General features: G+C 29.5%; 36 protein-coding genes and 3 long non-coding RNA genes across 71 annotated transcripts; 19 read left to right on the top strand and 20 right to left on the bottom strand.

The window, feature by feature from the left end:
• Positions 1-17339: 17339 nt before the first annotated feature.
• Positions 17340-26934, bottom strand: Lt (vacuolar protein sorting-associated protein light). The gene is made up of 3 exons (XM_074241779.1): positions 26232-26934; positions 21164-21298; positions 17340-21044 (listed from the first exon to the last, which is right to left on the bottom strand). Exons 1-3 carry the CDS (start codon positions 26247-26249, stop codon positions 18669-18671), a joined length of 2529 nt encoding a protein of 842 aa, XP_074097880.1. The 5' UTR covers positions 26250-26934; the 3' UTR covers positions 17340-18668.
• A 3479-nt stretch (positions 26935-30413) lies between these two features.
• On the bottom strand, positions 30414-33004 carry LOC141526654 (uncharacterized). Its single transcript, XM_074241714.1, has 3 exons — positions 33000-33004; positions 31436-31781; positions 30414-30754 (listed from the first exon to the last, which is right to left on the bottom strand). Exons 2-3 carry the CDS (start codon positions 31771-31773, stop codon positions 30565-30567), a joined length of 528 nt encoding a protein of 175 aa, XP_074097815.1. The 5' UTR covers positions 31774-31781; positions 33000-33004; the 3' UTR covers positions 30414-30564.
• An 11-nt stretch (positions 33005-33015) lies between these two features.
• Positions 33016-37853, top strand: LOC141526653 (uncharacterized). 3 transcript variants are annotated; one of them, XM_074241712.1, is made up of 9 exons: positions 33016-33264; positions 33441-33757; positions 34980-35235; positions 35321-35383; positions 35531-35734; positions 35814-36141; positions 36231-36375; positions 37117-37224; positions 37310-37853. In XM_074241712.1, exons 2-8 carry the CDS (start codon positions 33456-33458, stop codon positions 37124-37126), a joined length of 1308 nt encoding a protein of 435 aa, XP_074097813.1. In that variant the 5' UTR covers positions 33016-33264; positions 33441-33455; the 3' UTR covers positions 37127-37224; positions 37310-37853. The 3 variants fall into 3 exon arrangements, with proteins under 3 accessions (XP_074097813.1, XP_074097811.1, XP_074097812.1); XM_074241710.1 differs by having other exon boundaries at positions 33436-33757; XM_074241711.1 differs by lacking the exon at positions 33016-33264 and having other exon boundaries at positions 33395-33757.
• A 450-nt stretch (positions 37854-38303) lies between these two features.
• Positions 38304-40904, top strand: LOC141526617 (uncharacterized). The gene is made up of 6 exons (XM_074241661.1): positions 38304-38777; positions 38847-38942; positions 39380-39510; positions 39577-40132; positions 40429-40550; positions 40639-40904. Exons 1-6 carry the CDS (start codon positions 38648-38650, stop codon positions 40687-40689), a joined length of 1086 nt encoding a protein of 361 aa, XP_074097762.1. The 5' UTR covers positions 38304-38647; the 3' UTR covers positions 40690-40904.
• Positions 40905-41217: 313 nt separating this feature from the next.
• Atpsynbeta (ATP synthase, beta subunit) lies at positions 41218-46787 on the bottom strand. Its single transcript, XM_074241660.1, has 4 exons — positions 46628-46787; positions 44442-44918; positions 42677-43476; positions 41218-41537 (listed from the first exon to the last, which is right to left on the bottom strand). The coding sequence occupies exons 1-4, from the start codon at positions 46734-46736 to the stop codon at positions 41364-41366; spliced, it is 1560 nt and encodes a 519-aa protein (XP_074097761.1). The 5' UTR covers positions 46737-46787; the 3' UTR covers positions 41218-41363.
• Positions 45182-46108, top strand: LOC141526618 (uncharacterized). The gene is made up of 2 exons (XM_074241662.1): positions 45182-45337; positions 45404-46108. Exons 1-2 carry the CDS (start codon positions 45230-45232, stop codon positions 46091-46093), a joined length of 798 nt encoding a protein of 265 aa, XP_074097763.1. The 5' UTR covers positions 45182-45229; the 3' UTR covers positions 46094-46108.
• An 823-nt stretch (positions 46788-47610) lies between the features above and the next one.
• Samdc (S-adenosylmethionine decarboxylase) lies at positions 47611-55279 on the bottom strand. The gene is given in 9 exon segments (XM_074241795.1): positions 47611-50223; positions 52724-52815; positions 52818-53006; positions 53078-53164; positions 53167-53179; positions 53245-53371; positions 54467-54553; positions 55151-55175; positions 55178-55279. Coding segments are annotated over 9 exon segments (1023 nt in total). The 5' UTR covers positions 55278-55279; the 3' UTR covers positions 47611-49920.
• Positions 55280-59084: 3805 nt separating this feature from the next.
• Positions 59085-60750, bottom strand: LOC141526841 (cytochrome P450 6A1-like). Its single transcript, XM_074241979.1, is given in 4 exon segments — positions 59085-59518; positions 59587-59808; positions 59890-59974; positions 59977-60750. Coding segments are annotated over 4 exon segments (1485 nt in total). The 5' UTR covers positions 60736-60750; the 3' UTR covers positions 59085-59099.
• Positions 60751-62325: 1575 nt separating this feature from the next.
• LOC141526839 (cytochrome P450 6A1-like) lies at positions 62326-64323 on the top strand. Its single transcript, XM_074241974.1, has 3 exons — positions 62326-63242; positions 63324-63545; positions 63614-64323. Exons 1-3 carry the CDS (start codon positions 62396-62398, stop codon positions 64030-64032), a joined length of 1488 nt encoding a protein of 495 aa, XP_074098075.1. The 5' UTR covers positions 62326-62395; the 3' UTR covers positions 64033-64323.
• Positions 64324-64593: 270 nt separating this feature from the next.
• On the bottom strand, positions 64594-72919 carry LOC141526804 (uncharacterized). Its single transcript, XM_074241910.1, is given in 9 exon segments — positions 64594-64902; positions 65884-66135; positions 66197-67275; positions 70796-70826; positions 71206-71367; positions 71428-71679; positions 71755-71976; positions 72035-72586; positions 72589-72919. Coding segments are annotated over 9 exon segments (3000 nt in total). The 5' UTR covers positions 72875-72919; the 3' UTR covers positions 64594-64738.
• Positions 72920-72975: 56 nt separating this feature from the next.
• LOC141526847 (platelet-derived growth factor receptor alpha-like) lies at positions 72976-78035 on the bottom strand. The gene is made up of 7 exons (XM_074241987.1): positions 77903-78035; positions 75813-75955; positions 75530-75730; positions 75343-75463; positions 75097-75281; positions 74068-74240; positions 72976-73999 (listed from the first exon to the last, which is right to left on the bottom strand). Exons 2-7 carry the CDS (start codon positions 75829-75831, stop codon positions 73820-73822), a joined length of 879 nt encoding a protein of 292 aa, XP_074098088.1. The 5' UTR covers positions 75832-75955; positions 77903-78035; the 3' UTR covers positions 72976-73819.
• LOC141526848 (uncharacterized) lies at positions 77397-83148 on the bottom strand. The gene is made up of 6 exons (XM_074241988.1): positions 80870-83148; positions 80716-80790; positions 80491-80624; positions 78339-78552; positions 78125-78273; positions 77397-78052 (listed from the first exon to the last, which is right to left on the bottom strand). Exons 1-6 carry the CDS (start codon positions 80913-80915, stop codon positions 77912-77914), a joined length of 759 nt encoding a protein of 252 aa, XP_074098089.1. The 5' UTR covers positions 80916-83148; the 3' UTR covers positions 77397-77911.
• Positions 83149-86415: 3267 nt separating this feature from the next.
• Positions 86416-108170, top strand: LOC141526837 (6-phosphofructo-2-kinase/fructose-2,6-bisphosphatase). Of its 2 annotated transcripts, none has more exons than XM_074241971.1 (6): positions 86416-87463; positions 97406-97564; positions 102592-102752; positions 102861-103244; positions 103331-103600; positions 105899-108170. In XM_074241971.1, the coding sequence occupies exons 1-6, from the start codon at positions 87274-87276 to the stop codon at positions 106325-106327; spliced, it is 1593 nt and encodes a 530-aa protein (XP_074098072.1). In that variant the 5' UTR covers positions 86416-87273; the 3' UTR covers positions 106328-108170. The 2 variants fall into 2 exon arrangements, with proteins under 2 accessions (XP_074098072.1, XP_074098073.1); XM_074241972.1 differs by lacking the exon at positions 86416-87463 and adding an exon at positions 97207-97274.
• On the bottom strand, positions 103625-105892 carry LOC141526862 (uncharacterized). Its single transcript, XR_012479084.1, has 3 exons — positions 105020-105892; positions 104529-104644; positions 103625-104211 (listed from the first exon to the last, which is right to left on the bottom strand). It is a non-coding gene; the product is annotated as an uncharacterized LOC141526862 (long non-coding RNA).
• Positions 108171-108319: 149 nt separating the features above from the next.
• Positions 108320-113687, bottom strand: LOC141526853 (uncharacterized). Its single transcript, XM_074241994.1, has 4 exons — positions 112846-113687; positions 110454-112769; positions 110117-110288; positions 108320-109507 (listed from the first exon to the last, which is right to left on the bottom strand). Exons 2-4 carry the CDS (start codon positions 110469-110471, stop codon positions 109107-109109), a joined length of 591 nt encoding a protein of 196 aa, XP_074098095.1. The 5' UTR covers positions 110472-112769; positions 112846-113687; the 3' UTR covers positions 108320-109106.
• A 2097-nt stretch (positions 113688-115784) lies between these two features.
• Positions 115785-118268, top strand: LOC141526842 (cytochrome P450 6j1-like). The gene is given in 5 exon segments (XM_074241980.1): positions 115785-116533; positions 116536-116778; positions 116837-117058; positions 117134-117385; positions 117446-118268. Coding segments are annotated over 5 exon segments (1476 nt in total). The 5' UTR covers positions 115785-115938; the 3' UTR covers positions 117610-118268.
• Positions 118269-120832: 2564 nt separating this feature from the next.
• On the bottom strand, positions 120833-131177 carry LOC141526831 (uncharacterized). 2 transcript variants are annotated; one of them, XM_074241958.1, is made up of 8 exons: positions 130783-131177; positions 130448-130575; positions 129826-130110; positions 129582-129717; positions 128613-128732; positions 127191-127294; positions 126033-126515; positions 120833-124648 (listed from the first exon to the last, which is right to left on the bottom strand). In XM_074241958.1, the coding sequence occupies exons 2-8, from the start codon at positions 130448-130450 to the stop codon at positions 123323-123325; spliced, it is 2457 nt and encodes an 818-aa protein (XP_074098059.1). In that variant the 5' UTR covers positions 130451-130575; positions 130783-131177; the 3' UTR covers positions 120833-123322. The 2 variants fall into 2 exon arrangements, with proteins under 2 accessions (XP_074098059.1, XP_074098060.1); XM_074241959.1 differs by having other exon boundaries at positions 130448-130520.
• A 2967-nt stretch (positions 131178-134144) lies between these two features.
• On the bottom strand, positions 134145-135476 carry LOC141526856 (transcription factor 15). Its single transcript, XM_074241998.1, has 3 exons — positions 134985-135476; positions 134652-134923; positions 134145-134439 (listed from the first exon to the last, which is right to left on the bottom strand). Exons 1-3 carry the CDS (start codon positions 135062-135064, stop codon positions 134426-134428), a joined length of 366 nt encoding a protein of 121 aa, XP_074098099.1. The 5' UTR covers positions 135065-135476; the 3' UTR covers positions 134145-134425.
• A 1485-nt stretch (positions 135477-136961) lies between these two features.
• On the bottom strand, positions 136962-149401 carry LOC141526824 (uncharacterized). 8 transcript variants are annotated; one of them, XM_074241932.1, is made up of 8 exons: positions 149267-149401; positions 149034-149190; positions 148014-148217; positions 146227-146586; positions 140887-145210; positions 138989-139264; positions 137273-137468; positions 136962-137193 (listed from the first exon to the last, which is right to left on the bottom strand). In XM_074241932.1, the coding sequence occupies exons 3-8, from the start codon at positions 148059-148061 to the stop codon at positions 137112-137114; spliced, it is 5286 nt and encodes a 1761-aa protein (XP_074098033.1). In that variant the 5' UTR covers positions 148062-148217; positions 149034-149190; positions 149267-149401; the 3' UTR covers positions 136962-137111. The 8 variants fall into 8 exon arrangements, with proteins under 8 accessions (XP_074098033.1, XP_074098036.1, XP_074098037.1 ...); XM_074241935.1 differs by having other exon boundaries at positions 146227-146568; XM_074241934.1 differs by having other exon boundaries at positions 136963-137178; positions 149267-149400.
• Positions 149402-151496: 2095 nt separating this feature from the next.
• Positions 151497-153069, top strand: LOC141526851 (protein dj-1beta). Its single transcript, XM_074241991.1, has 4 exons — positions 151497-151697; positions 151776-151934; positions 152622-152811; positions 152888-153069. The coding sequence occupies exons 1-4, from the start codon at positions 151527-151529 to the stop codon at positions 153013-153015; spliced, it is 648 nt and encodes a 215-aa protein (XP_074098092.1). The 5' UTR covers positions 151497-151526; the 3' UTR covers positions 153016-153069.
• A 142-nt stretch (positions 153070-153211) lies between these two features.
• Positions 153212-156262, bottom strand: LOC141526844 (uncharacterized). Of its 2 annotated transcripts, none has more exons than XM_074241983.1 (2): positions 156050-156262; positions 153212-154902 (listed from the first exon to the last, which is right to left on the bottom strand). In XM_074241983.1, exon 2 carries the CDS (start codon positions 154872-154874, stop codon positions 153456-153458), a length of 1419 nt encoding a protein of 472 aa, XP_074098084.1. In that variant the 5' UTR covers positions 154875-154902; positions 156050-156262; the 3' UTR covers positions 153212-153455. The 2 variants fall into 2 exon arrangements, with proteins under 2 accessions (XP_074098084.1, XP_074098083.1); XM_074241982.1 differs by having other exon boundaries at positions 153212-154905; positions 156050-156260.
• LOC141526863 (uncharacterized) lies at positions 154552-159240 on the top strand. The gene is made up of 3 exons (XR_012479085.1): positions 154552-154681; positions 156607-156970; positions 158838-159240. It is a non-coding gene; the product is annotated as an uncharacterized LOC141526863 (long non-coding RNA).
• A 438-nt stretch (positions 159241-159678) lies between these two features.
• Positions 159679-162517, top strand: LOC141526859 (uncharacterized). The gene is made up of 2 exons (XM_074242001.1): positions 159679-160280; positions 161375-162517. The coding sequence occupies exons 1-2, from the start codon at positions 160117-160119 to the stop codon at positions 161523-161525; spliced, it is 315 nt and encodes a 104-aa protein (XP_074098102.1). The 5' UTR covers positions 159679-160116; the 3' UTR covers positions 161526-162517.
• Positions 162518-162798: 281 nt separating this feature from the next.
• Cox17 (Cytochrome c oxidase copper chaperone COX17) lies at positions 162799-164718 on the top strand. The gene is made up of 2 exons (XM_074242002.1): positions 162799-163035; positions 164144-164718. Exons 1-2 carry the CDS (start codon positions 162914-162916, stop codon positions 164226-164228), a joined length of 207 nt encoding a protein of 68 aa, XP_074098103.1. The 5' UTR covers positions 162799-162913; the 3' UTR covers positions 164229-164718.
• Positions 164719-165145: 427 nt separating this feature from the next.
• On the bottom strand, positions 165146-171942 carry LOC141526833 (zinc finger-containing ubiquitin peptidase 1). 2 transcript variants are annotated; one of them, XM_074241961.1, is made up of 5 exons: positions 171703-171942; positions 169966-170243; positions 169002-169302; positions 167230-168415; positions 165146-166327 (listed from the first exon to the last, which is right to left on the bottom strand). In XM_074241961.1, exons 1-5 carry the CDS (start codon positions 171906-171908, stop codon positions 166283-166285), a joined length of 2016 nt encoding a protein of 671 aa, XP_074098062.1. In that variant the 5' UTR covers positions 171909-171942; the 3' UTR covers positions 165146-166282. The 2 variants fall into 2 exon arrangements, with proteins under 2 accessions (XP_074098062.1, XP_074098063.1); XM_074241962.1 differs by lacking the exon at positions 171703-171942 and adding an exon at positions 170463-170599.
• Positions 171943-177441: 5499 nt separating this feature from the next.
• LOC141526854 (uncharacterized) lies at positions 177442-188396 on the top strand. 2 transcript variants are annotated; one of them, XM_074241995.1, is made up of 4 exons: positions 177442-178854; positions 180280-180423; positions 187886-188044; positions 188106-188396. In XM_074241995.1, the coding sequence occupies exons 1-4, from the start codon at positions 178723-178725 to the stop codon at positions 188247-188249; spliced, it is 579 nt and encodes a 192-aa protein (XP_074098096.1). In that variant the 5' UTR covers positions 177442-178722; the 3' UTR covers positions 188250-188396. The 2 variants fall into 2 exon arrangements, with proteins under 2 accessions (XP_074098096.1, XP_074098097.1); XM_074241996.1 differs by lacking the exon at positions 177442-178854 and adding an exon at positions 179514-180040.
• Positions 188397-190098: 1702 nt separating this feature from the next.
• Positions 190099-192459, top strand: LOC141526852 (coiled-coil domain-containing protein 25). Its single transcript, XM_074241992.1, has 5 exons — positions 190099-190285; positions 190392-190439; positions 190533-190624; positions 191114-191496; positions 191835-192459. Exons 1-5 carry the CDS (start codon positions 190261-190263, stop codon positions 191911-191913), a joined length of 627 nt encoding a protein of 208 aa, XP_074098093.1. The 5' UTR covers positions 190099-190260; the 3' UTR covers positions 191914-192459.
• A 623-nt stretch (positions 192460-193082) lies between these two features.
• LOC141526828 (uncharacterized) lies at positions 193083-201557 on the bottom strand. Of its 2 annotated transcripts, none has more exons than XM_074241955.1 (11): positions 201432-201557; positions 201001-201353; positions 200862-200910; positions 200502-200629; positions 198697-199729; positions 197322-197853; positions 195763-196381; positions 194244-194680; positions 193884-194143; positions 193634-193763; positions 193083-193501 (listed from the first exon to the last, which is right to left on the bottom strand). In XM_074241955.1, the coding sequence occupies exons 3-11, from the start codon at positions 200889-200891 to the stop codon at positions 193398-193400; spliced, it is 3273 nt and encodes a 1090-aa protein (XP_074098056.1). In that variant the 5' UTR covers positions 200892-200910; positions 201001-201353; positions 201432-201557; the 3' UTR covers positions 193083-193397. The 2 variants fall into 2 exon arrangements, with proteins under 2 accessions (XP_074098056.1, XP_074098055.1); XM_074241954.1 differs by having other exon boundaries at positions 193084-193501; positions 201068-201353.
• LOC141526830 (protein MMS22-like) lies at positions 201363-206598 on the top strand. 2 transcript variants are annotated; one of them, XM_074241956.1, is made up of 4 exons: positions 201363-201577; positions 203010-205796; positions 206191-206379; positions 206461-206598. In XM_074241956.1, the coding sequence occupies exons 1-4, from the start codon at positions 201375-201377 to the stop codon at positions 206507-206509; spliced, it is 3228 nt and encodes a 1075-aa protein (XP_074098057.1). In that variant the 5' UTR covers positions 201363-201374; the 3' UTR covers positions 206510-206598. The 2 variants fall into 2 exon arrangements, with proteins under 2 accessions (XP_074098057.1, XP_074098058.1); XM_074241957.1 differs by having other exon boundaries at positions 201434-201572.
• On the bottom strand, positions 206413-208948 carry Hmg-2 (High mobility group protein 2). Its single transcript, XM_074241984.1, has 5 exons — positions 208824-208948; positions 208125-208740; positions 207387-207471; positions 206887-207102; positions 206413-206807 (listed from the first exon to the last, which is right to left on the bottom strand). Exons 2-5 carry the CDS (start codon positions 208725-208727, stop codon positions 206665-206667), a joined length of 1047 nt encoding a protein of 348 aa, XP_074098085.1. The 5' UTR covers positions 208728-208740; positions 208824-208948; the 3' UTR covers positions 206413-206664.
• Positions 208933-210594, top strand: LOC141526858 (DET1- and DDB1-associated protein 1). The gene is made up of 4 exons (XM_074242000.1): positions 208933-209073; positions 209175-209313; positions 209964-210025; positions 210180-210594. Exons 1-4 carry the CDS (start codon positions 209071-209073, stop codon positions 210291-210293), a joined length of 318 nt encoding a protein of 105 aa, XP_074098101.1. The 5' UTR covers positions 208933-209070; the 3' UTR covers positions 210294-210594.
• Positions 210595-210926: 332 nt separating this feature from the next.
• Positions 210927-214686, top strand: Tamo (PUB and ZnF_RBZ domain-containing protein tamozhennic). 2 transcript variants are annotated; one of them, XM_074241969.1, is made up of 3 exons: positions 210927-211362; positions 211428-211761; positions 212890-214686. In XM_074241969.1, exons 2-3 carry the CDS (start codon positions 211614-211616, stop codon positions 214479-214481), a joined length of 1740 nt encoding a protein of 579 aa, XP_074098070.1. In that variant the 5' UTR covers positions 210927-211362; positions 211428-211613; the 3' UTR covers positions 214482-214686. The 2 variants fall into 2 exon arrangements, with proteins under 2 accessions (XP_074098070.1, XP_074098071.1); XM_074241970.1 differs by having other exon boundaries at positions 211413-211761.
• A 136-nt stretch (positions 214687-214822) lies between these two features.
• On the bottom strand, positions 214823-218252 carry LOC141526843 (activating signal cointegrator 1). The gene is given in 10 exon segments (XM_074241981.1): positions 214823-215288; positions 215360-215551; positions 215698-215816; positions 216131-216294; positions 216378-216660; positions 216772-217010; positions 217013-217044; positions 217116-217316; positions 217391-217503; positions 218032-218252. Coding segments are annotated over 10 exon segments (1458 nt in total). The 5' UTR covers positions 218100-218252; the 3' UTR covers positions 214823-215241.
• A 135-nt stretch (positions 218253-218387) lies between these two features.
• On the top strand, positions 218388-233496 carry LOC141526834 (uncharacterized). 5 transcript variants are annotated; one of them, XM_074241964.1, is made up of 7 exons: positions 218388-218527; positions 225660-226178; positions 226256-226311; positions 228456-228729; positions 229914-229991; positions 230299-230578; positions 232419-233496. In XM_074241964.1, exons 2-7 carry the CDS (start codon positions 225871-225873, stop codon positions 233289-233291), a joined length of 1869 nt encoding a protein of 622 aa, XP_074098065.1. In that variant the 5' UTR covers positions 218388-218527; positions 225660-225870; the 3' UTR covers positions 233292-233496. The 5 variants fall into 5 exon arrangements, with proteins under 5 accessions (XP_074098065.1, XP_074098064.1, XP_074098068.1 ...); XM_074241963.1 differs by lacking the exon at positions 218388-218527 and adding an exon at positions 221242-221627; XM_074241967.1 differs by lacking the exon at positions 218388-218527 and adding an exon at positions 221242-221652.
• Positions 233497-234255: 759 nt separating this feature from the next.
• LOC141526864 (uncharacterized) lies at positions 234256-236073 on the bottom strand. The gene is made up of 4 exons (XR_012479086.1): positions 235937-236073; positions 235510-235653; positions 234497-235446; positions 234256-234314 (listed from the first exon to the last, which is right to left on the bottom strand). It is a non-coding gene; the product is annotated as an uncharacterized LOC141526864 (long non-coding RNA).
• LOC141526846 (potassium/sodium hyperpolarization-activated cyclic nucleotide-gated channel 1-like) lies at positions 236031-239417 on the top strand. Its single transcript, XM_074241986.1, has 5 exons — positions 236031-236259; positions 236326-236517; positions 236943-237044; positions 237119-237240; positions 237329-239417. Exons 1-5 carry the CDS (start codon positions 236031-236033, stop codon positions 237641-237643), a joined length of 960 nt encoding a protein of 319 aa, XP_074098087.1. The 3' UTR covers positions 237644-239417.
• Liprin-alpha (PTPRF interacting protein alpha) lies at positions 237712-256410 on the bottom strand. Of its 12 annotated transcripts, none has more exons than XM_074241947.1 (20): positions 256011-256410; positions 255870-255903; positions 255110-255655; positions 253284-253385; positions 252561-252725; positions 252402-252476; positions 251379-251492; positions 250741-250974; positions 249386-249673; positions 248147-248290; positions 247718-247898; positions 246504-246874; positions 245961-246386; positions 244555-244772; positions 243697-243985; positions 242843-242994; positions 242192-242668; positions 241764-241920; positions 241228-241344; positions 237712-241156 (listed from the first exon to the last, which is right to left on the bottom strand). In XM_074241947.1, the coding sequence occupies exons 3-20, from the start codon at positions 255356-255358 to the stop codon at positions 241067-241069; spliced, it is 3849 nt and encodes a 1282-aa protein (XP_074098048.1). In that variant the 5' UTR covers positions 255359-255655; positions 255870-255903; positions 256011-256410; the 3' UTR covers positions 237712-241066. The 12 variants fall into 12 exon arrangements, with proteins under 12 accessions (XP_074098048.1, XP_074098042.1, XP_074098052.1 ...); XM_074241941.1 differs by having other exon boundaries at positions 245961-246404; positions 256011-256409; XM_074241951.1 differs by having other exon boundaries at positions 247718-247877; positions 256011-256409.
• A 451-nt stretch (positions 256411-256861) lies between these two features.
• Positions 256862-257683, top strand: LOC141526857 (uncharacterized). The gene is made up of 2 exons (XM_074241999.1): positions 256862-257202; positions 257274-257683. Exons 1-2 carry the CDS (start codon positions 257163-257165, stop codon positions 257558-257560), a joined length of 327 nt encoding a protein of 108 aa, XP_074098100.1. The 5' UTR covers positions 256862-257162; the 3' UTR covers positions 257561-257683.
• Positions 257684-259076: 1393 nt separating this feature from the next.
• Sotv (exostosin glycosyltransferase sotv) lies at positions 259077-263353 on the top strand. Its single transcript, XM_074241960.1, has 2 exons — positions 259077-261963; positions 262984-263353. Exon 1 carries the CDS (start codon positions 259788-259790, stop codon positions 261951-261953), a length of 2166 nt encoding a protein of 721 aa, XP_074098061.1. The 5' UTR covers positions 259077-259787; the 3' UTR covers positions 261954-261963; positions 262984-263353.
• The last annotated feature ends 745 nt before the right edge of the window (positions 263354-264098 follow it).

The following is a 264098-nucleotide window of genomic DNA, read 5'->3' as shown; positions in this document are numbered from 1 at the left end:
AAATTTGAAATTTTTTTCTACTGTGTAAAAAAATTGAAAAATTTTTTTATAATTTATTATTAAAAAAATTTTTAATTTTACTAACGTAAATTTTTGTATCAAATTTAATTAATTATTCTATTATTGTTGGATAGAAATTATTTATTACTCAAGAAGAAATAAAAATTTAAAACAATTTGTTGTAATTATTTTAATTTATTCATTTTGATATTAAAAAAAAATTGTGAAATTGTTAATTTTATTATCAAGAAGATTGTCATATGTTTATCAAAGAAACACGATAATCAAGGCCTTGACGTGAACTTGATAACCCGAAGCTGGTTCATATTGCATCATAATTATAACAAGCAATTATAAATTTTAATTTTTCGAAGAAAATTATTTATAATTTTATTTATTAAAAATTTTAATTTATGTTATGGTTGCTAAAAAGAAACATTTCTAAAAGTCCGGGTAAAAAAGTTATTTATTTTATTTAAATCATAATAATAAATTTTTCATAATGTAAAAAAAGGTATTTATTAATAACAGTTAACCAATTAAGTATAAATAAGTTTATTTAATTATTTAATTTTATATCAATTTTCTACAAATAATAATATGTACAATTCATCAGTTTACATTTATATTAATATATATATATATATATATATATATATATATATATATATATATATATATATATATATATATATATATATATATATATATATATATATATATATATATATATGTATATATGTATATATATTTATATACAGTCATTTCATACGCAGTTACAAAACAAAGCAGTAAATAGTTTAGCGTAAAAAAATAATTTTTTTGCTCGACGGGCAGAAAGCGTCAACTTTCGGCCCGCTGCGCTAAATGAAGTTGCCACTTTCTGCCTTCGTCGAGCAAAAAAATAGCATACACTCCTCGGGAAGTAAATAAGAAAGCCTCTGTGACCCAGATGTCGGAAAAAGGGTCTAGAGCGCGGAAGAAGGGACTGAGTCGGAGAGAGAGGGCCGATGGCGAGTGCGGGACAGCTGAGGAGTAGGGCACGGAAGAAGGGACAAGGAGGGGAACAACGGCAGCTACCTACTCTTCGTCATTTATGTTCGCCTGATACTTCAACGGGCGTATTTTCTGTAGAAATTATTAATTAACATTGTAAATAATCCGGTTTATTTTACTAACCTTTTAACTCATTGAAAACAAGTCAATATCACACACTATGCAAAGGTCTTCGAGCTTAATAAGTGGAGAATACAAATTAAAAGGGAGATTTGTAAAGTGGTTAGATGAATTATACAACACCCTAGCTAAATGTGACTACGACCTGTGGCCGAATGGTGATATTTTGAATCTATTTAATTGTCAGAAATGATATCCTAATATTAATTTATTATGTATGGTCCGATAGATCTTTAACGTTTGAGAATGCACATTATGAAGAACTAGGTGAATGTGATCGAGAAGACCAAGCAGCCCTCATTCTAGAAACCAAGAGTATTAAAAAGTCAAAAGATAAACAAATAACTATGTTAAAAGAAGGCGGTCCAACAAGTCATGGTTGGAAACCTGTAAAGGCTCGACGATGCAATTGAGTTTCAATTACGAGTAAATGGGGTACTCTAACGGATTGGTTGTTGCGTTGTGGTTTCCGCCTTCGATGCCTGGATTCTTCCTTGGAAAGATTTCCCGCGTGGGGCTGGGTCCGAAGAGCTCCTCCAGCCTCTTTGCTCTTGTTTCTAGCTTCCTGGTCAGATTTACCAAACCGTTCGTGGCTGGCCTGATCCGTATTCTTGGCCTCTTGCGCTTGAATAGTCCATGGCTGATTCCTTTTGGTTGAGTGCTGACTGCGGTGGTCCCAGGGGTGGTCGGTGTGGCTGGACGGCGATCAGGTTTCACAAAACCTGGATTGGCTGGGTCGTAGGGCTCTGGTACGGTGACGTTTTCGGAGTTAGGGTTTACTGGTCTTGCAGTTTCTGGCAGGGGGGTGAGAACAACGTCCAACGGCCTCCTCAGCATCTCCTCGAGTAGCCATATTTCCTCCTCTTCGGTAAATTGGCCGTCCATTCTAAATTGGTTTCTAAATTATAATGTTAATTAGACAAATTCTATTACGTTACCGTGACCAATTTTGACCATCCTTTCGCTTCATAAAAAAAAAACAAAACTTTGTATTTCTTTTGACATGATTTTGACTCTTAAACCTGTATAGACATTTCGATTACGTGATTGACTACTAGGTGATACGATTTTTAACAGAATTTTCAAAACTAAACCCAGTCTAAATACGTCAAAAAGAAAAAAAATGTAGCTTGACTCTAACAGTTTACTTGGCGTTCCGCTTTCAACCTGGTTCTCCGGTGGCAGAGACTAATTTTGCCTTTTTGGTCATAGCTCGGGTTACACGACGCGGTCCCAAGGTTTCATCTACCTCCGGATAGTGGTATTCGCGGTCAATTTGTTCGCGTTCAGGTTTTTCATGATCAGGTTCCGGGGGATTTCCCTCATGGAACGGTTTCAAGTCTTTTATGTGCGCAGTGAACGTTTTACCCTCTTTGCTAACCTCGTATACGGAAGGACCGACGATCTTAGTTATTGTAAAACCCGTCGCGTACTTCTCCGCAAGTTTAGCCGAAAAGTGGTCAATCGCCGATGACAGATGGTGTTCCCTCTTGCTGACCAGGTCTCCAAGAGCTGGTTGCCAGGAACCACGCTTGCGATTATAATACTTGGCTTGTTTCCCATAGGCTTGGGCTAGGTTAACCTTGACCAACTCGATGGTGTCTTCCAAGGTCTTGGCTGCCCGATGCGGATCATAAGCCTCGTCTTTCCCTCAGTTGGCTCGTGCTCTTATTGACAAAGGAGGTAGGATTTCGCGGCCGTAATTTAGATACGCCGGGGAAAACTCTGTCGCGCCATGCTTCGCAGTGTTATAGGCGAAAGTGAATTCTGGAACTTGTTTGTCCCAGTTTCGTTGATTTGTCCCTACGAATTGGGCAATCATTGTTCCTATAACTCGATTCGTTCTCTCGACTGGATTACATTGAGGCGAATATGGTGGGGTTCGTACGTGATTTATCCCGAATTGTCGCAATAAGGAGGTAAACTCCTTGCTTACAAAAGGGGTACCATTGTCGGTGATCACTGTGTCTACCCTACCGAAACGCAGCAAGACTCTTTCTTTGAAAGCAGTCGCAATCGCAGAGGCAGTTTGACGTCGTAGCGGTTGGATTTCTATCCACTTGGAGAACTTATCTTGGAAGACTACCAGATAGCTCATCCCTCGCGACGACCGTGGTTTGGGGCCTATTACGTCTGCAGATACGACTGACCAGGGTTTCAGGGCAGGGATTGTTCCCATTGGGGCCGACGGGGGTTGTTGTGAGGCTTTGAATGCCTGACATGTCCCGCACTGGCGCACATAGGACGTGATCTCGGCCCTCATACGTGGCCAATAATATTGGCTCGAAACGCGAGCAATCGTCTTAGCAATGCCTAAATATCCGGCTGAAGGAACGTCATGATTTTCCTGCAGAACTTTACTGACTCCTGCGACCGGAACACATAATTTCCAGACGTCGCCTCGATCAGTGTAGTCCAAACTATGATAGTGATGTCGGTATAATAGGCCTTGCTTCAGGCAGTACTCGGGATAACGCTGGGGGTCATTTTCGACTCCTCTGACGATTCGTTCATACCAGGTGTCTCCAAGCTCTAAAGCTTCTAGTATTAAATCAGTTCCTGGCTCGTGAGGATCTTTCTCGGTGAAATTTTCTGGGGTGCTTCGTGATAAAGCGTCCGCGACCTTATTCCACTTTCCTTTCCGGTACACGACGTCGAAATTATACTGTTGTAAATACAAATTCCATCGAGCTACGCGTCCGCTTGGACTATCTATCGACCGGAGCCATTTCAGTGACTGGTGGTCAGTGACAACTGTGAACTCATATTCCTCGAGGTATGGTCTCAGCTTCTGGATTGCCCAGACCACTGCGAGGCATTCCTTCTCGGTCACACTGTAGTTCCGTTCGGCTTTATTCAGCCCCCTGCTTGCATACGCGACGACTTTTTCTGCGCCGTCATGTTCCTGCGTCAACACAGCGCCTATTCCGATGTCGCTCGCATCCGTCTGTAGCACGAATCGTTTCGAGAACTCCGGTGGGACCAGTAGTGGATCCGATTTCAGGTGGTTTTTCAGCGTATCGAACGCGGTCTGTTCAGGAGTTTCCCATCTCCAACGTTTCTTCTTTTGAAGAAGAGAGGACAAAGGTTTGGTCAAATCAGCACAATTTGGAATAAAACGGCAGTACCAAGAAATCATACCTAGGAACTGTCGTATGTTATGTCCAAGGGCGTTTTTAGAGCGGTAGCGTAAACGGTGGAGGTTTGGACTAACAGTTTAAAGAATACGCAACGGCGGTTTTAATTCCGTTGTTTTAATTATTTATGTGGGACGTTTTCGAAGTACGAATTTACCACGCCTTCGTTTGAGACTGTTCACGGATTTATCGAGAGTAGATGTACCTACTGTTACGGGAACTTTATTGATGGTCAGATCCGTGGTTTTAGGGCAGCTGTTAGTGCCTGTTCCTTGATTGGGCCCTTTGGTTGGTTCTCGCAGCGGATGGAGTAGGGTGGATTTGGGCTGCTTATATTACGGGCTTCTTATTTTATGAAATGACTTGTTGGAAACTGATTTCACTTTAATTGAGATTTATTTTTATAAACATTAAAACTTACACTTTCACAATTTGATTTTTAAGGAATTTAATTTAATGAATTTTAGTAATTTAAATGAGCTAACGTCCTCCAGTCCCCCGTAGGGTAAAGTGCGCAAGTTTAGCTTTTTAGTGATATTTTATTTAACTTACTGCCCGGATTCTCGCCTAAGTGCAGAGCAAATTAGAACTTTGAGATTCCGGTTCTCTAGATTTTTAAAACTAATAACTAATACGTGGCCTGCTGGTTGAACCGAATCTGAACTCGTCTTAAGTGCAGTGCAAATTAAGATGAGGGACTTTTACAAGGCACGGGTCCGTCAATTAAACGCGGAAGTCGAATTAATCGCTCAAAGACAAGCCGTTGGCTGTTGATCGCCTTTTTAAATACTCGCGGTGCTGAGATTGCAGAAGTCTCCGCTAGTCAACCAGCAGTCGCGTAGCTTATATTTTATTGTGGCTTTCGCGCATGGAGAAGTCTTCCATCTGCGCGGGTCATTTAAATTTAAAGAAAATTTTTTTTTTGAGTGGACATAACATTCCCCCGGAAAAGCGAGAAGCTAGTATAGTTTTTCGGTTTTCCTATGGCCACCTTCCCCATAAGCGAGAGCCACTTACAAATTTTGATTTAACTTAGTATAATTTGAGGTAATGAGAAGAGTAACAGGAGGAGTCATCTAGTGCTTGTATTTAAGTTTAATTCATATTTTAATTCTGCAATGGGTTGCACTGTACATATTTTGCTGACAAATGATCTTTTCTTATCTGGTTCCGCTTGTTGATTTGGCAAAGCCGTGTCAGGTATCACTATTGTCTCAGCAGTGATCGAGCTAGCATTGCATTTAAGAGATTTGTTAAAGATAGAAAAGAAGAGATGTACACTGTTGAGAAAATTTCGTAAACTACGGTACCTGGTACTAGATGGCCCTTGCCATTTGTGGAGAGAAGGTTAGCAAAATTTGTAATATAACAGGTATATTCCAATCGTTTCATCTCTTGCCAAGAGATTAATTTGTCTGTTATTCCTTTTAGGCGTATCAGATGATATCGGGTGGCTGGCAATGGAGATTAAATGGCAGATCATTCTGCTTCTGCGTTATATGTATAAGTGAACATATATATAAATATTAGGAAAATTTTCCTTCTGTCTTCTTCTTTTTATTTTATTTTAAATAAATATAAAAAGAAAGAAAAATTTGGTTTTGAAAAAATTTTTTTTTTTTTTTTTTTTTTTTTTTATAATGCCTATGCCTTCTCTCCTATACCATAATAATTCAGGTAGTTGTAACAGTAGTATAAGTAATAAATAGAAATAGGATAAGTAATAGCTTTAGGTGGAGAAGAGATAAATTTTTTTTTGTTTTTTTTTTTTTATAAATAAATAATTAATTAGAACTTAGAAAATAAGTTGGAAAAGAAAAAAAAGGGAAAGAAAAAAAAGAATAAAAGCTTATTTTAAAGGAAAAGGGAATTTTATAAGAGTTTATATAGCTCGATCAATGGGTATGTGTGAGTATGTATGCAGCGGCTCTATTATAATTGCCATTAGATGACTCTCCCTGTTCTCTTAATTACTTATATTTATTAAACGTTTGAAATAATCGTTTTGAAAAAAAAATTTTATGATTTCTTAATTTTTTGAAAAATTTATATGAGTGACGTTAGCTCGTTGTATTTTTTTTTGTTATTATTTATAGTTAATAAAAAAAAATTTGTTTAATATAATCTACTTTTTAATAAAATAATTTCTAATATGTAAGTATAGTGATAGTAAAATGAAAAAGAAAAATTTTATGTTAAATTTATATTATATATAAAGAAAAGCAAAAAAAATTTTCAATCGAGGTTTTGCGCTGTTTCCACTCGTCCCCCCAAGGCCGGAGATAGTTTTATCTTCGGTCTTGTGAGTCTGTCGCAAAAATTTTTGTAAATTAAGAAAAATTTATAAAAAAATTTTTTTTTATTAAATGAAAATTTTCTTGTATTTTACTATCCCTTTTTTTTTTTTTGAGGAAACCGTTGGCTCGTTTTTGGCTGTTTTAAATTTCGTGGGGCAAAATGTCGTTGGAAGATTTTTTTTTTTTTTTGTTTTACGTTATTAATTTTCGGTTTTCATCAAATGAGCCATCGGTTTTATGATTAACAATTTTTTTTTTTTTTTGTTTTATTTTCTACGATGTTGATGTTCGATTATCGTCTAGATCGGTGATTTGTAGTCTCTTAGTCGGAATGTTTTCGACTTCTTTGGTTTCTCGATGGTCTCAGGCGCATCTTCAGTAGTTGCTTGTTTGGTGATGGAGTTTTTTTTATCACTGGAGTCGGCTTTTGCTTGTAAGTGGTTCGTTGACTTCTGCTTCGTCGTCCCCCTCTTGGCCAATGTCTGAAGTCGGATTACTCGTAGTTGATCGTTGTGTAGAGACTCGTAGGAAGATTTCATCGTCCCCCTGTTCTTCATTTCCGGTTTGCTTCTTCTTTTTGGTGGTCTAGGGCTATTAGTGACATTTTTCTTTATTTTCTTTTAGTCCTTGGCTTCATGGCTCGGATTTATCGATGATAGTAGCTCGATTAATGTTTAATGTTTTTATGGTTCCGAACAGTTCTCGTGTGATTGTGCCTACGAAGCCGAATCAAGGAGCTCTCTTGATGCGGTTTCGTGGGTCGAATTCTTCTAGTCGTAGATCTTCGAGGAGTTGTCTCAGTTGATGTTATACTTGTTCAATTTCTGTCTGCATTTCTTGGTGGCTATTGACTCTCGGATATGACCAGTTGATTTTCTTGAACGAATCGTACAGTCGTTTTATTTTGACTTCCCCTGTGCCTCGTGCCAGGTATCTGACCCCTAGGAAGAGAGGTAGTACGATATTTATGTCGGAGTCGGATTGGTTTTTTTTTTTTTTTTTTTTTTTTTTTTTTTTTTTAAACAGACAACTTGGATTCTCTTTTTTTTTTTTATAAAGTTTTTCGCAGCTGGCTGGTTTAGCCTTATTCGGGTATATTTTCGTCTGAGCTGGAGGGTGAAGATATTCTTGGCCGATGACGTCTTTCAGCAAAAATATCTTCAGCCTCTTCGAAAGTTGGAGGGTCGTAGGCGACAAAGGGTGGTCCGAATCGGTGGTTCCCTACGTCATCCCCCACTGTTTTATTCCCGCTTGTAGTTAACTGATCTCTGTTTTTATCTGAATCATTAAGTTTTCCTGAACTACTGTGCGATTTATGGTTATTATTATTTTGTAAATTTGTCGGTGTAGTTGAGTTTCGCAATTTTTGTTAGATCGTCCTCGTTCAGTCTCAGTATGGGTGTCATCGTTAAGGGCGTTTTAACTCGAGGTGGTTTTAACTATTACGGATAAAGTTTGAATAAAAAAATTTCGAATTTTGGTTTGGGAATTTTTATTTGATTTAAATCGCGAAGTAATTTTTATCGGTCACTAGGTAAGTAGGTCAACAGCTGTAGAGTACAATAACACGAAAGAAAGATTAGTTATCGCGGGTGTATGGTTACCGAGTGACGAGTACGGTAGTGTACGCAAGGAAGAGTTGATAGGTGAATTTGTAGTAAACAATTTTACGGTTGAAATAAGAGACGATTTAAATGCCTTTAATCATACAACAAAAATTTTAACTGATTTAAAAAAAAGTAGGTCACGTGTTCGACTGACTATTCAAGGTTAGACTTTATTTTTGCTTAATTAGCGGAGAATAGTTTAAGAAAGTCAAGCAAGAGTTTAAATGGAATTAATATGTGTAATTCGGAAAGGTATTAAAGGTAGAGAGGATAAGGTTTAGATTTTCGGATAAATCTATTTGCAATGGGGATTTAGATGTCGTGTAGACGGGTTTAGGGGGGTAGCCTTGATAGGGTTTTGGATTTGTCTAAATTTTAGTATTTTTTAGTAAATTTCCGGGATTGCCTTAACGTTTTCTAGGATCTTCGGACCGCTAACCTGATTGTCGACTACCTTATTCGCGGGTTCCGTATCTTCTTCCCAATATTTAGTTTCGATGAGAGGACGGTGGTATATTCTGCCGTTAACGAAATCGGAATGTATCTTTTTCAGATGGTATCGATAGCCCCACCGTCTACTCTTTCTATCGACCCTTTTAGAATTTCAAAAAAAAATGATATCGGTTTCAACCCGAAATAGTAAGATTATTTGAAAATTTTGAATCGCGAGATTATGATTTGGTCGATCAATGATAAGGGATTATAGCTTTCTTATGTTTAGTGTGAGTTAGTATTACAATTATACAAATATTAAATTTTGTTTTATACCCTTGTGAGTGTGTGGTCAAGAGAAGGTGCTAAATTCAAGCACACTTCCCAAGAGTTGTGAGAGCTTCTTTCGTAAAAGAAAGTGCTAATTAAAGCACCTTTCCAGAACTAGGAAACTTCTGTGAGAGTTTTGTCAGAGGAGGTGCTAGATTCACAGCACACTTCTCTTAAAATGTAGTGTAAATGTAAGGGATAAAAAAAAAATTTTCAAAATTTCGAAATAATTAAAATTTAATGTTAATATTGCTAAGTTAGGAAATTTTTTTTTTTTTTTTTTTTTTTTTTTTTTTTTTTGATACCGAGTTAAAATAAATTTTGCTGACAGGAGTTGAGATTGCAAATTCCGTTTGGTGTTGACCAACTCGGGTATAGACGCGTCAGCGAATTCTTTTTGCGATATTTTATTGTCTAAAGAACAGTATATTAGTTAAAAAAAAAACGATTGCAAAACGATATTACTTGAGTTCTATAACCTTTTGAAAAAGAATTCCGGACAAAGGAAATTTTTGCAAAATATAAATTTTATGAAATTTAAAATATGTCGAAATATAAGAGAAAATTTTTCTAAGACTCGAATTTCGTTCTATGATAAAATTGCAGTTTTACACAGAGAATTTTAATTTTTTTTTGATTTAGATAAAATGAATAACGAACGAAAGTTGTTGGAGTCTTTAAAAAAAAAAAATTTCCCCCCTTTTTTTTGTAAATTTTTTTCTACAACTATTTTTATTTGCAAATTCAGTGAAAAGAAAATACTTCTAACTTTAAATAATTTCTGCTGACCAAGAATGTTGGTGCAAGTCCGTACAAGACAAGCCGCACCTCGAATAAAGAAACGTAAGCGAATTCTTTATTGTAATTTTAGACTACTTGATGAAAATAATATCTATGATATAGTTAAATATTCAATAACTCCTTTGAATAAAAATAGAAATATGAAGAAAAAGCAAATTTTATAAAATTTCGGGAGTTATTGGTTTATATAAAGTTTAAAGAAAAATTTAAAATTTTGAGAATAAGACGAAAATGATGAAAAAGGAAAAAAAATTTTTTTGAAAAGTTTTAAAATTTCAAAATTGAACACAATTAGACTTGAATTTATTTAGACAGTGGAATTTAATGCAGCGGAAGTGTAGCGCAAATTAAGATGAGGGACTTTTACAAGGCACGGGTCCGTCAATTAAACGCGGAAGTCGAATTAATCGCTCAAAGACAAGCCGTTGGCTGTTGATCGCCTTTTTAAATACTCGCGGTGCTGAGATTGCAGAAGTCTCCGCTAGTCAACCAGCAATCGCGTAGCTTATATTTTATTGTGGCTTTCGCGCATGGAGAAGTCTTCCATCTGCGCGGGTCATTTAAATTTAAAGAAAATTTTTTTTTTGAGTGGACATAACACGTAGTTCTTTGGTATTCTGCGGTGGCGCAATCTCGGTGATTGCTCGAACCTTATCTGGGTCCGTTCGAATTCCCTGCTCGTCGATGACGTGACCTAAATACACCGTACTTTCCTTCAAGAAATGCGATTTCTCTGGATTCAATTTCAGGTTCGCTGCGCGAAGTCGAGTCATGACCTTTTTCAAGATTGTCATGTGTTCAACAAGGGTTTCGCTAACCACGATTATGTCGTCCAGGTACACTACTACGTGTGTTTCAAGATCCGCGCCTACAACTTCGTACATTACGCGCTGGAACGTCGCAGGCGCTGAATGTAGACCAAAGGGCATTACTCGGAATTGAAACAGTCCACGTCCAGGAATCGTGAAAGCAGTCAACGGTTTGCTTTCTTCTTCTAGTGGTATCTGCCAGTATCCACTTTTCAGATCAATCGTGCTAATGAATTTGGCTTTCCGCAATTTATCGAGTGATGCATTCACATGTGGTATCGGAAATGCATCTTTCTCCGAGACGTCGTTTACTTTCCTAAAATCTACGCAAAACCGATATTTCCGGTCCTTTTTCTTGACCAACACGACAGGAGAGTTCCATGGGCTGTTCGATAGTTCGATGATTCCGTCTTTCAGCATTTTATCAACTTCGTCGTTCATAATTTGTTGCATTTTCGGGTTCTTCGGAAAGTAACGCGCCTTTACGGGTTCGGTTCCGGGTTTAATTTTAATTTTGTGCGTCGCACACCGGGTAGGGCCAACTATTTCTTCGTCTAGTTTGAGCCAGGTCTTTATCTCTTGTCGAGCAGTCTCCAAATCGTATTCAGTATCCAACGCATTGAAAGATTCTGCCTTGCGTTGCAATTGATAACCTAATATCGCCAGGTTGTCAACGCCTAAAAGCATATCGTTTGTGTAGGTTGGCATAACGTGAAATGGTAGTTCGTACGAGTGATTATTTTCCTGGACATTGACCCAAACTGTACCAGATGATAGAATCACTTGATTCCCTAATGTCGAGCCCCGTATCGGAGTGAGGTTATGTTTAGTGTGTAATCCATTCTCGCGGATAAAGTCCCAGACTCGTTGGGAAACAATGGACGCGGTTGCACCAGTATCCATTAATGCCTGGATTTTTATGTCACCGAGTCCAATTTCGGCGAAGGGTCGTTTCTCACCAGGCTTCAGTGCGGTTGGCTGGAAGTGCCCGGTTGAGGCTCTGGATTGGTCGGCGCAGTGTTCTGTCCCTGCAGCGATGCTCCCTGTGGGTTCACGGGCCGGTTTTGGGAGCGCGTACCGGTCCTTGCGGCGTTTTTCTGGTAGGGGCAGCATTCGCGCGAATACACGTTCATTTTTCCGCATCGCATACAAAACTTTACCGCCCGATTCGTACATTGTTCTCTGGTGTGCCCCTTTTGGCGGCATCGCCAGCAACAATCACGCCAGTTATACTCGAAAATCTCTATTGGTGCCGGTTTCGTGGGCTTTCGATTAAACGAAAGCTCCGTTTTCCGGGATGCTTGCCTGACCTCTTTGACCGCGGGGGGTTTCTCTTGAGCAACGAGTTGCTCGTACTCTCTTGCAAGCCGCAAAAGTCCTGAGACGTCAGCTAACTCTGTGCGCTTCATGTAACGTCGGTATTCCGGTCTCATGTTCTGATATAGTCGGGTAAGACGGGCCGAGTTTGACATCTAGCCATGTCTTCGCATCAAGGTTTGCAGTCTTGTTGCGTATTCCGCCGCCGACTCGGTTTCTCCCTGGACGCTGTTCCGGACCTGCTCCTCCAGCTCAAGTTCGAGGCCCGGAGACAGATAAAAAGATTTCAGGTCCGACGCAAAATCTTCCCAAGAGACCCAATCTCTCTTGTTGTTGCGGTACCAGAGAAGAGCCTTTTCGCGCAACAATATCGGGATGCATGGCAGCAGGTGGTCCATCTCGAAACCATAACTGTCTGCCATTTCTTCTAGTCGTTCCAAGAAGTCTTGAACGTCACGTTCCCCTTTGAACACGACGTTCCACTTCCGCACCAGATGGCTAAGACTTTTGCAGAAAATGTAGGAACGAGAGCAATTCAAGTTGAACAATTTGTTACAAACAGATTAAGTTCATTCAATAATGCTATACATGTAATGAAATCTGAGTCCATTATAGTAACGAGAACTCTTGCTGATATTCAGCCCCTCTGGAATTTGGTTCCTAAACTCAGAGAGAAAATATTTGAGTGGATGAGAAGTAATTGTCAGATCCCAGAATTTGGAACTGCATTAACATTACTTTCATCCACCTCTATGACAAACGTAGTCGCTATGATTAATTTTATTAGAAGGGCAGTTACCACTGCAGCCCATTTGAATAAAACGATATGGGAAGAGACAGCACAGTTCATGAGCACTTTAAACAAAATTAAAGGAGAAATGGGCACAGATTGGGTTTACTTCAGAATTCTCAAACCGGGAGACACAAGACTAGCCATCAACAAATATCCTAATTTAGCAACAGCAGGTAATCAGTATATGCTTAGTTACTTTGATTCAGGCACTTATAAAAATGTAGTATGTCATGTTACACCTACTGTCCCTCAAATAAGGGACTTGGTGAAAGAGACAGTTACAGGAGACATGTTCCTTGAAAAAGAAGTAGATAATTCCGGGAACAATTATCAACTAGGTGCTGAGATACTAGGGATTGATATTGCAAAAGTTACACCTCGAGGACAGCTCAAAGCCTCCATTGACCGAGACAACCTATTGAATATAAATGCTGACGGATATGATGAAGATGGTACCATTTCAGATGATTTGTACAATGTGTTCAGGTCTCTCTTAACTAGGCCAAAGAAAAAGAAGCAAGTCAACAGGCCCTCGAATTAAATCCAATTATAATAAAACCCGCGGTAAACGTCATGATATTAATAACTTGTCTTTTTCTTATACTTTATTTACTATGTTTTTTACTCTTTGGATACTTAATTCACATGTTAGAATTTATTCTATATATGAGTAATAGAGAGTTAGGAAATCATAGTGACTCAGAAGACGATCCGGACGGTGTTCCTTGCAGTGTTCTTAACTCTCATCGCACTACGAAGTTACGAGGATAAAAGTATATACACCCCGAAAAATAATCTCTTATACTGTTGCCTCCCTACTGTAGTTCAGAATTGTCTGCTTCAAAATCCGAATTACAGTTTAGATGTACCAATGATGATTTGTGTGGGTATTATACTCAATATGCTGTGGGACTTATTCTTGAGAGATGAGGCCCAGATCTATGAAGCAAAGACGGAAGCAGACTCTCAACCAAATGATGCTCAAATCAACGACAATCTTCAATAACAGAACACTTAAACCAGTTTAAACAACCAACCCGGGCCCACGCCTCAAACGCAGTCCCCAGTTGATCGCTGCGCCACAGATGACGAAACCTGTGGATGCCGTCGTTCCTACTGCTGAACCTGATGTGCCGATGGAAGTCGACGAACTTGCCGAACCCACCACTGAGGATCCTGTTGTCGCCGAGCCGATCGGTGAAACCGCCGTTGAACCAGTGGAACCTATGAAGAAAAGGGAAAGTGTTAACCGTTCGGGCCCATGCCATCAGCACAGTCCCCAACGGAAAGGTCCGAGAATCCGGGAAACCACTGCTTTTCCGAATAACGTTCGCTGGGTAATACCACGAAAACCGGTCGAGACGAGGTCTGAACCAGAAGCCCGCTGGGTGATGCCGGAATACCCAGAACTGGAGGACTATCCAGAGTCCTTTACAGACAAACCTGGAGACCTGTTCACCAGCACGCTGAACACCCTGACACCGATGCAGAAACTGAAAGAGTCCTTGGCTTGTTTGGAAACTTTACAGAGTCGCCCTTTCTTGCCAGGACAAAAAGGCAAGCGCTCTTTCAGCGCCTACGACAAGCAAGGACGCATCTGGAAAGTCACCCAGACGAGAAACCAGCGGAAGCCAATACGGAGATTAACCCAGCAGCGGCTAAGATCTGGTGAGCAAATTTACCTAAAGAAAAGTGGCAAACAAAGTTCACCACTTTTCTCTCCAAGGAAAGAGGGGTGTGACCCAGATGTCGGAAAAAGGGTCTAGAGCGCGGAAGAAGGGACTGAGTCGGAGAGAGAGGGCCGATGGCGAGTGCGAGACAGCTGAGGAGTAGGGCACGGAAGAAGGGACAAGGAGGGGAACAACGGCAGCTACCTACTCTTCGTCATTTATGTTCGCCTGATACTTCAACGGGCGTATTTTCTGTAGAAATTATTAATTAACATTGTAAATAATCCGGTTTTCTTTATTAAGTTGTTGTTTAAGAGTGCAGTATTATTACCCTAATTATTAATTATGATAATTTACCAAAGATGCGTGAAAATATTATTTAGTTAAGTTAGATTGGATTATAAATATTCAAAACTATTTTTTGTTAGTTAATATCGTTTTGTTTAAAACAATTAATGTTTAATAGTTTAGTTACCAAGGAAGAATATCTAGACAGTTTAATTATTATTTTAGTTATAAAAGTATTATTTTGTTTACGACGACTGTGATTATATTTCTTTAGTTGAAATTTATTGAAAGAAAATTAATTTAATTATGTTGAAAAGAAATTGTCGTAAATTTATAAAAGAAATTATTCTAAGTCCCAAGCCGATTTAGTATGGGAAAACGGCGAATGGATATAGAATGAAAGAAATGACGATTATTATTTAAAAGAAAAATATTTATAAATGAAATTATTCTTTCTTTCTTTATTAGTCCCGAGTAAATTTTAGTATGGGAACGTATTCTGTTGAATTTGTATGTAATCTGTTGATATTTGATTTTCAAAACTCAGAATTTGACGATACGAATGGATATAGAATGAGGGAATTGCCAATTAAATTGCTAGTTTGTAAATAACGTGTAGAGGGCAAAAACGATTATTCTGGTTCGCTGTAAGTGACTTTTGGAAAAACTGATAAAAGCGAAAATTGGCGATCGGAAAGCAGAGTCTTGTGAAAGAGTGTTATTGAGGGAATACTCTTCTACCAATAACAGCTGGAGGGACATTACCTTGGTTCGTCTAGAACACTGGTAAGTACCTTTCGAACTCTCAACAAGATTTTGACTTCCCCGGATTTTTGACCCTCTGTCAAAAATCCGGTAGGTAATCACAAGCCGTGTAGGTGGGAGCGGAGAGGACACTCTCCATCCGCTCCCGGGGTAGAGATTTAGGCCCAGGGGTGACGGCTAGTCTCCTGGGAAGTGGGTAACCAGCTTTTGGAATATTAGTTCGCGATTTTGACGCTCACGAGAGTGAGAATGCGTGAGTTTGTTTGTACGGACCAGTTTTGATCAAGCCTTGATACGCGTGCGTTGACCAACGTCATTTTTTTTGTATTATTGTCATTAAATTTAGTCGTTGAGGTTTGATAACCAAAAATTGTACTACGATAGTTTGTATTTTTTTATTGTAACCTTTTTCGTTAACCTATTGAATTGATTTTGATAATTAAATGAATATTTTTGTTTCTCTATCATAACCTGTTGACATTTTGAGTTTATTTATTTAGACGTAGTTATTTATAGTTTATTTATAAGTAACTGAGTTCTGCTGGTTTTATTTCGGATCGTATATTGTTGTTTAACCCCCCTTTTACCCTGGACTCCGGCGAGCTTCAGATTCGAGCGAGGGGGCGTTTTGTGTCGCAGTATCGTACATAGTTGTTCAGCGTTTATTCCTCAAAAGAATAAACACTCAAAAATTATCCGTTACTCCTCAGATCACATGTTTGTTGACCTCGGCTTCGCCTCGGCCAACAATTACATGTGATCTGAGACATTTCTTACTTTACTACCCTCGGTATACAATATAAAAAATTGTTCTTGTATTTTATAAAACACGTATTCATAGAAAATTATAATTTTATATTTTTTATCTGTTTACAATTAAATAATTTTAATTCTTATGATTTATAATTTAAAAAATTGAATTTTTTCCGCTTAAATTAATTTTTGCAGTTATTTTTTGAAAATCAAACGCTTAAATATTTTTTTTATTAATTGTTATAATTTTTTTATCATTCTAATATATTATTTTTTTCTATAATAATTTGTAAATTTCATTATTTTACCGATGCCGGTGTTATGTCCAAGGGCGTTTTTAGAGCGGTAGCGTAAACGGTGGAGGTTTGGACTAACAATTTAAAGAATACGCAACGGCGGTTTTAATTCCGTTGTTTTAATTATTTATGTGGGACGTTTTCGAAGTACGAATTTACCACGCCTTCGTTTGAGACTGTTCACGGATTTATTGAGAGTAGATGTACTTACTGTTACGGGAACTTTATTGATGGTCAGATCCGTGATTTTAGGGCAGCTGTTAGTGCCTGTTCCTTGATTGGGCCCTTTGGTTGGTTCTCGCAGCGGATGGAGTAGGGTGGATTTGGGCTGCTTATATTTCGGGCTTCTTACTTTATTAAATGACTTGTTGGAAACTGATTTCACTTTAATTGAGATTTATTTTTATAAACATTAAAACTTACACTTTCACAATTTGAATTTTTTTTAAAGAATTTAATTTAATGAATTTTAGTAATTTAAATGAGCTAACGTCCTCCAGTCCCCCGTAGGGTAAAGTGCGCAAATTTAGCTTTTAGAGATACTTTATTTAAACTTACTGCCCGGATTCTCGCCTAAGTGCAGAGCAAATTAGAATTCTGAGATTCCGGTTCTCTAGATATTTAGAACTAATAGCTAATACGTGGCCTGCTGGTTGAACCGAATCTGAACTCGTCTTAAGTGCAGCGCAAATTAAGATGAGTGACTTTTACAAGGCACGGGTCCGTCAATTAAACGCGGAAGTCGAATTAATTGCTCAAAGACCAATACGTGGCCTGCCAGTTGAACCAAGTCTGAACTCGTCCTAAGTGCAGAGCAAATTAAGATGAGTGACTTTTACAAGGCACGGGTCCGTCAACTAAACGCGGAAGTCGAATTACTTGATCAAAGACGCCCTTGGACATAACACCGGGAATCGAACCCAAGTTTATCATGATAGAACATAAAGTCCCCTCCATTGACGTGTACATTATTTTATAACGTAATTATAACAATTATTTTCAATTTAAAACATAAAAAAAAATTACTTATCACAAATCGACTACTATTTATTCAAAATAAAATTTCCATGAAAATTAAAAAAAAAAAAAAACATGAAACTTGCATAATACTTATGACAATCGCCTCTAAAAACGCCATTTTGTCGGTATCAAGATTCTTGATCTCCCGACAATAAAAAAATTTTTAAACTCACAAAAAATGATGCAAATCGAATAATTTTCTCTCAAAATGATATTTCCTTTCTTTACAATCGGCCCGATATTTAAAACAATTAATAATTGGCGCTTAAAATAACAAATTTTCTAGTAAAGCACGACAGTAAGACGAAAATAAAAATTTTCTATCCATATTGCTTACATTTTCCATTTACAATAGTAAACTATGTTCCATTACAATTTAAAAAGTTTTGGTAATTATTTACAAGTGGGATCTACCATTTAAATTTTCATTTTCTTGAAGGAAATTTTTTTTTGAAAAATACATAAAAAAAATGAAAAATTAAAAAAAAAAGTTAATTATCACAATTTTAACAAATAGAAAAAAAAATTATAAATTTTTAAAAAAATTATAAATTTTTAAAAAAATTGTGATATTAAACTTTTTTTTTCAATTTTTGGTTTATGTACTGTTAAAAAAAATATATCAAAAAAAGATAAAGTAGAAACTTAATCCAAACATATGAGAGCCAAAATTTTTTTCAAGTTTTGAAAGCAAAAAAAATCTTAATTTTTTTCTTTCACGACATTTTATCATAATTGCATCGTAAAAACAAGTAGAATAAAAAAAAATAAAAAAATGTTAATTTCTCACCTAGATAGGGGAGGGTGGGGCAAGACGGTCCACCTCAAAAATTGACCAAAAATTTATTTTTCTAATATTTTTTCATCATATTTTGGAAGTGGGCCATCTTGCCCCAAAAAAAAAAATTTCGAAAAAAAAAAATTTCAAAAAAAAAAATTTCGAAAAATTCCGGTGAATTGAGTCCGGTGACGTTGGACGACTGTAAATTCACTTGATAGTAAAAAGCCACAAAAAATAAAAACTGGCTTAGGTGGGCCGTCTTGCCCCACCCTCGCCTATGGCCAAAAATAGCTTAGACCCTACTTGTAAATAATTACAAAAAATTTTCCCGCCTTCGCCATTTAATTCCAACCATCCGGCCATCTTGTGAACATCGAACTTTAACAACCTCTCGACTTAACTAATAACTTTATCCTTCTGCGGATTGCAAATGACACAGTTTTCAATCTGTTCAAAATCCGGCAAGCAATCTTCATGAAACAAATGTTTGCAGTAAAAAACGACTAGATTCCTAGGATCCCTAACAATAACCTTTCTGTGGCAAGCTCCGCACATCTGATCATCATCAACAAACAGTCCCTTCTGATGGGCTTTAACCAGCCGCTCATGCAAATTGAAGTAATCATTAGAGAGAATCTTCTTGCAGCCTTCCTGTACCGACACCTGAAGATTATAATCGCACATCATCTTAACCAGAGCTTTCTTGAGCCCCGGGATCTCCATTCCAGGAGCAATCCGCTGGACCATCAATCTCGGATCAACATAAGTCCCGATCTTCTGCAGCAAGAATGTGATATTCTCCGGATTGCTCAACGAATAGTTGATAAGATCATTCCACAACTCTTCATCATCATGCTCCTGGCAAAAAGCAATCGCGGACTCCATGTCATTAAGCTCGCGAGTCATCAAACCCAAGGCTTCCGAGGTGTTTCCAATTCTACCCAACAGATACACCATTTCCGGATAAAACTGTCTCTGACTGCAAATATCCAACGCTGACTGGATCGGATAGTTGTCTGACCTCCTCAACAGAGGCAGTAACTTGTCCCTGGAGTAATCCGCGTACAGCCTGATCAGCAGGCCATGATACTTTCCCTTGGAATCTTTAGTGTCTCTTTTATCCAAAGCGTCCAAGTACAAGTACAGATACCTCGGATTGTTCTGTAACTTGGCAACAACTACATCCGACGGGACTCTATCTTTCTCCAGGAAAAACTGTATCGCGCGATCAGCGTCCAGGTCCATGAGACCTTCGATCATATCGTAGACCGCGTTGTACAATTGGTGCTTCTGGATCAACTGGAAAACGTCTTTATGCCTCAACTTGAGGTACATCGCCAGAGCTTTGTCGTACTTTCCGTCGTGGCTGTACAGAATAGCCAGGGCCTCCAGCAAAACATTTTGCCGGGTATTGTGAACCAGAAGATGCTCCAGCACCCCGTTAACCACTGCGGCGACTGTGTACAGTTTAGCAGGCCATTCTTTGACCAACTGAAGAAACCCATCAGGGTCCATCTTCAGATATTCGTACAAGACCATTTCATAAACCAGGGGATCCAGGGTAACGTCCCCTCTGGGAAGATAAGAAGAGATAGACCTTAACTGGTGGACCCTGGCGAATTTATAGACTTCCTCCTCCCAGAGCTTCTTGTCCCGTCCCAGGACTTTCAAGCACAGTTTGCCTGCCTCGTCGTACTTTCCGCAAGCTAGTAAGTGATCCAGGTAGACCCGGCCTATGTAGATCAGAGTGTGTCTCTTGCAATCGCGGCCGCCGTTAACGGTAACAGCTTCTAGAGCTTGTTCAAACTTCTTGTGGCTGAGCAGCCACTCGATCCGGTCGCCCGCGTCGTAGAGACTCGCGACGACTATGTCTTTAGGGGAGACTATGAAGAACCGGTTCTCGTCTGGGAGGCAATCTAGGTGGTAGTCGTTGCAGTTGTAGGCCTCGTAGCCTCTCAACCCCAGAAAATTCGCGGATACGTCCACAAAGTCCTGGTACTTGGGTTCTACCACGTGGAGGGTCGGTCTCTGGCTGGTTCCCTTGTCGCTCAGTTCTTTCAGGCACCCAAGAAGAACCAGCTGGTTTTCCAGGGGCGCGATTCCAGAGATGTAGAAATCGACCTGGAAGGTAGAGACCGGGTCTACTGCGAACTCGGGCAGGTTTCTATTTACCATTTCCTGGTGGGAGCGCTTGCGGATCTGGCAGATTCGGACAGTGTCTACCCAACCTATCAGCAAGGTTCGGTCCCCGTTCCAGCGGAGGTTACACCGGTAGTTTTCCGGCGGCGCTTCCGGGGTTCGGGGCCATTTCATTAAGCCTAGGGAACAACGGGCGTTGAGGTCGTACAACCGGACTCCGGTGTCCGAGGCCCAGGCAACGAATTGTCCCGCCCAAGCTACTGATCTCACTCCGCCTTCGGCTTCGCTTAGCACGGTCAGCTTCAACCGGGATAGGAAGGTCTTCTCGTACAGCATCAGCTTGTCGTCTCCGGTTATAAAGCGCTTCGAGGTTCCCGATTTCAAAAACGCCGGGTCTAGGGCGATGCTCTTTATCTGACGCTCTAGGTTTATTATGTTGTTGTTCTCCCGCGTGTACAAGCCGTAGATAAAGATCTTACCTTTGTCGCAGCACGAGGCTATGTAGTCCCCGTTTTGGTCTATCGAGATCTGGTTTACTGTTAAAGAGTGCGCTTGCAGTGTTTTTGACTGGATGTTGTTCCCTTGGTGGTCCAGCAGGTGGATTTTACCCATGTGCGAACCCAGGCACAGAAACTATAATCCAAGGACAAAATGGGTCAAGAAAATTTAGGAAATTTCTGTGTCATGTTAAATTAATGATTTTCTTCGAAAAAAAATAATCAAGAAATTGTCAGTGCGACAAATTTACATACCTTAGGATGGACTGCAATACAAGAAGCTGCGTCATTTTGCAAAATATTCTTGATATCATTCTGCATTCTTACATACTTCAGCCGCGGTTCGACTTCGTCCAGATCGGCATCTTGGTCATCCTGACTCTGGTCATCCTGAAATTAAAATTAATTTAGCAGATATTTTTAAATAAATTTAGCTTATATTTAATGAGTGTTAATTTAGCAGACATCTGATAGTTTTTTAATAATTTATAAAAAATTTGTTTGTTAAAGAAAAAATTGTATAAAAAATGCATGTGGAAATTTTCCCAAATTTTTTAGATTTTTTGGCTCGTAGAATACGTATTTAATAATTGTTCTTGCGTCTGCGGCTGAGCTTAAAATTTATAAACAAATTAATTGTTTTAAATGATTTTTTTTATTTAATATTTAATGAAAATTTATTTAGCTGTCATTTCACAATTATTTTAATTTTTGTGAGGAAATGAATTAATTTACACCAGTATTTATGTTTAATATTCTAGATAAATCTTTATTTGTCTTCTAAGTAGCTAATAATTAATAATCTGTGATTAATAATATTATAATGATATAACGTATTCTGTAACAGAGATAATTAATATATAAAGGCACGTGGTAGCGTGTAGCACGACCAAGTGAACGAAAAAAACGCACACACACACAAAATATGGAATGTAGGGGAGAGGAGTCGTATGCGCCGTCAAGCGGCGCGTAGGTCGCCGCCAACTCACTAGTTATAATAATACACTAGTCACAAAAATTAAGGGATATAAAAAAAATTCCAAATTTTTTGGTGATTTTCAGCGAGCTGTAACTCCGAGGAAAATGATCACACAGAAAAAAAAAAAAAAAAAGCAAATTGTAGCTCCAAGTGTCTAGTTTTTAGATATAATCATGAAAATTTTTGTCATCGTCAGGTCTGGAGAAATCCTAAGAAAACTACTGAAAAAAATTTTTCGAAATTTTTTTCGTCTTAAAAAGGTCTACGGGCTTCAAAAAAATTTTTCGATTGTTTCGTTTAAAATCTCTTTTAGTAAATTTAATACCCTTTAATTTGACGTAATCAAAAAGCCTGTACGATAATTTGCCGCGGAGTTATCGTCAATCAAAGCAAAAAGTTTTTTTGACTTTGGAAATCAATAACTCTGGAAATAATGACCGTATAGGAAATCGAAGGAGGGTTTTAAAAACTACACAATATTCTCTATAAGAGAACGTAAACCGCTTTTGAAGAAAAAAATTTTTTTGAATTGAAAACTCGGACTGAAAAAAGACAAAAATTCGCATAATTAAGGATATTTGGATAACTTGGTATAACTTTGGATAAAATGGATGAACGAAGGATATCGTTGGTAATTTTTAACTTCAAAGTGTCCCCTAAAATCCCTAAGAAATTCAAAGCGCTGCGATTTTTTGTTCATAGTGCCCAGAAGCTTCAAATTCGGTGTTTTCGCAAAAATCACCATTATGAGCAATTTTGTGATTTTTATTCATTTTTCCATTGAAAAAAATTTTTTCAAAATTCTTTATTTTTCGATCAAAGAGATTGATTTTTCAAGAAATTTGAAAAAAAAAAAAAAATTTTCAATTTTTTCGAAAATTTTTTCGAAATTTTTTTATCAAAAATTTTTTTTTTTTAATTTTTTTTTATCGTCTTCAGAATGCTTCACTATTGTCAAAAAAATTAACTCAATTTTTTCTGTCCGCTACAACTGCCTTAGTTTTAAATCTCATTTTAAAAATTCAATAAAAACAAATTGATATACCCCCGCGGAGTTCGGCTTTTCCTCACACAAAACTTGAATTTTACGTTTTCTTTTTAGCCTAAATTCCTTACGTGAATTTTATGTAAGCTTTTCTTTGATAAGCACCTTTTGATATGCCTCGTCGACATTTAGCTGCCACAGATGTGGATCGCATTGTTACCCTCCTTCAAGAGGGCTACAGTCAGGTGGAAGTAGCAGCTTCTATGGGAGTGAGCCAGTCCGTTATCAGTCGGGCCTATGCCCGATTTAACGCGACTCAAAGTTACGATCGTCGTCCGGGTCAAGGTAGACTACGAATCACTACCGAGCGTGATGATCGAGCTATCATTCGAGATGCTCGTCGAAACCCTACTGCGCATGCCCACACGATCGCTCATCAATTTCGCAATCGTCGACAACGTCCTCCCCAACAACACATATCGGCATCGACGGTTCGAAATCGCTTTCGAGAGCAAGGACTACGCGCTAGACGCGCAAATCGCGTGCCTATGCTCACTCCACGACATCGCCGAGCCCGATTGGCCTATGCTCATGATCATCACCATTGGGGTCGTAGACAGTGGACCAGTGTATTACGGACTGACGAATCTCGATTTTGTCTTCATGGCAGCGATAGACGATCTCTCGTTTGGCGCCGTCGTGGAGAACGAGATCGGGATGGTTTTACGAGACCAGTTACAGCTTTCAATGGTGGATCAGTCATGGTGTGGGCAGGCGTGTCCTTCAATACCAGAACCCCGTTGGTCATCGTTCGTGGGACGTTGACTGCCGATAGGTACGTCGACGAAATTCTGGAGCCACACGTCCTGCCTATGCGCACACGCATGGGGGCAAGACGGTTCATTTTGATGCAGGATAATGCTCGTCCTCACACTGCAGTTCGTACGCGAACTTTTCTCCGCGCCAACAACGTAACAACGCTTAATCATCCAGCGATGAGTCCTGATTTGAACCCAATTGAGCATGTTTGGGACATGCTTGGGCGTCGATTGCGGCAGACTATCCGCAACTGCACAATCTTCATCAGTTGACTCAAGCGTTGTTACGTTGTTGGCAAGGAATTTCGCAACGTGATATTCGACGATGCATCAACATGCAAGAGCGTTTACGAGCTGTGATTCGGAACAGAGGTGGCAATACACGGTACTGAGCAGTTACTGCCGTGCGTACAGAGGTCATTCGGCAGCTGCAAACAGACAAACATGCAGACAAAGACACACACACACACACACACACACGTGTGTGTGTGTGTGTGTGTGTGAGAAGCGTAAATCCGACCGAGCAACCTCCACGTGGTACGCTTTGAGTAACGCTAATGCCGGCGGTAAAACAACAGTCGAAAAAATTGAGAAAATTTCGAAAAAATTTTCGAAAAAAATTGAAATTTTTTTTTCAAATTTCTTGAAAAATCAATCTCTTTGATCGAAAAATAAAGAATTTTGAAAAAAATTTTTTTCAATGGAAAAATGAATAAAAATCACAAAATTGCTCATAATGGTGATTTTTGCGAAAACACAGAATTTGAAGCTTCTGGGCACTATGAACAAAAAATCGCAGCGCTTTGAATTTCTTAGGGATTTTAGGGGACACTTTGAAGTTAAAAATTACCAACGATATCCTTCGTTCATCCATTTTATCCAAAGTTATACCAAGTTATCCAAATATCCTTAATTATGCGAATTTTTGTCTTTTTTCAGTCCGAGTTTTCAATTCAAAAAAATTTTTTCTTCAAAAGCGGTTTACGTTTTCTTATAGAGAATATTGTGTAGTTTTCAAAACCCTCCTTCGATTTCCTATACGGTCATTATTTCCAGAGTTATTGATTTCCAAAGTCAAAAAAACTTTTTGCTTTGATTGACGATAACTCCGCGGCAAATTATCGTACAGGCTTTTTGATTACGTCAAATTAAAGGGTATTAAATTTACTAAAAGAGCTTTTAAACGAAACAATCGAAAAAATTTTTTTGAAGCCCGTAGACCTTTTTAAGACGAAAAAAATTTCGAAAAATTTTTTTCAGTAGTTTTCTTAGGATTTCTCCAGACCTGACGATGACAAAAAATTTTCATGGTCATATCTAAAAACTAGACACTTGGAGCTACAATTTGCTTTTTTTTTTTTTTCTGTGCGATCATTTTCCTCGGAGTTACAGCTCGCTGAAAATCACCAAAAAATTTGGAATTTTTTTTATATCCCTTAATTTTTGTGACTAGTGTAATAGTATAGATATATAATAATAATAAGCTTAAGCGGGCTTGGGTAAATCTTGACTTCTTAACAATTTTCTTTTACAAATAAATTATAGCAAAAAAAAAAATTATTAAAAAAATGGACTTGTAGAAATTTTAATAAATTAAAAATGAAATTTTTTTTAAATAATTTTTTGTCTGCTGAATTCACCCTCATATATATTCAATATTTTTAAAAATTCTAGAGCAAATTATGATGACATTAAAGTTAGCTGTCACTTGACAATTTTTTTATTTTTTTTAACAAATAAATTTCTTCCAAAAAATTATTTTTAAAAAATTGCATTTGTAGTTTTTTAAAATTTCTAAATGTCAATTTTTTTTTATTAATTTTTTCTTGCCATAATTTATTTGTTATAAAAATTCTTAAAATTATCAACTATCTGCTAAATTAATTTTCATCAAATTATGGCAAAGGAAAATTGACATGTCAAAATTAAAAAATTTTAATTAAAATTAAAAAAAAAAAATACTAATAAAAAAATTGACATGTAGAAATTTAAAAAAATAAAAAATGCAATTTTCTAGATTTGGTTAATTAAACATGACATTAAATTTAGCTGTCACTTTACAATTGTTTTAATTTTTTTTAACAAATAAATTATAGCAAAAAAAATTATTAAAAAAATGGACTTGTAGAAATTTTAATAAATTAAAAATGAAATTTTTTAAAAATAATTTTTTAGAACAAATTTTTTTATTAAAGAAAATAAAAAATTATCAAGTGACAGCTAACTTTAATGTCATTAATTAAAAGTAAAAAAAAAAGAAAAAAAGAATTTCTATAAAACTATAGAGCAAGCTCAAGAGTTTTATAACAAATAAATTATTGCAAAAAAAAATTGACATGTAGAAATTAAGAAAATAAAAAATGCAATTTTTTAAAATCAATTTTCTAGACTTGGTTAATTAAAAAAAAAAAAAAAAAAATTAAAAAATATTCAAGTGACTGCTAACCTTAATGTCATCATCCTGAAACGATTAACGCCTTTAACCTCTACTAGATGTAAATAAATAAACCAACTCTAAAAATAAAATCGAATAAAACTCACCTTGTTTGACGAATTCATGGCTCTATATATTTTCCAGACATTTATTTTCTACCAGACATTTGTCACAACAAGTTTAGTCATTACAATATTTTTTTCCGAGAATTTTTTGGTTAGAAATTCTTTGTCATTTCAAAGTGACGTCACTCCCACCTCCAACTAAACAATAACTCATTTTTTAAACTACAAAATTTTATTTACTAAAAAAAAAGTTTTCTCAATTTAATTTTCCATAAATTATTAATTAAGTTATAAAACAAAATGGCACTGATACAGCTCAACTCAAAACTTCTTTACTCAAACCATGAGTTACGACCTTATTCAGTCACATCTGCATTATGTCCCCTATAGCCGATACACGGCATCCCTATGAGAGAAGCTGTTGAGTATTTACCTAAATTCGCCTACCACCACGCCATCTCATGGTCTTTTTATGTCAACTTACCTCCCCGCGGGGCCGCGGGGGCTTGATTTATCACGTGATCACCTGTAAGCGCGGCAACTGTCGCGTCTCTCCTCATAGCGTTGAGTTTTCGCCATCTTGACACACGCCATTTTTTTCCGGTGCCTATAAGGCCTTTTCATCGTCAAACGAGCGCAAGCGTCAGCGCCATATTGAAATGGCGGTAGTTCAAAAGATTCGTACTGTTTTGATCAACAATGGATGGAAAAGGAGTAGTATTCTCACAAACAAATAAATTATTAGAAAAATCAATCGATGGTGCTTCACTTATTTATGATTCAGTTGAAGCTCATAATTGTGAGCAATTGAGAAGGTGGCTAAAATGTCATGGACGTCCACAAACTGGGAAAAAAAGTGACCTGATTGAGAGGTTAGACATCGATATTTTTTAACTATCTAAAAACGTGCAGAAAAAATTAAAATTTACATTTTTATTATAATTAATAATGTCAATAAATTTTTAGTAATTGAAAAAGTCATAATAAGTTATAACGTAAGTGTTATTCATGGCAATGAGAAATAAAATAAGTCTAAAATATTTGGAGGCTATGGTTGACATAATTAATTAAACAAATGTAATTTGTTGAGTACGTATCAATATAAATAGAATGTTTAATATGAGATAATATATGAGAAATTTATTAAATTTACAGAGTTAAAAATGCGATTAGAAATAAGGTACCAGTGGACCAAACAGTTGACAAAGGAAAATGGCTGAATATCTTAAACACAAGTACTGAAGATTCTAGTGTTTTGATAAGTCAACGCAAAAGAAATTATCCTAACAATTGGCAACCATTTCCCTCTGAAAAAGTGCCTACAAACTTTAATTATGGATCTATGTTTCATTATCTAGTGACATCCTGTAAAGATGACGACAACAGTGACAGTGATATTGAAAATCGCAATAGTAATGATCAAAGCTCAAAAGTTGATTACAGTACATCTAAACCATTGAAACGGGGTAAACAGTACGTGAATAGTGGTCATGTGTTCGATATTCTGGAAGGTGTAACAGCTGATGGAATGTTCTGCATGAAATCCAAAATTCAAGCTTCATATAAAGCTATAGAAGTCCATCAAGTTTTAATAATGATCAACCCATCAACTACTCGAGTACTTAATGGTACTAGTGATTGCAAAGCATCAAGTATGGGCCGCTGCTCACATGTAGCTGCTCTACTGTATGTCTTGTTAAATTATTTAGAAGAATTTGATGAGAATAATGTGCCTTGTACAAGCAAGCTATGTACCTGGAATCAAGGTCGAAAGCGTAAGGAACCTCACAAGGCAGATGAGCAGCAGTATACAAATAAAAATGACATCAGTAAACGCAAGTCATATGATCCTGGACAGAGTTTAACAAGAAATGTAGACAAATCCAAAATTAATAAGCTACTATTTGATTTACAATCAATAAATGCAACTCGAAAAGCTCCTTCTATGTGGCAATTGTTACTACAACCTCAGTATAAGGATTATTTATTAGAAAAGCCAAGAAAAAGCCATTTAAAGACATTAGTTTATCGTTTAACGACTAATGTATGCAATAATAAGACTGGCCCTGTTGATATAACTTCTGGGGTTCAAAATAATGATAAATGGTGGCAATACCGTAAAATATTAATAACAGCTTCTAAAATAAAACAATATAAGACGGAAAAAAGTAATGACCAAATTTTTGCACTAGTCAATTCTCATTTGTGGGTTCAGTCAGAGGTGATAACGGAAGCAATGCAATATGGCCGAGCAACTGAAGACATCGCACGTGAAAAATACGAACAGTTTACTTCAAAAACTTTTTCATATGAAGTTCAGAGTAGCGGCTTGTGGGTGAATTCCCAGTATCCTGGCTTAGGAGCATCACCAGATGGTTTAATTTTGGATCCTTTGAAGAATACAACTGGAATATTGGAAATAAAGTGCCCAAAAATTTTAGAAAATTTTAACCCTACTGATTTACATCTTCTCACACCACAGCAGCGTACTTCATTTTGTTGTTTCCCTGTAAGCCTAACATCAATGAAGTTAAAACGGAGCCACGCATATTACTATCAAGTACAAACTCAAATGGCAATAACTGGAAGATTGTGGTGTGATTTCATGATTTGGACTTTAAAAGGCTTCCATGTAGAAAAGATTAATTATGATAAGAATTTTATTGAACCGATACTTAAGCACATTAGTGCATTCCATCAAAATATTTTGGCTCGGAGTATTTTGAAATGAGAATCCCACAGCGTTTGATACCATTCGACTTGTCGAAGTAAAATATATTATAATGAAGAATTTTCGAAGCTACTGTTTACTGAAAGATTTTAATATTTTTATACTTCAAAATACATTATGAAGAGTATTTAGAAGGAAATACCAAATATATTTATTTTACAATTAAAAAAAAATACAAAATGTAATATATATATATATATACGTATGTGATACAAAAAATATTCAATCTCTTGGTATTAATGAATAATATTCATAAAAAAATATACAAATTAATTTTGATAATAAACTAAAAAAAGTTACAAAATTTTTAGCATTTCTATATATTTACCTTTTTTTAACTTTCAAATTTTTTTATTGTTTCTTACACCGGTCTCCATTTGATTCGTCGTAAACTATTGGTGTTTGAAAATTGACTAAGCATGAACAGACAAATATGATTTGCGACATGATAGTGCGCATATTTATAGGTAAAACTGTTGAAAGGAGCCTAAATTTTTTTATGCGCCCAATAACATGTTGAACATATATTCGTTGTTTCGCTATCTTCTTCGTCAAAATCTCTTCTTGAGCAGTTAAACGGTTTCTTCCGTTTAGAAACGGAGGAATATTCAAATGTGCTCGTTTAGCTTCGACTATATCGTGAACTGTAAAACCTCGATCTGCTAGTACTACATCTCCAGGTTGCAATAAGTCAGCAATTTTAGATCGTTTAAATATTTCTGGGTCGGATATTGAACCTTCAAATACATCAGATACAAAACTAATACAACCATTTGGAGTACATCCTATCAAAACTTTATAAGTAGTATGAGCTTTATAACTAGAATATAAATTACCTTGATGTTCAAAATTTGACGGTGATTGGCAAAAAAATTCAGCACAATCTACAATTACTCTTATATTTTTTACAGACCGAAATATTTTTGGTAATGTTTCAACTATTGTTTTCCTGGATGGAAACATAAATGGCTTTAATTGAGCAGTAAATTCATTATTCATAAAATAAATCCAAGTTGTACAAATTTTTGAAACAAATCCCGTAGAAATATCGAACTTGTAAGCTAAATCTTCTACCAAATATCCCATTCGTAATCTTAATAATACTAAAATTTATAAAATAATATTTATTAGCTTTAAATGATTTGTAACGTGTGTCACTTTTACATACTCCATAACAGCACCGTTTCGTTGTTCCCTTTCGTACAGATGACATTATTATAATGTATTGTAAAAATTTTTTTTACAATTCTCTTACTTATACCTTTTCTTTTTGCACTTATTTTTTTATCTCATCGACTTAAATTATTTTTGGTTTATTTTAATTTTTGATACGCGAGTAGAATTGTATGGCTATTATTATTATTATTATTATTGTTATTTAATAATAAATTATTATTATTAATAACAGCGTAAAAAATTGATATTAATTTTTTTAAGAAAAAAAAATTTTGTATTTTAATTTTTATTGATAAAAAAAAATTTATTTTTTATATTAAAAAAAAAAATTAAACCTACATGTTTTTAACAAAAAAGCATTATTTATTTATTTTAATAAAAATTAAAACATTATTTTTCCCGCTGCATGTTTCGGCTGAAATCGGATTCTTAGAATTTCACACGAACAGAGAGCTACTGTTGTGTGAGTTATTCCTCTGTTTCGCGTGGCAGGAGGTTTATTCCCCTCGATTCGTTCGACTTTCTCGGATTCCTTCGGCTCCGCTCGGTTTTCCGACTCACAGACACGCATCGCTTGCTTGTTCCGAGGCGCGCGCGACGCCAAAGAGGGGGTAAAAAAATCGCACGATCTGGCCACACTGGATTGATCCTTGTATTACTGAAAAATATTATATATATTATATTGTAAATATTATATTGTAATTTTAATTATTATTATATTGTTAATATTAGTATAGTAATATTATATTGAAATTGTAACAATATTTTTCCCCGTTATATAAAAATTTAAACCGGAGGCAGAGATACCGGCGGGTTAGAATAAAGTACGGCCGCCCTGAAATTAAATAAATAGGCCCGATGACACACAGGCTGGGTTAGAAATCCCGTCGGACGCTAGATAATTTTATCAAAATTGAAAATGATTTTCAACAAATTAAAAATTATTATCGTTGAACATTAGAATAAAATATGAATGTGAACTTAGCGGACAAAAGACAATTTAAAACTTTGACAATCGATATCTCGGCGAAGTAGTCGAATTTACAAAACAAAAAGACGTGTGGCACTCGGGGACTGCCGCGGTAAAACTATTGCATAGATGATGCACGGCCTTCAAGCCACACCTCCGTGCCCGTCGGAGTGAAGAGCGTGAGGTTTTTCGTTACGGAATTTCTGGATTCGGTCCCCGCGCTCAAGGCCCGCGATAGAAGCTATGCAATAGCTTAATAAAAAAATGAAGGTATTCAACGTTCGGATATTTACACTTGAATTAATTTGTATTTTAAAAATAAATTTTTGAATAATTAAAATGTTTTTAATTTCGGTAACGAAATCTTACCGAGTACTTTGAGTGGCCCTGAAGGATGATGCCGCTTGAAGAGCCAACGCTCGGTTGAATCGTAACCTCTGCGTTCTAGATGAGTTGTTAATTCCACGAGGGGCGTGGTTATCACGGAAAGAGGCTGCCTCCTCTGAAGGTGGTATGTTTACTCCTGCATTAAGATGATGATGATGAGTACCCATTGTGACTCTTTCGCCCGTAGCCAAACACCACAATTTAACGTTGCACGGTTGATTATTGAAATTGTAGGCACACAAGTATCGTTGTCCACTTTCGCTCTGGTTCCTCACATCTCTTATGAAGAGATAATTGTTGTGTCTGATATGATAACTCATATGGTGATCTAAAGAGAAAAAAAAGACATTCGTTAAGACCAAATAATTTTATTTACTTTATTGATAGAAAATTTTTTTTTCTTAATTTACTTTCTCAAAGTAATAGAATTAGTTTTTAATCCTTTGTTGGTCGCATCTTTTTTAGTTTCTAGCTCGCACGATAGCGAGTCTCTATAGGTTGAGTAGTTGTAAGCGGCGATTCGCTCATAGCGCGATCAACGAAGGGTTAATTTTTAATCTCAATGCTATTTTTGTTTTTATAATCATTATTATTATTATTATAAAATTTTTTCGATATTTACTCATTTCAATGTAAAAAACAAAAAAAAAACAAAAAAAAATATTTAAAATATTCTTGTAAAATTGAAAAAGTAAATTTTCAAAGCGTTATCATCAATATATAATAATACAAATAGAGAAGATACAATCAATCTACAGTAAGTCAAAAAGCATTCATTGAAATCACTGAGTCGCAGCAGTGGACATCAAAACAAGCACCCGTCTATCCTATTATATATAATAAAATTAAGATGAAAAATATGTGTTGCAAACTATTCGTAACGTGATTGATTAAATATATCATAAGCATGAAAATATATCCCAAGTCTATAGTCAAGCGCGCTTGTGCGCGCAAATCAAATTCTAGTTCTTAGAAAAAGAGCTCCAGTAGAAACTAGCAATACTTGTGTAGCGAGAAACAAAAGACTATTAGGAATACAGTCGATACTCTGTATTTGACGATTTTACATAGCTCGTACTTCAGATCAAAATGTTATGCATTCTTCAAAATGTTATAGAATTTCTTAGCTTCTAAATTTATAATACAATAAAAATTTTTTTTTTATAAAAAAAAAATAGTTTAATGTTCTACGCTAGAATTATGTAATTTATAAATTAAGTACTATTAGTAATTAATTTTTAAAAATATTTTGCTTGTCGATAGACAATTAATTCACCTATCGACAAGCGAAATTATTTCTCATAACAGGAATATGACAATAAAGTTAGCAGCCTTTTGAAAATTTTTTAACTTTATAGAAGAAATGAATTGTTTCAGAAAAATTATTTTATAAAATTGCATTTATATTTATTTTTAATTGTTTTATGTCAATTTTTTTCTTATTTGTTTGCCATAATTTATTTATTAAAAAATTCCAAAAATTATCAAATATCTGCTAAATTAATTATCATATGAAGAATTAAAATTAATACATAAATTATGTTACCTGAACGTAAAAAATACCGGATTTTTCAAAAAATAACCTCCACTGCAAAATCACAAAAATCTAAACGACACAGTTAAACGAACAAGACGAGCGTTCGCCAGGTAGTGAGCTCGAGAATACTCGAAAGTCCCGACGACCCAACCTCAATAACAAGTGAACGCTCTCTCTATTTACATGACCAAGTTATTTTTATTTTCGCAGCAGAGATTTTTTGTATTGGTGCACTATTTTTTTTTGTTCAAAATCATTTATTTAATAACTAAAGGTAACGTTTATTTTTCCTTTTAAGTTAAGTTTATTTTCAGGTGTAATTTTCAAGTCTGATCTTTTATTTTCAATATTTTCAATATAAATTTTTAGAAAAAATAATTTAACTTGAATTATTCATAAACGATTGTTACACTAGTACTTATAATAATTCTGTTTAATAATTTAGAGTAGTCATTTAAATTTTCAATGGAAACTCCTGGACAACGTGTACATTCTCGGCGTCTCCATTATGGCCGATTTACTTACCATTTGGACTCAAGATATGCGACGAAGGCGAGAAAACGCTACTTATGTGCATCTAGAATAACAGCCACTCATTGTCCAGTTAAGCTGTGGAAAAATGCTGATGGTGCAATTGAGGTGATTGGCGAGCATAACCATCCAGAATCTGATATAGAAAATCGAGAACCAATAATCCGAATGCTGCAAAATCAAGCAGTCGCTGATGATCTTTTGCCACAAGAAGTAATTAATACCATTTTAAGAAAGTAAGTATTTTGCATTTTAATAAAAATTTATTAAAAAAGGTTATACGTAAATTTAAAATAAAAAAAAAAAGGATGTTGCTAGTCATACGATTGTCGTATGAATAAAAAATAATTATATGAAAGACAATTTTTTTATCAATGAAAATAGAATCAATTTTATATTAAAGCCACAGTAATATAGATAGATAGATAGATATTTATTATTATGCCAAGGCTACAATGGCCGAATGGCAAATATAAAATTACATATTAATAATATACAGTACAAATAACGAAAAAATTATTTACTTAACTACTTATTTAATATTAATTAATTTATTTTCAATTTATAATGCGTAAATTTAGATTTTGATTTAACTGAGAAGATAACTAAGAATAAAGTATATTAGCTCACTTACAAAAGTCAAATAACAATTTGTTGTTGTGTCCTACTTTGTTGTTAACAATTAATATTTTTGAATCATTTTATACAATTTTCAAATAATATCAAATCTTAAATGACTAACAACTATCATATATCTTACAATGACTTACTTGATATTGGCATATAATAACTTAAATATCTAAATTAAACAAGTAATCAAATAATCTATTCTTAAATGCTTCAAGACTAGTTGCATTTACTATTTCACTTGGTAATTCTTCCCAGAGACGATTATAGCACTAACAACAAAAGATGTTTCATAGTAAATTGTACTGGAATTTGGCATTTTAAAGTTAATGTTGTTTTTCTTTACTGCTAATCTTTCTATATAGTAAAACAACATAAATTTATAAACTATTATTTTAGTTATTATTTAATGAGCGAATTTATTTTAAAAATTGTCAGACAAATAAATAATGGTTATTCATATACGACAATCGTATAAATAAAGGAAAAGTCTAGTCATCCGACAATCGGACGATTATTTTTATTTTTATTAATACGATAATCGGATGAATAACTATTATTTATTTGTCTGACAACTTTTAAAATATTCCCTTTCTTTTCCTTATATTTTCTTTTCCTCCTCCTATTTTTGCCATATTACATCGTTAATAATTTAATAATTTTTTTTTAATAATTTATAAATTAAATCTTTTATATTTTCCAACTTCTTTTTATCGCTGTTATAATTATCCGCTTCAAAAGTTTTGTTATGTAATTGAAGATCAAGAGACTTTCTTTAAGTTGATTTTTTTGTCAGTACATCACTCAAAGTTTTTATTACTTTTTAAATAGCATTCCGAATGCTGCTAATTATTCTAACCAAGCGTCAAGGCAAGTGATTCATCGACAACGTCGCCGTTATCGTCCTCCACTTCCGGAGAATTTTGCCGATTTAGGACAAATGCTGCTAGGATATAGAAGGATAATGAATATTAATCGTCATCAAGTTATTGCAGAAGATGGATCAATCGCATATATTTTTGGTAGTGATGAAATGTTGCAAAGACTTGCTATTGTTAGCGAATGGCATGTTGATGGCACTTTTCAGGTAAATACTTATAATAAAAATATTTAAAATATATTCCACATAATTAATAGAGTATATTTAATATTTTATATATTTTTTAATTTAGTGTGTACCACAACGTCCTCGAGCACTGCAACTTTTTATGATTCACATGCGTAGGATGGACATAGTAAATATATTAATTTTTTTTTGCATAACTGCGAAAGTTAACGATAAAGATTTTTAAAATAATAATATATTTATATCACTAAAAAAATTGTCGTTGCTTAAATAGAGTTCTTTATTTTAATTATTAATCTAGAGAAAATAATTTCAGGGAATCCCAGTTTTATATATTTTGTGCAGTCATAGAACCATTCCGATGTACAATGGTATATTTAATTGGATTTTGAACCAAGTTCCAGAAATTCGTCAAAATTTACAGACAATTGTCTCAGATTTTGAAGTTGCCATTTTAAGGTCTGTCGAAATTTGTATGCCATGGGTGAACAGAAGGGGATGCTGGTTTCATTTTGTGAGAGTATGTAATTTATTAGTTAAAAAAAAAAATTAATTTTAATCATTATTCTATTAATTCAAAAATATTTATATTTTCCTAGGCTGTTACAAGAAAGTGGAACGCATTGAGACTACCAGCTCATGATGCACCTGAGCATCGCATTCTTAACCTAACTTGGACACTGCAATTGGTCCCAGCTAACCGATTTACAGAGGCTTTAGATGTTATTATCGATCAACTCTTACCATTGGAGAATATGGATGATAATTATTATTTATTCCGCCGATATTTACAACGATATTGGTTGCCACTAGCAAATATCGTTTCAGTATACAATTCACCTTGGAGGACTAATAATATATCTGAAGTCTTTAATCGCCACTTATTATCAAACCTTGGACCACATCCAAATTTGTTTCGATTTCTACGTCAGTATAAGATAATTATTTAAAAAATAACTATAAGTATTTTTTTAATGTTTTGTTTACTATTATCAAAATTTCTCTTATATTTTTAGATCGTTTAATAGAGCTCATTAATGAAGATAAAAATCTATTTAATGCTTTGGAAAATGGAGTAGATCTGGGAAGAAATAGGCGACATCGACAATACAATACAGACCGTTACATCACAGGAATTCAAGAAGCTTTAGAGACTGGAAGGTAGAATTTTTTTATTTACTAATAAAAATAAAATTATTGTTTTCAGGATTTACATTAAAAAATCCTGTCACACAAAAATATCTGTTTACTCGGTACAAAATTTCATAACACATAAATTTAAACATTTTCATTATTTTTAAACGTTAAATTATTATTGATGAGAATTTCGGAAATATCGGTTTGTTATTACTAAAATTACTGAGATTATTGTACAGAACTCGAATTTCTTGTTCAGTAGAAAAGAAAACTCTCTTTCTCTCTGTAATAATATATATATATATATATATATATATATATATATATATATATATATATATATATATATATATATATATATATATATATATATATAGATATTATAGATATTCTATGATGGAATTTCTTGAAATGGCGACGATTCGACGCGTTGAAGTCCGATTTCAATTGAACCCTGATTAAAAATATTGATTGAAAAGTATTGGGAATCAGTCACCCTATGTGAACTGTATATCTATATATACATGAAAAAGAATTGAAATTATTCAAAAGTATTCTAATTTCATCATTTTCAATCCTTTTCAATCAATATTTTTAACCAGGGAATGCAGCTATAATGAGACAACAATGTAAGCTTCTTGGTCATATTAATATTAATCGACTATTTTACTACCACTACAATTTTAATTTTAATTTAGAATCGTTAATATTATGAAGTTTCTATTGTGTTATTCTTTCAAGTTTCTGTTATATTCTTTTCCGCAGATTTAAATGATAACTTGGCTGTAGAAGAAGAACTTTTGCTTCTACAACACTTACCAGCATTACTACACCCAATGAATCCTGAAAATGAGGATGATAATCAATTTTACGGTAAGCGATTATGAAGTATTTTGTTAAATCTACGAAAAATGACTTTTATGCCATAAAATCTAATCAAATTATATCGTTATTACAGTAAATGAAGTTATTTATGAGGATGAACAAGAAGTCCCTTGGATTCAAGCTGCAGCAAACGGAGTTATTTTCAAAGATCAGCCTGCAAGCGTGAACACTACTCCATGTTGTGTATGCCTTGAAAATGAAGCAAAGGCAGTCTTCGTCCCATGTGGGCACAACTCTTTGTGTTTAATGTGCAAATTTAAAAGTGAAGCCGCTGTCGCTAAAAATGAGTTACCAGAAAGGATACAAGGTTTAATTTGTTATATTTGCCAAGCGCCAAGTACTGGAATAATGCGTCTTTATTAATTAATTAATTATATTATTATTATTATTAATTATACGTAAACAACTATGTTTTTTGAAAATAATAAATCCGAAAAATAATTTTATTTATTTTGGAATTTATTTTATTTAACAAAACAACATTAAAGTTAAAATTAAAATTAAAATTAAAGTAAATAAATTTTAAAAATTAACTCGATTATACTACTTATATTATATTTATTAATATTAATTCTAAAAACTTATGTTAAAAACTTTTGTATCCTACTTGTCTATGTGCAAAAATAAAAATATCGCATACCTTAAAAAGAAATGACACAACCTTTTTAATTAGATTTAACTTTATAATTACAAATATATGCAAGCAACTTTGTAATTTTAAAAAATAATAAATTCGAGAAATAATTTTATTTATTTTGAAATTTTTTGTAATTCAACAAATTATTTACATTAAATTTTTTGAATTTATATTTTATTTTGATCTTAAAATAATGCTTATCAATATATTATTAACATTAATTTTCTTACATTTGTAAGTAATTATATAGGCAAAATATAGAAAAAGGGTTTACAAATGTAAGTACCGTTTTTTATACATAGTTCTCGTAAAAAGTTTTTTAATTGTTTACTTTGTTATCGACTCAACAAAATGAAAATTTCTTGCTTATCGACAATTTCTTTTAAGTAAAGATGTGTCTGAATATTGCAGTCATTGAGTAAACATATTATAGTTATGGAGTAAAGTTGTAGTTGAATGCAGATGTGACTGAATAAGGTCGTAACCTCATGGTTTGAGTAAAGAAGTTTTGAGTTGAGCTGTATCGGTGCCAAATTATTAATTAAGTTATAAAACAAAATTAATAATTACTTTTTTTAAATAAAAATAATTTTATTTTAAATTTTGAATTTTCCGGCGCTAAAATTTCAGCTGTAATTTTTTTTATGCGCAGAACAAAAGACCCGCGCTCAGACTTAAATCTAACCTAAAAAATTTATTAAAAACAATTAACGGCGATATAATTTATAATTAGGATTTATTTAATTATTTATTTGCTGGTTAATTAAAAATAAGATGAGCTCACCCGTATTAATGAGTCCAGAAGGCTCTCAAAACTCGTTAACGTCTAGACGAAGCAATTTTGGAACTCCTACGGCGCGTAAACAGGCGCTACGAAGTGTTTTAGATAAAACACAAAACTTACGTACGTACAATTATTTTTTTTTTAACAAATGTAATTACTGTTATTGTTAAATTAATTTTTTTCCTTCAGAAAATCAACCTAATTCATCTGAGACACTTGGAATTTTGGAAAATGTTTTCCAAGAAGCAGATCAAATACACGATGACATTTCTATGGAGGAAAAACGTAATAATTTTATTCATACGCTCCAGTTAATTGATATTAAAAATTTATGACGCTGTAATTAGTAGAAACTTGACAATTTTTTTTAATTAATGACATTAAAGTTAGCAGTCACTATTATTTTTCAATTTTCTTTAACAAACAAATTATTTTTAAAAAATTGCATTTTTTACTTTTAAAAATTTCGACATGTCAATTTTTTTTTTGCTATAAGTTGTTATGGAATTTTTGAAAATATACTAGATTAATTTTTACTTTTAATTAACCAAGTCTAGAAAATTAATTTTATGAAATTGTATTTTTTATTTTTAAAAATTTCTACGTCAATTTTGTTTTTTAGTATTTTTTTTAAATTTAAATTAAAATTTTTTAATATTGACGTGTATTGTAAAAAAGAAATTGAAGTAGAAAAAAATAAAAATAAATTATTTGTTAAACAGTCAGCAACCAGGATGAAGTGGTGATGGACTCGGAAGTGATGAGCGTTTCGTCAAAAGTCATAAAGTCTTGCACCCAAGTCCTGACCAAGGAGTACAACACGTTCAGCAGCCTGGAGTTTGCTCGGAAATTGGTAAGTCTTGTTCTCTGCTAAAATAAACAGTCGACCCGTTGGTCTAATTTATTTAAATTAAATCAGATGGAATACGTCCAGCATTTGCCGGACACGACGGTCGCGGAGGTCAACTGGTCGATGCTGCAGGAGGAAGTTCCGGCGTTCAAAGCCACCGCGACTTACGTGAACCTGCTGAACAAGATAATGCGCGTCGGTGAGAGAAGAAACAAGCGCGACAAGAACGGCAGCGGCGACAACAGTTTGAATGACAGCGGAAGCAACGACGAAGGAAGACCCAAGGGCTCGGTTAAGACTGAAAAATTGCTGAGCAGCCAGAGGCGCGATGCCTACGTCGAACAGATTGCCTCGAAAGTGAATCGCACGAGATTGAACGACCCCAATGTGACCACCACGCGCCCCGATGATGTTATCCAAGTCGAGGGCGACGCTGACAATGACGGCAACAAACCGATCCTTGATAATCTTCGTAAGCTGATCAGGAAAGTTTATAAAGACAACGGGAAGCAGTCTATTGATTACTTCAAGCTCATTCTCGATCCCGGTGACTTTGGAAAATCCGTTGAAAATATGCTCCACGTCGCTTTCCTCGCCAAAGACGGATTCATCCAATTTAAAACAGGTAATTTCTCACTCGATTATTTTTATTTATCAATTATTATTTCAACGATCTCAGGTGATAACTGCATTGATTTTAACCTGGTCAATAATTATCAACATTTTGATTGCTGGCTCTTAAATCTGGTTCTATCCTAGTTCCTAAATTGAATATAATTGTCATTAGAAACTTAAAAATATAAATATTAGGTAATGCAGTTACATAACTATCGAGTTGTATTTTAGCAGAGGTTCAATAAAATTGAACTCGCCATTAAGTATAATTATTGTGCTTATTTTTTATTTACTAATAATTTTCAGACGGAGGTGAAAATTTGACCATCATCCCTTCAACTAAAGCTCAGATAGAGGAATATGAGGCTAATAAAAATAGTGTAGCTCATCACCAAAATGTTCATTATTTAGACATGGAAACTTGGCGGGTAAATGTTTTTTTTTTTTTTTTTTTTTTTTTTAAATTTAAATAATTGGCAAAAAAATAATTTGTTAACTTTGGGTTTCTATTTTCAGGCATTAAAGGACAAGTACCGTGTTTCCCGTCCAATGATTAACTTCGAGTGAATCATCTTCTTTTTAAATAAGAAAAAAAGCTTATATTTAAAAAAAATTTATCTAGCTTAAAGTTCCTAAAAGTTTATATTCTCAAAAAAAAAAATTTAATTAGCATTGAAAAAAAATAATTTCTCAAAAATTATTTTTACTTTTGTTAGAAAAAAATTTAATTACTTAATTAAGATTCATTAAATTAATAAAATAAATTCTTATTATATTTTTAAGTTTTTTTTTTTTTTTTTTATTAATTTGTTTTTTACTAATATACAATATCAGTTAATAAACTGACAATGGTACTGACGATGGTTGATTATTAATAATTAATAATTTTACAATCGTAGAAACATTTCTATTTAATACGGACTTTAACATTGAGTTTACTTTTATAAACAAAATAAATCAGAGCCTTAAATCTTCCGCGATAAAAAAATCTTAATTGAACTACGGTACAAGTTCAACTACATTCCGTGAACCAGAAGACGATTCTTGAAGAAAATCCGCTCTCGAATTAAGATGCTCAAATTAAAAATTTAAAAATTGTTCAACTGTTTACTTATTTATTAACTTAATTGGTTATCGCCATAACGTCCAACAGACTGGACGTTATTACCATAAATCATTTATTTATTTATTTATAATAATGTGTTTTTATTTATTATTATTATTATCATTAAATAAACAGCTTATGACTTGGCGAGCGTCTCTGCCTTGGCAGCGACTTCTTCAATGGGTCCAACCATGTAGAATGCGACCTCGGGGAAGTGGTCAAGTTCTCCAGCCAAGATCTTTTGGAATCCTTTGATGGTTTCGGCAAGTGGTACCAATTTGCCAGGGTGTCCAGTGAATACCTCAGCGACCTGTTTAATTAAATTAAAAAAATTAATTAAAATTTCAATAAATTGTTAAATTGCACTGTACTTTCTTAAATATTGACATTTTTAAAGATATAAGCTCATCCCGATGTTACACTCATCAAGAGCTTTCATTTGAGTACCCACATGCATTTTTGATATATTTATCATATATGCATATATATAATATATAAAATATATGAAAAATTGATGTGGGTACTCAAATGAAAGGTCTCGATGAGAGTAATATCAAAATGAGCTTATATCTTTTCAAATGTCAATAATTAAAAAATAATATTGTATTTTGTCTTATGATATTTTTAAAAATATAAGCTCACCCCGGGGTATTACACTCATCAAGAGCTTTCATTTGAGTACCCCCATGCATTTTTGATATATTTTTTATATATACATGTATATAATATATATAATATATATAAATATATGAAAAATTCATGTGGGTACTCAAATGAAAGGCCTTGATGAGTGTGACATCAAAATGAGCTTATATCTTTAAAAATGTCAATAGTGCACAAGATACAAGGTAATTTCTTAATTATGACTATCGGTGAGAATGAAACCTTGAAACGGCACAAATTCACGTCAAGACCTTTGCAATGATACTAAATTTCAATAAAAAAATCGATTTTATCATATGACTATCCTGGAGACAAAATTTTTTTTATTCTCTTAATAATATAGATTTTAAAAATCATTCGGTCATTATAATTATTTAATTTTTCTTTTTACTTTGAAAAATTAATTTAAAGTGGAAATTAATAATTTATTATTAAATAGCTAAATTATTGGTTATCATAAATAAATTTCAAGTTTTAATAAGAAGTTTTTGATTGAATTCATAAAAAAAATTAAGTCCAATATTTTTTTTTTTTAATTAATTCTAATTTTTTTTTTTTTTTTTTAATTAAAATATTAAGTTCAATTTTTTTTTTTTTTTAAATTAAATCTAATTTTTTTGTAATTAAAAGATTCAGTTCAATTTTTTTTTTTTTTTAATTGAGTTCAATATTATTTTTTTTAAAAAATTAAAGAATTAAATTTACTATTTTTTTTTTAAATAATTAAAAAATCAAGTCCAATATTTTTTTTCTAAAATAAAAAAAAATAAAAAAAAAAGCACAAACCTGGAAAGGCTGAGACAAGAACCTCTGGATCTTACGAGCACGTGCGACAGTTAATTTGTCTTCCTCAGACAATTCATCCATACCCAAGATGGCAATAATATCCTGGAGGGATTTGTAGTCCTGCAAGATCTTCTGGACACCACGAGCAATGTTGTAGTGCTCCGGTCCGATGATGTTGGGGTCCATGATACGGGAGGTGGAGTCGAGAGGATCTACAGCGGGGTAGATACCCAACTCAGCGATGGCACGGGACAACACAGTGGTGGCGTCCAAGTGAGCGAAGGTGGTAGCGGGGGCAGGGTCAGTCAAATCGTCAGCAGGGACGTAGATGGCCTGTACTGATGTGATGGAACCCTTCTTGGTGGTGGTGATACGTTCCTGCATGGTACCCATGTCAGTGGCCAGGGTTGGCTGGTATCCTACGGCGGAGGGGATACGACCCAGCAGGGCAGATACTTCAGAACCAGCTTGGGTGAACCTGAAGATGTTGTCGATGAAGAGAAGTACGTCCTGACCTTCCTGGTCTCGGAAGTACTCAGCGACGGTCAATCCGGTCAAGGCGACTCGGGCACGCGCGCCGGGGGGCTCGTTCATCTGACCGTATACCAACGCTACCTTTGATGTCTTGTCCTTCAGCGAAATTACTCCGGTTTCAATCATCTCGTGGTACAGATCGTTACCTTCACGGGTTCGCTCTCCCACACCGGCGAATACTGAGTAACCTCCGTGAGCTTTAGCGATGTTGTTGATCAGCTCCATAATTAATACGGTTTTTCCTACTCCAGCACCACCGAAGAGACCTGAAATTTTTTTTTTTCGATTAGTTGATCAGTTTTTTATTATTATGTTTTACAATTTTAAAGAATTTAGTTTGGTAATTATTTACAAGTGGAATCTAACATTTTAATTTTCTTTTTTTTGAACGAAATTTTTTTTCGAAAATTTTGATACATTTTTTTTTAAAATACGTAAAAAAATCAACAATTAAAAAAAAATTGATTACCACAATTTTAACAAATTTAAAAAAAAATTATAAATTTTTTAAAAAATTGTCATTTTCAAAATTTAAAAAAAAAAATTTTTTTTTAATCAAAATTTTTAATTAAAATTAATGAATGAAAATTTTATTTCAGAAATTTTCAATTATTTTCTTTAAAAAGAAATCAAAATAAAAATTTTAATTATCTTTTAAACGAAAAAATTCCAATTTTATAATAACTGAATTCCTAATCTTAAAATTCAACTTCTATTGTATATAAATCATATCCGTTGTTTTCTTCAAACTGAAGAAGTATGTTTATTTTTTTTTTTTTTTTTATTCAACTTTTTTGATAATAAATTAATTTTAATATTTAAAATTCTACTCAAAATAAATATTCAGAAATTAATTGAATGACTTTAAGACTTCAACTATTTGTAACTCAATAAACTTTGAATTGTATGTACGTAGAATATCAAAATAACAAATTGTTTACTTTTAATTATTGATCTACTCAAAATATAGAGTAAAAAAAATTAAAATTAAATTAATTGAACTACAATTTAAGATAATTATAAAGTATTAAATTGAAATAAATAAAGTGTTGTATTTTGTATCAATAATTTAAAATTAAAATAGAAAAATTATCTTTTATTCTTGAAAAAATTGATTGTAAAAAAATTTCATGTTAACTTTTTAAAGAAAAATTGATTATTACAACTATGATTTTCTCTTTTAAAATCTGTAATTGTAATTTGTAATTTGTAAATAACTAAAAATAATTACCAATTTTTCCTCCCTTGGCGTAAGGAGCCAACAAGTCTACGACCTTGATACCAGTGACCAAGATCTCTTGTTCGACGGACATGTCCACGAACTCGGGAGCTTCAGCGTGGATAGCTGCCAACTTGTCAGTGTTAACTGGACCACGCTCATCAATGGGCTCTCCAATTACATTGATGATACGACCTAGAGTTTCAGCACCCACTGGGATACGAATGGGGTAGCCGGAGTCCATGACAGGCTGTCCACGTACCAAACCCTCAGTACCGTCCATGGCAATAGTACGGACGGTGTTTTCTCCAAGATGCTGAGCGACCTCGAGCACCAGACGGGGAGTACGGTTCTGGACTTCCAAGGCGTTCAAAATTGGTGGCAAAGCATCATCGAACTGGACGTCGACAACGGCACCAATGACAGCTACTACCCTCCCTTGAACTGCGCCGGTTTTCGGCGCTGGTTTGGCCGCTGCATATTCGCGTCCTGTAAAAAAACAAATTGAAATAGAAAAAAATAAAAATGAATTATTTGTTAAACAGTCAAATTTGTTATAGAATTTTTGAAAATATACTAAATTAATTTTTACTTTTAATTAACCAAGTCTAGAAAATTAATTTTATGAAATTGTATTTTTTATTTTTAAAAATTTCTACGTCAATTTTGTTTTTTAGTATTTTTTTTAAATTTAAATTAAAATTTTTTAATATTGACGTGTATTGTAAAAAAGAAATTGAAGTAGAAAAAAATAAAAATAAATTATTTGTTAAACAGTCAGCAACCAGGATGAAGTGGTGATGGACTCGGAAGTGATGAGCGTTTCGTCAAAAGTCATAAAGTCTTGCACCCAAGTCCTGACCAAGGAGTACAACACGTTCAGCAGCCTGGAGTTTGCTCGGAAATTGGTAAGTCTTGTTCTCTGCTAAAATAAACAGTCGACCCGTTGGTCTAATTTATTTAAATTAAATCAGATGGAATACGTCCAGCATTTGCCGGACACGACGGTCGCGGAGGTCAACTGGTCGATGCTGCAGGAGGAAGTTCCGGCGTTCAAAGCCACCGCGACTTACGTGAACCTGCTGAACAAGATAATGCGCGTCGGTGAGAGAAGAAACAAGCGCGACAAGAACGGCAGCGGCGACAACAGTTTGAATGACAGCGGAAGCAACGACGAAGGAAGACCCAAGGGCTCGGTTAAGACTGAAAAATTGCTGAGCAGCCAGAGGCGCGATGCCTACGTCGAACAGATTGCCTCGAAAGTGAATCGCACGAGATTGAACGACCCCAATGTGACCACCACGCGCCCCGATGATGTTATCCAAGTCGAGGGCGACGCTGACAATGACGGCAACAAACCGATCCTTGATAATCTTCGTAAGCTGATCAGGAAAGTTTATAAAGACAACGGGAAGCAGTCTATTGATTACTTCAAGCTCATTCTCGATCCCGGTGACTTTGGAAAATCCGTTGAAAATATGCTCCACGTCGCTTTCCTCGCCAAAGACGGATTCATCCAATTTAAAACAGGTAATTTCTCACTCGATTATTTTTATTTATCAATTATTATTTCAACGATCTCAGGTGATAACTGCATTGATTTTAACCTGGTCAATAATTATCAACATTTTGATTGCTGGCTCTTAAATCTGGTTCTATCCTAGTTCCTAAATTGAATATAATTGTCATTAGAAACTTAAAAATATAAATATTAGGTAATGCAGTTACATAACTATTAAAAATCAATAATTATGAAATAAAGTCACCTAGTTAATGAGAATTATATAAATTATCCGTAAGAGAAATTAATTAAAAATAAATATTACCCGGGAATGATCATCAGTGTTAATTTTGTGTTGAGTGTAATTTATCTGGGAGTGAAAACTTGAGGAACGACCGCCATGTTGGACACGATGTGTAATGGAACCGTGTTTCGTGGTCGAGAATACAGAAATCTCACTTATATAATCGATTTATCCAAGTTTTTAATGATACTTAGGTAATTGGTGGTTTTAATTATAAATTAAATACTGAGTTATTTGTAAAAGTCGGAAGAAATTGATTTTTAGTCAATGCCAGAGGAATTTTAATGAATGAGGTGAAAATGAGAAACAGGAAGGGGACCAAAAATTTGGGTACTAACACTCAGGTGAGTTGTGAATTGTTTCAATATTTATTAGTGTAAATTTAGTACTTACTGTTTACGGAGAGGACTCCAGAAACTTTAGCGACTTCGGGTTGTAATAATGTGGGTTTGACGGCCCGAAGGGCCCCAGCGGCAGCTTTCGTTACAGCATTCAACATCATGGCCGGCTGAATGAGGAAAAGCGACCGGAATAGTGAATTTTTTTTCGGTGTCGTGACCGACTGACACGAGGTGTAGTTATGCGCACGCGCATCTATTTATTTTCATCCCTTGCGCAGGATAAATTTAAAAAAACTAGAAAGTTGACAGCTGGGAATTTTTGTATTTAAATTTGGCGCCATCTGGAGGAGAGCGGGAAAATTTTAATTTTGAATTATTAAGGCGGGTTTCTGCGGTTTTTATTTATTTATTATGACAGTGAAGTGAAAGATATTAAATGTTTTTTTTTTTTTTTTTAATTTTATAGTAATTAAATTATTATAAAAAAATTTAATTAAGAAATTTCAAAAGTGAAAATTAAAAAAAATTATAAGTGAAAATTTTTTTAATGAAAATGAAGATGAAAATTAAAGTAGCCGACATTTAAAAATTTTAATATTTTATTTTATTGAAAAATTATTTTTAAAGAAATTTCACATGTAGAAAATTATTTAAATTACACATGAAATTTTTTTTTTATTAATTTGTAACAATTTTTTCAATAAAAAAATTTTTTTGAATATCGGCTAACTTAATTTTTATTAATTTTAATATTATAATTTAAATACACTGAGAGAACAAATTTAATTTAAAATTAATTGGAAATTTATAAAAATTTCATTTTTAGCTGAAGAAATAAAAAAATTTCCTCTCAGTAATTTTCTTGTTGAAAAAAATTTTTTTCCAAATTCAAAAAATTTTTATTAAGAAGAAAATTGCAGTGAAAAAAATGTTTATTTCTTCAGCTTGAAAATAAAATAAATTTCTTATTAATAGGATAAAAAATTTTACATGTAGGGATTGAAAATAATAATAATAATATCAATAATTAAAACAAATTTTCTAAAACTAATTTATTTATTAAATAAAATCAAATAATGATAAAGTATTTGCTGATTTGAGTGTCATTAAACATCTTTAGTATTTATTATCAATATTGATAGTATTATTTCAAAATTAACATGATTTACAATAAGCATTTATCATCCTGAATAATTCTCGATATTAATAATAGATATAAACATTTTTTTAACATAAAATTTGTTTATTTTTAAAAACATCATTTCCTGAAGATTGGAATTCTTCATACTAAGATATTGGAAAGGAAAAAGTTACTTCCAGCGTTACTTCTTTGACTATTTCCTCAACCTGAAAATAAATGTTTTTTTTTTTTTCTTTGGATAGGAGTAAAATAAAGGTACGATATTCATAATAAATTACATATTTTGCATGCATTATTTATATTCAGTTTAATAGATCTATCCGCAGAATATTTTTTTGGTTTTTTAGCTTTAATAGTAAGATTATTTATAAAAGAATATTGTATTTTTTTTAAATTAATAATATCTATATCACTGTATATTATTTGTTGTTTAGAAGAAACTTTAGCATAAATATTCCTTTTAGACATCAAAGATAATTTTTTTACTGATGACTTTTTTTTTAATTCACGGAAAAAAGTAAACTGTAAAATTCACTTAAAAGAAATAGTATTTTCTTCTATGTACACGAAAAGAACGAAATTACACTGGATATCATCCCATATTATACTCAGTGTAATCTGTGGTAAAAAAAATTTCAGATTATATCAAATATAATCCAGATTATACTGAGTGATATCTGGATTATACTCATTATAATCTGGATTATACTCATTATAATCTAGATTATATTCATTATAATCTAGATTATAACGAGTATAATCTAGATTATACTCATTGTAATCTAGATTATAATGAGTATAGTCTCGATTATACTCATTACAATCTAGATTATAATGATTATAGTCCGGATTATACTCATTGTAATCTGGATTATATATTTTTTTCAAAAATTGTGATTTTCAATTTTTTTCTTTTTTAATTTAGAAAATTTTTTTGAAAATTTATTAATTTTGTGAAAATTGTGGTTTATTAATTTTTTTTTTAACTGTGCATTTATTTTTTTAAATACATCAATAAAATCAAATAGAAATTTCGTTCAAAAAAATAAAAATTAAAATGGTGACCCCATTTGAAAATATTTACTAAAAATTTTTCAACTTCAAATTATCGGAAATTGTGCTTAAATGATTCTTAAATATTTATCCATGCATTGGATTGCATTTTTGAAAAATACATAAAAAAATGAACAATTTAAAAATAAAATTAATTATTACAAATTTAACAAATTTTCAAAAAAATTTATAAATTAAAAAAGAAAAAAGTTGAATATCACAATTTTTGAAAAAATCATATAATCCAAGATTCTATTGAGTATAATTCAAATTATACGGGATATTTTCACGGATTATATTCAGTGTAATCTGGGGCGGTATAACCAGAAAAATTACTTGGTCAAATCGGAGATTAAACTGAGTATAATACAAAAATAATTTAGGATAATCTGGATTATATTTGATATTATCTGAAATTTTTTTTTTTAATACAGATTACACTGAGTATAATATGAGATGATATGCAGTGTAATTTTGTTCTTTCCGTGAAAAGAATAAATTGTAGCATTTAAATGATAAATATTATAATCACGATTTCACTGTTTGAAATAGTAAATTTTAGCAGTTGATCATGACTTATTACAAATCGTCAATTATTTATTACAGTTTACTTTTTTCCATGTAGTTTTAAATAATTTAAAATTATTTATTTATTTTTTTATTGATTCCATTGAAGTATTATTTATAATTTGTAGAGTAATTATTCTAATTGACTTGTAAGAAAATATATTGATGACATGTTTAATTCAACTATAAGAAATAGATTATTATATAAATGTAGAACTGTCTGTTCTCTTTTCCGACCTATTTACGGCAAAATGTTTAATCTCTTTAGGTAAATTTATTAAGTGTAAAAACTTAGTATACTTTTTAATGGGAGATAAATAAATAAAAAAATTATTAAAAAAATTTTCAGTGTTTCTGACAAATCCCAAAGTTGATTTATATTTATTAATGTTAATTACATCTACTTTTGTCAATAGAATCTTTTTATTCAGAAGCAAAGATACTAACATTTCTTCTAGAGTTCGATTATAGTAAACAAATTTTTTGTTGCTTTGAGATTGATAAACATGAGAATTACTTAGACAAGTATTCTTCCTATCAATGTTCTTTACAATAGGAACTTGAGATAGGTTTTCTTGGAACCGTCAGCTTGGAAATTTCGAATAAAATGCACAAGTGAGATCATAATTTTTGAATCGACAATACTGAATATCATCACGTAACCACTCCCCATTGAAGTTCAAATAATTTACTTGTTTAAACTTAAGTGGAGTGTTGGCTGCAATCGATTCCTTGTTAGCAAACATTATTATCACAAAATTTTCAGGTTGAAATGTTTCTAAAACACTTTTTATTAAATCTTCATAATTGCTTGCAGGAATGTTAGTTTCAAAGGAAACATAAGAAAATTCGGGCTCTGGAGTGATGTGGATTGTCATGTAGCTTCCCTGAAATTAAATTTTATTTTTATTATTATTATTAATCTATATTAGCAAACTTCCAGTCACTATGTGACTGCCGTGACTTGTAAACTATAAATAAATAAAATTTTGATTTATTAAATAATGACTTTTGTTAAATTGCACTGTACTTTTTAAATATTAACATTTTTAAAGATATAAGCTCATCCCGATGTTACACTCATCTAGAGCTTTCATTTGAGTACCCACATCAATTTTTCATATATTTTATATATTTATATATATTATATATATGTATATATGATAAATATATCAAAAATGCATGTGGGTACTCAAATGAAAACTCTTGATGAGTGTAATACCGGGGTGAGCTTATATTTTTAAAAATATCATAAGACAAAATACAATATTATTTTTTAATTATTGACATTTGAAAAGATATAAGCTCATTTTGATATTACTTTCATCGAGACCTTTCATTTGAGTACCCACATCAATTTTTCATATATTTTATATATTTATATATATTATATATATGCATATATGAAAAATATATCAAAAATGCATGTGGGTACTCAAATAAAAGCTCTCGGTGAGTGTAACATCAGGGTGAGCTTATATCTTAAAAAATGTCAAAAGTTCACAAGATACAAGGTAATTTCTTAACTATTGATATTTTTAAAGATGTAAGCTCATCTCTTTGCAAAGGTAAAAGGGCGCATAAATTGTTATAAACCCTTTTACCTTTAGGCACGCGATAATGTAATATAATTAATCCAAAAAGGTAACTAAGCTATCCAATCATTGCAAGAATCGTTATTAAAAAAAAAATATTAATATTTGCGTTATGAGTCGTGAAATTACTATATTACTAAATTACTAAATTTTCTGAAGGATCAGGAACTCAGCACTAAGACGTTTTTTCCATAAGCTTTACTTAAACGATAAAATCAAAGGAGATTTACTCAAATTTCACAAAAAAATTGTACAACAATTCGGGAACACTGCGCCAAAATATTTTTTTCTTGACCTTGAAACGCTGAAATTTGAGCTAAATTAATTTATTAATTAATAATTATTATATCGTCTTGAATTTTTATAATAACTGTTTATTGAAAAACAAGAAAAAGAACTCAAACCTAATTATCTTAACACAGAGTTTTTGGTATTTTTTACATTTTTGATGGGAAGTTTCGGAAAAATAAATATTTTTGACACGCATTATAATGTCATTATAATATTTTTCCACCTGAGAATGAAATATGAATTTTTTCATGAGAAGCTTTTTTAATTTCAAATATTCATAACTTTGTTAAAAATTGTTTTTTAATTTTATTTGAACTAATTTACTTATCACTTGGATACAGCACGTAAAAAATAATTAAGAAATTCAATTTTTTTTATCCCTTCAATTTTTAAATCTAATAATTTATTTTTATAACGTAAGTCTACCTAAATGTAAAAAATTATAAGCGTATTAAGATTCTGATACAAATATGACTATCCATCTCATCGTCATCATTTTTTTTTTATCAACATATGTGCATCTAAGTAGATATACATAGACGAGGATATTGATCTCTTCCTAACTCCGCACTTCTAAAAAATGGCGCAGAACTACGTAAATCTAAAAATTTTTTATTTGCTATTCTTAATTGTATATTTTAAATTAATAAAGTGCAAAATGTAAAAAAAAAAAAAGTATCAAGATCTTGTTAGTTTATCAGTTATGACCTTATGCCCTTGATCGGTTAGTTCTGGTGTTGACTCTCGTTATCGGATCGGTGACCCGTAAACTTTTATAATTCTACTTTAATCACTGAGGTATTTTGTAACATTAAATTCATAGCAACTCTCGCTGACTATTGTGACGTTTAAAGATTCACGCTTTATTTTTTTGGTCTAATGTTCATTTATAAACATTTGATAAGGAACTGCAGTTTAAAAATCTGCAGTTGATCTTATAACTTTGAGATAAAATTTATATATCCAAGAAATTAATAATTAAGTAATAAAATACACGGAAATAAAATTATATTAAAAATAGCGATATGAATATCGTAATCAGCGACTTTCAATGTCTTGATTTATAATTTTAATTTATTAGTTATACAGAAAAAAATTAAATCAATAAAAAAATTTATCGTCTTTTTTTTTTAAATAGAAAAATTTTAAATTAAGAAATTTAATTTAATTCAATAATTTTTTAATTACAAAATTTTTAAAAATTATTTTTTTGGTTAAAAATGTTTTTTTTTTTAATTTTTTTTTCGTGGATTAATTTTCAAAAAATTTTAGAATTTTTTTGTATTGAAAAAATTATTAAATAAAAATTTCACTTAAAAAAACCAATAAAAAATTTTTTAATTGAAAAATTTAACTTGATTAAATAATTTTTTATCCCAATTTAAAAAAATAAAACTTAATATATTTTTTTTTATTAAAGTTAATTTTTTTCATAAGTGCAATTTTTTAAAAAATATTTTTTTAAATTATCTAATTAATAAAAAAATAAAAAAATACTTACATTCTTTGACACCCCATTCATGGAATAACCGCAAGGTTCAAAAAGGAAATCATCAATGACCATGTTCGGAATTATTCGATCTATTCCAGATTTTTGGTTGCTTCAGCAGCAGATGAACATCTTTCACGAGTAAATAGAGACATAACATCAGAATTAAGATTGGTCATTAGTATTTCCAAAGTCTGATCAGGTTCTTTGGGTCCTTGAGATGACCTCTTACGGTTCAAGGTATATAAATACCAACAGTTTTTATCAGCATCTCCTAAGCAATAAGCTTCTCCATCTAGAAAAAATTTATTGTTTTATAAACGATAAATTATAAAAAATATTTCGATGTAGCTAAGAATTATTTACCAGAAAATATAGAGTCAAGTAAAGCGACTTCTTCTTCAAAAGAGCAGTGAGGCGATATTTGCAACTCCGGTTGTTTATAGTTTTTCGAGAGTAACATAAATCCTAAAAAAATCAATTTATAATATTTAAAATTTTTTTGTCAGCAGAAAATTTTTAATAATAATTACCTCGACTTCATCAAATCCAGTATATTCTTCAACCAGATCAAGTAGTGCTTCCATACACTGCAACGGAGTAGTTGTACCACAGGTCTTCAAAATCAACCGACGCTTAGACACAAACAGACTGCTTTCACTGTGAATTTTAAATTTTAATGCAAGAAATTAAAAATACATTTTTATCTATGGCTGCTCAAAAGGCCGAGAATTTATTTGCCAGCCGAAAAAAAAATTTATGAAATTTTGTGGGCACATTCTGTGGATCAATACGAAGATCAAGTTCGAATATGAGCAAAATCGGCCGGTTAAATTACAAGTTGTGGGTGTTTGAAAATTTTTTTCATTTTAATTTTTAAAAAAAATTTTGAATTTCGTACATTTTATGAAAATAATTTTCCAGATGTAACAGATAGATAAAATCTATCAAATTTATCTTAAACTTCATCTAATTACCTTCAATTTAAACTATCATTTGTCTGGTTTTGATGATTTTTTAATTAATTCCGTGATTTTGAAAATTTGAAAACATTTTACATTAACGTTTTTCGGCCCTTTTTCTTCAAATAATTTTTAAGCCGTAAAAGATAGCTTAAATCTATCAAATTTATGTTTAAATTCACATAATTGTCTTAAATTTGAGTTATTTTTCGTCGCCTTTTGATACTTTTTTCAATTTATTTCGCAGTTGGGAAAATTAAAAAAATCAAGAATAAATTGATGTTTAGCTTTTATCATCAAATGACTTTCATCTGTTACAAATTCTATTTTTGGGTAGATGTCTTTAAATATCTATTGTTTGTAATCGGTCTCATAGCGTTATTCGCAAAAATATAATAAAAATAAATTTTACATCATTGCCTTTTAATAACGTGTTTTTTCAATATTTAAACAAGAAATATGAGATTAAATTTAGCTGTCACGATTTTTAAAATTTTCTTTAATATTTAAATTATGGCAAAAAAATTTATTTAAAAATGGACTTGTAGAAATTCAATAAAATAAAAATGCAATTTCTTAAAAATAATTTTTTTGTTACAAAAATCTACCTATCCATGTCGGGTGTAGCCGAATGGCGCTCTTTTTTTTTTTAATTTGTCGCAAAGACCTTGGCGCTGATGAAGAAAGAATAATACTTGCTTGGCTTAGTGTGATAGACGTTTAAAATTTTTTAGAGTTATACCGTCAAAATTCGTGTTTATTATTAAATAAAAAGAAATTTATTTTTAGTTACCTAAGAACGTAAGCTTCTATGTCCTCATTTTGGCAGAAACTGATAATCTCACAGCGAACAATTTTCAGGAGTGACTCCCAGCGATGTCTTAGAAAAAAAAAAAAAAACAATCAAGAGAATTGTAGTATGGAATTATAATTAATGATTTTCAAGTTTTTTTGCACATTTTTTCAGAAGCTTTTTTTGCGTAAAAAAATTTCTCGCTTGAAAAAAATTTTTTTAACAAAAAAAAAAAAATTTTTGTAGAAAATTAAATTCTCTATGAAGTTTTTCGAGAATAAAATTTTTCGGCTTAAAAACTATAGGCTAAAAATTATAGCGAGGCTAGTCTTGACTTTTCGCGTAATTGTTAATTTAGTCAGCGTGTAATTAGTGGCTACGTGGCAAAATTAACTAGAACTTGACAATATTTTATAATTTATTTTTTTCTCTGTAACTTTTAAAAGTACACAATTAAAATATCTAAAAATATATATAATAGTTTTATAAATAAGTGTGAAAAAATTTTTTTCATAATATTTCATGTAAATTTTAAAGAAATAGATTTTTACACTTTTCATCCAAAAGCAAATTATTATTTTTCTAAAAATTTCAGTATACTAATTCGAATTTTCCAATATATTTTTTTGAATATTTTAGTATGAAAACTTGTCTATAAATTATTAATATTTCCTTAAAACTTACCTTGGAATATCTCGAAGATCTCCTTATGATCTTCTTTATGAGAATTGGTAAACCAAACTTCTAGTAGTTTTTCAACACCTTCAAAAAATTGTACGTTTTCTGTGTTGATGCCTGCATTTGATGCCATTGTGACTGGAAGTCAAATTATTATAAGAAATGCACATTTAGAAAATTAAAAAATTATCAAAAATTAATTATTAAAAAGTAAAAAATTTTTTAAAGTAATTTTTTACTTGTAATTTAATTGTCAAAAATTATTTAACATCGACTAGTTTTACCATCATAAATTATTAATGAAGCTAAAATTAGCCGACAACGAAGAATTTTATTAATTGAATTAGCAATAAAAAAATATTAAAAAAATTGCTCGTAAAGTTTTTAAAATTTTTACGCGTGGAATTTTTTTGTAATAATTTCATTTAGATGGCTAACTTAATTTTCATAAATATTAATGACATTAAGGTTAGCAGTCGCTTGACCATTTTTATTTTTTTCAATAAACAAATTTGCTCCAAAAATTATTCTTAAAAAATGGAATTTTTATGTTTTTAATTTGCTAAATGTCAATTTTTTTTTACATAATTCATTTGTTAAAAAATTCTTAAAATTATAAAATATCATGATACTGAAGTTAGCGGTCAGCTGTCAATTTAAAAATATTTTTCAACAAATAAATTACAATAAAAAAATGCTTCTAAAAATTTTCACTTGTAATTTTTATTAATTTTCACATGAGAAACTTTTTAATTAATTTTTTTAATAATTTAATTGCTATAAAATTCTAAAAAAATTTTTTGCAATAATTTATTTATTGTAAAACTCTTGAGCTTGCTCTATAGTTTTATAGAAATTTTTACTTTTAATTAATGACATTAAAGTTAGTTGTCACTTGACAATTTTTTTATTTTCTTTAACAAAAAAATTTGTTCTAAAAAATTATTTTTAAAAAATTTCATTTTTAATTTATTAAAATTTCTACAAGTCTATTTTTTTAATATTTTTTTTTTTTTGTTATAATTTATTTGTAAAAGAAAATTAAAAAAATTGTGAAATGACAGATAAATAAATTTTCATTAAATATTAAATAAAAAAAAATCATTTAAAACAATTAATTTGTTTATAAATTTTAAGCGCAGCCGCAGACTCAAGAACAATGATTAAATACGTATTCTACGAGCCAAAAAATGTAAAGAAAAAAAAAAATATTTAACATGTTCCGTCAAATAAAAAGTACAAAGGATTTTTCAACAGCAAGTGGAGTACAATTTTAAAGATTCTATAAATTTAGCATGTGTCATGTTATTTTCAGAAGATTATCTGAACAAAGAGCTTAACTCGAAGATAACCTTTACACAGTTTATACGGAAACATTATTTTAAATGAAATATAAACAAAATCTATTCGATACAACAATGACATTACTTACATGTTATTTTTTATATTGGAACTCTGATGAAAACAGTTGACAAATCAATCTTCCGGGCTACAGTAGCTTTATAAATCACTGTAATTTGTTTTTATGATCACACTCACCAATAGCACACAAAGTTTTCGAGGAAAGTATAATAAATATAACCCCAAACTATAGTTAATAATAAAGCTGCTTTAATAACAAATATTGACCGACTGCGGCAAAAGTTTAACTGAATAATTTGTTACAAATGCAGGAGCTTTAATATATATATACGGAAAGAACGAGTTTTAACTAGCCAGGCGTAGATCATTTCTTACCCCCACCATTACGAATTTCGTCAGCCGGTAAAGTTTAGATCAGCAACTTGACAAACTAAAATATTGGAAAAAATTATACTGCTGCCTATTTGGTAAGCCTATGATATCGACTTTGAATTTTAAAAAAGCGCCATTCGGCTACACCCGACATGGATAGGTAGATTTTTTGTATGACATTTAATTTGGCTGTCACTTGAAAATTTTTTCATTTTTTGTAACAAAAAAATTATTTTTAAGAAATTGCATTTTTTATTTTATTGAATTTCTACAAGTCCATTTTTTAAATAATTTTTTTTTGCCATAATTTAAATATTAAAGAAAATTTTAAAAATCGTGACAGCTAAATTTAATCTCATATTTCTTGTTTAAATATTGAAAAAAACACGTTATTAAAAGGCAATGATGTAAAATTTATTTTTTATTATATTTTTGCGAATAACGCTATGAGACCGATTACAAACAATAGATATTTAAAGACATCTACCCAAAAAATAGAATTTGTAACAGATGAAAGTCATTTGATGATAAAAGCTAAACATCAATTTATTCTTGATTTTTTTTAATTTTCCCAACTGCGAAATAAATTGAAAAAAGTATCAAAAGGCGACGAAAAATAACTCAAATTTAAGACAATTATGTGAATTTAAACATAAATTTGATAGATTTAAGCTATCTTTTACGGCTTAAAAATTATTTGAAGAAAAAGGGCCGAAAAACGTTAATGTAAAATGTTTTCAAATTTTCAAAATCACGGAATTAATTAAAAAAATCATCAAAACCAGACAAATGATAGTTTAAATTGAAGGTAATTAGATGAAGTTTAAGATAAATTTGATAGATTTTATCTATCTGTTACACTTGGAAAATTATTTTCATAAAATGTACGAAATTCAAAATTTTTTTTAAAAATTAAAATGAAAAAAATTTTCAAACATCCACAACTTTTAAACTAACCGGCCGATTTTGCTCATATTTGAACTTGATCTTCGTATTGATCCACAGAATGTGCCCACAAAATTTCATATAGATCGGTTGAGAACTGTGGGTGCAATCCTGCTAACATGGTGCGTTATATCACATATACATATACAATTCTAAACTTTTGAGCCGATGCCATTTTTCGATATTACTCGATAAAATGAATCATATTATGACAAAATTTTTTTAAAATTACAACATGAGACCGGCTACAATAGATAGATTTCTAAAAAAATCTACCTATTTAATTACAATAAATTTAGCTGTCTCTTGACAATTTTTTAATTTTTTTCAACAAGCAAATTTGGTTCAAACTATTATGAAAATTAATTTATTAATTAAAAAAAATTAATTTTTTGGAACAAATTCATTTGTTAAAGAAAATTAAAAATCCAATCTTGCGCCTAGAGAAGAAAATCGATAAAAAAGTGACGCTAGTTTTTCTCCTCAAACATTTGTTAGCGAGCCGACGTATCTTCCTTGAGCTTTTAAAATTAAGGTCAGTTTTTTCAAGCGATGTTTTTCTGTTAATACCGGATTTATTTTTTTTTTTACATTAAAATAGGAATCTTTTAACAAAAAACTGCCTAAAATTTTCTTGAATTAAATAGAAAAATTCTAAACTGAATACAGAAGGCGTGTAAAAAAATTTTTTATTTTCTCAAATACATAAAATTTGTTAGGAATGTAAAATTTTACGGAAATCAATTAATTAATTACTGTTCTCTTTACTTTTTCGACTTTTCTATATTATTCTCTATATTACTTTGAGGAGACTAGCGCCATCTCGGATAAAACTGGGTTAATATAAACTTCTAGTTCTCCAATCGATTGATGTTTTGCGCTCCATCTACTATTTGCGCTCCATATACTTATATACACTAGTTTTTTGCCGTTGGCTGATCAAACAAAAAACACTTCAAATGGTTGACTGATATAGAGTTTTAATTTTAATATTTGAGTAAGTATTGTTTGTATTATTAATAATTTTTAATTTTAATTTAAGCTCTTATCTTATCGCAAACGTAGACAGATCAAAACGCACTTACATAAATACTAAAATTGTGATAAACTGCTTTTGAAGATATTTTTCACATACCGTTTATACCGTTTTAATTTATGCGTCCATTTAAATTAAGTGACTACAATCTGACGATTAGTAAATTATTTTATAAAAAAAATATTTACGATTATATTGTGCTACGAATATAATCTAATAAGTCATATTAATTTAAGTAAATCACATAGCTTTTTTGATATTCAAAAAAATACCATTTTTTGGAACCAACAAAAAAGCTTGGCGATTCAATTCATAATTTTGGTCTGTCTTATCACAAACATCTACTGTATGATTTCTCAATACTGTAATTAATCCTACTTTTGATTGCATTAAACCAAAGCGCGCGCCGATGCAATTTCGCGGCCCATCACCAAATGACAAGAAAGTCATGTCGTGCCGACTTTTGACTTGTTCCTCGCTGAAACGTTCCGGGTCAAAGACACTAGGATTTGGATAGTACTCTGGGTCTCTTTGTATTCCAAGCGTCGGGATCCAGACTTCAGTTTTAGCAGGAATTGTCAGATTAGTACCGGTGAAAGTGTAAGGTTCCATTGAGCGACGAGTCAAAAATGGTAACGGTGGATACTTTCGCAAAGTTTCTGGAAAATATTAATAAATTAGTCGCATAATATTTATCTTATTAATCGGATAAATTTATAAAACGCACCTTTTATGACTTTATCCAAGTACTTCATATTTTTGACTCCCTCGTAAGTGAACTTTCCGTCGGTGCGAATCAACTCGTCTTTGATTTCTTGCCTCAGTTTTTCTTGGACTGAATGATTGAGCGCCATTTCATAGAGAGCGTTACCGATGGTCGTTGATGAAGTTTCAAATCCCGCGGCGAAGAAAACAAAAAGTTGGGCTGCTAACAATTTATCTGTCAATTCTGCAACGAGATTTGATGTTACAAAACGATAATAATTATGAACAACAATTATTTGACTAAAAATAAACTCTAAATTCTTACCTATATCCCCAACTTTACTCGGCTCATCTTTTAACGCTATCAGCAGGTCAACGAAATCTTTTCTGTTGATCCCATTTTTCGTCTGTAATCCATCGTATCTTTGGTGATCCCAATAATAAAGTTATCTAGCACACTATCTCTAAAAAAGTACCCAACAACTTTATAAAGCTCCGGCATGAAATTCCCCAAAATTGCTCTTCCTACGTTCCTAATATTCAGCTCAAAAATCCTCTTGCCCATTTTCCGAAACAGACTGTCCTCTTCCGCAAGCGCATTAGCTTGCAATCCAAAAGCGCACACACCAATTACATCTGTTGCGAATCTGGCGGGTATTTCACGCATATCAACCTGTTCGTTCTCGAATTTGTCCAAGTAAGTTTCCATCTGATCAGCGCACTGCACCAGCAAATAGAACATGTCCTTCAATTTTCCCGAGGTAAAAATTGGAGACAGTTTAGATCTTAAGGGTCGCCATCTCTGAGGCTCTAAATTGAACAAATGAACTGCCAAGGGCTCATGATTTTCATGAATCTCTTGTCCGCGGTCCACGAATTTGCTGAAGTCTTTTATCAAAACGTCTTTTACCAAATCTAAGTCATTCAAAATTACAACTGGCTTGCGCAACATGTAAGCACCCACTAACTTGCTTTTCTTGTATGTAGTGTAAATTTCTTGGAGATAAGTTCCCAAGTTGTGTTTTCCAATCACTATGTCTCCGACTGTTCCAAAAGGAATTGAAGGCTTGGGACCGACTACATCTTGCGACGACCAGTGATCCCAATTGTTTATAAAGTAATAGTAATATATTACTAGGATTATTATTAGCAATCCTAATTCTAGCCACATGTTTTAAATCAGATAAGATACTTTGGGTTCAACAAGGCTTAGCTTGTCCGAAAAACAACTATGTCCACAATCGAATGATTCTAATAACTGATGTGTTATTTATGTGCATTAAATATTCTTCGACTCTGTACATGAACTGACAAAATTACTTATTGCGATAGTGAGCTATCTCTAGAAATTTCAATTGTAAATTATTGTCATAATTATTAATAAATTGTAACTCCGAGGAAAATGATCGTAAGCGAAAAAATCAAAAAGCAAATTGTAGCTCCAAGTGTCCAGTTTTTAGATATGACCATGAAAATTTTTTATCATGTTCGGGTCTGGAGAAATCCTAAGAAAACCACAAAAAAAAAATTTTCCAAATTTTTTCTCGTCTTAAAAAAAGTCTACGGGCCTCAAAAAATTTTTTTCCATTGTTTTACTGAAAAACTTTTTTAGAAAATTTAATGTCCTTCAATTTGACGCAATCAAAAAGCCTGTACGATAATTCGCCGCAGAGTTATCGTCAGTCAAAGCAAAAATATACTTTTTCACTTTGACAATCAATTACTCTGGAAATAATGATCGTATAGGAAATCGAAGGACGGTTTTAAAAATTACACGATATTCTCTATAAGATACCGTGAATAGCTTTTGTCAAAAAAATTTTTTTTGAATTGAAAACTTTAACTGAAAAAACGACAAAAATTCGCATAATTAAGGATGTTTGGATAACTTGGTATAACTTTGGATAAAATGGATGAACAAAGGATATCGTTGGTAATTTTTTAACCTCAAAGTGTCCCCTAAAATCCCTGAAAAATTCAAAGCGCTGTGATTTTATTTTTACAGTGTCCCGAAGCTTCAAATTCTTTGTTTTTGCAAAAATCACCATTATGAGCAATTTTTCAATTTTTATTCATTTCTTCTATAAAAAAAAAGTTTTTTTTCTCTAAAATCTTTATTTTTTCAATCAAAGAGATTAATTTTTCAAGAAATTTGAAAAAAAAAAAAAATTTCATTTTTTTTTCAAAAATTTTTTTTTTCGAAAATCTTTTTCAAATTTCTCAAAACTTCGAGTAATTACAAAAAGTTCAAAAAACTGTATTTTTATCCTTGTGACGTTATAATTCAGCTAACTATGCATTTTTTTCTCAATGTAAAGCGTGGGAGGCGGACAGTTATTTTCCTTCGGAGTTTTTATTTATTTTTTATAAAAACAATTATGCATTATTATGTACATATGATTGGCATATAATTATGAAAAAAACGTTATCATATTTAATTAATCATACACAGTTTTTTTATACGGATAATTAATCTATTTTATTTAAATCTTAAGATAAAAAATCGAGTTAAGCTTCAAATTTTTCCCAAAAGTATGAAAAAATTTATTGAGAAACAGCATGATATTTTAAATGAAACTGCAACTCATCGTAATTATTCAATCTTACTCTCAGCGACTGATTCACGTAATAACTGGCGGCTGGCAATTCAATGCTCTAAAAAAAGCATATTATCAGATAAAATGACATCGCACTTTTGTAAAGAAAAGTAGGTCGACAATTGATATTATAAAATCAATGTTAAGTTTATCTAAATGTCATTTGATTGCCGAGTCTTTTATTAGGGAGACGCGAATTGAATAAAATCTCAAGAGTAGTGTCGATTTGAAAACATGTGGCTCGAATTAGGATTACTCGGTATATTACTAGTAATATATTACTATTATTATACAAGCAATTGGAATTTCTGGTCTTCGCGAAAAGTAGTTGGTCCAAAACCGTCAATTCCTTTTGGAACAGTCGGAGACATAGTGATTGGAAAACACAACTTGGGAACTTATCTCCAAGAAATTTACACTACATACAAGAAAAGCAAGTTAGTGGGTGCTTACATGTTGCGCAAGCCAGTTGTAATTTTGAATGACTTAGATTTGGTAAAAGACGTTTTGATAAAAGACTTCAGCAAATTCGGGGACCGCGGACAAGAGATTCATGAAAATCATGAGCCCTTGGCAGTTCATTTGTTCAATTTAGAGCCTCAGAGATGGCGACCCTTAAGATCTAAACTGTCTCCAATTTTTACCTCGGGAAAATTGAAGGACATGTTCTATTTGCTGGTGCAGTGCGCTGATCAGATGGAAACTTACTTGGACAAATTCGAGAACGAACAGGTTGATATGCGTGAAATACCCGCCAGATTCGCAACGGATGTAATTGGTGTGTGCGCTTTTGGATTGCAAGCTAATGCGCTTGCGGAAGAGGACAGTCTGTTTCGGAAAATGGGCAAGAGGATTTTTGAGCTGAATATTAGGAACGTAGGAAGAGCAATTTTGGGGAATTTCATGCCGGAGCTTTATAAAGTTGTTGGGTACTTTTTTAGAGATAGTGTGCTAGATAACTTTATTATTGGGATCACCAAAGATACGATGGATTACAGACGAAAAAATGGGATCAACAGAAAAGATTTCGTTGACCTGCTGATAGCGTTAAAAGATGAGCCGAGTAAAGTTGGGGATATAGGTAAGAATTTAGAGTTTATTTTTAGTCAAATAATTGTTGTTCATAATTATTATCGTTTTGTAACATCAAATCTCGTTGCAGAATTGACAGATAAATTGTTAGCAGCCCAACTTTTTGTTTTCTTCGCCGCGGGATTTGAAACTTCATCAACGACCATCGGTAACGCTCTCTATGAAATGGCGCTCAATCATTCAGTCCAAGAAAAACTGAGGCAAGAAATCAAAGACGAGTTGATTCGCACCGACGGAAAGTTCACTTACGAGGGAGTCAAAAATATGAAGTACTTGGATAAAGTCATAAAAGGTGCGTTTTATAAATTTATCTGATTAATACGATAAATATTATGCGACTAATTTATTAATATTTTCCAGAAACTTTGCGAAAGTATCCACCGTTACCGTTTTTGACTCGTCGCTCAATGGAACCTTACACTTTCACCGGTACTAATCTGACAATTCCTGCTAAAACTGAAGTCTGGATCCCGATGCTTGGAATACAAAGAGACCCAGAGTACTATCCAAATCCCAGTGTCTTTGACCCGGAACGTTTCAGCGAGGAACAATTCAAAAGTCGGCACGACATGACTTTCTTGTCATTTGGTGATGGGCCGCGAAATTGCATCGGCGCGCGCTTTGGTTTAATGCAATCAAAAGTAGGATTAATTACAGTATTGAGAAATCATACAGTAGATGTTTGTGATAAGACAGACCAAAATTATGAATTGAATCGCCAAGCTTTTTTGTTGGTTCCAAAAAATGGTATTTTTTTAAATATCAATAGAGCTGTTTAATTGATGTTTTCCTGAGTATAACTAACCATCGGTAACGTAGAAATTATTTGTTGCTATTTCTTCAAATATTATGATTGTAAAGCTTCTGATTATGCGACAATCGAAGAATATTTAATTTACACCATTAATTATATGATAACATTGTTATTATTTACACAGAAATCATAATAAATGCAACAAACAGTGATAATAAAACAATATATCTAACACAGATTCCAAAGTCGGTACTTCGGGCTTATGTTGTGACAAATGAAGGGTGAATAAAGAAAAATTGATTTCATTTAAAAGAAATATGAATAACTTGTTTGCATTGATATCAATTTTTTTTCACATAATTATAAAAGAAGATAGTATTGTTGTTATATTTAATTACAACTACGATGCATTAACTTGAAACTTGAATAAAAATGATTATTAAGAAAATTGATTACACAAAGACATTCACATATATGATACATTTACTCACTCACTTTCTATCACTGCCAATTATTTTTTATTTCTACATTATAATTATAATATTTAAATTTATATTAATTATGAGTTTGACGATGATTCTGAAAAATTTCACAAAGAAACGCTAAAAGTATGCAAGTTTTTTCCGCATGTAAATTTGTAAATTCTTGTGAATTCTTCGTGAATTTTAAGCTTGATGACAATGTAAATGATAAGTGTAAAAAGTCAATTTGTTTTCAGTCAATAAGACACACTACACTTTTGAAAATTTAAGATGAATTCCATTCAATGGCGCTAATAAAAATCCAGTTGGATGAATTTTGTATGGAATTTCTGTTTTTTCACACGGATGAACACTGTATTTTTCGAGAATTTTTATCAAACCGACTTTTGATTGATGATTTGAAAATCTTGCCCCTGAAAATTGAACAAATTTCATTTTATCTACCAAAAATATGTTTTTTAACATCAAAGTTCAAAATTTAGTATCACATATTTTTTTTATCACAAATCGAGTCATGTGGGGCAAGTATGCGCACTTAAACATTTAAACTAGTGTCAAAATAAAACGATAAGCATGAATGGAAATTAAAAAAATTTCTTCAACGGAGTATTTATTTAGGTAATAATTGAATCAAGAAATAAATTCAAAAACTTTAACACTTCGAAAAAAAAGAACGGATTAATCCGAATGATTCAAAATGCGCACACTTAAGCCGTACTAAGGACAAATGTGCGCACTCGTGTGGAGTAGATTTGCGCAACGAAGGGAAGTTCGTGGATTTTTGATGCCCTAAGCAGGCTAATTGTAATAATACTTACATAACTTTGTTGAGACATAACAAAACTTTAAATGTTAAAAAGTTATAGTATTCAAATCCGATGCTTTTAAATCATTTCAAATTAGATTTCTTAATCAGGGTTGACAGAAAAAAAATTAATTTACTTAAATTACTTGAGTAAATTCCCGCAGTACAGTGTGACAATCTTTACCATGATAGCAAATTTTTTCTTTGTGTCATCAGATTCTAAATATTTCATTTTTTAAGTAAACGAATGATATCACATGGGTTTTTCTTGCATAAGCTAATTTCCCGCCAAAAAACCTTTAATTTGTCTACACATATCTTCCTCCTCCCCATTCATAAACAAAGAGGTTGCGCCCACTTACCCCACGAGACTCTACTTGACTAGAGCGCCTAGCGACATCTAGCGCAAATTTCTTCAACTAAATGTAACTGAAACCTCAAAAAGACCCATTTTCGTTCCTCAATTAATCTCTTACATATATTTTGTGCTTTATAACTAAAAGTTTAAGTGAAATATAGCGGTAGAAACTCCAACTTCCAAAAAATGTCGACCAAGATACTGAATATAGTGATAAAAAAGTAAATTTACCAATACAACTTCTAGGACCAGCGCCAAAAGGTAGCCAAGTCATTGGATGCCTGGAGGCCTTACCCTCCGGGGTCCATCTTTCAGGTTGAAAAACTTCTGGGTTTGGATAAATATGTGGGTCGCGATGAATCGCTAGAACCGGTACCATGATCTTCATGTCCGTTGGTATCGTGATATTTGTGCCAGAGAATGTATAATTGCAGTTGGCGCGTCTGACGAGCAACGTTGCTGGTGGATAAAGTCTCAAAGACTCTGAAATGAACATTGAAGAGTTTGATTTAACAGAAAAACTTTAAAAGTACCAACAACTCACCTCGAAACACCATTTCCATGTACTTCATCGACTTGATAACATCATAAGTAAGTTGTCCATTGCAGGCCTTGAGAGTCTCCAATATTTCTGCCCTCAACTTGTCCTGGACGTCCTGGTGCAAGGCCAGCTCATAGAGGGCATTGCTCATCGTCGTAGACGAGGTTTCAAAGCCCGCCAAGAAGAAAACAAAGAGCTGGGACGTCAGCAATTCATCAGTCAGCTTGATTTTAATTTTATCCGGATTGTCCTGGAGTTCCATCACCTGATCGATGAAGTCATGCTTAACCACGTTGTACTTTCTCCGGTACGCAATTGCGTCCTTCATCGTGTTCATAAAGAAGTCGACGATCATTTTGTCCTTCATAGCAGGCCCTATAATCTTGTAAATTGCCGGGAAGAGCTCGCGAACACGGAACCGGAACAATTTGAACGAATTCACTTTGAACACATATTTACCCATCCGACGAAACTCACTGTTTTCGTCGCTCATCGCGTTCATTTGCACACCAAACACACAGGTTCCAATTACGTCTGTGGTGAAGCGTGCCGTCAGGTCACGAACTTCAATTGGCTCATCCTTGGCAACTGTCCGCTCCAGGTAATCTTGGAAGTAGTTACCGCACTCTGCTAACAAGTAGAACATTTCTTTGAGCTTTCCTGAGGTAAAAGCAGGGGACAGCTTGTTTCTAAGTGGGCGCCACCTTGCGTGCTCCAGTTTTATCAAATTTTGAGACAGTGGGTCCGCGTCTTCGAAGGTCTTCAAACCTCGATCGTGGAACTTTGAAAAGTCACGGATGAACACGTCCTTTATCAGGTCTAAGTCTCGCAGAATCAGCAGTGGTATTCGTCGGACAAAGACACCTACCATAGGCTCATTTGGGTACTCGTGGTAGTACTTGGCTAACCATTCTCCGAGGGATATCTTGCTGAACAACACGTCGTGGAAGTTACCGATAAATGCTGTAGGTTTTGGCCCAGCTACGCCGCGGCTAGACCAGAATTTGAATGTTGCGGTTGTGTACCAGTAGAGGAATATCAAGAATAAGATTAAGTATCCAATGTGCTCTAGGGTAATCATTTTTTACCTGGAAAATTCAAGAAAGGATATCAGTAAATCTGATTCGCCCCAATTGGGCGCCAGATTGCATTAATAAAACGAAAGAGATAGCATTAATAAAACGAAAACGGAAAAATTTTTAAAGTTAAAAGTTTTCTTACTTGCTTCTGAGTATCCTTTTTATACACAAAAAAAATAAGTTATTGTTATTTAAAAATATTTTTAAACTGGCAAATTTTAAACATTTGAAAACAATTTCGATAAATAGTCGATACGTCTTTAATTAAATTTGTACTGAACGGAATTGACAACAACAACGACAACTATGCCTCCGACGAATGGGAAAATGAAGAAAACTTTCGTGTATAATGCTGTGACAACGAACTTTAAGTGACGAAGTTCACAGAGATTGCATTGAACTGGCTAAATGAGATATATTTATTGATAAGTTATTAATGCACTCTATTCGTTTATATCTTCCTCGGTTATATTGAATACTAAATATTAATGTTCTATAGAAGAAAATATAAATACTATAATCTAATCACGAAAGTTCTTCATGATTATCATTAACGTGTTTATTGTTATAAATATAGTTGTTAGTATTGAGTTACTATTATTTGAATTTTAACGCCTAATTACACTAAAAATATTTTTACAACTAAACTCTTATGTAATATTAACAAATTAACATTAGTTTAATTTAATTCCATGTTTTAATTAATGTCACCATTTATAGATTTTTTATTATTTATTTTACACACTATTCTCGGTAAATGTTCTAGAAATTAATTACAGCTATCAATTTATTAGTATTTTATATAATTATGGACATATAAATTTATTAAAAATAATAGTTAATGCGTCGTTACATTTTCCAGTTAATTTATTGGCAATTAAAAATTTAATGGTTGATTTTTTTGGAGAAAACTATAAAAAAGTAGGAATAATGCTCTAAGCTGGGATCTAACCTGTGATTTCATGTTTGTATGATAGATGCTAACGCAGTTATGTCTATTCAAGTCGTCAATTATTTTTTTTTTTTCAAATTTTAACTACGATTTTATTTGGAAACAAGCCAGAAAAATATTATATTTTTAACATGAGTTATTGCATGAATAATTTCCGAATTAAACGTTTTTTAAGTGAAAATCAATTGTACATTTATACTTCGAATTAATTTTGATCGTGATGATTCCATCAAACTTTTTTTCATTTGTTAAAAAAAAATATTCTTAAATTTACGTATCAGTTTAAGAATACAAAGTATTCTTATAAGATTATTGTATTTATTGAATGCTTTAGTAAGATAATCATGGAAACAATTTTGTTAATCCATTGTAGATACTAAAAATCTATTGATATTATAAAACAAAATTTTATTTATCCTAAATAGAAAATAAAAAATATTAATTTTAATAAAATTTAATGAGGTAATTAAAATACATCAATTACTTTATGATTAGTATTGACATAAATATTATTATTGATTATCATTATCAGAGTTATTTCTTTTTTCTATATAAAATAAATTTCTATATAAAGTAAAAGTTAATAAAAATAAACAGTATAATTAAATAGTACTTAAACATTTAATATCTTTCTGTTAATAGACATTCTAATTTTGTGAAAAGGTGGGTAGCGATAATTTTCACTAAAAAAATTAGGAAAACGGTTGACCCTAAAGACCATCCCTGCAATTTCCCGCTACTTTCGTAATTAAGCGCTCAAAATTGCGCTTATTACGTTTTTGAACTCGAGCACTATTTTCTGAATTTTTAAACCGCAATAACTTTTGAATAAATGAACCGATTTTCACGCGGTTAATGGCATTCGACGTAGTTTTCTAGATTCTATGATACATTTTCAAACACCAATTGATCAGACCAAAAATTTCGGTGTAATTCGAAAAAAACACTTTTTTTCGATTTCTTTCGTCAACGATAACTTACGAACAAATCAACCAATTTTGACCGGCTTGGTGTCGATCGACGTGGTTTTTTAATGTTAAGAGCTGATAAGTTTTTGGAATCGATCGGTCAAGTCGTTTAAAAGTTATTCCAAAATAACCACATTTGAAAAAAATTTTTTTTGTAGTTTTTTTGAGATTTCTCAAAATCTACTGGTCCGAATCGGTCCAAAGTACATTCAAAATCTAAGTTCAGTTAAGCCCTTTTGAATGGCACCAATCGTGATTAAATCGGTCAAGCCTTTCGAAAGTTATGAGAAGTTTACATACATCCATCGACACACACACACACACGCACATAGTTTTTATTTTTTGTGGCTTTCTACTATCAAGTGGATTTACTCTCGTCCAACTTTGACTCAATTCACCGGAATTTTTTAAAATTTCCAAAAAAAAATTTTTTTTTTTGGGGCAAGATGGCCCACCTTCAAAATATCATGAAAAAATATTAGAAAAATAAATTTCTGATCAATTTTCGAGGTGGGCCTTCTTGCCCCAGGTGGACCGTCTTGCCCCAATCTCCCCTACATACATACAGCCATACAGACACCATCGCAGGAATAGTTAGGGAAGAAGCTTCCTAGGACCTCGAAACGTCGAGATCCGATGAAAACTCGATTTTCGAAAAACGGGGTGAAAACAATAACTTCCCGATTTTCCTAGTTTCATCCCTGAAACTTCTCGCTAATTTCATACTTAAGCGCTCAAAATTGCACTTATTATGTTTTTGAGCTCTGAGCTCAAAAATTTAATTTTTGTATAAATTTGAGCTCCGAGTTCAAAAGTCGGATAGAAGTTTAATATAAAACACTGTTTTTTGAATTTTCAAACCGCAATAACTTTTGAATTAATAAACCGATTTCCGCCCGGTTGGCGGCGGAAAATTAAAAATTTTCTTAGCGGAAAATTAAAAATTAAAAATACTTTTTTTTGGCGTATGGTATTTTACGGAGTAAAAAAACCCTGTTTAAAAATTTGTTTCTAAATCATAAAAATTTATAAAGTGATCGGTAGAGTAGTTCGAAAGTTATACAACAAAAGCGTGAAAAAACACGTATATTATTGAAGAAATTTTACAATAAAGAAAGTTCAAAATATCTTGGGTCAATGTCGCTTGGAAATAACAATTTAATAATAATTAATTATCAATTGCTGAGATACAAGAAGGGAAGTTCATTGATCCATTTGATGTTTGTGTGCAAATAAATTAAAAGAAATACAACTCTTTAAGTTTTTAAATAATTTGAACAATCCGTTCTTTAGTTTTCTTAAATCTATTTAGACAATGAAAATATTAATAATCTTATCAAATAGTTTTCTATTTTTTAACTTTAAAAAAATCCTATTTTTTTTTTTCACACCGCTTGGTGCTAAATTTCTAAAACTACTGAACTGATTGTTATAAAATTTTAATCGCATGTTTTGGGTGCTTTAAAAACCAGCTTTCTTTTTTCTTTTAAGCACCTTGCTGCTACTCTTCAGAGTAAATAAAAATTCCAGTTTAGCTAAGCAATAAAAAATTTTATAATTTAGACAGCTTGTTTTTAAAATTTTAACATCAGCTCAGACTTACCTATTAATCCATACGCTGTGTTCAAATGGAGCTTTTGAACATTAAAATAACATAAAATATGTAAACTATATGTAAATAGTAAAATACATTTACTAAAAGACTATTGTATTTTTTTAAATACAATTTTGTCTTGTAAATAATCATGGAACATATCTTCAACAAATGACTGCTTATATTAATCCCGTTAGCAATGAACAGTCATTGCTTTATTTATGGTTTCAGTGTGCATTATACTAGTTTGTGTTATATTGTATCAAAAGTCATTATTTATCGCACAATTGATGCATTTTTTCTTCATACTTATTAGACAAATAATAAATAATAAATAGCACTTATGATATCAAATTGAGACATATTTCATAACAAGTTTTATCAAAAATCACAATCTAAAATTTAAATGGATATTATTTATTGTTTAATTATTTTAACAACAACACCATTAACCGGCGCCAAAAGGAAGCTACGATGATTGATCATGTAATTTTTATCAGTTTTTTCGCAAACGTCGGCTTTATGGTTCTGCAGAATCTTAATAATTCCTACTTTAGTTTGCATTTGTCCAAACCGGGCTCCTATTGATGAAAGAATTCATAAATAATCTTACCAATTTTTTAATTCATAAATTAACTTACCAATGCAATTGCGCGGTCCGTCTCCAAAAGACAAAAACGCCATAGCCGGACGTTTCTCTATTTCTTCTTCACTAAACCGCTCGGGATCGAACACATCAGGGTTAGGATAATATTTTGGATCACGCTGGATCGCAAAACTTGGAATCCATACGTTGGTACCCGTAGGTATGGTTACTTTCGTCCCCGGAAAGGTGTATGGACTGGTAGTTTTCCGCATTATCGAGGTTACCGGTGGGTACTTCCTTAGCGTTTCTGAAAATGAAAAGAATTTCCATCAATAATCATTATGATTTATTAAATAAAAATATTTAACAATCCGAAGCATACCGTTAAATACTTTATCAAGGTACTTCATGTTTTTAATCCCTTCGTAGGTAACCACGCCATTGTTTCTTTCCATTTCTTCTTTAATCTCTTCCCGCAGTTTGTCTTGTATTTCATGATTCATCGCAAGCTCAAAAATACAGTTGCTCATGGTAGAAGATGAGGTTTCAAAGCCAGCAATGAAGAACACGAATAATTGGGCAGCCAGAAGTTCATCAGTCAATTCTACAATCGAAAACAATGAAGCACAATTTGTTTCTAAACGATTAAACTCAAAACTTACCGAATTCCTCATTGTTCCAATTGTCCTTCATCATCGACAGCAAGTCTACAAAATCGTGCCTGGAGATCCCATTCTTCTTCCTGTACTCGATGGTGTCCCTGGTGATGCCAACGAAAAAATCGTTAAGTTCCTGGTCCTTAAATAAGCCTCCAATCACCTCAAACAACCTAGGCGCAAAGTTTCTCACCCTGAACTTGATCATATTCTTCCAGGAAGGCTCGAAGATCTTTTTGCCCATCTTCCGAAAGAGACTATCCTCCTCCGCAAGAGCATTAGCTTGCAATCCAAAAGCACACACACCAATGACATCAGTTGCAAACCTTGCACTGATTTCTCTGATGTCAACTTCCTTGCCATCAAACTGATCCAGGTACTTGTCCAGCTGGTCAGCGCACTGGGTTAGCAAGTAGAACATGTCTTTGAGCTTCCCGGAAGTGAACACTGGCGTCATCTTGGGCCTGAGGACTCGCCATCTCTTGGATTCGATGAGGAAGAGATGCGCTGTCAGCGGATCGTGCTTTTCAGAGATGCGCATTCCTCTGTCCATGAAAACTTGAAGTCCTTGATCAGGACATTTTTGATCAGCTCCATGTCGTTCAACATCAGAACTGGCTCCCATCTTGTGAAGAATCCCACCATGGGTTCATTGGGATACTCGTTGTAGACTTTCTTGAGGTAGCTGCCTATGGACAGCCTGCCCAAGATCACATCTTTGATCGTTCCGAACAAAACCGTTGGCTTGGGACCAATTATGCCGCGCTCCTGCCAAAAATTGTACGTTGATGTGAAGTAGTAGTAAAGGAGGATCAACACCACCACAAAGCCGATTATCAGCTCCATAGTAATTACAACTTTTTATGCTTACGGTCCAAGTAAGACTGAGTTAACAAACGGCTGTGATATTATTTATACGAAGGCACAATTGGTTTATGTAATTTTTATTTACAACAATGACAAGACATAATTAATGCCGAATCATTGCAATTATGACGCATTATTGTGATACAGCGATAAATTCTCTTGTTTGGTAAGCTAACAAGCCGTAGGATTGCGAGCCTAAGTTGGATTTTATAACAAAATTTACTAATACTGTTAATCACTAAATTGGTGGTCGGGCTATTGGAAGTTTATTTTTAAGTTTGTCGCTGAATTATTAGCTCAGATACAAGATGACTGATAAGTAATATATAAGTGGAGCATCCGCTCCATAATTCCGCGCGGAGAGTGAAGAGATAAACTGGTTTTAAACGAGGCCGAGAATGCTTCGAAGAGCTGGTAGATGGAGGTAGTTTCCGACTTTACGGAGATTCCTGGTCGGTAAGAAGAGAAGTTATTCCATCGATTGAAGTTGGGATCTATTGAATTGATCTTTGGGATAGCTTCCATTTATTCCTAAGATTTTGTTCAAAAGAGTTAATTTAGAAAATTTTTACCTTCATCATTGATTTTTATGAGAAATCACAGATTTTATTTTATTTTACAAAAAGTACCGATCAGATTTGAATTCAAATTTAGGTGATAATAAAAATAACATATTGAATACTTTACATCATCAAAAGTGCAGATTCAGAGAATGTGATAGTAATAATCAATAAAAAAACTACGAAAAATTATCTCTCTTTTTCTTTAATCCAATGTTACATTTCTATTAGAGTCATGTGGAGTAAGTGTGCGCACTTCAGCAATTAAACTAGTGTCAAAATTAAACGATAAGCATGAAAAGAAATTAAAAATGTCTTCAACGTGATATCCCTGATACTATCTTAAACTTGAAGGCTTTACTCTTCATCGCTGTTTCTTCTTAGTGTCGCAGCACTCAGGACTAGATACAATATAAACAGATTGCATTACTTTCCAATCACACCCGTATTTATTACACGCTTCGCAGAATATCATTCCGGGTTCCAATATCTCTACCCAGGCAGTAGAAAAAACTTTTGGAATCTTATCAGCAGATGTACCATTCTGTAAAAAGTATCTTATTTAGAAAAATTGCAGTTTAAAATTACAACGAATAATTACCGAAGAATTACCTTAGAGTAGACAGAAGTCAGTGAGATATTTTTTGAATTTTTGAAGTTTTTGCCGAACTTCCACGATATGATTGGCTGAGGGTACCCTCTTGCAGTACAGTCGAAGAAGACTGTTTCGTGTTTTGCATAGCAATCCACATCATCTTCTACGAAGTCTATGATTTCTGGAATCCCTGAATGAGAACATAGACTTGATAGATTAACTAGTTTTTGGGATTGAATTGAAGTATTTGATCACCAACAGTACACTGATAGAAAATTTATTTTGTAAGACAAATGATTATTTTGCTTTAAGAATTTCTTGTCTTGATTTAGATTTTCTTGGCTTAAGAGCTATATTATCTTCAATCAATACATTTAGTTTGTCAATCAAAATAACATTATCTTTTAAAAAACTTAAAATAATTCATCAAAGTATATTTCAAAAACTAAATAGTCTTTAATTGTTATACCGAAAAAAAATTATTTCTTGGAAATAAGTAAATTAATGACTCAAAAAAAAGCCATTCTTAACACAAGTCGGTAACATCTTGAATCAATGTTATCGCCTATCTTGAACCAAGAGACAAAAATTCTTGAAAGAAATATATCTATATCTAGTTTCAAGAGTTCAAATTTTCAAGAAAAAAAGTTTCTTGAATCAAGATTGTTTTTCTATCAAAGTAGGGTGTTCCAAAATGTAACTTCTGTGATGAACCTCTCAAAATTGGAATTTTGGGTTCTGCTTTTAACAAGAGTTGTGTTTAGGCATTTCCTGACATATTTTGGACGTAAGGAATTTATTTGATTTTCAGAGAATTTTTTAATAGAAGCTTTGTTTAAGCCTTTCCGCTGAAATTTCAAAATTTGGCCGGAAGTATCCAAACAAAGCTTCGGTAAAAAATTCTATGAGAGTCAAATAAATCCCTTACGCTCAATATATGTCAGGAAATACCCAAACACAACTCATGTTAAAAGCGGAACTCAAAATTCCAATTTTAAGAGGTCCATCACGAAAGTTACATTTTGGCACACTTTAACCAACAGTACCTTCGACTAGAACATCGAAAGTAAAAATTTCAATGTTTTCGGAATTGTGAGCAAAAATTATATGAGTCCCAGTATCCTTCCAATCAACGTCCCATTTGGTTAATTTAACTAAGAATTGTTCGTCATTGACTTTGTAGTTTTCAAAATTCCAAAAATTGGAAATTTCATACCCGCCTGGACCGGACCTGGAAAATTTTGATAAATGACTACAGTACCAGCAATTTTCTGTGAAATTTTATTGCTTACCACTTGAATTCGACGGGTAACGGATAAGCGTCGACTTCAAGGTCCCAGGTGTAACTATGGTATTTTCTGACTGGCTTTGAATCTTTGCAAACTTTCATTGACAACTGTAAATGCTTTCTGTCTGCTCAAAAGTCAGTTAATTAATTAATTATGCTTCTGGATAACTAGCCAGTCCAAAAATACTCACCATGAGGTACTAGGTTAACTGTTGCTGAGTTCAAAACTGGGTATCGATAAAGGTCGCACCTATACACGCCAAAATCTTCAAGAGTAACGTTTTTGATATAGAATTCTATAATTTGAGTTTCGCAGATGTCGGAATCCCAAAATCGACACTCGGACGTTTGGAAACGTTGAGACGGATCAATTTTTGGCTGGTTCGATTGTTCTGGAAATTAAAACTCTCAGAGAATTAAGGAAGTTAATTCAATTAGCATACTGAGTGGATTAGTGATATGTGCCTTAGGTACCAGCCGAGGTATCTGCCATCCAAAAAAATAATTGTTGGGTTGATAGATGCAAATTTCACATTTCATAGTGAAATCTTTGCCGACTTCCATGTGGGTGAGTGCGTCAGTTGATATTACCGGGACATCTCGAAATTCAGGATAACCTAAAGTATGTAAATGACATTAAGTACCTTGATAGCCATGCTTTTTAACTTCCCGCTAAGAAGATTAAAAATTTTCAAAAATCGAGGAGTTATTGGTTTTATCGCGTTTTGCAAAAATCGAGTATGTGTGTAAGTATGTGACCCTCTTATAACTTTTGAACGGCTCAACCAATCGAAACGCGGTTGGTGGCATTCGATTAGGTTCCACCAAACTTAGATTTCCTTAAAATTTGAACCGATTCGGACAGGTAGATTCCAAGAAATCTAAAAAAACTGCAAAAAACAATTTTTTTCAGTGATTTTTTTGGAATAACTTTTAAACGGCTTTACCAATCGATTCCAAAAACTAATCAGCTCTCAACCTTCAAAAACGACGTCGACCACAGCCAACCGCGTCAAAATCGGTTGATTCGTTCAGGAGATATCGTGAACGAAAGAAATCGAAAAAATGGAATTTTTAAGAAAAAACTAAAATTTTACATCTGATCAATTTATGTTAACATATTGTTTATAGTACTTAAAAAACTGCATCGATTGCTGCCCTTGTGGAAATAATTCTCTGAAAAAACTTTGAAAAGTCTTTATAACTCTGAATAAGACTTTTCGAAAGTCTTCACATCCTAACTAAGTAAAGGAAAGACTTAATAAGTCTTCAAAACTCTGCAATACTCTTCAAAGTCAAATTTTCCCTGCAATTTCGGAATTTCTCAAAGAGTTATTAAGACTTGATAAGACTTGTTCAGTTTTACAGGAAAAGAAGAAAATATTTCTTTTCAAAAAAATTACTTATCAGAATTAAATAAAACTATAAAAAGAAGTAATGCATGTTTTAAAAAATTTTTTTAAATAATATTTTCATCACGAAAATACTTTGATGGGCATCGAATCACTCATAGTTGAGCAAGTCAAAACATCAACAGCAAATGAAGTGCACTTGATGTTGGAAACAGATACTACTCAAAGAGTAAATCCAATCGGTATTTAATTTGGACTATCAAATATTAAAGTCAACTTTCTAGGTAGGAAAGAATTTTCTATCCACACGCTATATGCTGGAATTAATTGATACCTAACATATTTTAGTTTACGAATTTACTGTTAGAATCTTTGAGTGTTCTTAGTTTCTAATAGGTGGCATGTGGTTAGAAAATTCTTTCCTACCTAGAAAGTTGACTTTAATATTTGATAGTCCAAATTAAATACCGATTGGATTTACTCTTTGAGTAATATCTGTTTCCAACAGCAAGTGCACTTCATTTGCTGTTGATGTTTTGACTTGCTCAACTATGAGTGATTCGATGCCCATCAAAGTATTTTCGTGATGAAAATATTATTTAAAAAAATTTTTTTAAAACATGCATTAATTCTTTTTTATAGTTTTATTTAATTCTGATACGTAATTTTTTTGAAAAGAAATATTTTCTTCTTTTCCTGTAAAACTGAACAAGTCTTATCAAGTCTTAATAACTCTTTGAGAAATTCCGAAATTGCAGGGAAAATTTGACTTTTGAAGAGTATTGCAGAGTTTTGAAGACTTATTAAGTCTTTCCTTCACTTAGTTAGGGATGTGAAGAATTTCGAAAAGTCTTATTCAGAGTTATAAAGACTTGTCAAGAGTTTTTTCAGAGAATTATTTCCACAAGGGTGCAAACCGCGTGAAAATCGGTTTACTACATTAAAAAGTTATAGCGGTTTGAAAATGAAAAAATCGTTTTTCATCAAACTTTTATTAGACTTTTGGGCTCGAAGAGCTCAAAATATGACAATAAATTTTTGAACTCGAAATAACTGAACTTAGCGGGAAGTTACAAAGATGGCCTTTAGGGTCAACCGTTTCCCAAAATTTTTTTCAGTGTAGGGTATATACTGAGATATATACTAGCATGTACATTTTTTCGGCGAATTTTTATAAAAGTTCAAAAAAGTTAGTGACTAATAACAACTTACGCTTCAGGGTTATCTGAAAAATTTAACTTCTGAATCTCCATTAGAGTTAAAAATTTCACAAATATAAGACAAGGAATGATTATTGCTAATGTTCTTAATTACAAATCCTATTGTTGGATCATACAAAGAATAATTAAATGGAACATCTGTCTAAAAGAAAAAAAAAAGTATTTTTCTGACTATTTCGACATAAGATAGAAATCTTTAACAATCGTTACTTACTCTGTCTCCAAATTGCAATCTAACCTCGTACTTGGGTGAAGTCGGACGGCACGGCAGAGTAAGATCATTACCGACCTTTTCAACAAGCCGATAATGACCTTCTCTATCGCTTTGTACAAACGGAGTATTTACAAACAAATGATCGAGCGCTGAAAAGTATTTAATGTATTTTTTTGGGTTATAAAAATTTCTGTTGAAATTTCAACGATCTTACATTTAACAAAGACGTAAACCCATCGAACATTGGAGTTATTGTAAAGATCAGGGGTATATGGAAACCGATTTTGATAAAGTTTGTCAAATCCGTCTGGTAGAACAGCACAGCCGTACCATCCACTGTCGTTATACACCGCTTGCCTACGTTCGAATCTTCCAGAATACACATTATCTGATAAAGAGACCGTTATTTCTTTAGGAGAGGTTATGATCTAAGGATCAATTTAATATTAGTTTTACAAATTGATTAATTATCGGAGATTCAAAGGATTCCGCGACATTTCAGCCCACGACAAAATAAACCTTCCCTGCTTGAATCTTATGAGTCATTTTTTTTTTTTACTGGGGGAAAATAGCCAAGAAAGAAGAAAGGGAAAATAATTACAAAAATTAATTAAAATAAAATGTTAAAAGCAAAATAATAAAAAACAGAAAACTCTGCAATAGTTTAGTGGCGCCATAACTCTAAGGTGAGGAAAAAAAATACTATAATAAAATATATAAAAAACTCCACAGTCATGTATTGGGTTTTTAAAAATAATAATTTAACAACAGTCACTTGAACGCTCATATTAACTAAGAAATTAAGTCGTGTGTCACTTTAGATAATAAAAAAAAAATTATTTCGGTACGATCATTTTTTCGACCAATTTCCCTGCCACATACACGGACGTCCAGAAAAGATTATGTTTAATGTTATAATCAACTATGTTAAACAAAAAAATTGTTATTGAAATATATTTTTTGTGCCTGACAAATTATTTGACTTGATATAAGTGTACACGGAAAAAAGTAAACTGTAATATTCACTCGGATTCCGGTTAGTTTTTATAATTTCAAACAGTAAAGCGGACATCGGGGTGGCAAAAATGTAAAAATGTAAATATTACAGAACTTAATGTAGAAAGTATAAAAGCCACAATTTATAATTTAATATCCAAAATAAGTAATTAGTAGTTGTCACTATAGTAAATAACGACTCTTTTATCTTTAAAAATTACAGTTTCAAACAATAAAAATTGCCATTTCAATATATAGTCCATATTATGAAGAGAAGGGGAACTCAGATGAAAGAGAAGGGGGTCTTACTCTGGGAGAATTTAATATTTCAAACAGTAAAAATTATACTTTTAAAATATACATTTTACCAGTCTAAGCAAGTCAATAATTACAGTTTGATTTTTAGCGTTGCGTTTAAAATTTACCATTTTACTTTGTAAATATTGACATTGCTTGTATTAGAAATTTACTAACTTTATTCTATACTTTTTACATATCATAACATCATTTTTTAGGTACGAAATGATAAATATTAAAGTCTGAATTGTTAATTATTATACTTTAACATTTTAGACATTTACATGGCGAATATTACTGTTTGAAATAGTATTTTCTTCCATGTAAAGAGTAAATTGTAAGGTTTAAATTGTAAATATTACAATGTGAATAGTAAAATCATGATTTTACTGTTTGAAGTGGTAAGTTTTAGCAGTTGATCATTACTTATTATAAATCTACTGTTATTTATTACAGTTTACTTTTTTCGTGTACTCATATTAACCTGTAAGTGCGATATAAATAACAAAAATCGATTTCAGTTTCGAGAAAACTGCTTTTTTGAAATGTTGAGGGTAGAGCACAATCTCAACGCTTTGCTTATGAGGCGTGCAATAATCCAAATGAAATTTGAAAGTAAACTGATATATAAGCTTGTGACCGTGTTGTGCCCTTTTATCATGGATTGTGTGTGTTTATTCGGCGCCGTAACAAAAAAACCATTGACAAAATATCCACACGACAAAATATCCAGAACATAAGATTTAATAATTAATCTCTGAAAATAATTTTTAAATTATTTAAACGCGGGTAATCGTGTTGCGTTCTTTCAACATGGTTTTTGTGTGTTTTTATTCGATATTAGGCTAACACAAACGCAGGTAATCATGTTGCGCTCTTTTAACATGGTTTTTTTGTGTGTTTCTTCGAAAGTAGGCCATTAAACGAAGCTTGTTATTTTTTATTCTACCTTATACTGGGGAATATTTTGTCAGAGGATATTATATCGGGGAAAACTTGGTCCTTGGGATGTTTTGTCCTTATTACATTTTATCGGAGGTTGAAATGTCGCGGTACCGATTTAAAGTACTCACTTCATTATTGGGAAATTTTGGATACAAAAACGTTATTTTTTCAGTGTTTTTGCAATCTATTATCAACGAATCGCCTTCAACGATCGACGATAGTTCGAAATTTGATGATGCTTCAGTTCGTAAGTCCAAAGATCCTGAAATTGAATCAAAAGTCGGAAATATATAATTTTGTAATGACTTAATGAATATTTCAATAGTGATAAATAATTAAATTTAAATTTATACCTGAAAAACTTGTCAATTTTCTAACATTTTCTTCGGATTCATAATCTTTGTTTTCAAAAGTATTCGATGAACTCACTGTGGAAAATTTATATTCTTTGATCACGTGGCAATTTGTCATCAACAAAAGGTCTATTAAAAATTTTTAAATACTTACGGTAACTGTTTAGAAGAACAATAAAGATTTTGAGAAATACAATCATACTTCGAGAATTTTTGGACGGATATTCTGTAGTATCTTAAATATGTCACAGTAAATAACTAAAGACTAGCAGTAAAATTCAAGTATTTTAATTAATAGTCGGACAAAAAATACCATTAAGTTATTAGTAGTGCTTGGAAAGTAATAATAATGGTCTTTGATAATTAGTTGACATAATTGGAACAATAAGTTGAGTGATTATTTTAGAACTATTAGCGATCGGTAAGCAAGGATCCTTTATTGAAGGTAAAAAATTGAAAAATTAATTACACACTGATAGAAGGATTCATTAATTACTAGCTGTTACCCGCCGCTTCGCTGGGCATTTTATAGAATTGTATTTTTAGATCTAAATTTGAAATTTAATTAGAGTATTGTTTTGACTTTCACAAATTCCAAATTTCATCGAATTAGCATATACCTTTTATCCATGTAATTATTCCAGCTAATATTCATTGTAACTTTCAATGTGTAATCATTATAATGTTTGCGTGGCTTTTTTCAAAAATGAATAATAATTGACACGAAGAAAAAAATTTGAAATGAGAATTTGGAGTCTATAGGAGCTATAGCTTGGAAATTAAAAATTTTTAATGTTAACACCCACCTTCGCAAACCCCTGTCAAATGAGCTATCGTAAAATTTGCCCATAGACTTTTTCTACATCTCTTACAGAAGATTCCTACCAAATTTGAAGTCGATAGGAGCTATAGTTTAAAAACGGGAATTTTTCATTATTAACGCCCCCGCAATCCTCTTTGGGGTAGAAATATCGTAAAATTCGTTCATAAATTATTTTTTCATCATTTACAGAAAATTCCTACAAAATTTGGAGTCTGTAGGAGTTATAGCTTGAAAATTAAAAATTTTGATTGTTAATACCCACCCCCGCAACCCTCTGTGAGGTGAGATATCGTAAAATTCGTTTATAGATTATTTCTACATCTCTTACAGAAGATTTCTACCAAATTTGGAGTCGATAGGAGCTATAGTTTAAAAACGGGAATTTTTCATTGTTAACGCCCCCGCAACCCCCCTTGTGGGTGAAATTTTGTAAAATCCGTTCTTAGCTGACCTCTACTCGGCGAAAGGAATACTCCTGCCAAATTTCAAGTCTCTAGGTCTTATAGTTTCTGAGATATCGTGATGAGTGACTATATCTATAGAAAGTCTCCTATATATATGTAGATTAATAATTTAATTTATTTGAAGAAAATTATTTAATTTATTAAATTTTAATAAATATTTTTTAACATTTATTTGCGAAAAATACCTTAATACTGTAATAAGTATTTATTAATTAAAAATTAAATTCTTTACTGGGCTCGAACCCGGGTCCTTCGCATCACAATTTATTTCGACCTAAATCGATAAAACAGTTTAAAAAATTGATTCTATTAACTTGCAAAACATTCATCAAAATGTCTTTGTAAAAATACGTAAACATTTGTGATAAACAACTTTATCATTAATCAAGAGAATTGAGTCATTAATAAATGTCTTAAGACAAAACGACGCTATGGGTCACGTGGCTCGAGTAAGTAATCAAAGTTGATTAACAAATAATCTAGCGTACAAAATAAATTGATCGATGAACAAATGACCGCCTAATCAAGCAAATGATAAAAGATAACGGATATTTTATGTTTTTAACGTTCACTGTGAGACAAACACTATCAAGGTCTCACGTTTAGTAATCGTTAACGAATAAATGGGATATATTGAAGAGTGAAATAATTATCTTTATGCCATATGTTTGATAGTTACGTTCCGAGAGCTGTTATTTAGCAGATAATTGATAATTATATCAATTATTTATTTATTAAAACATATGACTGCTCATTAATTATACTTTTTCTTTTTCTAACTCTTTAGCTGATAAGCATTGATATTCTCAGCATGATTTCGGGGTGAAAACTTTGATAAGACAAATTATAAACTCAATATAATTTTAAACTTTAGGATAAATTGAAGATCATGGATAAAATAGTACTTTGTAAAATTTCCGACAGGTGGCGCTTGGTTGCTGGATGATAACGACTGCAAATACATAAATTGCAATTAGATATCAGTATATATAATTGTACAAAATTATATATAATTTTATATAATGCCATGAAATACGCCGATTGCAATTAGATGAAATTATGTACAAATTTATATAATTATACATAAATTTATATAATTGTATATAAATTTACATAATTGTATATTAAATATCATACATAACTATAAAAAACTATATTTCTTTGTATAGAATTAGATATAACTAGATATAATTTTATATAATTATATATATTTGTATATAATTATATAGATTTATACATAATTTAATCTCTTTGGAATCTGCGTATTTCATTGCATTATATAAAATTATATATAATGTCATCTAATTGTAATTTACGTATTTGCAGTCGTTACATATAATTATACATAATTTTATATAATTATACTAAGGATCATAAATATATAAAAGTATATATAACTATATAAATTTTAATAAACTACATAAAAGTTATATATAATTATACATAATTTTTTTTTCCTGGGATATTTAAGTGATGAGGGTGATTTCTTAAGTGATGAATGGAGAGTTTTTCGACCTTCATCGAAAATACATAATTTATTTATTTAAGTGTAACATTTTCTTGGATTAAGAGATGTAAATATTTTTAAATAAAACTGAAATTTTGAAGATAAATATTTACTTGAGCCAATTATTTTTTTATTTGTTTTTTAAAGTCGCATAAATTGCTAAGGTCATAAGCGACTACGGTAGGAAGTAAATTTTTCGAAGTTAAACTAGTTTTATTTTTTGGGCTGAGCAGAATAATACATTTAAATATTAGAAATGTTGATTGACGTAGACCGGGCTCGAACCCGGTCCAATGCTTTGCTAAGGAAGAGCCGGATCCGATAGGCTACTGCGCGCCTTAAATTTGTTTGATTAATTAATTTTTGTTCAAACTTTCTATATATTAAGAGACTTCTTTACGAGCATCAGTTAATAATTTATTACAAAGTAAAAAATTTCTTTCTACTAATCGAAAGTTTATTTAAAAATGTTATTATTATGTAACATACTTTCTTTTTTTTTTTTTATTGTATTTTTTTCCAATTTAAAATTACAATTTTTATTTTGAGGCATATATTTTTGGAAATTATTCTAAATTCTAAATTATTTTGAATAATTATATTTTAAAGGCATACTTTAATTTATCAAATAAACAAAATGATATTTTTTTGCAACTCATTCTATATAAAACATCAAACGACGCGATAAACCGATAAATAAAAAATTGTTTTCTTAAACAATGATATATATTTCGACTATTGCAATAAATTAAATAAAGTTTTGATAAAACGTCATCGACTAGACACTTAATATGATAATTTCACAACCAAGTTCATACACACCCGATTAAGTTATCGAAATAAACGGGGACAGACACTCCCATTTTTTATACATCGCCTCTGATTTTTTTCTTTCATTTGGTCTCCAGATAATAGCAGCATCTTCAATTAAACCAAGTGATTCTTTCTTTTTATAGCTGACGTGGTCAGTAATTTAATAAACCGATTATAGATATAGACTTTATTGGACTTTGTATCAAGGATAAATGAACCAGGGGAAATGTCAAGTCTATTTTATTTAAAACGGTCTCTGTTTCTATTTTTATTTTCCTTTCTAATATTCAAGACTTCGGACTTATAAAAACACATATTTTTTGTTACGGTAGATATTTTCTATGAAAACTGGAAAAATTACAATCTGAAATTGTAATTTTTTCAGTTTTCTTTACGACGAACTACTTCTACATTGTATAATGTAATTTTTCCATTTTTATTTTTCCGTGAAGAAAATTTTTTTTCGCTCAAGAAAATAATTAAGAAGAAAAATATTTTCAAGGCTCAAGTGAAACTTTCATTCTGTGTACTTCAAAAGGAAAACTTCGTTAAGCATTTTAAGCAGAATTACATACAATGAATATGACTAGGAGTACATAATCTGAAAATAGATAAATTATTAATAATTTTTAATAAATTATTTTATTTATTTATCATTTTACTTCTGGTAGTGATTCTATAGAAGTGTTACACACCTGCACAGAAAGAAAAATTTCTTGACTGAAAAACAAAATTCTTGGCCCAAGAAAATTTTCAAGTACCTAAAGGAAGATCGAAGTTGTATTGGCCGAAGTAAAAATTTTTCTTAAAATTCTATTCTTGGTCAAAGTAATTTTTTCTTAATTCAAATTATCATAATTACTTGATACAATAAATTTTTATATTTGATCAAGATTTTTAGATACTTTAGGGAAGCACTGCCACTTACTTCAGCTGAGAAAAAAATTTTCTCACCTTGAGAAAATTTTTCTCTTGAATATTTGATATCCATTTTATATTATTTTAGCGTGCAATTATACATATTGAATGAAAAAAAAATTATTCAATATTATTTGATCTTCCCATTTGACAAGTCAATCAATAAAAATATTAATGAAAATTTACTTCTATCTTTATATTTAATTTTTCGGAGCAAGAGGCTGAATTTTCTCAAAACAAGAAACTTTTCTTGACTTGAATAAATTTTCTTGGATCAAGATACTTATTTCTTAAAGCAAGAGAGTTAATTTGTTGGAATAAGTAAAATTTCTTGTGTCAAAAAAAAATGTTTTTTTTTCGCTCAAGAAAATAATCAGGAAAAAAAATTTTTCTTGACTCAAGTGAACCTTTTTTTCTGTGTATACATAGAACCAGAAGGAATACATATTTGAACATAATTATATCATATTAAATATATTAATAAATTGTTTTAGTACATTTTTGTATTAAATTTTAACAATTTCAATTATTTATACAGATTAGATTTTAACCAGGCTCCAATTTTTTTCCGTAGTGTTAACATAGAGCAATTTAAAATTTTAATTTCATTAAGAAGTAGATTGTAATATTTAATCTTTACATACAGAGAATTTTTTAAGCTGATAGACTTATTATAAATATTCTATACAATTTTTTTATCTTAAACGTTAACTGTATTTTATTGGATAAAAATCTGGGAATTATTAATTATTACTCCGTTAATTAATGCAACAGATAAAACTAATCTTTTGTCATCATCCTTAACAAAATAATTCCCTCGTCTATTTTATTTACTGTCCCCCAACGAAAATTTGTTAATTCGCTGATGATGTTCTAACAATCTCTTGATCACCCTCCAAGAAACTAAAAAAATAGTATGAAGCCATAATAAAAAAAAAATTGGCATTATAATACGCGTTGCGCCTTATGTTACTGTTAAAGCCATTCTACATCAAACAATAATATTTTTCTAAACAGCTGATCACACCTACGCACTCTCACCAGACTAAGTGCGCAAGTATGTACCAACATATGTTACCCGTTTCCATTTCGTAAACTATCGCTGTTGGGAAGTGGGGATGCCAAACACGGTCGATACTAAAGCCGTGAGTCGAGCAAGCCCCCGTTTAGTTCGTTTTACTGTTCCTTAACACAAACAGTGCCCTAAAATTACTAAACCGCGATATATTTGCGAGTACAAAGTGTAAGCAAGGCACGATAGTTTGCTGAAAATAAATATATACACAAATAAATGAAAAGAATAAAAGGAATTCCGAGAAGTAACGTTCCCGAGAAATTCCACGAAGCTTAAAATAAAAGTGTGAGTTTTAGTGGATGGAATATTTCCACGAATAATTCAATTGTTTTTCTAAGAAGACGCTCAGAATTGGGACAAAGACTTTAGTTTCCAGAGGTCACTACTGCTCTGGGCGTTTAAAAATACCAGATAAATAAATGTAAACTTTTACCGTGGATAAAATAGTGGCCTTTTAGCTGTAAATAAAAAAAAATAAATAAATCGAAAAATTGGCTTAAGATATTTTTAACATCTCAGTGATCGATTAAATAATAACCGAGTATGTAATCGCGTTGTTACGTAATCATCTGAAGGATTATCGAGTGGATAATTAGAGGCTAGATATATTTATTTATAAAACTCAATCAGGAGCGAGTTGACCAGAAGTTGGGTTAATAAAAAATACGTAATTAAAGTTCACAAACTGGCTCCGGAAGTAAGGATAAGGCAAATTGGAATGAGGGAGGACTTGTTGTCGATAATACGACACACTAGCAGCGACCATTTTTCTGAAGAGCTTTAGCAGGGCGTCGATAAACTCATTTTGTTGTTTTTAGTAGTTTTCATTTTACAGATTTTTGGAATCAGTTTTATTGCTACTGATATTGATGTTTATTTCAATTGGTTGGATATTATCGATTAGGGGTTTCATTAGTTTTCAATAATTCCAGTTTTTACTGGTATCAAGTGTGGGGTAATGCCCTGGGTTGCTGCATGTTTAGATCTTCTTGGAGGTCCTATTCTTGGATACTGCCTTGCTGTACGAAGATTGGCGCTCCAAGTGGGACTGCTTCAAGAAGCTGCCAATAAAATTAACGAGGAGCTTATTATCAAGGGTGATCATAACAAAATCGACATGGCGCCTTGCACTGAAGATAAACGTGCAGGTAAATTTATTACTTTGGATAGATCTTTTATTAATCATCAGAATTCATCATGAATCATCAAAGGTTTTCAAAATTGTATTTCTTCAAAAAATTTATATCTTTGACGTACAGCTTAAAAGAAACTAAAAAAAAAAATTACAATGAGAGGAAAAATTTATTTTGAAAAAAATGAACAATTTTGTAATCAAAAATTAACTTTTTAAAAATTTTAAACAATTTTATTTCTTAAACGGAAAGTAAGATGACACTGGATATCGTCCTAGATTATACTGAAAAAATTTAACGTAGTAACTAGTAAAATTCAGATTATAATGAGTATAATCCAGATTATAATGAGTATAATCCAAATTATAATGACTATAATCCAGATATCACCCTATATAATCTGGATTATACTAGCTACTGTCTGAAAATTTTTTTTCACCACAGATATCACTGAGTATAATCTGGGATGTCATCCAGTGTCATCTTGTTCTTTCCCTGTAGGTGAAGAAATCAAAATTTTTGTTAAAAAAAAGTTTTATAAATTTGGGAAAAAAAAATTCCAAAATTTTTATTAAACTAAGATCAGATTTTTTCTCGATAAAATTAAGTAAATTTTTTAAAATTCAATGATTCAAAAATTTAATTGTAGACACAATTAAATGATTGTTAAATTTATCATAATAGCCTAAATCATTTAGACTAAACAATTTTGTTACAAACTCAACTATTTGATAGACTAAAATTACCTAATTAATTTTGATCATTATAATTATTTTAAATAAGTAAATTCATAGCTTACTAACAAAATAAAATTTTTTTTTTATTTGTATCTTCGCACGTCAATAGCATTTTTATAACCTCACCCACTTATAAAACTTGTTTACTGTAATTAAATTTGTTGCTTGAAAACAAAGGGCTCGCCAAAACCTGTTCTGTCGACCGGTTATATACGCCCAAAATTAAAGACGTAATTTTATTATTTTTACTCTGCAAGAAAGCTAACTACTTGATTAAAAAAAAAAAAATTTTTTTATATTAAAAGTAATTTAACACATTGATAATTTCAATACTTTTTTTTTTTAAATATAAAACCTCGTAAAAAAAGTACACATGCGTTTATATGGGTATTCACTTAGGAAGCATGGATTCCTGTATGGGAAATTCACATCGGAAGTACTGATTTCTATTGTAGGCTAGTAAGTAGCGTAAAAACTGTCAACCATAAGGTACCGGGTTCGAGTCCATCAGGCGCGAGCAGTTTTTTCATTAAATAAAATTACAAATTTCATTTTTAGAATTAATTCTCAGGATCCTACCTTGGATTTTTATAAAAGAATCTGTATGATAAAAATAAATTTCAATATTTAAAAAAATTGGCTAAATATTTTTTTAAGTTTCTATAATTAACATTTTTCTTTATATTAATTTTTATTGTTAACTTTATTAAGAAATCATAAAAATTTCCATTCGTCCGTTGATTTCAGTAACATTGAAGTAATTAATTATCTTAAAGGTAGTAATATTAATAATTTGTTATTTTTCACTTACATTACGTTAATGTATTATTTATAAAATTTTTGACGCAATTACGGAAAAATTTTTACGATATTAAATTTATAAACAAGATTTAAAAAAATGTTTATTAAAATTTAATTCAATGTAACAAACTTAAACTTGAAATAAATTGTTTGAAGTATTGGTTAGCAATTTAATATGTGAAACTTGCTTTATCTAAATAAAACTTTAAGTTAATCTAAAAATTCCACAACGGCTGGTTTAAAATTCATATTTAGAAGATTAAATACATTAAATAAATTTGTTTTTTTTTTTTTTTTATTTTTTACTGCAGAATAATTAAAATTTTGACGGAATTTGCATAACTTATACTCGGCTATAATACCCGGCAAATAATTTTTTTACACAATCAAAGTAAGCGTAAATAATTACCTACTAAAACTTCTAATCTCTGAATAAATAATAATTGCTATTGCGTAACATTGAAAGTAAAATTAACAGCGATTTGAAAGAATTACTTATCACTTACATAAATAAATCCGGATTTTTTTTTTTTTTTTACTTAAGTAAATCTATTTACAATATTTCAATATTATTTAAATTGAAAAAACAAATACGTTGCTATCGTCTAATAAGCATTGCTTCCTTATTAGACGATAAATATTATGAGAAAAAATCAACTACTGAAAGAAAAATGTTGTAAACAAGGCGTGACCTTTAGTTAATCTAATGAATGATATATTCACTTTTGATCTACTTATATTTCCATTTTTAGTGTATGTTAAGATATGCAGTATGTGTTTGTACAAAAAACAACTGCTAGACACACAAAAAATTGATGTTTAATTTTAATTAATTTAAAAATACACAGAAAAAAAGGTTCACTTGAGTCAAGAAAATATTTTTCTTTCTAATTTTTTTCTTGAGTGAAAAAAAAATTTTTTTTGACAAGAAATTTCGCTTATTTCAACAAATTAACTCTCTTGCTTTAAGAAATACGTATCTTGATTCAAGAAAATTTATTTAAGTCAAGAAAAGTTTCTTGTTTTGAGAAAATTCAGCCTCTTGCTCCAAAAAATTTAGTTCTTGATAGAAGTAAATTTTCTTGTCTTGAGAAAATTTTTCTCTTGCTCCGAAAAATTAAATATAAAGATAGAAGTAAATTTTCATTAATATTTTTATTGATTGACTTGTCGAATGGGAAGATCAAATAATATTGAATAATTTTTTTCATTCAATATGTATAATTACACGCTAAAATAATATAAAATGGATATCAAATATTCAAGAGAAAAATTTTCTCAAGGTGAGAAAATTTTTTTCTCTCAGCTGAAGTAGGTGGCAGTGCTTCCCTAAAGTATCTAAAAATCTTGATCAAATATAAAAATTTATTGTATCAAGTAATTATGATAATTTGAATTAAGAAAAATTACTTTGACCAAGAATAGAATTTCAAGAAAAATTTTTACTTCGGCCAACACAACTTCGATCTTCCTTCACGACATTCGAAAATTTTCTTGAGCCAAAAATTTTGTTCTCCAGTCAAGAAATTTTTCTTTCTGTGTGAATTTGTTGGGAATATTTCAACAATTTTATTTCTTATTACAATATTGCAAATTTTTTATGACATTAAAGTTAGCTGTCACTGGACATTTTTTTAATTTTTTGTAACAAATAAATTGCTTCCAAAAAATTATTTTTAAAAAATTGCATTTGTAGTCAAGAAATTTTTCTTTCTGTGCAGTTTTTCAAATTCTTACAGTTTAAATAATGAACGATATTTTATTTTTTAAACCTTTATTTCCCGAATTAAGTTCAAGCTTGCGCCAATTTTTTTCACTTACCCAATTGTCAATGATAATTGTTTGCTAAACTTTACGTGTAAGTATTAATAAAATCGATTTTTCATTTTGTCGCGCTAAAAAAACGGGATGGTTGATCTCCTTTAATTTTCGTCTTATCATTTTTGTCGTACGATGTTTTATTTATGTCTCGTGAATTAATCACCTGATTTTGATAATCTTTTGATAAGTAATCTTTTTATCATTCCGCCGACTATTATTATGATTATTATAATTACTTTCGATAATTTTATAAATTTTCTCGAGACGCTTTTTTAAAAATTTTCATTTTTTTCCCAGTAGTTTACAATACTTAGACTGAAAAAAAAAAAAATTCTTGACTGGAGTGTAAATTTTTTTGGCTCAAGAAAATATCAAGGAAGATTGAAAATTTCTTCACTGTAAAAAAAAAAAACCGGTGTAAGTCCATGCAGTGTACGGTATTAATAATTCCGGTGTTAAATTCAACACCGAAATCGGTGTAGCAGTAACACCGTTCGCGGTGTAAATATTTTTTTTTGGTGTTAAATCGGTGTTATAGATTTTCCAGTGTTGATAATATTTTGACTGAAACAATTTTTATAATTAAACTTTTTATGTTTGATAATTAAAAATAAATAATCAAAAAAAGTAAATATTTAACTTAGAAAGTTTGAAATAATAAAATATTGAGTCGATAAAAATTTTTAATTAAAATATATACACTGTAAAAAATTTCGATGTAAAAATGGGTGAAATACTGATGTGAAATTCTCTCGATGTAAATTTTCGATCCGTGTTACTTTAACACCATTATTAAAGGACAATTCTAGAACATCATATGAATAATCGGAAACTTCAACATAGTGCATTTTAGTAATTATTTCATAACTTTTAAGTATTTTTTTTAAGATTTTCGAAATATTTCTAAGATAATTTTAGAATCAATGCAATTTATTTGAAGCAATTTAGTTGAAATTTTGTCCTTAAATCTTACGTGGAACCTTTTTTAAATAATCTTAAGTCATTTTTTTAACTATTTGAGAACAAATTTTGAATACTTTTAAGACATTTTTCGGATATTTTTGAGACAATTGTGGAAAATTTGTTGGAAGATTTTAGAGTGTTTTTACAACAAATTTGAAACATATTATATTTTTAGAACAATTTTATGATAATTTTGAACGTTTCTTAAATGATATTCATAGAGATAATTTATTTTTGCACACCGATAGAAATTTTAACTTGACCTAAGAGCAAAAATCTTGAACCAAGAACACCAATTGGAAGAAAATAAATTTCTTGAGCCAAGAGGAAATATTCTTGAGTCAAGATAATTTTCTTAATTCATGAGAATCTATCTTGACTCAAGAATTTTTCCTCTTGACGCAAGAAATTCATTTTCTTCCAATTGGTGTTCTTAGTTCAAGATTTTTGCTCTTGAGTCGAGTTAAAATTTTTATCAGTGCACAGCTGTAGATTTGTCTCGTAATTAATGGATGAAAAATTTTTTGGACAATTTTAGGTCGTTTTTGGGACAATTTAAGAATTTACGAATTACCCATTCACGGTAAAATTCAAAGAATTTTCTTTTACAGTCGACGCTCTCTGTATTTGACCACATTCTTCCTCTATATTTGACGATTTTACACAGCTCTTATGGACAAGGACGAGTCAAATACAGAGAATGGTCTTGTACGGGTGAGTCAAATACAGAGAGCGTTGACTGTATAATAATAATATAATGCTATTATGTAAGCTATGGGAGACTATGTGTTACAATATGAGTTTATGTGGAAATGAAATATCAGAAAAAAAAAGCAAAGTTATCAAATTATTAATTTATTACGTTTAAAACATCCATTATATTGTTAGCTTGTTTTATAACATTCATTAAATCGATTTCCGCCTAATTTTATAAATTAAAAATTTTTAAATGAATTTTACTTGTCTCATTTTGATAAATATTGAATAATAATTATGTTTTATGGATCATGTAATATTCATACTCCGATACGGTGTAAATTAATTCTACTGTTACACCGTTATTACACCGATTTAACACCGCAAAAGAACACCGCTACACCGGTGTTAATATCCAGGTGTTACATAGCGGTGTTAAAATGGGTCCATTTTAACACCGCTTTTTTTACAGTGTTGAATCAAGTCAAAGTCTCTTGAGACAAGATAAATTTCTTGAGCCAAGAAAATTTTTTCTTGCTCCAAAATAACTTTTGTATTCCTTAAAATTTTCTTGGCGCAAGAAAAATTTGTTTTTTGTGTGTATGATTGATGATAAATATAAAATATTTATGAAGATAAAGAAAAAAAATCAAGAGCTTACTCAACGTAATGTAAAACTATTATGCTTAGACAAGCCTTCTTCTTAAACGCTGATTTTTCATTTTCTTTTTTTTTTATTTATTTATTCCCATTAATCTTCTTATTTACAAACAAAAATTTTTTTTTCGCTCAAGAAAAAAATTAGAAAGAAAATGACAATTTAAAAAAAAACAATTTTTTTTCGTTGTGTACTAACATAAATTAAAAATTTTATTTATTTTGTATCAAAGTTAGTATCTAATTTGTATATTATATAAAAAAATTGATGACACCTAATCAACTGACTTATCAATTCATTAAAAACAACTAAACGGAGACTTGCAAGCGTCAACATGACATAAAAGTAAATATTATTCAAAGTTATCAATGAAAAAATAAATACTTATCTAACTCGTTATTATTCGACAAAAAAGCTATCAGATATCTTATTTTATCTGTTGTTTTCTATTTATAGTACTTAATACGACTATTTTCTTCCTCTTACGCCACAGGTGAAAAAAAAAATAATGAATATTTTCAAGTTATTTATCGCGAGAATTAAACTTATCTTAAAAAAATATTTCATCTTCTATTGTACCGAAGTCTGAGTAGAGTAATTAGAGCAATTGTTGCGGTGATTAATGTATTATTTAATATATAAATATTTACTAACTCTGCACTTAAACACTGGATTATTTTGATATATACTTTTTTTCTTCTTCCTCTGCGAATAAAAAAAAAATTGTTTGATTGTTTTTTATAAAAATATTTAAACACGCTGGAAAAAGATGTTTATAAACATTTTTAATTTATTATTATTGCTGATTACAATAATTGACGTATAAGCTTGACGATTATTCAATTTACTTTAAGTAAACAAATTGACAAAGAGATTTTCAAAATTGCGCGTCAAATTTTGGATTTATGCTTACAACAATTTATTTCTTTATCAGAAAAAAATATTGTCAGGTGTCTGTTATCATCTGTATGATTATTAATCAATTATTTATTATTTTAAAATTGAAAATAGTACTTAGAAGTTTGAATATTAGGCGCGAACTGCTGCAACTGTGACAAGGAATTTCCTTTTCTCAAAATCTTTTTATTTTTCCGCGATTTAATTATTAAAATCAACAGGATTGTACTTAGTAGCGTGCTCGATGATGGAGTGAGAAAAAAATCTTTGAAAAACTCTGAAGCGATGAAAAAATAACTTTGTTTCTCTGAAAACCGTAAAAATGGCGGCTCAGAGGCCTTAATTCCAACACTACCGAGCTATAGTTACAACGCGAGTTTCATAAATCATTTTTAATTAATAAAACTCTGATTTGTTTCATCAATAATAGTTATTTGACTTTACAAACGTAGAGTTTTAATTATTTTAACGTTTTTTTTGAGTTATAAACCGTGATATCACATATTTTGTGTGGTTATAACTTCACCGGCGTTGAGAATTATAAAATAGTATCTCGCTTGACGTGTAGATGTCAGCTTCGCCGAGGAACTCGCTTGTGACGTCACACGTGTGACTGTTCCGGCAGATTTAAATGTTACAATAACGGCCCTGAGCTGACTGCGTGGTAAAAATACATTTTGAACAATTTATCGTGAAATTTATACTCTGTTACACTAAATTAAACATTACTCTCAATCAATGCGTCAAGGCATTTATAATAATATAATTTTTCGATATTAATCGTAAATAATAGTTAAAAAATTCTAACAGTATTCTAAAAAAATATGTATTTTTATTTGTATATTTTTGTTTGTATATAATTATACATAACTCTTTAGAATTATCAATATGTTTTTAAAGGGCCTTAATCGCAAAATAATAACAATTGGGTCGTTCGGTTACGCACGGTGAAAATCGAATGTTTCCGTTGCGCGTCACACTGCCATGTTTGTTTCTACTTAGTATGATTTGATGCTCGATATTAAAATAAAAATAATAATTTTTCAAACAAATCAAAGAAAATTGATGCTAAAAACTGACTGTTAGAAAAAAAATTTTCAATTTTTCTTAGCGGGAAGTTTAAAAAAAATAAAATTTATAATTATTTTCAATGGAAAAACGCTGGATCATCATCGTCAATTTTTGTCACAAAAATCATTCAGTATATACAACACTTGTTCAGTAAATTAAGTTTTATCTATTTATAATTGCACAATACTTAATAGGTAAGCGTACCGACATACAGGAAAAACGTGAGGTTGCTATTCAAATTCACACTATTTCATTTTTTGATTATTCATTGAGTTAGTCACTTCAAATAATTAATACATTCATTTTTAATAATAAAAATAATAATAATATTTTGAAATTTTAAATTATTACTATTTTTATTTTTTTTTTTGTTATTATTATTATTATTATTAACCATGGACATACTTTTAATATTGATTATAATGATACTTTTTAAAATCAGTCCGTATTATCAAAAATTAATTCTCAGATAACTAATCTGACACTAATGATATTTTCATTATTTTTAGAGATAATACTTTAATAATTATTGTAATTATCCATTAAAGAAATTTTTATCAGTGTTTTTAAATAAAAGGGAATTTTTTTTTAAATGTTATTTATTTTATTCCGACTAGATGGACCAAATCACACGGAAAAAAGAAAACTTGAAAAATTACAGTATAAAATGTAAAATCGGTCCCGTTGTAGTCAAAACTAGAAAAATTACAGTTTGAAATAATATTTTTCTAAATTCATTTTTTTAATTTAATATTCAAAGCTTTCTTAAATATAATTCTTACAAAATCTGTAATAATTACATTTGAAACTGTAATTTTTCAAGTTTTATTTTTTCCGTGCAATGACAGCAATAAAATGAAACGATTTGTTGATATGATTAACAAAATCAAATTAAAAATATAGTTTGTATTCGGAAAGTAAAGAATTTATGGACTTATAGTCCTGAAAATAATCTATCTACACTGAAAAAAAAATTAACTTAAATCAAGAGTAAAATTTTTGAACAAAGAAAATAATTTTGAAGACAAAAAATTCTTGAATCAAATAAAATTTATTTAAACCAAGTGAAATTTCTTAGCTTAAGAATTTTTCAATTCAAACCAAGACGATGAAAGTTTTAAAAATTATTTACTTGATTCAATTATTTTTTTCTGTGCATCTGTTTAAAAAATTCATTTTTTAGCAGTAAATTTTTTTGATTTATTTATTTACAGAAACGGAAATAAAATAATGATAAAAATAAGAGTCAATAAAAATATTCATAGAGAAAAATAATAATTTTAAAAATATAAATCCAAAAATAAAATCTTTATTAATTTATTTTTAACTTTAAAAATGAGCCAAGAAAATTTTCCTCAATTCAAAGAACCCACATGTAGTTTATGTAAATCTTCTAGTTCTTTATCTCTTAGAACAAGCGAGCTTTTAAAGAACAAAAATACTCACTATCGCAATAAAATTGCGATATTATTTATAAAATTATAAACTACCAAATAACTTGCAAACTTACATGAGAGCTCTATTTATACATAAAACTACAAAAAGAAGCCAAAAAAAAAAAAATAAGACCAATGCGTCATCTATTTTGTAGCAACACGTGACTATTGAAAGTCAATAAATTTCTTCAATTTCCATATCGAATATCTAATTGCCAATTAGAAGTGAATCATGCCCAGTAAAAAATTTTGCGTCAAAAAATTTTGTGTTAAAAATTTTTGTCAAATATTTAACACTTTTTTGTGTTAATTTAACACAATAAATGTTAAATACTTAACACAAAAATTTTTAAGACTAAACTTTTTGACGAAAAATTTTTTAATGTGTTTTTTTTACATGAAGAAATTAATAGCAATAATGATAATGAAAAACAGAAAAATATACTGTTAACGTTTCCTTAATACTCTAAAATTAGCTAAAAAATAACCTATTGTAAAGAAGAAATAATAACATACATAAATACATACATTTTGTCGTCGTACAAAATTTTCCGCTAATGCTGAGTACATCAGAACTGAGTAAACCGTCAATGTCTCAAAATAGTGATAGCATTTATATATATTTATGAATGTTAAATATTTATTCAGTATTCTTCAGCGTGTCTGAGGAGTCAAATCGTCTAACTCTGACTTAGCGCTTTCATGTAAGCTTAGCTTAATATAATTAACAGTTATGTGTATCATAGGTAATTTTCAATAGCTCTAATTAGAATTTAAATATAATTAGCAAATAGTCCTAATTGTTAATAATATATATTATTCATACCGATTAATAATTATCGTTAATTATTGTGGTGATTAATATTTATTGTTGCAGAAAATCAAGAATCTTCAACGCGACCTCAAGGAATCGTTAAATCACCGCGAAAATTCGTAGGTGTTGTTATCGCTACTTCCGGACTACCAGCACGTGGAAAAACACAGGTTGCATCAAGTCTTGCCCGACGACTCAATTGGAATGGCGAGTCGGCTAAAGGTAATTTTTATTTATATAATCTTCATATATGCATAGATGTTTGCACTTAGTAAAAACAAGTGTCGCAATTATTGACACAAATAAAGTAAGTTATGATATATAATTGCTTCTGTGATCTGTGACTGATAACATTTTTATTATTATGATACGCATTAAATTAACAACCGTTGTACATAATCTGAAAATAGATAAATTATATAAATTATTAATAATTTTTAATAAATTATTTTATTTATTTATCATTTTACTTCTGGCAGTGATTCTGTAGAAGTGTTACACACTTGCACAGAAAGAAAAATTTCTTGACTGGAGAACAAAATTTTTGGCTCAAGAAAATTTTCGAGTGAAGTAAAAAGAGAGAAGTAAAAATTTTTCTTGAAATTCTATTCTTGGTCAAAGTCATTTTTTCTTAATTCAAATTATCATAATTACTTGATACAATCAATTTTTATACTTGATCAAGATTTTTAGATACTTTAGGGAAGCACTGCCACCTACTTCAACTGAGAAAAAAATTTTCTCACCTTGAGAAAATTTTTCTCTTGAATATTTGATATCCATTTTATATTATTTTAGCGTACAATTATACATAGTGAATGAAAAATAATTATTCAATATTATTTGATCTTCCCATTCGACAAGTCAATCAATAAAAATATTAATGAAAATTTACTTCTATCTTTATATTTAATTTTTCGGAGCAAGAGAAAAATTTTCTCAAGGCAAGAAAATTTACTACTATCAAGAACTAAATTTTTTGGAGCAAGAGGCTGAATTTTCTCAAAACAAGAAATTTTTCTTGACTTAAATAAATTTTCTTGGATCAAGATACGTATTTCTTGAATCAAGAGAATTAATTTTGTTAAAATAAGCGAAATTTCTTGTCAAAAAAAATTTTTTTTTCGCTCAAGAAAATAATCAGGAAAAAAAATTTTTCTTGGCTCAAGTGAACCTTTGATTGTTTGAAGAATACAAAAGATCGGCTTATAATTTGTTTTTTAATTAACATAATTAATTATGTTGCTAAAATTCAATAATTTTATATTAAAATCATAATTATGTAAATGTATTACATGATTTATTACAATACTTGTTCAATAAATAAATTTTTGGGCCAACTTTAAAATGTTAAAATTATGGAATTGTGAAAAAATAATAGCCTTTTATTTATTTAGGTTTTTTAATAAAAAATTTTTTACCTAAATAAAATAAAACATGTAAAAATTGTATAAATTTATAACAGCAAACAATTTTTGATACAATTAAGCAAAACTCGCGAGAAATAGTAAATGTATAAAATATACACAGAAAAAAAAAATTTCTTGAACTAAGAAAATTATTTTGGAGCAAGAAAAAATTTTCTTAGCTCAAAAAAATTCAAAAAATTTCCAGTCTTAAGATTTTCTTGATTTAAGAAAATTTACGTTTGACTCAAGACTTTTTTTTCTTTGGGTGTATTTAATTACAATAGTACTTACAATAAGGTAATTGAGGAGTTGAGTTTCGAAGGGATATTTTTTTATTTTTGATTAATCGAGACAAAAAACTGGTTGTCTCTAATTATAAATATTTTTATCAAACTTTTTTAATTTAGCTATAAAGTGGTATCGGTTATGAAGCTACAATTTGATTCTCATTTAGAAATCTTTATAATTTTGCAAGTATTCAACTCTTATAATTTAGATGAAAAATATGAAAATATATCATGTAAGCAAGCTATTAGTAACGTGATTGGTCGAATATATCATAAGCATGAAAATATATGTAAATCCTAAACTCATGCGCGCGCTTTGGCGCGCAAATTTGAATTCTAGTTGATATTTAAAAGTAAAAAAAAACTGTTCTTTTAAAATTATTCAAAACTATTAGTACGCATTCTGCTTATTATGTAACAATTAAATATTATAACAAACTCTCTGCTGATATGAAAACTATAAACTGTAGTAAAAAATTGTTAAAAAAAAAGTTAAGTTACTGGATAAGAAACCTTAATGATTAACATGCTTAAAAAATGTAATGAAAAATGCGAGTTTTTGATTGGATATTTCTTTTTCTGATAATTATTTATAATTTTGTATTTCTTTTTCTATAAATTTATTACTTTTTGTACTTATTATCTCTTTGCATTGTATTATCGACAAAAATTTTGTAAAAAGTATATATATTATAAAATTGTTATTTTTGTACTGGTTCTATACACAGGTGTCTTTACACCTCGATAGAATTCCTTACCAGATAAATAAATAAGTAAATAAATATAAAAAGATACCCTTTTGAAAATGAACTCCTCAATTGCAAGAATTGATTTACAATTTTAATTATTTCAATAATATAAATATTTTTAAACTGTAAAAGTATCTATTAGCAGATAAATATTGCGCAACTAAAAACTGTAATCAAGAAAAAACAAAACTAACATTATCACTTTTTAGTTAGATTTAAATTTTCGACATCGCCCGCGAAAAAAATTACTAAAACCATAAAAATCAGTTTTTTATTTTTCCCAGTTTATCGGTCTATGACCTCGACCACTTAAGATAGATTTATTGCGTCACACCAAATTGGCAAAGATCAGGTTTGACAAATGGAAATTAAGATACATGGTTCACTTACGTAACCGGTTTTCTAAATAATGAAAACATTTTTAGTGCCAGATCAAAATTGATGAGTCAGAGCAAACAATAAATAAAAAAAATTTTTTTTGTCGTTATTTATTAGTTGAATATAACAGATAATTTAAAACAAAATATAATAAAAAGCTTAAATGGATTTTGAATATTCTACGTCAAAGTTAGATTCATTTGAAGATGAATCCAGCGAATTTGAAAATACTATGTCGGACTTAGATCCATTTGAATATGAATCTAGCAGCTTTGAAGAAGAATTGACAGCCGTTTTGACCAAGGATATGTTGACGGATTCTGATAGAAGTTACCTCAAACGTTTACAATATGAATTGGAAGAGAGGTCAGCATATCTTGAAAAAGAGATGATTGCCGCTGACGAGGAAGAACTTAAAATTTACCCGACTTTGATGACCCGTTACAAGAACGTCAATGTTTTGCTGATACGAATCGTTGATAAATTAACGGAAGCGGGTGATTTGGCAGCGAAGAATTTTGATATCAATAAAAAACCCTTCATCGATTTCAATCTATCACCAGATGTGTGGTATATAAACACCCGAGAACCTAGACCACAAAAGAAATCTATCGAAAAAGAGTCTAAAAATGAAATTTCATGGAAAGAATTTCATAAGGGGCGCTCAACCGAACAGTATGTACGACTAGAGCCACCTGCTGACTACCAATTAATAAAGAAGGTAACTGAGGAGCCCGAGACATTCGACAAGCGATTTTGGAGCATCCTTCAGTTTCCCAGATTCCTGCAGGAACATTTCTACTTGCTGTGGGCCAACGACAAAAAAATGATGCCTTTAAAGCGAACTTTCGAAAATCTTCTGAGAAACATCGTGAAAGTTGAAGGAAAAGTGAAGAAATTCTTGAGAAATGAAACGCCGTTTGAGTACATAGTTTATTACACTCCCATAAATAACACTGAAAAATTTGAAAAGGTTAAATACTTGAAGAGTAAGCTGCTAATTAGCGAAATTATGTACTTATACTGCCTCTGTTTACGCAATCGAGAAGTCTCTTCTGTCGTTAAGCATGGGTCAAGACTTGATGAGTTGTTGGAGGAGGAAGCGTTGTTGATTCATGAGGAGTTCCTGCCGATCAAGGACAAGGCTGATGCACTGAACACCCCCATTTGGGAGGAAAAAGCCAACTGCGAGGAACTGCGAGAGTGGATTAAGGATCTCAAATGGAAATCTAGCCGGATCCGGGAAACGGTCGCAAAAATTAGAAATAATTTGATTAATGTTTACGCGAAATATTTTGAGAAAAATTATGAAATCCTGAAGCTGAAGGTCGATTTATACAGGTATTATGTTAAAAGCAGAGAAGAAAAAATGAAACAATTTGAGAGGGATTTAGAGATATTAAAGGATAATGTTAGAAAAGAACGAAGAATTTACAAAAAGTACATGAAAATATATAAATTTAAAATTTAACGTTCACTGATACAAAAGATTGATTTTAATTTAATAATTGAGATATTTTAGAATTTTTTAAATTAATATTGTATTGATTGAAGCGTAAAAGACTAACTAGAGAGCTAGAACGATGTTAACCGTAAGGCTGTCGAGAGCGGAGTGAGAACTAGCGAGCTCCCACTTCTGTCATTTAGGCGTAGAGGGGATAGCGCGTTCAGGTTCTGTTGTGCTGACTCGTGCTATAGTTGAGTTATTTTTATGCCGTTAACTTCTTTAATAATTAAGCTAGTATACTACCGTTACCATTATTTATTAATGGTAACGGTAGTATTAAAATTATTTTTATTATTCGGGAGAAGAATAAACCATTCAAGTATACTGTAGTTAATTTATTTAAATTAAATAAAATTCAAAGCAAAAAAAACATGAACTAAATGATTTTAGTAGACATAAAATTTATTTTAGCGGGCAAAATAAACACTCAAAATAATTTTTTTTTAATGTCTGTAATATTTTATATTTTTTTAAGTTAAGGTGAGATTTTTTATTATCCCCCCCTCGGTTTAAATGAGATTTGGTAAGATTTCATTGGACCCCCCCCCCCTCCATTCTGAGCTCACGTAATTAATGGATGTCCCCTTATGAAATAAATTAAAGTCTGTGATTTTTTACAAAGACTAGAATTCAAATTTGCGCGGACAAGCGCGCGCTTTACTATAGCGTTTGCATATATTTTCAAGCTTATGATATATTCAACCAATCACGTTACGAATAGTTTGCTTACATGATATATTTTCATATTTTTCATCTAAATTATAAAAGTTGATCAATGGTAAAGGCAAATATTTATAAATATTAATATTTTTTTTTCAATTCTCTGTAGGCTTCCAAAAATTTTACTGCTTAATTATGATATTATAAAGTACCTTAAGATAGTTCATACTAAAATAAAATATTAATATTTAATTTCCAGTGATGCGAGTAAGCGACTACCGTCGTAAAAAACTGGAATTGTATGGCACTCACGAATTTTTCCGGCCTGACCATGCGGCAAATTCGGCACTAAGACAATTGGCAACCCGCGACGCCATGCAGGATTGTGCCGGATGGCTTTCATCTGGAAACACCGTAGCTGTAAGAAAAAAAAAAAGACGCAAATTTAAATATTTTAAAAAGCCATGACTTATTTTCATGACTTAGAGAAAGCAGTTTTATTTATATTTTCTCTGAACACACATTAAGATCCTGGACGGTTGCCTGGTAACTAAGGAGCAACGCCGAGAGGTATTCGAGTACTTCACCCAGCAGTTGGGCTACCGGATCCTCTTCGTCGAATGCGTCTGCGAGGATCCAGCAGCTCTGGAGCGAAACTACCAGGAGGTGATTCGGCACAACGTCGACTTCTTGGGGATGGATCCTTCCTTAGCTGCGGAGGATCTCAAGCTCAAGGTTGCTCACTACGTCCACGCCTGGGAACCCATGGACGAGAAAAACTATCCCCGGATCACCATCGATACCGTAAGTTTGGAGATGCGCGCTCATAAAATCACGGGACATGTTGAGACCAGTGTCCTAGGGTATCTTGGGAGTGTTACTGCTAAACCTCACACTCTGTACTTTTCTCGAGTAAGTTCGCGATCAATTTTCTGATCTAGGAAGCGAAAATTTAACAAAAAAAATTGTAAATTTTTATTTTTTTTTTTTTGCTACAGCACGGCGAAAGCGAGTACAATGTTATCGGAAAAATCGGCGGCGACGCAGTTCTTAGCGCCCGTGGAGAACGTTACGCCCAAGCTTTGGCCACAAGAATCAATTCGATGAAAATCCCAGACCTCCGAGTGCTGACCAGTCGTCTCAGACGGACAATAGCGACTGCGCGAGGGATCGAAGCTCCACAGGAATATGTTGCGGCGCTTAATGAACTAGATGCTGGTGTCTGCGAAGGGCTTTCTTATGAAGAAATGCAAGAACATTATCCTCAAGTAAGTTTTATTAATAAAAAACAAACCCAATTTATGACAAAGATATACCCGATACTAAATTTTTCTTAGTCTCTTAATTAAATAAATTAATTTTTTACCTACTGGATAATATCCCAGATTATACTCAGTGATATCTGTGGTGAAAAAAAAAATTTAGATAGTAACTAATACAATCCAGATTATACTGAGTGATATCTGGATTATACTCATTATAATCTGGATTATACTCATTGTAATCTAGATTATACTAAATACTGTCTAAAAAAAAAATTTTCACTCTTTATAACTACTTCAAAAACTTATCATAATAAATTAAATATTTTAGAAAAAAAAATAAAACATTAAATAAGCACTAATTCAGGTCAAGAACTTTCCAATGATATTAAGTAAATTTAATTTAAAAAACTCATTTTATTATAAAAATATAGCAGAGACAAAATTTTTCTTATTCTCTTAATTATATAGATAAATAATTGATATAATTAAATAATGATTAATCAATGATAAACGATGAAGATTGTAATTGTAAGATGGTTTCAACGACACAGATTTTGGTATGGTTTGGCTCCTTTCATGCAGATTTTTGAACAGCACTCCATGGCATACATGCACTGAAAAATTTTGAATCATTAATCATAGTTTATTTTTCATTTGCAATTACACTAGGAGAAGAAATTGTTTCTAAATTTGGGAAAGAAAAATTTTTGGATCAAAATTTGCAAATTGCCTATCCAAAAATATTTTTTTCCAAATCAAAAAAACTTTTTTCTAACAAGGAATTTACGGTGAAAAATATTTTTATTTCTTCAGTTGAGAAATAAAATTATTAAAAATTTTTAATAAATTAATTTCTTATCACAACAATGCTCATTTTTTTCAAAAGAATTATTTTTTCTCGGTGGAATAGAAAAATTTTTTAGAAACTTACCGGAGCGCCGGGTCCTTTGCATTTTAATTGGCCTCCTTCGACAATTTGGGGCATAATTATAGCAGCAATTATGCAAAGAGCGATGAGAATGAATAGTACTTTCGACATTATTAGTGCTGAAACATAAATTTATAATTAATTACAGTTAGGATCAGATAATATTTATGTGCGAATATTTTCCTAAAGGAATTTTCTTCACATAAATTGTGATTTTTAAAATGATTTTTTGGTATTTTAAATGAAAAAACTACTTTTTGAACCAAAAATCCAAAATTCTAAAAAGAAAATGAAATTATTTTAGTTTTTATAAATTGTTTTTCAGTATTAAATTTTCTGTATCAGATTCTGTGAAATAAAAAGTAGAATTAAGGGCAAGAAATTTTTGATTAATATTTTTTTTTGCCTTGTAAATAAAATTTATCTTGAATCAATTAGTTGTTTATCAGTGCAGTTTAAATCATGATCGAAAAATAATTATAAAGACAACTTACCTTAGTCTTCTTTTGATTCACTAAACGAAACTTTCAAGTTCACTTGAACAACTGATACCCTAACGGATTTTCCCCGGAATATTTATAGTCAACTCATCTCCAAAATTTCGTTTACAACCGAAAAAATTTCATCATTGAATCGTCTGTTGTTATCGTTCTAGTTTGATTATATTACCATCTGATAAATATTTACGTTATAATTTACAACTCTAGTATTGATGATAAACGTCATGATTTATACTTGAAGCCCTCGAGAGATATTTTCCTACGTAAATTCATACATTTTAACGTCACCCGTACAATCAAATTACATATATCACTAATTACGTTATCGTTAATCATTCATTAAAGTCACGTACGCATGCTGCTAAAAAAGCAAAGATGATTCAACTTAATGCGTTTTAACTGATTTCTTAAAGTTAAAAAAAGTTTTTATTCGATAGTAATTACACGACTCATAACGCAAATATTAATATTTTTTTTTTCAATAACGATTCTTGCAATGATTGGATAGCTTAGTTACCTTTTTGGATTAATTATATTACATTATCGCGTGCCTAAAGGTAAAAGGGTTTATAACAATTTATGCGCCCTTTTACCTTTGCAAAGAGATGAGCTTACATCTTTAAAAATATCAATAGTTAAGAAATTACCTTGTATCTTGTGAACTTTTGACATTTTTTAAGATATAAGCTCACCCTGGTGTTATATTTCACCGCATTTTATCAATTATCAAAATAATAATTATTCGTTAAAAATTAAATGTGCATTACGAGTCGTGCCCTTTTAGATTTACCAAAATTAAATGGTTTATTCTGAAACAAAGATTTAGTGATATTAACTTTGGAAATTAGAATAATAAAACGAAATTGCTTGCAGGAATTTGCCTGGCGGGACCAAGATAAACTTCGTTACCGATACCCCTGGGGAGAAAGTTACGTAGACATAATGCAGCGAGTTGAACCTGTGATAGCGGAACTGCAGCAGTCGAACAACATCTTAGTGATATCTCACCAGGCAGTTCTTCGCTGCCTGATCGGATACTTCATGGACAAAAAGCCGGAGGAACTGCCCTACATGGAGATTCCTCTGCACACGATAATCCGGGTGTCCAGCTGCGGATTCAACTATCGCATTGAGTTCATCAAGCTGCCGATAGAGTGTGTTAACACAACAAGAAACAAACCGGTAAATTGCAGCGCTAACCGCACTGACAACGACGCGCTAAGGACTGTTCCGGCGCACTACGACATCCCCGACCCCTGGCGGAACCCTGGAAACGGTCCTTCACTTGTGCAACAACACTGAAAACAAATTAACGAGAAGGAGTCTTCTTCTTTGGCTTCTTCTTCTTCTTCTTCTTCTTCGACTTTTGTTGACAAAAAAATGAAACCATAACAAATATTATTACTTTTAATTATAATAATCACAGCAGTCATATCTGACATTTGATTTGCTGTGAAATAAATAAATAAATGAATTGTTGAAGAAATATTTTTTCTTCTTTCTCTGCGGATAAAATAAAAAATTTTGATTGTATTTTATAAAAATATTTAAACTCGCTGGAAAAAGATGTTTATAAACATTTTTATTTTATTATTATTGCTGATTACAATAATTGACGATTATTCAATTTACTTTAAGTAAACAAATTGACAAAGAGATTTTCAAAATTGCGCGTCAAATTTTGGATTTATGCTTACAACAATTTATTTCTTTATCAGAAAAAAATATTGTCAGGTGTCTGTTATCTTCTGTATGATTATTAATCAATTATTTATTATTTTAAAATTGAAAATAGTACTTAGAAGTTTGAATATTAGGCGCGAACTGCTGCAATTGTGACAAGGAATTTCCTTTTCTCAAAATCTTTTTATTTTTCCGCGATTTAATTATTAAAATCAACAGGGTTGTACATAGTAGCGTGCTCGATGATGGAGTGAGAAAAAAATCTTTGAAAAACTCTGAAGCGATGAAAAAATAACTTTGTTTCTCTGAAAACCGTAAAAATGGCGGCTCAGAGGCCTTAATTCCAACACTACCGAGCTATAGTTACAACGCGAGTTTCATAAATCATTTTTAATTAATAAAACTCTGATTTGTTTCATCAATAATAGTTATTTGACTTTACAAACGCAGAGTTTTAATTATTTTAACGTTTTTTTGAGTTATAAACCGTGATATCACATATTTTGTGTGGTTATAACTTCACCGGCGTTGAGAATTATAAAATAGTATCTCGCTTGACGTGTAGATGTCAGCTTCGCCGAGGAACTCGCTTGTGACGTCACACGTGTGACTATTCCGGCAGATTTAAGTGTTACAATAACGGCCCTGAGCTGACTGCGTAGAAAAAATACATTTTGAACAATTTATCGTGAAATTTATACTCTGTTACACTAAATTAAACATTGTTCTTAATCAATGTGTCAAGGTATTTATAACAACATCACATTTAATCCATAAAAATCATGGATGGCAGTAAAAAATATTAGAAAAATTACTTTGCGATACACTTGCAGCACTCATACATTTTTTGAAAAATAAGTTAAGAAATTTTTTTTTCATCGTGCCAATTATATATATTTAATCGTATTAATTTTTATAATCACACAACGCAACTTTTTTTTCTAAATTAAACGTTTCAAATTAATTTTAAAATTTCAAAACTTGCTTTTAAAATCGTTGCTTACAATTTGAGATACCGAATCTTAAAAAATTATTTTTTTCACGCAAAAAGGTCGAAAGTTTTAATTTATCACCCAAATTTTATAAATATTCGATTCAGTATATCGACAACAAGTAATTAATAATAAATATTAATATAATATAATATAATCACAATTAGTGATATATTTTTTTAGAAGACATAGGTCGTTTACAATATTACTACTGATATTTTTAGAAACATGCAAATCTAAAATAAGAAAATTCAAAAATTACTTGTAAGGCTATATTAACATTTTATAATTAGATTTTTTGGTTTTGTTTGTTGATCATTGACTATAATTATTATTAAAGTGTTCGTTAGTTCTAGATATTGATGTAATTATTAATAAGAAATTATGTATATGTAGTGAGTATTTAAAGATAAATAAAACAATGTATGATAAATAAATCTTTTTATAATAAAATAATTTCAGTGAATAAACATTTTCTACGTAAAAAATTTTATTATTGCCTCAGTTAATTTTATTAAACTTTTTTTCAATATTAATTATATTTAGAATATATATATTTTTTAAAAAATAATACATTTTTCTTATAATTTTAAATATTTTGCTTTAATTCCGCATTTTTTACTCAAAAAACGCCATTTTTAAGTATAGTTTTCGAGAAAGTATTATTAGCGCCACCTTCTGAATTTTTTAAATATTTAATTGATTATTAAAATAGAGTTTTTCTTTTAACGTCATTCTTAAATTCATAATTTTAAGTGCGAAAAATTGAAGTCCTAATATTTAAAAATATCTGTTATTATTTAATGTAATTTTAATGATTTTAAATTACTTTTTTCATTATAGAAAATTAAAATATAAAAGTAAAAGATATACTTTGTTGTTTTAAAATGGTTACAATTTAAAAAAAGCCCTCTTTTAACTCATAAAACGCCATTTTCAGGTACAGTTCTTGAGAAAGTACTACTAACGCCATCTCCCGGAATTTTTAAGAAACTCAACTATTTTAAAAATTTCTTCGTAAATCTTAACATAAAATCCTATTTTTAAATTTAAATTCTAGTCAAATATATCATAAGCATGAAAATATATTCAAATTTGCGCGCGAAAATTTGAATTCTAGTAATAGTAAAAATTATAAAGTTAAGATCGAAATTTCAACTGTGATAATGTAATTTTTCGCAATTTAAATTTTAAATAAGAATATCGTGTAATAAATGAGATCTTTTTAAAAAAAGTAATTTTATTCTTAAAAATTAAATCTTACATACAAAGGACTAGAAAAAAAATTATTTTTTACGTGACTAGAAATTGAGTATAAAATAACGACTAGATCGTTTACAAATTCAGTTGATTGAAATAAATTGATAATTTAAAAGCTAAGTATAAAATATCAAAAATAAGAACAACTAAAACCTCATTAATCTCATAGTGTAGTCGCGTTGTTTTACCGCAAGATGGAGGTCCAGTCCCGTCAGCATGCGATTGCGCAACTCGTACTCATTTGTCAGCATTTCGCATCTCCCACCGCCATTTTGTCGGCTGAAGTCATTGATAATAACATTGTTGTCGGTAATGCTGTACTTGGGGGTTTGTTTGACGACATTTTGCATAAAATCGACGGCCACTCTTCTGCAAGTGTCGTAACCAGATAATTGTATACTCTTCGCTCTCACGCGATTATATTCAGCTGGAAGAGGCTTTGTTGCACGTTCTATTATTGATGTTACAGACTTTGAAGACCCAGGGAGATCTTTGAATACTTTGGTTAACACTTCACGCATTACGTTTTCATCAGTATCATCATCACCTAAAAAATAAAATTTTTCAGTTATTTAATGATAGTGGAAAAACACAAAAGGAAGGTCCTGGGTTCGAATCCTGCATAGAGCAAATTCTAATTTTTGAAGATATATTTATTGTATTGATTAATTAATTAAGAAACTAAAAAAAAAGTTTATTTTTTGGAATATTTATTCAAATTATATTTAAAAAAGAAAAATTTTAGAATTATTAAGGATAATTTTAATTTTAATTTATGAAAAAAATTAACTCAAGTTAGTCAATAATTTTTAAAAAGTCATTAAAAAATTTAAATTAACTGATAAAGTAACGGCGCCAATTTTTTAAATCAATTAAAAATGTATTATATGCAATCTTTGTAATTAAAAGAGTTTTGAAAAATTCAATCGTTAAAAATGTAAAATATTTTATTAATAAATGAAAAAGAAAAATTTGGAACCCTCCCCTAACTTTTAAAAAGTTAATTCCTAAATTATTTTACTGAGAGAATTTCTTCTTGGTGTCAGCGAATATGAATGACATAATCAATTTAAATTAATTATTATATTTTCGAGATTACTATTAATTATTTAATAGAACTAATTTATTCAACATTGAAGAAAACATTTAAACTTACCTAATTCACTAGTCGTGTCATCGAACTCTTCGTTATTTACACTCCGCTGCATTTCAATAATTCTATTCAACGCCAATTGTAAATATTCTCGTGTATTTGGTTCTTGTGCCTCTGAATTTTGATTATCAATTTTCATTTTTTTTGTTTTTTCTTCTTCCACAAGACATGGGGCCTAAAAACGGAGAAAAATTCAAAGTTAATACCCGTAATTAAACTTTGGCCACAAATTAGTTTTTAAGTTCGAAAAATTAAATAATTTGAATTTTATCTTTAATTAGAATAGCAAAAAAAGTATTAATTCTACAAAAAAGAATATTTAAGATCATTTTTTACTTACGGAACATGATCTCTTCATGATAAATGATTTATTATTGCTAAATACTTAATTGATAATATAAAAATTCCAAAAAATGATTTCAAGTTAACAAATCAAATAAACTGATTGAAAATATCGAAAAAAATTTTAGTAACAGTGGAGCTAACTCCGATATGTTGAAGAATAAACCGTTATAATAATACTGTGTAGAGTAAACGAGTACGGGGGTGACATATCTGGCGCGTGCCTTGAACCCCCACTCTGTGGGCTTACAACCCCCTCGACAGCTGCATATTTCGTTGACCCTTATAACTTTTGCGTGTGTATGTGAGAGAAAATATTAAAGTGGGTATAACGGTCGAAACTTTTTGATGAATTATGTATGAGCGAAAGTGGGGTAAAGTATTGGGTGGAGAGAAATATTGACTAACTTTTTTAAAATTTTTTACAAGCTCACAATAAAAATTTATAAAATAAATATAGCTGAGGATTTAAATTAAAGTTTCTTCTTTAGAAAAAATTAAATTATTTTGAAGAATAGAAAAAAAAACTGACGGCAGGATTCGAACCTGCTCCCTTTTGGTACAAGTTAGTAGAAGCTAGCATTAATTATTTATTCATAGAAATCTTACTATTTTCATGAATCCTTAGCTCGTCGAGCTGAGTCAGAAAACGCAGTTAGTTCAAAAGTTTATTTATATGTAAGTATTTATACATACGATGTATTAGCCTTGTAAGGACTCTCACTCTAACAATACTTAACCGATCCTTATGAAACTCGGTATACATATTCTACCGACAATTACTGAGGTCAAGTTCTGAAATGAACCAAATCGGTAGGTTAGTCTAGAAATAGGAGCCGATTGAAAATTTCAAAAAATTATAGCTTCAAAAATTATAGCTTTAAAAAAAAATGTATTTTATTTTTAAAAAAGTGTGGGGTGCTTTTTAAGATATTCTAAAAATGATAATCACTCTACTCATATCTGTCGATAGAATATTTATATCTATTGATCCATGCACCCCACGCTTTTTTTAAAATAAAATACATTTTTTTTTATTTACACTATTATTAATTAAATTTATTGAAATTTTTAACACTATTCTTAATTTAAATTTATTAAAACTTATTTTCTATTTTTTTAGTTCGGTTTTCTATAAAAAGCGTGTGTTTTAAGTTTTTTTTAAACTATTATTTATTTTTTAATTTATTTATTGTTAAAATCATGACAAAATTGTTGACGTTTCAGTAAGGTATAAAAGTTTATTTTTTTTTTCTAATTTCTGGTAGTTTTTGTTATATAACATATTACATATATATTTTGTAACAAAATTATATTATTTTCTGTACGTAAATGAAATCTACTTCCATTTCGGCTGCCGAATGGTCTTTTTTAAATTAAATTATTTCTATAACTAGAATTCAAATTTGCGCGCCAAAGCGCGCGCATGAATTTAGGATTTGAATATATTTTTATGCTTTGATATATTTGACTAATCACGTTACGAATAGTTTGCTTACATGATATATTTTCATATTTTTCATCTAAATTATAAAAGTGGAAAGTGGACTAGAATTCAAATTTGCGTGCGCAAGCGCAGGCCTTGACTATAGAGTTTGCATATATTTTCATGCTTATGATATATTTGATCAATCACGTTACGAATGGTTTGCTTACATGATATATTTTCATATTTTTCATCTAAATTATAAGAGTGGATAACTCACAGTTTTGATTGCTAATAAAGACACATTCTATCAGAATATCACTGAAAAAAATAAAATTTTGATGGGAGATATTTTATGAATGTATCAAAAAAATATTTATTACAATTTCTATACTACTGATTCTTTATTTAAAGGTAAAGTAGTTTGAAAGGTAATGAATAACAATAATATGCGTAACATTTGTTTAAAATAATAAGCCCAGATTTTCTTGGATCAGTGGTTTGAACAATAAGATTAAGTAATCTGACCTCCCATGATTAATAGATCATTAGATACAGAATATAGATTATACATAGTAACATACATGGTTAGCATAATAATAACAGTGATAAAGATAAGATAATGTATGTATACATACGAAGATATACATGATGATAAGCATATGGAAAAAAATTGTAAATAGTAAATATTTAAAACTGAAAAAGGAAAAAAACATGATTGAGATCGACAGAAACATCGAAGTTATCCAACGAGTCCGTCAACTCTGTTCAAAATGGGGCTGAGAAGATATCCCAAAAGTCCACCAAGAAGAGGAAGACCGATCAGAAGTTCGTCAAGCTTTTTGATCATGCTTTTCTTTTCAGCGCTATCCTCCTCACGCTTAACAACTTTTCGAGCGATAAAAAAAAATAAATGAATTATAATAAATATTATTGGATAATTTGTTGAAGAAAAGGAACTCACCGTGAGCAGTGATGACGTATACGCACGCCATCAAGATGAAGAAGGTAAAAAGTCTGTCTTTGAACATTTTTGGGTGAGCAATGAGCGGTTTAAGCGACAAGCATAAGAGACAGTTGATGAAAGACTGGAGCTGTTGCAAATTTTTTTCGGTAATATTGTTAAGCGATGCTTATTATAAATTCAAATAGATAACCACTTTTTTATCTAACTTCTATGTTTTCTAATATTTACGTAAACAGATAATTGGCAGGTAATTGGAGCGTTACTTGTTTTGGCGATAACTTTAACCACTCATCGTTTACCATGAATAAATTGCAAGTTTATGCATTTTTTTGATATTTAATATTTTTGTTTATTGAAATAATATTTTATAAGGCGAATTTTTTCACTATATAATTCATAAATATCTAACGATTACATTTTTTCTTATAAATTATTTTTTTTTTAATTTATTATTCTATGATTTAGCGCGTATTATATGATAATATATACAATTCCACTCTTATAATTTAGATGAAAAATATGAAAATATATCATGTAAACAAACTATTCGTAACGTGATTAGTCAAATATATCATAAGCATGAAAATATATACAAATCCTAAACTCAGGCGCGCGCTTGCGCGCGCAAATTTGAATTCTAGTTATTTATAAAAGTGGATTTATGTAATACTTGATAATATTGTAAGACAAAATGAATATAAAATAGGATCAGAGCAGCGCAAGTAATACCCACTTTGTTCTACCCGCTTTACCCCAGTACACGTTTTTTATCCCGATAACAAATTCCATTCGTAATTTAAAAAAATTTAGCGATTTCTTTATTTAACTTTCTGTCAGAATTTGCAAATACTCAGGAGTGTTCTCATGATCACTACAAATATATACTTTGACATTCGCATATAATGACACAATAAAACAGCACCTACCCCCTCTACACAATTTTTTATTTGTTTAAAAAATGACTGAGCGTTGTTATGAAGCGTGCATTTTTGGATTTTCAAACTTTTTATTAATTTATTAATTTATTAAAATTCCAATTACAATAATAAACAATTACATGGTCAATGTCAATGATGATATTTAATATTGTGATTAAAAATATACAATAAAATTTTATAAATAAAATTCAAAAGCTGGAAAAATAATTAAATTATCCTAAGAATTTTCCCAAATTGATTAAAATGGGGTTGGTTATCGGAGAAGTTATAGCACCAGCAATGGGTAGTTTTTCAATAAATCTTGCTATAGTTGCGAATAACCCGCCAGTAGTGAATGAATCTGATCCTGAAGAGCCTGATCCTGAAGAACCCGATCCTGAAGAGCCCGATCCTGAATCTGATGAGGAAGTATCTGACCCTGGAGCTGGTGTTGGAGCCGATGAATCTGACCCGGATGAATCTGATCCTGAAGAATCTGAATCCATTTCCGCTTGACGTTTCACAGCTGAAGATTTAAACAAATTATTTCTTCACCACAAATCAAATTATTTAGAAGAATAAAAAAAAAAAAAAACTGCTTGATTAATTAATTAATTAAATTATTTTTCTATTAACTTACGGTTGGCATTGCTAATGTAGACACATGCCATCAAAACGGCGGCAAATAAGAAGAAATTATAACGGGACATTTTTTATGGATCCTAGAAAAGTTGGTGAAGAAAAACTGGGATGCAATGCTGGCAAAAGTAGTAGTCTGACCTTTATAAAGACTCACTGTGCTTATCGTTTGTAATTACTCTAAATAATAATAATAATAATAATAATAATAATAATAATAATAATAATAATAATAATTGCAAAAGTAAATACGAGGATAATAATCGCGAATTTTCCTCAGGATGACCTTAACATTTAAGTTAGTTTGTTTTAATTAACTTGCGTCATCAATAACTTATTACTTATAATTACCGGCCATTTTGTTATCATTGGGAATATTCGCGGCCATTATTCACCGGTTTATCAACTAGAATAGATAATATAGGCTAAAGGAAAACAAGGTTAGACCGATTTTGCGGTAGGTTTTTTCCTTCAAGCAATTACTTTAAATATTGTATAAAATTTTAAGCTAATTATTAAGAGTACTCAAAATTAATTTTAAAAAGAAAATAATTTAGGTTTTATATGATAGACAAAATTGCATTTGTGCAATTTTGGTAAAATTGACCTTTAAATTTTTTTAAAATGACCGAAAACATTTTTTTTATTTTCTTTCATGCTTATCGTTTAATTTTGACACTAGTTTAATTGTTGAAGTGCGCACACTTACTCCACATGACTCTAATAGAAATGTAACATTGGATTAAAGAAAAAGAGAGATAATTTTTCGTAGTTTTTTTATTGATTATTACTATCACATTCTCTGAATCTGCACTTTTGATGATGTAAAGTATTCAATATGTTATTTTTTATTATCACCTAAATTTGAATTCAAATCTGATCGGTACTTTTTGTAAAATAAAATAAAATCTGTGATTTCTCATAAAAATCAATGATGAAGGTAAAAATTTTCTAAATTAACTCTTTTGAACAAAATCTTAGGAATAAATGGAAGCTATCCCAAAGATCAATTCAATAGATCCCAACTTCAATCGATGGAATAACTTCTCTTCTTACCGACCAGGAATCTCCGTAAAGTCGGAAACTACCTCCATCTACCAGCTCTTCGAAGCATTCTCGGCCTCGTTTAAAACCAGTTTATCTCTTCACTCTCCGCGCGGAATTATGGAGCGGATGCTCCACTTATATATTACTTATCAGTCATCTTGTATCTGAGCTAATAATTCAGCGACAAACTTAAAAATAAACTTCCAATAGCCCGACCACCAATTTAGTGATTAACAGTATTAGTAAATTTTGTTATAAAATCCAACTTAGGCTCGCAATCCTACGGCTTGTTAGCTTACCAAACAAGAGAATTTATCGCTGTATCACAATAATGCGTCATAATTGCAATGATTCGGCATTAATTATGTCTTGTCATTGTTGTAAATAAAAAATTACATAAACCAATTGTGCCTTCGTATAAATAATATCACAGCCGTTTGTTAACTCAGTCTTACTTGGACCGTAAGCATAAAAAGTTGTAATTACTATGGAGCTGATAATCGGCTTTGTGGTGGTGTTGATCCTCCTTTACTACTACTTCACATCAACGTACAATTTTTGGCAGGAGCGCGGCATAATTGGTCCCAAGCCAACGGTTTTGTTCGGAACGATCAAAGATGTGATCTTGGGCAGGCTGTCCATAGGCAGCTACCTCAAGAAAGTCTACAACGAGTATCCCAATGAACCCATGGTGGGATTCTTCACAAGATGGGAGCCAGTTCTGATGTTGAACGACATGGAGCTGATCAAAAATGTCCTGATCAAGGACTTCAAGTTTTTCATGGACAGAGGAATGCGCATCTCTGAAAAGCACGATCCGCTGACAGCGCATCTCTTCCTCATCGAATCCAAGAGATGGCGAGTCCTCAGGCCCAAGATGACGCCAGTGTTCACTTCCGGGAAGCTCAAAGACATGTTCTACTTGCTAACCCAGTGCGCTGACCAGCTGGACAAGTACCTGGATCAGTTTGATGGCAAGGAAGTTGACATCAGAGAAATCAGTGCAAGGTTTGCAACTGATGTCATTGGTGTGTGTGCTTTTGGATTGCAAGCTAATGCTCTTGCGGAGGAGGATAGTCTCTTTCGGAAGATGGGCAAAAGATCTTCGAGCCTTCCTGGAAGAATATGATCAAGTTCAGGGTGAGAAACTTTGCGCCTAGGTTGTTTGAGGTGATTGGAGGCTTATTTAAGGACCAGGAACTTAACGATTTTTTCGTTGGCATCACCAGGGACACCATCGAGTACAGGAAGAAGAATGGGATCTCCAGGCACGATTTTGTAGACTTGCTGTCGATGATGAAGGACAATTGGAACAATGAGGAATTCGGTAAGTTTTGAGTTTAATCGTTTAGAAACAAATTGTGCTTCATTGTTTTCGATTGTAGAATTGACTGATGAACTTCTGGCTGCCCAATTATTCGTGTTCTTCATTGCTGGCTTTGAAACCTCATCTTCTACCATGAGCAACTGTATTTTTGAGCTTGCGATGAATCATGAAATACAAGACAAACTGCGGGAAGAGATTAAAGAAGAAATGGAAAGAAACAATGGCGTGGTTACCTACGAAGGGATTAAAAACATGAAGTACCTTGATAAAGTATTTAACGGTATGCTTCGGATTGTTAAATATTTTTATTTAATAAATCATAATGATTATTGATGGAAATTCTTTTCATTTTCAGAAACGCTAAGGAAGTACCCACCGGTAACCTCGATAATGCGGAAAACTACCAGTCCATACACCTTTCCGGGGACGAAAGTAACCATACCTACGGGTACCAACGTATGGATTCCAAGTTTTGCGATCCAGCGTGATCCAAAATATTATCCTAACCCTGATGTGTTCGATCCCGAGCGGTTTAGTGAAGAAGAAATAGAGAAACGTCCGGCTATGGCGTTTTTGTCTTTTGGAGACGGACCGCGCAATTGCATTGGTAAGTTAATTTATGAATTAAAAAATTGGTAAGATTATTTATGAATTCTTTCATCAATAGGAGCCCGGTTTGGACAAATGCAAACTAAAGTAGGAATTATTAAGATTCTGCAGAACCATAAAGCCGACGTTTGCGAAAAAACTGATAAAAATTACATGATCAATCATCGTAGCTTCCTTTTGGCGCCGGTTAATGGTGTTGTTGTTAAAATAATTAAACAATAGATGATTCATTGTTCACTTTGATAAAAGACCAATGATTAATTTGCTTAAAACTACAATTTTGACCGTTTTGTTATAAAAAAATATACTAGCAATGAACTTTTTTGTTGGATTTTTTCGGATATCGTAGTTTTAGTATATTTTGGATCATTCTGTGAAAGAAATTTCTTCTTAGCGATTTTTACAAAGTAAGGTCTTTATTTTATCTCTTCTTAACTGGACTACAGGAAGTTTTAAAAATTTGACTACTTCGCGTGAATCTCCTTAAAGCATGCACATTTGAATTTTCCAAACTTTTTTTCATTTATATAAACGATTTTTAGTCCTACACAGAAAGAACAAAATGATACTGGATATCATCCCAGATTATACTCAGTGATATCTGTGATGAAAAAAAATTTTAGATAGTAGCTAAAAAAAATTCTAGATTATACTGCGTGATATCTAGATTATACTCATTATAATCCGGATTATACTCATTATAATACAGATTATTCTCATTATAATCTGGATTATACTAGCTACTATCTGAAATTTTTTTTTTACTCAGTTTAATCTTTGATGATATCCATTGTCATCTTGTTCTTTTCGTGTAGTGGCTTAAAATCTATTTCTTTTTAAATCTCACTTACCAAACTAAATAAATAAAAAAATTACATTAATATAGTTATGTATTTATTTTATTTTTTTAATTAAATTCTTTTTAGATTTACATTTTTTTCAATTTTTCTCCACATAATCACCAATATTTTCATTTATTATTATTTGAGTCGCCAATTGCCTGAAGATTTAAATATATTTCTATAATATTTTTTATTTCCATCATATATATCATACATATATATTTATTAGTACGTTGTTTTCTTGATGTATTTTATTACGCTATTATTGTTATAATTATTATTAATTAATATCTAAATTATCGTAAAGTGTATTGCATTTATTAATAGATGTTTTTTAATGCATTATTATTATTATTTTTTTTTTTTTTACTTAAATTATTTAGTATAATTCTTCATTATAATTATTATCATAGATCATTGTTTTATTTATTTACTGTTTCGTATATTGTTATAGTTTTTTTTTTTTTAAATAATTAATAAATATTCTTGAATATATATCATATATATATATATATATATATATTTTTTTTTTTGTATACATATATTCGCATTATTTTTTATTTCATATTATATAATAATAATCATGTGTATAATAATAATAATTATATATTTTATGTATAAGTACAGTCTAAATATAATATCATCACTTTTTCTTTTTACTTAAAATTAATTATTATTTTAATAATCTTCATTATTATTCAGATTTATTTTCTTCTTCGATTTATATTAATAATAATAAATATAATTTCGAATTTCAGATCTTCAAATAAAAATATTTGTGGCAAATTTTTTTCATTATTTTTAACCCGTAATTTTATTTAACAATTGAAAAAAAATAAAATAACATTAATTTTTTTTTTATTTATTATTATTATTATTAATATAATTAATTATTTATTGATAAGTTTAATATCTATCGTCTTCTCATTGTTGTTCTACGATATTTTAATAACTAGCGACTTCTAAATATTTTTTAATAACTATTTTTATATATTATACGTTTTTAATTAAATTAATAGTGGATTTTTTATTTATTTATTTATTTATTAATATATACTATTTATTTTTTAAATATTTTATTTTTTTGTAGGACCATGATTATTAATTCACCTTCATTATATTTTTAAAATATTACCGCTAGTTCGTTTTATTATTACATATTAAATTGATCGGAAAAAATGTATAATTAATACTAATGAAGGATCATTAATCATGTATTAAATTGATTGGTATTATTACTCCCAATTATTATTATTAATATTATTATTATTATTATTATTATTATTATTAATATATTAACCATTAGTTAAATGTATTATTCATTATATTAATTATTAATTATTATTTTTATATATTTGATTTAATTTATTTAATAATACAACATTAATAATGATTAATTAATAATTAAATAACAACATTTTTTAAACTTCCTCGCGGAAAGAATAAAATTACACTGTATATCTTTTTATATTATACTCAGTGTAATCTGTGGTGTAAAAAAATTTCAGATAATATAAAATATAATCCAGATTATACTAAATTATTTTTGTATTATACTCAGTGTAATCTCCGATTTAACCGAGTAATTTTTCTGGTTATATAGCGTAAGATTACACTGGATATAATCCAGAAAAATATCCGGTATAATTTTGGATTATACTCAGTATAATTTTGGATTATACTCATTATAATTTTGGATTATACTCAATATAATCTTGGATTATACTCAATATAATCTTGTATTATACTCAGTATAATCTTGTATTATACTCAGTGAAATCTGGGATTATACCCAGTAGAATCTTACGCGGTTTAACCAAAAAAATTATTTGGTCAAATCGGAGATTACATTGAGTATAATCCAAAAATAATTTAGTACAATCTAAATTATATTTGATACTATCTGAAATTTTTTTTCACCACAGATTACACTGAGTATAATATAGAAGGGTTATACAGTGTAATTTTGTTCTTTCCGTGCACGCAGTAGTCACAGCCAATCTGACATATCCACGTTTGTTTATTTTTATTAATCTAGTTTTTTTTTTCTTCTTTTTATTATTTTTTATAATCTTCAACAATTATTATTTAACTTGGCAAATCAACATTTTAATTACAATTTTATAAATTGCATGTTTCTCCTTAAGAAAAAAAAAAGCTCAATGATAATTTATTTTAAAATTCGAAAAATTTCATAAAAAATTAAATTATCAAAAATTTGAATTTATTTTTGTAAACAATTGTAATTTTTTTGATTTTATAAAACTTGTGCGTTTATAACAAAAAATTAATAATAATTTTATATCAATTGAACTTTTTTTTTCTCTTCAAATTTTATTATTAAAATTTTTATATTTTATTGATATTTTAATTTTTAATATTGCTGAAATATTTATTGTGTTAAAAATTTTAAATAAATATAATATTAATTGATAATAAAAATAAATAATAAACAAATAGAAGGCACTCTATTGTATATAGTAAAAATTTATAATTATAAAAAAAAAAAAAAAATTTATTCTAGGCCTTTAAAATTTTTATTTTTTTCCATAAATAATAATTATAATTAAATAAAACACAGGAAATAAATAAAGAAAAAAAAATTAAACAAAAATATTTTATTATATTAATATAATTAATTTTAGATATTATATTATGGTTTTATATATTTTTTTTTTTTTCATTATTTTTAAATAACAATTTATTATATTTAATTATCTTAAAGATATAACGTGTTGCGGATAATCATCAAACTCTCTCGCTCTCTCTCTCTTTCGCTCTATTTTCTTTTATTTACCTTTAATTTTTCTTTTCCACGTTCAATAATGTTAATAATAATTTAATTATTGTTATTTGCTTGGAAGCTCACAGCCGACACGTTTTATTTTAATTATTTATTAATATCTTTTTAATTATCGTCTTTCTATCTACTCAACAATGAGATAATTATCATTTATCCAATCTCTAATCTTATTACTCTTTAATAATTATAATCATCTCAGTTACTCTAAATAATATTTAAATTAATGACACAAAGAATTATATTATAAGTTAAATCATAAAATTAAACATAAACTTAAAGTTAAATGATTAATAAATAAACAAAATTCATTAAAGTTACAATTTTTTAAGTACGTTGTTGTCTTTTTTTTTCCATTTGTTGTACAAATAATTACTCATTAACAGTGTCATAAATAAAGAAAATTAATCGAGATGGCAGTGCCTTGAGCAACCATTTAATTTTTTTTTGTATACTTTAATTTAATATAGTAATTTACCAACTCTAGTGATTTATTAAATTATCCGTAAACAATCAATGACATAAACGTATTTTATAATTATAATGTTACAAATTATTAATATTAATTTTTTACAATAAATAATTAAATTCTAATAATTTTTCTTCATAAATTTAATACAAATATTTAAAAAAAATAAAGAACCATTTTAATTTTAATTTTTAATTATTAATTACATAATGTAATTAAAAAAAAAATAAATTAATCACCGAGTAATATAAATTGTTATATTATATTAATTTAAATTGTACACGGAAAAAATAAAATGACACTGAATATCATCCCAGATTATACTCAGTAATATCTGTGGTGAAAAAAAAAATTTAGATAGTAACTAATATAATCCAGATTATACTGATTGATATCTGGATTATATTCATTATAATCTGAATTATACTCATTATAATCCAGATTATACTCATTATAATCTGGATTATACTCATTATAATCTGGATTATACTCACTATAATCTGGATTATACTAGCTACTATCTGAAATTTTTTTTCACTCCGTATAATCTAGGATGATATCCAGTGTAATCTTGTTCTTACCGTGTATATCATAACAAAATAAATAAACGGATAATTATCTCAATCCAACAATAACATTATTAAATAATTTTTTTATATTTTTCAAAGCTAGTAATCACTAACTTCCATTTTTCAAATTATTTATTTTTAATGAATTTTTATTTATAAACGTTTGTTTTTGTCTTTGAACACATAACAGATCGCTCGTATTTTGTACGAATTAACGTTTTTTTTTTTTTTTTTAACATTTATTATTCATTAAATCATTTCATTTCATATCTTTTATTGTAATTATTATATTATTTATTTCCCATCACTAACTCAGCAATTAAATTATTTTTTTTTTTTTGTATCTCTAAACTAATCTAGCCTTGCTCGCGAGATTGGATATTTCTTTGCATTTTAATTTTTTTTATTTTTACTACTATTAGTAAACATTTTTTTTTTTAATTCTTTTAACGTTTGTCGTCGAGCCTACAATAATTGTTTAATTAATTAATAATGGAATTATTTAGTTATAAATTATTCGTGATATTATTATAATTCCGCAAACAATTTTTCCTCCAAATATTATTTAATACTTATTAATTTTTAATTATTTATTAATTAATCATTGATAAAGCGTGCCTTTTATACTGTTTTCATTCATTATAGCATTTTTTTTATATTCAGAGCTATATTATTATATTTATCATTATTATTAATTATAATAATTATTGTTATTTATATTTAATCATTAATATTAACTAATAATCATCTTTAACATGCCGATACACGTCTTTTTTTTTTTTTTTTTTTTTTTTTTTTTAATTACTATGTGTATATTTATATATAACGATTCATTTAAGATTTAAAGATTCATTATTTTCTAAGCTGAGGGTATTATTATTCGTCAATACACATTATTAATATCTCAAACTATAAACAACTAAATAAATACTTATATCATATAACTTAACAAATTAAATATTAGTTAAATTTATTACGATATTAATTTTAATTTAAATAACAAAAACAATAAACTAAATTAATAATTAAATTAATACCCTCATCTTAAAAAAATGTACAACAAGAAACAACAACGTATGACGCACCAACAATAAAGATTTATCAATTTAAAAAAATGTTTTTTTTTTCTTCTTTCTTCTTTCGAATTATTATTAATGTTTTTTTTTTTATTTTATTTTTTATGTATTATTAATAAATATAAATATTAATAATTAATTATTTATCAATAAATTATTTTTAAACATTATCAGAGGTTTTAAAGTGTAAGTGCTTGTATTTGATGGCACGTATCACTAATTTGACTTGAGTCTTGTAAATTTCTAGGAGTACCTGGTGGTGTTAATGGCAAATTATTACGATTAACTGTCTGTTGTGCATCACCAGCTCCACCTAAATTATCTTCACCAGAATTAGATGACGATTTACCACCAGCACTACAACTATTATTATTTTGCATAATACCATTGATTTTGTATTTATTATTACGCAAAATAACACTTTGAGCACTTGACTGAGTTGAATTGTATTTATCAGATTTATTACGTACTGATCCACTTGAGTTTTGTGTATTTCCATACCTTCTTTGTTGATTCTGCTGTTGATGATGATTTTGTTGTTGCTGCTGCTGCTGCTGCTGATGATGATGGTGGTGATGATAATGATGCTGAGACTGTGACTGGAGTTGATTTGACGAGTAGCGGCTCTGACTGTAGAACACCTGGAGATTTTGATGGGAATAATTTGGAATTGGATGTGTAATTGGTGAGTATGCTGCTGGAGGTGGAGTTGATGATGATGATGATGAAGTTGCTGTTGATGAAGTCACAGTTGCAGTGGTAGTTACTGATGTTGTAAGTGTAGTTGTTGTTGTTGTTGTGGTTATTTTAACGTCACTGAGTTCAACAGGATTCGAATCACTGTCATTTGATTTATAAACATACGAATTGTTAATTTTTTTTCCCGCTTGTTCAGAGTGTCTACGAGAATCTACATGACTTTTAGCGGTCGTCGTTGTCGTTGAAGCTGCAGTTGTCGTCGCAATAGAAGAAATTGCTGGTGAATTAGTAAAAGACCGGCGAGAAAATGAATTGTAATTTTTTTTGTGCGAATTCAAACGATTCAAAGGAGGAAATTTATTGAATTTAGTGCTGTAATTTTGCATTGAAGGGAAAATATGCAAATTTTGATGTGCTAATGAACGATTGAAGGAAATTGATTTGTTTAAATGACTGTCACGCTTTGATGAATCGTATGACGTGTTTTGTTGTATCATCGGAGTGGGTAGTAATGAGGTTGGGTTGTAGGGGTTTGGAATGTAAACTGGGTGGTAAAGGATGCGACAGTGCATTGGATCCTCTGTTGACTCAGGACACAGAGAATGAGTTGATGATTGGGGTTGCAGAGCTAAAGAGTGCTGGGAGTGAGGGTGGTAAGGATACCGGTTTGCTAATGGATATTTTAGAGGCATTAGAGGTATTAATGGAGCTGGTGGAAGTGATAGGTGGTTTGACTCGTTGCCAGTTGATTGGGCCTGACGATGCTGTGACTGATGATCTGAGTGGCTTGATGTTGAGCGTGTGTCCTACGATTTTCAGTTTTTTTTTTTTTTTTTTTTTTAAAGTATTAACGGTTAGTCTTTGTTATAAGAGTCGATTATTATTTATATTATTAAGAGAATAAGAAAAATTTTTGTGTCCAGGATAGTCGAATTTTTTTAGGTAAATTTAATGTCATTGCTAAGGTCTTGAATCTAATGACATTGTATCTTGTGAACTTTTGACATTTTTAAAGATATAAGCTCATCCCGATGTTACACTCATCAAGACCTTTCATTTGAGTACCCACATCAATTTTTCATATATTTCATATATTTATATATATTATATATATATATATATATATATATATATATATATATATATATATATATATATATATATATATATATATATATATATATATATATATGTATATATGAAAAATATATCAAAAATGCATGTGGATACTCAAATGAAAGCTCTTGATGAGTGTAACATCGGGATGAGCTTACATAATTAAAAACGTTAATAGTTAAGAAAGTACAGTGCATTTAACATTCACAAGTCACGGAAATTTTTATCTGAGGATTGATTTTTTTTTTTTGACATCAAAATTAATTATTTAAAATTTAACGGTCTTTAAAAAATAAATGAATTAATTATCTATTTTTAAAGTTAGTTTGAAACTCCAAAAGGAAGGAGTTTCAATTTTAATTTGATTCAATTAAACGATAACGACTTAACATCTCAAGTGAAAAGTTTAATACCCTTCTCCAGGAGCTTTAAACTAAAAGAAGATCAATGGTATTAGTTTTTAAATAACGAAAAAATATTTAAATGCATAAAAGTACTGTGACATTTATGCATTTCACTTTTTAGAATTAAAAAAAAAAGTTTTACAATAATTCTGCTGACTGGGTAAGAATGATTTAACTTTTGGGTAAAAGAAAAAAATATGAATTGTACAATTATTGTAGTCATACTTTTCTTTAATCATTTAATGATACGCAAATAATTTTATAATTATATAGAAAAAAAATTGAGTCTAGGGACGTTTTTACAATACAATACATATTGATATAAATTTATTAAAATAAAGTCTTTAAATAACTTTGGAAAAAATTTTCATTTTTTTTTTTAAGTTTAAATTGAAAAAATTTTTGAAATTTTTGTAATCATTCATCAGTTCGTTCAAATGTTTATTGATTTTTATTAAGCTAATTTAAAATTTTTAAAAAATTGATATAATTTTTTCCAAAAAATTTTTTTAGTTTACTTTTTCGTGAAATTAAATTTTGAATAATTTTTATTATAAAATATTTCAAAAAAATTATTCTTATCAATCCTCAGATAAATATTTTTTACCATCCGAAAAAAAAGGTCTCACTAAAAATAAATAAATAAATAAATGTAAAAATAAAAAATTACCTCTGTGGGTTGATTTTGAGCATCAGAACTGGCGGACTGTTGGCAAGATCCATCGGTCGTATAAAGAAGCAGTGGTTGTTGGTCACCAATACTCATAGATCCGTGTTGCAATGTGTTACTTTGATGCTGCTGATGTGTATGCTGAGGTTGTTGTGTACCAGTAGTAAAACTATAATAAATATGATCCAATGATTGTGATCCGGATACAGGCGGCGGGACTGCTGCTGGAACTCCTGCTGGATGAGTACCAGTAGTATAATAGTGCGGAGCGGTTAGCGTTTGTAGTCCATGTGGTCCATTTGATGGTGGACTTGTTGCACCAGTTATACTGTTGTTTCCACTGCTACCTCCTCCGCCACCTCCTCCTCCTCCTCCTCCAGCTACTCCACCGCCTCCGCCATTTGGATTACCATTATTCGTTGTGTTACTCGTTGCATACACATACTGAGGTGCACCAGCTGCTCCCGTGTAATACGACTCGAACTAAAATAAATAACAATATTTCCCAATTAACAGCTTGTCTACTCGCTAATTAATTTTAAGTAATTCATTTTTTGTTTTTATTTATATTATTTCTTGTTTTAAAAAAAAAAAATAAATAAAAACACAACAAATAATTGGCAGCAGCGTAGGGCTAAAACAAAAGCTTAAAAAAAAATTAAAAGCTAATTATTTTTAATTATTAACTGCAATGTAACATTTAAAGGTGATCCTGAGCATGCCTGTGTACGTGCTAGACCTTAATAAAAATAAAAATAGCTATCATGCTGACAAATAATAATAAATTTATAAAATAAAATAAATAATATAAGTGATTGCTTATTTTATCTTTGGCTTGTTGGCTTGGTTTTTTTTTTGTTTTTTTTTTTTTCTATTATTGGTAGTTATGTTTAATTGACAATCTTATTGTACCTTTAAACCTCAATACTGTATTGCGTCGAGAAGTACATAAGTAGGCATTTGCTGAGGGTTCGGTAGAAAGGCCGGTGGTATTGCTTCTCCCATCAGACCGTTTGTCTGTTTTATTATAAATTTTTACGTATAACAATTAACTATTAACCTTTTTTTTTATCTACGGACCTTTAGCTTAATTAAATACTTTATTTTACTTTAATTTTTTAATTATTATTTATTAATTAATGATAATTAGTGACTTACAGGCATTGGAGAGTATTGATACTGTTGTGGCATGTAAAGTGAAGGTGCGGGACATGGATACATCATTGGAGCAAACGTTTGATGTGTTGATGCAGCTTGAGGTCCTGAGAATAAATAATTCATTGTATTTTTATTAGTAGAATTCAGAAAAATTTTAGAAATAAATTTTTAGAATTAAAAACTTTTTTCCATATTCTATGGATAATAACCGAGATTGAGCGCGAGGGTGAGCTGAATCGCTCAGATATTTTGGAAATACGAGCTGATTCAAAATTAAAAAAAATTTTTTTTTAATTTAGAAAAATTTAATTTTTTAATTTTTCTTGCAATAACTTTTCATTTTTTTGTAAATTACATCTTAAAGCTTACTTAAGGAAGTCCTTTCGCTCCAGTTGAGTCACAACAACTGTAGGAATCAATATTCGATAAATTAAAATAAAAAAAACCCATAAAAATTCCTAAAATTAAAAAATAAACATTATAAGACATTAATCGTTGAAATTTTGAAAATTAAAAAAAAATAATAGTTAAATACAAAAATTAATTCAACTTTTATAAGTCAGCTATTAAGTAATCTGTCCATGATTTGGCAACGTTATATTTCGGTTGTTTACATTTTCATTTGCACAATTTAACCTTAACCACGTTTCAATTTTTGCAGTCAGTGTAAATAAATAAATTAATTAAAAATATTTAGTCATAAAACCATAACATTCTAATTTCTCATGGCAAGAATGCTAGTATTTTTTAATTATTGTTTTATTTTTCAATTATGAGATATGAAAATTTGTTAACAATAAATTAACTAATAAGTATAAATAAAAAACATAAGTGCGTTAAAGTTTAGTTTTAATTTATTGAATAGTCTGAAACTCGCGCGCTACGTAACGTTGCCAAATTTTCTGACGACATTTAAATGTAGGTTACTTAAAAATTTTCTGTGATTTTATAATTTTAATTTCTCCATAAATACCACGGCAATCTACATATTTTGTTGCAAAAAATCAAACCTGAGTATTTCGAAAACCTTATTTTGATTTTTTTTTTACCTTATCTAATCAATAGTTAATCCTGTCTGACTTTCTCGTAAGACTCGGAAAAAATACTAACATTTTTAAAATCTTTTTTTTTTTTCAAAAATTTCCACGGTAAAGAATAAATTAAACTTCACTAATAGATAAGTAAAGACTTTGATTATTAGATAAAAATTAATTTTATACATAATCTAATATTTTTGGCGAAAGGACTTCCTTAATAAGCTTCAATTTCCATGTTTTATCATTTTTTAAATTAATTGTATCAGAAATGACAGCAAATTAAAAGTTATTTTTTTTTATCCATTATGAAATCTACTTTCATTTCTGCTGCCGAATTTCGCTCTTTTTTTTTTATTATTTTTTATTATTACTGAAGGTTAATTACCAAAAACACTAGCAGCTTGATAAATAGCGGCTGGATCAGTTGGTGGTGCTAATGGATTACCAGGAGTTGGCGCACCAGTATTGTAAAATGTTAAACCATTTTGGTAAGGTAGTCCCATGCCTAAAATTTTTAATCAATAATTAATTATTAAATAACATTTTTTTTTAATAAAGTGACAATTGTAATAAAAAATGTTGTACTAAATTTGTAATAAGGGATTGACACATTTCAATTCAATGAACTGATGTCAATATGACCAGCTAAATAATTTTTAGATTATAGTGTGGGATAAATTTATTTGCTCTAAATATTTAGAACTAATTAGTAGAATTTTAATGTCTCTTTATTGACATTAATAAAATATTGACACAATTGTGGAACCTTGATGTTACCATTTCAGTTCATTGATCAAATTTATTGCTGATAGAAATTTGTTAATAAATATATCTGACATCCAAGTAATGATGTAAATATTTATTTATCAAAAATACTTGTTAAATATTGTAAAATATTCATTAAATCCGGTAAATCAATTTAATTATGGACCGTAAAAAAAATCATATAAATATTTTGTTATTTTTGATAAATAAATCATATATTTATTTAGTTATTCCAGTTGAAATATTTTTATTACTCTCTAATTGAGTAATTAAAATTATTTATTTGAGTCTATGAAATAACATATAATTTTAAATGGAAAAATTTTAATATTTAAAGATTTTTTTCCCCTTAAATAAGATTTTATTTTTTTAATTTAAATATTAAAAAATGTTTAATTAAAAATAATCAATAATAATAATAATTAACCTCTAACCCTTTACCTCAGCAATTGATGTATCGAATTTCAATAAAAAAAAAAAAAAATAAATAAATAATTTTGATTAAATTTTAAAACACACAATTGCATTTTTTTAAAGCTTAATGAAGATAAATAAACAATTAATAATAAATATAATTTAAAATAAATACCATTAGCATAATAGTAAGGACTTGTAGGCACAGCTGGAGGTGAACCCGAACTACCATCGAACGAACGATTAAAAGGCTGTTTTTTAATTGCAGGCGCAATATTTAGTTTCCTCTCTCTCAAAATAATACTCTCAGGCTAAAATAAAAAATAAATATTAAATATTAAATACTAAAATTAATTTCTTACTTACAACACAGTAAATATCAATAAAAAATTAATGATAATTATTAAAATATAACCTACCTCCTGTTGAAGCCGTTTGGCTTCAGCTTCGGTTTCAAATGTAACAAACCCATATCCCTTAGAGACACCAGCTCTGTCAGATATTATTTTAGTAGCCTTAACATTACCGTAAGCAGAAAATAATTGTGCTAATTCAGCCTCACTGGTACTCGCAGAAATACCACCAACAAATATACGATTAGGTACCAATGTACCATATTTAGGTGCTGACATTGCTTGGCTAGCTGCTGAAGCTGGACTTGAGGCAGGACTTGACCCCTCAGTACCTCCTGTTGATGCTGAACTCTGATAAAAAAATAAATAAAACGTGTCCTTATTTATTAATTAATTAATTGTTAAAAAAAATTTTTTTAAATAACTACCCAAATATTTATCATTTAAAAAAAAAAAAAAAAACGAAAGTTGAAATAAATGACTGACGATATTGTAAACAAATTTTTATTGACATTTGCCAGGTATAATCATAATAATTGAAATGAGTATTATTACTATTATGATTATTATTATTGTAAAAAAAAAAAAAGTAAGCTGTCAATATAAAGCTTTTAAAAATGTCAAAATAAAGCACGCAATGGCGAAAAATAATTTATTAATTATAGGAATAATAATAATAATTGCTTACCATGTTAAAAGTCCGACAGGACTTTTTGGGCGAGCCCTTGCAGGATTTAAAAGTTGTTGTAAGTTTTATGATCCTGGGGATGGAATAAATAAAATGTCTCTTAGATGGTTCAAGAGAGAGAGTATAGACTAAAACCAAAAGCAAAAGAATATCACATATATTATATATATATATATATATATATATATATATATATATATATATATATATGTATATATATATATGTATGTGTGGATGTATTAAGTAGTTGAATGTTGGTTGATGGTTTGGTTTGCTCCCACGGGATTGTCAGAGCCCGGGGTTGTAAAACCAGACGTTAATAAATGATAACTCACTTGTAATTATTGTAATTAACAAACTTGCGTTGTTAATTTATTATCACACACCATCAGACATTTATTGATGTAAATAAATAATTAATAAATAAATGATATATGTGGTGGTGAATGCCTCGTATTTTAAAATATACGAGAGGCCCCTTGTATACTTGTAACACACCTCCCTCTCTGGCACTCTCTGCTCCGTGCTCAGTACACTAACACTAAAGTCTGTCTTGCTCTTCTCTCTTTTAAAACTTCTCGCTCACACGTTTTTGTTCTTCGTTATGCGTACGGCCTACAAACACCACACCACCTACCTGTGCCTGTGCGCCACTGGGTATATTTATATGTACACTTGCTGTGTCACTAGTAGTGAGCGCACTGTCTTCATTACTGTGTGCGCTCCTGGCTGCTGGTACTCGTGTGTTGGGTTAGTTAGCTACGAGGACTCACTCTCGCTCTCATTTTTTATCGCACACCAACCGACTCTTTTCTAATTGGTCTTTACAATAACAAGATGGCCGGGGGCGAATACGCGCCAATTTTTAATTTTTATTAAAATCAAATTTTAGCAGGCGGCTAAAAATTTTTCAGTTTTTTTATTTATTTAATTATAACTAAAAAGGTATTTATAAAAAATTTATGACATTAAAGTTAGCTACCTCTAGACAATTTTTTTATTTTGTTTTACAAAAAAATTTTTTTTAAAAAATTATTTTTAAAAAATTGCATTTTTAATTTTATTTAATTTTAATAAGTCCATTTTTTTAATCATTTTTTTTTTGCAATAATTTATTTGTTAAAGAAAATTAAAACAATTGTAAAGTGACAGCTAAATTTAATGTCATTATTTAATTTAGCTGTCACTTGACAATTTTTTAATTTTTTCTAAGAAAAAAATTATTTTTAAAAGATTGCATTTTTTATTTTATTAAATTTTTACTAATCCATTTTTTTAATCATTTTTTTTTTGCCATAATTCATTTGTTAAAAAAATTCCTAAAATTATCAAAGAACTGCTAAATTAATTTTCATAAATATTATGTAGCTCATATTTAATAATTTTAAAAAATTTTATAACATATAAATTATGGCAAAAAAAAAAAAATAAGAAAGAAAAAATGACATCTAAAAATTAAAAAAAATAGAAAATGCAATTTTTTGGAACAAATTTTTTTGTTAAATAAAATTAAAAAATTGTCAAATGACAGCTAACTTAAATGTCATGTAATTTTCATTAAAAATTAAAAAAGTTGACAGCTGTCAGCTTACGAATTTTTTTTTATTGAAAAAAATAAAGAAAAAATTTGCACATGTAAAAAACTTCAAAAACTGCAAGTGCAATTTTTTAAAAATATTTTTTTGTTTTAATTTAATTATTAAAAAAAGTCAAAAAATTTAAAACGTCGGCTAACTTTAAATGACATTAAATTTAGCTGTCACTTGACAATTTTTTTAATTTTCTTCAATAAATAAATTACGTGAAAAGAAAATTGTTAAAAAAATTTTTAAATGTCGGCTAAATTAATTTTCATTATTTTTTGACAATACTAAAGTTAGCCGACGTTTTTAATTTTTTCTCATTTATTCAATTGTAATAAAAAAATATTTTTAAAAAATTGCATGTGTAATTTTAAAAATTTTCTACATGTAAAATTTTTTCTCTTAAATTTTTTTTTCACCACAGATATCACTGATTATAATCTGGGATGATATTCAGTGTCATCTTGTTCTTTCCATATACTGGATAATTTTCAAATATTTTTTACAATTCTTCAGTAATATCTAAAATGTAAATAAAGTGTCAATACAGAACGCAAAGTTTAATTTTAAAATGTATTTCATAACTAAAATAAGATTAAAAAATGAAAAATCATAATTACTTAATCAAATTGAATTTTAATTATAAAATACAGTTGTATAGAAATTGAACTAATTTATTTGACAGCTACTATCTTATCAAGATAATTTGAAATAATTAAGTTATTATTTTCAATATTAAAAGAACACTTGTTCAAGTAATCAAATCGACTAGAGTATTGATAATTATTAAATATTTATATACAACTTTTAATTATGTCAAAAAAAAAATTCTAATATTTAATTACAGTTTTTAGTTAATAAATAATTAGAAAAAAGAGAATGAACTAAAAAGAAATTAGTTACATACTATTTAAATTGGAATTTCTATATATGTATTATTATTCGATTCTTTTTTTAGGTGTATAGATTTTTATTGTGTATTAATAAAAAAAAGTAAAAAAAGAAAAGAAAGGAAATAAAATGAGAGCGAGGATTTGAAAAGAGTATTACGATGATAAATGTTTTTAATGAATCGATCGACATACATATGTATGTCAGATAAGTATAAAAAAAACACACACACACACACTTTCATATATATATATATATATATATATATATATATATATATATATATATATATATATATATATATATATATATATATATATATATATATATATATATATATATATATATATTCTTTGTTGAGAAAAATGTCAAACGATGAAGCTACATTTTTTATTATTTTTTTTTATTCTATTTAAACCCAAGTAATCTTTTATTCTCATCAAAAAACGATTTTTTATACATTTCTTCCTTAAAAATAAATACTTAAACTCACTATGGTATTTTTTAAATTTAAACAAACAAGAAATTGAAGTATTGGCTGTTAATAAAAAAATTAGCTTAGTCTATAGAGGGAAAGAACAAAATTACACTGCATATCTTTCCATATTATACTCAGTGTAATCTGTGGTGAAAAAAAATTTCAGATAAAATCAAATATAATTCAGATTATACTTAATTATTTTTGTATTATACTCAGTGTAATCTCCGATTTGACCAAGTAATTTTTCTGGTTATACCGCGTAAGATTACACTGGGTATAATCCGAAAAAATATCCCGTGTTATTTGAATTATATTCAGTAGAATCTTGGATTATATAATTTTTTTTAAAATTGTGATATTCAATTTTTTTCTTTTTTAATTTATAAATTTTTTTGAAAATTTGTAAAATTTGTAATTAATTTTTTTTTTAATTGTTCATTATTTTATGTATTTTTCAAAAATGCAATGCAATGCATGGATAGAAAATATTTAAGCACAAATTTTTTTTTAATTTGGGGTTGAAAAATTTTTGGTAAATATTTTCAAGTGGGGTCACCATTTTAATTTTTATATTTTTGAACGAAATTTCTATTTGATTTTATTAATATATTTAAAAAAAAATGCACAATTAAAAAAAAAATTGTTTACCACAATTTTTCCAAATTTTCAAAAAAAAATTTATAAATTAAAAAATAAAAAAGTTGAATATCACAATTTTTGAAAAAAATATATAATCCAAGATTCTATTGAGTATAATCCAGATTATAATCAATATAATCCAGATTATAATGAGTATAATCCAAGATTCTATTGAATATAATCCAGATTACAATGAGTATAATCCAGATTATAATGAGTACAATCCAGATATCACTCAATATAATCTGAATTATATTTGATATTATCTGAAATTTTTTCTCACCACAGATTACACTGAGTATAATATGGGATGATATCCAGGATCATCTTGTTCTTTCCGTCTATAAAATAAATTTCAATTTTCTGTCTTTTTAATCCCACTTTTTATTTAGAAAGTTCTGAAAATAAAAAAAATTATTATAGAATTATATTTATTTATTTATTTATTTATTTAAACGCCAATCGGATTTGTACATATTAGTAAAAATAAATTATTATTATTAAAATAACATATTGGTAAAAATAAATTTTTTGTAATACTAATATGTACAAAGCCGATTGGTGTTTAAATAAATAAAATATTGCCATAATAAAAAGCAAAAATACTCACTAATTTTCTTTTGAGTAGCAAGGCAAAAAGTACAAACTTGTGATCTTATGTTTTGCCCATCAAATTTATTAAATTCACTCAATTTTTTTTTATAATAACTATTGTTTCTCAAACAAGGTTGATCATGAGGATAATTAACAGCAGTTATCAAAATAGTGTCCAAATGAATGATATAACTGAATGCCAGTTTCAGTGTTTCTATTTTAGATAATTTTTTATCTACTGGTTCTGTCGGTATTAACATACGTAATGTATTAAATGCCATATTTACGCTATAAAAAATGATTAATTGTTAATTTTACATTTAATTTATTTATCACTTATTAATGTTACCTATAAGTACGATCTCTTTCCCGCGCATTTGCATTACTTCTCAGTTTCAGCGGTTCTTCCCAATTGTTATCTCCCGCCATTATTTAAAAATTAAAAAATTTTTAAATCACAATTTTATTTTCATCACAAAATTTTATTTTTTTATCTTAAATTAATTTTTAATTAAAAATAATAATTATGAAAAGTAATTTAAAAGAGATGTTTCTTCATCAAGAGTTAAAATATATGTGAGCGCATGTATATAATTCTCTGTTTATTTAATATCTTTCTCATTCTCGTTGTTTAACATTTTTTGTTAGTTTATTTTATACTGTGGTAAGTAAATTGTAACGCATAATATAAAGATGCACTGACAGTGGGTTTAGTACTCCGAATACAAATAAAAAATTAAACCACTTAACTTAATGTGACTTGCTAAAAAAACATTACATCTGTTAAACTTATTAAAACGTTTTATTTATTACACGAATATTTTAAATTAAATTTTTAAAATATAGACAGAATAATAACTAACTTATTTTTTGATTTATTAATTTTTTTGTTTTCATTTTATGTTTGTATTAAATTTTTTAAAATTGTTTTATCAACAACTTTTTTTTATTAAAAACTTTCAAGATTTTTTTTTTAATTTTTTGTCATACAGTTCAAATTTTTTAGTTTAATTTTTTTGGTAAAATAAAATATAATTAATTTTTGATTGTTAAATGATAATTAATTTTTTTTTGTTATAAAATTTTCAAAAAAATTTATAAATTTAAAAAGAAAAAAGTTGAATATTACAATTTTTGAAAAAATGATATAATCCAAGATTTTACTGAGTATAATTCAAGATTTTACCGAGTATAATCCAAGATTTTACTGAGTATAGTCCAAAAATCATTCAGTATAATCTGGATTATATTTGATATTATCTAAAATTTTTTTTCACCACAGATATCACTGAGTATAATCTGGGTTGACATCCAGTGTCATTTTGCTCTTTCCGTGATATTGACCGAGTTGTTACTTTTTAAAAAAGAAATCATATAAAATAACAGATGAGATTCAAAGTAACGAGACAATATTTGTTTTTGAATATTTATTTCATCTAAAGGCTTCATTTTGATTTATTTATACACTATTTAATGAATTGGCAAATTAAAGATTTATCAAATAAAATAAAGAAAATCTTAAATATGCCATTAAGTAATTTCCATAAAACATTTTTACAGTAACATAAAAATCCCACAGCAAATATCAATAATAATTCGCTTACATAATAAATTATTAATTATGTATAAGTTAATTACGATCATCAAAGATTAAGAGATTAAAATAAACAAAATATTTCAATTGAATACTATTTTTATCTTACGTTAATAGCTTTTTTCTTATTTCAATAATTATTATTTATTATTCAATTGCCATAAAAGTTAAAATTTTTCTACACTTAAAAATGACATAAAAAAAATACTATTATTTATACTAATTAATTTGTTTTAAAAAAGTTTTATTTCTCCATTATTTATCTATGAAATTCTATTTATTTTTTTTCTCTTACTTCCACGATCTTGTTTATTTTTTTTTTTTCATTCATTTCATTATTTTTTTTCTCCGTATTTACAATGGACAATATTACACAACGTTTTATTCACTAAAAAAAAATTTTTTTTTTTTAGCCAACGAAACGTTCAATATATATTTATTTATACATAAATATATATATATATAATATTTATAAGTAAAAAGTCAAATTTTTTCAATATTTTTTTTCTGTAAGAAAAATTAATGTAATTAAAATTCAATTTTTTTCCATCCTGGAATAATTATAACATTTTTTTTTTCTAACAAAAAAATGCAAAAAAAACACGTTAAAAAATAAATTGTTAATCTTAAATAATTACTTAAAAAAATTATTATAATCATTAATAATTATTATCTTAACTATTACTATTATTAATACAATAATTAATAAATTGAGTTAATTGAATAATAAAAAACAAATAATAATAATAATAATTGATACTAATATTCCAGGACGAATTATTTAAATAATTACTATCATTGATTGTTAATTATAATAATATAAATTATTTAAATTGTTGTTTATATAAATATATATTTTAACTAAAATAATTATTAATTATTTCATTGTCGTGATCCACGAGCAGCTTCTTCTAATGCACGAACTTTTAATTCACGTTCACGTTGTTGTCTATAATAAGAATCTCTGTTAATAGTTATAAAATGCTCAATAAATATATCTTATTATTTAAAATTAATTTTAGCTTAATAATGCTTATAAAAACCTTAAATATTCTTCATGTTGAGCAACTATTGATGCATGAGCTGGAAACCGTTCCCGTTCCATCATCAAGTGACGTTGAAATTGTTCATGTGCCGCCATGTCGGCATAAGGACGTGATAATAATTCCGCCGGGTGTAATCCAAGCGTTGGATCACGTTGCATCATCCCAGGTCGTGGATAATTAGCATTAGCCACCGCTATGGGATTATGAAAATAGAGCAAGAAAAAAAAATAAAAAATATAGTAAGTTTTTTTTTATGAAATTTGTAATACTTGTTAAAAAATAATTAATGAATAATCAAAGAAAATAAAAATTAGAAGACTAGTTAATTTATTATTTTTTTTTTTTTTTAATTATTATTAACTATAAATTTATATAAATAAGTAAGCAAATTTAATTAGTGCTAATATGATACTGCACAGAAAAAAAAGTTCACTTGAGCCAAGAAATATTTTTCTTTTTAATTACTTTTCTTCCCTAAAAATCTTGATCAAATATAAAAATTTATTGTATCAAGTATTTATGATAATTTGAATTAAGAAAAAATTACTTCCATCAACACAGAAAAAATGAAATTATACTGCATATCCTCCCATATTATACTCAGTGTAATCTCCGATTTGACTAAGTAATTTTTCTGATTATACCGCCCCAGATTAAACTGGATATAATCCGGAAAAAAAATCCTGTATAATTTGAATTATACTCAGTAAAATCTTGAATTATACTCAGTAAAATCTTGGATTATATAATTTATTCAAAAATTGTGATATTCAACTTTTCTTTTTTTTAATTTATAAATTTTTTTTTTAGAGTTTTTAAAATTTGTGAAAAATGTGGTAATCAATTTTTTTTTTAAATATATTAATTAAATCAAATAGAAATTTCGTTCATAAAAATTAAAATGGTGATTCCACTTGAAAATATTTACCAAAAATTTTTCAACCCCAAATTATTGGAAAAATTGTGCTTAAATGATCCTTAAATATTTTCAATCCATGCATTGCATTGCATTTTTGAAAAATACATAAAAAAATAAACAATTTGAAAAAAAAAATTAATTGTCACAAATTTTATAAATTTTCAAAAAAATTTATAAATTAAAAAAGATAAAAGTTGAATATCAAAATTTTTAAAAAAATTATTTAATCCAAGATTTTACTGAGTATAATATAGGAAGATATGCAGTGTCGGCCAACACAACTTCGGTCTTTCTTCAGGCACCCAAAAATTTTCTTGAACCAGGAATTTTGTTCTCCAATCAAGAAATTTTTCTTTCTGTGTGCAGTCATTCAATTTTAAATAACCATTCATAACCACAGCATAAATTTAATTACTTAAATAAATAAAAAAAATGTTTATAAATATTTATACTATGTTATAATTACAATTTTTATTAATTAAATAAAACTTACTCTCATTCATATCATTATTTCACTCATACCTTTTTTATTATTTAATATTTGTTAGAAAAGCCGACGAGCTAAAAATTAATTTCATTCTCTCTGATAAATAATTTATTTTACAGATAATTAAATCATAAAGATAATTAATTAAAATATTAAAAAAAAAAGAAAAAAATTAACAGTGAGAATGAAATTTTTTCAGCATGAGGAAAAAGATTTGCAAAAACCAAAAGATGATTGTTTATATAAAAATTTATCTGAAGACACGATTGATGATCAGTTTGGTTTTTTTTGTTATGGGGAGACATACCAGGCAGGGGGTATCCAGCGGCAGCGGCAGCCACTTCCTGTTGTTGCTGTGCTTGTTGCTGGGCCTGCTGTTGTCCTGGATGTAGGTGCAAGTGGGTATGCGCGTGAGTATGCGCGTGAGTGTGAGCATGATATTCGGGCGAGATGCCAGCCATCTGTAATCGGATCATCGGATCGGCAGCTAGAGCCAGTCGCTCGTCAAGCTGGCCATGATGATGTGCAACAGGATGGCCGGCTCCTGCGCCCGCTGGCCCCCCGCCGGCTCCAGTGGGAATCCCTAAACCCGCACAATCAACGGACCCAATGTCAACACACTTTGCTTTCATTTAATATTTTACATTACCAAAAATCTAAAGTCCCGTTTTAATTATAATAATAATAATAATAATAATAATAATAATAATAATAATAATAATAATAATAACAAAAGAAAGTCTTAAGGGGGTATTCTCGGTTTTTTTTTTTTTTTTAAATTAAATTTTATATAAGGTAAAAAAAAATTTTATGTATTTTTCAAAAAATGCAATCCAATGCATAGATAAAAAATATTTAAGCACAATTTTTCCGATAATTTGGAGTTGAAAAATTTTTGGTAAATATTTTCAAGTAGAATCACCATTTTAATTTTTATTTTTTTGAACGAAATTTCTATTTGATTTTATTGATATATTAAAAAAAAAAATTACCACAATTTTCACAAATCAAACAAATTTAAAAAAAAATTTATAAATTAAAAAAGAAAAAAGTTGAATATCACCATTTTTAAAAAAATTATATAATCCAAGATTCTACTGAGTATAATCCAAGATTTTACTGAGTATAATCCAAGATTTTACTGAGTATGATCCAAATTATACGTGATATTTTTCAAGATTATACCCAGTTTAATCTTACGCGGTATAACCAGGAAAATTACTTAGTTAAATCGAAGATTACACTGAGTATAATACAAAAAAATATCCTGTATAGTTTGAATTATACTCAGTAGAATCTTGGATTATATAATTTTTTCAAAAGTTGTGATATTCAACTTTTTTCTTTTTTAATTTATAAATTTTTTTGAAAATTTGTAAAATTTGTGAGAATTAATTTTTTTTTGTAAATTGTTCATTTTTTTACGTATTTTTAAAAAATGCAATGCAATGCATGGATGTAAAATATTTAAGGATCATTTAAGCACAATTTTTCCGATAATTTGGGGTTGAAAAATTTTAGTAAATATTTTCAAGTGGAATCACCATTTTAATTTTTGTTTTTTTAAACGAAATTTCTATTCGATTTAATTGATATATTTAAAAAAAAAATGCACAATCTGGCGCTGGTACTACCTTAAAAAATTCCGAACGACAGAAAAACAGGGAAAAAACAAAACATGTTTTTCAAACCGCCTTCATTTTGTGGGAAAAAAAAATTTTTTTTAAACGTCTCATAATGCGATAATTAAATTCTTCCTCTTCAAGGATTATTAATTGTTTTCCATTTCTAGTCACTGGAAAAATTGATATCCTGAAAAGCAAGATGTGCGATTTTTTCACCAGTCCCCACTTTGCCGGTTTACAGTTTTTTTAATTTTATCAATGATTTTTACTCTTTAAATATCAATAAAAAAAATGGATAGTAAAAATAATTTTTTTTTTTTTTTTATCGCGACCAAAAAAACACCTAAAATTTGGATTTCTAGACGAGAATCCCCTCTTAAAAATTTAGTGAAAAAAGATGAAACCAAAATTGATATCATGGGCTTTAGAATTTTGTAACATTTTAATGAGTGTACATTCATACCGCCTACTACCCATTTATAACAAGATTCATTCAGTCGATTGGTCATTCATCAAAGCTTACATCGACATAAACGACAATGATGTATTAAAAAAAAAAAAAAGTCATCGCTATAATTACCTAATCTTTCCATCCGTTCACGGTCTAATTGACTTGGACCAGGAGGTGCACCATAAAAACCAAGATGCTGAAGACTCTGAGGTGGCCCAGAAGGTCCAGGTCCAAGACCTCCGTATCTTCTGTGTAACTCCAGCCAATGAGGATCAACACCTCCTGGCATAGGCCTGGGCGTTCCTTTCATCAATTCCTCTTTCAATCTATCATTAAGATCCCGTTCTCTGAGCTCTCTCAATTCTCTTTCCCGTTTTTCTCGTTCCATGTGTTCAAGCTCAAGTCTCTCCCTAGCACCAGGTGCGTACATATAGTGCATCAAAGACTCGGGAGGTACAGGATGTCTAGCGGGGGAGTACCCAGCGTGTGGGCGGGCATATTCCGACAATTGTCTCAACGCCGGAGTGTCTGTGTAGGCAGTAGGACGGGTCGTTGCATACCTGTCGTAGGGTGAAACGACAGGTTCCATTGGTCCTCGACTCGGAGGCTTACAAACTTCTGGCTGTTTTTCCGGCGTAGACATTTTACGAGCTTGCTGAGCGGCACGATCCCGTTCCTCGCGTTCGCGTTCAGCCTGCTTGCGCGAGCGCTCCTCTCGCTTGCGAGCTAATTTTGACTCAGGCACTGGTTTGAAGGTAAGATCAGTACGTGTGCAGCTGTTACTTTCACCGCGATTCCAGTGACGCAAGAATATCGCGGATTGTGACCGATGACACTCGGAATCTTCGATGCGTGCCTCAGGTGAAGGTCCCCGGGGACTTGGCGGCTCTTCTGGCTCTGGTTCCATCATCTCCTCGACTTTAGGCTCGATAATTGGCGGCTGTTGTATATTTTGCGGCACGGAAGACGGAGGTCCACGATGATGGTGGTGCATGGTGCTCGAAGGCGTTAAACAACCCTGCTGCTGTACCATCTGGGGTGGTGGCTGCTGCTGCTGCTGCTGCTTACGCTGACTATTGTGCTGTGAACTGCTGTGCGACGAAGACGAGTGACTGTGCGACGAGTGGGATGAAATACTCAGTAGTTTGTCGTGATGCAACGTTGCAGCTTGATGATGACTCGACGAGGAGTGATGATGAGTTGCAATTAAATTCTCACCTTCTTCTCTTGTTGTCACACTGGAGCTCGAGCTCGAGTGATGGGCTGTCATCATCGTCGTGCTTTCCTGGCTACGCTGAGGCGACGGCGGTGGAATGGCGTGAGGAACTGGCGGTCCGTATGGATAAGGTGGGAATGACGGGTACCCACTGACTGGAGGATAACCAGGATAAGCGTGTGCATGATACGGATGCATTGCCGCAAAAAGTGAATGATGCATCAGTGGATGGTGGGGATGGAATGGATGGGCCATGTGAGGACTCGGTTGCTGACTTGGATGCATTACCGGCTGAGGAATTGACGTGGGAGGAGGTAGTGGAGTTGGTGATGCTGCTATTGACTGTTGTATTGGTACAGGCGGCTGCTGTTGCTGTTGCTGGGCCAAAGGTGGCTGACTCGAGTGCTTACTTGGTGTCGGTGGTTTACTGGCATCTGGATCTTTTTTAATATTGTCCAAGCTAGGGCCTGGAAAACCACCTTGAAATCCGGGAACTTTAACCTCTTTTAAACTCTGAAGTGGATCAGGTTCTGGATGAATGATTTCTTGTTTTATTTTCAAGTTCTGCGGTTCCATAGGCGGTGTAGTGGCAAGACTGTATATAGCTGGCGGTTTTTCATTAATCATTGGCGGCGGAGGCTGGATTGGCTGGAAAAGATTAACCGGTTCTGGTGGCGGACGATCCTGATGGTCTTGTTGTTGATGATGGTGAGGATGATGATGGTGATGATCATTATTTTCCATTCTTTCGGGTATTCTGTCAGCTATACGATCGAATAATTTTCGCTCTGGTATTCTTTCGTCGTTGAGTCGCTCGTTAATTCGATTATCAGTAGGCATTACTGTAAGACCCAGTGGTTGCGGTGAAAGTGGCATTTGCGACATTTGAGATAAATTCTGTGGTATATTTAAATTCAACGGCGGAACAGGTATACTTGGAGCTAAAGGCTGTGGTTCACCATGATTCGTTATTGCCGGTTGAATCATATCACGCGATGCCACTAAGCTTTGAGCTATTGGTTGTGGAATATTTTGTGCTATCGATATATTTTGCGATAGATTTTGTGGCACCGTTTGAGCGGCTTGTATACTACCTGAGTATTGCATATTAAGAGGAAGACCCTGAGGAGGTTGAGGTGGTAATTGACTGGGTGGTGGTGGTGGCAGAACTGTAGGTATACTTTGAGAAATAATTAATGGATTACTCATTGGTTGTGATAAATTTCTTGGTATATTTTGACTTAAGTCATTTATCATTGGTTGCTGTTGTTGTGGTAGCTGCTGCTGTTGTTGTTGTTGGGGTGGTAGCTGTTGCTGCTGTTGTTGTTGTTGTTGCTGCTGATGCTGCTGTTGCGGTTGCGGCTGTTGTTGTTGCTGCTGCTGCTGATGCGGCTGTTGTTGTTGTTGTTGTTGTTGTTGTTGCGGTTGTTGCTGTTGTTGCTGTGGTTGTTGTTGCTGCTGCTGCTGTTGTTGTTGTTGTTGTTGTTGTTGTTGATTGATATTTAAATTTTGAGGCTGTAAATCAGGTTCCGTTTTTATTTCCTCATTTACTGGAGACATTTCAGGTTCTGTTGGAAGTGGTTCCAATTTTAATGGAACTGGTTGTTGGTGCGGTGGTTGTTGTTGTTGTTGTTGTTGTGGTGGTGGTGGTGGTTGTTGTTGTTGTTGTTGTTGTTGTTGTTGTGGTGGTGGTGGTGGTGGTGGTGGTTGTTGTTGTTGTTGTTGTTGGTGCGGTGGTTGTTGTTGTTGTTGGATTTGTTGCTGTTGTTGTGGCTGCTGTGGTGGGGGTAGTGGCTGTTGCAATGGTAGCTGCTGTTGTTGAGGCGGTTGTTGTTGTTGTTGTTGTGGTGGTTGCTGCTGTTGTTGTTGTTGTTGTTGTGGTTGCTGCTGTTGTTGATGTTGATGTTGTTGTTGTTGTTGTTGTTGTTGTTGTTGTTGTTGTTGTTGTTGTTGTTGTTGCTGCTGCAGCTGTTGTTGCTGCTGTTGTTGTTGTTGTTGCATTTGCTGCTGCTGTTGTTGTTGTTGTAGTGCTTGCTGTTGTTGCTGATTAACCAAATCTTCAGGTTCTGTTTTAATCTCAAGCGGTGATTCTTCAACAACTGGTTTTTTCTCTAGCACATGAATAACAGGAACATTGATAGGTAGGGTTGCAACAACAGGTGGAGGAATAGGAGTAGATGCTGGGGTAGGTTCTGAGGGTTCTTCAGGTGTTGTTTCAGGTGAAATGGGTTCTTCATTAAACACCGGTACATTTGAGGAAGGTTGATTCTCATTAGAATCAACTTCGTTTTCGCGCTCTGGTTCATCCATCAGCGAGTTTGAATCGGTCGTTAGTGATTCTGATGGGCTTTCAGCACGTTTACGTTTCTGTTGATCTTTATCTTCGTCGTTATCGTCAATCTGTGGCCTCTTTTGAGTTTTCTTAGGTGTCTCAGATTTGTTGGACTTCTTTTTCTTGTCTGGCGTTTGTTGTTGATTTTGTTGTTGCTGCTGTTTCTCTTGATCGGGAGTATCAGTACCCCCAGTTCTACGTGGCCGTGCTGGACGTGGAGTTTCTTTAGCTTTATTACGTGTCCGCATTCTACCGGGACTGTCCGGTGACTCCGCGGGAACGGGTCGAAATAGATAAGGCGGCGGTGGAGGTAGTTCTCCTGTTTTTTTCAAGTACGATCGACATTCCAGACAAAGTAATAATCTATCTTTACCAGCAATCTGATAATCTTTAGATGTTGTTGAAAAACAATGCTGACAAGAACGTTCAAATGCTGAACCGTTGGTATTTGTATCACGTGAATCACTGTCTTCTTCGGAATTATCGTCCTCTGTCACAGAACTAACTTCACCGCCCGGATTGTTATTGTTATTATTGTTATTGTTATTATTAGTACTTGTACTATTATTATTGTTACTACTTGCCGAAGCACCGACAGACGGTGTCTCTGGCTCGGTAGTTGCTTCCTTAGCACTCGTCGTGTTTGCTGGTGTATTATTTTCTTTAATTTGAACAGTGGGTGTCTCCTCTTTGGGAGTACCCGCACGTGAATTACGTGTATTTCGTATACGTCGTAATGAACCTTGACGTCGACGTCTATGGGGACGATTATTGTTTGCACCTGGTGTCTTTTTCCATAAATAATAATATTCAACCAATTCTGGTGTATCTTTATGGGGTAATAAATCTTTACGTATACGTGAAAAATTTTTTCCAAATTGACGGAGACCTTTAACAAATCGTTTCTATAAACATAAAATAATAAATATTTATTATTATAAATAATATAAATAATATTAATTATTTATACTAGGAAACGCTTGACTTTAAGATAATTATTATTTTTTAAACACTTTATTTATTTTAATTTAATCTAATGTTTCAATAATTGAAAAACTTATCTTATTTTCGAGAATTTTATTTTATGAGCTATTCTATTATCAATGAATTTTAATGTTCATGAGCTTTGAATAGAAACTAAATAGAATTTATTTAAGATAAAAGAAAAATAATTTTTTAAAATAAATAAATATACCTTAAATATAATATTTGAAATGGTTAACTTTAACCAGACTTAGTAAATTCAACTGATTGTTAGTTTTATTTATTAACTACATTAAATTGTTTTGAAATTAATATTTTATCGATTACAAAAGTAATTAGATTGTGATATAGCATTTTCGGTGAGTACGTGGTTTAATAGATAGTTTAAACAGGTGGAAACAATCAATTTATTGACTCAGATATTGTAGATAAGTAAATAAAAAAATATAGTAATATTTTATCGTAAGAAATATTTAAAAATTTTAGAAAGTTGGAATTTGGATTTAGAATTTAAGGGGGTTTTTTGGTCTAGAAGCACGGAATTTTAACTAATTTTTTAAATTCTCGATTTTTGAAAATTTTGAATTTTGAATTTTAGCGGGAAAATAAAAAAACATTTTTTTTCTTTTTAAAATTTTTTAAAAATAGTAAAAATTGAAATTTTGGGATGAGAGTTGGAATCGTGGGTATAGTCACGTGCCAATTTTTTGAAACCACCTTCCACTTCACCATCTGCTAATTTTTAAAATTTTCAACCTTTTTAATTTTTTTCTGTATTTTTATAATGTTAACAAATAATTTATAAAAAAATGCATGGTAAAAATATTGATTGCCTTTTTTTTTTTACGACAATTAAAAAATTACCTAAAATTTAATGCTACTAGACCGAAATTCCCCTTTAATATTAAAAAATAAATAATAAAAAGGAAGAACTTACAGTTTCTTCCTCGGACCATTTTTTATCGATGCCTTTGGGCACTGGACATTTGACAAGAGCTTGAAGTGCTCGTCCTGGATCATATCCAGAGTCGTGGAGTATATCAAGTGCGTTGATAGTCGTGTCGTCTCGGGATGCTGCGACGCAACCATCATCTGGTGAACCTCCATCACACATACCAGCAAACGCGGCCATTGAACGTGCTGCTCTTAAATACATGAGCAGGTCGCCGTCCAGTGACATCGCTGGGATCCATCTTAATTCTTCTCTTTGTTTAGTGAACTCTGGATCTGGTGGAAGGTCTGCTGATGGCACACCAGGCCGGTAATCAGGCAAACGGGCCTGACAAGAAACCAATTCCTGTATCAACGTTTCAAGGCAGCATCGTTAGCTATCGATGCCTAAAGATCTATTATTATCTATTGCTTTTTTTTTTTTTTTAATTAAAATTATTTACTGTCAATAACCATCACTATTTTTAAAGCAAGATAAAACCGGATTCAGCCCAAGATATTTTTTAATAAAAAACAATTTTTGTTGCTGAATAAATTTTAGCTGATAAATTTAATATATATGTTATGTTATTGAGATTTGTAATTACACACTAGGAAGAATCAGCATTTATTTGAGCGTGATATTTGATAGCTTCAGATTATTTTATATTAGTGATGCAGAAAAAAAATCTTGGAAATTTTTTTTCAATAGAGGAATTAAAGTTTTTTTTATAAAATTATCATAAAGTTTTTTTTTTATGAAAATTAAAAAATTTACAATTCAAAAAAAAAAATTTATAATGGTTTAAAAAAAATTTTACATATTATTTTTACGAGCTCATATACTTTTTCATTAAATTTTTTTTATAATTAACTTTTAAAGTTTTTATAATTGGAAGCTTGAATTAACTTTAATTTAATTTAAAATAAGATCACAGTTCAATGAAGAAATTAAGCTGGTTAGCAAAACAATTAGCAGTTAATTGAAGACTTTTATCAGAAATTTCTTTAAATCCACTTGAAAATTCAAGTACACATTTTTTTCTATTTCGAATTTAAAAGTTCCAATAAAGTTAAGCTGTAAATTAAAAGTTTTCTCTAAAATTAAAAAGTTAGATAAAATATTTAATATAAACGTTTCAAATACTCAAAAACAGTTAGATTATTTAAAACATACGGTCATTAAATTTTAAGTAAAATAAACATTTAAATTTAAAAATTTTTGTGGCATAATTGAAAGTTTAAAAAAAATAAGTATAAAGATAAAGTTTTAAAGAAACAAATAAAATGAATCCCCTTAAATAATATCTTTTGAAACATCTGGCTTGCTCGGAGCAATCGACGGCGGACGTAAGATTTGTTTATCAGACGGTTCAAATAATAATTCACCGTGACTAAAAAAACCACTAAATAAAATAAATAAATAATATGTATTATTAATAAATATAAAAGAACCTTTGTTCAAATATGAGCGCACCTTCGCCACAACGATGATCGATCCCAACAAGCCTCGATCAAACGAATTATTTATAAAATTTATAACAAGAGAAATATAAATTTACTTTTATAAAATTTAAAAAAAGAAAGTTTTTAGAAAGAAATTTTTTTTAAATTACAATATCAAAAAATAATTAGTTTTTAAAAATAAAAATAGTAATTATTATAAATTGTAATAATAATAATAATTATTATTATAAATTATAATAATAATATAATAATAGTAGCAGCAGGAATGAAGAAAAAAAAAAAAAAAAAAAATTAATAAATGAGGATGTTGGAATGAATTTAGCAAACCTGGTGCGATGGACCGACCCGAATCTCGCCCTGGGTGCCAGCGGACATCTCCCCCTCCTCCGAAGCTCCACCGTCTTTCTCCAGTGTTATCGACTGGGTTTCGATCTCTTCCGGTTTTTTTCTCGCCCCTTCTCTCGCTCTCTTTAAATCGCCCTCTCTCTCACTCTCTTATTCGCTCTTATCCCTCTCTTTTCCCGAATATTCCTGAGCCACCGATAACAAAAAAAAATTTAAAAAAAAAAAAAAATTCTCGTTAATTATAACAATGTCAATTTTAACATATAACTTATTTTTAATTATCATTATTATTAATAAGATTATTATTATTATTATTATTATTATTATTATTATTATTATTATTATTATAAATTACTTAATACAATTAAATTAGATAACAAATAAATTATACGATTGATGCACATACATTCGACTTGTTGCATGCGGGTCTATGTAATATAACAATAACAATAATTCTTTAAATAAGTTCTATATTTATAAATAATAATCAAGCTTTTTGTTACTCTATAATTTAAAAAAAAATTTTATTACAATCATTTTTTTATATTCTTCATAATTATTTCTTGGCAAAGGTTTCAATATTTTTTTTTTTTTATATTTATAATTTTTTTTTTTTTATCTTTTTATAAAAACCCTTTTACTAAAAAAATTTTTTTTAAGTGGTTCATTAGTCACGGTGAAGTACGCAGGCAATTTTTTTTTATTTTTTAGTAAATATCTAGTAAATAAAAAAAAAAATCGTACAGTTCTAATTCAATAAAATAATAAAATTATTAATTCTAGTTGTAAATAGAGCAATAAAGCAAATTCTTACATATATATGTATCGTATGTGTGTGTGGATATATGTATATATATATATATATGCAGGTAGAGGCAAAAATATATGATGTCAAAGCTGTATACAAAATATATTTAAGAAAAAAAAAATCGATAAAAAAATCTAAAGCAATTAGCGGAAAAAAATAAAAGCAATAAAAAAAATAACAATAATAATGCTTACCTATAAATTTATACATTTATATATCTACATCCATCCACACATATATATATTTAGGTATATTAACGATAATCTCGCATTGTTACTCCGTCTCCCTTTTTTTGTTTCATTCACAAAAATAATATACACTTATGCATCCACTTGTAATAAAATAAAAATACTGAAAAAAAAATAATCACTTTTATAACTTTAATAATAAATATATAAATAGATGATGTGTGAATAATTGTTTATACTAGTTAAATGAATAATTTGTTGGTAGTTTCACCCCGGACGTAAAAATAAATTCAACAACAGCCATAACACCCAAACGTCGCCATCTTGTACTGCCGTTTTGTTTCATTTTTCTTTTGTGGGGGTGCGCTCCTGTTCCAAATCATTCCTTATATTATTATTATTGTTATTATTATTATATTTTTAAATAATAATAATAATAGTATTATTCAGTCCCACTGTTTCCATTTTAACGTGACGAGTGTTAACGCTTGTGCTACACTAGTACAGTGTTGGCAGTTGCTTTTGTTCAGTGTGTGTTTGTGTGTATGTGACTCACCTCACTATTCAAAATATTGTATCTACGTGCACGTACACTAATATTAGACGAGCAAATCGCCGTCTGGCGGTTTACGACAACTTAAATAATTATTCAATCCAATCTGGGTATAGTTTCAGTTAATATATAGTTAATTATTCATTATCCGATACAAGATACCAGAGACATCAAGTGATTAAAGTCTTGTCAAGTCATTGCATTATCAAACATTAAAAATTCGTCTGCTGTTTTAACCGACAGATACTGTCAGATATAGATACTGGATTTATATTTATTTATCTTCTTTTTTTATTTACTACAATATTTATTATAAACATAAGGTAATAAATTTATTTCTATTATTAATCATAACTTATTTATTATGTTGTTAATTTTTATTATTTTATTATTTTTTTTTTTTTTAGGTTCCGACTAGTGATCTTTGAACCCGCTATTGAAACAAGTGTTTAAAAAAAAGAGGTACGACATTTGTTAAAAAAAACATATTGTTAATTTTTTTTTTTTTTTATTTAGTTATGCAAAATTGGTTTATTTGTGAGTTGGGGTAAGTGTGGGTGTTACTGCAGTTTTTTTATGAAAATCAAGTTAGCCGACATTTCAAAATTTTTAGAAATTTTTTATTGAAAAAATTTTACTTAAATATAATCAAAAAAAAATTTCACATGTAAAAAACTTGAAAAAATATGTGCAATTTTTACAAATGCCTTTTTAATTGAAATTTAATTTAAAAAAATCAAAAATTTTTAGACGTCTGCTTACTTCTGTGTCATTAAAAATACTGATACTGAAGTTAACGATCAGCTGTCAATTTTAAAAATTTTTTTAACAAATTAATTACAATAAAAAAATGCTTCTAAAAATTTTCACTTGTCATTTTTATTAATTTTCACATGTGAAACTTTTTAATTAAATTTTTTTTTTAATAATTTAATTGCTATAAAATTCTAAAAAAATTTTTAATATCTTTCAACTTCAGTATTATATTATTGATGGTATCAAAACGACCGAAATGCCATCATAAATTTTTAAATATTATGATATTGAAGTTAGCAGACAGCTGTCAATTTTTTAAAAATTTTTATAACAATCAATTACATTAAAAAAATGCTTTAAAAAATTTCCATTAACAATTGTTTTTAATTTCCCCACGTGGAATTTTTTTTATTATAATTAATTTAGCAGACGATATTAAAGTTAGCTGTCGCTTGACTATTTTTTAATTTCATTTAACAAAAAAATTTGTTCCGAAAAATTATTTTAAAAAAATTGCATTTTTAATTTATTAAAATTTGTAAGTATCCATTTTTTTTAATGACACTGAAGTTGACAGATATTAAACATTTTTTTAGAATTTTATAGCAATCAAATTATTAAAAAAAAAATTTAATTAAAAAGTTTCACATGTGAAAATTAATAAAAATTACAAGTGAAAATTTTTAGAAGCATTTTTTTATTGTAATTAATTTGTTAAAAAAATTTTTAAAATTGACAACTGACCGCTAAAAATAAAAAATGGAATTTTTTATGAATAATTTCTAGAACAAATTTATTTGTTGAAAAAAATTAAAAAATAGTCAAGCGACTGCTCTAGCTTCAATCTCATAATTTTTTTCATAATAATTTCATTTCTAAAAAAATTTCTAATGTCAGTTAGCTGCAGTGTGTTTAAAATTTATGAAAATTCTAAGTTAGCCGACATTTAATAATTTTTAGAATTTTTTTTATTGACAAAATAATAAAAAAAAATTTTAATTTGTAAAAAAACTTGAAAAACTATAAGTGTAATTTCTAAAATATATTTTTTAGTACTATTAAAATATTGTTAAAAATTTTTGAATTAAAAAAAAGGTCACATGTCTGTGGGCTCTACAATCATGTAAATATGTGAGTACTTACTATCGACAATTTACTTACACATCTACATTTATTTCACTTAATGGTTCATGTTCGCATTAAGCTCTACAACTTCAACTAAACTAATTTCTTCGTTTTCTTTGTCAAAAAAATTATTTACATCAATTGCGATGGCTAAAAAAACCGCTATTGTGCTGATGGCCGATGGAGCCGAGGAAATGGAAGCTGTAATAACTGCTGATGTCTTAAGACGTGCTGGGGTAAATTAAGGTTATGATTTATCGCCATAAATGTCATTGATGATAAAATAAAAATAATGGAATAATTTTTTTCTTTAGATTGATGTGACAATAGCCAGCATAACAGGAAATGACTGTATTAAATGCAGCAGGGATGTCAAAATTTGTGCTGATACTCAGCTGGATGCTGTGAAAAATAACAGTTTTGATGTTGTTATTCTGCCTGGTGGCTTAGGTGGTTCAAAAGCTCTTGCCAGCGTAAGTTTATTTAGTTATAGTTCGGCTATATATTATTTTCTTTGGATTTGTAAATTGTTAAGATAATTGAAAGACAATTAGCAAGAGTAATTATTAAGATTCTACTGGGAAATTTGGTAAGGTATTAGCCGGCTATTTGATTTTTTAATTATAAAAAAAAAAAAAAAAATTGCGGGAAAATTAATTTTTATTTTTAAACCGAAAAGTACACTGAGAAAAATGTATTTTGAAAAAAAATGAACAATGTTGTTAGAAGTAATTAGTTTATTAAAAATTTTAAATCATTTTATTTTTCAGCTGAAGAAATAAAAATTTTTCTCACAGTAAATTTTTTTGTTGAAAAAAAGTTTTCATGATTTAGAAAAAAAAAACGATTTTAATTCAAAATTTGCAAGTTGTCTATTTAAAATTATTTTTTTTTTTTTTTTCCAAATCAAAAAAACTTTTTTGCAACAAGAAAGTTACTGCAAAAAAATTTTTATTTCTTCAGCTAAGAAAACGCTAATTTTTTTTTCAAAAGAAATTTTTTCTTTCAATTTCATAGTTTTTTTTTTTTTTTTTTTTTTTTTTTTTTTTTAAGTACTGGACAGGAATAATTTATTATTATTATTATTATTATTTATTTATTTATTTATTTATTACAATTTAATTTAGTCGTTTTTAGAATTAAAAAATTTTTTACTTTAGTCCAAAGAAGTTGGAGAATTATTGAAGAAACAAGAAAGTGAAGGAAGAGTTATTGCTGCTATTTGTGCAGCACCAACAGCATTGAAAGCTCATGGTATCGCTCCAGGAAAGCAAGTAACATCTTACCCGGCAATGAAAGACCAGTTGGTCGATTATTATAAATACTTGGAAGACATTGTCGTAACTGATGGTCAGAATTATTTAATTATTCTGATAAATAAGTCATCAAATTTTATTTCATTCATTTATAATTATTGTTTCTGCAGGGAACATTATCACGAGCAGAGGACCGGCGACTGCGTATGCCTTTGGATTAGCAATTGTTGAAAAGTTGTTGAATAAAGAAGCAGCTCTTCCGGTGGCGAAAGGAATGCTTTATGAAAATTATAAGTAAATGGTTTTTGTAGAATTTTTTTGCAAATAATAAATACAATGTCAAACCAAATAATTATTTATCAATTTTATAAATAGTTGATTGGAATAATTTGTATAAATAATTTTACAAGCAGCTAGAGAATATTTGATTTTTTTTATTGAAAAGTTTATCGGTTTCATTCATCAATTAAATTTAACAAAAATTATAATTAAAAGCTTGCGTAAATATAAATATTAATAAAGACAATATATGTGAACAATGATAATAATTATAAAAGTTTATTTGATAAATTAATTAGTACAAATAACAAAGACAAAAATAATAAATCCGATGAATTGAAGCAAGATAAAACAAATTTGAAATTTAATAACAATGATGATAAATTTTGAATTTTATTTTAAAAAAATTTTCTATAATTCAGCAAAGAAAATTTATTTCTTCTTATTAAATTAAACTAATTAAATTAATAATTTCAAATCTTGGTTACTTAAGTAAAGGTAAATCATTCTTTTGATAACATCCGGAAGATGACTATTAAAAATATCAAAAAGAATTTCGTCAACTTTTACCAACAATTTCTTTCTGTAAAAGGTTTTTTTCAGACGGTAATAAATCAACCCGCCATACAAAGTAAATTGTCTTCTCAAAAGCCTCTCCTGCAAGGACTTATTTTGATCAACACTCAGCAGAGCTAACGCAACAACAAATTGGCTTTTGTGTAAAAGATCATAAAAGCTAAAATTAGTATCAAGAATTTTATTCTCCTTCATCCGCTGAACTTCCGAACAACAGGCGGAATAAAAGCTGGAATACTCTTTTCCTTCAACAGCTTCCAGGATATTAGAGCAAACATAGAGTCCAGCAGCTTTGAGCTTGACGATGTGTTGAAAGACAGGTTTCTTGATAACTAGCGACATTCTCTTGAAGTAATCAACAACATTCTCGCCTCTGTAAGATATTTGATTAACATCAATGCCGGCATCTAGTAAAGCAGTTAAAATATTTTTTGTGTTGTTAGATTTGTAAAAAGAAGTGATGTAATCGACATGAAGGGCAGAAATTCCAGGCGAAGCAACAGCGTTAATTGAAATATCGTCGCAATTCAAAAGAACCTTGACCGCTTTAACCGAGCCGGTTATCACGGCAATTCTCAAAAGTGTGTCCTGGCCACTCTGGTAATTAACATCTGCTTTTTTGTCTATCAGCAATTGCATTATCGCTGGGTTTTGTCTGTAAATAGCTAACTCAAGAGCAGTAGTGTCGATGTCATGTGGATCGTACCAAAATTTACCAACAGCATTGACATCAGCACCCCGCCTGATAAAGTATTCAGTCATTGACGTACTTCTGCTGATGGCTGAAAATAAAGGCTTCACTGAATTACAAGGATTCATTTCTGCTCCGGAATCAATCAACAGCTTGGCAATTTTGAAGTGATTCTGCTCAGCAGCAATACTCAGAGCTGTTTTATGATCTTCTACTGAATTAACATCAGCGTTGTTCTGCAGCAATAGTTCCACTATTTTTTTTTGCCCGTTGTGAACTGCCAGGTGCAGCGGGAGACGATTGTAATTCACATATCTTGGATGTTCTCGGAGCGATCTCAAATTCACGTTCGCGCCCAAATCAATCAGCTTTTTTATCAACTCATAGTTGTTTGCGACTATCGCCAAGTTCAGAGCTGGTGAGTGCTTTTTGGATGTAAAGTTAATGTCTATTTTAAATAAGGACACACTTTCCAGAAATTTGTTGACTGATTTTGTATCATTCTTCTTTATTGCGGTCAAGAAATTTAATTGATCGCTGCTTATTTTAGCTGAATCATTCGACGTTGGGGTACTTTCTTTTAATCTTTTACGAGGCGGTTCTTCTGACATTATTCTAAAGATTATTTTCTTATACAAGCTGCTAAAAATAAATTATACTGAAGTTAACTGACATCTGTTATATATTTATATAAATAAATATTAATTTATAGAAAAAAAATCAAAAATTGTTATCGGCTAATTTAATTTTCATGAAAATTAAGTTAGCTGATATTTCAAAATTTTTATAAATTTTTTATTGAGAAAATTTCAATTAAACGATTAAAAAAAATGTTACATGTAAAAAACTTGAAAAACTATAAGTGCAATTTTTTAGAAATATTTTTTAGTTGTAATTTGATTAATAAAAAAAATCAAAAATTGATCGACGTCTGCTAACTTTAGTGTCATTAATTTTCATCAAAATTCCGAGTAAATTCCGACATAGCTGTCTAATTTTAAAACACCGTAACTGTAAAATTTTTATAACTTATTTTTTTTAGTATTGCTGCATTTCTTATAACTTTTAGACCTTAATTTCAAGTATGTTTTTAAAATATTTACATTCAAAAATTTTCTATTCATAATTCAAATTTTCTATCAATTTGGCGCGCAAATGTTTTTTTTCATAAGAAAAATTAGAAAAAATCTCAAAATTGTCAGTTACTGTGTTTTGAAATTGGGCAGCCGATGAAGACCAATGCAAAAGATTCGATTCTATGAAATCTACCTGAAAAAATTTATAAAAATTTTTTTTAATTTTCACATGTGGAATTTTTCGTTGAATTTTTTTTTTCTAATTATTTATGAAACTAAAATTAGCCGACAGCGAAAAATTTTTATATTCTTTTTTTATTAATTGAATTAGCAATAAAAGTATTTAAAAAAAATTGCAAGTATAGTTTTTCAAATTTTTTACATGTAAATTTTTTTAAAATAATTTTTTAATAAAATAAATTACAAAATTTTTCAAAATGTCGGCTAATTTAATTTTCATTCATAATTGTTTGATGACATTAAAGTTAGTTGTCACTTGACAATTTTTTAATTTTATTTTAACAAATAAATTTCTTCAAAAAAATTATTTTTAAAAAATTGCATTTGTAGTTTTTTAAAATTTCTAAAAGTCAATTTTTTTTATAAATTTTATTTTGCCATAATTAATTTGTTAAAAAAATGATTAAATGTCTGCTAAATTAATTTTCATAATTATTTAATTGCTGTAAAATTATTAAAAAATTTCTTACCTGTCATAAAAATAATAAAATAATTATTATCAGCTGTTTCTTCAGATCAAATTAATTTAATAAATTAAAAAAACAATTATAAATTAACATAACAAATTTTACACTTGTAATTAACCTTACTTTTTTTTCACGTGTCAACTTTTGTTTCAAATGTTTTGAATAAAAAAAACATGGCGGAACAAAAACCAAGCGATGAAAACAAAATACAGCTAGCAGCACTGTTGCTTCTTGGTATAGTGCGAATAGAGGGGAAAAAGACGCCAAACATTGGATTAAATTGGAGTTAACCTAAAAAAGTTTAATTTAAAGTTATAAATAGTATTTTTTTTTTGCAGTAAAGATTGATTTAATTTAATTAAATTAATTTACTGAAAAATGCATTCGACTGTGAAGAAAAGTGATCTCGATTTAGAGAATAAAAAACTGTCCAAAAAATGTTTGCTTGAGAAATTGGACAATCATGTAAAAAAGCTGGTTGAAGAAACAGAAAAAAATACTAGCGATTTTCAAAAATCATTTCAAAGTTTACTGACGAGCATGGATGCTATTTTTTACAGGACTATTTTTTACAAATTCAAGAGTTGAACAAACACTTTGATGACCTTGAAGACAAATCGAGTCATTTTGTAGAAAATATTTATCAGTTAAGAGTCAAATCTCTTATTATTGATGGATTGAAGGAATCAGATGATGCTCATGATTCTTCTCCGATAACTGAGACACCGCAATTGCAGTTCAATGCTAACAGTGTCGGTCTTTTTCAAGATAATTCTACGGAAATTGATAATGATGAAGTTATAAAAATATCTAATGATGATAATGAAAGTACAAGTGAAGAGGAAAGTTTTAAGGATGAATATCAACTTATTGAAGAATTTCCTAAAAGAAAATAGAAATGCATGAATTAAATCATTTTAAAAGGTAATACCTCGCTAAAAAGCTAAACTTTCAAGAAACTTGTGGAATTTTTTTATCGAAAGATAAATATATATAATACTGAAGTTAACGATCAGCTGTCAATTTTAGAAATTTTTTTAACAAATTAATTACAATAAAAAAATTAAAATCAAGTTAGCCGACATTTCAAAATTTTTAGAAATTTTTTTGAAAAAATTTCACTTAAATAATTGAAAAGAAAATTTCACATGTAAAAAACTTGAAAAAATATAAGTGCAATTTTTTATAAATGTCTTTTTAATTGAAATTTAATTATTAAAAAAAATCAAAAATTTTTAGTCGTCTACTAACTTCAGTGTTATTAAAAAAAATGATACTGAAGTTAGCGATCAGCTGTCAATTTTAAAAATTTTTTTAACAAATTAATTACAATAAAACAATGCTTTTAAAAATTTTCACTTGTTATTTTTATTAATTTTCACATGTGAGACTTTTTCATTAATGTTTTTTTTTTTAATAATTTAATTGTTATAAAATTCCAAAAAAATTTTTAATATCTTTCAACTTCAGTGTTATATTATTGATGGTATTAAAACGACCGAAATGCCATCATAAATTTTTAAATATTATGATACTGAAGTTAGCTGACAGCTGTCAATTTTTTTTAAATTTTTATAACAATCAATTACATTAAAAAAATGCTGTAAAAAATTTCCATTAACAATTGTTTTTAATTTCCACACGTGGAATTTTTTTACTAGAATTAATTTAGCAGACGATATTAAAGTTAGCTGTCGCTTGACCATTTTTAATTTCATTTAACAAAAAAATTTGTTCCGAAAAATTATTTTTAAAAAATTGCATTTTTAATTTATCAAAATTTGTAAGTATCCATTTTTTTAATAACACTGAAGTTGACAGATATTGAAAATTTTTTTAGAATTTTATAGCAATTAAATTATTAAAAAAATTTAATTAAAAAGTTTCACATGTGAAAATTAATTAAAATTACAAGTGAAAATTTGATGTTAGACGCTCAGAAAGATTGGCGGCTAAGAAAAATAATTTTAATTTTAAATTGCCTAATTATACAACAACACAATATGAAAACTCTTTTGTAATTACTGTTATACGATTATGGGAGGAGTTACCATCTGATATTGTTGATTCCTCAAGCTTAGATATTTTCAAAAATAAAGTCTATGACTATTTATTTAAACTAGATATTTAATAGTTCTTTACAAATCTCTCATGTAAACTTTTATTTATTAAATTGGTTAAATCATGTATTATATTACTTGATGAATAAGTTAAATCCTGTATTATAATTATAATCCTAATAATTACTTATTTATATATCTGCTTGATGTTTTACTTGATCTGTGCATTATTTTTTTCATTATTTTTACAGCTAATATTGTACTTTTATGTATTTTTTTTTTTATATTGTTAACATATATTTGTATAAATTTGCCATTCGGCCAATTAGGCCTTGGTATAAATGAATGAAAAAATCTAAAAAAAAAAATTTTTAAAAACATTTTTTTATTGTAATTAATTTGTTAAAAAAATTTTTAAAATTGACAGCTGACCGCTAAAAATTAAAAATGCAATTTTTTAAAAATAATTTCTGGAACCAATTTATTTGTTGAAAAAAATTAAAAAATAGTGAAGCGACTATGATTTTTTTTTATTAATTTAATTGCTATAAAATTAAAAAAATATACTATTTAATAACTGTCAACTTCAGTGTTATAAATATATTGATAATTCGGATTTATCGGAAATTAAAAAATTAGTTTGTACGTGTTTATAAAACATATATCTTCTAGTTAAACCAGTAAGAAAATTAAAAATAAGATATCACTAACGTTATTTTGTTTATTAACAGCCTACCCTATGATGTTGCCGAAGAATCGCCTGAAATATCTCCAGAAGAAAGAGGTATCAATATAGAAGAACGGTTATGCGTAAAAACATCAAAGATTAATTCATCGAAAAAGAAATCACTTCCGAGAAAATTTGTTCCCAAACCTTTAGAAAAAATAATAAATTTGTTTTTATTGAGCGTTCGACTTCATACCGGAATAATGGTTATTATTAAATTCTTCAAATCATTAATACATACGTAGCACATTAATTTTAGTTATAAAATCTTCCGAGAACTTTTTGAGTATTAAAATAAGTATTTATTAAGATTTTATTAAGATATTTATTAAGATTTTATCAACATTTAATTAATGACTCTGATAAGTTTTAGGATTTTTTTATAAAATAAATTATGTCAAAAAAAAATTTATAAAAAATGTAATATTTTACTCAATAATAATTTTTTAATAAAAAAATTAAAAAAAAAAATTTTTTAATAAAAAAGTTAAAAAAATTTTTTCTAATAAAAAAATTTTTTTTAATTTTTTGATGCCGGCTAATTTAATTTTTATCTAATTTTAGTATAATTTAATAATTAACACGATTAATTATTAATTGTTATTTTGAAATTAAAGCAAAAAAAATTGTTTTAATTTTTTGATGTCAGCTAATTTAATTTTCATTTAATTTTAGTATCATTTAATAATTAACACGATTAATTATTAATTGTTATTTTGAAATTAAAATAAAAATCAAAAAACCTCCATTTCTTCTTCCTATTATGATGCAAATTTTTTTTTTCTGAAATTAGAGATGGCAGCACTGTTTTTTTATTTTAAAAAAGTGGGGATGATACATACAGACGCAACAACACTAATCAGCGTCCATTTTTTATATTAAAAGATTCTAACCCAGTAATTTTGATAAAATTAACTAAAAAGCAATGAATTCGTCAAATAAAAATATAAATAATACAAAAACGCAATTAACTGAAAAACTAAAAGCTGATGTTGATATTTTGACCAACGATCTGAAAAATACTTTGACCAATCTTGAAACTGCTGCAGACTTTGGAAGTGTAGAAGAGAAAAGACGCAGCTCGAAAAAAAAACCCTGCAAAATATTAAGATTAGTAGACTATTTAAAAATAATGAAGTATTTAAAAAAGATTTAAATGAGATTGAAAAAAATGCGGTGAGTTCATACGAGACGTCAGTAAATTTCAAGTTGAGTCTGTTGAGGTTGGTGAACTTCTACGTCTATATGCATCTGAAGATGAAGATACTACCAATACTGTGAGTATGGATGGCACTGACCAATTATCCCAGTCTTTGAAAGATGTCTCAATTTTACCAAACTCTGACACATCTAATCTGCAAGCCGGTTCTGCTCAGCCTCTTTTAATTTCAATAAAATTAGAAAATTTTACTCACGACTCGCAGAATTTTTTTACATCAACTCCCAGGTAATTATGGCAAAAATAAATGAAAAAACAAATTGACATTTAGAAATTTTAAAAATTATAAATTATAAAATTAAAAATTAAAAATTTTTTAAAAATAATTTTTTAGAACAAATTTTTTTGTTGAATAAAATTAAAAAATTATCAAGTAGCTGCTAACTTTAATGTCATTATTTTTTTATTACATTAAAGTTAGCTGTCACTTGACAATTTTTTAATTTTCTTTAACAAAAAATGATTTTTTAAAAATTGTATTTTTAATTTATTAAAATTTATACAAGTCCATTTTTTTAATAATTTTTTTAGCTACAATTAATTTGTTAAAGAAAATTTAAACAATTGTGAAGTAACAGCTGAATTAAGTGTCATTTATATTTTAAAAAATGTAAATAATTAAGAAATGACCTTGTATTTTGTAAACTACTGACATTTTTAAAGATATAAGCTCATTTTGATGTTACTGTCATTAAGACCTTTCATTTGAGTACCCACATCAATTTTTCATATATTTTATATATTTATCTATATTATATATATGTATATATGAAAAATATATCAAAAATGCATGTGGGTACTCAAATGAAAGCTCTTGTTGAGTGTAATACCGGGATGAGCTTATATTTTTAAAAATATCATAAGACAAAGTACAATATTATTTTTTCATTATTGATATTTTTAAAGATATAAGCTCATTTTGATGTTACTGTCATTAAGACCTTTCATTTGAGTACCCACATCAATTTTTCATATATTTTATATATTTATATATATTATGAATATGTATATATGAAAAATATATCAAAAATGCATATGCGTACTCAAATGAAAGCTCTTGATGAGTGTAATACCCGGATGAGCTTATATTTTTAAAAATGTCAATATTTACGAAAGTACAGTGCAATTTAACAAGTAATTATTTAATAAAGCAAAATTTTAACAAATTTGCTTGAAAAATAATTTAAAAAAAAATTGCAATTTTAATTTTTTAAAATTTCTACATATCAATTTTTATTCTATAATTTATTTGTTAAAAAAAATCTTAAATATCTGCTAAATTAATTTTCACGATTTTTTAAACTAGTAATTATAATTTTCAGTATCCCGGATTGCAAGAACAAACGCTTCAGTAATACAACAGATGAAGTACCAAGTAAGATTGCTAAATTGTCTCACAAAATAAGAGATTTTAGCCAGAAAGAAGAAATAGAAAAATTGATGACGTCAAAAAAAAAGCGCGCAGTGATATAAATAATCTAGCTGACATTAAAGACGAAATACTTGTCCCTAAAATGTATCAAACTAATCAATCCTACGAGCACGTTAAATTTACGCAGTTTGTTTGGGAAAGATTTTATAAGCGCGGTAACCAAGAGGATGATGTCAGTCTCAAGACAATTTGTGTAGAATGCACTGAACAAGACAAATTTACCTACATCGCAACGCTGTCATTCACTACTTTGAATTCCACAGAATCAGAAGCATTGAATTCTGGTAAAATAATACTCGTTGTCTCTCACAGCCAATTTGACTCTTGGATAAGTAAATTTTTGATGTGGAGAACGGAATTCAGCAATCGGAATAAAATTAACTTGTATATTTTAAGCAAAGAAAATACTATTGACTTTGTAGAGTGGAGTGAAACAGGCGGTGTGCTTGTTATTAATTTTGATATGTTTCAACAAATTTATTATTTTAAAGAAAGTATGGAAGTCGCGAAACAAAGCGTCTATGATTGTATTTTTGATCCTGAAAATAATTTGTTTATTTTTGATCTTCTTTGCTCTGAAAAAAACGACTTGGATCTTGAAGTTGTAAAGAACATGACGAATTTAAAATTGATTTTTGGAATTGATCCTCAAATAATCATCAATGGTGATAATCAATTTTATCATTTTGCTGCAGGAAAGTAAATATATTTAAAATTTTCACTAAAATTTTATTTTTATTTAAGTTGTGTGATTTTTGATCAATAGTTGATTTTATTGATAAAAAAATCTCACAACTTTTGTATTAACTTAAAAAGTTTTTACAAATAAATGTTACTCATTTGAATTTAATTATTAATCAAGTTTAAAGATAATTATTTTTCATACTAATCGAAGAATATAATAATACAGAGAAAAAAAATTTTCTATGTTTAAGTTTGATGAAGAAATATCTTTCTTATATCTTTTGTGTCAAGAGTCACTTTTTATTTACTGACGCGATACTAGTTTTGTTTAAAAAGTTGCTTCATTTAAGTTCCTACGTTTTTTATTTTTTGTATCTTACATTGTTAATTTAAATAAAAATTTTTTTATTCTTTAATGTCTTTGATACTTTTATAAAATATTTTTTTATATATAAATAATCATGAGTGTAATTCAACATCAGTGTCAATTATCACTTGCTTCCATATTTTTTACAAGAATTGGTTCAGCCATTAAAGTATTAAAGTATTAAAAATAGTTACAACTTTAAACCCTAGACGGACTTTTTTTGAATTTCGCGCTTTAATTTCATTCGATATATCGACTTATAATTATTTAACCTCCGAGCTCACACGTCCGAGGATTTACTTCATACATCGTGCACTGAATTTAATTAATAATAATAATATTATTATTATAAACTACAAATAATACTTATTAAATAAAATGGGAAATTCTGCTGCGAAAACTGAAGTTAAAGTGACAGAAGTTAGTCATAAATCTAAAGATGACAAGAAATTGAAACCTTGCTGTGCTTGTCCGGAGACAAAACAAATCCGTGATAAATGGTACGTTGTTTTTCATTATAATAATTTATTTATTAATTTTTAATTACTAATTTTTATTTTATAAAGGTTTAATTAATGTTCACAACAGTTTTATTTTAACTCGTAGATTTAAATTTAAAAAATTATCCTAACCTGTAACATGATGCAATAATTACTGAAAATTAGAAAAATCTAATTTTTTATTTAAAAAATAAACTATGTAAAGCAATATTCTGGTAAGTTTGCGAATAAAAAGAATTTTGAAATCTTGTAAAAAAAATTTGATAAAAATTAAATTAGCTGACATCTGAAAAATTTTTTAATATTTTTATAGAAAAAAAATTGAAAAAAAAAAATAATATCAAAGTTAGATGACGTTTTTAATTTTTTGATTTTTTTTTTTAATTTTAATTTTTTTCAATTTTTTACACAATTTTTCAAGGTTTTTTCAAATGAAAATTTTTTTTTATTTTTTTGTAATAATTTTTTTTATAAAAAAAAAATTCTAAAAATTTTTAGATCTCAGCTAACTTAATTTTTATAAAAAAAAAAATTTGAAAAATTCTAAATTTAATTTTTAAAAAATATTTTTATGATGACAATTTTTATTGATTAAAAAATTGTCAAATGTCGGATAATTTTAGTATTATTAAAATTAGCAGTCACTTAATTATTTTTTAATTTTATTCAACAAACAAATTAGTCCTAAAAATAATTTAAAGAAATTGCATTTTTAATTTTAAAAAATTTTTATCAATTTTTTTTTCCTTGTTTTTCATGCAATAATTTATTTGTTAAAAAAATTCATAAAATTGTTCAATATCAGCTAAATTAATTTTCATTATTTTATAATAGTAGTTTATTTAACAAATAACTAAAAAATTGTCATCTTTTATTTTTAATTTTTTGTTATTAAATTAAATTACTCGGTATAAGCTCTTAAAAAAATTTCATAAATTTTTTGTCCTATAAATTACTTAAAAATTTTTTAAAAATTATATTGTCTACTTTTCCATTAAAAAATATTTTTTTATAAATTAAATGTTAATTTAATACTAAATTTTTGAAAACATAATTTAATTTTATAAATATTCGTTAATAATCTTTTTTTTTTCTTATTTTTTTTCAGTATAATCGAAAAAGGTGAATCCGAATGTAGACATTTAATAGAAGCACACAAGGCTTGTATGCGTTACTATGGATTTAATATCTAAATTAATGTAAATAGTAATTTACCACCTAATAAATAAATAATTGAGTACTTAATTAAACTAAAAAATCTCTAAATTAAATTTATGTTACCATCTAGAAATATTTTACTTCATAACAACACTGAGTGTTGAAATTTGTTAATTAAATTAACTTTAAAAATGTTTTGCTTACATATACTCCAGATGTGAAGATGCTGTTAATTTATCTCCTACTAAATAAGTAACTAAAATAAAATTAATTTGTAATATATAAAAAAATAAATAATCACAATCGTCTAACAAAGCATAAATTTTTATTGATGACAATGATTTATTTTTTTAAGTTACGTCAATTACATAAAATAAATTATACTTAATGAATAAACTAATATAATTATAAATAAGTGCTTCTATGAAGCGATTGCAATTTGTTTGTCTAATTTAACATTTAATGTAAATAGAAAAACTTAACATTCATCATGATTTTTTTTTTTTTTTTTTTTTTTTTTTTTTTCCAGTATCATCACAGACGTATAATAAATAAAATTAATAATTAATCAATAATCACTAAATGTAATCGATAATTTTAGATTCAATTTTCAACAGTCTATTCCGATATAATTTTATTTATTAGACTAGAAAATCGAACGCGCTTTGCGCGCTTCTGTCAAGATTTTTATTATCGACTATTTAATTAATCAATATTTTTACAAATTTGTCTCATTAATTTTTAATCGTTGCTATAGTAACAGTTACTATAGTAAAGGTTACTATGGTAACCGTTGCTACAGTTACGGTTACTATGGTAACCGTTGTTATAGTAACCGTTACTATGACAACAATGAAAACGTCACATCAACTTTTTAATAAAGGATAAATAAATTGATCAACTGTGATGAGATAAAGAAGCTTTAGTTAGATAAATAATTTATTAGTGATAATTGTATATATTTTTTTTTAACTTATTTATTTATTTATTGATTAATTATAATTTTCACAGCAAATTTACGTGGACTTACAGACTATAAAGGTCAATTGTGATTTAATGTTTTTGTTTTTATTTTTAAACTTTATTTTGTTATTAAATATACTCTTTAATTTATTTATTATTAATTGTTAGTATGAAAGTATAATTTTACATATTTTATTTTTTTTAACTGTCAGATAATTCGTGATTTTTTTTTTTGTTTTCGTGAGGTAACGTGCACTTGTAATCTATTTTTTTTAATTGATTAAATTAGTTAATTATCCGTAATTATTACTTAATTATTTATTAAACTTATTGTAATTAATTAGTAATTAAAATCGAAATAAGTGTAATTTATCGTGTCAGTAATATTAAAAAAAATTTATTTATTTTTAATTTGTCCATGTTAATTTAATTAAACAATGATTTTTAATAAATTTACAATTATTTATCTCACAATTTGTTAACATAAATTTGTTAAATATTTTTACAATCTAAAGGCACACATCCGCATTTTTTTTTGCTCTTTTTTTGACAATTAATTCACAGAATTATCTTTAATAAATTAAAAAAAATTATTTATAAATTCATCAACTCAGTGCTAATTGTTTAATATTAGAGACACGATTTATTATGCATTGAAATATCAGCATTTACATTTTTGTAAACCTGAGACTAAAATTAGTGACAAACACTGGATTGACATAATTATTGACTAATATTTATTTTTATTATTTACCAGTTACTATTACTTAATTAACAATAAAATACTGACTGTCAATTGATTCCTAATGATTAAAAGTTGATAAAGAATCAGGAGAAATAAAATTAAAAAATAAGAGTAAATTTGTTAAAAAAAATTCACCAAGTCCAGCATCAGTGATGATAATAAAAACCTGTAGTACGAATTTAAAAAATTATAACATTGAGCAGTAGCTTTTTTATATAAATGGACAGAAGTGATAGCATTGTTTGTTAATTAATCAGTGATCTAGATTAATTGATCAATTAACGAATGCATTCTTACGTCAATAAAAAATTGAAATTTATAAATCCTTCCAGTAAAAATAATTATCATAATAGTAATTATTTTGATAATTTCTGCTAATTCTCACCTATCTTGGGGGATTCGCGTTGTTCTCAGCACTTTACTCATCTGAAATTAAAAAAAAAATTTTTTTTAATTATGAGTTTAAATTTAAAAAATTATTTAAAAATTGAAAATTTTTTTTTTAAGTTACAGTCGAATTATAATTGAAATAATTTTTTTTTTTTTTCAATTATAGAATTTTTATGATAATAATATTAAAAAAAATTGACTTAATCTTTTGATATCTTGGAATACAAAATATATAATTCGGGTATTTTTTTAATTAATAAAAAAAATAATATAAAGTCAACTAATTATTAAAAACTGTTTCAAAAACTTAACATAAAAAATTTTAAATCACAAAAAAATTATAAAAAATTAAAAAAAAAAAAATTATAAAAAATTTTACAAAAAAAAATCGCTTTTAAAAATAAATACCCATCGCAAAATTTTCTATAGTCTCTTAACTGTATAAATAATAATCGTTGAATCTAGAATTTTTTTTTAATTTATATAAATTCTATTCCAACTAAAAATTTTTGTTTGATTCAAAGTTAAATTTTTTTTCTTACTGAAAAAACTTATCATTTCTAATCAAATTAATTTTTTCAATTCAAGGATCTGCATGGATTTTTAACAATTTTTTTTTACTTTTCTCATTTTTCAAATTAGAACTTGGAAGAAGGAAAAAAAATGAAAATTTAATTTTTGGCAGAGGTTTTTACAAAAAAATGTTAAATTTTGTTGATAAAAAAAAAATTTTTTTTTTTTAAATTAATTTTGTGTACTCTCTGAAAATAAATAAACAAATGATAAAAAAATGGAAAATAAAAATATCAAATGCTTTTTTTTTATCGACTGCCAAAAAAACGCTCGAATTTCCTAATTAAAAAAAAAAAAAAAAAAAAATTCCACAGTAACAAAAAAATTGAATTTTTTTTTCCTGACATAAAAAAAAAAAAAACTACCTGATAGCGAGATTCATTTTCCATAGTCCCAACGACAGCAACAATCTGATACTGTCTAGCCTTCATAGCAGCGGTAGACTTCCTGATCAACCTCATAGCACCAGGCGCACTGCTCGTGCTATTAAACTGTCCCATCTGTACGGGAGTGTGACTAGGATCGAGGACGAGCATAGTAATAGAGCCATCTCTCAATTGTTCAACCCCCATGATAGTCCTGCTGTGTCCCTGGTGTTGAAGATAGAGCGGTGGCTTGAACTCGTCATTCTTCTGAAAGTACTGAAGGACCCACTGGAACATCTCCGGGTGGCTTCCATCAGGAGAAGTTGGCCGATGAAAATCCACGAGCTGGCAGCGTATCCTGAGACTGGACAGAAGCGTGACGACTTCGGTGGCTCCGATCCACTTTCTGGTGTTGACGAGCTTCCCTCCGAGCTGCTCAGCGCCTTGAACGTCGAAGCCGAGCGACCAGGCCCACTCGATCATCCTCTGGAGCCTCGATATCGAGGGCATGGAGCTGCGCATGGGATTCGCCGTAGAACCGGCGGCTACTGAGCTCCAGGCGCGGTACACCAGCTCGTTGAAGCCAGTGTGCTGCAGCAGGGAAGAAATCAGCATCTGGGTATTTCTGTACCCGCAGCCCCAGCCCTTGTCTCCGTAGGTCGAGGCGTAGTGGTCCACTGTTGAACACATCCAGGTGTTGATAACGTTGTGGCAAGCTTGGGAGACCGCTCGTACGCGTGAAACCAGTCCGCGGGTGCACGAACTCCCGTCATCAATCCCGTTGTTCTCTGCGGCTTTCAGCTCTATTTGCCGCTCGTAGTAGTCAGCAACAGACATCTCTCCAGCATAGACCGCCCGCTGCATGTTCGTCACACTTTGCTCCCGGAAGTTACCCTGGTTGTCCATTCCGTACTGAGCTCGGAGCATCTCAAACTCCCTTTGCTCCCGCAGTTTTCTCACTTCTTTCTCCCGGCGTTCCATGTCTCTTGCCAGCATCCGGTCGCTTGACGTCAGAGAACTGTCTGCGACGTCTATCGGCGAGGGCGTGCTACTTTTCTTCGCAAAGTGCTCTTCTATGTGGACGGTTAGCTCTTCGTTTGTGCGGAAAGACGTGCTCAGGCACACTGGACATGCTGGTGGCTCGTTTGATGACACCTCTGGGGTTGACGTCGTACCTTTTGCTGGACTGAAATTTTTTATTATTAATTTAAAGTTTTTTTTTTTTTTTAATAGTAAGAGATTTAAAAAAAAAAAAAAAAAAATATTTAACTAAAATATCATGCTTGTAATTACTTCATGAGAAATATTTTAATATAACAATCTATTAGGGCATATAATAAAAATTTTATTTTTTTTTTTTAAGTCCAAAAAAATTTTTAGTTTGAAGAAAATTTTTTTTTTTGCATTTTTATACATTTCATAAAAAAATACGTCAGTTTCAAAAAAAAATTTTTTTTATACGCCTTTATGATATTTTTTTTTAAATATTCTATCTGTTAATAAATTTATTTTCAAAATAATTATAAAAATTTTCTAGTTTTATTATATCAACAATTTTATAAATTTAATCTGGAATTTATATATTTTTAACAAATATTATATTGTTAAAAATAAAAATAAAAAACTGAATTTTAGACATTTTTGTACAAAAAATGATCAAAATAAATAAATAGCTTTTAAACTTTTAAAATGAAATTTTTTTTCGTAACTTCGATATTTAATTTGAATAAATTACTAAATGAAAAATTTTTTTAACTGTAGTTAAACATTACCTGAGAATATCTTTGTGCTCTATGTTGACATGCAATTCAAGATCTGACGGGTTCGGAAAGGATGTTACGCACAGAGGACAATTGTATGAGCCATCACGAGTAGGTGGTGACTCTGGAGGAAATGACGGTGAAGTGAGATCAAAGTGCTGTCGGTTAATATGCTCTTCTAGTTTTGAGGGATTGTCGGAACTAAATGGACACATCGGACACTCCTGAACACGGGGCTTTGGCGTTGCATATGAACGTAATTGTAAATTTAAGCTCGTACGTAGTGGTGAACCATGTCCTGCTGAGTGTTCACCTGCAGGATTTAAAAAATTTTTTTAGTTTATGGATAGAAAATGTTTAAGGATCATTTAAGCACAATTTTTCCGATAATTTGGGGTAGAAAAATTTTTGGTAAATATTTTCAAGTGGGGTCACTATTTTAATTTATGACAATTAAGACAATTAAGTTAGCCGACATTTAAAAATTTTTAGAATTTTTTTTTTATTGAAAAAATTATTATAAAAAAATAAAATAAAAAATTTTTTTTAAATATTTTTTTGTTCTGATTTAAGTACTAAAAAAAAAAAATCAAACAATTAAAAACGTCGGATAACTCAAGTATCATTTGTAATTTTAATTTTTTTGAACGAAATTTCTATTTGATTTTATTGTTATATTTAAAAAAAAAAAAAAATGTACAATTAAAAAAAATTGATTACTATAATTTTCACAAAAATGAATGAAAATTAACTTAGCAGATAATTGATAATTTTAAGAATTTTTGTAACAAATAAAAATTGACATCTAGAAATTTTAAAAAACTACAAATGCAATTTTTAAAAAATAATTTTTTGGAGCAAATTTATTTGTTAAAAAAAAATAAAAAAATTGTCAAGTGACAGCTAACTTTAACGTCATCAAAAATGATCAGATGTCTGATAATTTCACAACAATAATAATAAAATAAATAGTTACCATTAATGCTACTAGCGGGAGTATTATTATTATTAATATTATTGACATTAGACGTTGACGTATGATTTTTAGGAGAATCATTCGACGAGGATGATTTATTATTACAACTCGAAGATTCTCCATTCCTTGCAGACGACTCGCTCCAACCGTTAAGCATATGCGGGCGAGTAAACAGCGAAGATGAGGAGGAGGATAAATCTTGTGACTCTTCTTCTTTTATCGAGTCATCCATCAGGGAATCGTCATCAATGAACGCCATCATGTCATTCTCCGGTGTGCTAAAAGAAGATCACATTTGCATAATTAATTAATTAATCCAATTACGTAACGGAGTGCTAAATAATTCATATCCACTTTTTTTATTCGCTGTCACTGTGATTTATTATTATTTATTTTATCTTAAATCCTAATATTTGCTATGAACACAATATATATTATCATCATTAATTTTTCACACTTGTCAGAATTATAATTTATTTAAATTATTTTTTAATTACCGTTTACGCTTCCTTCTGCATCCGATTTGATTTTTTATCGTCATTATTGATTTTAAAAAAATTTTTTTTTTACTCTAGAAGGCACAATTTTTTAGTGCATATTGAATGTTGTTAGGCCTACGAATTTTAGGTTAATGTGCAACGTTTTTTTCTAAGAAAAATTGTGCGAAACGCGCACAGCTGTCAGAAGAACTAACAGTTGGTAGGATAAATTTTTTTCCCGCGCTAAAATTAAAATTTTTTTCAAATTAATTCTTTTTTTTTCCATAAATTTAAATGAAAATAAATTTAGCGGATATTTAATAACTCTTAGAATTTTTTTTTTTAAATAAATTATGGCAAAAAAAACTTGTTTAATAATTGAAATGTAGAAATTTTTAAAAATAAAAAATGCAATTTTTTTTTTTTAATTTGTTTGTTAAAAAAAATTAAATTTTTCCCGCGCTAAAATTTGAATTTTTTTAAATTAATTCTTTTTTTTTTCATAAATTGAAATGAAAATAAATTTAGTAAACATTTAATAATTCTTAGAACTTTTTTTTTTATAATAAATTATGACAAAAAAAATTTTTTTTTAAATTAATATGTAATTTTAAAAATTAAAAAATGCAAAGAAATTTTCTTGGCTTAAAAAAATTTAACTTCGTTTAAGAAATTTTAACTTTATTCAAGAATTTTTCAGTCTTTCTTAAGATTTTCTTAATTTAAAAAAAATTACGCTTAACTCCAGACGTTTTTTTTTTTTCTGTGCAAAAATCGATGCAATTATTATTATTATTATTACTATTATAATTATGAAAGATTATTAAAATTTTGAAAAAAAAATTATTGAACTATTTTATCTCTAAAATTTTAACAAACTGTATTTTTATTTATTTCTTCTCTTAAAATTAAAAATCAAATAATTGAAATAAAAATTAAAAATTAATTTTTTTTTCTAATTTTAAACAGCTTTTTTAAAAAATCTCAATTTATACTCATAAGAAAAACATAATTGCTAATAAATTAAAAATAATAATATTTATGTTCATTTTTTCAAATAAAACAATTTTTACTTTAATTATAATAATAAATTTTATTTCAATGCAAACTCTTAGAATATTTGCATTTTAACAAACTGAAATATATTGTCATGATTCCTTAAAAAAAAAAAAAAAATCAGTTTTGTTGTAGATAAAATATAATTTTCTGTAGTAATAAAAATAAAAAAAAAAAAATAAAAATATGTGTTAAAAATTACCTGGGAGTCAAATAATCCAAATGCGCACTATTAACATGTACGAGCATCTCAGCAGGAGATATTTCACCTAGGTCGCAAAAAGGACAACTGGCAGCACCCTGAAGATGATATAGGACCATGTGAGATCGCATTTCTTCATCGTTAAACCCCTCGAGGCCACAAATCTCACACGTGTATGTCATTTCCGATGGTTTACACGTCGCCATATTTATTATAATGTTATCTCCCTATTTATTTATAATTTGTTCCTATTGTCAACAGAAAAACACTTTTTAAAACACCAGTTTTAGTTGAAATTTAAATCCTATTAAAAATAGCTTAAATCAATAAAAAAAATAATTAAAAATGAAAAATTTATTAAGCTATTTTTTAATCTTTAAAATCTTGGCAGACGAGCTTTAATCGATTGTTTAAGTGGTGCAAGTCAAAAAATAATCGATTAAAATATGTGGGTTGAATTTTGCTAATTTATAAAAATTTGTAAATATTTTTGCGAGTGTAAAGAAATAAAAAAACTAAAATATTAAACAGATTATTTAGAAAAATTGAAAATAATTCCAGGTGAAAATTACGTGTACGGTTGCTAAGTTGAATTGACCCATTTATACGGAGACTCCAGGTCAAACTGTCACTCACTTCACTTTAACTAATTTTGTTATTCTGTTTCAGCGCAACTTTTAATGAAGATGATTAAACTATAAATAAATAGTTGGATGTTTAGTGATGCAAGATATAAAAAAAAAAAAAAAAAAAACTATTTTTGAAATGTCTATTGAAAGTGGAGCTATCGATGCGACTTAAAGGCGTCCGTGTTGGCTCAAAAGAACCGACACGGCGCCTTCCTCGACCCCATATGACAGATTATATCACCCCCGCGTTGGTACTTCCGCGAGTTGCCGAGTTCGACTTCGACCTACCCTCACGTAACTCCTCTGTACATGCATTACACCCAGAGAGTTACTACAGACTACTTTCCAGACTCTCTGTCTCTCCCTTTGTTTCTATTGGTAATGTGTACGAGGGTTGAAAAGTTTTAGGGGTTGAAAAGCTTTATCATTGATTTACTCCAGGGGTAATAAAATTTTTTATCAATAGTTGGAAGAGTAGTTTAAAAAATTGGAAAATTTAATAATTGAAAAGCTTCAATTATTGACACCCTAATTTATTTTTGAACATATTTAGTCATCTGTAATAAGAAATAACTATCAAATAAATTTTTAATAAATTCTAATTAATTAAAAAATTGCAACTATTCAATTAATTAAATTAATTAATTAATTAAAAAATTAAATTACTGTTAGTTCAAAATAATAAATTATAAATACTTATTTTGAATTATTTTGAAAGCGTTTGTTTTAAATTTTTCTTCTCAAGAAGAAATAAATTAATAATTAAAATTGACAATTTTAAAGAAATTAAATAGATATTTTCTTCTTTAATTATAACTATTTTTTTAGATTGTAAATACTTCAATTATTTTAAAAGGGTTTGTTTTAAATTTTTCTTCTCAAAAAAAAAAATAAATTAATAATTAAAATTGACAATTTTTTATAATTTTATAAATTACTAAATATATTTTCATTAAAAGACAAACTTTTTAGATAGATTTATTTTTACTTGTATCACATAAATATTGCGTTTTACAAGGTGTTTTACATATATATTTTTCTCCTGACTCTACTATACATATAAAGGTATCTGTTATTTTCGTATATAATTTTTATATTTTATAGTTCTTTCTATAGTTTTTTTTTTTTTTTCTTTATATACTCATTCACTCTATCCATTTCTTTCTTTCTTTCTTTAAAGTCTATTTTTCCTTTTTCCCTATCTCTCTTTCTCTTTCATTTTTCTTTAGATTATTTTCTATTTCCCTTATCACCTTGCATGTTCCCGTTCTTATCCTCCTTTTCATTATCCCCACTATTTCTTTTTTTATTTTGTCTTCATCCTCTGATTCCTCCCACCATTTCTTTATTTCCTCCTTACTTTCTTTAGTGAGTTTATTCCTTATTTTTTCACATGTTAAAACATGCATCAATGTCTCTTCCTTTTCTCTGCATTCTCTACACTTCCAATCCTTTTCCCCTTTTTTTCCAGCTTTTACTAGGTTTCCGCACCTTACTCTTGCCCATAATTCTTTATATGCACTTCTAGTTTTCTTGTTTTTCCAATATATTTCTTCTTCGCTTTCTTCCATTAGTTCCGTATATATTTCACTAAACTTCGATGCTCTTATCCTTGACTCTTCTTTCTCTATCAATTGCTTCTTTAATAGTTATATTCCTGTCTTTATATCACTCTCTATCTCTTCTATATCTTCTCTGTTATATATTTTTTCTATTACTTTCTCGCATTTCATTCTCTTCGCGTTTTCTTCTATTTTCTTTCCCCATTTTGTCGGTTTCTTATTTATTATTCCTCTCATCTCTTCCCTTAGGCATATTTTTGGCCATCTTGTGTCCTCCATTCCTGCGATTTCTATGATGTATCTCCATATCCTTTCCCTTATTATTTCTTCTATTATCCCACTTCCCGTTTCCCTCCTTACTATGCATCCTGAGGTGTTTTTTGACACTCCTAGTGCCATCCTATTTAATTTGTTTTGTACTACTTCTATTTTTTTCACCTCTCCACATCCCCATATCTCTACTCCGTACATGCATCCTGACCTTACCAGTGTATTATATAGGTACATCGTGTCCTTCATATTGTTTCTTTCTGTTCTTCTTATTACACCCCATGTCGCGTTCGCTATCCTGTTCGCTTTATTTTTCATTATATTTAGGTGCATTTCATGGCTGTTTTTGGCTGTGAAATTATATCCTAGATATCTAAAGCTCTTCACTACTTCCAACTTTTCTCCTTTGTATTCCCACTTCCCTTTTTCATTTCTTCCTCCGTTTTTGAAAATCATCACTTTTGTTTTCTTTGCATTTATCCTTAATTTATTTTTATCCGCATATTTTTCTAGTTCTTTCAGCATTCCTCTTAATCCTTCCTGTGTATCTGCAATTGCTGCTCCATCATCCGCATATTTTATCATATATATTTTTTCCTTCCCTATTACTGTTCCTCCTATTCTTTTTCTCACTATTTCGTCTTCCATGTCGTCTATGAATATGTTGAATAGCACTGAACTCAGTGCGCAACCTTGTCTCACCCCTTGATCCGCTCCAAATTCTTCTGATTTTGCTCCATTAATTACTACCTCATTTATTGTTTTACTATATATCAATTCTATCATCTTGTACATTTGTCCCTTTACCCCTATTCTCCATAACTTCTTCAGCAGCAAGTCCCTGTCTACTGTGTCAAACGCCTTCTCCAAGTCTATAAAGCATACATACAGTTTTTCTTTATCTCTTATCTTTCTGTTTATTAATGCATTTAGTGTGAATATGTGGTCTCTTGTTCCTCTTCTCTTTTTAAATCCCGCCTGGCTCTCTTTTATCTTCCCTTCTCTGTCTGTCCAGCTCATTATCCTCTCCGCCATCATTGCTGTCAGTATCTTGTATCCTATGTCTAGCAGGGATATTCCTCTGTAGTTTCCCGCTATATCTTCGTCTCCTGCTTTATATATTGGAATTATCCTTGCTATTTCCCATCCCTCTTGTAGTCTTCCTCTATCCACATCTTGTTTATTACATGTCTGACATCTTCCATCATTTCTCTTGGTAGATTCTTTATAAATTCTGCCGTGATCCCATCTCCTCCCGGCGCTTTATTCCTCCCTAACTTTCTGACTGCGTTTCTGAATTCTTGTCTTCCAAATTCCTCATCTAGCCTTTCATCCTCACTGTTTTCTTCACTCTTTTCTCCATCCTCTTCTTCTGTATTTCTCCTTTTTCTTTATTATTTAATAGGCTAGCGAAATGTTTAACCCAGTTTTTTCCACTTATTTTTTCTCCCTTGCACTTTTTATTTTTTTACTTCTGAACTTGTTTATCATTTCCCACCATTTACTCATGTCTGTCGCATTATCTATCTCCTTTTTTTTCTCTTCCCACCATTCTTCTTTCACTTTCTTTATTTCTTCCTTGTATTTTTTTTTGCCATACTATACTTTTTCTTTTCTTCATTATTGTTTCCATATTTCGTCAATTCTTTCAATTTTTTCCAAACGTCTTCTCTTAGTTCTTTGCATCTATCACTGAACCATTCTTTCTTTTGTGTTCCCCCTCTTTTTCCATTTCGTACCTTTTTATTCATTTTTGTCATCTTTGCCACCTCTTTTATTACTTCTTTTATATCGTTCCATTCTATTTCTTCTGTGCTCTCTTTTTTTTCTCTCCATTTCTCATTTGTCCCCTCCATATATTCTTCCGTTTTTTCCTTTTTCCATCGTAGTCTTTCTTCCGTTATCTTTTTTAGATCTTCGTTTTCTCTTATTTCTTCCTTTTTCCTTTCTATCTTATTCTCTTGTCTTTTCAGTTCTATTTCAATTGGCAGGTGATCCGATTCTATTCTTTTTATTACTTTAAATTTTTCTACTCCATCTTCTTCTCCCCTATCTAATACCATTCCCAAATCTATTACTGAACAGCTATTTTCATTTTTTCCTCCAATGAACGTGATTTCTCCTGATCTATCCCCTTCTTTTGCTCCATTTAATATCTTTAGTCCTAACTCATTGCACATTTTTATTAGTCTCCACCCTTCTGCATTTATTTTTTTATCTTTCGATTTCCTCCCTTCTTTTTTACTCGTCCCTTCTGCATTGTATTTTCCTATTCTTGCATTCAAATCCCCTATTACTATGATCTTTTCAAAGTCAGTCTCATTTTCATTTATTATTTTTTTTATTTTATTCTCTATCTCTTTCATTCCTACATTATTATATATTGCTATTATTAGCTCACTCTCTTCTCTGTTCGTTATTTTAAAGTCATACATCCATTCCTCTACTTCCCATTCATTACATATTTCTTTTTTTATTCCCACTAAGTGTCCTCCACTTGCCCTTCCTCTCTTACATCCTACTCTTCTTTCTGCTACTTTGCACCACCACTTCATTTTGTCGCTCATCCTTTCTATTACTTTCTCTTTATTTTTTTCTTCTACCCATGTTTCCATTAGGTACACTATTTCATATTTCTCTAGAAGTTCTTTCACATCCTCATACTCTTTCATACCTGCAATGTTCCAGCTCATCATTCTACATTTTCTTTCATTCTCTTTACATTCTTTTTCATTCTCACTCCCTCTCTTTAATGCTTTTTCCATATTAAAATCTTCTGTTTTTCTTTTATATTTTTTATCCTTGATTCTATTTTTTTTACATTTACTCTCCCTTTCTATCCCTTCTCTCGTATCACTTCCCTTTCTCTCTTTTTCTGTTATCTTTTTTCCCCCTTTTTTTTGCTTGCTTTTCAGCTCATACCTCACTTCACTACTCATTGTTTCTTCTACTTCACTTTCACCTCTGTTTTCTTTTCTTATCTGTGCTCCGTTTGTTTTTTCTCCTTCTGCTCTCTTCTTTTTTTCGCTGTCGTACCGTCATTCCATCATTTCTCCTTTTGTCTCGTTCCAGCTTCTCCAGATGTCTCCAATTTTTAGTCTCTTTTCTTCTATTTCCACTTCCTTTCCATTGCTTTGTTCCCACCTTGCTACTTTTCTTATCCATATCTCAACTTCTCTTTCTCTTCTCGTTTTTTCGTCCATTATCCATATTCCCGTTCCCTTCATAATTTAAGAAATAAATTAATAATTAAAATTGATAATTTTATAAATTACTAAATATGTTTTAATTTAAAGACAAACTTTTTGATAATAATAAAATGAAGAAAAATATTTTTTAACAAAAAAAAAATGACGCATAGAAATTGTCAAAAATTATAATTACAATTCATTATAATTACAATTCAGTGAAGTAGAATAGAAACTATAATTTTGTTTGAGTATTTGATGACATTGAAATTAAAATAATATGCTGACATAACTCTATATTGTTGCAAAATTAATGTTACGTATAGACAGATAAAAAAATTCATTGTAATAATAATTAATTATATCTCGTTTGTTATAAAAAAGTACGGTCATGTTTCACGACAGGTTCCAAGTACAATCGTGATCAGCTTTGTCGATTTCAAAAAAACACAATAAAAATATTGAATCATCCAATTTAATATGTATTGTGAAAATAAATTCAATTATCGAACACGGAAGAAAGATTGACTGGCTAATTAACAGTTTTGTATTACATTTTTTCAGTGTAATCAATTTTTCATTAATGTCATTCTTATAAAATTGTTTTTGAAGTACAAACAATTTTTTTTTTAACAGTTTTTCTTCATTAAGCATTAAGAAGGATGCTGAAATCAACAGATAGATCAACATTTTTGGAATTTTTACAGCAAATAAATTAAGATTAAAAACACATAAAATTTTTTTGATGATAATTTTTTTAAATTATTAATTCGTGTTAATTTTAGTATTAAATATAATTTACTTACAATATTTTGTAGTTTCAATTTAGCAACATTCGAAAATCAATGTACGCTTACGTTTCTTCACTCGTATTTAATCGTCAGTAACAAAATCATTTAAATAAATAATAGAGAAACTAAAAATAACTGAATTTTAATTAGTTTAAAAATGAATGCAAATTTAACGAAGGTAAAAATTAAAGTTCGTAACTTTTGCATAAAATTTACGTTGAGAGCAACGAAACCTTAAACTAGACGAATTTAATTGTTTTGTTTTTTATTTAAACAAAATTACCCTTTGATAAAACTGAGAACTAATTAAACTATTTGATAACCATAATTGACAGTAGGTCCACATTGAAAATCAGTTTTCATTCTGAGCGCATAAGGTCGAAGATCCCAAACTCTAGCGGAACAATTTTTGAGCGGGCGTGTTACGTCCAACTTACACTCTTTCCCAAAATCACCCTTAACACAATTGGTATCACCGACTGTCAAATGAAGGACATACTTGTTCCCGGTAAAAACTTGATGCGTCGCTTTGTAATTTTTCACTAAAATAAGTTCTCTGTCACTTGTGAACTTCCGTTTAATGTATCGAACGGTAGCATCGGTGATTTTTTGGACTCCCGGGTCGTTAATTGGAACTTCTTGCGCAAAGATGTCATCAAGTGATCCAAAAACCGGAAGAGCTGTCGGAGTTTCTAATTCGAACATCAACCAGGTTAATTGAAAAATCAAAGCAACTTTATATTGTTTCTTCATTTTATTATTAATCGGTAATCATAATTGATCAAAATTATGAATTGAATTAAAGTAATTTTCACACTGAATTGGTTTTACGGATTACATTTATCTTCAATGACAAATGTAACTTGATCGCGCGATATTTTCAACTCTATAAAGTAATAAACCCTTTTAAATTCCACCGGTATTAAGACACTTTATCTGTTGTAAGTTGTTATATAGTAACAGATTAAAAATGACAGTAGAAGTATATTTAATCGTATCTCTTACGTAATCTTATTAGTACAGATGGATGATTTTTTAATTTAAGAAACAGATACTTAAATTTAATTTACAATCACATTGGCTTGATCTTTACGCAAAATGCCTATTCTTAACATAATTACTTTTTTCAGTAAACAACGAATATGAATTATTAAAAAATTCAAGTTTTAAGTAAACCTTGAAATGGTGTTAATTACTTTCTTATCTTAAATCGATTAAATGTTTCATTTAGTCAATTAAAATGTTTTTTATTTAATTTTCTTTTTTTTTTTTAAGTTTCAAATTTTTTAATATCTACCGAGAAAATAAAATTTCTTGCATCAAGAGAATTTTTCTTTCTGTGTTGAAATCGATTTTTTTTTTTTAATTTTACACTGGTTGTTTTCCTTAAGTTTTTAATTAGTAATTTTAATGATTGAGGAAAACCTGGAAATTTCTAATCTCTGTGACATTGATAAAGTAAACAAATAAGCCGACAGTCAGAAAATGACAATTATCTGATAAAATCTTAAATTATATGGCAATAAAGTAGTAATTTTTTCAATTTTTAACATTATATAAAAATGTCCTGATTTTTGATATTATATACATTGTTGAGGAAATTTTTTTACCGGAAGCAAAGGTGTGATTAATTACCCGATAGATTTTTTATTGCATTTTCTTGTGATGAGAACCCATCAATTATTTAACTGATATTCGACAGAATTTTATGTATATATACCGTATACCAGAGTCACTTTTTCAGTTGCAAATTCTAAAACGTAGTTTCAGGATTTTATACTTACAATTTCTGAAGAAATTTTCTGGGTAGAGCATTGAGCATTAATTAAAACTCTTTAATCATAAAAATGATTTCAAGTGTGTTGATTGTATTGCTAGTTCAATTTTTTGGCATTAAGGTATTTTTAAATTTGATTATTCAGATCATTTATTATAAAAACTTTTGCTAATTTTTTTTTACAGCAAAAAAAATGGAATTGTTGATTTTCTGAAATGAAATTCAAGCAATTATCGAAGCCATAAGCTGTTCTTTTATTGTGTTCAAAGAAATTTGAACACTTACATAATTTATATTAAATAAAATAAAAAAAATATTTCAATGTGCAATAATAAATTTTTGTTTTTGTTCACTTTTTAGGGCAATCTTCAAATCTTTGTTAATGATGTTATTTTTCCAACTTATAGTGAAGAATATTTACTCGAGCCAGATGTTTACTTAGATGCTGACAACAAAGCGGTTGTTAATATAACGATAGTTAATAGATTTCCACCAGAAACTCAAGTAAGTATTTTTTTTATCATATTTCAGGTCTGTGCCTTCGGCTTGACCTTTCGGAGATTACCTACCGTTACCTTTCATGTATACTCGCCCAAGTTTTACCAAAATTTACCACTAGAGGGCCCTTAAGAGGGGAAATTACCCTTCTCCTCAGTCCCCTAGAGGTTGTGACGGCTAGTGCGATCGGTTTACCGGCTCGATCCTCAGTACGCTGTCGTTTCTTGAGTAGTGCATATGAGCCCATAACGTTGTGAACGTTCGTAAATAAAACTAAATTTTTGTTTTATTCAATTGTGACGTGCTAGATTGAGTAAAAGATAGGTAAGATTTTTTGCAATAATGTTTTATGTTTCAGTAAAAGCTAGGCATGTTTAGTGACGAGCGGTATTAGTTTCGGCTCATGAGCCGCAACGGCAGCCGTTAAGGCTGTAGAGACGCAGCCGTCGCCTCGTCTATTAATGGAGATAGCTCCTTCGAAGCCTCTGTCCACTCGGGACGTAGCAGCAGGCTCGATTTGAGCCGAGACGCAGCCGCAGTCGTAACCCGAAACGGCTCATTTTACTTTGTGCTTAGCACATGCAGCTCTACATACCGACTTTATTTCTTCGCCTCATCAGGCGCAAGTATGATTGAAGGCTCGCAGACATTCTATCTCGAGCTAAACATCCAAAAAATGGATGAAGGATATTTTTTTTTTTTTTAATATCCTGGGCTGTTTCAGATGAGTGAGGAGCTAGAGTGGACGACGATGGAGGAGTTAATAGAGGTAGCAGCTGACACAGAAGCAGAGGACAGGATTTTGGATAGAGTCAAGCTGGTCGCGCAGGAGAGCTTGCCTGAAGGATGGTTGAATTGGAAAACACTGGATTTTTCCAAAGAAGCTCTGTTTGGAACGGAGTTGACTGTGGACCCGCAGATTTTAAACAAATTGCGTTTCGCTTTGCCTACAGTGGCTTTGGCGCGTGCCTTTAATCCTTCGGCTGCAGATTTGCCAGAGAAGCAGTATAGAGACCTTAAAGTGTCCATGTTGAATTGGTCTTTTTCTAGAGCGCTTATTATGAGTCCTCCAGCTTTGGTAAATAAACTCAAAGGCTCGGTTGGACGGGCAGAAATTTTTTTGCACGCGATAGAATCTGTAAAGCCACTGTGTATTTCACGCAAGCGGGCGGCGGAGTTGTTGAGACCGCAAGGAGTTGGCTCAGACTCTGATGAGGAGAACGATTCTTCTCGGGCATTGAAAAGACCGGGAGAGCATCTGAGTCAGGATGCTCCAGGTTCAAAAAGATCTAAAGTAACGGAACTGCAGGATGAGATGCGTCACATGTTTGGAATAGTCATGGAAAAGATCCGATACATGGAACAGCGTGGCCACAGAAGGAGTGAGGACGATGATTATTCCGACAATGACTCAGAGCATTCTGGTGACAGTAGTGAGTCTGTTTTACCAGGACAAGACTGGACCCCACCAGCCTTTGAAGAACCTTCAGTAGTATCAGGAATGCCGGTTACACCGGTAAATGATCTTGAGGCTTTGTCTTTTGCACCTCAGGTAAAAGAAAAAGAACCAACTATTCCCCCACCGTCAGAGAATATTAAAGCGCAGGGAATTCAGTGTCAGAAGTTTGGTTCTTCAGGGTGGAGCAGAATAAGGTACAAAGAAGTTCAGAAAAAGCTCCAAGCTTCACCAGTGTTTGATTCATTGAAAGTAAATACACAGCTGGAGGGGGTAGTGTCAAAGTCTTATTACCAAACGCTTTTGGAGCGTGTAGATGAATTGACAGGCACGTTAAGTCATGGCTTATTAAAGCAGAGACAGAAACTCATGGAGGGCATGAAATCCTTGGCAGCTAAGTATCCGGGAGCGTATGAAGACATTAAAGCCACTTTTGTGGGAGAATCGGAGTTCAAAGAAGTCTCAGACGATCTGCTCCAGTTTACATGCGCTAGGAGAGCGGAAGTAATTGAGATGCGGAGAAAGGCCTTTAAGCCCAAGGAGCAGCATCATGCAGCGAAGCTGGCAGAAATCCCACCGTCAGAGTCTCATCTGTATGATGAAGAATTGCTGTCTAAGTTCTTAGATCAGCGAGGTAGTTTGAGCAAAGTTTTCCCGCCAGCTCAAAAACCGTTTAAGGAAAGATTTTCCAATCACGGAACTACAAAGGACAAACCTGCTCAGAAGTCTTCTGGTTTTGGACACTCTTCCTACCAGAAACAGAGGTCTCAGCTTGCATCACGTGCTCCATTTCGCAGATCTGATTCAAAAGAATCGAGAAAAGATTACAGAAAGACTGATTACAGAAAGAGTGACTCCGGTAAAGGAAATCGGAAGTCGACTTCACAAAGAGCATGACTACGAGTTCCAGGCGGGCCAGCTTCAGTTTTATATTCCCCAATGGCGCAAGCTGGGCGCTCCAGAGCACATCATAAAAACGATTGGGGGGTATTCAATACCATTTGTGAAGAAGCCACCAGCAATTCCATTCTCAGAGAGGAATATTCAAAGATTCGGTACCAAAATATTTCATCAAATGTCGCAGGAGGTGGAGGAACTGCTAAAGCTGGGAGTGCTAGAAGAGTCAAGGTGGCCTTCAGGCTTCCTCTCAACGATGTTCCTGATCCCAAAATCGGATGGCAGCTTCCGACAAATCTTCAATTTACACCGCCTGAATCAGTATTTACAGACCAAAACATTTCGGCTGGCCAATCAATTGAAGGTTCCAAGTTTCTTACAGAGGAACGATTTCATGGTCAAACTAGACATATCCAAAGCGTATCTTCACATTCTGATGAAGGAAAGTCATCGGAGATTTCTGAGTTTGGCATACAAGGGCCGAATCTACAATTTTACTTGTCTCCCGTTTGGTCTCGCTACAGCGCCACAGGAGTTTTCCAAAATAAGCAACTGGATAGCGAGCCTTTTCCGTCAGCTGGGCGTAAGGGTACTGGTCTATTTAGACGACTTTTTGTTCCCCCATCAAGACAAGGAGGTTCTTCAAGAACAGATCAAAGAAGCAATCCGTTATCTCCGATATCTTGGTTGGCGGCTAAATCTAGAAAAGTCAGTAACAACGCCGACGAAAGAGTTAGAGTTCTTGAGAATTCGATGGAATACAGAGTCAAACAGAATGTGGTTACCGGACAGCAAGAAAGTGCGTATCCTCGAAGTCATGAATCAGATAACATTGTCGAGACAGTGGAACTGGAAAATGGGAGCATCGTTGCTGGGTCAGCTGAACTTTGCGGCCTTGGTAACCCCGCTGGGCCGTCTGTACTCTCGCGGTTTGCAGAGGGCATTAAAAAAACTACCAGGACATCGGCCAAAGAAGAGCTTGAGCATAACTTCAGAGGCTCTAGAGGATTGCATATGGTGGCAGAAGAATATCGAACACACCAGTCCGATATTCAGGAGCGACCCGGATGTTTTCCTAACAACGGATGCGTCAGAAACGGGTTGGGGCTTTCACCTGGACAATGTGACCGAAGCGGGTTCTTGGAAACCAGAGCAACAGAATTGGCACGTGAACCAAAAGGAACTCTTTACAGTACTGATTGCTATCAACAAATACAAACACGACTTGAAGAACAGGTCAGTGTTGTTACAGTCGGACAACAAGACGGTGGTGGCGTACATTCGCAAACAAGGAGGAACTCGATCTCAGACTCTTCATCTTGTGACCAAGCAGCTGTTGTCGGTACTTCAACAATTTCAGATCCAGCTAGTTCCTTTTTACCTGCCGGGTCAATACAATTGTCTGGCAGACAGGTTGTCCAGGGGCTTACCTTTGACAGATTGGCATCTCAAGGGCAGTCTGACCAGTATCATCTTCGAAAAGTGGGGGACTCCTCAGATAGACTTGTTTGCGACAAGCAGATCGAAAGTAGTGTCTCAATATGTGACGATAGAAGCCAACGATCAGGAGGCGTGCTTCATAAATGCCTTCAGCAGGCCATGGACTGTGAATCTAGCATGGATTTTTCCGCCGCCACCGCTGATTCCCAAAGTCTTGCAGCACTTGAACACAGCAAAGGGTCTGTTTCTGTTGGTAGTACCCAGATGGAAGAAAACATTTTGGAGAGGAGATCTCAAGAGCAGGAGCACCGCAGCACCGTTTCAGTTGTGGAACCTGGAGGATCATCTGGTGGACCTAGCGACGGGACTTCCTCCACAGAATGTAAAAGACCTGTGCTTGGAGGTTTGGAGAGTACGGGGTGGAGCGAGATGATTTCTGGATTATCAGAGCAAGATACCAGTCTCTTGTCTTCAGCTTGGAGAGATTCCACGTGGAAAACTTATTCTTCGGCATGGAAGCAGTGGCTGCAGTGGTGTAAGACGAACCAAGTCACCCCAAGTAGTCCAACACCGCAGAATTTAGCAACTTACTTTGGTTATTTGCATAGAACAAAGAACCTGACATATAGGACAATTCTGGTGAGGAAATCGGTTATCAGCACCTTTGTAGATCCGAAAGGAGAAGCAAAATTGTGTACTCATCCGCTGGTCAAGTCCATGTTGAAAGCTATTAGTACTGAAGAAGCCAAAGCAGCTACTCCTCGCAAGGAAATATGGAACATTGAGTCAATAATCGATTGGCTTGGTAAAAATTCTCCGGATAAAAACAGTATTTTTCAAGTGTCAAGACACACTGAAATGTTATTGATGTTGGCTTCGGGTCGTCGTATCCATGATCTTACTCTTTTGTCTACGGAGTTAAATAAAATGATAGTGAAGAAAGATTCAGTAAGCTTTTGGCCAAATTTCGGATCGAAAACGGACTCGGCGAGCCATAGACAGTCAGGTTGGAAGTTGTCGAGAGCAGACAAGCCAGAGTTGGATGTTGTAAGCTGGATTAAAGAGTTGATACGGGTGTCAGCCAGTAGAAGAAAATCAGTTCCGGGTCTATCGAGTCACTTTATTACCACGAGAGGTAAAGTAAAGGAAGCATCACGAACAATCATTGCTGGTTGGTTGAAATCGATTTTTGTAGCTTCAAATACTAAGGCGAATACAGGTTCATTGCGGTCGGCAGTAGCGTCATACAATTTTGATAAGAAGGTAGATTTAAAAGAAATTTTAGATCGTGGTAACTGGAGAGGTCCAAAAAACTTCTTTAAATTTTATTATAAAGCTGTGGAGAAACCAAAGGTTAAATCTAAGAATGTTATGTTCAGTACTTTTAAACCGGTATGAGAAATTATTTATAATTATTTAATAATATTTAATTATTTATTGGCCTATGATAAGGTTTGTTTAACTATAAAGAGAATGATTTACTTTAAATAATAAGATTTGATTGCATTTCAAGCTAGTCAATAGCTGTATAAAAAAAAAAAAAAAAGTTTATTGATAAGTTATGGAATTTATTAATGCATTTAAAAAAAAAAAAAAAAATTTAATTAAAAATTATTTCATTTAAGTCCTAGTTTCTTTTCTATGTTGTCTTTGCAAGCAAGTTTAAGTATTCAGGTCACAGTACGCTGCAGGTTGTGAGCCGGCAGATTCCAAACACCTCTCCGAAAGGTCAAGCCGAAGGCACAGACCTGAAATATAAACCGTTTTCCACCCCGAAGGGAAGAAAACGATTATTTCGGGTCTGCCAAAGGCTTGACCTGAGTAAGGCCTTGCCGGCTTCTTTTCGGAGCTGTACTGAGGATCGAGCCGATAAACCGATCGCACTAGCCGTCACAACCTCTAGGGGACTGAGGAGAAGGGTAATTTCCCTCTTAAGGGCCCTCTAGTGGTAAATTTTGGTAAAACTTGGGCGAGTATACATGAAAGGTAACGGTAGGTAATCTCCGAAAGGTCAAGCCTTTGGCAAGACCCGAAATAATCGTTTTCTTCCCTTCGGGGTGGAAAACGGTTTATATTTATTATCTACTAGCTGTTACCCGCCCGCTTCGCTGGGCATTTTATAGAATAGTATTTTTAGATCTAAATTTGAAATTTAATTAGAGTAATGTTTTGACTTTCACAAATTCCAAATTTCATCGAATCAGCATATACCTTTTATCCATGTAATTATTCTAGCTAATATTCATTGTAACTTTCAATGTGTAATCATTAATCATTATAACGTTTGCGTGGCTTTTTTTCAAAAATGAATAATAATTGACACAAAGAAAAAAATTTGAAATGAGAATTTGGAGTCTATAGGGGCTATAGCTTGGAAATTAAAAATTTTTAATGTTAACACCCACCTTCGCAAACCCCTGTGAGATGAGCTATCGTAAAATTTTTCCATAGACTTTTTCTACATCTCTTACAGAAGATTCCTACCAAATTTGAAGACGATAGGAGCTATAGTTTAAAAACGGGAATTTTTCATTATTAACGCCCCCGCAACCCCCCTTGTGGGTGGAATTTTGTAAAATCCGTTCTTAGCTGACCTCTGCTCGGCGAAAGGAATATTCCTGCCAAATTTAAAGTCTCTAGGTCTTATAGTTTCAGAGATATCGTGATGAGTGACTATACGGATTAGAACCAGTTTCAAACATTAAAGCGGACATCGGGGTGGCAAAAATTAAGGGATGATTTTTGGGTGATTTTCAACGAGTTGTAACTCCGAGAAAAATGATTGTACAGCAAAAAAAAAGCAAGTTGTATCTCCAAGTGTCTAGTTTTCAGATATGACCATGAAAAATTTTTTATCATGTTCGGGTCTGGAGAAATCCTTAGAAAACCACAAAAAAAAAAATTTTCCAAATTTTTTCTCGTCTTAAAAAAAGTCTACGGGCTTCAAAAAATTTTTTTCCATTGTTTCGCTGAAAAACTTTTTTAGAAAATTTAATGCCCTTCAATTTGACGTAATCAAAAAGCCTGTACGATGATTTGCCGCGGAGTTATCGTCAGTCAAAGCAAAAAAGTACTTTTTCACTTTGACAATCAATAACTCTGGAAATAATGATCGTATAAGAAATCGAAGGACGGTTTTAAAAACTACACGATATTTTCTATAAGATACTGTGAATAGCTTTTGTCAAAAAAATTTTTTTTTAATTGAAAATTTTAACTGAAAAAACGACAAAAATTCGCATAATTAAGGATATTTGGATAACTTGGTATAACTTTGGATAAAATGGATGAACAAAGGATATCGTCGGTAATTTTTCAACCTCCAAGTGTCCCCTAAAATCCCTGAAAAATTCAAAGCGTTATGTTTTATTTTTCATAGTGCCCCAAAGCTTCAAATTCTTTGTTTTTGCAAAAATCACCGTTATGAGCAATTTTTCGATTTTTATTCATTTCTTCGATGAAAAAAAATCTTTTTCTCAAGAATCTTTATTTTTTCAATCAAAGAGATTAATTTTTCAAGAAATTTGAAAAAAAAAAAAAATTTCAATTTTGTTTCAAACATTCACCAAAAAATTTCAAATTTTTTTTATATCCATTAATTTTTGTAACTAGTGTATTAAAATATTAACATTCAATTATAATTAGTACGCTCTGATTAGAAATTATAATTTTTAGGTTCACTTAATCGTATTAGGAGCATCGATGGGTGAATATGTTATACAAACTGGATTTGACATACAAATGGGCTTGTGTGAAACTATGGAGGAACCTATTTTGGTCGGTTCTGCTCTACGCTCATTTGGATTTGTCACGTCCGATTGTCCACCATCTCCAGTAAGACCTATTAGATTATTTAATAGTGCTGACATTTTTTTAATTTATGTTTTTACTCTAGGGTGTTTATGGAACTGATGGCTTTGTAATACCAACGGATACATTGCCAGATGATTTTCCAGCGAATCAATATTTATTTATCTTCGAAATCCTCTTCGAAGAGGAAAAAATAATAGAAATATATGAATACATTCATATTCAGTAAAGCTTGAAAGAACTATTGTACACAGAAAAAAATTAACTTTTGATTCAACTAAATATTTTTAATGAACTGTAAGATAAAATTTAATTGTAAAAGATAACATTCGAATATTGACAATTAACTAAAATTGGAAATTTGAAAATAAAGATACTGAAATCAACAATAATGTGAAAATTTTTCGAATTGTTATAACAAACAAATTACGATTAATAAAAATTCTCAAAAATTCGTTTACATATAAAATTTTTTTATGATAAATTTTTTAAATTATTAATTCGTGTTAATTTTAGTATTAAATATAATGTACTTACAATATTTTGTAGTTTCAATTTAGCAAAATTCAAAAATCAATGCAAGCTTGCGTTTCTTCACTCGTATTTAATCGTCAGTAACAAAATCATTTAAATAAATAATAGAGAAACTAAAAATAACTGAATTTTAATTAGTTTAAAAATGAATGCAAATTTAACGAAGGTAAAAATTAAAGTTCGTAACTTTTGCATAAAATTTACGTTGAGAGCAACGAAACCTTAAACTAGACGAATTTAATTGTTTTGTTTTTTATTTAAACAAAATTACCCTTTGATAAAACTGAGAACTAATTAAACTATTTGATAACCATAATTGACAGTAGGTCCACATTGAAAATCAGTTTTCATTCTGAGCGCATAAGGTCGAAGATCCCAAACTCTAGCGGAACAATTTTTGAGCGGGCGTGTTACGTCCAACTTACACTCTTTCCCAAAATCACCCTTAACACAATTGGTATCACCGACTGTCAAATGAAGGACATACTTGTTCCCGGTAAAAACTTGATTCGTCGCTTTGTCAATTTTCACTAAAATAAGTTCTCTGTCACTTATGAACTTCCGTTTAATGTTTCGAATGGTAGCATCGGTGATTTTTTTGGACTCCCGGGTCGTTAATTGGAACTTCTTGCGCAAAGATGTCATCAAGTGATCCAAAAACCGGAAGAGCTGTCGGAGTTTCTAATTCGAACATCAACCAGGTTAATTGAAAAATCAGAGCAACTTTATATTGTTTCTTCATTTTATTATTAATCGGTAATCGTAATTGATCAAAATTATGAATTGAATTAAAGTAATTTTCACACTGAATTGATTTTACGGATTACATTTATCTTCACTGACAAATGTAACTTGATCGCGCGATATTTTCAACTCTATAAAGTAATAAACGCTTTTAAATTCCACCGGTATTAAGACACTTTATCTGTTGTAAGTTTATTATATAGTAACAGATTAAAAATGACAGTCGAAGTATATTTAATCTTATCTCTTACATATAGTCTTGTTAGTACAGATGGATGATTTTTTAATTTAAGGAACAGATACTTAAATTTAATTTCCAATCACATTTGCTTGATGTTTACGCAAAATGTCTATTCTTAACATAATTATTTTTTTCAGTAAACAACGAATATGAATTATTAAAAAAATAAAGTTTTAAGTACCTTCAAATAGTGTTAATGACTTTCCCATCTTAAATAGATTTAAATATTTCCTTTTGTCAATTAAAATATTTTTTATTAAATTTCTTTTTAACTTTTTACTCTGAAATTTAAAAATTTAACGTTTTAATTATTAAGACAACTTTCAAAATAAAGTAAACTTGAAAATTACCCCGAGTTGGTAAAACAAATTGCGTTACTAATTCCAAAATGGCACATGTCAACATCTGCGCTCTTTTGGTTTGCGCGCGCAAATTTAAATTCTAATATCATCAAAATAAATTTAGCAAACACTGATAATATAGATTTCTTCTCTCTTAATTTTTTCATACCTACCATCGATGCTGTTTACTTTTTTACTTTTTTTTCATTGCTGTAAATGTCACATTTCATTTTAATAATTTGTTATTTTTCAAAACAAATTAAATGTGTTATTAAAAATTAAATGCCTAGGAAGTAAAACATAAATAAATGGAAAATTAATTCCCCATACGGAAAGAAGAAATCATTTTTTTTTTAATTGTCTGATATTAATTAACAAACATGGTATATTATTTTGAAAGTGATGGTAAGGTTATGTTTTATAAAATTATTATTTTTCATTTAAATCTATATTTTATATTGTTGTAAAATTATAATTGCTAATTTTTTAATTATTTCAAATATTTCTTCAGTTGTTCAACCACCAGTGGTTTTGTTCATGGGAGTTGATAAACATGAAAGTAAGTATTTTTATTCTTGAGTATTATTTTTTATTATTAATAAAAAAAAAATTTTTTTTTGTTAAAATTTACAATTTTTTAAAAAATTTTCAGATGAAGATTTAATTAAATGGGGATGGCCAGAAGATATTTGGTTTCATGTCGACAAATTTTCATCAGCTCACGTGTATTTACGTCTTGCTCCGGTAATATTTATTAATTTTAATTGGTTAAATAAAAATTAACTATCTTATAATTTATTTCTTCTTTAGTAAAAAAATTATCATTTATCATTTCTTCTTTTAAAATGATAAATAAAATCAACAAAAATCTCAATTCAGCAGACACATGACTATTAACATATTTCAGTTAAAAAATAATTTATTTTTAAGAAATAGTAATTAAAATTTTTGGAAATTTCTATCAATTTTTTTTTTGTTAAAAAAAATTTTTCTTCATTTTATTATTATCAAAAAGTTTGTCTTTTAATTAAAATATATTTAGTAATTTATTAAATTATAAAAAATTGTCAATTTTAATTATTAATTTATTTTTTCTTGAGAAGAAAAATTTTAAACAAACGCTTTCAAAATAATTGAAGTATTTACAGCCTAAAAAAATATTTATAATTAAAGAAGAAAATATCTATTTAATTTCTTTAAATTATTTATTAAATATTAATTACTAATTAATAGGGCCAAAGTATTGATGACGTCCCAAGCTCGGTGTTAGACGACGCAGCCCAGCTAGTGAAAGCGAACAGTATTGAAGGAAACAAAGTAAACGACATTGACGTCGTATACACAATGTGGGCTAACCTGAAAAAAACTCCTGGTATGGAAGTGGGGCAAGTCGGGTTCCACAAGGAAAAAGAAGTTAGGAAAATTCACGTTCCCAAGCGGATTAACACGATCGTGAATCGGCTCAACAAAACAAAGCGCTCTGAAACTCCGAATTTGAGGGCGCTGCGCGAACAAAGGGACAGAAACGAGCGGGAAGACAAGAAAAAATTGCAGAGAGAGTTGAGAGAAAAGGAAAAAGCTGAGAAGAAACAGCGGGAAGAAGAAGCTGAAATCAAGTAATTTTTAAAAATTTTTAAACTCTATCTCTAGATGCATAATTAATAAATGACCTTGTATCTTGTGAACTATTGAGATTTTTAAAGATATAAGCTCATCTCGATGTTACACTCATCGAGACCTTTCATTTAAGTACCCACATTAATTTTTCATATATTTTATATATTTATATATATTATAAATATGTATATATGAAAAATATATCAAAAATGCATATTATATCTTTAAAATCGTCAATATTTAAGAAAGTACAGTTCAATTTAACAAAAGTCATTATTTAATAAAGCATAATTTTTTTTTTTTTTTTTTTTTTTTATAATCATGAAAAATTTTTCAGGAGCTATTCTTCGCTGTTCTCTCACAGTAAAATGACGGCGAATACGGAAGCCGGCTATGATTCGGATGATTTTATGTAACATGTTATGGTTACTGTTGCTCATTTTATTTAAAATTATAAAATTAAGTATAAGATTATACAAGTAAGAAAATAATTAATAAAAATAAAAATACGTGAGTAAAAATTTCAAATCCTCTATATTGTATATTTACAGTAAAAATACACACTAGACATTTTTTTATTGTTTAAATTTGTGCAGATATGGAAATTTAAATAAATATAAAAACATTTGGTAAGTTACTTTAATAACCCATTTTTAAATTATTCAAATGACCTGCTTCCATTTTTTTACAATTTTATGAATATTAAATAACTAAATTATTTTTAAAAAATAAAAAAAATTATTTTTGCAATTTTTTTGTTAATATTTCAATTTATCAAAAAAATTTTTTACAAAATAGGAAGCACTTAATTTAAATTTGGCAAATAAATCTTAACCTAATAAATTGGTAATATAATTTTAAAAAATGGATATAATTTTTAATAATAACAGCTTGTACTTTGATCTTCAAATTAAATTTGAGATAAAATAAAAAAAATACTACGTCAAAAAAATTTTTTTTTTTCAATCAAAATACTGACAATAATTATTTGGACTTGTCATAAAATTTTTTGTAAGGGTTATTTTTGTTCTAGTACCAAAAACTCTCAAAACTTTTCGCCACAGTATTACAATAGATTAGAATACATACATTCAATATTTATATATATATTTTTCAAATATTTAAAATATTAATATTAGTTATATAAAGAATAACTATTGAGCAAGCTGATTTCTTTTTAAGTATGTATACACCTATATTTATTCATAATATAATTGTATTGTAAAATATTAAATATTAGGCATTAGCGAAGAAGACGGCTTATTCTTCAAAAATAGCAATTCCATTATTTGCATATTTTAATAATAATAATAATAATATTTTTTGTTTAAATTAATATTATGTACAAAAAATCAAAGATACGAAAAAATTGATTTAAAACTTTTTTTTAAAGAGAATTTAATTTTCTATAAAAAAAGTCTGTTATTATTTTTTCATAGCTTCAATATTTGCATATAAAGTAACAATGATAAAAATAATAATTTTGACTTGAAATTTTATTATTATTAAAAAATTAAATTTTACTTTTTAATAATAACAATATTTTTTTTATTATTATTATTATTCAAAAATTTTCTTTACAAAGAATTTAAATTTTCTATAAAAAAAGTCTGTTATTATTTTTTCGTATTTTCAATATTTGCATTTGAAGTAACAATGATAAAAATAATAATTTTGACTTGAAATTTTATTATTATTATTATTATTATTATTATTTACAATTAGTAATATTAAAAAGTGTCTCACGTTATCTAATTTTAATAGATGGCATTATTGTTAATTTGAAAATGAAACTCAAGCAGTGAGTGCATTTATGATTATGATAATGATTGTGATTATGATTACGATTTAGGTGACGATGATGAAGATGATATTTACGACAAAGCGTTGTCAATCGTCGTCAGTAGAATTCAGAGTCCGAGCTATGCTGAGAATCTTTGCCGTTTAAATAAATTTCAGAGGTTTGTTGAATTGACGGCTGTTGTGTAGACTCCAAATTTTGCCCTAAATAAAAATAATTATTAATTACCAACGTTAATAACAATAAGTCATATTTATAAATATATATATATATATATATATATATATATATATATATATATATATATATATATATATATATATTCAATGAGATACCATGAGCTGCGAGAATTGTAGCCAAACATTTAGCAACAGCGGGGTTGGGCGCGCAAGCTAGCGCTGGAGTCAATCCGTCTAGATCCACAGCAACTATGCTAGCTCCTAATTGAATTAGTCTTCTTGTTATCTAGAATAATAACAATATTTTATTTCTTAAAAATTTTTTTTTCTTAAAATAATAATTATTTTTTTTATTCTTATAAATAATAATTTTTTTTTTCAATTCTGAATTATGAGTATAACTTACGCCAACAAGACCATTTTTAGCAGCAAAATGAAGTGGAGTTTTCAATTGCTTGTTAGCCATATTGACAATTTCCACCCGCTTTAAAGGATTTTTCTGAGAATTTTCAGTTGAATTGATTAAAGGTACAGTCTGGGATGATTCAATTATATCCAGGAGAAGAGAAGCTGCTTGTGAGTGTTTTCTCTGACAAGCTAGGTGAAGAGCTGTGTTATTTCCAGCGTCAACTGCTTGGATGTTTGCCTTCCACTCCAACAATAATTCTAAAAAAATTATTAAAATTATTGATATAAATTTATTTTAAAATTTTAATTTATTATTAAATTTTTTAATAATTAAAAAAAATAAATAAATAAAAATTACCTATTGTAGCAGTTTGTCCTGCAAGAGCAGCACTGAGAAGGGGAGTTCGCCCGGCGTAGTCTTGAGCTTCAAGACCCGCAAGATTAGCCCCGACGGAGTGAAGAATTAATTTAGCGCATTCGACGGATCCTGAAGCGGCTGCGACATGGAGGGGTAACCTGCCCCCAGGATTGTCTCGTGGAGCAGCAGCGACAGCTTTGCCTCCAAACTTGTTGATAAGAAGCTTGAGACACTCTGCTGTGCCCTGGTGAACTGCACAGTGGACCGCAGACAGCGGGTTGCTTTCCAGCGTGTCCACAAAGTTCTGCTGCAGAAGGTACTCCACGCAATCCGGATGGTCGTTGTAACACGCCCAGTGCAGGACAGTGCAGCCTTGGTCGTCTTTTAGAGACACTGCACTCGGGTCTGCTTTTAGTAAATTCTCGAGAGCGTACAGCCTGTAATAAAATTAATTTTCATCAATTTTTTATTATTTTCAACATTAAAGGAATCCCAAGAATGTTAGGTTGAATTATTGTACTTAATAATTGAATAAAAAATTAAGTACGATAAATATACTTAATGGTAATAAAAGCAAAACATTTGGATCTGTTACGGGGATTAGAATAACTTCAGGCATAATAACCGGAACAAATATAAACTAAATATAACTGATACTAAAATAATTCTAAATGTAAGGTAAAAGCTCCAATTATTGACACTATTAGAGACAAAGTTATGATTTGATTTATTTTAAGCAATCAAATATCAATATCGTTGAATTTTGTTTGTGGTAATGTCTCAAGTAATGTTTTTACTAATCTTGGTTAATAATTTTTAGATAATATAACTGACGGAATTAATATAATAATTTCTTTAATTTTTTCCGTGAGATAAAAATATTTTTATGAAAATTTCTATTATAAATTCTTAAAAAAAATCTTATGAATATAATTACATCATAAAATAATAAATAAATAAATTTTTAAATACTACTTTATGACAATCATAAATTTTAAGGTTGATTTGTCTGCATAACTAACAAATTTAGTTTCTGATAAAATTAATAGTTATTGACCCTCTTGTCTCTCATAATTAAATGATTAAATTAAACCAAACAAATTATATTTTCATTAAAGCGTCTGCTTGTGTAAGCAGATTCCTCGATGAAATTAATATAATGAATAATGAAGATTTCTCTACAATCTCCGACTATTTTATCAAACTTCTAAGAAGAAATACTTAAAGTCAAGTACTTAAACATAATTATCATTTTTTTTTAGTCGCTAAAATAATTTCGCAGTGATAAATAAATATAACGCTGATAAATAAACTACGTAACAGATAACCTCAATGACATACATCCGTGCTAAATTTTTATTAGTAAAAATTACTGAGATAAAATTAATGGCGCTAATATTATATTAAATTACATTATATTTTCATTTAAGCGTCTGCTTGTGTAAGCGCGTCTAGATTTATCAATGAAATTAATATAATCTAACGGCCTCAGAATTTTTAGCTTAATGATAAAAATTACCCTCCAGCAGCAGCAGCCAAATGAACTGGAGTCTTCCCAGAGTTGTCTTGAACAGAGACTCTTGCTCCGTGTCTCAGCAGCTGATCCAGCACAGGATCTGGCTCATAGTGGAGCTGAATAACAGCGCGGAACAGCGGCGTATGTTTATTGATGTCCGGGAGATTGCAGTCTGCTTTGTATTCCAGCAAAATAGATGCACATTTTTTGTGTTCATTGGCGACCGCGAGGGTCAGGGCGGTCCGATGTTTAATGTCGTACCTGTCGATCACCGAGGGGTCCTCCATGTTGCTCAGAAGAAGTTTCAGGCAGTTCGAGTGACCCATTGCCGCGGCGCAGTGCACTGGCGTTCTTTTTGTGACGTTATCCTGTACCGAGACCAGGGCTGCGCATCTCAATAATAATCTGACGCATTGTTCGTGACCGCAGTAAGCTGCCAGGTCCAGGGGAGTTTTACCCGTATCCTCCCGGATGTTCGTGCTAGGAAACAGCGGCAATAGCAGCCTTAAAATTTCCCCGTGGCCGCAAAATGCTGCAAGGTGGAGCGGCGTCAATGCTGGATTCCCCGGTCCTTGGATCAACGAGGCTGCAGTGAGGTTTGTTGATGATGGGGTTGAAGAACCTGGGTAAAGAAAACATTTTTATTTTTTTATCTTTTATCATTGTTAATATTTTATTTTTATTTAATCATAAATTGTGATTAATAAAAATATTTTTCCATAATTAATTAATAATAATAAAAAAGAATTGTAATAGTAATTTTATTAAAAAAAAGTAAGGTAAAAGTCTCAATTATCGACACCCTAAATTATTTTTGAATATATTTAATCATCGGTAATAAGAATAATTATCGTATAAATTTTTATTAAATTATAATTAATTTTTATTATTTAAAAATAATTATTTGTATATCAGGAATATGGTCAAGACAGGGCCATAATAACAATTACATTAGAATTAATGATAATTGTGGACGTTAATATTGACAATATTATTTTAAAAATTTAATATTTAGTCATTTGCTAAAAAAAAAAAAAATTATATATATTTTTTAAGAATTATAAAATGATTTTTTTTTTTTACTGACGGCTGAGTTTTTTGGAAAATTTATTTTTTTCTAGTTTAAAATGACGACTTAAAGCTTCTTTAAAAATTTAAAAAGTTTTCCCAAACTCTAAATAAAATTCCAGGAACTACTGGAAAAATGATAATTGAATTTTAAATTATCTCCTGAAATAAAGTTTTTATCTTTATTTTAAATTTAAAATACTAAAAAACCGCATCAAGTTTAAGTTTAATTTATTTATTTAAAAAATTATAAATATTAATAATTAAAATAATTAAAATAATTAAAAAAGATTACAATTTTTAAAATTTTCTATAAATTTATAATTAAAAAAAAAACACTAATTTTTATTAAAAATTAATAATTAAATAAAAAATATGACTTATTTTTTTTTAAATAATTAATTAGGTAAAAATAATTATTAAATTTTTTGAAAAATAAAAAATTACCAAAAAAAAAAAATAAATAAAAAAAAAACTATTACATTCATACTAACCTGGAGAAGCCGGTGAAACATTTTCGCAGCGAATAGGGGGTGAAGGCTGGCTGCTTTTCGAATTAGTCAAAGTCGAGGACTGATTATTAGAAATGACCGTCGCGGAGACGTTCAACAGCGCTTCCAAGGCGGATTGGTTTCCTCCGGCTACGGCATAGTGAATCGCAGTAAATCCGCGCTTGTCTCGGATGTGAGCGTCCGCTCTGTGGGTGAGCAAGTACCTGACGCACTCCCCAGCATAATCTCCGCTGTGAATCACTGAAAAACTTCCAGCTGCCAGGTGGAGGCACGTCGCGCCGTTCACGTCCTGGGCATTCGGGTCACTGCCATACCCTACCAGGGTGAACACGCACAAATAGTGACCCTGGTTTGCAGCGTAGTGCAGGGCCAGTCTGTTGTCGTTGTCAGACAATCGGAAATTCGCCCCGCTGGACAGCAGAAGGTCTAGACAGTCCACTGAACCCTTGAATGCCGCGGAATGCAAGGGCGTTCGCCCGCAAATGTCACGGGAGTCGATTTTCTTGTTGTCCACCTAGAAAAAAAATATACGGAAATATAATTACAATGTCTTAAAAATTTTTGTCTGAAAAAAAAAAATAATTGACAGTATTGTTTTGTTTTTTCAGAAAAATTATTAATTAAATTTTTTGTGTTGATGTATTAACTGATTTTAAATTTTACTTTTTTTTATTATTTCATCTGACTATTATTTTTATAACTTATCAAAGATTAATATATATTATTATATTAAAATTGTTAACTTTTTTGAATTTTTAATAAATATAGAAAAATATTTATTTCCATAAAATAATCATTGTTATTTTTTTTTTTAAATAAATAAAATTAATAACTATAATATTACACCTAACGTACATTAAACTTTTCAAATTTTTCAGCACATGCACGTCTCATACTTTTTTTCGCGGCTCACAAAACTTGTGTTGTTGCCATAGCTTTATTAACGTACCACTTCCTCGGCTAAAGTCTGGTAAATTTTTCATTACTTATTAATAAATATCTTTGAAACTGTGTGGTAATTATCAATGAAATTATTTTTAAAAAATTGTTTAGTTGTTATTTAACGTTACTCTAGTTTTTTAAAAAGATCCTAAGAAAAGTTTCTGAGATATAAAAATGTTTGTAGGTAAACTTTTGGATATCCCGTATACCGTAATGTATAAGAGCGTTCAAAACTCAAACTTTGAAATTAAATGTCTCTGAAACTAGATGGTCAAAAATTTTTAAATCGCGGCAATTTATGCAGAATTATATGAACATTAATCTGGCAAAATTAAAAAAAAATCATAAGAAAACGACTCTGGCGAGGGTACTACCTCAAAAATAAGTAAAAATGTATAAAAAAGAAAATATGAACCTGCAGTAGCTTCCTACAGACTTCAATATGCCCAGCAAGACAGCTCAAGTGCAAGGGCGTCCTCTGTTCAGCATTCCTAGCCGCAGGAGAAGCTCCGCACTCCAACAAAGTGGTGGTGAGACACTCGTGTCCCAACCAAGCGGCAATATGCAAGGCAGTGTTTCCATTTTTATCCCTGGTGTCCGGAGAGGCTCCAGCATCCAGGAGACTTTTGCTCCTGGTGAACCTGCCGTGAATAGCAGTCATATGAAGTGGAGTCCTGCCGTCCTGGGACTGGACATTAATATCAGCACCAGCGCTGAGGAGAATCTCCAAGCAGCTGACACCTTGAGTACTCGCGGCCGCAATGTGCAACGGTGTCTGTCCTCTGTAATTAACAGCTTCAATATTAGAGCCGTGATAGACCAGGACGGCAACAGCCGCAGCGTGTCCATTCAAGCAGGCGACGTGGAGCGGCGTGTTCCCATAGGAATTCTTCGCCTCGATATCAGCCCCTGCCTCGATCAGGATCTTCAGACACCCAAACTTCCCCGCAGCTACCGATACGTGCAAGGGAGTGTAGAGATTCCGATCCTTGACGTCGATCTCAGCTCCGTGCTCCAGGAGAATTTTTACAATTTCTTCATGACCTTCGGAGACCGCGTAATGCAGAGCGCATCGGTCCTCCTTGTCTCGGGCGTTTATTGCACAGCCTGGCTGCTCCAGGAGCAGGCGAGTCATCTCCAGGTGCCCGTTCGAGGCCGCGTAGTGCAAACAGGTCCTTCTTCTTCGGTCCATCAAATTTATGTTTTTGAATAATTTTGGCAAGATCAGCTGAGCACATTCTACTGCGTTGTTCGCCGCTGCTACGTGCAACGGCGTTCGCCAGGTCGTATCTCGGATGTTCACCGCTGCATCGTGCTTCAGCAGGACTTCCACTGCTGCTACGTTCCCTGAACAGCATGCTCGGTGCAACGGCGTCAGCCAGTGCTTGTCTTTTTTGTTTACTCCGGCTCCACTTAGGATCAACGCTTCAAGGATTTCTGGATCTCCACTGTGATTTTAAAGATTATTTAATAGGTACAATATTTAATAAAAAATTACAGGTCTTAAAATTGGATATTATTGCAACTCTGTATCTTAATTAGTATAAAAATTAATTTATTTTAATTAAAAAAATTTTAACATTTCTTATTACTAAAATAAAACTTTTTCGTTTTCGATTTTTAGTCTAAAAAATAAAAATTTTAATCATTACTAATTTCTTAGAAAAAAAATTAACCATCGCACTTTATTTTTAAAATTAGAAAGTGTTATTAATAAAGAAATTAGTGAAAAAAAAAAAAAATAAATTTCCAAAGCCAAAAGGGCGCATAATTTATTTTTTCCGATTGCTTTGAATTGTGATTTATATGTTACTAATTTTGCTGCAGAATTGAAAATATATATTGATTATTAAATTACAAATAGGTATTTTTAAATGTTATTAAGGTAAAAGACCCAATTATTGACACTTGCAATTTTATTTTAATTAAAAAAAAAAAAAAAAAAAAAAAAACAAATCAACTCTAATAAATTAATAAATATAATTTTTAAATTATAAATTTTAAGAAAATTGATTTTTTTACAACATTTGATTTTTTTAATTAGAATAAAATTGCAAATAAATTTTTACCTTAGACTAAACTTACAAAATTATAAAAATTTATTGTAGTTTTAAAAATATTTACCCGACATAGTATCAAAAAAATACAATACCGTCATCAAAATAAACTTTTGATTTTAAGTTACTGATTTATTTTGTCAGTATAAGATTATACTCTTACATAAAAGCTGCTGCGTGAACCAGCGTACGTAGTTTTTCATCCTTCCAATGGACACTTTCCTGCTGTGTCGTCAATAAAGAGCGAACTTCTTGAATGTCACCAAGGAAAATTGCTTGCATCAATGGTGGCTGTAAATTAATTACTTCTATCAATGTAAAGTCACTTTTTAAATATCTAAATATATTCTCAATCTTTAATTTTGAGTCAAAAATTATTTCTTACAATTTTATATTAAAAATAAAAATAAATAATTTAAGTTATAAATAATAAAAAAAAAATAATAATAATAATTTAAGCGAAATATGACTCATACTGATTTTACAAAACTATTCCTAATTTAAAAAACAATAAAAAACTTACCCCATCACTGAGTTCCAAAAAATGGGTCATTGTGCCCAGATTGACATTCCTTAAAAAAATAAAAAACCGAATTAAATAATTAAAAAAGTAAAATATTAAAAAGCAACACAAAAATTTCAATCCGCTGACAAATACATACAAAATCTAGACATAAAAACGTGAAGCGCGCCGCACCAGCATGCCAAAAAAAATTTACAAGTACCCACCAGCTTGAACTATATTAATTAAAATTAATATCACAAGTATATTATTATCATTAACAATGCATTAGCATCAAGCGTAATAACAATTAAAAATTATTGTCTGTTTTATTGTATAGTTTCCATTTATATTGAATCTTTGTTCATGATGGTCGCCATTAATATTGTACAGTTAAATCCCGGAGTTAATAGTTACATATGTACAGTGTAAAGCTGTCAGCTGATTTCGACAGAAACTGTAGAGTAACCGGCAAAACCGCGTCTTCCCCGAAATTCAATAGCAACAGTCAGCCTGAAACAAAAGAAAAACACTATGAGTGAATTTGTGACGTTCGATTGTGCTGGAAAAATTAATTCTAATGATACTAACCTGACAAAAATTGCAGCGCTGATGAAGGAACAGCTGGACCGCTGCAAGGAATTCCAAGTTATTGACGACCGGGTGCTGCTGTTCGATCATGAACTTCCTGGGGCGACTGCAATCTTACACCTGCAGCCTCTAATAGAATGCGTAGAGTAGATTTTTATTATTTTTTTTTTTTTTTATAATTTTATGGCACTTAGTGCTCAAAGGTTGGTGAAAAAAATTTCAAAATTAATTTATCAAATATTTTATCATTTTTATGATAATTAAGTTTGCCGATGACATTAAAGTTAACAGTCGTTAGAGAATTTTTAAATTTTATTTAACAAAAAAATTATTTTTAAAAAATTGGATTTTTAATTTTTTTTAATTTCTAAATGTCAATTTTTTTTGCCATAATTTGTTTGTTAAAAAAATTTATAGAAATTATTAAATATTTGCTAAATTTATTTTCGGAGTTAGCCGAATTTAAAAAATTTATAATACTAAAGTTAGCCAACGTTTTTAATTTTTTGATTTTCTTTTAATTATTAAATTAGAACTAAAAAATATTTTTAATAAATTTCAAGTTTTTTACAATTGAAATTTAAAAAAAATTTTTTTGTAATCATTTATTTAGTAAAAAAAATTTCTAACAATTTTTAGATGTCGGCTAACTTAATTTACATAAAAATTTTAATTATTTATTTTAATGACACTGAAGTTACGAGACATCTGATAATTTTTAGAATTTTTTTAACAAAAAAATTATAGCAAGAAAATTTTATTTAAAAATTTCATCTTTAGAAGCTCTGAAAAATTATAAATGACATTTTTATAAATAATTTTCTGTGCCTAGTTCATTTTTCAAGAAAAATAAAAGAAAAATGTCAAGTGTCTGCTAACTTCAGCTTCATTTATTTTATTGAAAAATTACCTATTAAAAAAAAAACCAAAAAATTTTTAAAATTGCACATAAAAAAAAAAAATATTTTTATATTAAAATTTTGGATTTGTAATTTTTTTCAATCTCTAGACATGAAATATTTTATTAAAATTTAATTTTTTGGACTTTCATTACAAATTAATAGTTATAAAAAAAAAAATATTTAAAAATTCGAATTTTTTTTTGTTTCTACATGTGGAATTTTTTGCTAAATTTATTTCATTATAATTTAATTGTAAAAATCAATTTTTATTTTTGGATCTAATTTATTTGTTAAAAAAAATTAAAAAATGGTCAAAGATTGGTAATTTTGATGTCATAAAAAATTATGATAATGTCAATCTGTCATCAACTAAATTATAAAAAAAATTCGGATCCATAAATTTAATAAAATTATCTTTAATTTTTTTTTAAATATTTTGATAAAAAAAAAAATTTTTTTTCTCAACCTTTGAGAAGAATTAAGGGGGGAAAAACGTGTAGAAAGACATTTTCATGCAGATTTTTTATTAAATTTTTTAAGGTATGAAAATTAATAGTATTTATTGGAACTATCAGGTTATTTAAAAAAAATTAATGAAAACCAGCGTAAAAACGGCCTTCTACACGTATTTCCTCCTTAGGGAAACTAAAAATCAACTAAAAATAAAATCTTCCAGGATGAACCTGCGGATCCTGACGCGCTACGAGAAGTATAACCCCCGTATCCTAGAAACAAATTCCCCAGAAAATTTATACCAGCTGCGTAAGTCAGTGTGCGATTTCCTGAGCTACACAATGAAATTCATCAGCAGCGTAGACAACGCGTGGTTTAGTGAAGAAATCTCCCAGTTCCTGGACCTGCAAGACATCGACCGAATCCTGCAGGTCCTAAAAACGTTCATCAGCAGACTAAGAACCCTAGTTCCAGCTGCAATCTTCCACTACGCAGTCTCCAACATCGGGAACAAGTGTTCCCAACCGGAGTTCCACCTGTACCACATGCACCTGGAGCTGCGCTGGCTGTTAATATTATTCACGTACATGCGAGCGAGCAAGTTCACTGTAGCAGAAATGATGAACGACTTGAGCAAGACCTTGGAGCTGGTGATCGACGACCTGATCTACATATCCTTGAAGATCTTCGAGAGACACTCCGGGGACCTGAGAGTGAAGACTCCGTACAGCTGTTCCTGTGCTAGAGAGCTGTGGCTGATGATCCAGGTCATCATCGAGGACTGCGACCAGGTCGAGGTCAGCTTCTGGGAGTACGTGAACTGCGCGTTGGACAAAATCACCCCGACAGTGAAGAGTGAGCTGTTCAGCGTATGGCTGATTTACCACCTGGGGATCCTCCAGGGATACAGCATCGACGGGGTCTTCCAAGGGAGCAGCAGCTCGAGGATCAAGGACAACTATCCCAAAATTGAACGAATCCTCCGAGGATTTTCCCGACACCCTGGAGACATCGACGAGGAGCTGAAGCTGCTGATTCCGCTGGTGAAGAAGCTGACCACCGAATGGTGGGAGTTTAGAATAATAATAATAAATCATCTCTGGGAGTACTTCCCCCGGAGACTGGAGCACCCATACCTGACCTCTCAGGGTCTTTGGTCGCTCTCGATGGACAGGAAGACTCCTCTCGAGTTGCTGAAGCAGGTCAAGGAGAGGATTGACGGCAAGGACGCTGAATCTAGCTATGGGATGTTTCTTAATTTCCTGGGCTGCGTCCTCAAGCGCCAGGATGGAACCTCTGGTAAGAAGAACTACTGGTACCAGATCAAGGGCCGGATTTGCTCCAAGTTCAACAAGTGCAAGGTCCAGGAGTTCAACGAACCAGCGCTGCTTAACTTCATCTCTCTGTTTCTGACTCTAGGTGTCACTGCTGATGTTGCTGATGTTTGTACGGTGATGCTGAACCTGCTGCCTCCTGTTTTGCAGCCGGACAATAATTCTAAGAGGATTATCCTGAGCTGGAAAGGACAGCTGTGTGTTCTGCTGCTGTACAGGGAGAGTAATCTAAGCTTGCAGCCAATTGCTGACAGGTTTGTTGAGATGGTTAACGTTATCTGTTGCCGACAGGACGAATTTGGTAGGTCAATGATGTCTACCTTCATCGACACCTTGGGTGCTTTAGTTGGGAGTAGAGGAGATGAGCATCTCCTGATCAGTGGGTGGATCGACAGGTATTTGAGAGAGTGTCCTAAAAGCAAGATACCGGTCTTGCTGAAGCTGGTCTTGGAGATGCTGACCAAAGACCGCAGAGATGTCCTGGCTACTTTGATGGTCAACGTTGTTGGGTGTCTTCGCACGATGGTCTTCTCTGGGGACTATTATGAAGACTTTCCGAAGCTGGCTGTTGAGTTCACTGTCCAAGCGGCTAGGTACAAAGAAATTGCTGAATCCAATCGGCAAGAAGCTTCTTCACTTTTTGTTCATTTTACCTCGACGTTAAAGGTCAAAGACGCGAGGATTATCAAGAACTACCTGACAGGAGTTCTGGCGCATAGTGAGCTGGAAGGTATCAGGGGGATCAAGAATTTTAATTTGATTGTCATCCAGGCCTGGTTCAAGTGCTGCATCCACGGATTGGACTCTTCGGGAGAGATGGAGGAAATTAAACGCTGCGTGGTTGAATTTGATGAAATTCGCCAGCTGTTTAATCAGCAAGAAAAGGAGAAGTTTGTTAAAGAATCTGAGTCGTTGATTTCCTGGGCCATGGCGTTGAATAACAGACGAAGGACTGCACAAGATCCAGCTTTGGATGTCAGGACAAGGTCCATACTGATGAATCTTGACAAGTGGGTCTTGGGGCCGATTCGACCTGAAACTCAGGACAGCGAATTAGCTTGGTGGATCTACAGGTGTCTTGGTACCATATTTCTCTGCTGCGGCGCGATGATGCACACCAAAACTCATGCTAGCATGCTCCTTAATTACATCAACAAGTTTGTGCTGATAAAAAATAATGAAGATGCTTACCTGAGACACCTGAGCAAGAAGATATTCTCCATGGTCATTCTGGGGTTGGAGTCTGCTAATGCTAAGAATGATGTTACTTTGTTTAATTTAATATCGGATCTGCTTCAGACGTACCTTCCGCTTCTTGTTACTGAGTCTGGAGACGGCTTTAGGGTCGCCGAATCACTCACCAGGTGCTTCACAGACTCCGCTAGTGATTTTTCGGTTTTTATTGTTGAAAAACTTGCGATGTTTCTTAAAATTTCTCAAGATAATTCAATGCACAAGCACGGGTATCTCGTGATGGCGCTGATTAATCATTTGCTAGATGTTTCTGTCGCTCAGAATAAAAAGTATATTGCTGAGTCGATTGTTTTAAAGTGCTCGGGAAATATTGTCGAGGCTTATATCAGGACTCATGAACATCATCCTCATAAGCAACAAACGACTAAATTTATCAATTATGTCTGCGGGAATAATTATTACAAAAGTGATTTTAAATTGAGGTTAGTTTTTTTTCAATAGTTATTTAATTTCACCGCTAGGTGGCGTGTTTTCTCACAAATAGAAACTTTATTTTTCTTCTATATAAATCTTTGCTGATAATTGATACAAAAATTACTTTCAAGTAAAATCAAATGTTGTAAATTAATTTTGTTTTGTATAAAAAAAAAAACTTGAGGGTTAGTTTTTTTAATAATTATTTTCACCGCCAGGTGGCGGTTTTTTCTCGCAAGTAGAAATTTAATTTTTATTTTATATAAGTCTTGGCTAAAAATTGATACAAAAATTACTTTAAAATAAAATCAAAGTTTATAAAGTAATTTTTTTTTTATATATATGAAGAAATTGTTTTGTGAACTTGAAAATTTATTTAAAAAAATTTTTTTAATTTTTTAGAGAAAAATTAGCAAATATTATTGTTTTAACTTTGATTAATTATTTGCCATCAAATTCGCAACCTACTTGGGAACTTTTACAATCAATAAACACACGAGAATTATCAAAAATAATAATCACACAAGTACAACAAGGTATCATTAAATTACAACGAGGATACCATCACCCACAAAATGCAAAATCACTCAGGTAAGTAATTGATTTGAAATAAATTCAATTGACTTTAATTAATTAATACTATTATTATTATTATTATTATTATTTTTGCAGAGATCTATCGAGTAAACTCACAGAACACGTGAAAAAATTAAATCAGTAATTTAATGGGTGTCATGTAGATAAGATAATATTTGTACTGCGTTGAACGCATCACTTTCGCAAATGCCTTGACGAGCGATGTTTCGAATTAGTCGTTGCGACATTAGGTGACGACGGCGGAGGTAGTGCCGGTGTTGGTGAGGAAGGAGACGAAGGTCATCCTATCAGATCGAATTGGGCAATAGCATTTTGCACCGCATTTCGGAATGAAGTGTCTGAATTGCTGCCGCTGGTAAACAAAAATTCTAATCGCTCGATATAGCTGTCTATATTTTGTAAATTGGCACCATCGTGTGTTCCTGTAAATATTTTTACCGACATATAATAAACTATATTTATGTAACAGATATTTATAGTGTAGGTTGATAAAAAAAAAACCTTTGAGAGGGACTGAAGCGAAACAACTGGCCAATTGATTTCGGAGAATATCAAAATGACGCTGCAGAGATTGGTTCGTGGTTCGCTGCTGATTTGTTTCTGACTCTAGTCGATTTACAGCTGCATGGAGACTGTCTACGTGACGCTGGAGAACTGCGTTTTGAGATTCACAGTCAGATGTTGCTTTTCGGAGCTGCCGTAGTTCGGATTCACAGGCTGTTAATTGATTCATTTTTTAATTGAAGATTTTTTACATAATGATAGAATTTATTTACTGTTGATTGAATTATTAAGGAGTTAGATTTGGAAAAAAAAAATATCGATTTTTAAATAATTCAATGGAAATTTATAGTTACGCACAAAAAAAAATTTTTGACTGAATTTACATATTTTTTTTTATGCATAAATATTTTTATTTAAAATTTATGTCTCTAAAAATTTCAATATCATAAAATTTTTTACTGCGTAACTTTTATACTTAAAATAATATTTACACATACCTTTATTATGATCAAGAAACTCTTCAGTGAAAATCGGAATATCAAATCCAGAGAACCCATCATTGTCTTTTTCCGACAAATTTTCCTATTTAAAAAAAAAAAAAAAAAAAAAACGTTGAATAAAAATAGCAGATATTTGGTTATTTTTCTCATAAAAAAAAAAATTTAATATGTAGAATATTAAAAAAATTTTCAGTCTAAAAATTAAAATAATATTATAAATCTATTAATTAGTAAAAATGTAATCTAGTTATTTTTGACCGGTTTATAGCTAATTGCGTTGTAAAAAAACATAAAATATTTTTTTTAAGCTGTAATCACTGCACATAAATTCCGCAATTTTTTAGTATGATGATTAAATGCCATATTTTGTTTTTTCAATACACTTAGAAAAAAAAACCTTGTAAAATAATAATTAATTAACTTTTAAGCACATCGGTCAACAAATGGTGTATTTATCTTGTGCAATTTTTAAAAAATCATTTATGTCATTAAAGTTAGCAGTCATTTGATCATTTTTTAATTTTACTTAACAAAAAAATTTTTCTAGAAAAATTATTTACAAAAAATTGAATTTTAAAATTTCTAAATGTCAATTTTTTTTCTACTTTTTTTTGGCATGATTTATTTGTTAACAAATTTCTTAAAAATCTGCTAAATTAATTTTTATTTCTAATTTAATAAAAAAAAAAAAAAAAAAAAAAGTTTAGAATTATAAAAAAAAAAAAAAAAACTCACAATTTGATCAGTAGCCGGCGCATCAGTAACAACCTTTTTATCGTTAATCTTCTCCATGGTCTGCTTCTCACTAAACAACCGATAAGCTTCAGTCTGTTTGTAATCACTGTACTCCCGGTTGTACCTCTCCTTGTCCTGCTCAGCAGCGACGAGATACAGCTGTTTCTGATCAGCGGGTAGCGAGCTCCACTCAGCAGCCAAAGCCTTGGTGATGTCCGCGAATGACATGTTTGGATTCTCATTGCGAACTTTATCACGCCTGTCATTTAAGAACCTGAAGTACCCGGTGAGCGGTTGCTTTGGTGCTGTCGCGTCTCTGGGAGTCTTTTTGCGCTTCTTTGACTTGTTCTTGTTCACCGGAGTGACATTGTTGGTGCTCGCGTTCAAGGATTTTTTGTCACCCGCAGAGTCGGCCTTGTCTTCAGCGGATTCACTGTACGGTGACCTGTTCCCGGAGAAGTCCTCACCTTCCCCGTTAACGTTTGACGGCTGCTGGCTCGCCGTCATTATTGTCATCGAGGACACCGACTCCTCGCCATTTACCGCATTGTTATCGTTTTCACCCGTCGACGTCGCGTCGCTTCTTCGTGAGTTTTGGCTCATTATTTATTTCTTCCTAAAATTTATTTTATTTTTATTCTTAATTACAATTACAAAAAAAAATAACAATAAATATTTTACAGGTTAATATTTTCTTACCTTCTGGTGCTCTCTGCTCTGTAAATCAAGCTTACGAGTCTGCAACTCATGCGCATGCACCAAAGCCAACTTAATGTCGAAGATTTGAGGCAAACGTCAAGCATAACCTCAACTAAGTTGCATCAGTAATCACCAGAAGAAATTTTTCGAGGCGGAAATAATTTTGTTTATTAATTTTTAACTTTGATAAGTATTTAATATTATTCATTTAATTGAAAGTATTTTTTTATCGTTATTCACTGCAACTATGGTGAGAAAATTATATTCTGTTCAATTTTTTTACCGTTAATTATTTGTAAAACTGTTTGGCATCTATGTTTGGGTTTTTCTAACGTCTTATTATGGTTTCAGTCTGTCTCAGAGTTTTTGAAAGGACTTCCTAGCCACGATGAAAATAATTTCGCTAATTTTCATACAGATAATGGTAACAGGACTTGTATTAAAAGACCTTCTGTTTATTTACCCACTAAGGATTATCCTTCGGAGCAAGGTATCAGATGTTTTGTGTTTTTTTCAGTTAATTCGTTTTTTTATTAATTATTTTCAATTATTGCCTGTGTAAAATTATATTTTTAAAATCATACAAATAATTTTTTAGTATTTATTAAAAAAATTTTGGAGCATTTTTTAAGTTGGTATAAAAATAACCAATTCATAGTTTTTTTTTTGTTTAGTTTTTTTCAAATAAAAATTGACTAAAATAGTTCACAAGTACTCATTTTTAAAAATTAAATTTTTTGTTTACAAATTTTTATTAGTAGTTGTAAAAATCAGCTGACCTTTGAAAATTTCTTATTTCGATTTAAGAAATCAATTATTGTTAAAATTTTTTTTTTTTTTTTAATTTTGCTCCATTTTTTTTTATTTTTTCATGAAAAATTTTTATTAAATTTTTATTAAAATTTTCTTATAAATTTTTCTTTTTAAAATTTTTTTTTACATTTTCTTATTAAAATTTTTGTATTAAAATATTCTTATTAAAATATTCTTATTAAAATTTCTATTAAAATTTTCTTATTAAAATTTTTATTAGTTTTTTTATTAAAATTGAAAAAAAAAATCTATAAATTGTCAAATGTCAATATTATTTATTTATTTGTCATTATTATTAATATCAAAAATCCTTTTTTTTTATTACAGTAATTGTCACAGAAAAAACAACAATTTTACTCCGTTTCCTTCATCAACAATGGGACAAAAAGGTACTTAGTGAACAAATACCCTAATTAAAAAAATAATAACTAAAAAAATCAAAAAAAAATACTGTAATAAAATTTCTGAGTACAGTATTCATATAATAAGTATTTTTAAATTGAATGACAAACCATAAATAAAATAAACGATGTTTCTAAATAGAACGCTGAACGAAAACGTGATGTATTATCACCAAATGGCGGCAGTGATCAATCTGAAGATGTTACAGTCCGTCGCTGTAAGAGACCACGTCTTGATCTCAACAACACTATTTAATACACGATTACCTCATTTACAAATCAACAATAATAATAATCAATAATAAGTAAATTCATTTTTTTCACACACGCTACATTCCAAATACTGCGGCATGTTACATTTAAATTAACTATTCATTTCATTATATTGAATTTTGCAAAACAAAAAAAAAATATTTTCATAAACATTGATATTAATTCAATTATAATTAATAATAATATTTATGCGTACTCTATTTGTAATTATGTAATTGACATTTGTGTGCAATGCGTGTGAAGTTTTAATGTCGCATTACCAATAAATTTAATTGTAATTTTAAGTATTTTTTTTTAATAATTTAATATTAATTGAAAAACATGGAATTGAATTATTAATTAAATAAGAATTTATTAAAAAATTTGAAGGTAAAATGAACAAAAATATCTTAAAATTATGTTAGTAGAATTTAAGTTTCATAAATTACAAAATTTACTTGAAAATATACAATTTACTTGAGAAAAATTACTTAAATTTAATACTCCACTAGATAGATTGTCAAAAAAAAATTTCCGTTTTTAAAAATGCAAAAAGAAAATTATTTTTTGATATTTTTAAATAAACTTGTGACATATTTTTATTAAATACAGTTAAATTTTCCCCTGGTGGTAAAAAGTGGAACTTAAAAAAATAAATATTGGGAATTCCCAAGGTCCGCCATCTTTGAATGGCGCGAAGAAATATTTCAAACATAAATTCCGCCATTGCCAACATTTTACAACAGAAAATTAAATTGTTGATTTTTTTTTAATCGACACATGCAAGGAAGCATTATACTATTATTATTATTATTTTGCAAAAATTAATAATAACCTCCAAGTATTTTTAACAATAACTACATTGAATAAATAAGTGAATTTTTAAACAAAACCAAGATACTAATTATTTTCCGAGTTTTTAAGCACTGAGAGCTGACCAGTGTCAACAATAAATAAATATTTGGTGTGTATTTGTTAGTTTATTGCTAAATAAATGAATTGGTAAATAATAAATGATAAACAAAATGCTGAAGCACGAGAAATCGAATTGCAACAATGGTAAAATGAAAAAGGTATGAAATTTTTGAATTATTTAATGGATCTAGATTACTTCTATAATTAGCATTGTTATTTATAGGTTGAGACAGTATGAGCAGACATACGGAAATTCGAGTGTAAATTGCACTAAATTTTCACCAAAAAAGATATTTCCGTGATCAATTTTCCAATTGTTTCCATAGATAATTATTTTATGTGGTGATTTAGTCATTATTATCCTGATGGTGGTGATTTGTTGACAGGTCGTAGGTAATTAGTGCTCAAAATGATGGCATTTGACATTTTGGATCGTCCAGGTACTGCGATACTAGACAAATTGAAAGAAATAAGCATAAATGTCGAAAAAAGTCACCTTGCTTATTTACACATGGATGAGAGTGAAGAAAAACTTGCATTGAGACACAAACTTGAAGGTTAATTTATTTTATTATTTTTATTATTATTTCTAGGGTAAATGCATCAATTATTAAGCTATAAAAAAACTATTAACTTATTAAAAACAATTATTAATGGATTTCATTAAAGTTAAATAAATTAGTCACAAAAATTGAGGGATATAAAAAAAATTCGAAATTTTTTGGTGATTTTCAACGAGCTGTAACTCCGAGAAAAATGATTGTACAGCAAAAAAAAAAGCAAGTTGTATCTCCAAGTGTCTAGTTTTCAGATACGACCATGAAAAATTTTTTATCATGTTCGGGTCTGGAGAAATCCTTAGAAAACCACAAAAAAATTTTCCAAATTTTTTCTCGTCTTAAAAAAGTCTACGGGCTTCAAAAAATTTTTTTCCATTATTTCGCTGAAAAACTTTTTTAGAAAATTTAATGCCCTTCAATTTGACGCAATCGTAAAGCCTGTACGATGATTTGCCGCGGAGTTATCGTCAGTCAAAGCAAAAAGTATTTTGTCACTTTGACAATCAATAACTCTGGAAATGATGACCGTATAGGAAATCGAAGGACGGTTTTAAAAACTACACGATATTTTCTATAAGATACTGTGAATAGCTTTTGTCAAAAAAATTTTTTTTTAATTGAAAACTTTAACTGAAAAAACGACAAAAATTCGCATAATTAAGGATATTTGGATAACTTGGTGTAACTTTGGATAAAATGGATGAACAAGGGATATTGTCGGTAATTTTTCAACCTCCAAGTGTCCCCTTAAATCTCTGAAAAATTCAAAGCGCTGCGATTTTTTTTCATAGAGCCCCAAAGCTTCAAATTCTTTGTGTTTGCTAAAATCATCGTTATGAGAAATTTTTTTATTTTTATTCATTTTTTCGATGAAAAAAATTCTTTTTCTCAAGAATCTTTATTTTTTCAATCAAAGAAATTAATTTTTCAAGAAATTTGAAAAAAAAAAAAAAAAAAAAAATTCAATTTTTTTCCAAAAATTCCACCAAAAAATTTCAAATTTTTTTTCTATCCCTTAATTTTTGTGACTAGTGTATTAAAATATTTGCTAATTTTCAACTTAAATTAAAGTTTGTAACTCCTGAAAAAAACTTGTTCACAATTTTTTCTTTAAAACACTTCCAGGCTTTATAAAAGAATACCTCCACCTAGTGCCTCACGAAAACAAGTACATGTTCGAGCAAACAGCGCACATATTACACCAATCAGCAGCAACCCTTCCAGACTTCAGCGGTTACCGAGCGTGTTCCGCGTGGATCGCGATCTCTCTGTATGCGGCGAACCTGCTAGCGCAGCCTTGGCGCAAAGAATACCGAACTCTACGAACTTACAGCGGGTACTACAAGCACGAGATAGAGACAAACTTGATAGGCGCTGAGCTGATGTTCGAGCTGATGGGCTACAAGCCGACGCTGCACGAGCGAGGCGTGATGAGTCTCGAAGGACCCATAGACCCGGACCGTGTGTCCTACGTGAGCCGTGACGCGATCGTTGCCTTCGTCGAGTGCCAGATAATGAAGCAGATCTGGGAAAACGTGTCGCAAACCTTCACCGTTTCTTGGTTAGAAGTCCTCGAGTTCCGAGAAAAGCACGTAGGAACTCCTGAGAATGCTATCCGCGCCCTTAATCACAGGTTCTGGGAACGGTGCCAACAAAGACGCAAGAACTACGACTTGCATTACACCCAACCTGCAATTATAAATTCTCCAATTAATGAGTATCAAACTGGACTTAAATATCCTATTAGTTACAGGCCTGATGTCGTTCCAGTTCCTGGAACTGAAGTTCTGGTTCCTGGAATAAGAAATGCAGTTCCTGGAACAAGAAGTATCGTTCCTGGAACTGGAATTCCAGGAACTGGAACTGGAATTCCGCGTGTTCCAGTGCTCCCTCTGGCAGCGAACTATGATCCAGATAATTATCGGTACGAAGATTTAAGGTGCTTTGAGTCTGATTTAAACAATCACTACAATCAAGTTTACGGAGTTCCAACTTACGCGCATGCGCCACTGATTGAGTTTGACGGTTCCTACGATAAGCGGAGCCACCGTCGCAGTAAATCTTCAACGACAGCCATTAAGCCGCCTGATCAGTTTGACGGAGGGAACAAATCTTCCCCGATAAAAACTTCAATGAGTCTTGACTCTGCGACGGCTTCTGACTCTTGGGATTTTGTATGTCGCAGCCTGAAGGATCTTGGATACTCCAAAGATGTCGCTGAGAGAGAAGACGTTCTGAGGAACGAAAGGCAAAGTAAGAGAAGAGAAAGTTCTGACAAGTTCGAGGAACGACATCGTTCCAGAAGTTCCAAGTCGAACGCTAATTATAATGGAAATTCTAACCCCAGAATTGACAAGGCGCCATTAATTGATTTAGGTGCGACGTACAATTATGATAGCGAAGGGAGCGATTTGATGGTTGAGGTTAAAGGAAGAAATAAGAGAGATAAAGATCAGATTTCTGATCTTGTGAAGAATATGAAGATTGATGGTCCAGCTGATGCTGCGACCTGGTCTTGCTTGACCTGCACGTTTTTTAACGCTGCGGGGAAGGAAATTTGCGAGATGTGCGGAAAGTCTAGGAGGAAAGGTAATGAAGATATTCCTCTGGCCAGTGGCGGGAAAGTGTGTCCTAAGTGCACGCTTGTTAATGAGAAAGAAGCTCTTGTTTGTGAAGCCTGTCAGTTTAACCTCAAAGACTCGCCTACTTATATTTAATGATTATTATTAATTTTAGAGGAGAAATTTATTTATTTGTTTTTTTTATTGAATTATGGAAAAGAATTAAGTGGACAAATTTGGCCTTATTCAACTGTAAAAAGTTTATTAGATAATTGTATGACTGAATTTGTAAGATATTAAATATGTATCGATGCTTTTATGTTATTTTGGTTCAATAAATGTTGAATTGTTGCTATTGTTACATATTTTTTTTTCTTCACGTTTCTAAGTTTTCAGTTGAAAAAATAGTTTTTTTACCTGGGGGCGTTGAAAACTTGGCGGAAAAAAATTATTCTCGAAAAAAATTGTAGTGGGTCTTAAAACTAAGGGCCTGAGGATTATAAAAATGCCGGCGAAGACATAAAAATAATTAGTTGGATATTTTTAATTACGGATCAAAGTTTGAAAATTTTTAAGATTTTAAATTTTGATCCTGTAATTAATATTGAATAATTTTTAACTTGATTGCTATTGGCGCTAGAGAAAAATATTCAGAGAGGAAGTTGTAGCAAAAAGTCTCTTTTTCAAGATAAAATTTGACCGGTTTAAAAATTTTGATTAGTTCAAAAGTTATGGCCATTTAAAGTCGGCCTAAATTTTGGAAATTAACAATTTTTAGGAAAAAAGTAAATTTTATCATTTCTTCTTAAATTTACTTCATAAAGATAATTAATATAAATTTAAATATAAACATGAAAATGACTTTTAGTCACTTAAAAAATAATTTAACAACATATTTATACATAAATTTTCAAACTTATATATGCTTCAATGCAGCTTTGTGAATTTGTTTATCCAGTTTATCTGAAAAATTTTTACATTATTATTATTTTTAGTACTTACAAATATTAAATATAAACAAAATATCTACTTACATATCTTATGTTTCCCTTGCATGGGAAATTTCAAAGATAATTCACGACTATCTTGACAAATAAACACATAAGGTGAGTCTGAATCACCGTCGGGGTTAATTTTACGGTATTCATCTTGCGGGAGAACGTCAACGACAGTCACACAGCCGATGAGACAACCAGATGGGTATGTTTTTGGAAAGATATAATTTTCTGAAAAAAATAAAAAAAAATTTTTTTTTTAATTAAAAAAAATTAAAAAAAAATAATTTACAAAATGAATCAATAATAATTTAATAATTTTTATAATTTAATATTTTTTTTAATTTAATAATTTTTATAATTTATTTATAAGGTACCATTAAAATTTTTGTAATGATCTTCCAAGGCGGTGATTTCTTCTTTAGAAACAACTTTAGCCGCAGCGTGAATCCACAACCGTCCTCGGTGTGCTGAGTACCATGTTCTTCCTTCATGCCTACAATGTTAATATTTAAATTTCCGCAATACGCGCTAAAAATCCAGAGGGCGTTGAAATAATTCCGGGGAATCCCCGGAATATTTTTTAGCTCGACATTGTTGTCAAATCGATTTCAAGTCTTATTAAATTAAAATTAACTTTAATTTTAATTTTTAAAATTTTAATTTATCGAATATTGACTACTACAGTTGTTGTGACTAAACTGGAGCAAAAAGACCTTCTTAATAGTTCAGAAAAGTAAAAATTCCGGGGATTCCCTCAATAGCAAAAATAACGGAAGGTTAATAATAAAAAAATGAATTAATAATTACATTTTAATGCCTGCGACTAGAAGAGAAGCATATGGTTGATGCATAGAAAGGCAGTAGCCTTCATCAACCATGTCCAGAAGTTCTTTGTCTTGAATTCGACGGATAGTCGTCGAAGCGTTTGAATTGTTTGATATATTCTTCAGAATATTATTTGTCTCTACGTACTAAATAATTTTCATTAATTATTATAATATGCAATGGTGAATAATTGATCTAATGGTTCTATTTAATGAGAAGAAAAAAATACCTGAGGAAGATCGAACTCCAAATCAGGACAAACAACATCGTTGATGCTTTGAGCTTGACTTTGTTGAGGTAATGGCAAATTATCATAATTTTCAGGCTCGTCTATAACCTGACGCCCGTACAAATCAAGGGTTACTTTTTTTGACAAACGCGAGGCGTGTTTTCGACTTCTCATTTCTTCCTGGTGTTTCTGAATTTCAGCGCGTTCTTTATTCGACAACCAGACGCTGTCTGTTGATTGGTAGTAATCAGACTGGTCGTCAATTACTTGAGTACGTTTTACACTATTATGAGATAAAAATAAACAATAAAATTTTTTTTTTAATTTTTTGATTGAATCAATTTTTCTGTCTAAAAAATTGAAGATGTAAATAATATAGAAGAAATGAAAATACCTGTTGCGATCAAACTCTACAAGTTTGTCTCTTTGCAACAAAGCAGCTTGCATCTGATCCTTACTAACTTTCTGTTCCATCAATTTGTTATACAAATTATCTGACTGCTTAGTCTGCATCGCAAGAATTGCTTGTTGATCCGGCGTGCAAACAAGTTCATTACAAAAAAAACACGGCCCCGGACCTTCCTGCGTGCAAACGATTCTTCCACAATTGAGACAATTGTTCACTAGAGAATGATTCTCTTCGCTTCACAGTCGCACTTGTGCCTGTCTATAAATTAATTTTTACTCATCAGTACAAATAAAAAATTTTTATACAAATAAAAATAATCTAAATCATACTCTTCAACATCACGGTAAATTTATCCTTGCCATCATCAGAAAAAATATTAACAAACTTGGACTTTTTTTTTCCGGACTTCTCTGGTGGATTTTCTTCCTTTTCTTTCTCCTTGCTCTTATTTTTCTTCTTCTCATTTGTTTTCTGGGAAAAATTAGAATTGTCATCGACTTTCTTGTAACCAGTCAGTAAATTTTCTGCGCCTGAAAAAAAAATAAACAAATGAGTAAGAAAAAATAAAATATTAGACGTTAAAATTGACAAGTAATACACGCACCTTTTTTTCGCTTTAACTCCAGGACAAAATTACGATGCTTTGGATTGCTAAAGTCCAATAAAGTTTGAAGATAATCATCTAAATCCCTTTCATTGTGAATTTGCAGAATGTACCTGGTAATTATTTTAATTATATTTATTACTTTAATAAAAAATTTTAAAACACTGAAATTAGCAGAAATATGACAATGTTTTTTATTTCTGTTAAACATTCATAAAAAAAAATTGTTTTTTAATTTGACAAAAAATTTTTTCAGAATATTATAGCAATTAATTGTGAAAAAATTCATTAAAAAACTCCGTATGCGAAAATTAATAAAAATTGTTAGTGGAAATTTTATAAAATTAATACATTTAGAATTTTTATGAAAATTAACTTAGCAGATAGTTGATAATTTTAAGAATTTTTGTAACAAATAAATTATGGCAAAAAAAAAATTATAAAAAAAAATTGATATTTAGAAATTTAAAAAAACTACAAATGTAATTTTTTAAAAATAATTTTTTGGAGCAAATTTATTTGTTAAAAAAAATTATAAAATTGTCAAGTGACAGCTAACTTAAATGTCATAGAATTTTTAATTGCTAAAATTCTGAAAAATTGTCAAAAAATTAACAAGTACAGAATTTTTAATTACTTACTGAGTTAGATCCTCCGGAACTGGAAAATCTAATAATAGTGACAGATTGTCATGTACCCATCGATCCATTGTTAGTAATTTTAATTAATTTTCTATTAAAATATAATGGAAAATATTTTTATTCAATTTGGTGTTTATTGTTTAACAATAACCTCCTGCAAGGTGTCAAATTAGAAAAAGTAAACACATGTGTCTCTCCAAGAATATGACAAGGAAGTGCTGCCCCCCAACCGGTGAGTTTTGGAAGTAATAAATTCAAAAAATTCAATTTAGTTTATTTTTAGGTTAATTATTGATAGTAAAGTAAAATTTATTTTTTCTTTCACTGAAAAAAAAAATTTTTCTAATTTTAATAAGAAGAAAAATTAAATAAGTGATAAATTTTTTCGCGGCTGCCGGAAATTGAACTCGTGATCTCCGAGTTACCTTCAGTAAATGTTAACTCATCGTACGGAAATAAACTGATTTTATCTTCTTGCAGTTTTCAAAAATTTGAGGTTATAATTTAATTTTTTTTTAAAATTAATTATAAGAAAAAAAATAATTTAAAGAAGAAGTGATATTATTTAAAAAATAATTAAGGTAAAAGCCCCAATTATTGACAGAGGTCTAAATATTGACACCCTAAATTATTTTTCAATATATTTAATTATCTGTACTAAGAATAACTAATGACAATAAAGTTCGCCGACATTTAAAAATTTTTATAATTTTTTTTATTGAAAAAATTTCACATGAAGAAAGTTTTAAAAATTATACGAGCAATTTTGTAAAAATACTCTTTTTGTTTTAATTTAATTGATAAAAAAAAAATATAAAATTGTTGAACGTCGGCTAATTTAAATGTCATGAATAATTATCATATAAATTTTTATTAAATTCTAATTAATTAAAAAATTAAAAAAAATTAGTGTCAATTCAAAATATTAAATATTAATTATTAAAAAAAAAAAAAAAAATAAAGTTAGCACCAATTTAATCAATAAATTATTTTTTATATTTTTAAAAGTAATTATTCATTTATGGAAATTATTATTAATAAACTTTAATAAAATTGATTACTTAATAATAAGTTTCGATAAAGAAGAATAAGCAGATGATTCGACGCATGCGCAGTACAGGTGTCAATAATTGGGGCTAAGGTATGTCAATAATTAGATCAATCAGTTTTTTAACCTGTCAATTATTGGTGTATCCGGATAATCAATTTAATTATTTAAAATTAATTAATAAATATCAGTGATTATCATTAAAAAAAAAATTGATTAGTAAAAACATTGCTTGAGACATTACAACAAACAAAATTCAATGATATTGATATTTGATTGCTTAAAAAAAATTAAATCATAATTTTGTCTTGTATAGTGTAAATAATTGGAGCTTTTACCTTACTGGAGTGTAAAAATTAAAAAAATAATGTGAATTATTATATTAATTAAACTACAACTTTCTTCCGAGTAAAAACAATGTCATACTTATAATTAATTATCAAATGACACTTTATTAAGCAAAATACATCGCTGTTGGTAACAATAAAGATGAATCATCTTCATGATCCGTCTATTATAAATATAAATTATAATGATCATGCAAATACCAGATACAAAATATATAACTTCCTTTTTTATAACGCATGTATATCACACAGTTCATTAATTCATCCTGTACTTAAAAATTTATCTTAAATTATTCAAAAGAAGAAATTAGATTTTTTAAAATTAAATATTTAAATGAATAAATATTCATTACTTATTTATTTAATTTAAATGCCAACGCAATGGTCGAATAGCAAAAAATACAAAATAGAAGAGTATAAATTACATGTAAAAATATAAACAGATCTAAATAGATATTTGAATTATGTTTATTAAGTTTAAATTTAAAGTACTGCAAATCACACCAATTTTAACGAATTGAATCATCATCAGTGATGATTATAAAATTTACAATTTTCTTATTTAAAAAATTTCTATTTTAATAACTTTCGACTAATTATCTTTATGAATTATTTATAGAAAATTTCTTGATACATTTGTAATTAAATTATTTCTCAACTAGTTTGATGTCGAAATTAATTATTATTTAATGTGAATTTATTTCTTTCAAAATTATTTATAAAAAAAAATGAGTACTGAAGAAAAAATTAGAAAAATTTTTTTTGTTAAAAAATTTCTTATCTTCATAAAAACAAATAATTAAAAAAATATTCATATATATTTTCTTCGAATTAAATAAAAATTTACATTTCTTCTTTGAAAATAATTTAAATTCAAATTTTCCTAATAAAAGATTTAATTGTTAGCTTGTCTTCTTAATTGAATAATAATTTTTCTATTTCTTCTTGAAAAATTTTTTTAAATTCTGTTATAATCAATTATTAATTTAATATTTCTTCATTGATCAAAAATTAATTTCTTCTTACTATTAAAACGTTATATAATCTTCTTTGTAAAAATTTCAAAAATAATTTTTTATTACACTTTCTTATTTCTTCCTAAATAACAACTAATTAAAAAAATTTAATTAAATAAAAATTTTCTACTTCTTCTTTGACTAAATATTCCAAAATCTTATTTCATCAATAAAAAATTTAGTATTTAATATTTCTTCTTAAAAAAAAAATTTATTTTCATAAATTTATACTCTTTATATTTTTATAAAAAAAAAAATGTAGAGTACCAAAGAAACAATTAGAAAAATAACTAAAAAGAAAAATCGTGACAAAGTAGGTGGTCACCTCTCTATTTTTCATCTCGAAAGTTTCACCCACAGTCTTTCTCTCAGTAGACGAGCTCACTCAAACTGAGAACTCTTAACTCGCCTCTTCATGCTTCTTCGGTTTTAAATTTATTTGCCTTATACACAAGATATACCAGTCTTAAATATATACATATATACTTCTCAATAGTATATACCCACCTCTCTCATTATCTCTTCATCCTATCATACTTTCTTCCTTACTCATTCTCTAGAAACTTACATCACACATCCACGCTCACATATATTTATATATTTATATATATATATATATATATATATATATATATATTTATATATTTATATATATATATATATATATATATATATATATATATATATATATATATATATACATATATTCCAACTCATACATCACACTACCTACACATTCACACACCCGTCGCGGAAATTCGCGATTTCGCGAGCCAGCGACAGTCGACCGGCGATCAACATCGTCGCCGTTGTCTAAACATTTACATTAACAAATTACAAACAATAATTGAGCGGTGATAAGTGTTGGTGATTCAAATTCAATAATAATAATTACAATACATGTGAAGAAATAGAACATTAATTTAAGTCCTCGAAGGAATAATGATCAAACAAATTCGTTGTCTTTATTGTGATAAATGAATTATGATTGCATCGTTATAGTTTGTTATCAGGGTGACCTCGCAAACATTGATCTTACATCGGTAGTTTGTTTCTATTCGTTTTGAATGTAGCTTTTAGTTTTTGGTTCGAATAATATAATAGGAATCTTTATTATCGAATAAATACACCGTTTCCGGTGTTAATGTGACAATTTAATATTCAAGTACTTAGCAGTTGGAACAGGTATACTTTAAAGTTTAAATATAATGTACGTATGATTATATAACAGTTAGATGGTAATAAATAATAAGCACATATAAAGCGTGAAAATGAGTGGGTTAAATGATAGATATGTTGGTATTGCAAATTTATATTGTTATTATTTTATTGCTTTATTTTATCATTCTTTAATTCTTCTCATGCTATTGTTTCTTCTTTTAATAAAAACCAAACTATTTTTTTTTATTTATAATTTGACATTTTATTCAATTTTTGATTTCTTCTTTTAATTTGTAAATTACTTATTTAAAGTTGTAATTTTTTTATCAGCTATTTCTTCTTTGTTTTTTTTTTAATTTATTCCGTAGTAATGTTTTTATATTTCTTCTTAAAATTAAAAAATTTTGTCAATTAATTGTTATTTCTTCTTTATTTCAATTATAATACTTTCTTTTGTATAAAAAAATTCTTTCTTCAGACAAAATAGAATTTTTTTTTATTATTATTCTAAAATTCATTTATTTTACTATTGAAACTTTTTTTTTCTTCTTCCTATTAAACATTTTTCCATTTCTTCTTTGACGTATTTTTTTAACTCTAATTTTTTCAATAAAAAATTTAATATTTCTTGAAAAAAATTTATTACCATAAATTTTATTGTTTTAATATTCAATCACTGATTTTATATTTCTTCTTTCACCCTTAATTTTTTTTCTTTTTACTCTCAAAATTAAATATATTCTTCTTTATATTAATATCACCTATAGTTTATTTTTTAATAATAACTTTCTTATTTCTTCATTATAAAATAATTAATAAAAAAAAAAAATTCTTACATATCTTCCCAATAAAAATCTTTCCTATTTCTTCTTTGACTTGATAATTATAATTCATATCTTCTCAATAAAAGATTCAATGTTTCTTCTTAAAAAATTAATTATTTAAATATTCAACGATGGATTTATTTCTTCTTTGACCCTAAATTTATTTCTTCTTATTATTTAAATTTTATATAGTCTTCTTCATATTAATATCATCTACAATAATTTTTTAGTGATTTCTTCCTAAAAAAAAAATCTTGCATCTTTTTTTAATTTATTGAAAATTTTTCTATTTCTTCTTGAAAAAAAAATTTATTCAAAATTTTATTATTTCAGTATTTAATTTATAATTTGATATTTCTTCCTAAAATAAAATTGAAATAAATAAAAAAAATTATACAAACCTAATAAATAATAAATAAAAATAAATAATTAATAGCTGCAAAAAAATTATAAATATCATTGAAGGTTAAGTTCGATTGTCTGGAGTATTTTTCGTCAATTCTATTTTTGACTATGAATAAATACACTTATAAAAATTTATTATCGAACTTTGTTCGGTATACATATATTTAACATACATAAATAAATTTATTTAAGATTATATCTCATCGCGTAAACACAACACTATAGATTAGATAAATATAAAATGAAAAGTTTATCTCACAATTATAAGAACAAGAAAACGTATATAATAGAAAAATAATTTAAAAAAATGAACGATACTAATTATTTTTCTGGTGTAAATGAAACTTCTTAATAATTAACTCTAGTATGACGTTTATTATCACTGACTTGCGAACTCGATAAAATATTTTTATTTTTTTATTTTTTTATTTTTTTATTTTTTAACCGCAATAATGCGCAACAATATATATATATTTATTTAACACAAGTGTTTGGTTCTGTGCAAGTGTTTTTATATATTATTTTTTTTAATCTTCAAATCAGTCTATTTTAAATCATGGAATGTCACGGGCTTGCTCTCTACTAAATATATCAATGTGAATACCTATATATACACATGGATACTTTTCTTCTTTTTTTATTCAGAGCTATTTTAAGACAAGCACACCCATCCGTTGTAATAAACAAAAAATATTACAATTGATGCAAATTAATATTAATTAATTGTTCATGACCTTATTTGGGTTATTTACATAAATGGAAATTATTTTTTAAAGAAGAAATAGGGTAAGCTTGTTTTATTTATTTTGCAACGGTTGACCCTGAAGAAGTGATATAATTAAATAATTTATTATCTAGAAAATTTAATCTTTTTGATGAAAAATTTTTATAGCAGACGTATTGCAGGATTATTATTAATTGTTTTAATAAAAGTGCATCAGTTACGCTAGATCAATTTAGTAAATATACCATTGCCATAACAATTAACGTTTAATTGTCTAAATTTATAGTTTGCATGACATATTTTTATTAAAATAATTATTCATTTTCTTTTTAGTGTTAGTTATAAAAAACTTTCGGATTATTTTTAGAAAAAACATATTTATATATATTTAAGTGTTTTTGTTCTGAATTTTCAAAATAACTTTTTTAATTTTCATGATTTTTCTTTCTTTCATTTCAAATTTTTTAGTAAAAAATCAAACATACATTTCTTTAAAAAATTCCTTTTTTGTTTAATAATTTTATATTTCTTCTTATAATTAAATTGTTATTTCTTCGTTGTCGATAAATATCATTTGCTCATTTCATATTTCTTCTTATATTATGCTTCATCATTTTTTTTTCAAACAATAAATATTATAATTTTATTTTTTCTCTCATCATACCAATAATTTCTTCCCGTAATTTTTATAATCATTAACTATTTCTTCTTTTTTACACAAAGTTTATACTTCTTTTAATTAAAATTGTATTTCTTCCTACAATAAAAATCTTATTTTTCATTTTTATATTAATTTCCTTATATCTTCACATAATTTAATCAAATTTTATAATTTTTTATGTAAAAGTAATTGTTTCTTCTTAAAAAGTTATTTTCCTTTCTTCTTTAGCAAACGATATTTATTTTATTTATATTAAGCATTAACTATTTCTTCTCAATAATAATTAAATTAAATTTCATATCTTCTTTCTACAAATTATTATAAATTATAAAATTTTTTATTTCTTTTATAAATGAAGATAATCACTATCATCTTTTATTTAATCAAGCATTAACTATTTCTTTTCAATAATGATTAATTTAAATTTCATATCTTCTTTCTACAAATTATTATAAATTATAAATTTTTTTGTTTCTTCTTTAAATTAAGATAATAACTATCACTATTTAATTAATCATTAATTATTTCTTCTTTTTTTTTAAAACATTAATATATAATTTTTTTGTAAAAGTAACTTATTTCTTCATTTTATAAATAAATTGTATTTCTTCTTTAGTAAAATTCATCTTCTCTAACTTCACTTTCAATTAAACATTAATTATTCCTTAAAGAAAAATTAATACATTTTTAAATTTAATTTTCTATTTCTTCTTACAATAAAAATATTCCTAATTTCTTCTCAGATTTAATATCCCCATTATTTCTTCTTTCCCTAAATCATTAATTCTTACTACTAAAATTCTATTTCATCTTCAATTAAAAAATTTTAATATTTCTTCTTTACCAATTAATCATAACTCCTTCCTCTTTCCACCAAAAAATCAATTTTTTCTTCAAACATTGTCTACAAAAATTACATTTTAAAAATTTTTCTTAACTTCTAAAAAAATTAAACAATTAATAAACAAAATTAGCAAATTAATAATTAATAAAAAAAAATCTCATAAACCCATATAGAAGAATTAAAAATAAATAATTTATAAACAAGTACGTAGGCAAAGTAATAAAACGTGCTGGTGTAACAAATGAATCGTCAATTTTACTCACATATACTAACAAGTAATAACAATTATAATCCACATGTGCCTATCGATATATAAACACATACATAAGCACACTAATGTAAGTACGAGTACATTATATGTACATTTGTAATTCAAATGGACTTTATTCTAGTGGCATATATTGCGGTACGTGTATGACTGGGACAGTCTAAATATATACAGTTATGTGCTCAAAATTTTTCCTAAAATAAAATCTTCAATTATTACCAAACAATAATAAAAAAAAAAAAGAAATTAAAATAATAAATTAATTAATAAAAACTTACCTTTTAATTTTTATTTTTTGTTGATAAAATAAAAAAAAAATTTTTGTTACAGTGTTGGTGAATAGAAAATGAAATACTGGTACTGAGAGTAGAAGAGAATGAGATCCCAGTGGCAGTGTGCTGGCAGTTGCGATGGTGACAGCTGATGACACGGATCTAAGGCCAACGGAATTGTGTTAATACTTTTTATAAGTTGGAGTTAATATTCAGTGATTGATCAATAATATTTATATTAATAATAGTTATATTACCAAGTGACAATTATGATGGATACGTCGAGACGGCCAAGTATTTCTATTCACGAATACCCAGAAGATTTGAACCCATTTAAAGATGAGACTGAAGACTCCGAGGATCAAGTTATTTTGAGACGTCCGCTTCCACGTGTTTCTAAAATTAATAATAATAGTAATAATAATTTTAATAGCAATAATAGTAATGGTAATAGTAATAATCTTCATAATAATAATAGTCAATTAAAAGATAAAGATAAAGATAGCAAGAACAAATTTTGGACGTTTGGCAGGAGTAGAAAAAAAAGATCCAACAGTTTTTCTATTAAATCTACTTGGTGAGTTTTAATTATTTTAATTGTGATAATAATGATTACTGATTAGAAATTCAGTTATTAATTTATCGTTTTTGCAGGAATGGAATTTTTGGAAAACGAAAAGAAGAAGAAAAAAAACCTACTATTTCTACCGGTGAATAATTTTTTATTTTAGAATTTTTTAATTATCTGACAATTTTTTTTTTTTTTTGACAAGTGAGTGAAAAAAAAAATTTTTTTTTGAAAAAATACTGTCAAAAATTATGAATGAAAATTAAAATTAAGTTAGCCGACGTCTAATAATTTTGAGAATTTTTTTTTATTGAAAAAATTATTACAAAAAATTTTTAAAAAATTAGAAGAATCAATTTAGCAGATATTTAATCATTTTTAAGATTTTTTAATAAATAAATTATGGCAAAAAAATGAGAACAAAAAATTGACGTAGAAATTTTTAACAATTATAAATGCAATTTTTTAAAAATCATTTTATTAGAGTTAAATATAAAATTTCAATAAACATTTGACAGCTTTTAAATTTTTTTATAACAAAAATATTTTTTAAAAAATGTCAAAAAACTATGAACGCAATTTTTTACAATTGTGCTGAAAAAAAATTCTAAAAATTGTCAGCTGCCAGCTGATTTTAATTAAAAACAATTTGCATTCAATAATACTAAAGTTAGTCGAAGTTTTTAATTTTTTTTTCAATAATTAAATTAGAAGAAAAAAATATTTTTTAAAAATTGCACTTACAGTTTTTCAAGTTTTTTACAGATGAAATTTTTTTATGACATTAAAGTTAGCTGTCACTTGATAATTTTTTAATTTTTTTTTAACATATAAATTTTTTCTAAAAAATGATTTTTAAAAAATTTCTTCATGTCAATTTTTTGTTCTCATTTTTTTTGCCATAATTTATTTGTTAAAAAAATAATTAAATATCTGCTAAAATTATTCTCATAACTTTTTCATTTTTTTGTAATAATTTTTTCAATAAAAAAAAATTATAAAAATTTTTAGATGTCGGCTAATTTTATTAAAAACAAAAAAATTTTAATAATTGTTAAAAAAAAAAAACGGCAATTGTTTCGTTTCATAAAAATGATTTAGAATTTTTTGGAATAATTAAATTTTTTTTAAAGTTAATCAAAATTATAATAAAAAATAAATTTCAATTATCAAAAAAATTTTTAAAATGATGAAATTGGTATTTTTGAATTTTAAAAAATTATTATTATTCTAAAAAACAAAACGACCGTGAAATTGAACAATTATCTTACATAAATAAAAAAAACCAATGAGTTGACAGAAATTGATCATTTCAGTTTAATTTTTTTGGATATGGAAATCAGTTGATTTATTTGCACGCCGAGTTTATATAGATAATAATAATAATAATAGTGAAAATAAAGTAATTCTAAGAACTGCATAATTACAAGAAGAACAAGTAAAAAATATCAATACTGCGGTTTAGTATTGATTAATCAACTAGTGACTAGTTCTAAGCTGATAGTTGCTTGATATTAAATAACAATGCCGCATAATGACCTCCAAAGAAATTTATTCTTCCTTAATTTTCGAGAAGAAATTAAAAAAAAATTATTTTTGTAAAATATTTAATTAAAAAAAAAATTAAATATTAAATTAGATGAGTTAAAAATTTACTAATAATTAAATTAAAATGTAAACCGCATAATGACCTTCAAAGAAATTTATTCTTCCTTAATTTTAGAGAAGAAATAAAAAAAAATTATTTTTGTAAAATATTTAATTAAAAAAAAATTAAATATTAGATTAGATGAATTAAAAATTTACTAAAAATTAAATTAAAGTGTAAACCGCATAATGAACTCCAAAGAAATTTATTCTTCCTTAATTTTAGAGAAGAAAAAAAAAATTATTTTTGTAAAATATTTAATTAAAAAAAAAATTAAATATTAAATTAGATGAGTTAAAAATTTACTAATAATTAAATTAAAATGTAAACCGCATAATGACCTCCAAAGAAATTTATTCTTCCTTAATTTTAGAGAAGAAATAAAAAAAAATTATTTTTGTAAAATATTTAATTAAAAAAAAATTAAATATTAAATTAGATGAGTTAAAAATTTACTAATAATTAAATTAAAGTGTAAAAAAATCTGGAAACCCGGCAGTGCCTCGCGCCAAATAATTTTACTATGCAGTACTTCAAAAACTCAATACATAAATTTATTATTCATGTCAGCTATTTTTAGTTCTATATAATGAGTAATTAGTAATAATTAGTATCAATATTATTTTCTTCTTTTTCAGTTTCTTCAACATACAAAAGAACAACGTACAACAATTATCCGACAGAAACACCGGCGACACGATTATCAAAAGACCAGCAGGAATTCGATGAAGCACTTGGCACACTAACGAGACGACGTAAAAACACTTGGGACTACCCGTCGACGACTTCTTCCCGATACGGGTCTAGTTTGACAGTTAATGGGGATCCTGGAAGAATTTACGACGGATGTCCGCCTCAAGAGACCACGACCTCCATTATGGGAGAACTTACGCCCAAACCTCCAGCTAGAAGGTCGGTAATAATTCATAGCAATATAATTTATTTTTTTTTTTTATACAGAGAAAATAGATATCTTGGCTCAAGAACAATATTATTGCCTAAGGACCATTTTCAGGAAGAATATCTTGATTCAAGAAAAAATTTTTTATGTTGAAGATTTTGATTCAAAAGTTTCAAATAATTGATTTATTATTTTTCAAAAATATTTTGATTATTTTTATTTTTATATCTAAACATAAAATATTTCAGACTAAGAAATTTAATCTCTCCTATACAAGAGTTATATTTAACTAACTCCAGAACAAAATAAGGTAAAGTACCCAGTACACTGAGAAAAAAAATACTTTTACTCAATTAACAATTTCTTGGTTCAAGAAACTCGATTACAATCAAATATTTTATTATTCTATTATTAATTATTAATTTCTGAAAAGAAGAGCATCAATATTTATCTCTGGACAATAAATAAACAAGAGAATAGCTTTATTTAAATTAAGTAAAAATTATTTCAATCTATTTAACAAGTCCTTGAGTTAAGAATATATATTCTTGAAAATTTTCAATTAATAAAAGTATTTTTTTTTATCAGTGTAGTTTAACAGGTTGAAAAAGTAAAACGTATTTGACCCTACTTTTAATGTATAAAGATGTAATAATTTTAATGTTTTATTGAAATATTAAAAAAATTATAACATAGTATTGATTAATATTGAAAATAATACTATGAATATTTAATATGTTCATTTAAAAATCAGAAATATTTTTATTTACTTTTTTAATTACATTTTTTATGAACTATAAATAAAAAAATTAGAAAACAAGTGTATTTTATATTAATTTTAGTTTTTCAAAAAAATTATATTTTCAAGTTTCGAACATTGATGTTTTTAAGTCAAGTAATTACTTGTTGAGCTTACAGAATAATTTCTTAAAAATTATTTATCTTACTTCAAGTTTTTTTAAATTTTTAATTTTAAAATAATTTTTTGAATTGCAAAAATAAATTTTTTCAATCTCAGAACAAATTTTTAAACTCAATAATTATAAATGAGCCAATTTTTTAATTCTTCTCTCAAATAAGAATTTTTTTAATTATTTTATTGAATTAGAAAATTAAAAAAAAATTACTGTTAATAATAATTCAATTATTCTAAAAATAAACTTTTAATTAAAATTAATAATTTTGGGAATTTCAGATTTGGTCAAGTTACCGCTAAACGTGATATTCCTCCACTGCAATACAGTCAAGAAAATAAAACGCCTATACCCCCAAGGTAATTTATAAATTTATTAATAATTATAATTAATTATTAGTTTTACGAATTTTTTATGAAATTGACACTTGACAATTTTTTAATTTTTTTTTTAACAAATAAATTTGCTCCAAAAAATTATTTTAAAAAAATTGCATTTGTAGTTTTTAAAAATTTTTAGATGTCAATTTTTTTTGCTATAATTTATTTGTTAGAAAAATTCTTAAAATTATCAACTATCTGCTGAGTTAATTTTCATGAATTTTTTAATGTTAAATTTTTATTAAAATAATTGAATAAATTTTTTTTTTTTTTTTTTTTTTTAAAGGCGAGGTGGAGTAAGATCATCTCAGAGATTAAACGTACCAAATGACCATCACATTAACAGCAGTAATAATAGTATAAAATCAACAGTAGCAGATGAGAATGAAAACATGCCGGAGGATTACGTATTCAAAAGGGTTAATCATGACTCTATGGCTGGTGTACGAAAGTCTAATTTATCAATTAATAGCTGCGTGTCTATGACAAGTGTTTACGCTTCTGGGAGAAAGAAAAGACGGGCACCCCCACCGCCGAGTCCGCGTGACGTTAAACCTCAACTAAAAGTAATTTTTTTCTTCTTTTTAGTAATGTTAATATTAATATAATGAATAATGACATTTTAGGTTGAATTATGGTACTTAATAATTAAATAAAAAATTAAGTACGATAAATATACTTAGTGGTAATAAGAGCAAAACATTTGGATCTGTTACGCGGACTAAAATAACTTCAGGCATAATAACCGGAACAAATATAAACTAAATATAACTGATACTAAAATAATTCTAAATGTAAGGTAAAAGCCCCAATTATTGACACTATTAGAGACAAAGTTATGATTTGATTTATTTTAAGCAATCAAATATCAATATCGTTGAATTTTGTTTGTGGTAATGTCTCAAGTGATGTTTTTACTAATCTTGGTTAATAATTTTTAGATAATATAACTGACGGAATTAATATAATAATTTCTTTAATTTTTTCCGTGAGATAAAAATATTTTTATGAAAATTTCTATTATAAATTCTTAAAAAAAATCTTATGAATATAATTACATCATAAAATAATAAATAAATAAATTTTTAAATACTACTTTATGACAATCATAAATTTTAAGGTTGATTTGTCTGCATAACTAACAAATTTAGTTTCTGATAAAATTAATAGTTATTGACCTTCTTGTCTCTCATAATTAAATGATTAAATTAAACCAAACAAATTATATTTTCATTAAAGCGTCTGCTTGTGTAAGCGCGTCTAGATTCCTCGATGAAATTAATATAATGAATAATGAAGATTTCTCTACAATCTCCGACTATTTTATCAAACTTCTAAGAAGAAATACTTAAAGTCAAGTACTTAAACATAATTATCATTTTTTTTTAGTCGCTAAAATAATTTCGCAGTGATAAATAAATATAACGCTGATAAATAAACTACGTAACAGATAACCTCAATGACATAAATCCGTGCTAAATTTTTATTAGTAAAAATTATTGAGATAAAATTAATGGCACTAATATTATATACAAAGTATAATCGTTTAATTTATTATTTAAATATATTAATCTCTATTATTAAGAGAATAAGAAAAATTTTGTGGCCAGAATATTTATATGATAAAATGGGTTTTTATGGTTAAATTCAGTATCATTAGAAAAGTCTTGACCTGAAGTTGTGCTTTTTCAAGGTTTGATGCTCTATCTTTAGATACATAATTAAGAAATTGCCTTGTATCTCGTGAACTATTGACATTTTTAAAGATATAAGCTCATCCCAATGTTACACTCATCGAGACCTTTCATTTGAGTAACTACATCGATTTTTCATATATTTTATATATATATATATATATATATATATATATATATATATATATATATATATATATATATATATATATATATATATATTATAAATATGTATATATGAAAAATATATCAAAAATGCATGTGGGTACTCAAATGAAAGCTCTTGATGAGTGTAATACCGGGATGAGCTTATATTTTTGAAAATATCATAAGACAAAATACAATATTATTTTTTAATTATTCACATTTTTAAAGATATAAGCTCATTTTTATGTTACTCTCATTAAGAGCTTTCATTTGAGTACCCACATCAATTTTTCATATATTTTATATATTTATATATATTATGAATATGTATATATGAAAAATATATCAAAAATGCATATGCGTACTCAAATGAAAGCTCTTGATGAGTGTAATACCCGGATGAGCTTATATTTTTAAAAATGTCAATATTTACGAAAGTACAGGGCAATTTAACAAAATTAATTATTTAATAAAGCAAAATTTTATTTATTCATAGTTTATAAGTCAATCCAGTCATATAATGACTGCAAGGTTGCTAATATTAATTATTTATTTAAATTTTTAGGATTCCGATGAAATAAATGAAGAAATAAGTAAAATAGCGAAGAATATAGAAAATCTAAAGGTCGAGTCGACGGAAAAATTAACCGAGTCGAATACTAATGATTCTGATGGTAATTATTCTGAGGGTCAAGAGGTCAAAGTCGAAATAAAAAAACAAGAAGAAACTCGGTGTGAAATAATAAAAGATGTTGAAATTGTGGAAGATAAAACGCTGCTGAGGAAGAAATCAAAGGAAAGTATTGGAAGCGACAGCAGTTTTTCAGTGAAAGACGAAATCGAAAAAATAGAACGTCAGATAAAATTATTGGAGGCTACCAAAGCTATTAATAACGATGAGAAAGCGGCCTTGAGGACTCGGACGTACTCGTTGACCGATGAAGACAATTATGATACACCAGGCAGGCGACTGATACGCGGCAGCAGTTCTCGAAGGAGTTTGCAAGAAAATCGCAGAAATTTCTTCAAAGAGTTGACTTCACGCTCTAGTAATAATATTAATATTAATAATAATATTAATCATAGCAATGATAGGGTTAAAGTTGAGATTAAAGAGCTGCCGCGTCAGCAAAATGACATTAAAATCGTCCATCTTACGGATGAAGTCGAGCATCATGATAATGGAGAAGAAACTGTCGATAATTCAGCGGTCAAAGTTATCGAGCTTAGAATTTCTGAACCTCTAAAAGTTAAATCTGATTTTAATTTTGAGGTTAATCCGATTCCGAAACCCGTCAGGCATAATAGTAACTGCAGTTTGGATAAAATGTCGACAGTTAATATTAATAATAATAATAATATTGATAATAATAATAAAAATATTAGTACTGTTGATGTTAATGATAATAACAGAGACAACGAAGAACAATCTTTGTAAATTAATATGAAAACGCACATTTTTGCCTCCGAAATTTGTATGCATTTGAAGAAATCTTTTATGAGAAGAAAAGACTATCACGCGATGGCCTTTAATTTTTTAAACAAGTGAATGTGCCTTTTAAATTGTTATTGATAAGCACAAGCTTATTAGTATTTACAAATTGTTTATTTATTATATTACAAATAAAGTTTTATTTAAATAATTTTGTTGTTTGTTTAAGGTGAGACTTATTTCAATTTATTTGTATCCTTATTTTAGGTTAATAGAAATTTTTTATAAATATTATCAATGGTATTAATGACTCAAAAATTTATAGGTTATTTATAAATAAATCTTGAAATTTGATTCTTTTCAAGTATTATTTCTTCACCAGATAAATTTCATCTATATAAAATTTATTTCTTCTTTCAATTATTCATTTCATATTAATAATTTTAGAAAAAAATATATTTCTTCTTAATGATTTTTTCTATTATAATTAATATTAAGTATTTATTGGTTTATTAAAAAAGTATTTCTTCTTTAAATAAACAGTTTCTTAAAAAAAAAAAACCAATTAATAAAAATCACTAACCTCACGTTGATAATAAAATTTCTTCCAAAAAAATTCTAACCAACAATCTAATAAAAATTTTATTTCTTCTTCAATTAAAGAAATTTATTATTTCTTCTCTTGGAGGGTACTTGGATCTCCTTAAAGTATTATTTCTTCACCAAATGGATTTCATTTGGATAAAATTTATTTCTTCTTTCTATAATTCATTTCATATTAATAATTTTAGAGAAAATTATATTTCTTCTTTTACCAAAGAAAATAATTATTTGTTCTATTATAATTTTATATTAACTATTTCTTGATTTTTTAAGAAATTATTTCTTCTTTAAATAAACAGTTTCCTTAAAAAAAAAAAAAAAAAAAAAAAAAAAAAAAAGATGAAACAAAAAATTACTTACTTCACAATGATAATAAAATTTCTCTACTTTTGAACCCTTTAAAATTTCTTCCAAAAGAATTCTAACCTAAAAATTTACAAAATTTTTATTTCTTTTTCAGTTAAAGAAATTTATCATTTCTTCTCTTGTTTTTTTTTTATTTATAATAATTATAATTAATAAAAATTAATTAAATTAATTTATAACCAAGATTTCATTAAAAATTTGTAAATTATAAATAAAAAATAGTTAAATTAAATAAAATTAACCTGACATTTTGTCAACAAGATGGAGCTTTATGAAAGATGGCGGAAGAAGAACATCGAGCGGCATGCTTGCGAACTAAAACGACAAACATCTTCCAGCCAATTAAAACGCTTGCCCCCCAACGCAAAATTAATTGCCGGACTAAAGCGCAAGTTTCAAAAACTGATAATCGTGTACGAAGAACATCCTTTTACAAAATACCACTTAAGGAGTCGAGCTGCTATTGCGTTTGAGAAGAAAAGACACAATAATTCTCAGCATTGGTGGATTTTGCATCCCTACAGTAAACTCGGGTATTTCAATATTCTTCATTATTATTAATTATCATCATTGTTCAATTTCTTCTTAAGCTTGAAAACAAATAATTCAATAGACAGATTTTTTTGGGACAAAGTAATGACTGTAGTGCTGCTGTATTTCTTCTTAACAGTCCCGTATATAAAAGCGTTTTTTCGTATCTGCGACAGACCTTTGTATAATCAAGTGTACTACGTTTACCCAGTGTTTACTGTTTGTACTTTTGATGTCATCGTTAGATTCTTTACAGGTTATGTTTCTCACGATAATGGAATTATTATTGATCCTACCATGATAGCCAGGTAAAAATTTAAGGTTAAGTATTAAACTTCCGTGACACGGATTAAAAATCCAGAGGGCGTTAAAATTCCAAATCCATTTTAAGTTTTATTAAAAATTTTATTGTATAAAATTAACAATAAAAATTTAATAAAAATTTTATTGTATAAAATTAACAATAAAAATTTTATTGTATAAAATTAACAATAAAAATTAACTAGAAAATAATTAGCAACAATAATTGTGCTAGTTTTTTTAATATTTAAATTTAAATTCAACATTTCGGGGATTCCCTCAATTGTAAGAGTAACGGAAGTTTAATTAATTAATAAATTTCCAAAATGGCCGCTGGGATTTTGATATTTTTCTTCCTAATCTAGAAAAAATTTCAGACATTATTCTCAGAAGTTTTTTCTAATTGACTTGATTTCTTCAATACCTTACACTTGGTTTTTCAACGATGACTTGATTTCATTAAAAGGAAACAATCAAAGGAATTTTATCGCCTTTATTGGAGAACTTCTTCCTTTGTTAAAAATTTTCCGACTGACCACTTTGCGATACTACGTCAAGCAGATCAATTCTGTAAGTAATTTTTTTTTAAGTTTGCTGTTAAATTTAATTTTGAACAATGATAAAAATCTAGGTTATACATAGAACTAATTAACCAATAAAAAAGTTTAGCTCCTTAAAAACAAATGTGGAAACAGTACTGGAAACTTTTAAAAAATGATAATTATTAGTTAAAATTTGATAATTTAAAATTGTAAATTATTTTCAATTTAGTATTAAAAATCACTAAATTATTTTTAATTTAGTATTAAAAATCACTAAATTAAAAAAAAATTACAGGATTGGGGATTTACCAGCACAACAGACACCGTCATCTGGATTTCAATCCTGACAACTCTGATCTTCCACTGGAGCGCTTGCCTAACCTGGGCATTCCCGTTCATCGTGATGCACGCAACACCTTTGCAAACAATATCAAACTCAAATATCCACGCAATCCAGAGCGGGTTGTACAAAATGGAGGACACGCTACTTATATACATCAACAGCTTGCACATGGGCGTGAGTAACCTAATAGGCTCGAGTTTCATCGAGCTGCAAAAAATTTCTCCTTCTGACAAGCTTATACGGTGTATTCTTCTTCTCTTCGGATCCAGTTACACTGTTTACTTGATTGGTACCTATAAATAAATAAATAGTTTATAATTTATGTTAATTAAGTTAAGATAATTATTTATTGCAGTGGTCATTCTACAGTTGATAGAATCTTCAGCAGAACCAGAGTTGAAGTATCAAGACATGAAACGTCAAATCCGAGAATATATTTACAAAAACGATATACCGGAAGAACTAGGGGACAAGTTTTTTTTACACAATCAATATCGTTTTCAAGGAAATTATTTCAAGGAGAGTACTATTATTAATTCACTACCGAGTATGTAATTTCTTTTTTATTCCCATAAGCATAAAAATATATATAACCAGTATCCGTTGCGCGCACAAGCGCGCATCTATATGTTGATACGGAATTGTATATATTTTCATGTTTATGATATATTTGACCAATCACGTTACGAATAGTTTGCTTACATGATATATTTTTTTATATTTTTCATCTAAATTATAATAGTGGACTGGAATTCAAATTTGCGCGTGCAAATTCAAATTCTAGTCCAATCTTATAATTTAGACTATAATTCAAATATGCGCGCGCAAGCGCACGCATGAATTTAGGGTTTGCATATATTTTTATGTTTTGATATATTTGACCAATCACGTTACGAATAGTTTGCTTACATGATATATTTTTCATTAAATGACTGCACCTAACCTCAAATAATAAAAAATTAATATTTTCAGATCACCTAAAGCAAGAAATTTACATAAGATCAAATAACGGGTTATTAGAAAAAGCTAAAATATTCCACAATTTGTCCAAAAGTTTGATATCTAATCTCATGAGTATGTATCTAACAATCTAAGTTCAGTCAAATTAACTTTCCTATTTTTTTTTCTGCACTACAAAATTATTTCAGCTGCATTAAAGCCGGTAATTTATTTGAAAGATGATATAATTTACAAATACAACACAGAGGGCGACTGCATGTATTTCATAACAAGTGGAACCGTTGCGATCATCAACTTCAATGGCAAAGAAGTAATAAATTAATAAACATAACCTTCAAAATTACTACAACAAAAACAATTTTAATTAAATTATTAATCAGTACCAAAATAAATCGTAGTTACATTACCATTTGGAAGATGGCGACCATTTTGGCGAAAGATGTCTAGTATCTTCAGCAAAACTTCGGGAGGTTTCGGCCATTGCCGTAGAAACTTGTGAACTTCTTCGTCTTCACCGCCGCAACTTCAACCGGCTAATTTTGCCGCACTCAGAGTTACACGATAGGCTATCCAAAATTTCTGATGACAGGGGAACGGAGATAGAGTACTTGAATAAATTATCTAAAGAAGAAATGACATTAAAAAAGAGACGAAGTTCGGAACTTCGGAAGTTACTGATGAGAACAGACGATCTAATGGCGGACTTACCTTAAGAAGAAGACTATAAATTATCAAATATTTATTATAAATCATAATAACAAATGAAGAAATACTTGACAAGTCGCGTTCAATGGTATATATTTACAATTGAATACATTGAAGGCATTTTAAGCTTGCTACAATGTTTTTGTTTGTTAATTTGTTCGTGTAGACGCACTCGCGCCATTACAAATGCATATCATTCATAAATATCTTCTTACAGTTGCAGAATAAATTTATTTATTATTTATTTCTTCTTTTATATTCTTCGATAATTTTTAATTAATAATTATTTATTTTGCAACTCGTTGCCATTCTATCTTTCATGTGTAATATGGAATGTGTTTTTTGCGCTAGAGCACACTATATATATAAACTAACAATTATGATGATTAAAATAACTGATTGATTTATATTACATTCGCCGTGCAACTTCCGAATATAATTTATCCTAACTTCAAAATCGTATTTTCTTTTTCCCGGCAAAAAATTTATCCGTCTCCCCCCCCACCACTCCTTTGCGCATGCGCCTAAGCGTCCCCGTGCATGCGCAAATTATTTTTGCTAAGGAGTAGAGGAAGCTGTGACGTCACTTAAGTAAGTTCCTTCGCTGAGAAAAGGTCGACCAAACTCGTAATAAATATTTACGCCAATTTCTTCTTAAACAAAGTCATGAAAATAATAATTAACAATAAATAAAAAATTACGATATGTCTTATCACTTTCTAAAAATGGATAAAAAAATTGTTTTTTTTTTTTGTTGTAAAAAAAAAAATCTCATGACAATGCACGATTTTAAAAAGTCTTTGGTATAAAAATTATTTGGTACAATTATTACATACAAATCGGTAAGTTGCACTCGCAATTGTTAATTATTTATTTTTTTAATTTTTATATATTAGATAAAAAATAATATAAGTGATAATGACGTGATACGTTTTTTTGAGTTAATATTTTGCGGATGAAAAAAAAAATGAACAATCAACAACAATGACACTCGTTCAAGTATCACACAACAACATTATAACAACATTGCAATTGGGGCACATTTACAATTATTTTATCCCTACTCTTCTCCTTTTTTTTTTTTTTCTTCTTCTTAATCAATCGACTAATTCTTATCGTTGTCGCTATTAATGTGCCACTCTCTGTATTTTCCTAATACTTAACCATACACACTTATAAATTACCGCCGATCGATCCAAGGACAATTGTGCGTTCATTTATAAAATAATAACAATACCTTTAAATAATAGTTTTGATTTCAATTTTAAATAAATGGCACTACTAAAGCATTTCAATAACAAACTTTAAACTTTAAATTAATACTGCATTAATCTAAATAAAATAAGTTAAGATTGATCGGCTGACAATTTATTAACATAAATCACGTCTATTTTTTTATTTTTTTTTTTTTAATAGTTATTTATTTATATATTTATATTTATTTATATATATTTATATAATTTTTAAATGTAAAGTCAAAATTACGCAACTTTTAATAATTATTATTTCGGTATAAAATGCCCGCGATTATATCGTAATTTTGAATCTACGAAATTTTTATATGCGCGCACATTCATTCGCATTTTTTTTTTAAATATACGATTTTATTTTTTGTTTATGGTTTATTTTTGTTCGGGTAAAAAATGGTAGCAAGTGATTTACAGAAAATTATATATCTTTTAAAATTAATTACTCTATTAATTAATTATCAAGATTAAAAATTAAAATATCCAAAAAATTTGAAAAAATTTTTTTGGCGAAAAAATTGGCAATAAAAAAATTTATAAAACAATGCAATACCATTTGTTGAGTATTTATTTAACTATGTAACTGAGTGGAGTGGACTTTCGGCTACTGGTGTGTTGGCGCAACGAGCCACGAGTGTGCGCAGACACACGAGTGCCGAAAAGCCGCTTCCAATCAGTTGATACATAAATAAATAGAATTAATTAACAAAACCAACAAAAAAAAATCTCTTATGATTTTTTTAAATCTTCAATATACACTCAGAATATGAATTTAAAAAATATTTAAATTATTTTTGGTTGTAATTTTTACACAACAGGTAAAATTATTTCCGTAAACCAGAGCTACCATAAAATACCACAACTACCAGAATACAGTGAATTCACCATAAACTTGAATAGAGGCAGGCATAAAATAATTAATCACAACCAGTCGATGATTTATAAATATTTTAATAAGTTAGATAATTTATTAATTTAAGTCAATCATCGACAGTTTGTTGTTAATGATAAATGATAATATTTGATAAACTATTCGGATCCTACGTCATGCAAAAAGTTAGTTTTAATGATGATGATTATGAATTTCAATCGCGCAATTATTAACACACAAATTTTTTTTATTTTATCGGTAACTAATAACGAGAGATTTGTTGTGCTTGTGCATACACTCTCGTTAAATATATCTCTCAATTTCACCCCAATTAATTCATTAATTCATTAATAATAATAATATAAAGTACAGGTGTCCTGTTAACATTTTTTTTACGAATACTCGATGGTTTTCTTAAATTTTTCATATACATTTAATAAATTATTATTATTTATTATTATTATTATTATTATTATTATTATTTTTTATTATCGATACAATATTAGTATAGAGATTGTGTAAAGTCAAGATTAATTTATAAACTCGCGTTAAAAAAATTTTCTTTTTTTTTAATTTAAAATTTAAATGACAGGAAAGTCGTCACTTTAAAAAATTATTTTCAATTGGGATTTTGTGCGACATATGATGCGTGATTATCATTTATCGAGTACACGGTTATAATACAACGGGAAATGTTACAAAAAAATGATTTAATGATTGATAATGATTTAATGAATCTCAAAAAAAAAAAGCAACAAAATAATTCAGCCCGATGGAATTATTGTCACTTGGAGTTGCTGTATTGATTAAATATAAATTAATATTTATTACACGCACTCTTACTCATTAAATTACATTTAATTATTATTATTTTTATCTTTTCTCTCTCCTCACAATTTCCACATAAATTTAATCATTTACAACACTAGGAATGCGACTTGATATCAGCGGTTCGTATTTTTGTTAAAAATAATAATAACTAAATAATATTTATAGAATTAACTTAAATAAAGCACGAGTGCTTTCCGCTTTATTAAATATCAATATTCATTTATATATATTTATATATTTAAATATATATATATATTAATTTATCTTCCCAAGTCTTTCAGACTGGAGATTGATATGAAACTTTAAGAGTCAAAAATACTCTGCGGATATTTTTAAAGCTTACGCTTATTGATTTTTTCTTTTTTTTTTCTTTTAATAATTTATTTATTACTCCGTTGGAACTTTACAGCGAGGACAGCTGCGGTAGACTAGACGTGATGGGGTTGATGGCGTGGTAATGATGGCCTAGCTGCTAAATTTGATCAGGACTTTAGGCTCATTGATTCCTCTGGATGCCTTTCTGTGGCGGTCGTTAAAAGGTTTGAAAATTCTACTTCCAATATTTGTCTTGCCTGTTGGAAATTTTATTAATTATTAGCAATTTATTTCTTTGATAAAAAGTTTTTTGGTAATTATATCATACCTGGGTATTTTGGGTTGGTATTTGCAAAGCAAGAGCAAATGATGTGGCGTCAAAACTGTCGTCGAGCGCAATAAGTGCACCGTGAACTCCAGATTCTAATAAATTGTTCCCATACTCCTTGAAAATATAATTATTTATTAATATTAGTTAAAGAATAATAAAAAAATTTTTATCTTCAATTTTGGTTTATTAATTTAATTCGGTGTGGTCTTTTTTTTTTTAAAAGAAAAAAAAGTTTTTATTTTTTTGGAAATCTCCAAAATTTTTACAGATACTTTTTTTTTGTCGAATTAATTTTTTTTCATCAATTTCTCAAATAAATTTATAATTTTTTAATTATAAATTTATAAAAATTATTAAAAAAATAACCTATTTAATAATTAATAACAAAGTAAATTGAAAAATTAAATGCAATCAAAATTGAAGAAAAAATAGATTTTTAGCGTTTTTTTTTTTTTTCAAGTATATTTTTTTTTTTTTAGTTTTAAAACCCTTAAATATTTTAAAATTTTGAATAAAAACAATAATAAAAATACCTTAAGACCAATTGATTGAACCCATCTAATAACACGATCATTACTCCATACAATGACATCAGCATTCGCACTTTCAGCCATTCGCCTTCTTTCTTCAAGTTGATGTCTATCAAAGTTTAATCGCTTTAAACATGAAATTCCATACTGAAGACTTGTTCTGCAAAAAAATAAATAAATAATAATTAAATAATGATAACTAGCAATTATGCAGTCACTGTGTGACTGCCATGACTGGTGGACTATAAATAAATAAAATTTTGCTTTATTAAATAATAAGAATAATATGAAACCTTGAAAAGGCACAAGTTTTAACCAAGACTTTTGCAATGACACTTCTCTTAATAATATAGATAATTAAATAATAATAATAATAATAATAATAATAATAATAATAATAATAATAATAATAATAATAATAATCATATAACCTGTGAAAACTGTCAACCATTCTGAGCTGACCCCGCAAATCTTTCTTATTAAGATGGTCAAGCATCCGTGCATCAACAAGGCACTCCATGAACGTAGACCTATATTGGGGCAACCCGAGACTCGGAAGCCAGACGTTGCCGATCCATTCGTGATTCATATCACCAAAGGCCAGAGTAGTGCGCGAAGTCTTGGGAGCCGACGGACTGGTCAAGGAGACCATTTCTTGGATTGCCAAGCGCAACTTTAGTCGATGTAGGGGATTGCTTATTCCGATTTCTCGTTGGATCTCCGTGTCGCTCAGAGCACTCATTATAGCACCGCTTTTGACATTTGCGCGACAGGCTGCGACATACCAAGCCGGCATTCCGACCCATAATTCCAGCCACGCGACGATTGTCGGGCCATTCCACAGGCCGAAAGGTGTTCCGGCTTTCATTGCTTCTCCCAGTAATTCATGTCGCGATGAATCTAACATACTGAAAGGTAAGGTTTATAATTAGTTATTTTGTTAAAAATCTATATTTTTATAGTTCTGGAGATTAATTTCTAGGTAATATCTTATATATGCAGAATTTTTTATTAAAAAAAAAAAAAGATAGCACGAGTAACGCAATGTTTATAAATTAATTAATATTTAAAAAATTAAATACCTTTTCTTTTTCCTACGATCAAAATCAGTCTTACTGCTACTTAATTGGGTCCCAACAACAGTGACACTTTCACCATAGTCTGGATCTGCCGGTGTGCTTGCGCCACCAAATCCACCCATTTCAGCTGCCATTGAATTGTCTTTCGACTTTATCTACATCAATTATTAAAAAAAATTAACATTTATAATATAAATAGGTACATATATACATAAATATATATATTTGACTCGAAGATCGGTGTTATTAATTAATAAAGATAGATAGTTATTATTTTAAGCCGCCCCGGAAAAAAACATTTATATATAATTATATGTAAATCATTACAAGTAATTATAGATGAGTTTTGGCCATCTATAATTATGATCCTTAGTATAATTATATATAATTACATATAATTATATAAAATTTTATAAAATTATGCATAATTATATGAAACGAATACAAATATGTAAATTACAATTAGATGGCATCATATATAATTATGTATAAATTTATATAAAATTATGTATAAATTTATATAAAATTATATATAATTTTATATATTTTTTTTCCCGGGCGAACTACCCGATCTCTCCAAATTCTTAAAGACTGAATAATTTTTTATTATTATTCCTTCTTATAAATAAATAAGTAAAAAATTACATCTTTCTCTAACAAAAGCTGTCAAAAAAAAAAAAAATTTCAATTGTTATTTTCACCTAAATTTTCTCTGATGGTATGAGACCTCATATCGATAAAATATTTTGGTAAAGGAATAATAATCATAATAATTAATAATAATAATTATTATTAATTAATAATAATAATAATAATAATAATAATAATAATAATAATAATAATAATAAAAAACAAACCTTATCCTTTTTACTGAAAAATCTTCCAAGACTACTCTTGATTCCTTTCTTTTTCTGTGCAGCAGCAACAGCGGCAGCTGTAGCAGGGCTCATTCCACTGGCTTGCATCTGCAAGTGTGAGCTGGATAGCTGTCCCAAAGGTAGCCCTACTGGATGGCCCATTCCTTGACCAGCTGACATGCTGATGTAGTTGTTTTTGTGCAAACTGTCCTGGCTGCTATGACGTGAAGACAACGGTGAAGGAGGTGTCCCACAATTGAGGGTGCCGTTGTTATGATGCCCATGCCTGCTAAAGCATGTTGCACTAATCTAGTTTCTATTTCTAACTCTACTACTAATTATAACTACTGAGCTATTTAATAATTAATAATTTTGTATGCCTTAAGCGCGAGCCCTATTTTTTTGTCCGAGATAAAAATATAATATACTAAATATTTTAATCTAATATTAAAGCACAATTTTTTAAATTATCTATTTAAGGACGTTCATGTATAAGACAATAGCAGATATAAATTTATCAGACAATTTTTAGGATTTTTCTTATTAAAAAAATTGCACATGTAGTAAATTTGAAAAACTACAAGCGCATTTTTTTAAAAATATTTTTTCAGTTCTAGTTTAATAAATAAAAATTATTTGAAACGTCTGCTAATTTAAGTATCATAAAAAATCTCAAACAAATAACAAAGCTTAAATTTTAACTTTATCTTATTTCTTGTTTTATTTTTTTTTAAATAAATTGAGCGCTTAAGGCATGCAAATTTGGATTTACTAAACTGTAAAATAATTTTATTTTAAAGTTGTTTGGTATTAAAATAAAATAGCTCGACCAAACATCTCTAAAAGAAAAAAACAAACCTGTGAGGCGGATAACCGGCATTAGGAAACCCGGTGTGACCTGTGCGTCTCCTAAGTTCTTCTTGACTGTGAGCCAATGCCTGGACAACGCGTTCAAGTCTGATAGATCTGGCCGTCGAGGGTGACGGCGTGTCGTTATTCATACTCATTCCGCTGCTCATTCCGACCATTCCGTCGCGTTCGTTCACTGAATGCAGTTCTTCGCCAGACAATTGAAGCTGTAACAGATAAATCATTCTTTATCTTTAAAAAAATATGAAAATTTATAAATTTAATTTAATTGATTTAGTTTAATATTAATTATTTACTAAATGTTCATGCATTGTATTAAGCGTGAGTATCACATTCTGCGAATAAATATACACATACACACGAGTATCTTCCATCCTGTTTATTGAATATCGGATGTCTGTATGATTTTATTGAAACAAATAAACAAATAAAGTGTTGATTTTTGTGAGTGATAGTGATAGTGATGAGGAATGTAGTTCTGAGTTGGTATTTTAACGCTGGTGATTGCGAGTGATTGTGATATTAATCAATTCCAGTAACCGAAAATCAAATTAGTGGATATTTTAAGAAATAGTTAAAATTTATTTTATAATTTTTAAAACAAAAAAAAAAATTGTCAATTGATTCAAGCTTAAAAATGTATCTTTTTGAGCAGAAAATTATATAAAGTTTTTTTAAAATTGCTATTTTTTCGAGAAATGTGCAGAAATGCCAAAAAAATTTTTTTCTTTGAACTAAAAACTTTTTTTGGACTTGGAAAAAATAATAGAATTTTTATTATATGCCCTTATGGCATCCGAAGTTGGTCCCGGGAGCCATAAGGGCATATAAAATTTTTTTTTGCATTTCGGACAAAAATACGCCGATTCCCGAAAAAAATTTTTTTCTCCGCCCTTATGACTTTTCACGATGGCGATATTATTTTTATTGTATGAACTTATTAAGAGACCCTGTTATTGGCCTTCTGGCTATTGGGTTATATAAAAGAAAATAAATAAATATACTTTAGTACTAGAACAAAATGAAAAAAAAAAATTTTCGGTTACTGTATTAACAGCGAAAGTGAAAGTGAGTGAAGTGGGAAATGAACACGAACCTGGCTGGCAGGCAAAGACTCAGATAGTTGTCCCGGGCTAGCCAATGAAGATGCATATTGATGAAGATGCGCAGGTGACATTGAGGCTGGTGCCTGTAACAACCCACACCCATCCCAAACCATTTATGAATCGACAAAAAGAGACATTCACTCTTGCAAATTAACACGCATTCCTATTCAGTGAAAAAACAGGTCAGAAGGATCAGGAGGACCAGTCGAATGAATCAGGAGATTAAATCAAATTAAGTACAATTTTAAAATCAACTAATCAACATTAATCTACTGAGACAAGTCTTACAGTGTGGTATTTGTGAAGATAGTCACGATTGGGGCTGTGATGGGACTTTGGCGTCGAGCGGCCACTCAGTGGCGGAGAAGCACGATCGTGACTGCGACCACGGGTCAGCAGGTTCATGTGCTCCAAGCTGCCTACCCGAGATTCGAGTTCTTCAGCTCTGGCTTCAGTGCTCTGCTTCTCTTCCTGGATCAACCGGATCTCGATGTTGATGGCGTCCAGCTGCTCTTGCAGCATCATCGCCAGAGTTTGGGCGTCTGTGTGACCTGAAGGACTGATCATGTCTGCGGCTGAGCTGAAGAGACTCTCGTTGTCTCCGTCTACTTCTGCGTCGCTTGATACGTCGAATGCTTGCTGTACGTTTGCTAGCACGTGGGCCTGCTGGAGTTTTTCCCACTCCTGCTCGGCCAGTGTGCGAGCAACGTAACTCTGTAATAAATAACGAGTCTAGAATATAAAATTTGTTGGATTAATTTCAGATATTTATGGATAATTGTCAGTTAAATTAACAAAATTAATCTTCCGTTAACTGTTTATTAAAGTTACCTTTGCAGAATCATCATCAATGATACGCTTACTAGCAGCACGTCTTGGCAATGAGTGAGTATCAAAACTACTGTGACTAGCACTCCTGGAAGATGACGATGGCTCTACCAGTGTAACGGCGTTCGGTGATAAACTGCGGGTCAGTGCATCAGTCTGTTGTATGTTAAACGCTATTTCTTGCTGCAACATTTGACGCTTCACGTTGTCTATTTCTAGTCGCGCTTTGCTCAGCTCTTTCATTATCTCGCTCTTCTCGTTCTGCAAGTCTTCAGCTATTTTACGCATCTTTTCTAGCTCTTGAGTCAACGTGTTTTTCTCCTCCAGTGCGTGCATACGTTCCTTCAAATGTACCTGCAGTCTCTCATTCGATTCTATAAAAAGTTATAGGAAGTTGTATTTAATAATTAATAACAAAATAGGTTAAAGGATTAAGTACAGTCTAAATTAAAAAAAAAAATTGATTTTTTTAAGTATAATATTTCAAAAATATTTACTGAAAAATTTAAATATTTTAAATTGATAGATTTTGAGATATTTTACAAAACTCGGGCAGGAAAGACTTTTTTTTGGACTGAATTAATTTTTTTCTCAGTAATTTTGAACCAAAAGTTATTCTTATAAAATTTAATTAAAATTGATAATTTTTGAGAATTTTATTTATCATTTTATTATTTTATTTTAATTTAATTTTCTAATTTTATTTTATCATTTAAAGTTCATTGTCGTTTAAATGCATGAGCTGTGATAAAAATAATTTATTTTGTATCAATGGTGTATTTTTTTTTTTTTTATATTTATCTTAAAAAATAATAAAAAAAATAGAATTATGATGGTCACCTTGAAGCACTACTTGGGAATGGGCTCTGACAAATATACCAATAGCTTTGTTTACAATAGATATATTTTTTAGAATTTTAGTCGTCAAATTTAATATATAATCAATATCATTTATTTTATATAATTTAATTAGTGTCCAAAAATTTTTTTTTCGTGCCCTAACCCTTCAAATTTTTTTCCAAAAAATTAATTCAACAAGATCCAAATTACTGTTCGTTGAATAAATTCATTTATTAATTTTTCCATCATACCCTTCATATATAATTTAATCAGTGTCGAAAAAAAAATGAAAAATGAATTTTTTCATGCTCTGACTGCACCCAACGTGATAAAATCCAAGTTAATAAAAAAAAAAAAAAAAAATTTCGTCAAATTACCTGACAATAGTTTATCAACAGTATTACTCAAACGTGAATTATGCTCTTCATTCATCTTCAATCGTTGATTAAGACGCATTACCTCGCCATTCTTTTCTTCTAATTGAGTTTCCAGTCTTTGTATTCTGTCCTCGGCGCTGCCGTGCTTCTCTTGCGCCTGCTTATTTAATGTATCACAAATCTATTGTTTATTATTAAATATTATTCTCAGTGCTTATAAAACTTTCAATTAATCACTTCATTATGGATGTTTCCCCAAAATTTATCGTTAAAATTCTTAATAAACTGATTAATTGCTAATCTATTAACAGCAGGCTCATATTTTTGTATTAACGAAACAATAAAATGAATAAACTAATAAATGAAAAGATGAAACATGAGTGAATCATTTTTTGTATTAATGTGGCGATATATGAATTCCCTGCGTACCTGGTTGGGCCTCCTCACCTGCGTCAGAGCCTCCATCCTCTGCTTCAACTGTTCCTCCATTTCTGGTAGTTTTGCGTACTGCGCCAGTTTCTGTTCCGCAAGCTCAAGTTTTTCTTGTATCGCTGCTATTCTCTTCTCTTGCAGCTAAAAAAAAAAAAAAAATTAACATTAGCAACTGGCCCTCAACAAAATTAAAGAGTTATACGCTATTTTTAAATAATTTTTTCTGAAGAAACTTTTTAATTGATTGTTATAAAAATTAATGTACATTTACCAGCGACTTTGGACTTTAATAATTTTTTTTTTTTTTTTATAAATAAAAAGTTCTGCTTATATAAGATATTACCTAGAAATTAATCTCCGGAACTATAAAATATATTTTTTTAACAAAATAACAGCTTCATAAAAAAATAATCAATTTAGCCCTAAGTTGTTTATAAAAATATAAAATATTTATTAGAATTATTAATCCTTGAATTAATTACTGAAAAATATAATTAAAAAAATTGGTTAAAAATTAGAGGCTGATCTTATCATTTTTGATAAATATTGCTCGCCGATTTTGAAAATTTAATTTTGAGAAAAAGGCGTTTAAAGATTTTCGGCAGCAGCATTGAAGTGCAACAAGCTCCGATTAGGCTTTACAAATATCTGTATTACTTTGGAAATACTTGTCCGATTGACATTTAATTTTTTGTGAATATACGTAAATATATGTATATTACAAAAATGAAATTTAAAAAATTCCAAGTGCGTATACTTTTTAACCTTCCGTTACTTCTGTTATTAAGAGAATCCCGGGACTTTTATTTGAAATATTAAAAAAACTATCATAATTATTGTTGCTAATTATTTTCTACTTAATTTATTATTAATCTTAAATTGTTCTCAGACTTGAAGTTTTTAATTATTTAACGTTATATTTTTAAAAATTGATTTTAAGTGAATTAGTCACAAGAAATTGCAAAGTTTCAAGATTTATAGAAAATATTTGAGTATTTTTGTTGTTTAATAATTAAAATTTCGATGGAACTGAACAAATTGTTCCAACATTAAATTAAACTCGAAGAAATAATATCTTTTATAGTTAATTTTAATTTAATAAGACTTGAAATGAATTTGGCAACAATACCGAGCTAAAAAATATTCTGGGGATTTCCCTTGACACTTCTAACACCCTCATAATTTTAACCTGTAACGGAAGGTTAAAAAAAAAATAATTATATCATATAAAAATACTTTTAGCTGATCTTCCTTGTGCTTAAGTTCCTGCTCCAATTTCTCATTCAAGTCATGAACACTAGTAGATTCACGCTGAGCATTCAAGTATCTCTTCTCAAGAGTCGCTATTCTTTCTTCCTGGTCCTCTTTTTGCGCAACATTCTCCCGTAAATCGCGTTGCAATTTTCCATTTGCTTCCTGGGTCTTCATGAATTCTTTTTGTGTTTTAGAAAGAGTTTCTTCTAGTTCAGCAACACGAGAGCTCAATTCCCCGACTCGACGTTGCCACGTCGCTATTTCAGAGTTCTAAAAATTAATTTATTATTAATATTTTTTATTTATTTCAAGTGAGACTCATACCCGAAATAATAAATGTTTTATCCACTGTCTAGAATAAAAACTATTGACTAAAACTACCGATCGGGTACTGAGTCTCCAACCTTACCTACATAATTAAATTAGAGTAACAAGTGTCATATAATCACTGTGTAAGTGTACTGCAAAATCGTGTGTGTAATTTTTTATTTCGCCACGGCAGTACGGCACGGGAAGGCGTTACACGTAAAAAAAAAAAAATCATTCCATCACATGCTCTATTTCCAAATAATTATTTAAGATCAATATTAACAATCAATATTTTTTGGGTAAATATTTACAAGTGGGGTCAACCATTTAAATTTTCATTTTTTTTTAATGAAATTTCTGTTTAATTTTATTAATTTTTTTTTTTTTTTTTTTTTAAATACATAAAAAGAATGAACAATTAAAAAAAAATGGTTTTCACAATTTTAACAAATTTTCAAAAAATTTATAAATTTTTTAGAAAATTGTGATATTAAATTTTTAATAGATTTCATAGAAATCTAACGATTGCATTGATCCTCATGTCAAAATTTTCAAAAAATTTTTGTACATTCTTACTCAGCTCAAAAGTTCAAAAGTTTATAAATTTATATATCTATACGATATAACCAGCCTTGTCTCCTCAAACTCTCACAATTTTTAATGGATCTTCATCAAACTTCGAGTCTACATTCTATGGATAATTACCGATGTTAAGTTTGAGGATGAGCTGAATCGGTCAGTTATTTTAGAAATACAAGCTGATTCAAAATTTTGAAAAATTCAATTTTTTTTTTGTTTTTCTTGCAATTAGTCTAGACTAATTGTAAATAATTAGACACTTGTAAATAATTACCATTTTTAATTGAAAAAAAAAAAAAAAAAAAAAAAAAAAAAAAATATCGGTGCAAAATTCTAAATCACATGCCTTGACTTCACAAAAATCACGTACGTGAATGGAATGACTGACATTATAAATCTAAATAAAATAATAAAAACTTTCCTGTATTCGACAAATAAAAACCGCGTACCTGTTTCTCTAAGGTCGCTTGCAACTCGGCGCTTCGCGCTAAAGACTCCTTAGAATCTCTAGAATCTTTTAATCCTAGATCCTTAAAATCCTCTGTAGCGTCTCCATTGCTGAGCCTCTCAACGTCTTCCTTAGTCGTCTTCTCTGGACAGGATGCATTGACATCATCAACAATATCTACTCGCTTACTCGGTTCCTCCTGGTGGGTCTCATTCAGCTGGTTCACCTCCTCATTCTGTCCCAATATACGAGTCAGAATTACCTCAACTATTTTAACGCATTACACTAAGCCCTATTTTATCTCCCACCACCGCAGTTGATTGCCATTATATTAATGCTTATTTGACATAATATAATAATTATAGTTAGAGTTACAATTATGATTAACATGCATGTACATTATTTTAAAAAAAAAAGGTGACTATGAAAAGCTATGACACATGCAAGCACAACCCGCGCACATTGCCTTATTCAATGGTATTTATTACTTAATTTTATTCATTAGATTTTTAGAATTAATTATTGGTCAAGCCCTCGACCGATTGCCCAAATAAATGTGATTAATGCTGATGATGTACTGAATAAATGTGCCATGGTGTATGAGTGTAATTTGTTGGCATTGATTGTAAGCAGTGGTACCTTATTTTGTAATTGTTGCTGCTGCTGCTGCTCGTCCAGTTGCCCGTTTTCTTTAGGCTTGTCTTCTGATGGCTTTAATGACGCTGGGTACCCACCGAGTTTATATTGCTGCAACTATTCAAATTATTATTTTAGTAACTTTAAAAAAGTCTATTTATTTATAAAAAAAAATATTAACAATAAGCTTTAAATATAAAAAAAAATAACTACAAAAATACAGTGAATTGACCATAAATTTGAATAGAGGCAAGCATAAAGTAATTGATGAAAGATAATTTTTTTTTTTAATAGTAGTAATAAATATCAGTCTTATTTTTATGATAAAATAAATTAATTTGATCGCAATATTGTGCGAAATATTCGCACGAGTCGGCTAGTTTTATTTTAAAATACATATAGAGTTTAATTGTACAAGAAGGCTTTTGATGTTTTCTTCTCAGTTGAAACGAGTAAATATAAAGCTTTAATTATGAGCGTTGTGTAGTCATGATTTTTTATTTTAATCGATTGTAATTAAAACTTTTTTTGTGAATATTTAAATTTTTAAATAATTTGAAAAAAAAATTAAGTTTTAAAAAATTCTAAATTCAAAATAACTCATATATATTTTTTTATATCAAAACTTGTAAATCATGAATAAATTTTGATAAAATAAATTGATTAATTAATTTACAAAAATTGAATAAGCTTCTTTAAAGCTAATAATTTATTTCAAATATTACACTGATGACTGTAAGCCGTATCTTTTTTATCACATGTGGAACTGTGATAATTAATTCTAATGACGAAGAAGTAAATAGAAATTATGATATATGAACTGATTAGCGAACATCTGTCATTTAAAAAATATAAAATACTTTCTATGACAAATTGTAGTTTATTTTACTCGTAATTTTATTTTAAAAATTGTTTTTAGTAATTTAATTAAAAAAAAATACTGAAATTTGGTGAAAGATATCCATAAAAAAAAAAAAAAAAAAGGGAACACTACAACTAAAAGGTTGATAAACGAAAAAAAGGTACCTCGTCTTTGGTTCGTGCGAGCTCTTCCTCAAGGCTTGTATTTCTTTCGAGCGCGACTCTTAATCGTTCTCGAACCTGAGTAACAAAACAAACAAAACAAAAAATTTAAAATTACGTGATGGTAAGACATAAGACAAAAAACACTCAGTAGAAACAGACCTTTTCATCCAAAGCCTTGTGGTGCTCGAAGAGGCTCTTGAGTGCCTTGAGTACCTCGACCTCGGACGACACTCCGGATTGTGCAGCCGCTTGTCTCTTCACCACCGTCATCCGAAGAGATCTTTCGTGCCGAGATACTAGACATTCCAGATGCTCAAGTAGCAGCTATTTAAATAAATTATTTTAACAATTACAAGTACGATCCATTATTTTCAATCCAATCAACAAACAACAACAATTAGCATCTTGAATGTAATTATTTGAAGGGTTAGGAAGAATTTTTTTTGAGTAAATCTCAAAAATATATACCAATAGTTTTTGAAATATCTTGAGAAACTAAAAAAAAAAAAAAAAAAAAAAAAAAATTGTGCTGAATAATTTTCAAAATAAAAAAACGTGTTGATCTTGGTATTAAATTTACTATTAATCTAATGATTATTTCTTGTTTGATTGATTTTTAATGAACTAATAAAGAGTTATGATGGTCACCTTGAAGCACTACTTGGGACTGGGCTCTGACAAATATACCAATAGCTTTATTTATAATAGAATTTTGATCGTCAAATTAAACATATAATCAATATCATTAATTTTATATAATTTAATAAGTGTCAAAAAATTTTCTCGTGCCTGACCCTTCAAATTTTTTCCCAAAAAATTAATTCAACAAGATCCAAATTACTGTCTGTTGAATAAATTTATTTATTAATTTATCCACCATACCCGAGTATTATTACGCTCAGCCTTCAATTCCGATATTTCTTCCTCGCGTTCAAGAATACTTTCACGTGCAGCAGACAACTCTTTCGTCAACTGGGAAAATTCCTGAAAAAAAGTAGAAAAAACATTCATTACTTATTATACCAAATTGATAATTATCATAGTCATAAACAATAAAAAGATCCATACTCGGGAAACAAGTTATATATAATTATATGTAAATCATAACATATAATTATACATGAGTTTTGGCCATCTATAATTATGTATAAATTTATATATTTATATAAAATTATATATTATTTTATATAATGACATAAAATACGCCGATTGCAATTAGATGAAGTTATGTATAAATTTATATAATTATACATAACTTTATATAATTATATACAAATTTACATAATTATATATAAAATATCATACATAACTATAAAAAATTATATTTCTTTGTATAGAATTAGATAAAATTATATATAATTAGATATAATTTTATATAATTATATAAATTTTTTTTCCTGGGTGTTTTTTTTATATTTATATTTAAATATCTATGTACATTATAGTATCCGTTTACGATTGACTGTAAGTTGTTACGCGGTGTAATACTCTTGCATATGTGTAAATATATATACATATATGTATATTATGAGCGAGATAAAAGTACCGAGAAGCGTGTATAGTATAAGGTGAGGTTCATTCATACGCCCGGGGTCGTTGCCGATAGCAGACGAGTGCCGTCGTAGAGTAGGTGGTTGTAGTGGTGGTGGTTGTGGTAGTAAGCTATTGATCGGTCAGTTTCTCTCTTGCGTACAACCAATCATCTCATTTACCCGACGTCGCACGCACCACACACCTCACCGTGCTCTCTACCTATAATCACCTTACCATACCGTCAACGACATCCACCTTCACCGTCGCCGTAGGTTGTAACCGCACACGAGTTTACATTATACGCCCTACTCAAGTTTTTTTTATTTTGTTGCATAATTATTTCTTCAAATCTCTGGCTCATATTATTTATTATATTATATTATATATTGGTATTTTATTTCTAATGATACTCCAAGACCAACAACACCCCCCACGTGCTCATAATATTTTTTTCCTCATCACAATCTACTCCAACATTCCAGATTTTAAAAACTATGCCTCAAGCACATTACACGTAACGACTGAAAAAAAAAAAAAAAATTACTGAGATTCTGTAGACCGTGATTGCGACACGTTTTACCTTTTTTTTTAATTTCTTGGAACAAAAATATTTTAATTAATATTATTTTATATTAATCATTTTTATTTTTTTAACAGACTTAGAATTTTGATCTAAATATTTTGTTAGAAAGTTATGAAATCTTATCATTAATATTTTATATTTTTATTTTTAAAGATAGTAGTTATCTTTTCTGACATCTAGTGATTGTTTCAGATTCTCCAACAGCGCCCCCACTCTTTAACAAATCTAATATTCAATAATTACCGTAGAACAATGTTAATTTTAATAATAATTAAAGCGTTAATTTAAAAAAAATTAAGAGTCATTACAATTCTACCATCTTAAAGATTAAAAAAAATTTTTTTTATAGATATTATCACAAATCCATAACAAAAAATTGTATAAATAAATTTTCCAGTGGGTCCCTTGATTCAAAATGGCGTCTTTAACCTAATTTCTATCTTTAAAAATCTAACCTTGTACTATTTTTTAAACCAGCGCTTTAATTATTAAAAAATTGAAAGGTTATGTTTATATAAAAAAAATTAAAACCATTTTTAAATAGCAAAAAAAAAAATTAAAACAATTTTTAAATAGACAAAAAAAAAATTACCTGAGGAACACTAGCATTGATTTGTCTATTAAGAGCATCCCGTTCCTTTTCAACGTCCTGGAGCCTAGCCTCAGCCTCTTGAAGTCTCTCCTGGCTCTCGCGAAGCGAGTCCATAAGCTTATCCCGCTCGTCGAGCATGGACACCATAAGCTGCTCGAAATTGGCATCTTCGCCAGAGAACTGTGAGCTTCTTTGGCTGATGCTGTCCTCAGCGATCGTTGGCATGACATCGCATACCGAATTCCACATTTTGATCACTAGCGGCACATGCACACACACAACTGTGCACTTAATAAACAATAGCAACAACAATATCAATAGTCTGTTGTATTAACTAAAACAATAACTAGTAATTCATTTCTTCAGCAAGTCTCTCGGGTTATCACGGGACGTCATTGGTCCAATTGGTGTCTCTCTGAAGAGGCCACTCGCTGCAGCTCGTCAGCAACTGTGGCTTCTAATTTACTGTCAATGGGAATCACTCGTTCTGGTGTCAACTGATGATACATCTGTCTGATGATCCGATCGCCCATCTTTTACTGGACACTTAAAAAAAAATTTATAATTTTTTTTATTTAATACAGCTGTCAATTTTTTTTTTTTTTTAATTAAATAATTTGGTTTAGTATTTTTGTTTATTTAATCACCACACCTAGTGCAATCAACTATCAGATATTTTGATACTGTCAAAATATAATTGTGTTAATGAATTAAAAAAAAAAAAAAAAAAAAAAAAAAAAAAAAAAAAAAAAAAAAAAACCTGTCATCTAAATCTACACCGTGAAAAATGGACCCTGGAAAAATGAAAGTAAATAATGTAAATTAATATTGTGAAAATGAAAAAAATAATAATAATAATAAATAATTAAAAAATAAATTAATAAAGAGAAAGTTTACGTACATTACTATTACTATTACCATCAGAATGACCATAAAAAATATACATTACAGGGGTAGTTAATAAAATACATGTAGATGTATATATAGATATTGGCACTCACAGCAGACGTGCTCGCTCCGTTTAGTTTTGAATAGCGGTTTTTAAAAATAGGTATAAATATATGTGTACTAAATGATAATGTTAATTTATAATATAATAATAATAGTACACTAGAAAAATGATTGATATAAAGTAAATGTGGCGGTATCCGGTCACGTTATCACGGTAAAAACCGCGGAAAACCGCGCAACTGACACACCTACAGATATTACTACCGCCCAGTCTTCTACACTACTCCATTTTCAATACCAGGACGGCCATCTTGCTTATTGTGTATGCGCGTGTGTGACGTAAGGGGTGAAGAGAACGAATTACGGAGTTTCACGAGTTTTAACGAAGTTTTGCGGAATTTTAAGGAAATACTTTGCGCGCAAAATTTGAATTTTTTTTGTCAAGTCAAATTTTTTTTTAAATTTCATTAATATTTATAATTAAAACATAATAAACAATTTTTTTATTTTATTGGTTGATTAAAAAATAATTCTTTTTTTTTAAATTAATTATTTAAAGATATTAAAAATTCGCAACAGAGTGAAGTTTGGCGAAATTAAGAACTAGTCCGCCATTTTTAATAAAATTCTCACTTCAATTTTTATTTCTTCGATTTTATTGAAATAAAAATTTACATTTGCGGGAAATCGATTTATTTTTAATTAATGCAATGGCAAGATTGTAAATATAAATATATATGTTTTTTAATCTAATGTCAAAAAAAGATAAACATTTACGGTTGTTAATTATTTTTAATTTTTCGTTAATTTTTAATAATCGCGCGGGAAATTTAGATAAAAAAAAAGTTACCGAGTATTGATTAAAATTAGTAAAGTTATTTAAAGAGCCGTGGATATAAGAAATAAATAGTTTGAATAAAAACGATTTATTGCCAGAAGAAAATAAATGTAAAAGGGGGTGAAAAAATATAAAGGGCAAAAGTACGCGGAGATTGCGCGGAATGGAGCCAGCTGGATGCTGCGTTAATGATCAATACTTTTCTCCATTTAATCTGTCATTCTGCTGTCAGACGTCTGTTTTGTAGACAAACTTTGTTATAAAATGGGATCGCCGAGTCATTTGTGTCATCGAAAGAACAAGCGTAACTATTTATTTATTTTTTATTTTTAAAAATAATTAAAAAAATTTTTAATTTATGTTTGAATTTTTTAGTGATTAATGAAATGGAAGATGAAACAATAGAAGACATCTCGGAGTCCGTTGATGACTTGAGAGAACGATTAGCAAATGTTAAGAGGATGATGAAGGAACAGAGTGGCTACACCCTGGGCGAACTCGCGGCCAAGAAGAAAGGAAAATCTGATGTTATAAATGGCGATTTATTGTCTTTGATTTTTGCTGGTGTCTTCTTTGTTGTTATGGGTGCTAGTTGTTGGGCTTTTTATAATCTTTATCGAGCTGTTCTCAAAAAGTTTCCTTCTCATCATACTGAACTTTAATTATTATTATTGTTATTAAAATTATTATGTTAAATTAATAATAATTCAATGTGTGGTTTTGTTGTAATGATATTTAAAAAATATTTAATGTAATTATTGAAGAAATAATATTTATAAAATTAATTCCGTTTCTTGTTTTTAATTTCTTCTTAAATATCATTTTTATTATTATTTTCATTTAATTAGTAATAATATTAATTAACTTTTATATAAAAAAATTTTTTTAAGCGCTAATTAAAAAATTTTTGTATTTTTTAAATACGCGCCGAAAAAGCGCGCCATCTTCCGGCAATTTTTTTTACTGTACTTATTGATTATAAACGTGCTTTCTAGAACACACCACACACTAATTTGCAATTTGCGTTAAATTACAACAAAATTCAAGTAACTAAATTAAAAAATGGGTGTTTGCAGTTTACTGAAGAATATTTACTACGATCCTTTTAAATGGTAAAAATAAATTCATTTTTATACTCAAAAAAAACTTGACAGTTTTATTAATTTTCTCAGACAATTATTGAGTTTTTGATGTTATACATAGCCTAAAAAATTGATTTCATTTATTAATAATTTTTTTAATGAAAAAATTTTGTTATAATTTGACTTTCATTGTTTAATTTTAGTTTCATTAAAAAATTAATAAATTTTTCTGAAAAATTTATAAAAAATAAAAGACTTGTCAAGTGTAAGATTAGTAAAAATATTTCAACACTTTTAATTTGAAAAGAAAATTTTTTCTACTTTTTTTTTATGATAGTTTGTTAAATTAAAGTGATTATCAAATCTTTGGTAATTTACAGTACTCACTAATTGTAATTATCTTCCAGGTCTCTAATAAAGAGTATCGCTATGTTTGGATTCGGTGTCGCCCTAGCTCTGGAATTCAAGGGAGTGGACTTCATGAACCCACCGGCATAATTTGACACTGCAGTCCTAGAAAATTATAATTTTTATTACAAAATTCCATTATGTAATAAAAATAATTGAAAAAATTACTGTACAGATGCATTTAAATATATTTTAAATCAAAACTAAAAAATTTATAGTTTAATATTTAGTTATGAGAAATCTGATTATTTTTTTAAGGTTTCATCGATGGAGAAATCATAAAAAAAAAAAAAAAATAAAAAAAACAAATCAAAATTTTACGCAAAGAAAATTAAAAAAACTATAAATGGAGTTTTTTCAATTATTCTTTTTAAAATTCTAATTTAATTAATTAAAAAATTGTAAAAAGTCTGCTGATTTGAGATCAAACATTTTTGAAAATTTTATTAAAAAATTTATTGCAAAGTAAATTTTAAACAATTTTTATGTAGAAATCGAAAAAAAAACTGCAAAAATAATTTTTATATTTCAATTTAATTAATAAAAAAAAAATATGAGTCAGCTGATTTATGATTCTGAAATCAGACTTGAAAATTTTAAGTTCAACGAAAAAAATTTGTAATATAAAAATCAAAAGAAAAACTGTGAGTGCAATTAAAAAAAAATTTTTTTTTCAACTTCTAATTTAATAAATAAAACAAAAATAAAAAATAGAAGTCAGCTGATTTATGACATTGAAATAGAACAGACAATTTTTAGAAATTTTCTAATAAAATAAATTAAAAAAAATTTTCCTCGTAGAAATTAAAAAAAAAATAAAACCATCAGTGCAATTTAAAAAATAGAAGTCAGCTGATTTATGATACTGAAAATTTTAAGTTTACTCAAAAAGTTTACTAAAAAAAAAAAATTTGCAATGTAAACATCAAAAGAAAATCGGTGAGTGGAATTAAAAAAATTTTTTTTTTAATTTCTAATTTAATAAACGTAAAAAATAGAAGTCAGCTGATTTATGACATTGTAATCAGACATCAGACAGTTTCTCAATCCTCAATTATTAATTAAAAAAACAAATAAAAAAAAAAATTCTCAGGTATAAATAAAAAAATTGCAAAACAAAAAATCATCAGATTACTAATTCCAGTTTCCAAAACCAAGTGTTAGTGCTTACCACAAAAAATAAATAAAATAAACAGTGACGTGAAACCCTAACCTCAAAATGACAATTAAATTGAGAGAAATCTGATAATTTTTATAATTTTTTTAACAAACAAATTATAGCAAGGAAATTTAATTATTTAGAAGCTTTGAAAAATTATAAATGAGATTTATATAAATAATTTTCTATGCCTAGTTTATCAAAAGATAGTCAAGTGTCTTTCATACCTCAAAGCATGTAATGCATCGTGTAAATATCCCTCATCATCGAATTGACAATTCCTGCAGCGAGAAAAAAAAAATGACACCTTATTTTCTGCGAAAGAACCACCAGTTGGTGTCGAGCTACCACCGGAACATAATCCTGTCATTATTCACGATAGTGACAAGTGCATTAACCTTGACAATAATCTACCACTTGTTCGGCTACGTAAATACCTCCAAGGAAGTGATCTACTCTCGAATTTCAATCGACGCAGAGACCTTGGCATCTCTTCCGCAAGTGACAGTCCCGAGATCACTTAAGTCATCGCCAAAGAACCTAACCTGCACGCACTTTACCTGCTTCAACGTGTACCGTTGCGGGCAGGAGGGCAGCAAACTGCTGATCTACGTGTACCCGGTGGAGAGTTTCCTTGACGAGGACGGTACAATAATAAACAACTTATCCCGTGAATTTTTGCAGATCCTCCAGGCGATAATCCGGAGCAAGTTCTACACCCCGGACCCGTATCAAGCGTGTCTGTTCGTGCCTTCAATAGACACACTGAACCAGAACAGGCTGAACGTCCAGGCAGTGGGCCGCGCGCTCGCCTCCCTGGAGTTCTGGAACCACGGCGAGAACCACCTGATCTTCAATTTAGTATCCGGCGTCTTCCCGGACTACAACACCAGCCTGGACGTCGACATTGGCAAGGCGATTCTTGCCGGCGCAGGATTTTCCACCTTGACTTTTAGGAACAACTTCGACCTGAGTATTCCAGTGTTCACCTCCAGGAACGCTCTGGTTCCCGGAACTGAGTCAGAAGGTAAGCACTTGATAATCTCAGCGCAAATAAACATAAACATCGCCTTCGAGCAGGACCTGCAGGACATAAACACCAACAACGAGATCCTGATCCTCCACCCGTGCCTGAACCACAATCCGATGAGCAGTTCAGTCCGCTGCAGCAACTCCAGGGTCTACAAGTACCCAGATGTCTTGACCTCGGGGATCTTCTGCCTGGTGATCCGCTCAGCCAGGTACGGACAAACCGTCCTGATGGACTCTCTCGCCGCAGGATGCATCCCGGTGGTTATTTCAGACTCTATCGTGATGCCTTTTGGAAATCTGATCGACTGGAGGCGCGCTGCGGTGTTTGTCCGCGAGGTTGATATCTTGGGGGTCATTTCTACGCTGAAGAATATTTCTGCGACTCGCATTGAGGAGCTGAGAAGCCAAGGTCAGTGGTTGTGGAACAGGTACTTGAATTCTGTGGATGCTATTGTCAACACCGGGCTGGAGATCATCAACGACAGGATTTTTCCCCAGGAAAGCAAGGACTATAATTACTGGAACAGCAGGGTCAGTTCCTCCCCGCTGTTTCTTCCGGTCACTGCGCCTAAGACTCACGGGTTCACTGCTGTCATCCTGACTTACGACCGAGTAGAGCTCCTGTTCTCGCTGATCACCAAGATTGCCCAGGTTCCGAGCTTGTCCAAGATCCTGGTGGTCTGGAACAATGTCAAGAAAGACCCCCCGGTCTCTGGCAGGTGGCCCAAGGTCAATAAGTCCCTCCAGGTGATCAGGACCAAGGAAAATAAATTGTCTAACAGGTTCTATCCGTACGATGAGATTGAAACTGAAGCTGTCTTGTCGATTGATGATGACATTGTCATGCTCACGGCGGATGAACTTGAATTTGCTTATGAAGTCTGGAGGGAGTTTCCAGATAGGATTGTTGGGTTCCCTTCCAGGACTCACACCTGGGACAATGAGACACAGTGCTGGAGGTATGAAAGCGAGTGGACTAATGTTATTTCTATGGTACTCACTGGCGCTGCTTTTCATCACAAGTATTGGATGTATTTGTATACTACCTCCATGCCTGGGGATATCAAGCGGTGGGTTGACGCACATATGAACTGTGAGGATATTGCTATGAATTTTTTAATTGCTAATACTACTGGAAAGTCTCCGATTAAGGTCACGCCCAAGAAAAAGTTCAGGTGTCCGGAGTGCACTAATACTGAAATGCTGTCCGCTGATTTAGCACACATGGCTGAACGAACTAGGTGTATTAATAAGTTTACTAGGATTTATGGACACATGCCGCTGAGGTCGGTTGAGTTTAGGGCTGATCCGGTTTTGTTTAAGGATGTATTTCCGGAGAAGCTCAAGAGGTTCAATGCTATCAAGAGTTTGTAATTTTTTTATTGTAAGTTTCAATATGGAGCTATTATTAATACTAAAATTTTTATCTGTTCATTTTTTGGATTTTTATAATTTAATTGTAATTAAAAAATTTGAAAAAATATGAAAATTAAGTTAGACGATATTTACAAATTTTAATAATTTATTTTATTGAAAAATTATTTTTAAAAAATTAAAAAAATTACAATTTTTCAAAAATATTTCTTCGTTATAATTTAATAAATAAAAAAAAAAAAAAAAGTAAAAATGTCGGCTAACTTTAGTATCATAAATTAATTCACCAGATATTTAATAATTTTAAGAATTTTTTTAACAAATAAATGACGGCAAAAAAAAAAAAAATTGACGTGTAGAAATTTAAAAAATTAAAAAATGTAATTTTTTTTTAATAATCTATTTGTTAAAAAAAAAATTAACAAACGATTGACTGCTAACTGTAATGTCATAAAAAAAAATGATGTAAATTTTTTGAATTTTTATAATAATACTAAAGTGAGCCAACGTTTTCAATTTTCTGGTTTTTTTTTTTTTCAATAATTAACTTATAACAAAAAAAAATTTTTTAAAAATTTCACTTATAGTTTTTCAAGTTTTTACAAATGAATTTTTCAATAAGAAAAAAATTCTAAAAATTTTTAGATGTTGGCTAATTTAATTTTCATATTTTTATAATTACATTATTATAATAATAAAAACATTTGACATTTAGAAATTAAAATAAAATTATTTTTATTATCAATTTGCAATAAAAATAAAAAAAAATTTCCAGATGTCAACTGATTTCAGTGTCATTTATTATTATATAACGCTGAAGTTGACAGATATTGAAAATTTTTTTGGAATTTTATAAATTATTAAAAAAAAATTTAATTAAAAAGTTTCACATGTGAAATTTAATAAAAATTACAAGTGAAAATTTTTAGAAGCATTTTTTTTTATTGTAATTAATTTGTTAAAAAAATTTTTAAAATTGACAGCTGACCGCTAACTTCAGTATTATTAATTGATGTTGTTTTCTTTACAGGTATTCATCATAGTGACTATTTTAATCAAAGAATTAATTAAGTGAACAATTGAGGATTAATTATTGATAGTCAACAGTATATTTAAGCCCATGATAAGTTGTTATTCTTATTATTTTTATTATTATTATTGTTACTGTGCAGTGCGTGTAGGGATGCACAATTCCAAAAGAAAAATCGATCTCGAGAATCGCGATAAATTTTATCGAAAGAATTGATCCTTGATAAAATCGAGTGTGAAAGAATCGATCCACTGATAATCGATCGTTTGAATGAAGGCGTAATTTTCAAGTTTAAAGAATTCCATATCATTATAATGAACTAATTTAAAAATTAATATCGCTTATACTAATGCATTTTTAATTATTAAAATAGACATTCCTTCTAGATTGAAAATAATATTTTATTGCACTTAATAACAGTGAATTATAATTTTTTTACTAAATGCTTTCTAATATTTAAATGAGTTAATTAATTATTAATTAAATTAATTTAATTAAATATTAATACTGCTATTAAATATTAATCAAATAAAAAGTATTATTAGTTAAATGTATATTTTAATAAAAAAATAAATATTTTTTCTAGTTTCAAAAAGAATAATAAAATTATTAAAAGAAAGTAAAATTAAGTTTTTCTTATTAGAAATACCATTCCGCTGTTGGTAGGGATTTAAGGAACAATATTTGCTGTAAATGGTCAGCACTTAATCGATTTCTGATAGCATTTCCAATATGACTAGCAATAGAAAAAAGTCTTTCACACGGGACAGAACTTGCAGGAATCGTGAGGTGTTCTAAGGCTATCGATGATAAAACTGGTGCAGATTTTTTTTTCTCGGTTCAAAACTCAATTGCGTTTTCATCTTCTTGAGAAGGACTATCGATAAATTTTTTTCTAATACGATTATAAAAATTTTCAATGACACAGAATTTATTAGATATTTCACCATATTTGTATTTTATTTATATAGTAAATGAGTTAAAAAATTACACTTGTTGATTTGAATAATTTCTATAAGTGGGATTTTTTCTCATTTTAACTGCTACAATTAATTTGTTATAATATTTAAAAAAATGTTATCTCAATTTTAAAATCAAGTTTTTAAATTACTTAA

This window comes from Cotesia typhae, unplaced genomic scaffold (assembly GCF_013202065.1).
Source record: "Cotesia typhae breed Kobodo isofemale line unplaced genomic scaffold, CoteBio_Ctyphae contig_36, whole genome shotgun sequence".
NCBI lineage: Eukaryota > Metazoa > Arthropoda > Insecta > Hymenoptera > Braconidae > Cotesia > Cotesia typhae.
Note: the sequence above shows the minus strand (reverse complement) of the source record. Positions and strands in the feature narration are given on the sequence as shown.

Coding starts and splice junctions, on each gene's coding strand:
- LOC141526824 (XM_074241932.1), bottom strand. CDS start 148,061: ATGTCCGCTGGCACCCAGGGCGAGATTCGGGTCGGTCCATCGCACCAG. Junction 146,587..148,013: donor GGGTCGGTCCATCGCACCAG/GTTTGCTAAATT, acceptor ACGTTGATACAG/GAATTGGTTTCTTGTCAGGC. Junction 145,211..146,226: donor AATGGTCCGAGGAAGAAACT/GTAAGTTCTTCC, acceptor TTATGTTTATAG/AAACGATTTGTTAAAGGTCT.
- LOC141526852 (XM_074241992.1), top strand. CDS start 190,261: ATGGTATATTATTTTGAAAGTGATG. Junction 190,286..190,391: donor ATATTATTTTGAAAGTGATG/GTAAGGTTATGT, acceptor ATATTTCTTCAG/TTGTTCAACCACCAGTGGTT. Junction 190,440..190,532: donor GGGAGTTGATAAACATGAAA/GTAAGTATTTTT, acceptor AAAAATTTTCAG/ATGAAGATTTAATTAAATGG.
- LOC141526847 (XM_074241987.1), bottom strand. Junction 75,464..75,529: donor AGTTAACCTAGTACCTCATG/GTGAGTATTTTT, acceptor ACTTTTGAGCAG/ACAGAAAGCATTTACAGTTG. Junction 75,282..75,342: donor TTACCCGTCGAATTCAAGTG/GTAAGCAATAAA, acceptor AAAATTTTCCAG/GTCCGGTCCAGGCGGGTATG.
- LOC141526859 (XM_074242001.1), top strand. CDS start 160,117: ATGGATGGCACTGACCAATTATCCCAGTCTTTGAAAGATGTCTCAATT. Junction 160,281..161,374: donor TTTTTTACATCAACTCCCAG/GTAATTATGGCA, acceptor TATAATTTTCAG/TATCCCGGATTGCAAGAACA.
- LOC141526853 (XM_074241994.1), bottom strand. Junction 109,508..110,116: donor TGACACGACTAGTGAATTAG/GTAAGTTTAAAT, acceptor TTTATTTTTTAG/GTGATGATGATACTGATGAA.
- LOC141526857 (XM_074241999.1), top strand. CDS start 257,163: ATGGGATCGCCGAGTCATTTGTGTCATCGAAAGAACAAGC. Junction 257,203..257,273: donor GTGTCATCGAAAGAACAAGC/GTAACTATTTAT, acceptor TGAATTTTTTAG/TGATTAATGAAATGGAAGAT.
- LOC141526837 (XM_074241971.1), top strand. CDS start 87,274: ATGCCCTGGGTTGCTGCATGTTTAGATCTTCTTGGAGGTCCTATTCTT. Junction 97,565..102,591: donor GAATGGCGAGTCGGCTAAAG/GTAATTTTTATT, acceptor TTTAATTTCCAG/TGATGCGAGTAAGCGACTAC. Junction 103,245..103,330: donor ACACTCTGTACTTTTCTCGA/GTAAGTTCGCGA, acceptor TTTTTGCTACAG/CACGGCGAAAGCGAGTACAA.
- LOC141526830 (XM_074241956.1), top strand. CDS start 201,375: ATGAGTGAATTTGTGACGTTCGATTGTGCTGGAAAAATTAATTCTAAT. Junction 201,578..203,009: donor CCTCTAATAGAATGCGTAGA/GTAGATTTTTAT, acceptor AAAATCTTCCAG/GATGAACCTGCGGATCCTGA. Junction 206,380..206,460: donor CAAAATGCAAAATCACTCAG/GTAAGTAATTGA, acceptor TTATTTTTGCAG/AGATCTATCGAGTAAACTCA.
- LOC141526833 (XM_074241961.1), bottom strand. CDS start 171,908: ATGGCGACGTGTAAACCATCGGAAATGACATACACGTGTGAGATTTGT. Junction 169,303..169,965: donor TCCCGCTAGTAGCATTAATG/GTAACTATTTAT, acceptor TAAATCCTGCAG/GTGAACACTCAGCAGGACAT. Junction 168,416..169,001: donor GAGCACAAAGATATTCTCAG/GTAATGTTTAAC, acceptor AAAAAATTTCAG/TCCAGCAAAAGGTACGACGT.
- Cox17 (XM_074242002.1), top strand. CDS start 162,914: ATGGGAAATTCTGCTGCGAAAACTGAAGTTAAAGTGACAGAAGTTAGT. Junction 163,036..164,143: donor AAACAAATCCGTGATAAATG/GTACGTTGTTTT, acceptor ATTTTTTTTCAG/TATAATCGAAAAAGGTGAAT.
- Atpsynbeta (XM_074241660.1), bottom strand. CDS start 46,736: ATGATGTTGAATGCTGTAACGAAAGCTGCCGCTGGGGCCCTTCGGGCC. Junction 44,919..46,627: donor TGGAGTCCTCTCCGTAAACA/GTAAGTACTAAA, acceptor GTTTTTTTACAG/GACGCGAATATGCAGCGGCC. Junction 43,477..44,441: donor CGCCAAGGGAGGAAAAATTG/GTAATTATTTTT, acceptor AAAAAATTTCAG/GTCTCTTCGGTGGTGCTGGA.
- LOC141526848 (XM_074241988.1), bottom strand. CDS start 80,915: ATGATTGTATTTCTCAAAATCTTTATTGTTCTTCTAAACAGTTACC. Junction 78,553..80,490: donor CAAAATTTCCCAATAATGAA/GTGAGTACTTTA, acceptor ATTGATCCTTAG/ATCATAACCTCTCCTAAAGA. Junction 78,274..78,338: donor GGTTTACGTCTTTGTTAAAT/GTAAGATCGTTG, acceptor AATACTTTTCAG/CGCTCGATCATTTGTTTGTA.
- LOC141526846 (XM_074241986.1), top strand. CDS start 236,031: ATGCACGCAACACCTTTGCAAACAATATCAAACTCAAATATCCACGCA. Junction 236,260..236,325: donor TTACACTGTTTACTTGATTG/GTACCTATAAAT, acceptor TATTTATTGCAG/TGGTCATTCTACAGTTGATA. Junction 237,241..237,328: donor TCAACTTCAATGGCAAAGAA/GTAATAAATTAA, acceptor AATAAATCGTAG/TTACATTACCATTTGGAAGA.
- LOC141526839 (XM_074241974.1), top strand. CDS start 62,396: ATGTGGCTCGAATTAGGATTACTCGGTATATTACTAGTAATATATTAC. Junction 63,243..63,323: donor GAGTAAAGTTGGGGATATAG/GTAAGAATTTAG, acceptor ATCTCGTTGCAG/AATTGACAGATAAATTGTTA. Junction 63,546..63,613: donor CTTGGATAAAGTCATAAAAG/GTGCGTTTTATA, acceptor AATATTTTCCAG/AAACTTTGCGAAAGTATCCA.
- Sotv (XM_074241960.1), top strand. CDS start 259,788: ATGCATCGTGTAAATATCCCTCATCATCGAATTGACAATTCCTGCAGC.
- LOC141526851 (XM_074241991.1), top strand. CDS start 151,527: ATGTTCGCATTAAGCTCTACAACTTCAACTAAACTAATTTCTTCGTTT. Junction 151,698..151,775: donor ATGTCTTAAGACGTGCTGGG/GTAAATTAAGGT, acceptor TTTTTTCTTTAG/ATTGATGTGACAATAGCCAG. Junction 152,812..152,887: donor AGACATTGTCGTAACTGATG/GTCAGAATTATT, acceptor TTGTTTCTGCAG/GGAACATTATCACGAGCAGA.
- LOC141526844 (XM_074241983.1), bottom strand. CDS start 154,874: ATGTCAGAAGAACCGCCTCGTAAAAGATTAAAAGAAAGTACCCCAACG.
- Lt (XM_074241779.1), bottom strand. Junction 21,045..21,163: donor GTATTGCAGTCCATCCTAAG/GTATGTAAATTT, acceptor CTTGGATTATAG/TTTCTGTGCCTGGGTTCGCA.
- Liprin-alpha (XM_074241941.1), bottom strand. CDS start 255,358: ATGTGGAATTCGGTATGCGATGTCATGCCAACGATCGCTGAGGACAGC. Junction 241,345..241,763: donor TTCAATCAATTGGTCTTAAG/GTATTTTTATTA, acceptor TATATTTTCAAG/GAGTATGGGAACAATTTATT. Junction 241,157..241,227: donor TACCAACCCAAAATACCCAG/GTATGATATAAT, acceptor AATTTCCAACAG/GCAAGACAAATATTGGAAGT.
- LOC141526653 (XM_074241712.1), top strand. CDS start 33,456: ATGGAAACTCCTGGACAACGTGTACATTCTCGGCGTCTCCATTATGGC. Junction 33,758..34,979: donor ATTAATACCATTTTAAGAAA/GTAAGTATTTTG, acceptor CTTTTTAAATAG/CATTCCGAATGCTGCTAATT. Junction 36,142..36,230: donor AAATTTGTTTCGATTTCTAC/GTCAGTATAAGA, acceptor TTATATTTTTAG/ATCGTTTAATAGAGCTCATT.
- LOC141526858 (XM_074242000.1), top strand. Junction 209,314..209,963: donor GGATTATCCTTCGGAGCAAG/GTATCAGATGTT, acceptor TTTTTATTACAG/TAATTGTCACAGAAAAAACA. Junction 210,026..210,179: donor ATCAACAATGGGACAAAAAG/GTACTTAGTGAA, acceptor GTTTCTAAATAG/AACGCTGAACGAAAACGTGA.
- Tamo (XM_074241969.1), top strand. CDS start 211,614: ATGATGGCATTTGACATTTTGGATCGTCCAGGTACTGCGATACTAGAC. Junction 211,762..212,889: donor ATTGAGACACAAACTTGAAG/GTTAATTTATTT, acceptor AAACACTTCCAG/GCTTTATAAAAGAATACCTC.
- LOC141526854 (XM_074241995.1), top strand. CDS start 178,723: ATGTATCGAACGGTAGCATCGGTGATTTTTTGGACTCCCGGGTCGTTA. Junction 178,855..180,279: donor CTAATTCGAACATCAACCAG/GTTAATTGAAAA, acceptor TTCACTTTTTAG/GGCAATCTTCAAATCTTTGT. Junction 180,424..187,885: donor GATTTCCACCAGAAACTCAA/GTAAGTATTTTT, acceptor TATAATTTTTAG/GTTCACTTAATCGTATTAGG.
- LOC141526834 (XM_074241964.1), top strand. CDS start 225,871: ATGATGGATACGTCGAGACGGCCAAGTATTTCTATTCACGAATACCCA. Junction 226,179..226,255: donor TTTTCTATTAAATCTACTTG/GTGAGTTTTAAT, acceptor TCGTTTTTGCAG/GAATGGAATTTTTGGAAAAC. Junction 230,579..232,418: donor ACGTTAAACCTCAACTAAAA/GTAATTTTTTTC, acceptor TTAAATTTTTAG/GATTCCGATGAAATAAATGA.
- Hmg-2 (XM_074241984.1), bottom strand. CDS start 208,727: ATGAGCCAAAACTCACGAAGAAGCGACGCGACGTCGACGGGTGAAAAC. Junction 207,103..207,386: donor GTTTCTTGATCATAATAAAG/GTATGTGTAAAT, acceptor ATCAATTAACAG/CCTGTGAATCCGAACTACGG. Junction 206,808..206,886: donor CGCTTCAGTCCCTCTCAAAG/GTTTTTTTTTTA, acceptor AAATATTTACAG/GAACACACGATGGTGCCAAT.
- LOC141526654 (XM_074241714.1), bottom strand. CDS start 31,773: ATGAGTTATCATATCAGACACAACAATTATCTCTTCATAAGAGATGTG. Junction 30,755..31,435: donor AGGGCCACTCAAAGTACTCG/GTAAGATTTCGT, acceptor AATATTTTTCAG/TAATACAAGGATCAATCCAG.
- LOC141526828 (XM_074241955.1), bottom strand. CDS start 200,891: ATGACCCATTTTTTGGAACTCAGTGATGGG. Junction 196,382..197,321: donor TGTTTCACCGGCTTCTCCAG/GTTAGTATGAAT, acceptor TTCTTTACCCAG/GTTCTTCAACCCCATCATCA. Junction 194,681..195,762: donor TTGGCTGCTGCTGCTGGAGG/GTAATTTTTATC, acceptor ATTTTATTACAG/GCTGTACGCTCTCGAGAATT.
- LOC141526831 (XM_074241958.1), bottom strand. Junction 127,295..128,612: donor TCAAGCTGCTAGTGTTTTTG/GTAATTAACCTT, acceptor ATTTATTCTCAG/GACCTCAAGCTGCATCAACA. Junction 124,649..126,032: donor CTCAAAATCAACCCACAGAG/GTAATTTTTTAT, acceptor TGAAAATCGTAG/GACACACGCTCAACATCAAG.
- LOC141526618 (XM_074241662.1), top strand. CDS start 45,230: ATGGACTCGGAAGTGATGAGCGTTTCGTCAAAAGTCATAAAGTCTTGC. Junction 45,338..45,403: donor TGGAGTTTGCTCGGAAATTG/GTAAGTCTTGTT, acceptor AAATTAAATCAG/ATGGAATACGTCCAGCATTT.
- LOC141526617 (XM_074241661.1), top strand. CDS start 38,648: ATGAGCTCACCCGTATTAATGAGTCCAGAAGGCTCTCAAAACTCGTTA. Junction 39,511..39,576: donor TGGAGTTTGCTCGGAAATTG/GTAAGTCTTGTT, acceptor AAATTAAATCAG/ATGGAATACGTCCAGCATTT. Junction 40,133..40,428: donor ATTCATCCAATTTAAAACAG/GTAATTTCTCAC, acceptor AATAATTTTCAG/ACGGAGGTGAAAATTTGACC.
- LOC141526856 (XM_074241998.1), bottom strand. CDS start 135,064: ATGGCGGGAGATAACAATTGGGAAGAACCGCTGAAACTGAGAAGTAAT. Junction 134,924..134,984: donor GAAAGAGATCGTACTTATAG/GTAACATTAATA, acceptor CATTTTTTATAG/CGTAAATATGGCATTTAATA.